At 38.3% G+C, this 288,358-nt stretch overlaps 2 protein-coding genes across 4 annotated transcripts; both read left to right on the top strand.

Annotated features, from left to right (window-relative positions):
• Window positions 1-93,905: 93,905 nt before the first annotated feature.
• Rp2 (RP2 activator of ARL3 GTPase) lies at window positions 93,906-126,991 on the top strand. 2 transcript variants are annotated; one of them, XM_051179306.1, is made up of 6 exons: window positions 93,906-94,198; window positions 103,294-103,959; window positions 109,999-110,113; window positions 123,098-123,183; window positions 123,527-123,621; window positions 126,905-126,991. In XM_051179306.1, the coding sequence occupies exons 1-5, from the start codon at window positions 94,097-94,099 to the stop codon at window positions 123,608-123,610; spliced, it is 1,053 nt and encodes a 350-aa protein (XP_051035263.1). In that variant the 5' UTR covers window positions 93,906-94,096; the 3' UTR covers window positions 123,611-123,621; window positions 126,905-126,991. The 2 variants fall into 2 exon arrangements, with proteins under 2 accessions (XP_051035263.1, XP_051035264.1); XM_051179307.1 differs by lacking the exon at window positions 126,905-126,991 and adding an exon at window positions 124,595-126,110.
• Window positions 126,992-154,322: 27,331 nt separating this feature from the next.
• On the top strand, window positions 154,323-272,377 carry Jade3 (jade family PHD finger 3). Of its 2 annotated transcripts, XM_051179304.1 has the most exons (14): window positions 154,323-154,336; window positions 155,402-155,480; window positions 158,905-158,991; window positions 207,944-208,000; window positions 208,488-208,567; window positions 223,288-223,445; window positions 233,629-233,706; window positions 236,061-236,251; window positions 241,163-241,374; window positions 248,095-248,262; window positions 251,261-251,377; window positions 265,071-265,541; window positions 266,576-266,693; window positions 269,470-272,377. In XM_051179304.1, exons 4-14 carry the CDS (start codon window positions 207,952-207,954, stop codon window positions 270,369-270,371), a joined length of 2,544 nt encoding a protein of 847 aa, XP_051035261.1. In that variant the 5' UTR covers window positions 154,323-154,336; window positions 155,402-155,480; window positions 158,905-158,991; window positions 207,944-207,951; the 3' UTR covers window positions 270,372-272,377. The 2 variants fall into 2 exon arrangements, with proteins under 2 accessions (XP_051035261.1, XP_051035262.1); XM_051179305.1 differs by lacking the exon at window positions 233,629-233,706.
• Window positions 272,378-288,358: the final 15,981 nt, after the last annotated feature.

The raw sequence follows: 288,358 nt of genomic DNA, 5'->3' as shown, positions 1-288,358 counted from the left end.
TAGCAACCATCAGGTAATGGATGCTAGTGATCCCTGGGAGATGAGAAATGAGGCGAGTGCTGTGACCAACTGGCCTACTGTTATCAATGGAGTCTGCAGGGCCACAAGACAGAGGGAGTAAGTAAAGCCTGGTAGCTGCCCAAGTCAAGAAAGCCAAGAGTACAGGTAAAAAAAACACCTAAATTTCACTGGACAGAGAAATTTGACCTAGCTACACAAGATCAGAATTATGGAAATCCACAGAGGGCCTCTCCTTTGGGTATTAAAGGCAGATTCACACATGCTTATGAGAGGGGAGAGCAAACAGAGTAAAAAGGACAATACTGAACACCCACAGAGAGCCAGGCAAGGTGACACATGCCTATAATTCTAGTACTTGTGAGGCTAATGAAGGAAATCAAAACTTTGAGCCTAGCCTGAGCTACTGTGTTGAAATGTACAAACAAATAAAAGCTGAAGAAAAAGGACTACTGAATGCATTTTATAATGCTAATAATACCCTGACTCACCAACACAGACCCTATCATGTGTAAGCACAAAAATTATAACCAAAATTTTAACAAACAATTCTAATAATAATATATTTTAAAAGTAGTACATGATAACCAAGTGGAGTTTATACTAGGAATCCAGAGTTTGCTATCCAGTATAGAATTCTTTCACAAGAAAGAAATGAAAAACACACAATCATCTCAACATCTGCATGAGAGGCACTTGAAAGCCTCCCACAGCCACTCCTGCTAAAGCCTCTTAGCAGAGTAGAAATTGAAAGGTGTTTCCTCTATTTGATAAACATCAGTAAAAATATACAACTAACATTAATGTTTCAAGAAAAGACAGGAATGCCCATCTTTACCACACCAGTTCTAACATGCTCTGATATTATAATAATATGTTCTACCTGGTACAACTAGGGTACAAAAAAGAAATGCCACTTTTAGTCCCAGTTCTCGGGAGGCAGAGGCAGGCAGATCTCTGAGTTTAAAACCAGCCTGGTCTACATGCTAAGTTATAAGCTAGCCAGAGCTGCATAGAAAAGAAAAAAAACAACAACAACAAAAACAAAAGACAACAAAAGTAATGCCTTGCAGATTAGTGAGAAGTACAAATATCATTACTCACAAATGATATAATTGACTACATATAAAAATCTGACAGAATAATCAAAAGGCTACTTAAATTAAAATGTGACTTTAGCAATGCTACAGGATACAAGAAATGCAACAAAGAACTGGAAATTAAAAATATAAAAAAAAAACAGTAGCAATTGTAATGCCACCACAAACCTGAAATACTTAAGGTTTTAAATGTACATGACTTCACCAGAAAACATTTGAGGCCTTTCTGGTCTACAGAGCTAGTCTCAGGGCAGCCAGAGCTACACAGAGAAACCCTGTCTCAAAAAAACAAAAACCAAAAATAAAATAAAGTAAAATTCCCCTAGAAAACAATGCTGAGATGAACTAAAGGAACCCCAAATAAATAGAGAGCTGTGTCGATAATGCTCATCCTCCGTGAAGTAAGTACCAATTGAACATGTCAATCAAAACACCACCAAGACACTTTGCAGACAGAAATAAGCTGACCTGGGAAGGTCAAAGAATTGGAACAGCCCAAACAATCTTAGGAAAGAAGAATAAAGACTCATACTACCCAACTGGAAGGCTCATAATAAACGAGCAGTAAGAAAAGTGTGGTTCTGGCAAAGGTAAATACACAGATCGGTAGATCAACCATGGAAATTTCAGAGGCAGAGGTATATAAATACAGGTAATTAATTTTTGACAATGCTGCAATAGAAACAACATCATATCAACAAAATTATTGAAACAACTGAGCATTCCTACACACAAAAAAAAATTTGAATCTGAACCAAAATGTCATACCTTCTACAAAAATTAACTGTAAACAAATTCTAGATCTAGATGCAAAGGTATACAACATTTAGATGAAAACAAGAAAGACAATCTTTCAAACCTGGGGTTAGTCAACTAGAGCTTTTTTAGACGTGTGCCAAACAGATGTTACCAAGCCCATCGCAATGTAAAAGTTTAGTTCTAAAAATGGACATGGCTTAAGATGGGTGTGGTGGTGCTAGGTGAGCTGTACAGTTTCTCTAGAAAACATTTCAACAGTTTTCATGTGAAGTGAAACCAAGGATTAGTCTACTACCCAGCAACTATAAAAAATTAAAACTTAACATTCATTCATGCAAAAATAAATATAGTAGCCCTACTCACAACCTCTCCAAACTGGAAATAATCCCAGCATCTCTCAACTGTGGTATATCCACTAAATGCAATCCCATATTGTATTTTAGACAATAATTATTCATCTTGTCAATATTAAACAATATTTTAGACAATATTCCAGTAAATGAAACCAGTTTTAGACAATAAACATTCTTTTATTAGAGAGTCACACAGAAGAGTGATTCTCAAAGGTAATACACTGACTGAAAGTGTTATCCTCAAACATTATATACTATTTGGTTCCATTTACACATTAGACTTGAAAACACAAAACTGAAGTGATAAACAGCACACTGGTGATAGTCTGATTGAACCCATAGTATGACAGTTTCCTTGGTGGGTGGGTGAGTGTGTGTGTGTGTGTGTGTGTGTGTGTGTGTGTGTGTGTGTGTGTGTGTGCGCGCGCGCCCGCACATCAGTTGTTGGGAGGGTATCAAAAGAGTCCAGAAGAGAGCTGCAGTTACAGAGAGTTGTCAGCTATCATATGTAAGTGCTGGGACCCACACTCAGGCCCATTGGAAGATCAGCAAATGCTCTTAACCACTGAGCCACCTCTCCATCTTTGTTACAGTTGTGGTTACACATATCTACATGTACGTTAAAATTCATAAAACTGCACGTTAAAGTAAAAAAGTTAATTTTCATTATCACTTTAAAAATAAAACTTAAAACTAAAAAATAAAGAACAATAACAAGTAAAGGGAGTATAGGTATAAACACTAAGGAAGTCTCACAAACACAAAAATCTAACAACAGCTGACATCACCTTAGTCTACAGGAAAAACTTTCACACAACAGGCCTGAAGTCACTGTCCCTAAAAGGGACATAATTAACCCTTACAATAGTTCCTGGGAATGTGGCCTGTGAAATGTTCACTATGCTGCTAGTTAATAGAGACGGTGATTCTGTGTGCCTGTGACACTAAACTCTGTTATACTGTCCTAGTAAGATGGTCTTCACAATGTAATTTATAGTAAACAACTGGTTTCCATCTGAGCGTCAGAAATTTCAGAGAGGGCCTAGCAAGTACAGGATCCTGAAGTAGGGACCCTGGGAGCCTGCATAAAGCAGAAATGCAAATGTGTGCTGACAGAGCATGAAGCTTGCTGTAGTAACAAACTCAAGCTCAAATCCCCTAAGAACTTGAGAAGCTCACATCTAAACTCTTCCAGATTCCACTCATAAAATCAGGAGTTTTTCCCTTGCTGATCCTTCTGTGCCCCCCTTTCATTGTAATAAGTCACAGCCATGAGAGTAAGTGTGCCTCAATACTAGACCTTTTCATCTAATATGCAGGTGGTTGTTAGATGACTAAAACAAATATAAGTGGTGCTGAAAATCTGAAGTCCTTCCTTAAACTAGACTCCTGTCTACTCTTCACTTTGCAATAGAACTCCAAAGAGAGCCATATGTGTGGTAGGTATGAGCATCTGTATCAGCCCCTCAAACATCCCATGTCTCACATTTCAATTCAAGTAACACTAATAGCTTGGCATAAGCATTACAATTAGGTTCAGCAGCAAATAGAAAATCCGAATTACTCTCACAAGAAACACAAAAGTATGAAATCCAAACCCAACAGAATTCTGGCAAATTCTATTTTACTGTATTGCCAGAAATATTTCTCATTCTCAAGGTCATCTCTTGATTTAACATAGCTGATAGAGCTCTAGCAGTTACATCAATACTCCCAAAACCAGACAGATAGCATGTCTAAAATAAGAATATTTTATACAAGTCCACCCAACACTTCACTTTGCCTTCTGTCTCTAGCCAGAACTTAGTTGCATGTCTATACCTAGTGGCAGAAGTACTTTTCACTTCACAGCAACATGCTGAGCTAAATGATCAGGATTCTACTAGGAAAAGGCACAATCGATACTGAAAGGTGTGCAACTGAAATCTCTGCACCTAGTTAATTCTACTTTTAGTACAAAGGAATCTGGAGCCAATCCTTTTAATAACCCAAAACAAATTGAGAAAAATGTAGCTTTATGTAAAATGTGTTTTAGGAGTAACTATGGAAAAGCAAAATAGGAGGAAATGAATCGGGTATAAAGCTAAATTTACACCCCCATTAGAAGTTTCTCATTTTCTATATTCTCAGCAAAAACAAAAACAAACAAACAAAAAACCCACTTGATATGAGCCAACAGTAAACTTAATAGATTTACCACAGGACATTTACTATCTTAGTAAAATATTAAACAAGTTCAACAAAATGCAGGGCTTAGACATTTTAATGTCTCTGAAAATACAGAGTCTTAATTTTTAAAAAAAATAGGATAGGATGACATGCTTTATTGACTCCCGTGGGAGGCCTGCCCTTTTCTGAACAGAGGAGTGGATGGGGGGGAATAGAAAGAGGTGTGGGGAAAGAACAGGAAGGGGAAGCTGTGGTTGGTATGTAAAATAAATGAAAAAAATTAATTAAAAAAAGAAAAAAATAGGATATGGTTCAGAAGAGCAGCCTGGTGTACATCTCAAATTCCAGCACTATGGAGGCAGAGACAAGCACATCTCTGACTTCAAGGCCAGTCTGATCTATGTAGGGAAATCCAGGCCAGACAGGGATAAATACTGAGACCCTACTTCAAAAGCAAAATGAAACCATTCTTATTTGAAACTATTCTCAGTTCAGCAGCAGATCTGAAGACAGCAGCCCATACTCCTGGTGTTTGGCTTCAGAAAGGAAAGAGAAGACTTTATTGAATTCTAGATAGATAGATAGATAGATAGATAGATAGATAGATAGATAGATAGATAGATATCTGCTTTTTTGGTTTTTTTTTTTTTTTTTTTTTTTTTGGAAACTATCCAAATGAATGAGTCAAGGTGTTTATTTTCCCAACTCAACAACAACAACAGAAAACTTTAAGGTAAATGAAAAACTCATAAGTAGGTAACAAGACTAGTATGGCCTATTCAAGGAGAGAAAAATGACAGAAATCATCTGAAGAAGTCAAGATCCTAAACATATTATACAAAAACTCTGAGTAGTGAATATGATTAAAAACTTAAAGGAAACTATGAAGAAAGACACAAAGGAAATCAAGAAAACAATGTATGAACACAAATAAAATGAAAATATCAATAGAAATTATAAAAAGGAAGTATTCAAACACTGAAGCTGAAAATTTGACCAAAGGGGTTAACCAGAATATTTAAGCAGGTAGCAGGATGAATTAGTGAACCTGCAGATAAGAGAACTGAAATTGTTGGGCCTGAGAAACAGAAAGAGAAAAATATGTAGAGAAGTAAAGCCAATAGAATTGTATCATGACATCAAGTAGATCAACAACCACATTGTGGAAATTCTAGAAGGAGAGAAAAAAAAAGTTATAATATTTGAAAATACAAGTGCTGGAAAATGCCAATATTTGATGAAATTAATGAACAAGACATCTACAAAGCTTAAGAACCCCCAAGCATGGGCTGGGGAGAGATGGCTCAGTGGTTAGGAGCACTGGCTGTTCTTTCAGAGGACCTGGATTCAATTCCTAGCACCACATGGTGGCTCAGAACCTCCTATAACTCCAATCCTTGAGATCTAACACCTTCTGGCTGCCACAAGCACTGCACAATATAGTGCACAGGCATACATGCAGTCAAAATATCCATACACATAATATGTAACAAAATAATTTGCAAAAAGGAATCACCAAGAAGGATTAATCCAAAAGCCCCACATCAAAATATACCATAATTAAACTCATTAAAGACAATCTTAAAATCAGGAAGAGAAATAATTTTGAAACACAGAAGGGTTTCTCAATATGGTTAAAACTAATTTTGGCAGAATCCTTAAAGCTGATATGGAAAATGAGATAACATATTTAAAATGATAAATGGGGAAGAAAAAAACTCTATTAACCTGAAATTCTGCATCTGGCAAAACTATCCCTCAAGAGTGAAGAAGTTAAGAAATTCACAAATAACAATTAAGGAACTTCAATTATTTAATAATAAACAAGAAATATTGAGGGATTTCTCAGGCTCAAGTGAAAGACACCACCCAGTAACTCGAAGTTATGTGAAGAAATAAAGACTACTACTTTAAAAATCAGGTAACTGTAAAAGCTTTTGGTTTATAACTCCCTGTTTCTATATGATTAAAAAGGAAAATAAAAAAGTCATCAGCTGGGCAGAGGTGGTATACACCTTTAACCCCAGCACTCAAGTGGCTGAGACATGCAGATATCTATGAGTTCGAGGCCAGCCTGGTCTACAGAGTAAGTTCCAGAGTAAGTTTGGACAGACTCCAAAACTATACAGAGAAACCCTTTCTCAAAAAAAAAAAAAATAACCAGTTATCATTAACATATTTTAATGGTAACACTGTGTGTAAAGATATGATTCTGGACAATAATATAAAAGGACAAAGGCAGAGGTAGATTGAAGTATTTGTACACCACTGTTTTATAGTTTTTTTTTTCCTTGCAGATGAGACGCATGTACTAACAAAATGAGAATGCAACCCATAGAATGGGAATAAATATTTACAATTCACATATCTAAACTATATAAAGAATTCCTACAACTCACACAATAAATGTTTCTCTAAATAAGATATGCAAATAAACAATAAGCACAAAAGAGGATACTCAACCCTGGGTCCCTTGGAAAATGCAAATCAAAGCCACAATGGGAAACCACATTAAATCTGCTAAGGTAGCTCTACTTTGAAAAAATATAGTGGAAAAATACAAGAGTTGGAGAGGATGTGAAGAAATCTGAATCTTTGTATGGTACCTTGGGGTAGGAATACAAAATAGCACTGCTGTTAATGGAAACAGTTTAGTGGTTCTTCAAAAAGTCAAACATAGAGTCATTATATGAACCAGCAAGTCTACTCCTTGGTATATTCACAAAAGAACTGAAACAGATACTCAAACAGATATTTGTATGTAAATTTTCATAGCAGCAGAATTTAAGTCTAAATATCCATCAACTGACTGGATAAATAGAAGTTAGAACAAAAGCATTTAATGCTAAGTACCATTACAGTATATTGGTTTTCCATAGACTACAATGATTAAATGTTTACAGAGCACCTTCAATATGACAGGCAAAGTTCTAGGAGTTGCAGAAAGCAAACAAGACAGGTATCTGCATTCACATAGGGCTTACAATTTAGTGTATCTTAGAAAAGCTCCCACACAAGATTCTAATAAGCCCACCACAATAATCAGGAAAAGGCATGATAGTGCAACAGACCCCACACAATCTAAAGCCCACCTTTACGACACTGAGGCCTAAAGTTAAGAAAACTAAAAGCCACTATACTACATAAAGAAGGCCTGGTACAGTCATTCTGAAGATCTCTTAAAGGTTTCCCCACCTAAAACACTAGTAGCCTTTGTGACATCAATGGAGTTAACACCAGAAGAAAGACTTTTGAGCTAAAACCGGGCAGACATTTTGCTCTCTTTTAGATAGGCCCTTAGGATTGCAATTGCACTCCTTGCAATTCTGCACTTGAGTTTGGGGGTAGGCTACTACAAAAGGGTGATTTTTCTTTGTTTTATACTCCAGGTATAGATCTTTCTGAGACTTTCTGGATCAGTAATGGGACAGGATTCACGTTATACTTTATCTTGACCAAACACATCCCAAGTCATATTGATCTCATCCTTTAAAAGACCTACGACCCAATTACGAACCTGTAACCTTGAAAAAAAAGAAAGATCTTGAACCAAGTTTCAATTTCTTCAGCTGGAAAATGAGAACAATATTATGGTGCAGAGCTTTCTCTTTTAATTAAAGCATGCAACTTAGCTTTAAATCAGTATGGGCATTTGTGCTATGGTAATGTTCGTTGTTGAAACAAACTGACCCTGTATTTTCATGATCTAACATAAGAGAGGCCTGTTTTCACACTTGTAATGGGCCAAAGGAAGGAAAGGCTGGCTCCATACAGTTATTCAGGGATCAGGAAACCTTCTATCTTGTGCCTTCCCTACTCTTTAGGGTACTGGAATCCTCCCCCTCCATCTGACAAATGGAGAAAGGAAAAAAGGATCACTTGGGGAAGACACCTTTGCTAAGAACACAGGCAATTTTTCATTGCCTTTTACTTCAATATGCTTTTTATATTTGTGTGCGTGCAAATGTGTTTGTGTGTGTGATTGCACATGGATGCCAGAGGTTCATGCCAACTGTCTTCCTCTACTGCTTTCCACACTAGTTTTGAGAGGTCTCTCACGGAGCCCAGAGATCAATAACTGAGCTAAACTGGCTGGCCAGTGAGCTCTGGATATGTGCCAGCCTCTCCAATCCCAGTACTAGAACTGCAGACTTATCGCCACACCTAGTTTTTAAGTGGGTGCTGAGGATCCAAATTCAAGTCTTCGTGCTTATGTAGCAGCTACTACCAATTAGGCCATCTTTCCAGCACCATTTTTATTGGGTTTTTGTTGTATTTTTAGTTGTTAGTTTTTGAGATAGGGTCTCATATAATCCAAGCTGGCCTCTAACTTGCTATGTAGCTAGGGAAGAAATTCAACTCATTCCCCTGCCTCCATCTTCCAAGCACTGAAATTACAAGTATACACTACCATACCTGGCAGAGCAGAGGATATTTTTTTTTTTTTTAAGACACGTGAATTTAAAATCAAACAGAAAGTGAAATTTTAAAAATGTACTGATTCTCAACTCACTTAGGTCTAAGATCTCATGTAAACTAATGTCAGAGTTAGTGTCAAAACCCTCAACTAGAATTACAGGAACCACATATACAGCTTTTACCTAGTTTTCAGGGGAGTTAACAGCTAACAGGTTAACAGGATAGCTGTTCTTTCTCAGTTTTTCTGAGAGCATTTCACGTAACCCAGGCCAGCCTGCGCTCCCTGTGTTGCTTGAACTGCTTCTCCTGCTTCAACTTCCTGAATGCTAACATTACAGACAAGTAAACATTTGGTTTATATAGTGCTGGCAATCAAACCCAGAATTTCATTCAGCTAGACAAACATTCTACCATCTGAGTGAGATCCCAAATACTTTTTCAACATATTTTGCTTTTTAAAAATTCAAAACACACAGAAAATGTTAAGGAAGTTCACCCTCCACCTATATTAACAATTGCCAATATATTGCCATATTTGGTTTTGTTTTCTGTATTTATACATACATACATAATTTATAATCTGTTTTTTCTAAATTTTTACAAAAGTTAAACATATTAGGACTCTGCTAATTTCACCTCAACTATTTAGCCTATATCTTAAGAGAACAAGTATATTCTCCCATATTGTTCCAATTATCCTAAGAAAAATAATTTCCTATTACATCATCTATGCAAGTCCATATTCACAAAACAAACATTTACAATCCATTTTAATGGACCAAGAACTAATTAAGTTTCCTGTGATACAGGTATCTAGCCTTCTTTGGTCTTCCTTAATATACTCTGTCTGTTTCCCTTAACAATGACTGTTTGGCACACATTCTCAATTTGTCTAATTATTTTCTCATACCATGCTGTAACTTCTCCAGTCCTTTATTTCTTGTAAACTGAAAGAGAAGTCCAATCCTGGATTAGACTAGTATTAACTTTTTGAAATCATATAGTTCTTTATTAAATGAAGTTTTTTTTTTTTTTTCATTTTTCACGACAGGGTTTCTTTGTATAGCTTTGTAGACCAGGCTGGCCTCGAACTCATGGATATCCATCTGCCTCTGCTTCCCAAGTGCTGGGATTCGAGGCATGTGCCTCCACCTCCTGGCTTAAATAAAGAATATTTTTAAAGTGAAAATTATCTATATAGTATCATCTAGAGCAGTAGCTCTGAAACTGTGGATCCCACAACCCCCTTTGGCAAACCTCTATCTCCACAAGTACTTACATTATGATTCATAGTCATAGCAAAATTACAGTAAAGAAGTTGCAATGAAAATAATTTTCTGGGTCACCCAACTGCATTAGGAATGTTGAAAAGCACCGATCAAGCACTAGAATCTCAGGTTGAAATGATTTCCATCTAAAAGTGATTAATGGTTGTGGATTCTCCTCTAATAATCATGATTTCACTAGCACTGAGCATAAGGAAAAGAACAAAAGAAATCAAGCATACAATATATTACTGTAGTAGTATTGGTGATTTACTACAACCTATGTTTTATGTTTTCTTTTTGTTGTTTGTTTGTTTGTTTGTTTGTCGAGACAGGGTTTCTCTGTGTTGTTTTGGAGCCTTCCTGGAACTAGCATATAGACATAGACGAGGCTGGTCTTGAACTCACAGAGATCTGCCTGCCTCTGCCTCCAGAGTGCTGGGATTAAAGGTATGTGCCACCGATGCCCAGCTAGGTTTTTTGTTTTCATGAGCATAAGACCTTAATTCATTTATATTGTCTTCACTCCATTAAGAACTAAATTCCAGATGTAGTTACTCAGAAGGCAGCTTTAACTCATGAAGTATGGACACATACATACTTCAGTTTCTTCCTGCTGTATTTTCCTGCTCTTCATTAGAGATTTGCATCTATCCAATGACCGCGGCTCCTGGCACATGTAATGTAACTCCAAATGTTCTCAAGTAGTCAAAGGAAACATTAGGACTGAATACCCCATCTTGTCAAAGTGTTCAATTCACACACAACACCAAGGCAGAGGAAATGCCAGCCTAGTAATTAAAATTTGTACAGTAAACTCTATATAACTTACTATTCTTAAGAACATGTATATATGAGACAATTTATTCTTGTTTTCTTTTTGAAGGAGGAGTTTTTGTTTTTAAATTTATTATTTTATCATTTATAAAGTTTGTTCTTTGACCATTTCGTGCACATGCATATGTATATATAATGTGTTCTGACTACCATCACACCTCACCCTCTCTCGTCTCTTTCCTGCCCCAATACCCTATCCTCTGTCCTTCAAGTCCCTCTCCCACGTTCATGTCTTCTTGTCATATGGCTCTCTGAGTTAAACTGGGACTGTCTTGAGTGATCATGTGCTTAAAGTTATGCTTTGGAGATGGGTAGGCTCTATAGTGGGTATACACAACTGACTTTACCTATGACTGGAATTTTCTGAAAAATCATTATCTAAACCAGGTATCATTAGGAGCTACAAAATAGCAATTTTCTAATGATAACTCATTTCTAAAAGGCTAACTTTTTGTGGTTGGATCAAGGTTCTTGCACATGGTGGACAGGGCCTGCACCACTGAGCTATATCCCCAGGTCTTTTAACTTTTGTATTTTGAGATAGAGTCTCATTAAGCTGCCCACTCTGGCCTTGAGCTCACTCTGTAACCTAGGCAGTCCTTGAAACTTAAAATTCTCTTACATTGGCCTTCTAAGTACCTGGAACTAAATGCAGGCACTACCAGGCCCAGCGAAAGGTTACATTTAAGTTACAATATGTATTTTCAGGCTGGGGAGATGGCTCGGCCATTAAAGGCTAAGCTCACAACCAATATTATGTATTTAAAAAACACATTAAACATAGTGTTTAAGTGTATACTTTATGTTGTTATTGACAGAACAAAGACAAAGTTACATATAATATTCTGTACCTTATCTTCTCCCATCATTTTCACTGGCTGTATAGTTTTCTTTAATTGAAATGTGGCATCATTTAATTATTCAACTCTTGGTGAGTATTTCTTTTATTTTCTCTGCTGAAGCAAATGTTCAATGTACTATATTAGCATAAATTTCTGAAGGATCAAGGGCAAGAAGTGAAACTGCTAGATAAAAGAGAAGGGTAGGTGCATTGCAACTTTTTTAAAGTTATTAGCAAATATCACATTAAAAAATAATAACATGCAATTATCCTCACCATTAGCTGTGCTTTCATGATTCTTAAAATTATATCTGGCTTCTTCTGAACAAACAAACTTCAAGAAGTAAAGCTTGCCAAGGAAATCAAAAAGTGAGAATGGAAAGTAATGGATAACAAATTGTTTAAGTATCAGACAGTGTATCTTAATCTTTTAACCCTATGAGGTAAGCAATTTTATCTTCCTTTCCCAAAAGAGGACACTAAGGCTCCAAAAATTTAGTCAAAGTCACACAGCTTTCTAAATAGCAGAGCAGCATTTGAGTCCATGGACATTTGTTACCAAAGTGATACTACAACACACGTGGGCCAAGGTGAGGCTCTTTTTAAGAGAAGACCTGATTAACCTGGAGGTGTGTCTGTTTGTTCCAGGTTCAGATATTTCATCTTGATTGTCAGCCTGAATAGACTGACAAGCACCTAGGATACTGGTAGAGCACACCTGAGTGTGTCTATGAGTGCATTTCCAGAAGAGACAAGATCGACACTGACTGTGGGCACCACCAACACATAGGCTAGAGATCCAAGTGGAATAAAAGAGGAACAGGAAAAGTCCCACAAGTGCAGTATCTCCCCCACCCTGGCACAATAATGTAAGTTGCTTTTCCATGCTATGACTCCCTGCCATGATAAACTGAAAATGTTGAAACCATAATCCAAATCCTTCCTCAACTGAGTGTGGCGGTGCATGGCTTTAATCCCTGAACTCAAGAGGCAAAGGCAAGTGGTTCTCTGTAAGTTTGAGTCCAGCCTGGTAGCTAGGGCTACACAAAGAAACACTGTCTTGAAAAACCAAAAACAAAGCCAGGAGTTGGTGTCGCTGGCCTTTAATCCCAGCACACAGGAGGCAAAAGTAGGCAGATCTCTGTGAGTTCAAGGCCAGCCTGGTCTACAAGCTAGTTCCAGGACAGCCTCCAAAGCAATCCAGAGAAACCCTGTCTCGGAAAAGAAAAAGAAAGTAAGTAAGAAAGAAAAGAAAAATAAAAACAAAAAGTCCTTCTTCCCCTAAGCTGTCTCTCTCAAAAACAGCAATAAGAAAGTCTCACTGACTAAAAGATGGTACTAGAGAATAGGGGTTGTTGCCATGACTACCTGATAACAGGGTTCAGAAGGCTTTGGTTTGTGAGAGAAATATGAAAACATTTAAAGCAGTGGAAGCTCTAAACAGAGCAGAGTTTTGGGCGGAGTCCAGTGGGAGCTCAGAAGATCAGGATGCATACAGAATGCCACAAAGTTTCAGATGGAAACAAAGATCCTATTGGAATTGGATCAGAAGACAGTTGTGTTACATTCTGGCAAATAACCTGTCTATATTTTTATACATATCCTGAGACTTTTTGTGGAAGACTGTTTTTAAAGACAACGAACCAATTAATCTGAAGGAAGAAATTTCAAAGCAGCATTTAGGCTGTGGTATGAACGCTGCTTGCTGGAAGTTCTTAGCCAAGTTAACAGTGAGAATCGGTAGAAAAATGAGGAACACAAATATCTGAAAATCTTACAAGGCACTGAGAAAAGTTCTTGACAAGATATAGCCTAGGAAGGAATGATGTCTGAAGAGATTAAAATAATTTAAGAGTAGGGGCTGAAGAGATTGCTCTGCAGTTAAGAGCACTTCAAAGGACCTGAGTTCAGCTCCCAGCACCATGTCAGGTGGCCCACAACTAATGACAATTCCAGATTCATCAAATCTGACACATTTTCTAGCCTCCTCTAACACCTGCACACATGTGATGCACACAAATACACATATAAACAAACAAAAACAATTTTTTTTTCAAGACAAGGTTTCTCTGTGGCTTTGGAAGCTGTCCTGGAACTAGCTTTTGTAGACCAGGCAAGTCTCAAACTCACAGAGATCCACCTGCTTCTGCCTCCTGAGAACAAAAATCTTTTTTCAAAATTATTCTTAACAGTCTTTCAAGCCAAGCAGTGGTGGTGTACACTTCGAACACTGTGAGTTCGAGGTCAGCCTGGTCTACAGAGTGAGAGTACCAGGACAGCCAGGACTATCTTGAAAAACAAAACAAACAAACAAAAACGTCTTCCAAAAAAAGCCAATTATTTTGTAACAGGACAATAAGAAAAAGGTACAGAGAGCATCTTCTGAATGGACCATACCCCCACAAATTAGAGTCTCAATGGTAGCAGACTGGTGTTGTCCAAGTGATCCTAGTTTCACATGCAGGCAGAACAAGCTTCAGAGCCATGGAAGCTTCCTCCCAGACTTCAAAGGAGTAAGTGCTGAAGGCAGTCTGCCAGAGGGCAATGTATGAAACTGGGAGCATTAAATCAAAGATTCAATGCAGAGCCCCAAATATTGGAGATGCCAAGGAAGGCTGGAAGCGGGAAGCAGAGCCAGCCCTAGAGAAAATCCATGTGGATTACAACCAGCAAGGCTATCGACCTCATGTCACACAGCCACAGATGCTAGACATAAAGCTATAGGGTTTCAGTTTTCCCTACAGTGTTTCAGTCTTGCTCTTGTTGGATCCTTCCTTTCCATTTTTCCATAGGCAATTTTTCTCTGTGAATTATTCTACAGGGCCTCACAGCTAAGAGTTGATTTCATTATTCAGAGGACATTTTGGGCTTGCACCTTTAAACAGAGCTGGAACTATTGTGACCAGGGGCTTCTGGAGATGGACTAACTCTATTTTGTAATATGAGATAGTTATGAGCCTTTAGGGGCCCATGGTACAATGTTATGAGCGAAGGAGATGTGTTCCTGTATTGCGTATCAACCAGTATACTCGTAAGGGAGGGTTAACAATGATCAATCATATGCCTGGACTGAGAAGCAAGCCCCTAGAATCCTGAAGTGAACCTTTGGATGTATCTGTGCAGGTGTTTCCAGGGAGGATAATCTAAGAAAGGAAGACTTTCCCTGAAAGTAGGCAACACTATTCTATGGATGGGGATCTGAATTAAATAAAAAAGGGGAAAGGGAGATCTAGCCAATGCAGCAGGCACACTCTCTGCTTCCTGAACAACATAATGGAAACCCCTATGCTTCACAAAGCCCTCCACACTGTGACAGGCTGAAACCATGAAATGAAACCAACCCCTCTTTCCTTAAATCATTTATCTCTGTTATCTGGTCAGAGCAATGGGAGTCTTACCAACACAGATGTCCAAATGGAAGTTTAATATCATCACATCATATTTTGCCCTTTCCTACTTTGTCTCTAATGTCCACTCTCAGGCCATGCTTAGCAATCCAGGTCCAGTCATCAACAGAACAGCAGCAAGGAACCCATGACCCAAAAAAACTTGCAATGGCTGACAGGTAACTCAGAAGCAGGCGGTAGGCTAGTGTAATATAGTGGTATTATTTTGGACACATGTTTGTTGTCACAAAAACACCATGGAGGAAGTAGTACTACTGTGAACATGAGAAAGAACCACAATTAACTGACAGTCTATTTATGCAACCATCCCCTGCCTCAAAACTTTGCTATTTCGACTATGCAGACATTCAGGCCCAGTCACTACAGGATGATGCTTAATCGCCTATAGAGCCGACTGGGAGCTCCCTAAGCTAATGAAAACAGGTTAGACTGATGCCAAGTGTCTTTTACTACAAATGCTAAACATTCACAATATGTCTCTTATTGTCTTTAGGTCCTTTGTCCCAAGCAAATGCTTACTACTACAAAATCTATTTGTGCAAAGTCCTAATGTAATAACTGGGGACAATGGGATAATATACCATGATATAAATAGGGAGAAGTAGGTGTTACATTGAGTGATATAAGATGCACATACATCACAACTGCTATGGAAAGAAGGCATAGATATGGTACTAGGTAATTACACTTCTACAGTTCAAAAACCAAACTGCACAGAAAAAAAAAAACACTGTGACATCTCCCTTCCACTCAAAAGTCACAGCTACAGAGGATCTGTTCCCTAAGAAAACCAATGACTACTCCATTACATATACTTCCACAGATATTTATAACTGTACTAGCTTATTTGTTTAATACTAAACATATTCCTCTCAGATTAAATATCAGTTCAACAGAGAAAGGTAGAAGACTCTTGGTATTCCCTCAAAGGACTACAAGAAAAGACATCGCAGAGACGCACATCAATGCATACTGAAGCAGGGCTCACAAGAGCTAAACTATGGAACCAACCTGGTGTCTGTCACCAGACAAATGGATAAGAAAAATGGTATACATACACAATGGCATTTTACTCAGCCATGAAGAATGAAATTGTGTGGTTTGCAGAAAAACGTGTACATGTGCAAATTATCACAATAAGTAAATTAAGTCAAACTCCAAGAGGGAAATATTGCATATTTTCTCTCACTTGTGAACCCTAGATTTTATAGATAAAACATAAAACCATGAACATGCATGACATGGAAACAGAAGTTTGAAAGCTGGGTGTTGGTGGCACATGCCTTTAATCCCAGCATTCAGGAGGCAGACGCAGGAGGATCTCTGTGAGTTTGAAGCCAGCCTGGTCTACAGAGCTAGTTTCAGGACAGGTTCCAAAACAATACAGAGAAACCATGTCTCTAAAAAAAAAAAAAGAAAGAAAGAAAGAAAGAAAGAAAGAAATAGATGTTTGAATGTCTAGAACAGTGTTTCTCAACCTGTGGGTTGCAGCCCCTTTGCAAACCTCTATCTCCAAAAATATTTACATTACAATTCAGAACAGTAGCAAAATTATAGTTATGAAGTAGCAGCAAAAATAATTGTATAGTTGGGGGTCACCACAACATTAGGAACTGTATTAAAGAGTGACAGCATTAGGAAGGCTGAGAACCACTGTTCTAGGGGAACAAAAGAAAACAGCAGGATGTGGGAGGAGAAAAAGTAGAGAATGGCAGAGTATGATGAAAACACTGTCAAAGTATATTAAATCATTGTGTCAAATGTTCTTATGAAAACCAGTACTATGTACAATGTATATATGCCAATAAAATAGATGTTAGGAAAGAGACCTTTAAAATGTTAAGGGTTTTGGATTTCAAAATTAAACGTTTTCATCCTTAAAAAGTATTTCCTTAAAAAAAATTTGAAGTTAAATTGTAGCTTCCAGAAATTAATATGCATACCCAGAACAGGGCAGATACTCAACAAGTGCTTCCCTAAGCCTCCCTGTCCTTTATTACTCAGAGACAAGAGGACAGCTACTCACTTCCTCCATTGATATTGAGAAATAAAATCTGAGTTCTTTGTGGGCAGATGCATGTGTGTGCACAGGTATGTTCAGATATGCACACTAATGTGTAGTGCAGAGATAGAATCTCCTGCCTTATCACTCTAGTAATGTTAGGTAAGAAACGAAAAAAAATAGTCATCAAATAACATTAGAATAGATAGTTGGATCAAGGATTGAAACAGAAGATCAAATATCCTGGAAAGAAATGTTTTCTCACAATTGCAAATAACCCACATCAACATTTTATTATTTGACATAACCCAGGAAATCACACATTGACAAAATCAATTTCTCAATACATTTAAAAGCAGCAAGAAAGCTCAAAGACATAGGACACAATTATACATGTGTATTAAGAGATTTATAGCATGACTGTCCACAAAACGAAAGAGCACACTGGCATGTGGTCCCAATGACTGAAACACTGAGGTGAATTTTAACGTATCTATCGGTGCAAGAAAATCCTACTACTGCTGTTAACCCTTAAGATAAAGGTGACTGAAGCTGGGTATAGTAGCTCATATATGTAATTCCAGTACTCAGGAGGCTGAGGCAGGAGAACTGCCCTAAATTCAAGGCTACCCAGTGAATTTCAGGACAGCCTAAGGTACTATACAAGACTCTGTCTCAAACAAAAAAGCCAAAGATAAAAAAATTAATGAATTCTATGAACACAGAATAATCTTCAGAACACATGTTTTATCCCCATTTATTTTCTATGTCTTTTAGCATGCATTTATGAGCCTGGCAAGTGTACATCCTATTTCACACTGCTCTTTAAGGAGTTGGTTCTGAGACCTATAAAATAAATATATGCTGATAGCTTTGTATCAAACATACAAAGGCAGTCTTCATTTCCAACATGGTTCTGAGTGGGTCATCTTAAGATGGCAACATACTTCAATTCCTCAATTCACTATCTGCTCAGAAAATATCTCAGTTTACCTGCTTTCTTCATGTCACTCATTTGTCACCAACTCACACAAACTACAGAGGCTCCTTGAGCAAGTATGGAGGCCAAAGTATGTTCTGAGACCTGTGATTTCCAATAACCAACTAGGTTTTTTATTTTATGGTTTCAAGATCTGTTTAGACCACTACTTCCAAACTGGAAGACTCCCTACTAGTCCCTTGTACAATTTGTCTGAAAGTTTGGAGGCCATAGCCCTGGCTATTAATAACTAACCAAGAACCATGAAACCCAAAAGGCCCAGGACCAAGGGAAATTTACACATTAAAAATTAAGCTGCCTACTTTCCATTCTCTGACAAGGATCCCTGGATGGAAATGGAGTAGAGTATACTGTGATGAAGACTAATGCTCTGGCCTGAGAAACAGTCCTGAAGTGGCTCTTTTATTTCATTGGAGGATGCTGGTTGTGGGCTTTCACACCCTTGGAGTGAATGGGGTGGGAGTGAGGGGAGAATAGCAGGAGGCACACACAGAGAGGAAAAAAGGGATGACTCAGATTGCGGCTGTTATTATGCATGTCATAAACCCTGTCCGTGTAACATGCTGTGCACTATTAAATCCAGAAATGATGGTGATATCAGCTCATCCTAAACAAAAGGGGGATGACTCCAGAATTAAAACCACCACTTTTCCCTCCCCACACTCAGAAATGTATCTTTAAAGTTGCTCCGTGTTACCATTTTAAGGATACAAGAGCTACCCTTGGCTTGCAGAAAGCAAGGAAGTAGGTTTAACTACCCAATAATACATTAAGAATACCTGCCTAAACAGTTAGGCCTGACATGGTTTCACCACTCTGGGTCCTAGGCCGCACTCACCTTTCATTCCTCCTCAGACATTATTCACAAGAGGTAAAAAGAACACAGACCTCAGAAGTGGGCACCTACCTGGGATGACCATCATGGACAACCCAAGTCAAGACTTAACATTCAGACCTCTTTCTCAGCCATCTGTGGCTTGATCCTGGGATACCTGGGATGACCATCATGGACAACCCAAGTCAAGACTTAACATTCAGACCTCTTTCTCAGCCATCTGTGGCTTGATCCTGGGATGGCACAACTCCCTGGGAAATCACCCACCTCCTGCCCCTGTACCCTCTGCAGATCTAAACTGGGGTGGGAAGGGAGGTAGAGGTTAATGGAGAGGGACACAAGAGAAACACACATAATCAAGCAGAGGGATTAAGGAGCCACCTCTGTGTCTTTCATCTTGGTTCCTGGTAAAGAAACGTTGATAAGGGACAAAATGCAGAAAGCAGGAAAAATACAGACAATTGACCTTGGAAACCCACAGCGTCTCAGTGCGAAACGCAAAAGAAGAAACTCCCTGGGAAGTGAAGCGGGAGCACTGTGTGGCACCAGAGGAGCACAACTGGCCGCCCAAGGGATGTGGGCCGGGTAGTGGCAGGGAACTCACCATAGATCATGGCCAGCCCGGTCTCATGCAGGAAGCGCACCCGGCGGTGCTTGAAGAGCCAGATGGTGAGGATGGTGAGGGTGAGCAGCAGGATGAACGTGAGCAGGCTCACGCTGTCCTGCCGGTGGCTCTCCTCTGCCTCCTTCTCTGTGGCGAGCTCCTCCATGGCGCTGCTGTCCTCAGCCGCCGCCCCAGAGGAGGAGGCCGCGGCCCCGGCACGCAGCCCCCGACCCAGCAGCACCGGCAACAGTGGCAGCAGCAGCAGCCGCGGCGACAGCGCCCAAACAGCCCTCCCTGGGCCCGCGTGCGCCGCGTCACTAGGATCCATGACTCCGGGGCCGCCCGCGCCTCTTCCACGCGGGGACCAGCAACAGCCCGCGCTGTCCTCGGCAGCTTCCCGCGGTGCCGACCTACCGGGTGGCTACAGCAGCAGCTCCTCCTCCAGCCGCTAGCGCCTGGCCTGGGCTGCACCAAGCTGCGGGGGAGGGGCGCGCGCAGTGCGCAGGATCCCCAAGCGCCGCCCCCCGCCCGCGCACCTGTTCGTCCCTCGTCGCTCCCCCTCCCCTTGCCTAGAGCACAGCCACACCGCTGTCCGGGTGGGGCGGGCTCTATCCTTCTCCAGCAGGCGGGCAGTCAACCCTACCGTGGCGCCGCGCTGATCGTCCTGTCCAGGAGTACCTGGTCAGACCATCTGGGGTCAGATAGCCAGTTTCTGGGTAGTAGCCGCTAGGCCACCTAAATGGGACTGCGGAGGTCATTAGCTCCTGGCAAGAACATCAACTCCTATTGATTTGCAGCGAGATCTCCAGTCCTGTCCCCAACGCCACCGCTAAGAGTTTGATGTCACACGGGTGTGTGGCCTCTCTGAGCCTAATAAAGTGAGGCCTCCCAGGAGTTACAAAACCACATTACTGTTCTCACACACACACACACACACACACACACTGCTCTCTTTTTGTTACCTTTCTGATTACATCTAGAGTCTCTGGACTCCCCAGTCTTCCAGGCATCATTCAAATGGACTGTGTTCTAGGCTGCCTCAATGCAAGGCTAGTTAAGGGCAATCGGTGAGAGCAATGAAATAAATACCTCCATCATCTAGCATTCAACTAATAACTTGGGGAAAAGAGGATTGAATTAGAGGGAACTAAAGACTCTTGCCATCCTGTGTAGGGTCTGTTGTAAGGTGGGTGGGAGGGGCCATTTTATCCTGATGACCTCTTTAATGCTGTCTTCCTGTTGACTCAGAAAACAAGTGAGTATTTAGTTGAACTTTAGGATCAAGCCCAACTCAGAATTATGGCAAGGTCTTCAGAGATAAAACCTCTTGGAACAAATTCTACTAACTAAAGTTTTCAACCCACCTTGTTTCTCTAGTCAAGGAAGAAAAGAAAGCTTAACACACTCAGTTATTGTCTGGTGTTGAGCACTCTTCATATTTACTGAATCTCATATCCCTACCAACTGTCCATGCTCTCTCTTCCAGAGAAGTTTGCAGTTAGGATTCACTGAAGAAGATAAAAGTCTATTAAGAACACTCCCTCCTTCCTGTGGGTGAGCATTTAGCCAAGACTGCTTAGTGCCTTCTTTACAACAAGGAATTGCAGTGAGATATTCACCATGTCCGCACGTGGCATAGACCACGCCCATTGGGGGTGGAGATAGGGCCTGATGTGACCTGAGGGAACAAAGGCTGAGGAGGGGGCTTGGAGAGCTCTCTTGCTTGCCCCACAGGGATAGAAGCACATCAGGAGGCATCCTTGGGACCAGGAACCTGCTGGTGTTCATCTGTCTATGTTGTGAGTTATTTCTCCCTGAATAAACATCTATTTGGCCTATTTGTTTCTCCTGAACGTTATTAAACATCAATAAGGAATCTCTTCATCTTTATTGTAGCCAGGATCTTTCCCTACTCCTCCATAAATATACAAGAAACTGCAAACAAGAACCACTTAGGCAATTCTAGTCCATGCCTGAAACGGCGATAATGAAATGATTGGTGCTATTTTAACTGACCATACTATTTGAAGACAATTTCTTCTACAGCAATAGACAACCAGGAGATTAATCATTACCTAAAGTAGTTCCCTCAGGAAGAGCATGAAAAGACCCACCTGACTATTCACAAATAAACACCAAAGAGACTCCGTTATCTATACATGTTCATATTTGCAATCTAGTTTATTCAACCCAGAGGTTCTGATTCCAGTAAACACAGACTAATCCACTCAACTGATTCTCTCTAGGTGTGATGTCACACACCTATAATCCCAGCTACTCAAGAGGCTGAGGTGAGAAGAATCGAATCAGCAATTTCAAGGCTAGCCTGGGCAAGATCTACCCCCAGCCCAAAACACATCTGAGCAAAAGGCATAAAGAAGCCATTTAAACATCTGGAAAAGAAAATGACAGGTTACTTCATGAAGAACACCAGAATGGAAGCAAATCAGAACTAGCAGTGAGTTCAACATTATTTTTCTTCCAATCTTCACTAAAATAGACTCAAGCCAATCTGGAAGGGTGAATTGACACGGACAAAAAGATCTCCAGAAAGAGGGGAAAATAAGTCTCCTCATGTTCAAAGCACATAGATGAAATGCCATTTAATTTTTTCCTTCATTCTCTCTCACACTATGGCAGCTGCTCTGGGGAAAAAACAATACCCTCAAGCTCTCAGATGGACAGGACTGGGACCGTCTTACTCTCTGTTCCCAAGACACTGAATGCAATTCCCCAATGGTTCATATGCATCTCTCCTCTCTCTCTATCTCTCTCTCTCTCTCTCTCTCTGTGTGTGTGTGTGTGTGTGTGTGTGTGTGTGTTTATCTGTCTCTCTGTTTCTTAATATATGTGTTTCTTTGTTTCTGTCTTTCTCTGTCTCTCTGTATTATCGGTGTCAAGAAATGTAATTACAACCATGAGCCCCCATGCTCAGCTTTTGCACAAGAATATTTTTTCTTTCCCTTTTGATCCAGGCTCTGACTATGTAAACCAAGATAACTTCAAATTTACAGAGATCTGTCTACCTCTGCCTCCCAAGTGCTTATTAAGTGTGCACCACCATACCCAGGGAAAAAAATGCTTTTTGTTTCCGGACAGGGTTTCCCTGTGTAGCTTTGGAGCCTGTCCTGGAACTTGTTCTGTAGCCCAGGGTGCCCTTGTACTCACAGAGATCCACCTGTCTCTGCCTTCTGAGTGTTGGGATCAAAAACTTGTGCTACCACCACCTGTCCCGTTTTTGTTGTTGTTGTGTTGTTGTTTGAGATACGGTTGGTATCCTGGAACTCATAGAGATCCACCTACCTCTGCTTCCAGAGAGCTGGGATTAAAGGTATGCTCCACCACACCCTGCTGAGAAGATTCTTTCTTCTTTACTCTGTTTTTTTATTGTTTACATTCCAATCCCAGTTCCACCTCCCTCCTCTCCTCCTACTTCCTCCACTACCCCATCTGCTCCACAGAGAGGGTAGGCCTCCCCTAGGAAGTCTATGAAGTCTGTCCCACCATCTCATTGAGGCAGGACCAAGGCGCCTCTCCACCCACACACCCCTGTGTCTAGGCTAGTCAAGGTATCTCTCTAAATAGAATGGGCTCCACTAAGTCAATTTGTTAGATCTTGGACCCACTGCCAGTGGCCTCATATATTGTCCCAGTCACACCATTGTCACCTAAGGGAGTCTAGTTCAGTCTTATGCAAGTTCTCCATTTGTCAGACCTGAATCAGTGATCTCTCACTAGCTTGGGTCAGCTGATTCTGTGGGTTTCCCCATCTTTGCCTTTACTCCTTTGTTCATATTTTTGCTCCTCCCTCACTTTGATTGTACTCCAGGAGCTTGGCCCATTGGTTAGCTGTGGATTTCTGCATCTGTTTCTGGAAGAGGGTTCAAACTTCTCTGGGGTTGTGGACTATAGGCTGGGGTATATTTTTTCTTTATGTCTGGTATCCACTTATGAGTGAATACATACTATATTTGTCTTTCTGGTTTTGGGTTACCTACCTCACTTAGGATGTTTTCTTCTAGTTCTGTCCATTTGCCTGCGAATTTTAGGATCCCATTGTTTCTTACTGAGTATTATTCCATTATGTAAATATATCACATTTTATTTATCCATCCTTCAATTGAGGGGCATCTAGGCTGTTTCCAAGATGTGGCTATCACAAATAATGTTGCTATGAACATAGTTGAGCAAATGTTCTTGTGGTGTGAATGTGCCTCATTTGGGTATATGCCCAACAGTGAGTGCTATTGCAGGATCTTGAAGTAGGTGGATCCCTAATTTTCTGAGAAATCTCCATACTGATTTCCATAGTGGCTATACAAGTTTGCACTCCTACCAGCAATGGAAGAGTGTTTCCCTTTCTCTACATCCTCTCCAGCATAAGCTGTCATTGGTGTTTTTGATCTTAGCCATTCTGACAGGAGTAAGATGGTATCTCAAGAGTGGTTTTGATTTATATTTCCCTGATGACTAAGAATGTTAAGCATTTCCTTAAATGATTTTTGGCCATTAGATATTGTTCTGTTGAAAATTCTCTGTTTAGATCTGTACCCCATTTTTTAATTGAATTATTTGGTTGTTTGATTTCTAGTTTCTTGAATTTTTTGTGTATTTTGGAGATCAGCCCTCTGTCAGATGTGGGGTTGGTAAAGATCTTGTCCCATTCTGTAGGGAGCCGGTTTGTTTTGTTGACTGTATTCTTTGCTTTAAAGAAGCTTCTCAGTTTCAGGAGGTCCTATTTATTAATTGTTGCTCTCAGAGTCTGTGCTACTGGTGTTCTATTTAGGAAGTGGTCTCCTGTGTCTATGAGTTCAAGTGTATTTCCCACTTTCTTGTCTATGAGAGTCTGTGGATGGATTTATTCATTTGGACTTGAATTTTGTGCATGGCGATAGATATGCATCTATTTGCATTCTTCTACATGTTGAAAGTCAGTTATATCACACCATTTGTTGAATATATTTTCTTTTTTCCATTTTATATTTTAAGTTTCTTTGTCAAAAATTAGGTGTTCATAGGTGTGTGGGTTCATATCAGGGTCTTCAATTTAAGAAGATTCTTTTAAGGGGTTGTATATTAAATGAATCCTACTGAAGTATGTTAATTGTACAAAGCAATATGTTTCATTATGACTTTGTCATATATGAATATAACATACTTTGGTCATATTTACTGCTTATTTTCTCTTTGACATCCCTAACAGGAAGACATTCTTGAAAATCAAAACTATTGTTTGTTGAACAGAGCAGTAGTTTCTAGTGAAGGAGGACATAATTAGGACATAGGAGTCAAGGAAGGTGGGGGTGGGGCATGGCATTGTTCTGTACCACAATTGTGATGGTGCTAATATGAATCAGCACATGTGTTAAATTGACCTAACTATGCAGTACAAGTAAATTTCACTACAGATCAATTTAAACAAGTCCTCTTTGGATTTCTCATAAGTAGCTTCCAATTTGGGGTTGTTTTAAATAGATAGTGATAGCCATAAGGAATCCTTTACTGACATGCCCTGACTTCAATTACCATGAAGTGTCATAGGAGGTGGCAAGGAGGAAAACTTAAGCCTAAAAGTCATGCATAGGCATAAATATTAGGGCCCTGGTCAGGGGCCTACTTCTCTTGGATAGGAAACTTGAGGGGCAAAAAGAGCTCTGTGACAAGGTGGAGAGTGACTAATTGACTCAGAATTTAACAAGAAAATCTATAAGTGCTTTGGGTATTCACACCAGAGGAAACTGAAGGCAGATAATAGGTTCTATAGGTAATAGAAAGCTTAGATGTCAACAAGGTCACAATGTGGCACAAGAATAGCTCCACATACTGGAGCTGTAAAGGGAGAGGGAATTTCATAGTTGGGATTTTGCCTTTTTCTTCCAAACCAGAGAAACGGGTCATATGAGAGAAGCTGGCATTTAAGCCAGGTTTGTCAAGCTCGTGAGAAGAGCTTATTGGAAGGCAGCCTGAAGGAGAAGGCTTCCTTCCTTAATTCTTGCTGTTCTTGTCTACATTGCTACAACAACACTAATTTGCTCTGACCTGATGCTTCTTCCAGCTCTTGCAGATCAGACTCAGCCTCTCCTTAGGGGCTCAACTATCAATTCTGTAGGACCCAGGTGCTGCACTAAACCCCCAGTTTTATGTAATACCTGTCTCTTTGTTATCTTTCTCCCAATATTAGTTATGGTAGCTAGCTGCTTCTCCTAATTAGTCTCTGGGTTTTCTCACTGCTGCCTTATGTACTCTCAGTTCTCCAATACTTACATGACAGATTTCCTATATTAAACCTCTAATGGTTTTGTTTTCTTCTCTGGACTGTGAACTTAAAGTATGAAGTCAAGGGCAACCTATGGTTAGACTCACCCAGGGTTCCTCGTGTTTCTTTTGCCTCTGCTCTTTTTTATGCATTTGAGGACAAAATCTTCAATTCCTAAGCATGCTGCACAGTGAACACTGCTTGGTAGCCCCTAATATTTGTGGTGCAAACACAAAGAGAATGAAAATTTTCACTTCTTTGAAGTTTGTGGTGCCTTTGTAATTTGCTGTGGATGGTGTGAAGGCAGATGTGAGGAATGTCATTTCTGGGAAGAAATTTGTAAGAGCAACTAGATGACTGTCTCTGCTTTCTCCACTTGCAGTGGTTAAGTCCTGAAGCCTCAGGCAGATGTGGAAGCATTCTAAAGTAGACAAGTGGTCTGGGAGATAATTTGACTAACTTTGGGAAAATTTAGAGTTGTTACCATAGTGTGGTTGTCCTCAATAGTCACAGGAATGGGTTCCAAAAAGCAAAATAAACAAATGTCCAAGTTCCTTATATAAAATGGCTCCCCCACCTCTGTGATTATGTGTGTGTGTGTGTGTGTGTGTGTGATCTATGTAACTCCATTTCATCCCTATACGATCTCTAGAAATGTTACAATCTAGATCAGCAATGCAATCCCCCTAAACAATTTCTTTCTATTAAAACACCATTGCACTGTTGGGAGATGGTAGAATCCTTACAGTGTGGGGTCTACTGGGAGGAAGTTAGGTTATTGGGAGCATGCCATTAAAGAAGGTATTAGAATCCTAGACTCTTTTTCTCCTTTGCTTATTGGTGACCCCAAGGTAAACATCCTTTTCCTATGTCCTGTGCTACACTCTCCCACTCTAATGTCTAATTAGAGGCCAAAGCAGCAGAGTCTAGTAACCTTTGACTGCTGTGAAACCATGAGCCTCAATAGACACATCTTCTTTTAATTTGTTTACCCTAAATATTTGTTTCAGTGATAGAAAGCTAATACAAGATTATGCATAATACCTGATACAACATAAATGCTATAATTAGTTGTTACGCTACATTGTTTAGGGAGTAAGTGATGAAAATAAACTAAAAATGTTCATAATAGACACTGCAATCATGGGCATAACTAAATGTCAGAAACAATGAGAAGTGTTACTTATTCATTTAGTTGTTTATTTAAGAGTATTCTAATTTGTGATTGTTTGAATCCATAGAAGTGGAACTGTGGATGAGGAAGGGTGGTTGTATAGTCTAGTGCCTAGCCTACCCTGGCTAAAACATCTATGATTTGTCCCCTGCCAACCTCTCTTTCTAGAGTCATCTCTAGCCCTCTCCACTCTCCCTCTTCCCTATCAAGTTGTCTTAAACCTGGAAAATAGCATTGACTCCTCCTTTTACCTTGCCAATCATTTTGACCTGCTACCTGTTGCTCGATACTCAAAGCCAAGTGAAGATGCTAACTACTCCAGGAAGCTTCCTGAATCTGAGGTAGTTCTAGCTAAACAATGCAGTAGCACAATGACTAGTATATAGAAGATGCTCAAGAGGTATTTTTTGAAAGAGAGATTAAACATGTTGCCATTCCAGAGAAGGCATTGACAGGCTACTGACATGTGGGTAGTGAATGCATTCACCAATGAAGTTCATTAGATACACTGTAGTATAACTGTAGCAGGCAAAACAATAAAGGGAAACTCTTTTCATTGAGGCATCCTAAAGGGCTGATTTTGTGTGGATAGAATTCCACATGAACAGCCAGGCAGTGTTTCAATATCATAGTGTCCTTTAAAATTTGCAGTTAGGGTTTATTGTGGTTAGCAACAGCCTAGCCTTGAGGAAAGGATGGTCTTCCCCTGAGTCAGAAATGGCTCACAGCCACCTTACTACCAACTTGGCATCTACATTTTTTCAGCTAGGGCTTTGTTATGGTTAACAATTTCTAATGAGATAATGGTCCTGCTTGGAGGCAGCAATTACCTGCTGCTCTGATGCAAAAGCAGCCTTCTTCTAGGTATGGAAAGAGGTAGCATTGCCACATAGCCCAGAATGGCATCCATATTTATATGAGCATACATATATGAAACAGAGGCTGTGGACGGACCCTGGTGGCACACCCTTTAATCCCAGCACTCAGGAGGCAGAAGCAGGTGGATCTCTGTGAGTTTGAGGCCAGCCTGGTCTACAGAGTTAGCTCCAGGACAGGATCCAAAGCAATATTGAGAAACCCTGTCTCGAAAAACAAAACAAACAAAAACTAGAGGCTGCATATATATCACAATTTAATTGGGATTTGGTCCATCTTACATTTTTCTAAAATAAATCTTATGAACTACGATCATCTACTTTATTTAGAATTTATGACTTTTTAATTATCACTTGCTTTTATGGCATATATTCTGTATCCCTTCTTACATCCATTCACTTTCCTGGTCTGTGCAGATAAATATGTATTGTTACAATTCAGTGAAGTACTGAGAAGTGGAGTTTAAATGTCTTTTTCCTATTTAGTACTACAGGAGTCCTATAACCTATACCAAATTAAATGAAAAGTACTTTAAAACATAAAAGTAAAAGTTTTTTTCAGTTGCTTTATCATCCACAAATCAAAGCTGTTCGTTCTTTATTGTATTTCAAAAAAACCAACTCCCCCTTTGACTCAACTGTAAAGTACAGTCACAGTTGAGACACTCTAGACCAAAAGCAAAGTCACTTCCACATACTTGTAGTTTTGTTTTGTATGTCTCATCATACACACTGAATTTCCTCTGTGAGTTATTTTTAAAAGGCCTCTAGATACTTATTTAATTTTCTTAAAATGATTGGAAAATATTTCAGCCAGTGCTTGAGATAATGCCCTTATTAACAAAATGCTTTAAAATCAAGAAGAGCCTATTAGGAGTTCAAGACACTCATTAAAGAGTTTACAAATAGTTCATGTTGTTCCTTCTGTCTGCCCATTTTTGTCTCACTACATTAAGCAAAATGTAAGTATTGCATATTTAAACTCCTTTCAGCTGCCTCCAGCTTTGGGATTGCATCCAGAGGTCCCACTGCAGTGCACCACTTTGTATGGATGGCAGGCTAGGTGAAACAGCCTGTAGGGAAACTTCTTGGATGTGTTAATTAAAGTATAAATACAGAATCCTCTTCTTAAGCAGCAAGATGACCTGGCAGAAGACATCTGCTCTACTGGAGGCTGGCCTCCAGTACTCCTGGTAAGCCACCACCCCAGCCCATGACCCACCACAACTCCAGTGCCTGCCCAGCCCACCCCCAACTGCCCATTCTCTCTCATGACCACCCACAACTCCCTTATAAACCCCTGCTCTGCCAGAGGCCACAAGAGCAGCCAGAATCTCAGGTAAGCACCTTTTCGGCATGCTGATTCCACTCCCTCAGTGCTCACTCAGCCTAACCCCAACAGGCCCTCCCTCCTTGTCACCACATCCTGGCCTCCAACTTGAGCAAAGGCACCCTTTTCAACAAGAAGCCAACTAGCCTGCAGAATCCCAGGTAAGCCTCCTGCCTTTGAACAGCTCCTGCTCTCTCAGTGACTGCCCACACAACACTGAACCACCCCTCTCCTGTCACAGTATCCTTTCCAAATCCAGTAAAAACACCCACACACACAACCAAAGGATATACCAGACACCAGAACTCAAGGTAGGCCACTCACCCTTGAACTATCTTCACTCAGTAGCCACCCAGCCTACCTCCAATCTTTCCACTCCTCCTCATCATCATCATATCCCCACCCCCAACTCAATCAGAGGACCTCCAGCTGAAACACAGGTCAGACTGGCCTACTGTACTCCAGCTCACAACTCTGAACAAAAGCCCCTACTCTACAACAGGCCACATTGGCTATCATAAGTTCAGTCCCCAACTTGGGTGGAGACCCTTTACTCAAGCATAGGCCACTCCAGCCAAAAGACCAGAAAATAAACAAAACCAAGGGAAACAAACACCCATCCAGCAAAGACAAACCCAGAAATTGTCACCTAGACCTACAATCACACCCCAAATCCAGTGCAAGAACACAATAACAGCCAATATAATATGGCACCACTGGAGCTCAGGTAAACTGAATATTCTAACATAGCTGAAGCACAAGAAAAAGACATTAAAAAGCAACATTATAAAGATTATAGAGGTCCTTAAATTGGAAATGAATAAATCCTTTGGAGAAAGCCAAGAAAAACTAACAGATGAATAAAACTTTCTAAGACTTAAAAACTGGAAATAGAAGCAATAAAGAAAATACAAACTGAGGAAATTCTGGAAATGGAAAATTTAGGTAAGTGAACAGGAACTACAGACACAAGAACCACCAACAGAATACAAGAAATAGAAGAGATTGGGCTGGAAAGATGGCTCAGTGGTTAAGAACACTGGCTGCTCTTCCCAAGGACCTAAGTTCAATTCCTAGCAACCACATGGTGACTCAAAACCATTTTTAGTAGTTGTAAGATATGATTCCCTCTTCTGGTGTGCAGGCAGATAGAGCACTTATATACATAAAATAATAAATGAATCATTTAAAAAAGATAGAAGAGAGGCTCTCGAGCATTTAAGATATGATAGAAGAAAGATACATTGAGCAAAGAAAATGTTAAATCTAAAATATTTTTCACAGAAAACATCCAGGAAATCTGGAACACCATGAAAAGACACTAAGAATGATAAGAATAGAAAGAGCAGAAGAATCTCAGCTCAAAGGCTCAGAAAATATTTTCAACAAAGTAATAAAAGAAAACTTCCTGTCCTAAAGAAAGGCATGCCTATAAAGGTAAAAGAAGCATGCAGAACACCAAATAGATTGGAAAAGAAGAGAAAGTCCCTTGGCACATAATAATCAAAACACTAAACATATAGAACAAATAAAGACTATTAAAAGCTGCAAAGGAAAAAGACCAAGTAACACATAAAAGCAAACCTAACAAAATTACACTTAATTTCTCAATGGAGATTCTAAAAGTTAGAAGAGCCCAGACAGACATCAGACCACTATATCCAGCAAAGCTTTCAATCATCATAGATGGAGAAAATAAGATATTTCATGACAAAGTCAAATTTAATCAATATCTATTCACAAATCAAACCTTAGAGAAGCTACTAGAAGGAAAACTCCAACCCAAGACTCAAGAAGGTTAACTACGCCCATGAAAACACAGGAAATAATCTCACACCAGCAAAACCAAAAGAAAGGAAACACACACACACACACACACACACACACACACACACACACACACACACCACTACCACCATCACCACCAACAACAAAATAACAGAAGTCAGCAATCATTGGTCATTGATATCTCTCAATATCAATCAAGTCAATTCCCCAATAAAAGATACAGACTAACAGAATGGATGTAAAACAGGATCCATCCTTCTGCTGCATATAAGAAACACACCTCAACTACAAAGATGACATTGCCTCAGAGTAAACAGTTGGAAAATTTTTTTTCAAAGCAATTGAGCCTAAGAAACAAGCTAGTGTGGCTATTATAATAGCTATCAAAATAGACACCAAAACAAAATTAATCAAAAGAAGTAGGGATGGACACTTCATACTCATCAAAGAAAAAGCCACCAAGATTGTCTTTCAACTCATAACATCTATGCCCCAAATGCAAGGGCACCCACATTTGTAAAAACAAAAATTACTAAACTGTACGTCACACATCGACCCTCACACATTGAGTGGAAGTCTTCTTTCCCCACTCTCACCAATTATCAGGTCACTCAAACAGAAACTAAACATAGAAATAATGGAACAGGTGTTAACCCTTTGCCTTACAGAATGTCTTCAATTTCATGAGGTCCTATTTATTGATTTTTGATCTTAGTGCCTGAGGCACTGGTGTTCTTCCATTCAGGAAGTTGTCTCCTGTACATTCAAGGCTATTCCCTGCTTTCTCTTCTATCAGGTTCAGTGTATCTGGTTTTATGTTAAGTTATTTAATCCACTTGTACTTGAGTTTTGTGCAGGGTGATAAATATGGATCTATTTGTATTCTTCTACATGTCAACATCCAGTTAGATCCCACCATTTGTTGAAGATGTTTATTTTTTTCCACTTTATAATTTTGGCTTCTCTATTGAAAATCAGTTGTTCAAGGTGTGTGGATTTACATCTAGGACTTCAATTTAACTCCATTGATCCACCTGTCTGTTTTTTATGCCAATACCATCTGGTTCTTATTACTATAGTTCTGTAGTACAGCTTGAAATCAGGGATAGAGATACCACCAGAAGTTCTTTCACTGTGCAGGATTGTTTTACCTATCCTAGGTGTCTTAGGATTTCTATTGCTATGAAGAGACACCATGACCAAAATTCTTATAAAGGAAAACATTTAATTGGGGTGCCTCACTTACAGTTCAGAGGTTCAGTCTATTATCATCATAGTGGGGAGCATGGCAGTGTGCAGGCAGATATGGTTCTGGCTACATTTTGATCAGAAGGCAACAGGAGATGGACAGTCTGTCACAATGAGTGAAGCTTGAGCAAGTGAGACCTCAAAGTCCACCCCCACAGTCACACAGTTCTTCTAACAAGGTCACCTCTACTTCAAAAGGGTCACACTTCCTAATAGTGCCACTCCCTTTGAGATTATTGGGGCCAATTATATTCAAACTACCATACTAGGTTTTTTTTTTGTTTGTTTGTTTGTTTGTTTGTTTTGTTTTGTTTTTGATATGAAGTTGAGTATTGTTCTTTCAAGGAATGTAAAGAATTGTGTTGGGATTTTAATGGGGATTGTATTGAATTTGTAGATTGCTTTTGGCAAGATTGCCATTTTTACTGTGTTAATTCTATTGATCCATGAGCATGGGAGGTCTTTCAATCTTCTAATTTCTTCAAAGACTTGAAGTTTTTATCGTGTAAATCTTTCACTTGCTTGGTTAGAGTTACCTCAAGGTATTAGTGGAGGCTGATTTCTTTCTAAGTTCACTTGTCATTTGTGTACAGGAGGGCTACTGATTTTTTTTTAGTAAATCTTGTATCCAGCCACCCCACTAAAGTATTTATCTGGATTTCCCTTGTAGAATTTTTGGGGTTGCTTTTGTATACTATCATATCATCTGGAAATAATAATACTTTTATTTATTTTCTAATTTGTATTCCCTTGTTCTCCTTTGGTTGCCTTATTGCTTTAGCCAGAATTTCAAGTACTATATTGAATAGATATGAAGAGAGTGGACAGCCTTGTCTGGTTTCTGATTTTAGTGGAATTGTTTTTTGTTTCTTTCCATTTAATTTGCTATTGTCTATAGACTTTCTATAAACTGCCTTTATTATGTTTAGGTATGTCAGAAATATATCACATACAGCAGTGAATTCCAAAACAGCGCAAGCACTACATGCTATGTCTAACAGCATAGATGGCATGTATACAGTAACCCAATCTATGCAAGCAGAGATGAAAGCATTCCAGGACATGTATAAACAATAATATAATAAGGTCATTAATTTGGAAAATCAAAACCATTATCAGATAATGTATGAAAAATGTACAAGGTACAACTAGCACAGATGAGACAGGAGCTAGATATACTGTTCTTAACAGGCATAGGTAGTAGAACAACAGAATTCCAGACATTATTAAACCCAGACCAAAGCTTCTGTACAGATGTTTTGTGAGAATTACACTTGGTACAAATATTCACAGATAATGCAAGACCAGCCTACCACATTAGAGCAATACCCAACCATACCACCAAAGGACTTCAATGATAAATTATGAAATAAACTGGTTAATGCCTATAGACCATTACCTGTGGGCTAATTTGAACAACACACCAGTGTATATATCATTAGAAGACACCATAAATAGAGGAAACAACACATGCCAGAATATAAACTAGAAAACAATAACATGGCACTTGCAGCGGTGGCACAAACATTACTAAATGTAGGAGACTATACCTTTCAGGTCTTCAGCAAAAACAGAACATTGGCAAAATGTACCAACCTAAATGAGACAAATTATGAGGATGATACAACAGAATGGAACATAACCAAAATAGGTTGCTTTATGGTACATATTTGCAACATATTATAAATAAAAACAGATAATGTCAACAGAACAGAAATAAATACCTTATCATATGAAACTAAACATTACTTCTCCTCAGAACAACTGTTTGACACAGAGGCAGAAAAGGAATATATGGATAGATTTATCCAGACCATACAAGAAATTCAACACGTAGCAGAGTATAACCAAAGACAATTAGAATCAAGTATTGACAAAATAAAAACAGAAGACCAATCCATACTCAGGAATAGAGCAGAACTGCATAATTTAGTAGGCATTATTAGAGCCAATACATATATACATAAGGATTAGGCAAGACAAATGCAGAAGTGAGGATTTTGTAATTTCTTAGCAAGATTTATAAGGTTTGATTTTGTTTTCCAAAATATTCATGGCTTCATTGGATAAAGGAAATGTTTTGACCATGCATGTTTATACTTATACTATCATGCTTTGCAAGACTACTCTTATGTGTCCACAGAATAAAAAACAAAGACATCATGAATAACAGGACACAATGGAAAAGCACCATATAGAGAACCAGGGGCAGAGAGTGAAGAGACAAGCCATCAGGAAGAACGTGTGACTTACTACAACATGATGGGGTCCATAAAATGATTAAATATGCATATAAAATATATTTTGAAGAATTGCATGATCTGTTTAACAGAATGGCAATATTGTCCATGATGAGAAAAGCATAGGAGGACTGTAAGTTCTGTACACACAGAATGGAAATATTCTACCTAACAGGATCAGCTGACATAGTTACCACAACTAATCATCCATCTAGTGTTTCACTTGCTATTACAAAATGAATACTCCATAAATAACAGAATATATAAAAACCATATGGATTATTGCTTACACTTATTAGCAGCAATGGTTTCTTGTTATGTTACTAAATGATCCCATAGAAATTATGGCTGCAGAAATGGAGATCCATTGTAAAAGCTACAGTACAAGAATATTATATAAACCCTTTATATTAGAATGCTTACATCAATCTAGTGCATATATGACATGGTTTGAAATGTTTTAAAAAAATGGAGAAATAACAAGAAATTGCCACTCAGAGATAGTGCATTAGGAGAAATGGTCAGAGTAACCTATTTAGACTGCAACTTATTGTAAATCCCCATGCTGCACCATTATAATGATATCTTTCATATTGACATCATTTCAGGTATCAGGGGATGGAATGTAAGGAGCATGTAAACAGACAGGCAGAAGCCTGGCTGGAAGGAGATTAGTAAACATAGACCCAACCACTAGAGATAAGAATGAATGAGAGTGTACATGTGGCAGAGTGTGATTTAAACAAGGCATTTAAGGACCAGTTCAGGGCTAAGAAGCAGAGCCCACCATGACTGTGTGAACTCTCAACCTGAGAAGCCAGTCCATTAATCTGAGAGCCGCCTGATGCTGCCTGATCCGGTACCAGACATCAAAGATGGGAGACCTCGGTGGACTCTCCACTTGAATCCAGAGGAATCATGAGAAGTCACAAGCCATGGCCCTGCGCCGGACATGTACCCCCGTTGTGAGCCTAGGGGCTATGGCCTTTAGAACTTTGCTTCTGCTTGTGTGTATTGGTCTGATATAAGTGTGAAGTAAAATATATACTCATAACCAACTTGCTGAGTCTGTCATCATTCCTCCCAGTTTAAAACCTGGTAAGTGCTTGTGACAACAGTGAAGCCCAAACACTATTGCATATATGCCTACACAAAAAGTATATACCTAGCATATTTAAATTTTAGTAGCCATGCTAGAGAAACACAGCCTCAGACCCTATTCAGGGCTAGACTATTTTAGGAGTCTCTTTGAAGGTATCCTTCTTGCCAGGATAGCTGAATGTTTCTCAACTATCATGAATTGACAAGGTGATCACTGACTGAAAAGGAACCTAGCAGCTTTCTTAGATGTACTTATACTCTAAGTAGCAGGAACCTGCATCCCATGGCTAAAACAGATAGATTTCTTGCTCATTTAGCAGGCATTCTCTCTCTTGAGGAAGGTGCCAGTGACTTAAGGATGTAAGAAGCACATTGTACATTTCTTGATATGTTATAATTGACAAGTATTAATGCTCCAAGCATGAGGTCTAATTTCAGAGCACAAAGAAACAGAAAGGACTCTTGTAGTCTCTCTCCTTTAATCAAGAAAGCAAAGTTTCTTCCAGCCTGTTTCCCAGTCAACATGTGCATAAGTTTCACTGTTCAGAGCTAGTTCAGAGCTGGTTGCAAGGTAATCTTACACAGCAAGGAATGGGTTTGTCACAAAGAGCTTAGTAGACTTGGGAGCTATTGTCTGGGTAGAGGACTTTGCAGCTTCAAAGAATGGCAAGAAACTATTATTAGCCATGAAAGTAACTGATAAGGTCTGCCTCCTCAATGGTCAGGGCAGTACAATGAATTATAAGGCAGCCAATTAGTGCTGGCACTCTCTGTTTAGAATATGAGATGGTGAGATGGCACTGAACTTGCTATGAGGATCCTGTCAGATCCCAAGAAAACACAGGACAAATGGCTAACTTGGGTGCCTATTAGCATACCAAAGAGCATGCTGGTCTAAAGGCTAACTCAGTACCTGTGGCTCTCCTCTGCTCTTCTCACCCTGCCCTTACCCTAAACCTCTCCAGCCCAAGGGTTTAGCATCCCTTCCCCCAGGTCCTCTTTCCTATATAACCCTGCCGACAGGCCAAGCACTATCTTGGTTCTCTTTGTCCTCTTGGTTTTTCTCTTGGTCCTCGGCACCTTTCTTGGTCTGCTTGTCCTTTCTTCTGTCTCTCTCACTCTCCCCCACACCTTCACCTCTCGTGGCCCAGTTCAATCATCTGTACCACTGTGTCTAGTGAATCACTTTCTCCCCCTGTTCTGGACTCTTCCAAATGTGGTACTTTGTCTCATATCGAAAATAAAAACCTTCTCCTCAGCCATGCCCTAAAGCAATCATGTCCTCATTTGGCCATACAGAGATAATACAGATTGGCAATTATCAGAAGCAGAGGGCGAGGGAGTAGCTACTTGGTGGGTTTGGGGTTTTCTCATGCTATCATGAAAGTGTTTTGGATCTAGATAGAGATGATTGTTACCACTAAACCATACACTTTCAATGGTGAATTTTATGTTACATGAATTTCATCTCAGTAAAAAGCATGCACTTCTCTTGGGAAAAAACTAAGAGCAGCTTTATGCAAACAATTTTTGTGCAGTATTTATACTTCACTTGCTACAAATGTTAAACCTGAGAATCTTGAGAAATGACCAAATCCACAATTGTCCAATTAAAACAAGCTGTATTTGGGGTGCACCTGGGACTGGCCAGCCAGCTGTCTCACCCCAAGTCAGGATTTGAGAGAGCAGATCCTTCAGGCCTCCTTTTCTAGGAGGATAAAATGTTTCAGGGGCAAAAGAGTTGCCTGTTAAAGACACAATGAAAGAAAAAAAATACCATGGGTTCACAAGTTTAGTGTAGGTTGAAAAACATGTTTCACATCTAAGAAACTGGAATGTATTCTTAATTACAAATAGAAACCTTAACTTGAAAGGACTTAACACAGGACAAACAGGAAATGATTAACTGTCTTAACTGCAAACAGAACCCATTAACTTATAAGGTATATTGTTCCTGTTTGGGCTTCTCATTAACTAGCAAGGTGTATTGTTCCTGTTTTGGTCTCAGACAAACTCATTGTGGCAGTAGTGATTTTAATAAGATCCTCTTATCTGCAACTGAGGCAGAGACAATTAGTGACTGCTCAACATCTCCTATTCCTTTCTTCCTTAGTAACTGAAACCTAGTTAATGTGCTTAGCAAAAGGAAGGAAGGAAAGAAGGAAGAAAGGGAAAATAAAAAGGCCTAGTGAGATGCCTCAGTGATTAAGTGTTCTTGTTGCCCTTCTAGAAAACCAACACCCAATGGGCAGTTCACAACTGTTTGAAACTTTAGGTAGTTTCTGAGGGTGTGCGTACGCGTGCACACACACACACAAAATATACACACAAATAAAAATAAAATAAACCTTAAAAAACAACAACGAAAACAAACAACCCTGTACATTTCTCGGTCTCCCTTTCAACAAGGAATTACCATTATTTAAAGCTGTGTTCAGGGAAATGTGAGTGGGGGTATTGGATGAATCCTCCAGGTAAGACCTTAGCTAACAAAACCATTTTCATTTTCTCCCTCTTTGTTCTTTTCTTTCAGCCTGAAAAAGAGATGCGAGGCCTGAATCCCTGCCAACCAACTTTGATCATAAAGTAATCCTGAAGAAAGGAGTCATTAGTTAAAGATTATAAAGTAAAAAGATAAGAGCTGGCTCACCAGTGCGAACTCCACGAAGAGGACTCTAGAGTGCATCTTCGGATTTCCTTTACCTGAGAGAAATGGGAGAGAAAATTTTTCTTGCTATAAGCTGTGGGGATGCATTGTTCACAGCCAAGCTTACTCATAACTGATAAAGCAACATAACTCTTTAGATGAGTCATCATTCATCTATTTATTTAAGACAACACTATAAAGATTCGGGCAGAATGCACTCAGGCAGTACCCTGGTCAGCCCAGGGTTCCATGACTACTGATATGCATGCAGGTGCAAAGGACTCCTTTAAAAGATAGATCCCTGCCCACTTCGTGCTCTTTTCTGCTGTTCCCCTGGGGCAGACAGGACTTTTCCTGTCTCCCTTTTCTCTTCTGTCCTCTCTCTGTCTCTCTTTACCTTATTTACTTACCTCCCCCTCAATAAAACTTTCAATATGAGTCACATCTACAGGTCTCTGTTTCCCCATCTGTCCGCTATCCATGATCCTCACAGTCCAAGCATGGGACTGGGTACCTGACACTCTAGATTCCAACCCATTATACTTTATTCCTAACAAGTACAAGCCAGAGCATGAGGCATAAATCCCACATGCAGGTAAAATGGACTTATCTACAGGTTATTCTATAATATGTGCGGTAGACATTTATTTGGTCTTTCTGGTTAATGTATCAGATTTCTATCAACATACCTAAGAGGTAACAAATTGTCTAAAAGCATTTCATAAAGCATGTTCTGTTTAGCTGGGATGCTTACTGTTATTACTCTTCCCGTTTGCACACAATTAGTGGACATGCACTATCCAGCTTCTCGTGATCCTCCCACTCTGTAGTTTCTCTGGGAACAGCTTTTTCTGAAAATACATCAACTTTTGCCAGATCTTGCAACAAGTCAATAACATCCTTGGAGACCATTTAAAACTATATCCTCAACCTGTTTTCCTACCATGTGCTCTGGCTATTTAAGTTTAACTTGCTTTAAAAAAAAAAAAAAAAAAAAAAAAGCAGTGTAACCAATCTTACTATTAGTTGAACTTCCCATAAATCAGTACAACCTAAACCAAATACACAGCTCTAATCTTAAACCATGACCCTGGCCCAGAATAATGTGTGTTTGTATGTGTGTCGTTGTAATTGTCAGGTCGAAAGGAAACCCCACTACGCTGATGCCTGCTTCCCCACCAAAGTCAAAAGAGACAAATGGCTATCTGTGGTGACTATTAGCATACCAAAGGAGGACAGGCTGGCCTCCGGGCTCACTCAGTACCTGTGGCTCTTCCAGCTCTTCTCACCCTGCCCCCACCCTAAACCTCTCCAGCTCATGGCTTCCCTTCCCCCAGTTTCTAGTTCCTATCTAGCCATGTGATTGCTTGGTCCTCCCTTTTGTCTTCCTCTCTGAGCCCCCTCTCTCTTGCTCTTCTTTCTTGGACATCTCTTCTCTTCCTCTCTCACTGCCCTTCCCCACGCAGGGCCAAGTCCACTTTGCCGGCTATGTTCAGTTCTTTCCCTGCCCTGGACTCTTCCAGCTGCCTCTGGTGGCACTCTGCCTCACATCTACAAGAAAAACCTTCCCCTCAACCATACCTTGGGACTGTCATGTCCCCACTTTATACAGTAATCATTTTCTGGAAGCAGCCTTAAAGAAAAAAGTATCCATCATAATTGTTGGAAACAAAACCAACATACAGATGCAGGTTGATAAGATCTGAGTGCTCTCTTGGATCAGTTGGGGTCAATAAAGCAACTTCTTTTACTGTTAAAGAATCCCTGATTCCTTTCCAACACAATGTTTTCTGTGCTGTTCAGTAAATATGAAACAAAGTTCTTTGTTAGGGACAGATATCAGACACAAACCAACCAACAGACCAACAGACCTCAGACAACAAGACAAACAGAAGACACAGGTAAAGAGGTGGAAAACTTCAAATTTGGCTTGCTCTTGGTCTAAACTACTCCAGGAGGAAGAATTGCCTTTTGTTGTTGTTATATTATTTTGTTTAATGTGGAATACTTCACAAATCAAGGAACTGTTTTTCGTCTTTAACATAGCAATGACCATACTATTTTACAAGTGTTCGGGACTAACTGAAGAGATTCCTTTGTCATGGTTTGAATGACCAGCTGGTGGTGATGGAGGTTGTGAAACCTTTGGGACCTGGGAATTAGATGGTGGAAGTCACTGGGAGTGTTGTCGGTTATTATATTCTCTTCCAATTTCTATTTAGCTCTCTATTTCCTGGTTCTCCAGCAGTATATGACCGTCTACCGTATGTGCCAACCACCATGGGCCAAGCTATTCCTGCCACTATTCTTTCTCCATCATGATGGACTGAAAGCCTATGAAACCGTGATATAAAAATAAATCTTCTCCATCAAGCTGCTAGTGTCAGGTGACTAAACAGAATTTTGTCAAGAAGTGCCCAAACTCACACTGTAAAGTGGTTCATTAACATTTAACTGTTACAAATTTATTAGCAACATACAGTAAATAATGCGCTATTGTGACCTAAATTTAATCTTTCTTTTTTGTTTGTTGTTTTTGTTTTTTGAGGGGCTTGTTTTTGTTTTTTCTTTGCTTTTTGAGACAGGACTTCTCTGTGTAGCCCTTGCTGTCCTATAACTCAATCTGTAGACCAGACTGGCCTCAAACTTGCAGAGATCTGTTCTGCCTTTATCTCTCTCTACCTATACCTATTAAAGGTGTACACACCATGCCCAGATCAAATGTTAACTTCTAATTTCTCTCCATTAGAGAAATCCTTTGGTATTGGTCCTGTTGTGCTTCACTTCCAACAGTGTCAGAGATGCGATGTTTCCTTTTATCTGAGATGAACAATTTAAGAAAAGATTTATTAGGGCTCACAATTTTGAAGGTTTTAGTCCATGAATGGTTGGTCCTATTGCTTTGGGGACTGTAGTAAGGAACTACCTCATGCTGGGAATCATGTAAAACGCATCAGTTAACCATATAGGATACAAAGAGAGGAAGAAGGACCAGAATCTCTCCTAATCCCCTCCAAGATCACCAAAGGTCCAACTTCCTTCCACACTAAGCCTCATTTCTTGGGGGTTCTCCCACTTCCCACTAGCAAAAGAGACTCAGAACCAATCCCCATCCCCTTTGTTGTTGTTATTCAAGTTAGGGTTTTTCTGTGTAGCCCTGGCTGTCCTGGAATTCACTGACTAGGATGACCTCAAACTCAGAGATCCATAAGCCTCTGCTTCCTCAAGTGCTGGGATTAAAGGTGTACACCATCACTGCCCAGGCAAAACCAATCCTTTAATGCATATTCCTTCAGTGATATTTAAGATCTAAGCTGTAGTTAATAGAGAGAGCTTTGTTAGTTATGGTCCACCTAACCACTAAGTGTGGAGCTGCCTTGGGTATTGTGATTAGGTTGAGCTTTAGAAAATCCACTCTGGAGTCAATGAGACCAACAAAATGGAATAGAGCCAAAACCAGAAGCCAGAATACCCACTATATCAATTACCTTCTGCTGTGGCAGGGAACTACTCCTTAAACTTAGTGACATATAAAACAGTCATACATATCTCAGATTGGTATGGTTTAGCAACCTGAATTGGGCTCAACTGGGCAATTCTACTGATCTATGTCAAGCTTGGCTGAACTTGACTGGGATTGCTCATACATTTGTTATCAATGGCCAAGTCAACTAGGGACAGGTTGCTTTAGCATGGCTCAGATGGTATGATTCATCTCTATTCCATATACTCATCCTCCTGCAGGGAAGAATGCTCAGAACAATGTTGGATTGTCATAAAGGCTCATGAGAGTCACAACTGGGACTCACACAGTATTGTTTGCATCACAAAGCTTTGTGATTCAGAAGGAAATAATAAGAACAGAGACAAATTAATGATAATGTAGATAGATGAGAAACGGACTTGGAGAAGTCATTGATTATGTGGAGAATTGACTGGATCTTTTGGTTCTAAGGTTGATGGCCTCAGTTTACAAAATGAGTGTTAGAAGCAGTGCTGATTGTCAGTCTGGCCACATCATATGATTAAATGTGTTCAGGTTAATCTATTCCAGTTGTAAGCACTCACTCTTGGATATACAGTCTTTCCATTTGCTATTATTATGAAACATTACCTTCTCATGAAAAAAAAATGTCTTAAGTGGAAGAGACAGGTTTCTGTTACAGTACCAATTTTAAAAAGCACAAACTTTTACTGTTTTTTTTAAGTAGTAGAGAAAGAGAACAGAGTAATTTTCTTCCTATTTGGGGACTTAGAGCTTATCCCCATATGATAGTGTTACTTGGGGAGATTCTGGAAACTTTAGGAGATAGGATCTAGCTGGAGGAAATAGGTTCTTGAGAGTATGACTTTATGTATAGTCCCAAGTGTTCTATTTGGCTGTGCAGTGGTGGTGCATGCCTATAATCCCAGCACTTGGAAGGCAGAGGCAGGTGGATCTCTGTGAGTTGGAAACCAGCATGACCTACAGAGCTAGTTCCAGGACAGCTAGGGCTGTTGCACAGAGAAACCCTGTCTTGAAAAAAACAAAACAAAACAAAACCCAAGTATTTCTATCCATCTCTAACTTTATCTCCCTCATCCCCCTTCTTTTTCCTGTCCTTCATCTCTCATGAGATAAATAGTTCTCCTCTTCCATGATATCTGCACCACAACAAGCCCCCCCCCAAAAAAAAACATGGGATCAAGTGACTATGAACAGACCCTTCTGAAACTATGAGCCAAAATAAATATTTCCTTACTTAAGTTGTTTCCATCAGGTGTTTAGTTACAACAATGAAAAAAAGTAATTAACACAAGCTTCATTAACCTGAAGGGGAAATTGAAATGTCACCTCTAAGACAGCCTCTCATTCTCCACAGCATCTCTCCATAGCATCTGTTACCAGCACTTTCCCACCAGCCTGTTCCCACTGCCATGTCAGCCCCAAATATCACACCAAGACACTGTTGGCCATTGGCTATGGTTTCTTATTGGCTAGCTCAGACTTAACTATTAACACATTTTACTATTAATCTAAGTATTTCCACATGGTCTTATCTTACTGAGAATGCCTGACTCACATGTCCCATTGTCCTGAGATCACATCTCGACTCCCTCTTATGTTTTCCAGAATCCTCCACCTCTCCTAGTCTCACCTATCTTGCTTCCCTATTGGCCAACAATGCTTTATTCAACCAATAAGAGAAACATATGTACAGAATGACATCTCCCATTAAACATCTGTATTCATTCAATAGTTAAAGCTAGCCATCTTCCTAGCATAGCAGCTGGACTTCAAGAGGAAGAATAGGGAAAGTCATGGATCAGATATCTCATAATATCACTTTAACCACATTTGATTGGACAAAGGAAGTCACAAGTCCATTTCAGATTCAAGTGAAGGGAAGACAGATTTCATCAGAATTTGTGGCCATCTTTAATATACTATGTAGCCCAACAATAGATTTCTGGGAACTATTTCTCAGTTTGATGGAGGACAATGTTTCCACTCCCAAATAATCAGGTATATTGACCTAGGACTAGAGATGTCACTCAGCAATTAAAAGCACTTACTGCTTTTGCAGAGAACCCTGATTTGGTTCTCAGCCCCTATGTCAAGTAGTTTATAACCACCTGTAACTACAGAGTTTCTGATGCCCTCTTTTGGCTTCTGCAGACACCTACACTCATGTACCCTCACCTCTTTACAAGGACACACATAAATACATATTTTTTTTTAAATTTAAGTTGTTAACAAAAACATTTCTATGTCTAAATGAATAAACTTTTTTTTCTCCCTTTTAATTTTTTTCACATTTTCTACAATAAAGAAACAATGCACTCTGTGAGCAGGGAGGCCCAGTGTCAGGAGGCTTGGAGGAAGCTGGTAACACTATGGTAAGGAGTTATCACACTGCCTGTTTTGTCTTCTGCCTCTCTAAGGAGCTCTTGGGTGGCATACAAGCCTGGCCTCTGCTGTTAGCCAGCTGCCCAGTACCTGGAGTACTCCAGCTTGCCTCTCTATCCTTGTTTCTATACTACATAATCGTTGACTGTGGAAACACTGAAGCCTGCCTGGCAGCATCCTAGAATGTATAAAAAGAAGAAAGTGAGCTGAGTGCCAGCGTTCTGCTTCCCAACTGCAGATGCCGTGTGAACCAAGTACCTCCCTCTACTTCCCAACTGCAGATATGCCATGTGAGCAGCTGCTTCAGGACTTGACTTCCCCACCATGATGGACTTGATGTGCCTTGGAGCTGTGAGCCAAAATAAACCCTTTCTCCCTTAAGTTGCTTCTGTCAGGGTGTTTCACCACACTAACAGGGAAATCAATTAACACTGGGAACAGCAAAAGAAACCTCTCACCTCATGGTGGCCTAGTGACAAAAGAGGAGCCAGATTCCCAACATCCCCTTCCAAACATTGAGTTCCACCAGGCCCCTCTCCACAGATTCTACTTCCTCCCAATAGTGTATGTGAAGCCTTCAACACCGGCTTTCAGGGACGCTCAAACTGCAGCATCCACACTGGACCATTCCTTTGTCATGTGGGTTCATCGGTTGCTGGAAGTCTTTCTCTGGTGGTTTTCAGGCGTTTTACAAAGTACTGCACCTTCACAGTACTGCTGATTGGGGTGATACTTCTCCCAAGTCTTCAAATATGACTTCAAATATGGTCTAGTCTTTAGTGGGTTATCCTGGCTGTGATTTTTTTTTCTACACCCAGTGGGCACAGTAGTTCAAGAAGCTGGGAATTCCAAGGTCGTCACTGTGGAGGGTTGCCAAGGGACAAGTGGACAGTGCATGCCAGTGAGAGGGTGAAAACACTGCAGAGAATCCAGCTGGTCTTTGGAGGATTGTTCCTTCAGGAATAAGTAGCTAGGAAAAAGAAGGAACCTGACCCCCACCTCCCTAAGAGGCATTGGCTAGCCCTTCTATTTATTTTCTCTACTGAGTTAAAGTAGGGGCTAGCCTCTTCTCAAAGGGTCTGTTAGGTCACCTAAAGGTCCTACACCAAAAAAGAAAAAAAAGGAACAATGCATTTATCATAGGTAAAAAGCAAATGTTACTTTAAAACTTAGCTTCTAGAACTATAAGGGGAAACTATGAATAGACTACAGGACAACAGATCTAAATCTCTCTGTCTCTCTGTGTCTGTCTCTGTCTCTCTCTCTCTGTCTCTGTCTCTCTCTCTCTCTCTCTCTCTCTCTCTCTCTCTCTCTCTCTCTCTCTCTCTCTGTGTGTGTGTGTGTGTGTCCATATCCTGGTAGCCATAAAACCATAGAACACCTTCAAAAGTATGATATGTATATGTGTACACGTTTGCACATATTGAAAGACAAGAAATTTCATAAAGTATTTAAAAAGTTTTCCTTTTAAAATGTATCTTAGGAGTTGGAAGCATAACTCATATGTAAAGCCTATATTTGGCATGCATGAGATGAGATTCTGGGTTCCATTTCTTCTGCCACAAAAAAATATATATATTTTAAGGAAAAGTGTTTGGTACTCAAAGAAATAAGTAAAATATTACAGGTATACATGGGAGGGCCATGGTGAAGAAACAACCCTCAACAGACATCTATCATCCTTGGCCTTGAAAGTGATATCAGCATAGGGGTGAGGTTGATGAGGTCTGCATCATACACAGGTTCCCCGGAAAGGGTTGGTGTGGTTGTTTGTATAAGAATAACCCATAGGCTAGAATGGTCTTGTTGGAGTAGGTGTGGTCTTATTGGATGAAGTATGTCACTGGGAATGGGCTTTGACATTTCAAATGCCCAAATCAAGCCAAGAGTCTCTCTCAATCCCTGCTACTTGCCAATCCAGAGGTAGAACTATCAGCTACCTCTTCAGCACTATGTCTGCTTGTATGCAAGCATGAACACATCTGAATTCTAAGCCAGCCCCGTTTTATTTATTTTTTTATAAGGACTGTCATGGTTATGACATCTCTTCACAGCAATAGAACATTGACTAAGACCAGAGTCATGGCACCTAAGGTTGAAGAGAGCCACTATCAACAGCTGCAGCCAAAACTAAGACAATTAGGCCTTCAATCTAGCCTGTCTCCTTGCACCCTGACACATACACTCTCATATGCTTAAACTTATGAAGGGCACAAATCTGGAAGAGTAACGTGTGTTCTGGCCTGACCTCTAAGAGTCAACTTGTATGTTTTAATATTCTTATCAATGATATAAGAATGATAGCTAAGGACCGAAGAGATGGCTAAGCAGTTAAGAACACTTGTGTATAACACTAATGACTTGCCAGACTGGATGGAGAAAAGCCCATGAGACTTCAACTCTATATAAAGAACTATAAGCAACTGAGGAAAGCTGGAGGGGTGGCTTACCCCAGGAAAGAGCACACTAATTGGTTGTCCAGTGCCAAAAGATTAGCCCTGAAAACATACTGTCTTAGGGTTTCTATTGCTGTGAAGAGACACTATGATCACAGCAACTCTTATAAAGGAAAACATTTAATTAGTGCTTGCTTACACTTTCAGAGGTTCGGTCCATCATTATCATCATGGTGGGACACGGTGGTGTGCAGGCAGACATGGTACTGGAGAAGGAGCTTAGAGTTCTACATCTTCATCAGAAGGAGGCAGGAAGGAATATGACTACATTGGGCATGGATTGAGCATATATGAGACCTCAAAGCCTGCCCCCACAGTGACAAACAAGGCCACACCTCCTAATAGTGTCACTGTCTATGAGCTTATGGGAGCAATTACATTTAAACTACTACACATACATACAAGTAGAATTATACAGACTGAACAGGCTATGTTTAGGAATATATATATATATATATATATATATATATATATATATATATATATGTACATATATGCATGCAGTAAAAGAAAAAATAGAGAGGCTATTAAATTTTAAAGAGAGCAGGAAGGAGTATATGGGAGAGTTTAGAAGGAGGAAAGGAAAGGAAGAGGTTAAGTTATGATCTCGATAATAAAAAGGAGAAAAAAGAAAGATAATACTAACAACAATGGAAAATGAAATTAATTTTTTATATTTATCAGTTTAATCAAATATTAATATTATCCAAACTTTTTTAAATGTGGCAAGTGAATGTTCCTTTACTCTCTTTCTTTTTTTTTCAAGTTTGACAAAATTTATTGTAGTTTTAGTAAAGACATTCAGCTCAGTCGTCTCTCTCTCCTCATCTTGACCTCAGGTTAATATGTCATTTGAGTCAAGTAAAGAATATGTAGGAGAGATGTTATTTCAACAAACAGTAAAATGGACAAATGAACAGTTGGCCTACATAAAAGTTAAATTTATGTATCTTGATATACTTAAGTCATGTAAGAACTAACAGTGCTATGTACATTTCCATTGTTTTACTTGGGGCTTATTAGTAAACCTAAATGTAGTGAACAAAATGTTAGGGATATCCATAGGCTGCTTCTTGGAAGTTTTTATGTTAAAAATGCCTAGTGAATAATTACCATCAATGAAACTCACCAAAGCTGCCTCCAAATTTAACATTGCAATTTTCAAGGAAATCTCATTTCTTTTGTCTGTGACTATTAAAGATGCATTAACTGTCACATTAAAAAAGCCCATATACAATACAAAAATACAAAACAAACACCCCGCAATACACAAATCTAAGAGTATATGTGGTGAGACTTCATAATGAAAATGTGTTTGAAGAAGCATTTTCTGTCATATTTCAGCATTAAAGTGTGCTTTTGAAATCACTGGTCAGCATGTATACACTTAAAAGCATGGCTTTACTCTCTTTCTTATGTTTTATAGTATGATAATTTTCATAAATGCATCTTTCTTTTTGGTTCAATAGCATTTGCAAACACACTATGAATATTTCTGTCCTAGAGCAAAAGTCAGTCACTTCTTTAAAGAGTGTTTGCTTATTATTATAAGAAAATTATAACCAGAAACAATATTCTTTCATTTGTGCTTACTTTTTGCTTATTCACTAAGCAGAAAATAGAAAAGTTTTATATACATACATACAAACACACATTTATAACCAAAGGTTTAACATGTGGAAATAAAATGAATAATGAAATTTAAAAAAATGTTGTTCTCCTATGGACCTGAGTTTTGGTCTCAGAACTCACATAATTATCTATAACTCCAATTCCAAGACATCTGATGTCCCCGCTGACCTCTATGGGCACCAGGCATGAATGTAGTACACATAAACACTTACAGGTAAAAAAAAAACAAAAATCAAAAAACCAAAAAATGTATACACATAAAATAAAAATAAACAAATGTTTTAAAAAGTAAAATAACTAAAGTAATGTGGATATAATGTTCATAAAGCTTGGTGCTTAAATTAAAATGCTTGCACAGTTTACACTTTCAGGACAATAGATAAATGTAAAGCATATGAAAAAGGAACATACATTTATGGGAATACTTGAAGGAAAATAAGGTCTCCCATTGTCTGTCTACCTTGATAAAAAGCAGAACATACTGTTAACAAAAATGTTTTCTAGGAAAGCCTAGATATCCTATTTAAATAGTACATGAATTTGTTAAGGATGTGAATGTAAATCATTTAGTCATAACAGCTATTATTAACCATAGATTATGTGTTAAGTACTATGCTTTACATGTATTAATTCACTCTAAAATGTTTCAATTCAGTTAGACAACAAGAATAAAGTCAAGATCTCTTTCACAACAAAGTAATAATAATAATAACCCCATATCTATTATTTTTACATATTTGCTATTTTAAATTATGTGTATATGAGTGTTTATGGGTATGTGCAGAAACTCAAGGGCCCATGGAGGCCAGATGTTTCAGATTACCTGACTTGGGTGTTGGAAACCAAACTCAGATCCTCTGAGTTTATAATCTCTATCTGCAAGAGAACTGTGCACTCTTAACATGAACTGTCTCTCCAGCTCCACATAAAATGTATTCTTAAAAAAATGTTATATAGGGCCAGCCTGCCAGACAACTGTGCCCTCCTCTGGATTCTGTCCTCTGTGACCCTTCCCCAGGCCAATACCATCCCAACTAGTCCCAGGCCCTGTTGCTGCTAGGCCCTGCCCTCAGCCTCAGTGGACTTCTGCCACTGAGGCACAAACCATACTAGCCACAAGGGCCATCCCTCCCAACAAGATGCCCTTCCCCAGAACTCCAGTAGACTCCATAGGCCCAGAGACAGTCAACACCAGTTGGAAGAACAGACACAATAGACCCACATACAGTCCACACATGTCAGAAGAACAGACCCAGCAGCTCTACTGTAGGCCAGGCTGGTGCTAGGTACCCTAGAAGAAGACTCAGGCTTTACTGGAAGCCAGGCAGGATCAAAGGACCCAAGACTCCCAAACCCCTAAAAATAACTTTATGAAGATGATGAGATTGTTAAAGAGGAAATGAAAAAAATATCCTAAAGAAATGGAGGAAAAGACAACCAAAAAAATTAGAGAAAATCAATAAATATCTTAAAGAAAAAGAATAGTTGACAAAGTAATAAAAATGGTCAAGATCTGAAAATGAAAATAGAAGCAAAAATCAAACAAACAAAAAACTGAAGGAATTCTGGAAATGGAAAACCTCGGTAAGCCAACAGGAACTACATACAGATGCAAGTATCACCAACAGAATACAAGAGATGTAAGAGAGAATCTCAGGCACTGAGGGGAAATAGATTCATCAGTCAAAGAATAATTTAAATATTCAAAAAAAACCTCCTAACGTGAAACATTCTGCAATTCTGGAACACTATGAAAAGATCAAACTTAAGGATAATAGTAATAAAAGAAGAAAAGTTTGCCAAACTAAAGAACATACCTATAAAAGTACAACAGGCTTACAGAACATCAAATACACTGGATCAGAAAACAAGTTCCCTTGCCACATAATAATCAAAACACTAACCATACAGAACAAAGAAAAAAATATTAAAAGCTGCAAAGGAAAAACATCAAGTAACATATAAAGACAGACCTATCAGAATTACACCCGACTTCTCAATGGAGACCCTAAAATCCAGAAAGGCTTGAACTGATGTCTTGCAGATACTAAGAGACCATAGATGCCAGCCCAGACTACTATACTCAGCAAAAATTAAAATACAAGGTATTTCATGACAAAGTCAAATTAATCAATATCTATCCACAAACTCAGCCCTACAAAAGGTGCTAGAAGCCAAACTCCAACCCAAGGAGGTTAACTGCACTTACAAAAAATATAACAGATAACCTCCCAAAGGACGGAAACACACACATACCACAAACACCAACACCAACACCAACAAAATAGAAATTAACAATAACTGGTCATTAATATCTCTCAATATTAATAGACTTAATTAGCCTATGAAAAGACACAGGCTAACAGAAAGTATATGAGAACAGGATCCATCCTTCTTTAGCAAACAAAAAACATATCTCAACTTCAAAAACAGACATTACCTCAGAATAAAAGGTTGGGAAAATATTTTCCAATTAAAGAGACCTAAAAAACAAGCTGGTGTAGCTATCTTAATATCTAATAAAATAGACTTCAAACCAAAATTAATCGAAAGAGTTAGAAAATGACATTTCATATTCGGCAAAGGAAATATCCATTAGGATGTTATCTCAATTCTGAACATCTATGCCCCAAATACAAGGGCAACCACATTAGTAAAAGAATCATTACTAAGCTTAAATCACACATCAAACACCAAACATTAGTAGTGGGAGATTTCAACACTCCCACTCTCACCAAGGGACAAAACAAAACAGAAATAACATAACTAACATGTTATGGCTCAAGTGGACCTAACAGACATCTACAGAATAGAATGTTCCACCCAACACTAAAGATTATACCTCCATCTCAGCACCTCATGGAACCTTCTCCAAAATGGACCGCCTACTGGGTCACAAAGCACATCTTAACAGATACAAAAAAAGTGGAATAACCCCCTGTATCTTATCAAATCACCATTGATTAAAGTTGGAGTTCAGCAACAACACAAACTACAAAAACTCATGAACAACTCTCAACTGAATTACCACTGAATCAAAGAAGAAATAAAGAAATTGAAAATGTCTCAGAATTCAATGAAAATGAATGTACAATATACCCAAACTTGTGGCACACAATGAAAGCAGTGCTATTTGCTCATAGCACTAAGTGTATTTATAAAGAAATTAGAGAGATCCCATTCTAGCAATTTAACAGCACACCTGAAGCTCTAAAACAAAAACAAGCAAGCACACCCAAGAACAGTGGATGGCAGGAAGTAATCAAACTGGAGGGATGGAAATCAACAAAACAAAGAGAACAATACAAATTATCAATGAAACAAAGACTTGGTTCTTTGAGAAAATCAACAAGATAGACAAACCCTTATCCAAACTAACTAAAAGGCAGAAGGAGAATATTCAAATTAACAAACTCAGAAACTAAAAAGGCAGAATAGCAACAGACATTGAGGAAATCCAGACAATGATTAGACCATACTTCAAAAACCTGTACTCTACAAGATTGGAAAATCTAAAACAAATGGAAAGGTTTCTTAATAGATACCACATACAAAATTAAAGCAAGATCAGATACGCAATTTAAACAAACATATAACCCCTAAGGAAATAGAAGCAGTCATTAAAAGTCTCCCAAACAATAAAAGTCCAGGGACTGATGGTTTAAGCACAGAATTCTACCAGACTGTCAAAAAAGAGCTAATAGCAATACTCCTCAAATTATTCCACAAAATAGGAGAAGGAACATTGCCAAATTCTTTTTATGAGGCTACAGTTACCCTGATACCCTGATACACAAAGACTCAACATGAGAGAGACCAATCTCTCTCATGAACTTCGATGCAAACCAAATCCAAGAATACATCAAAAAGATCACCCACCATGATCAAGTAGTCATCATCCCAGAGATGCAAAGAAGGTTCAACATATGAAAATCAGGCAATGTAATCCACCATATAAACAAATTGAAAGAAAAAAAATCACATAATCATCTTAATAGATGCAGAAAAAGCTGACAAAATCCAATGCCCCTTCATGATAAAAGTCTTGGAGAGTTCAGGGATACAAGGAACATACCTAAATATAATATAACCAATATATAGTAAGCTGACAACCAACATCAAATTAAACAGAGAGAAACTCAAAACAATTCCACTAAAATCAAGAACAATACAAGGCTATCCACTCTTTACATATCTAGTCAATATAGTACTCAAAGTTCTAGCTAGAACAATAAGACAACAAAAGGAGATCAAAGGGATACACATTGGAAAAGAAGTCAAATTATTGCTATTTGGATATGACATGAGAGTTAACATAAGTGACCCCAAAAATTATACCAGAAAACTCCTCTAGCTGATAAACATCTTTAATAAAGTAGCTGGATACAAGGTTACCTCAAAAAATCAGTGGCCCTCTTACATACGAACAATAAAAAGGTCTAAAATGAAATCAGGGAAACAACATCCTTTACAGTAGCCACAAATAATATAAAATATCTTTGAGTAACTCTAGCAAAACAAGTAAAAATCTATTATAACAAGAATTTTGAGTCTTTGAAGAAAGAAACTTGAGACGAGATCAGAAAATGGAAAAATCTCCATGCTCTTAGATAGGTAGGATCAACATTGTAAAAAGGGCCATCTTACCAAGAGCAATCTACAGATTCAAAGAAATCTCCATCAAAATTCCAACACAATTCTTCACAGACCTTGAACAATACTCAACTTCATATGAAAAAGAAAAATCCAGGATAGCTAAAATAATCCTGTACAATAAAAGAGCTGCTGAAGGTATCACCATCCCTGATCTCAAGCTCTAAAACAGCATGAAATTTACATAAAAACAGAAAAATTCAGCGAGGCGGTGGTGGCACATGCTTTAATCCCAGCACTTGGGAGGCAGAGGCACACTGATCTCCGTGAGTTTGAGACCAGTCTGGTCTACAGGAGCTCCAAGGTCCACAGAAAATCTCTGTCTTGAACCACCCCCTCCCCATCAAAAAAAAAAAAAAAAAAAAAAAAAGGCACATTCATCGATGGAATCAAATAAAAAATCCAGACATAAATCCACATACCTATAGATACTTGACTTTTGACAAAGAAGCCAAAATTATACAATGGAATAAAGAGAAGAGCTGCTAAAAGGAAGTATAACCGGTCTAAGAGAAAGAAGTATGTTTCAGTCAACAAAGATGAAAGGAGTTGGAGATCTGAAGGGTGTTTTGACATCAGACATGGAGAAGCAGAGTTTGGAGTTTGTCCAGCTGGTTTTCGTCTTTCTCTGGTTCAGTATTTCCTTATTATACTCCATTCTCTATATTTTGGAGTGGTAAGTGTGTGATATGTTTTTTTTTTTTTATTTTACATGGGATTACAGTTAAAAGACTAAATGAATCTCAGAAGAGACTTTGAACTTTACACTTTTGTTTTTGAGACAGGGTTTCTCTGTGTAACCTTGGCTGTCCTGGTATTCACTTTGTAGACCAAGCTGGCCTTGAACTGACCAAGCTGGCCTTAAACTCACTGAGATCCACCTGCCTCTGCCTCCCAAGTGTTGGGACTAAAAGCGTGCACCACCATCACCCAGCTGAACTTTACACTTTTAAATAAATTTGAGGCTGTTTTAGAACTATGGGAACTTCTGAAGTTGGATTGAATGCAATTTTGCATTATGATATGGCCACAGCCTATAGGGTCCAGGGAATGAATTGTGGTGGTATGAAAGAAAATGGCCCCCATAGGGAGTAGCACTATTAGGCGGTGTGGCTTTATTGAAGTAGGTATGGCCTTGTTAGTGTAAGTGTGTCATTATGGAATCAGGATTTTAGGCCTCATGTATGCTCAAGTCACACCCAGAGAAACAATCCACTTCTTGTTACCTGTGAGTTCAAGATGGAAGAACTCTCACCATGTCTGCCTGTATACCACCATATCCCATCATGACCATAATGTATTAAACCTTTGAACTGTAAGCTATTCACAAATGTTTTCCTTATAAGATTAGTCACAGACATGGTATCTCTTAACAGCAATAGAAACCCCAAGACAACCCCAAAGGTGTTGTGTGTTGGTTTTCCTGTCAACCTGGCCCCTCAGCCATGCTAGCCCCAAATAACACACAGCGACGCTGTATTAGATATAAAGCTGTTGGCTGTTACTTGCATTTCTTATTGGCTAGCTCTGTCTTAAATATTAACCCGTTTCTATCAATCTAAGTATTTCTGTATGGTCTTAACCTTACCGGAGACAGGGCCCAAACCTCTGATTTCTTGGTCTTACATTTTGACTTTCCTATTACCTATCCTCAAATCTTCCTTGTCTCCTAGTCCTGCCTATCTTGCTCTACTATTGACCAAGAGGGCTTTATTAATTAACCAATAAGAGAAACATATTTACAGAATGACATCTCCCATCACAAAGGGGTCACAGCTCACAAGTTGAGAACCTCTGTTCAAAAAGCTTCAGTGCCTATTCCAGTAAGCTTACCTTAATCCGGAGCACAACCTCAGTCTCTGCTATGCTCCTGAAGAGCCATTCATTTCTGAAATTCTACCTATATAATATTCCATCATTTTTGTCCACCCTGATGTATTGTTTGAGAATCATATCATCCTGAAGAGATAGAGCTAAGTATGTTGTGACAATTGTTCCCAAATCCTTTGTTTTTTTTTCCTTCCCTCAAGAATAGCTTGCCAGGTGGTGGTGGTGGCACACACCTTTAATCCCAGCACTAAGGAGGCAGAGATGGGAGGATCTTTTGAGTTTGAGGCCAGCCTGGTCTATAGATTGAGTTCTATGACAGCCAGGGCTACATAGGAACCCTGTCTTAAAAAACAGAAGAAGAAGGGCCTATTTACCATTTCTTTGAATTGGTCCAAGATTATGATTGCCTTATAGACAACAGAATGGGGCAAAAGAGATGCTTGGTGGCTTCCTACGCTAGGTCAAAAGAGATAAGCAGATTCTATCTTGCTCCTTGTGATGTGAACTTAAAAATCGATTGAATAATTGTACATATTGATGGAATACTGCTCTGGTAGGTTTTGTAAACTTTACACAAGCAAAGGGCATCTTGGAATAGAAAATCTCAACTGAGAAATTGCCTCCATCATATTGGCCTGTAGTCAATCAAGTCTGCAGAGATTTTTGTAAATTAATGATTGATGTGTGAGGGCCCACACCACTGTGGGCATTGTCGCCCCTGGGCAGACAGAATGAGTATGAGGAGCAAGCCAGTAAGCAACATTCTTCTTTGGTCTCTGCTTCAGTTCCTGTCTCCAGGTTTCTGCCCTGATTGAGTTCCTGCCTTGTCTTCCCCTGAAGATGGACTGTCATATGGAAGTATAGACCAAACACACTCTTTCCTTTCTTAGTTGCTTTTAGTTGTGGTGTTTGATCACAGCAACAGAAAAAGTAGGACAGAAATAGTGTGACATTTTAACATATGTATACAATACATAGTGATCATTGGCATAGCCACCACTTCAAACCTGCATACATTTCAAAATACCTAGTAAAGAAAACTTTGAAAGGATACTAAATTTCGAGATCTTGATTCAGCATATATGAAGTCTGAGGATCTTGAAACCACTATCCTGTGAGACAGATCAGGTCATATAGAGGACAACTGATCAAAATGTCCAGCTGACAGTATACTCAGCTAGCAGCCATAATGACTTCTCCTTAAGATTCCATTCCCCAGTTACTGAGTCACCAGAGCCACCAAATCTTCCTAGCTGACATTGTGGAACAGAAGCTAATGACTCCCACTGTGCTTTTTCTGAATTCCTGATCCACAAAATTCATGGGAACAGTAAATGGTTATTGGAAGCCACTAAACATGGGGCTAATTTGTTTCTCAGCAATAGTAAGCAGAATGCACAGGCTACAAAGCTGACTGTGCTAAATGCTCAAGACCATCTGTGCACACTTACAGAGTACATTCTCAGGCATTCTCTGGCTCTGCAGGAACCTGGAAATGGCTCAAAGAAATTCTACCATATGGAGATTTGACAAGGAGAATTTTCCAGATTTCAAGTATCATTTTTAGAATCAACTGTGTGGTTTGCTTCAAGATGCAAGTTTGTGACGAATGGAGTCCAAGAGTGAAGACAGGTCTAAGAAAGTGGGAAGTTAGTCACTCAACACACTTTTTGAGCCTAAATACAGTGTAAATGTTTTTCAATTTCATGTAGTTGACAACAGGTTTTTATTTAGTTTTGCATTTACCAAAAGTAAGAGACAAGTACACCCACTTATGTGAGTCATGAAACATAGCAAACCATCATAGGTAAATATCTTAGCTAAGAACTGTTTTTCTAAATAAGATAATCTCCTTTAGATAATGTTTCTAGATACTCTTAAAAGAGCAGTGGCATACATAAACACAAAGTAAAGAAGTTTGTTTATTTTTGTGACGGCGAATATAATCTATATTGCTAAGAAGCAGAAAAAGTAAAGACCTCCATTTTAGGCTTTAATTAGAAGAACTTAACAAGAGTTGAGCAGAAAGAGAGAGCACAAAAATACCTACCTCTCTAAAGGTCAGACTGTGCCCAATAATAAACAAGGACTCTGGAAAGTTTAAACTTTGAGCCACATTCTCTTAGTGTTTAGAGGCTGGAGAGATGGCTCAGAGGTTAAGAGCACTGGCTGCTCTTCCAGAGGTCCTGAATTGAATTCCTAGCAACCACATGGTGGCTCACAACCATCTGTACTGAGACCAGGCATACATGCAGGCAGAACACTCTATATAAATAAGTACATCTTTAAAAAAACTTTTTTCTTAGTGTACAATGAGCCTAAAATTCTACAGGCTGAGATAATGGAAATGTGCACCTTATTACCCATAATGTCATCCCAGCTACTGTAATCAGATATTTAGAGAAAGCATTAGAGACTGTTTTCTAAAAATACCCCTCAAGGTTTCCACTTAGCCTGTGAAGGGCTTTGTGGAATAGCTGGCTCCACACTTCTAACTGATCCTGCTTTACTAAACATGAAACCCCTGTATTGTAAACAATACCTCTTCCTACTTGATGACATTGGGAATCCTCTCAAGAATGGAATGGTAATATATGAAATCTAATATTGTGTGTGATAATTAAAAATAGAGTTTAAAATGATAGGGAAAGACAAGATGAAAGGAGAAAAAGTTCAGTGGCAGTCCCTCTCACTTCAGTCAGTGAAGAGAATGTTCAGCATGTCACAAACCTAAGGAATACGGAACTGTTATCAGATAGAAAATTAAAGAGGAGAGAAAGAAGTAACCGCCTATGATCATGTAATCAGGAAGGGACAAGGCCAAATTTTGAAGGCGGAACCTCCCATTATAACTTAGCACTGCTTATCTGAATGAAAGTTAATAAAGATGGGGCCCAAAACAGTAAAAGAAAATTGAATGCATGAGACTTTGGTTACTACCTACTGTGCCTAGGGAAAAGCAGATGACTTAAATAGACCATGAGCCACTGGCTCCTCCGTTTCTCTTCCTGGCACTTGGCCTTGTTAAACCAGTCATCCTCAGTCTTTCTACTCTGCCTTCACATTGCTCAGACATTCACTCCTTTCCATATGCTAGTCAAGAGAATTTCTAAAGGTAATGTATTTCCACAAAGGAACCATGTAAATTGAAATGTGCTATCTAGGTATGAGGTATTATTATTACTTTTATGCTAACTTGGACTTGTGTCCTGTTCCATCATCCTGCCTAGAATGGCCTATACTGCCTTAAGGAACAAAACAGATGTAATATACCTAGGAGGAAAAATCCTTAAATTGTTGCAAAATATGTCTGGTATAACATTTGATATTTTAACTACTAAATTGCAGTTTTATTGAAGATATTCACATCATTGCATAACCATCACTGTCATCCATCTCTAGAAATTTTTGACCATGAAAAAAAAATCCAGAAATTCTGCACCCAGTAAATCTAACTTCCCATTATCCTGCCCTATAATCTCTGTCAACCACAATTCTATATTTTTCTCTATGAATTCAGCTACTCTAGGCACCTCTTATGGGTAAGATCATAGAGTATCTTTTCATGATCAGCCTATTTCATTTAAGATAATGTCCTCAGCATTCATCCATATTGTAGTAAATGTAAGAATTTCCTTCCCCTTTAAGTCAACTAGGTACCCATTATATGGATTTACTACATATTATACATATGAACAAATGTTTATAGACATTTCTATCATTTTCATTTATCCTTAGACTTTTAAAAATCAGTGCCACCAGTAGCCCATCCAAAAAGCAGTGGCCTCCACCCTTTCTTATCTGCTTCCTACTCTGCACTGTTATTTGGGTGTCACAAGTTAACCTTTGCCTCTTCTCTTTGACTTATGCTCTCCTCCTTGCCTTAGGCATGGCTTCATTCTGCTACCATCCTTCCTATCTTAGCCTTCCACACATCCCTGTTCCCTGACAATCACCGCAACTCCGGAGTCCTTTGTTTTAGGCATTGGGCTCTCATTCTAGGTTTCTGGAGGAGCCTGTCATCATTTTTACTTATGGTGGGAACTGAACCGTATTCTCTATTAACCTTCAAGATACTGGTTCCTAATTGAACCCAAAGAAAGGTCTAGAGACCTACAAGACTGCCGCCAACTAACAATTTGAGCTTCCGTGGAAAGGCTACCATAAATGCCCTTCCCGGATAGTGAGATCAACAACTAACTTATCCATGGAGCCCTCATCTAATATCTGTTGGAAACAGAAGCAAACACCCATACCTAAACACTAAGTCGAACTAGAACCCAGATGCAGATGGAGAGGACAAGACCAGGCTGCAGAAACACATAGAGAGAGCTGACCTGAACAAGCAGAAGCTAACGGGCCACTAGACTGATAGCTGGGAAGCCAGCATGGGACTGACTCAGGCCCCCCTGAATATGGGTCTCAGCCAGAAGGACTGAGCAGCCTAAGAGACCTCAGACAGTGGAGCCAGGATGTATCCCTGGTGCACAAAAGGACTTTGTGAACACATCCCCCATGGAGGGATAACTGCCTTAACCTAGAGACAGGAGAGAAGCCCTAGTCCCTACTTCGCATGACCTGTCAGATCTACATGACCCCAACTGGATGGCATTGCCCTACATATGGAATTGGGTGGGGGGATGGGAGGGGAGGGTGGTTAGGGTGCATGTGAGAGGGCAGAGAGGGTAAAAGTGAGGGAGGGAGGGATGGAGAGGGAACTGGGATCCACATGTAAAATAATAAATTAAAAAAAAAAAAAAAAAAAAAAAGATACTGGTTCCTAAGCCCACAGGCTCAGAGTGCAGCCTTTTTAAGCATGAATTCCCTTGGTATGGCTCCCTGCTGCCACCTGCTGGCTGCAGACTCCAAGGGGACTCTTTCATATTCAAAGGAAATCCTTCCCATTCTAATGCCACTGACTTCATTATGGGATATGACATTCAACCTCATAATTAAATTTTTCCTTACACTATTTTAACTTCCCTGTTTTTTTGTTTGTTTTTGCTTTTCGAGACAGGATTTCCCTGTGCCTTTGAAGGCTGTCCTGGAACTCATTCAGTAGAGCAGGCTGGCCTTGAACTCACAGAGAACCTCCTGCCGCTGTCTCCTGAATGTGCCACCACTGTCCAGCTCCCCTGTTTTTAAAATAAATACCTTTTAGTAAATCCTTGTGTGAGTCACAGAGATTCTCAATCCACTCTCTGTACTTGGACACTATAATTTGCAAAATGACAACAGTCTCAATATATGTGCTACTTCTCGTTAGCTTTCTGATATTACTTATGTTATAGCCAAGATGAATTGAATAATCTTCTTGGTTTTCTTTCTTTTGCTGTGATAAAGATCATGACTAATTAGCATGAGAGAAAATAACTTGGAGAGAAAAGAGTTTATTTGGCATACAGGTTCCAATCACAATCCATCCTCGGGGGAGACCAAGGCAGAATCTCAATCAAGGCATGCACCTGGAAGAAGGAACTGAAGCAGAGCCCATAAAGGAGTGCTGCTCACTAACACACTTCCCATTGTTTGCTTAGCCTGCCTTCTTATACCACCCAGGATCACACACCCATGGGTGACACTTTGGGCTTGATCTACATAGAAAATTCCAGACCAGCCAGGACTACATAGTGAAATCTTATTTTAAAATGTAGATTTGAGAGCTTATAAATACTATACCTTGAATTTGGAATGCCCCCTATAAACCATTTATTAAAGAAATGACCAACAGTCTGTGATGCTCTTGGGGGAACAGTAGAACATTTAAGGAATGTGGCCTTCTCAGAGGAAGTTAGGTCTTAGAGGATATGCCTATGAAAAAGACAGTAGCCCCTTCTTCTTTTCCAGTCATCATCTGCCATTCACTGCCATCATGATTTGCTGTGCTACCACAGGCCCAAAGCAACAGGTCAAAGTGACCATGGACTAAACAAACACCTCCTCCTCTTCTATCCATTTATTTCATGTATTTTTCACAGAACCAGCAAACTAGCAAAATTGATTAAATGAACTTTTGAATTGGCAAAACTAAAAATCAAAACAAAAACAAGCAACACGCCTGGGCATTGGACAGTAAAGGAATAAAATCTGGTATTGGTAACTCATCTTCATATATTATTACATGTTTCTTTTATCTTTCCTTCGGGAATATCTTTTGTCTTTCTGCTTCACTTTAAATTTATTTTTTCCATCCCATGTCCTTGACATACATACATCTGAGGTCAGTGGCATTAGAAATACTATTTTTGAAGGTGGTTATATTGGTTCATTTTCTCATTTCTATGATAAAGTACATGACAGACTAACTTAATAAAAGAATTTATTTTGGCTCACAATTTAAGAAGGGATACAATCCATCATGGTATGGTGAGACAGTAGGAACATGAGGCAGCTTGTTAGAGAGAGAGAGAGAAAGAGAGAGAGAGAGAGAGAGAGAGATATGCTGGTACTAAGCTTGCTGTCTTCTTTTTTCCCTTTTAATTTAGCCTACCATCCTAGTCCATTGGGTCATTCCACACACATTCAACATGGATCTTCTCGGCTAAATCTCTAGGGAAACATCCTTAAAGAAATACGAAGAGATGTGTCTCCTAGGTGATTCAAAATCCAGTCAATTTGGCAATGAAGACCAACTATCACAAATGTAAAAGTTGAGAGAGATGAATGTGAAAGGTGGTGGTGGTATAACTCAGATAATGTTCTAGGAGTTTAGCCTTAGTAAAGACAGTGAGTAGCTTTCCTATGGTTAGAGACAGGGATATGAGAAATCTGGGAGAAGACTGATTATAGTCAGTGAATTCAGAGTTCATTTTGCTAGAAAGGGTCTATAAAATAGTTTGTGACAAACGACATTCTTCTAGGGATATGTGGAAGAGCAATGTGTGTCTGATGATTTATAGAAAACCTAGCAAATCTTAATCTCCATTCAAAAACTGGGGCCAACTAATGAAGATTAAGAGGTGGCTTTGATTCATTCACTAGTTACCACATTCTGCCACAGTTATATTCTAGTCAGAGGTAGAGGTCAAAAAGGGCTCAGTGGCAGAGCCCTTGTCTAGTACATATGAGGTCCTGGGTTCCATCCCAACACCACAAACATGCCAGCATATGCTTGATACTTTCAGATGAAAAGACCTGGCAAATTTATCCATACAATGGCAGGAGATGTTCTTTTGTTTTCTTTGAGACAGGGTCTCTGTGTATAGCCCCAGCTGTCCTGAACCTCATTATGTAGACCAGGCTGGCCTTGAACTCACAGAGATCCTTCTGCTTCTGCCTCGGAGTGTTGGGGCTAAAGGCATATGCTATCATGCCAGGCCATATTTATTGTTCTTAAAGGACTGGTGATGAAATTGCTAAATAATTCTCATTAATATATGTCAATGACCCTAGATGAAACAAATGCCAGTAGACTGAGTCAGTGTAAAGCATCTCAAAAAATTCCATCAGATCTTAGTAAAATAAAGCAGTTTTTTTTTGTTTTGTTTTGTTTCGTTTTTTGAGACAGGGTTTGTCTGTATAGTCTTGGCTATCTGGGGACTCACTTTGTAGACTAGGATGGTCTTGAACTAACAGAGATTTGCCTGCCTCTGCCTCCCAAGTGCTGGAATTAAAAGTATGTGCCACCACTGCCCAGCTAATAAAACAATTCTTAATTAAATTCAGTGTCAAAAAACATTTTAATCTTGCATCATTACCTCAGTAGTAATTTTAAATTAAATTTATCCATTTATTTTTTACTGTGTATGTGTACATGTGTATGCCTGGGCCACCACCCACACATGGAGGTCAGAGGACAACTTGCAAGAATTGGTTCTCTCCTTCTACCAGATGGTTCCTGGGAATCAAACTTGTCAGTCTTGGTAGCAGGCACCTTTACTTGCTGAGCCAGCTTATGAGCACCTTACTAGTGATTTGGAGTACTTACTAAATACTCTGCTATACCACATTGTTTCTTTTAATCCTCACAACAATTCCATGAGGTCTGTAGCACATCAACATGTCCTTGCTTTACATAGGAGGATGCCTGACCTGTCTCCTGTGACATTTGACACAGATCCCTGCAGATGCTCTCCCCTTGCGGCAGATAAGATAATTAGGTTTCGTGCTCCCATGTGTTACCATGTATGGTAACTAGGTATTGTGCTCCCTCCAGCTGTATGATAAGACCATACTGCCAAACGCAAATAGTGATGTCCCAGTTGCTGTTTCCGTCACTCACTCTGGGTAAAGCTGAGCTGTAACACTCAGCTTTATTTAACCAGAAATCTTCGTGCTCACAGCCTTCTGAACCCTGTTCCTTGTTTCTGCTCCCTCCTCACTCCTTGGTGGCTAAAGATCTCCCAGGAAGGAGACTCACAAGCCATCTCTCCAACCTCTTGATTTTCACATTCTTATTTTTAGTTATGGCTTGACTGGATGAGTGCTATGGTTTGAACAATGGCATCTTTACAAAATTAATTTCAAAACTTAATCCCCAAAGCAACAGTATTAGGAGGTATGGCCTCTGGGGCGTGGTTAAGTCAACAAAGGACTGCCCTTCTGGGTGAGACTGGAACTGTGATAGAAGGCCTCCAGGTTGAAGAGCTATTCTTGCCCTTCTACTTTCTGCCGCATGAGGACACAGCAATAAGGGTCTGTCTCCAAAGAAGATAAGCGCTGATGCCTGTAACTTGATCTTAGACTTCTCAGTCTCCAGAACTCTAAGAATTCTTTTCTTTATGAATTACCCAGTCTCTTGTATTTTGTTTTAAAAAATATCGCAAGTGGACAATGACAGTAATAAACACAGGTGGCACAAAAATTAAAAAGGAACAAAAAAAGTTTACAATGAAAAGCCTCTTTCCTACCCCAGCCACCAGACATCCAGGTCTCCTTCCTTTATAAGCATGCTTTGGCCAGAGATATGCTTATGGAAGCATATGTATGGATTCTTCCTACCCCGCCCCTTTTTTTAAGAGACAGAGTATCCTAGTTAGTTTTATGTCAACTTCACAGAAGCTAAAGTCATCTGAGAGGAGGGAGCCGAATTAGGAAATGCCTTCTTATGATTGGGCTGTAGGCAAGCCTGTAAGACATTTTCTTAATTAGTGATTGACTGGGGAGGACAGGGCTCACTGTGAGTGGAGCCACCCCAGGGTTGGTAATTATGTATTCTATAAGAAAGCAGACTGAACAAGCCATGAGAAGCAAGCCAGTAAGCAGTATCCCTCCATGGTATCTGCAGGTTCCTGCCCTGCTTGAGTTCCTGTCCTAACTTCCTTTGATGAACAGTCCCTTTCTGCCTTAACTTGCTTTATCATGGTGTCTCATCACAGCAGTATAAACTATAACTAAGATATAGGGTCTCACTATGTATCCCTGGCTCTACTGGAACTGGCTGTGTAGACCAGGCTGGCCTTGAAGCTATAGAGAGTCACCTGTATCTGCCTCTTGAGTGCTGGGATTGAAGGCATTCACCACCACACTTGGTTTCCTTTCCCTTCATATACTATTGTGCACAACACTTGTTAAACAATACATATGGTTAGTGAAAAACTTACACCCATCCTGCAGCTGCATATACTGTGGTTCATTTGGATCAGTTAAAGGTATATTAGTATTACACATTCTTTAACTCAATATATACAAATTCTAAATATTTCAAGTATAGGCAAAGTAGATTAACGTTCACTTGGGATTGGAGACAGAAACCAAATGGATCAGAAGCTTGTCAAAAGTCACTGATTTGTGATCTGGCATGATTGCTTAGTGGGTGAAAGTTCTTGCAACAAAGTTTGGTGACCTGAGTTTTATCCCTGGTTCCCATGGTGGAAGGAACTCTGGAAAGTTTTCCCTTGTCCTGTACACATGAGCCAGGGTACTTGCACACCTGTACTCATATATACACAATTAAAAATTTAATAACTTTTTAAAAGTCATTGAATTAGAAATTTGAAATAGTTGTCATGCATTGTGCCTAAATTATACCTAAACAAAACTGCTTTTCAGAAATCTAGTGTTATTATAATAAATGCTGTAATAAATAACCTTTACACGTGTGTCTAATCTTTACTTGTTTTCCTGGGTATTTATAATAGCATTCAGTATTTGATCATTTCTTCTCTTTTAAAAGGTTGACATTGATATAAAATACAAAAGGATACTCATCTGCTGATTTAAGGGTTTTTTGTTGTTGTTTGTTTTTTGTTTGTTTGTTTTTTGTCTTCTTGCTCTACTTCATTCCCTACTTCTGGAAGAGGACAGACATTTAGTCTATCTCATGCACCACTTTATTTTCTTTTCCAGAGTGCAAAATTGAACCAAAACAGGGTGACAGTAAAAAATATTGAGTTGAAGACAAGTGCAGAACAAAATGTTATTTACAAGCTCCCCTTCTAGGGATTCAGAATCAGTGTGTCTCTGATAGTTTCTAAAAACCTGTATATTTTAATTGTTTTTTAATTGGAGAAGGTGCCACATGTGTACAGGGGCCTAAGGAATCCAGGAATGGACACTGGGTCCCTGAAACTGGAATCACAGGCATCTGCTACAGATGCTTGGAACTGAATACACAGCTTCTGAAAGAGCCCTATATTCTCTTAATCACTGAGCCCTCTCTCTGACCCAAGAATATGAGTTTTTAATAAGATCACCAGCCAGTTTCAGAACAATAATCCAATTCAGGCCATCCATCCTCTCCTCTAGGTAATGTACTCTACTTCCTCTTTCCTGTATGCCATATCCTTTTTTTTTTTTTTTCCAGGTTGTTTTCTTGAGTCTCACTACATAGTCTAAACTGACCTCCAAGTTACTATTCTCTCAGCCTCCAAAGTGCTGAGATGACAGGTATGTGAAGCCACAGGTGGTTGCTTATATGTATTTTCTAATGATTCTTTTCAGTCCTCTAGTCAAGAGGCACAGCCTGTTTCTCTCCCCTTAATCACATTCAGTTTTGTAACTTGCTTTAATGGAAATAATGTGTCAGTTCAATGGATTCTTGGGCCTTCCCCTCAAAGGCATCCATTGTTGGATTAGTTGGATCTCAGTCATTCTAATAAATCCCTTTCTATGCATAGAAAGAGATTCATTCTATAAGTTCTGCTATGTTGGTTCCGTGCCTGTGTCTTAAAGAGGCTTGGCAACTTCCGTTTTTAATTTTGGAAATTATACACAAGAGAGTTATAATACCCAACTAACAGCCTCCACCAATTTCATAGCTGTGTGACCAATGTCATCTAGGCCCCTTTACCACTGTGGGGCTTCTTCAACTGACACCACACAAAAAGGAGTCAAGAGGAACATGTATTAGTCACGGTTCTCTAGAGTAAGAGAACTTCCAGAGTTCTTTCCCTCTTACAGGCTGTGGTCCAGTTATGAAGGAAAGGTCCTAGAATTCAGTAGTTGTTCAGTCTTTGACACTGGATGTCTCAGCTGGACCTCAGTATATGCTGGAATCCCAAAGAAGTAGGCTCTAATACCAGTGAAGGAATGGACTTGTTAGTGAAGCTACAGCAAGCAGCAAAGAGCAAAAGCTTCCTTCTTCCATGTTCTTATCTAGGCTTCCAAAAAAGGGTGGGGCCCAGATTAGAGGTGGCCCTTTCTGCCTCAAAAGATCTGAATTAACAGTGTGTCTTCCACCTCAAAGATCCAGATTAGAAGTGGATCTTCCCATTTCAAGTTAAGTAAAATTCCCACCATTTTTGAGTTTTAGTTAATTCCAGATATAATCAAGTTGACAACCAAGAATAGCCATTACAGGATCCTACTGAGGCTTTCATAAATTCCAAACTGTGGACAATTAAATGGGGCTTAACTATGTCCCTAAATTTGTAGTAGATTGTTACAATGTTATGGATAACTAAAACATATGCCACATTGTTTGATAAGGTTGTTAAAGGCTTGACAGGCCCATGGTGATCTAACTCTTGGTCATCTCTGTAATTCTCCCCACTTTCTGCTAAAACCTGAATCCCAGGAAACTTTACCTAAACTCCTAGGCTTCAGATGCTCTTGCAATACTCCCAACTTTATAGTAAGACTGGGTTTATGTCAATTTACGGACTGCCTAACTTACCCAGATTCTCCTTGTTTTAGTTTTTTCATATGTGATGTAGGGATGATATTATTACCTATCTCACAAGGCTGATGTATGACTGTCCTGAGATCAAGTGTGAACATCACATATTAAATATTAATAATGACAAAATTGAGGGAAGTATTGTTCAGTGGTACAGTACATTGAGAGGTCCTGAGTTTGATCCCAGCACCCCCCCCACCCAAGTGAGGATAGTTGCTATCTTGTATTCTAATTACTTGTATATTTTCTATCTATACTGCAAACTCTAAGAGGATAGCACACTTTTTTCATACATGTATCTCCAGGGTCTAGCATACTAGGTACACATAATTGATGAATAGGTGAGTGAATGACTAGAACTATTAAAACATATGTGGCTTGGTGCTGACTTCTTCGTTAAGAGTGGGGTTTTAGGTATTTGTTAGCTCCATTTATTTAATGAGGTAAAGCTGTCTCATGATCCTGATTATATCATGAGGTCATACAATCTTAAAAATTGATTCCTTGATTATAATTTTTATTTTGACTATTTTCTTATAACAAAGATGTTATATGTAGGATCTTAGTCAGTTCTACCCCTGAAAATGACACATGAATCTCTAAATTGTGTCTTTTAGAAGGACTTAATTTTTAATTTGTCTGTCTCTTACAAATTCTTTTATGGACGAAACCATGATAGAGGGAATTTTTGTTTGTTGTTGTTGGTTTTTTTTTTTGGTTGATGTTTTGTTTCCTTGTTTGTTGCAGAGGAAAAGCAATTTTCTATCTACTATATCCAAGCTTCTACAAGACTCTGTTTTTGTTTTTGAGGCATGAACAACTGCTAGTAGTCAAGGAGATAGTATCATCACTGGGATCCAGGAGCTGAAAACATCCATATATGTCACATTATTAATTAATCTCGGCACTATTTTTCCATCTTATCTCCAAACACAGTCTCTTGCCACCCTGGTTACTAACAAGTAGCATAATTTATCCCTTAGAGGCCCTCAGAGTGACATAATTGAGGACTACAAAACAATGCAGGAAAGAACCACATATTTTACAACATCAGAGCCTGCTAATAAACTTAATCAGGTATCTGATGACAATGAAGAATAATTTACAGTTTAATGTGTAATTTAGATAAATGGAAACTGGAATGAAAATTATTGAGTGTTTTTGTTTTACTTTGTTTGATTGTGTTTCTTACAAAGTGTACCTTCACTATTCCACACTATATTCATTGTTACTGCTTCCTCTCCTTCTGCTTTTCTCAAAAGAGTCTAACCAGGGTATTTTTTGGACTTCTGTGTCAGAATCCTTCCCACCTAGTCCTTAACAACTCCCATAAAAACAAATTCTAGGTTACTTAAGTCTATATAAAAGATCATTCCTTTGGCCTCTGTTCTTTTACCTCAGCAATTTCTCATTAATTTGATTTTTAACATTTTATCTAAAAAAAAAATAGCAACACAAATACTATAGAGTGGCCCTGTGTAGCCAGCTTTACACTAAGATAGATGTTCATATGAACATACTATATAACAAAAACTTGACATTGTAGATATTTTTGGGATTTCACTAATTTTTATATGTGCTTATTCCAAGAGTATAATGCACAATATATGTTCATGCAACCGTTTTTACAGTCAAGACATAGAACTATGGCATGACCACAGAGAGATTTCCTTTGCCATCCCCTTATATTTGTGCTAGTTGGCTTTTCTCTCCTCATGACAAATATCTGAGAAAACAAAACTCCTCAAAAGTTAGAGGGTTTGGGTGTGGCCAGTGATAGGATATTTATCTAGTATTATTGAGGCCCTGTGTTTAAAAGGAAGAAAGATTTTGTTTGATTCAAGATTTAACTCCAAGGTTGCTGGATCCTTTGCTTGCTTTTGGCAGATTTTTCTTGGCAGCAAGCAGGAACATGTGGCAGAATCTGTTTACTTTGTGGTAGTGATAAAACAGCTTGGCTCCATTTTAAGAGTAAAAGCAATCACTGGGCAATGGTGGTGTGTGCCTTTAATCCCAGCACTCAAGAGGCAGAGGTAGGTAGATCTCTATGAGTTCAAGGCCAGCCTGATCTACAGACTGAGTTCCAGGACAGCCAGGGCTACACAGATAAAACCCTGTCTCAAAAATAAATAAATCATAAGCCATCTTGTTACAAGGTCAAAATAAGTTGGTGTCTGCTTGCTGTAAAACTTAGATTTCTGTTTCTTGGAATTTGATCTGGCTGTACTTTGAACCTTCCTGGGATTTGACTTGGTCTAGCACCCCAATTGTGCTTTGACCTTCACCCTCATAATATAAGATATTCTGCTACATAATTTTGAGACGTTCTGCCAAGTTCCTACATAATCAAAATTCCCCAGGAAATTCCCCAACCCTTAGAAATCCCTTAGCCTTGCAGTTTTGTGGCTATAAAAACCCCACTTCTATGTTCAGACAGTCTTCTCAAATCCCAAATTTAGGGAGCAGCAGTAGCTGGACCACCTATATTGTGCACATATAATAAAGCTTGCTATAAATTGGACTGATTTGAGTAGTAGTTTTTTATTCTTGTTCAGTAGGATTAATTGTAGTTAGGAAGCAGAGACACAACAGGACTGGTGTCCACGTATATAATCTTTAAGGACATACTTCCAGCAATTCACTGCCTCCACCCAAGCCTTTCCTTCCATAGCTCCACCACATTCCAATAGTCTAGTCAAACCTTGAGTCTATCATTATATTAATCTACTGATGAAGGCATAGTGTTATGAATAGTTAGCTTTAATCATTAATATGACACGATCTAGAATCAGCTAGGGAAAGAATACCAGTGAAAGATCATCTAGATGAGGCTGGCCTCATGTCTGTGGAGGACTATTTTGATTACATTACTTCTGGTGTGAAGACCAGCCTTCTTGTAGGTGGCAACATTCCCTAGGCAGGATATCATTCTTAACTGTGTAAGAATGGAGAAAACAAGCTCAGGACAAGTATGCATGTATTAATTCCTTCTTCTTTGCTTCTTGACTACCATGCAATGTGACCAGCTGGCTCTAGCTCCCGCCACTGTGACTTTCCTGAAACAATAGTGTTTTTGTCCATTGCTTCTCCACCTTGATTACTTTTTTGAGAAAGTGTCTCACTATATAGCCCTGGCTAGCCTGAAACTTGCTATGAAGACTAGACTGTATTGTATGTATTGTAGAATAACATTTTAAGGTGCGTTGTTTAAGATGCAACTATGTGTTGCATTCTTTTATGTTGCATTTGTTTAACACTGTGAAGCTGCATTTTACTTTGTCTAAAACACTTAATCGCTCTAATAAAGAGCTGAACACTCAGTAGCAAGGCAAGAGAAAGGATAGGTGGGGGTGGTATGCAGAGACAATAAATAGAAGGAGAAAATAGAGAAAGAAGTTCGAGGAGCAAGAGAAAGAGGAGGAGGAGAAGACTCCAGGAGCCAGTCACCAAGCTACACAGCAAGCCATGGAGAAAGAAGAACTGTATACAGAAATAGAGAAAGATAAAAACCCAGAGGCATAAGGTGGGATAAGTTAAGAAAAGCCAGACTAAGGCCGGGCATTCATAAGAAAGAATAAGTCTCTGTAATTATTTGTGAGCTGGGTGGTGGCCCTCCCATAGAGCCAAGAGAACAAAACCCAACAGTAATGGCCTCAAACTAACAGAGAGCTGCCTGCCTCTGGCTCCCAAGTGCACAGATTAAGGGAATACAACATCACAACTGCCTCTACCTTGATATTTGAGACAGGGTCTTTCACTTAACCTACAGCTTGAAGCTTCAGTTAAACTGGCTGACCAGAAGGCTCCCAGTATACACTTCCTACATCCCCAGCTCTGGAATTACTGGCGAGGATCATCCTGCTTAGCTTTTTATATGAGTACTAAGGATCTGAAGTCAGGTCCTTGTGCTTTTGTGGCAAGTACGTCATTGAATAAACCATCTCTCCAGCCCAAAGGTCTATTTTTATAGTTTCTACAACTCCTTAAATTTTTAGGCTTCTGCCACTTTTACATTTTATCATTGCTTCTCCAAATGTTAATTATTTTAAAGTATATGATTTTCTGTCTTGCTCATTTTGAGTACTTTCTGTTTAGGTTACTGGCTCTTTTGTCACCATTCTGCCATCGCATACATCAAGTGAACTTTTACTTTTAACTCTGTATTTTGCAGCTCTGAACTTTCTGTATGGTTCATAACTGTATCTTTTTTCTTTAATGAGACTTTCTGTTTTTTTGTTTGTTTGTTTTGTTTTTTTTTTAGCAGTTTAAAGAGTATTCATGACTGCTTATTGGATCACTTATATGGTAATTACTTTGAGATCACTGTGGAACAGTTCCAAGGCTGTGTCATCTTGGTGTTTGGTTACTGTCGATTGTCTTCACTTTTACACTTTTAAAGTTTCTATATAGTTCATGGTAGAGTTAGTAATTTTTATTATGTTCTAGACAATTTACATATCACAATTTAAAGATTTTTGGTTCCTATTTGAGTCTTCTAGGATAGAAGACAATCTGTTTAGGTTAAAGAAACATAATCTTACTCCATATTTCTGGGGTGTGGTCCAAATGCACACTTTCTTTTCAGTCTATGCAGTACTGTTTGGATCTGCTCAGATATGTGCTGTCCAGAAATTACTGTCAAATCTGGGTGGAGTTCAGTTCCCAACTATTTCTGTGTTGTTTCTATTCAGTTTTACACTTGAGCTGCTAAGAGGTCAGCACAGAAATTCATGGGCAGATTTTAAAAATTGCTTTCTTTGTTCCCTTTACTTGATAATTTTCCTGACAATTCTTAGTTGGGAAGAAGAAGGATATGGATTTCTCGATGATGCACACTTGAAACAGGGCAAATAGAATCAGACTGTTTCTACTCTGTTGAACTGCCCTTTACTTTGTCCTTTAGCAATGGGGAGTGAGTAAGCTTTTATGAAAACATTATTTTTTGTGTGCCTATTGACATTCCTGGATTTGGGCCTCTCCATTGCCCAGGCCATGATTTTTTTTCTTCTTTAAAAAGGATCATTTATTATTATTATTATTATTATTATTATTATTATTATTTATTATTTATTATTTTACACATCGATCACAGTTCCCTCTCCCTCCTTCTCTACCATGCCTCCCAACCCCCCCCTCCCATCCCATTCTCCTTCCCACTCCACAGGGAGGGTAATGCCTTCCAGGAGGGGTCAACAAAATCTGTCAAGTCATTTGGAGTAGGGACTAGGCCCTCCCTCCTGCCTCTAGGTTAAGGGAGTATCCCTCCATGGGGAATGTGCTCCCAAAGTCCTTTCGTGCACCAGGGATACATCCTGGTTCCACTGTCAGAGGTCCCTTAGACTGCCCAGGCCTTCTAACTGAAACCCACGTTCAGGGGATCTGAGTCATTTCCCAGCTATCAGTCTGATGACTCAGAGGTTAAGAGCACTGACTGCTCTTCCAGAGGTCCTGAGTTAAGTCCCAGCAACCACTTGTTAGTTCACAGCCATGATTTTAAGGAGATACTCAAAATAAAACACAGAACTAGCTACTGTGGTGCTGCTCTTCTATTTTTGAGTTTTGTCTGTTTGAGACAGTGTCTTATTCTATAGGCCAGACTATACAAGAACTCACTGTATAGTACAAGCTAACCTTTAATTCATGGTGATCCTCCCGCCTCACCTTTCTAAGCATGGGCCACAATGTCTGGCTACCAGAGTACTTAAGTCCCAAAGTTCTCTTCAGTACATCTCTGAGTCATCTAATGAACACAAAACTCTTTTTACCAACTTTGTGCAGATTGTTTATTATAAATTAATGAGAGGAGGATCATGGAATGGGTTAGCTCCATCTTGTCTAGAACTCGAGGCCCATTATCAGACTTTGTTGCTAATTCATCCTTTCTTAATGGTTCTTATTTCATATTTCTTTTCTTTAAGTATAGTCCCCTCTAATCAATCTCTTAAACTACTGTGACTTTAATAACTGTTGTAAGTAGCTTTTTAAAAAAATATTATTAACCATGACCATTCCTTTGAACCCCAGTCCCAGATAGTCAACATCTTTAGTTAACTAATGCATGCACCAAATTAAACACTTCCAAACATGTGCATTCAATTTTTATTCTCTCATACTTTCTTGTCTCTATAAATAGAAACAATAATCAAAACATTCTGTTTTTTCTTTTTTTATTTATTCTTCTCTCATATATTACATCCTGACTGCAGTTTCCCTTTTCTTTCCAGTCCCTTCCCCTACCTCCTTTCTTTCCCCTGACCCCATAAACTCCTCCTCCATTTCTCTTCAGAAAAGAGCAGGACTCCAAGGGTTATCAACTAAACATTGTATACCAAGTTACAATGAGACTAGGCACCTCCCCTCGAATTAAGGCTGAATGAGGCAATCCCATAGGAGGGAGGGGTCCTAAAGCAGGCAACAGAGTCAGAGACAGCCCTGTTCCCACTGTTATGAGTTCCATAAGAAGACCAAGTTACACATCTGTAACATATATGCAGAAGGTCTAGGTCAGTCCCATGCAGGCTCTCTGGTTGTTAGTTTGATCTTCATGAGCCCCTACGATTCCAGGGTAGTTGATTCTGTGGGGGTTCTTTGACCCTCTCCCTATGATCCTACAATCCTTCCTCATGACAAATATTCCATTTGTATTTTATTTTTGATATATATGATAAGCATGTTCATACATTTTAAAACTTTCAACATAATTTTAAATATCTGCAGGAGATTCCATTAGTGGATGTTCCATAATTTCCCATTGATCTCATATTAATGAATACTTGAAATATGTCCATTTTAAACTATGATCTAAAATATCACCAAAAAAGTCTTTGTTTGTACATTTTTATCCCCGTTCTCATCATATCCTTAAGTAAGCTTCTGGTAAGTGAAATTACAGGAAGTCTTTGTCAGAGAAATTAGGCAAGAGAATGAAGGCATCCAAACTAAAAAGGAAGAAGCGAAATTGTTTGTTTTCTGATGACATGATCAAATATATACAAAACTCTGAAATCTTCACAAAAGATATTAAATTCAGAAAACTTGAAGGGTACAGCATAAAATACCCAGTAATATTTCTACTCATGAATAATGAATTATCCACAAAAAATCACCAATCAAATTTACAATAGCAACTTGTACACACACAGAGAAAATTCACTTCATAATAAATGTAAGAGCTGGAGAGATGGCCTAGGGGCTGGGAGTAATTGGTGCTCTTCCAAAGAACCAGCACTCACATTAGGTGACTCACAACTGCCTGTAATTCTACTGGGGGAGGGTCCAATACGTTTTCATAGCCTCCACAGATACCCATATGTGAGGGGCATACACACATCCACACATGTACATACACATACATAAAAACAAAAATAAATTATTTTAAAAGAATAAGTTTACCCAAGGGGTTAAAAGATGTACACTACTATACTTTATTATGGAAATATACAAATAAATGGAATATTCCATACTTATGAATGAGAATAGTTATACTGTTAAAATGCCCCTGTCATGGTTTTCTTGTTTGGTTTTTCAAAACAAGGTTTCTCTTCCATAGCCCTGGTTGTCCTGGAACTCCCTCTATAGACCAGGCTGCTGGCCTCGAATTCACAGAGATCTACCTGCCTCTTCATTCTGAGTGCTGGAATTAAAGTTGTATGCCACCAGCACCTAACTCAAATGCTCAGCTCAAATTATGAAAAGTGACCCAGAGTTCAGTGAAATGCCTATTAAAATTCTGATGTCAATTATATATGTAATTTTGAGATAGGGTCTCACTATGTAGCCTTATGTAGCCCTAGTCTGATTAGGAACTCACTGTTTGGTGATCGATAACTCACAAAAATCTTCTTGCCTCTGCCTCCTGGATGCTAGGATTAAAGGTGCCAAGACCCATGTAAGTTTTAAAGAAATAGAATCCTAAAATGTACATGGATCCAGAAACAATCTCAAATAGCTAAAGCAATCTTGAGGGCACATGCATGGAGGAATCACAATAAGATTGCCATATTGTATTCAAGGGTCTGGTGAAGCCGCTTTCCCCTCCAAGGCAGAGCTTTTCTTCAAGGGATGGCACATGTAGATTAGTATGCTAATGTGCTGCATGAAACCCTTTTTGGTTACAGATGGAGTGAAATGGGATGTTAAAGTTGAAATACAGTGCTCATTACATGTGTTTTGTTTAGTTTTGTTTCTTCAGAGCCACAAGCCTGTGTGAAAATCTTGTCCTCTAGGAAAATCTCTAAGCCCAAAGGTCCCATGGCCTCCCCTTTGATAAATATATGAAATCATTCACACAGGAAGATTTTGTATTCTCATCACAAGCCTTACCAAAACTAAATCCCTATTCCATATGTGTGAAAAGAAACACCCACATACATCTTTGGGTGCTTTATACTGCCCTAACAAAGGGACTCGGAATTGGGAGGGGGGGTTAGACAACATAAATGCATTGTCTCACAGAGCTGAAGTCCAAGATCAATGTACTGTCAGAGTTGAGTTGACTCCTTCTGAGGCCATGAGGGCAAAATTTGGTGTAGGTCTCTCTCCTTAGTATATAGGTGGCTGTATTTTCTATGTCTCTTCACATCTTCTTTCTATGTGTGTACCTGTTTCCAAATCTCCCCTTTTTATAGATATTAACTCTATTGAATTAATTCTAGTAACCTCATTTGTCTTAGTTACCCCTGTAAAGACTACTTCCAAATAATGTCACATTCTTAGGTACAGAAGGTTAGAACCAGAACATATGAGTTTTGGGGGAACTCAGACTATTTTACACAATCTAGCATTGTCTCACCTGTTCTGTCATCCAGAGCCATTCCTTGATTGGTTAACTTAGTGTTTAGTGTAGTTAGACTAGGAGGTTAGACTGCATCACAAGAAACATTTTTTTCTGTGACTTTGAAAACCAAAGAGAGTCAACTTGGCCTTAAACTCCAGATTTTTGGCTGGAGATAGAGCTCTTTGGGCTTGATTGGCAGAAGACCCTAGCTTCCACCTTAGCACAGAAGGCAAAAACAAAAGTAAGCAAGATCATCCAGGCTCTTGAGGGACACCCTAATGGCAAACCTCAAATACTGGGTGTGATTCAGCTATACATTACTGATTATAGCATCAATCACTTTATTTCAGAGTATGTTAAAGATTCAGGACTGGAGAGATGTCTCAGCTGTTGCATTCACTCACTGCTCTTACAGAGGACCAGCATTTGGTTCCCAACTCCCATATCAGGTAGCTCACATCACCTGTAACTCCAGTGCCAGAGGCTCAGACCCCTTTGTCTGGCCTCTGATGGTACCTGGACACACACGCACCTACACACACGAAGATAAAGTAAACCATTTTTAAAAGAATAGTTATATAAAGTATGAAGTCGAGTACAACAATTGAATGCCCTGCTACCTGCCACTCCTTGCTGAAGATTGAATGCAAGGTCTTGGGAATGCTAGGCAATTGATCTGCCACTGATCTACATCTCCATTCTTTGATTTTTGCCTTATTTATTTATTTATTTATTTATTTATTTATTTATTTATTTATTTGTTACTGGGTGGTGTGTGTGTGTGTGTGTGTGTGTGTGTGTGTGTGTGTGTGTGCATTTGGAGGTAATTCTCACCTTCTACTTTGTTAATGCACTGTAGTTCTTGCTGCTGCATTTGTGTGCTCCAAGCTGACTAGCCACCAAACTCGCAGGTGATTCTCTCATCTCTGCCTTCCATTTCACCATTAAGTGCTGGGATTTGGCTTCCCCCTTACACTATGAGAGTCCTGGAGATGGAACTCAGGTTGTCAGCCTTGGTGACAAGTGCCCTTATCAGCTAAACTTTCCCTCTGGCCCTGCATTTTTCTGTTCTTTTGATGTGGATTCTAGATATCAAATTTTGAGTATTTGGGCTTGTGCAAATTAATACTTTTACATTATGAGCTATCTCCCCAGCCCCATCCCCATGGATTTCTTTTGTCAGCATAACATGTATTAACTTTATGAGATGAAAGGGTAAATTTTAGGGTGCAGAGAGAAACAACACATGATCACTCTCACAAAGGAACTCCAATCTGTCTTAGCCTCTGTGATCACGTTCAGACATTTTCAGTTACAAATTTATCTGCCATGACTCAAAATGCTTAAAAGCAAAATTTTAAAATAGAATAAATATTATTTGAATGTAAATAAATATGAAGGCCAGCATATAAATAGATGCTTTTAAGAGTCATATTTAGTTATTTTGCTCTGCAAATAGCAGTATACTAAAGAGAAAGTTATATATTCATCTCCACCTTGACAGTCTTACACACAATCTCTTCAAACAATGCACAATTCACATCATTCAAACAGTTGCTTCTACTCTTCTGTTCATTAAAAGTACAGAAACACATAGTCATCATATTCCTATTGTTTTTCTCTCCCTCCTTTTGTGTCTTACCATGACAAATTTGTACAAATGGGGATTATTTAAAAAGAAGGCTTACCTACACTATCTCTTCTACTTTTTATATAAATTTTTATTTAAATGAGAAACAAACTTATTTTACATATCAATCCCTGTTCCCTCTCCCTCCCATCCTCCTATGTGCCCAATTGACCCTACCATCCCACCCATGCCCCGAGATCCACAAGGATGACCCCAACTAACAATGTAAGCAATAGTGGAGAGGATACCTTAAATGCCCTTCCTCTATAATGAGATTGATGACTACCTTAAATGCCATTCTAGAGCCTTCACCTAGTGGCTGAAGGAAGCAGAAGTAGAGATCCACAGCTAAGCAATGAGCCAAACTCCTGGAATCCAGTTGTAGAGAAGGAGTGATGAGTGAAGGGATCAAGACCATGCTGGGGAAAACTACAGAAGCAGCTGACCTGAGCAAGTGGGAGCTCACAGATCCCAGTCTGTCAGCTGGGGAACCAGTATAGGACAAACCCAAGCCCCCTGAATGTAGGAGTCAGTTAGGAGGACTGGGCAGTCTATCGGGCCTCTGGCGGTGGAACCAGTATTTATCCCTAGTACATGAATGGACTTCAGGAGCCCATTACCCATGGAGAGATACTCTCTCAACCTAGATACATGGGGTAGGGGTGAGAGGACCTAGGTTCTGCCCCTTGGATGTTTTGAGTTCAGGTTTCACTACGTAGCCCAGGCTGACCTTGAATTTGTGGCCTTCAACTTCTTCCTCCTAAATGTTGGCATTACAGGTGTGTGCTGTGATGCTTGCCTTGCATGACTTCTGAATGGGAGCACCATCAAATAAGACCACTTAAGGTTCTGCCAAATCTGAACCAGGAATGTAATTTGTTTGATACATCCAATACATTTGGTATAGTTTTCTTATCAACTAGCAAGCAAATGGATTATCTATCAATTAAATGCTATTGTCAAAATCAAAGTATGTATAAGGAAATTTGGGACTGGGTTTATTTCTGCTAGCAAAAAAACAATATGACAAAGACTATCTTAACAGGAAGCTGTGTCAGCTTTGTAAACATTTGGAAAAAAGGAAAGCTTGCAGTCATATTAATTTAAATCTGAAATATTGGGCCTGCACATAAATTTCGTGGTACTAACTTACCTTTCTTAGTGGCCAGTTCAAAGTATTTGATTAAATGTGTGCCACTGGTCATCAGAATGTTTGTACAATTGTCATTACAGATTACTAATGAGTCTCTAATATATTCATCAGGATTTTGTTTGAGCATATCTGACTCCAGTAGTTAATCTTTGACTGGCTTTCATCAGCCTACACCTTTTTGCTTCTCTGTTCCTCAAGGTTTTCATGATATGTGACAGATCTGATACACGTTGGGCAAACAGTCTGTTCTTTGCCTATGTACTATGCTGGCATGGACACATTCAGAAGCCAAATGATATTTAAAAAAATAATTAGCATCGGTAAATTTAGATCCTGTCTCCTCAAGAAATAACATTTCTGATACCTTTGGACAAGCCATTTTACTGATTTAATTTTTGTTTTATGTGTATGAATGTTTTGCCTGAACATATGTATGTATGCCTAGTACCCAAGGAGGCCAGAAAAGGACTTCTTATCCCCTGTAACTGAATTTAAGGATGCTTTGTAAGGTGACATGTAGGTGCTGAAAACTGAATCTAGGTTCTCTGCAAGAACAGTAACTGCTCTTAATAATTGAGCCATCTCTACAGTCTGAATTTTTAAAAGACAGAATCTCACTATGTTGCCTTAGCTACATAACCTGAAACTTGCTTTGTAGATGAAGCTACCCTCAGAATCACAGAGACCTATCTGCTTCTGCCTTCTAAACGCTGGAATTAAAGGTGTGCATTACCAGGCCTGGCTGGACAGGCAGTTTTTTTCCTTTTTAAAATTAAATTAGAAACAAGCTTGTTTTACATGTCACTTCCAGTTCCCTTTCCCTCTCCCCTCCCCTGTCCCCCACCAACTCCCTATCCAATCTCCTTCCTGCTCCCCAGGGAGGGTGAGGCTGTCCATGGGGAATCTTCAAAGTCTGTCTTATAATTTGGAGCAGGACCTAGGCCCTCAACCATGTGTCTAGGCTGAGAGAGTATCCTTCTATGTGGAATGGGCTCCCAAAGTTCATTTGTATACTAAGGATAAATACTGATCCACTACAGAAGCCCCATAGCTAACACCCACATTCAGGGGGTCTGGGTTAGTCCTATACTGGTTTCCCAGCAATCAGACTGGAGTCCATGAGCTCCCCCTTGTTCAGATCAGCAGTTTCTGTGTGTTTCTCCAGCCTGGTCTTGACCCCTGTGCTCATCAATTCTCCCTCTCTGCAACTGGATTCCAGGAATTTGGCTCAGTGTTTAGCTTCATCCATCAGTCACTGGATGAAGGCTCCAGGATAGCATATAATGTAGTCATCAATCTCATTATCAGGGAAGGGCATTTAAGGTAGCCTCTCCACTATTGCTTAGATTGTTAGTTAGGGTCATCCTTGTAGGTCTCTGGACATTTCCCTAGGGCCAGATTTTTCTTTAAAACTATAATGGCTCCCTCTATTATGATATCTCTTTTCTTGCTCACCTTTATTCTTCCCCCGACTCAATCTTCCTTCTCCCTCATGTTCTCCCCTCGTCGTCTTCTCCCTTTCTCTTTCTAACTCCCTCTCCTCTCCCTACATTCTCCCAGTTTGTTCAGGAGATCTTGTCCCTTACCCCTTCTGTAGGTAACCATGTATGTCTCTCTTAGGGTTCTCCTTCTTTCCTAGCTTCTCTGGCAGTGTGGATTGTAGGCCGGTAATCCTTTGCTCTATATGTAAAATCTATATATGAGTGAGTACACACCATGTTTGCATTTTTGTGACTGGGTTACCTCATTCAGTATGGTTTCTTCTAGTTCCATCCATTTGCCTATGATTTTCAAGATTCCATTGTTTTGTTTTTTTCTGCTGAGTAGTACTCCATTGCGTAAATGTACCACATTTTCCTTATCCATTCCTCAGGTGAGGGGCATCTAGGTTGCTTCCAACTGTCTATTACAAATAATGCTGTTATGAACATAGTTGAACGTACTTGTTGTATGAATGAGCATCTTTTGGGTATACGCCTAAAAGTGGAATTGTTAGATCTTGTGGTAGACTGGTTCCCATTTTCCTGAGAAACTGCAGCATGATTTTCAAAGTGGCTGTACGAGTTTGTACTCCCACCAACAGTGGAGGAGTGTGCCCCTTTCTAAACATCCTCTTCAGCATAAACTGTCTTTGCTGTTTTTGATTTTAGCCATTCTGATAGTTGTGAGGTGGTATCTCAGAGTTGTTTTGATTTGCATTTCACTGATGGCTAAGGATGTTAGCACTTTCTTAAGTGTCTTTTAGCCATTTTAGAATCCTCTATTGAGAATTCTCTATTTAGTTCTGTACCCCACTTTTTAATTGGATTTTTGGTGTTTTGTTAACTAGCTTCTTGAGTTCTTTGTATATTTTGGACGTCAACCCTCTGTCAGATGTGGAATTGGTGAAGATCTTTTCCCATTCTTTGGGCTGCCATTTTGTCTTGTTGACTGTGCTGGACAGGCAGTTTTATAGTACAGCTAGCAAAATTTAAACTTTAGAACTTGCATTAATCTTTCACATATCTTAGGAAAGGCCCTGGCTATTTTATATAATTATTGTGTACTATTTTTCTTTAAAGAAGTGATACATATTTCAGAAACTTCAGACTCTCCAAATCTTGACTTTCTTCTTGTCTCTAAGTGAGTTATTGTTGATTTGATGCCATTCTCAGCATCACAAGGGTCAAGGAATGCCTAACAGAAGTGATTAAGACACTTTTCTCCTTGACTCCCATGTGCATCCTTGGCTAAGAATGTGCTGGGCAGCTGGGTTTTGTGGTGGGGAGGAGGGAAAGTGAAAATTGTACCTAACCTAGCAGAAAACTCTGAGGGAAGGTTTTTGTCTAGAATAAGCCCTGGTGTTTATTTGCTTTGATGAAAACCAAAGGATAGGGAGGGAAGGAGATTAAATGAATTCTACTTTTATAAGCACCAGAGGTGACTGGGTGTGCTTTGCTATCTACACAGCATTAGCATTTTCCTTTTGTAAGGTTTTGGAATGGTTATTAGATATAACTTTTTTAGCCAGTTTGAACTCACTTTGTAGTCCAGGCTGAACTAGACCTTATGATTCTCCTGCCTCAGTCTTCTGAGTGCTGGGATTATGTGTATGTGCCACATTTGACTATTATATATCCTTAACTAAAACGTTTGTATTGTGACACCAGTTATTTTGTTCAATCATTGCCCCCAACACTCACTATTTTGAAATTATGTTGAAATTGTGTAACTGTTTATGGGTGACAATAATGTGAGTTGGAATTTTCTAGGTGTCAGATAAGAACTTATTTTAGTATACATGATGTGATGTCTATTTTTGGTTGTCAACTTGACTATACCTGGAATGAACCACAATCCAGAAATGGAGGGCACACCAGTGAGATTTTCTACTTTGTTTGAAGGGGGTGAATCCATTTCTAGTCTGACCTTTGAAGTGAGAAAACACATCTTTAATCTGGACCACACCTTCTGCTGGAAGCCTGTATAAGGATGGGGAAGAAAGAAAGGTTTACTCCTTGCCACTTCCCCTCACCTTACTAGCACATCCATTCCTTCACTGGCCTACTCCTTTCAGCATATACAGAAGACCAGCTGAGACACCCAGCATTGTGGGACAGAGCAACTACTAGATTCACAGCTACCCATTGTTAGATTAGCTAGACTGCAGCCTGTACGTCATTCCAATAAGTTCAAGATAGATAGATAGATAGATAAATAGATAGATAGATAGATAGATAGATAGATAGATAGACAAAGACATACATAGAGAGACAGATAGAGACAGAGACACACAGAGAGATTTATTTATTCCATAAATTCTGTGACTCTAGCGAACCCTGACTAATACACATAGGAAGAGGAAACTAACTAAATCATCTATAGCTTGAAAGAAATCAGAAGCAGTTCTCTCTTTTTATATAAATTTCTAAGGATAAAAACAGTTTTTTTGAGCTCTGATGGACACCGCCTGCTCAAATACAGGCCATGCCTGCCAGAAGACCAGGTAGCCTGACAAGAACCTCTGTTTTTCTCTGTTCCCCTAGCAGAACCTGTCCCTCAAGTTCATCCCTAGCTCCACAATAGGACACCAGCTGAAGCCTCCCTTCTCCTACCTCTATGTCTTCCATGGATACCACAGACGCGGCCTCCCTCCCCCTCCCCCCATTCATCACTGCATCCCACCCTCCAACACTAGCAGGTATTCCCTGTGAACACACCAGCTAAGCAGGGCAAGAAAACAAGCAACATACAGCTAATACACTCTGAAAATCCAGAGAGGAAACAGACACCAAGGAACAAAACACCCACCTAACAAAGACAAATCCAGGAATCAGCACCTAGACCTATAATCACCCCAAACCCAGATGCCTAGATGATAGTGTAAGAAGACAATCAAAAGCAGCTAGGGCAATATGTCTCCACTAGAGCCCAGCTATCCTACCAAAGCAGGTCCTGAATATTCCAATATAACTGAAGAATATAACTGAAAAAAAAACTTAAAACCGACTATATGAAGATGATAGAGGTCCTTAAAGAGGAAACAAATAAATCCCTTAAATAAATTTTAAAAACCACAATTGGGGGAAAAGAATAAATACTGTCAAGAAAGCAAGGAAAGCACGAACAATTGCAGGAAATGAATAAACCCCCTAAAGAGAGCCTAGAAAATGCAAACAGTTGAAGGAAACAAATAAAACTGTTTAAGACCTGAAAATGGGAATAGAAAACACAGTGGGAATTTTGGAAATGAAAAAATTAGGTATCTAAATGGGAACTACAGAGGCTAGCTTCACTAACAGAATACAAGAGATGAAAGAGAGTATCTCGGGTGTTGATGGTATGAGAAACAAAATTGATACATTGGTCAAAAAATGTTAAATCTAAAAAAATTCCAGACACAAAACATTTAGGAAATCTTAGGTCTCAAACCTAAGAACATTAAGAACAGAGGAAGCACACATAACACCAAATAGATCGGACCAGAAAAGAAAGTCCATTCACCACATAGTAATCAAAACACTAAACATACAGAACAAAGAAAGAATATTAAAACCTGCAAAGAAAAAAAGCCATGTAACATATAAAGGCAGATCTATCAGAATTATAGTCCACTTCTCAATAGAGACAAACCCTTATCTAAATTAACTAAAAGGTGTGAGAATATCCAAATTAATAAATCAGAAACAAAAGGGGGGCATAAAAACAGACACTGAGGAAACCCAGAAAAATTAAAAGTACATCAGAACCTGTACTAGACACACTAGGAAAATCTAAAAGAAATGGATAATTTTTGCAATAGGTGCCACTTACCAAAGTTAAATCACAATCAGATAAGCAATTTAAGTAGGCCCATAACTGATGGGAGATGTCATTTTGTAAATATGTTTATCTTATTGGTTAATGAATAAAGCACTGTTGGCAAATAGGAAGGCAAGATAGGTGAGACTAGAAGACAAGGAGGATTCTGGGAGATTAGGAGAGATTCAAGATGTAAAGAATTGAGAGAAGAGATCCGGACCCTCTCCCCAGTAAGATAAGACCATATGGAAACACTTAGATTAATAGAAATTGGTTAATATTTAAGACAGAGCTAGCCAATAAGAAACACTAGTAACAGACCAACAGCTTTATATCTAATACAGAGTCTCAGTGTGTTATTTGGGCCTGATGCAGCAGTGGGACCAGGCTGGCAGGGAAATTGCTCATAACACAAAACCACTAGTAAAATAGAAGCAGTCATTAAAATTCTCCCAACCAAAAGAAGTCCAGGGACAGGCAGTTTTAGTGCAGAAGTCTACCAAACTTTCAAATAAGAATTAATACCAATACTCATCAAATTATTACACAAAATAGAAACAGAAGGAAAATTGCCTAATTTAATTTATGAGGCCTCAGATACCCAATACCCAAACTACATAAAGACTCAACCAAAAGAGAGAGAGAGAGAGAATTACAGACCAATTTACCTTATGAACATACATACAAAATGTTCAATAAAATAGTTGCAAACTGAATCCAAGAACACATCAAAAATATCATCCACCATGAACAAGTAGGCTTCATCCCAGATATTCAGGGATGGTTCAACATATGAAAATCTGCCAATGTAATCTGCCATATGAACAAACCAAAAGAAGAAAATCACATAATCATCTCATTAGATGCAGGTAAGACCTTTGACAAAATCTAGCACCTCTTTACGATGAAAGTCTTCGGGGAGATTAGGTATAAAAGTGACATATTTAAACATAATAAAAACAGTTTACCCCAAGCCTATAGCCTCTCTGTTATATAGCTCAGGCTGTCCTGGAGCTCACTCTGTAGACCAGGCTGGCCTTAAATTCACAAAGATCCTCTTGTCTCTGCCTCCCAAGTGTTGGGACTGAAGGCACATGCTCAATGCTCATATACCTTGCCAGAAACTATTTTGTGTGTATGTGTGTACATACATGTGTGTGTGTGAGGGGTCTGTGTGTGTACATGTGGAGGTCAGAGGTCAACCTAGAGTATCATTCGTCAGGAGCCATTTATTTTGTGTATTTAGATAGTCTTTCACTGTGACCTGAGGATCCCTGATTAGGCTAGTTTGGCTCTCCAGCAAGCCCCAGCGATGTCCACTTCTTTGGCACTAGGATTGTACAGGTGCACTGCTACATCCAGATTTTAAAAATTATCATCTGATTGTGTTTTCCCTTTATTCATAAGATTATAGAGACCGTGTCATAAAAGTCCAGCTGGAAAGATCTCATCTCCATAAGTCCTACTATTTGAAACAAGCTTCAAAGTACAGTGTCAATCTGTGCTCTGGAGGGAAGGTTTCCTCTTCTCTAAGCCTAAAACTTTTTTGCATCCAGTAATTGTGCCTATGATGTTGTGGCCAAGCAGTGATTCCAAAAAAAGAGTAGACACAGAAGCAGCTTCCTAATGAGTCTTTATTCCACTAAGAGGACATCACACTGGTCCTTCAGCAGCATCTCCATTATTCTAATTCCCTTCTGTGCTCCCTGGCTTAAGAATGCACTAGCAAAAGTTTCCAAAATAAGGTTGAGAAATCCAGCCCTTATGACTGAAATTCTGTCTCTCTGAAGGAACTCTGTCCAATTGGTTTTTCTACACTTTCCCAGAAGACAGACTCTTCCCTCATGGATGTATACATGAAGCAGTGACTCCATATAGCCATGTTTCTTTCCTGAGGACTGAGACATGATTCCTCTTCCTGGTGGATATCAGAAACCTTTAAAATACTCACCTTTCTTTTTTTAATTTATTTTTGTTTTATGTGCATTGGTGTTTTGCCATGGGTGTTGGGTACCTTGGAACTGAAATTACAGATAGTTGTGAGCTGCCATGTGGGTGCTGGGAACTGAACCCAGGTCCATTGGAAGAGCAATCAGTCTCTTAACCACTGAGCCATCTCTCCAGACCCAATACTCAACTTTCTTAAATTTTCTGGAACCAAAGTCCAACAGATAGCAATCATCTTTCTATACATGAGTCATGTTAATTCATTGTGGTGATATTTTGTTTATGATCTAACAAATAAAGCTTGCTTGAAGATCAGAGTGCAAAGCTAGCCACACTAGTCAGCCATAGAGATGAGACAGTGGTGGCAACCCAATACTCAGCAGACAGCTCTCTATTAGTTCAAGGCTACCCTAGGCTACACGAAATTGATCCACTCTAAAAGAGAAACAGAGCCAAGCAATGGTGGCTGACACCTTTAATCCCTGTACTTGGAATCACATACCTTTAATCCCAACACGAAGGAGGTGGAGACAGGAAGGGGTATGGCTAGGTAGAGAGGGTAATAAATGGAGGGAGGAGACAGGAGCCCATTGCAGTCTCAGGCAACAGTCTGAGGATACAGTCTAAGGATATGAGCACCCCTTTGGTCTAAGCATTGGTAGAGGTAAGAAATCTAGTGGTTGGCCACTCTGCTTCTCTGATCCTTTAGCTTTCACCTCCTGATAGCTGACTCCAAGTTTTTATTATTAATACCAATTAGAATTCATGGTACAATTCATCTTTCTTTTCTGCCACAATTTTTGCTGAAATGACACTTTTATATCCATGGGATTGGAAAATTTTGGGGAAAGCAAATGACCACTTATTTGAAGGTACCAGGTGAATATCCATGGTGACCCCATGTTGTGCACCTGCCTCAAGTTGCCTCACTGAGGTCTAGCCCTACATCCAGATTTTTATGGGGGTGCTAGGGAGTAAAATCAAGGTTTCTATATTTGTGGGGCAAGCACTTTACCAACTGAGCTGACTCCTCTCAGCCCCTGGAACTACTTCAGTGTAAAGAGTTGCCACAATTAAGTGGTGGTTTGGTAAGAATGATCCCTATACACTCATATATTTGAATGTGGTGGACTGTTCAGAAAGGACTAGGAGGTGTATCCTTTTTGGAGGAAGTATGTCAATTGGGGTTAGATTGTGAGCTTTCAAAAGCCCATGATAGGCCCAGTTTCTTTCCCTCCCTTTCACTGTCCCTGTTCCTCCCTCTATTCTTTCTCTGTCTCTCTCTGTCTCTCTCTGTCTCTCTCTGTCTCTCTCTGTCTCTCTCTCTCTCTCTCTCTCTCTCTCTCTCTCTCTCTCTCTCCCTCTCCCTCTCCCCGGTGTGCTTGGGATCAAGATATAAGCTTTCAGCTACTGCTCCAGTGCCATGCCTGCCTACCTGCTGCCATGCTTCCTACCTTGATGATCATGGACTAAATCTCCGAAACTGTAAGCCAACCCCTAATTAAATGCCTTCTTTTATAAATTGCTTTGGTAGAGGACCCTAAGAGAGACCTACATGGTCCCCTAGAGAAGGGGAAAGGGACAAGATTTCCTAAGCAAATTGGGAGCATGAGGGGGAGGGAAGAGGAAATTAGGAGGAAGAGAAGGGGAGAGGTGGGTGGGCATGAGGGAGCAGGAAAACTTAGTTACGGAAAGAATAGAGGAGAGCAAGAAAAGAGGTACCATAATAGAGGGAGCCATTATAGGTTTTAAGAGAAATCTGGCCCTAGGGAAATGTCCAGAGATCTACAAGGATGACCCCAACTAAGAATTTAAGCAGTAGTGGAGAGGATACCTTAAATGCCTTTCCCTTATAATGAGATTGATGACTACCTTATATGCCATCCTGGAGCCTTCACCTAGTGACTGATGGAAACAGAAGCAGACACCCACAGTTACACACCGAGGCAAAATCCTGGAATCCAGTTGCAGAGAGGGAGAAGTGATGAGCAAAGGGGTCAAGACCAGGCTAGAGCAATCCACAGAAACTGCTGACCTGAACAAAGGGGAGTTCATGGACTCCAGACTGATAGCTGGGAAGCCAGCAGAGAACAGACCCAGACTCCATGAAGCTGGGTGTGAGTTAGGAGGCCTGGGCAATTTATGGAGCCTCTGGTAGTGGATCAGTATTTATCCCTACTATATGAGTGAACTTTGGGAGCCCATTCCACATAGAGGGATACTATCTCAGCCTAGACAAAAGGGGGAGAGCCTAGGCCCTGCTCCAAATGATAAGACAGAATTTGAAGATTCCCCATGGAAGTCCTCACCCTCCCTGGGGAGCAGAAAGGAGATGGGATGGGGGGTTGGTGAGGATAACATGGGAGGATGGGAGGGAGCAGGAAATGGGATTGACATGTAAAACAAGCTTGTTTCAAATTTAAATAAAAAATTATCAAAAACAATAAAAAATAAATTGCCTTGATGATGGTGTCTCTTCACAGCACTATGAAAAATCTTGTTGGATAGTCAGATCATTAATAGAAAAGTATTTTTCACTTGGTCTAAATAATGACTCCCACCAACAGTACATGAGGCATCCTATGTAAGAAGAGTTGGAAAATATAGTTTGGGCATAGATGAGATGGCTCAACTTCCCATACAACTCTGAGGACTCATTTGCTTCCAGGAACCCACCTGATGGAGAAGAAAGAGAACTGGCCCCTAAAAGTTGTCCTATTAATCCCATACATGTGCCACACATATTCTTGTTCTTCCCCACAATAAATAATAACAATAATTTAGAGTTTTTATCTTTATTTTTACTTATTCTTTGTACCTTTCACATAATGCATCTCAACCCCATTCATTCCTCCCTTCATATCCACCCTCTGCCCTTGCAACTCCCCCCCCCAGCAAAATAAAAATAAAAGGTGTTATAGCCAGTGAGGGAAGGAGTCAACTCTGTGTAGTCCTGTCCATGGACATCAACAGAGACCACAACGGCATCTGAGTCTGAACCCAGACATGGGCCCCAGAACCAGTCCAGGCCCAGACATCACCATGGCCTGGATGGCAATCAAGCCACGCACCTGCCTACTCCCCATCTCTTCAGATGTGTCTCTGTCCACAGAACGTGAAACATTTCTTCATTTCTCTCCCTCTCCTTTATCACACCATATATATGCAGTGTTGAGATCATTTAGTGAGAGTCATTATTCTTCTTCCACCGTGTGGGTCCCAAGGACCAAAGTCATTGGACTAGGTAATGGGTTCCTTTTCCTTCTGGGCCATCTCACTGGCCCTACACCTTAATTTCTAGAGACAATGTCAGCAGAACCACCTCTCACTGCAGTAACCAGCCTCTGAGTTGACACCTAAAAGATGTATACTTTACAGTATTCATTGTTTTTGTTTAGTCTTCATGAGTCACAGTGGGCCTCAGGTAGCCAATTGTATATAGTGGAAATGATGTGTGGCTTCTGAGGTGATGCTATACCTGGCCTTATAGCATTTGCCTAGGTCTCTTGATCACCCACTTTTGGAGCCCAGCACAGCATATGGAGTACAACTATGCTGAAGAGATGGTGAAGAAAGGCCCTGAAATGTCATATAGAGTGATTCCTGACCAGCTTTGTGTAAGAAGTAAGGTTTTTCATACCACCGCCGCGCCAGCTGCAATTAACACACTGAGACTCAGAATTTCATATAATGCTGTTGGCCAGATACTAGTTTCTTATCGGCTAGCTCTGACTAAATTATTAACCCATTTCTATGTATTTCCACGTGGTCTTACTGGAGAGCAGGGTCCAGCGGTTCTGTTCTCTCCCTCCTCTCCATGTTGACTCCCCTTACTACTTCCTCTTTCCTCCTTGTCTCCTAGTCCTGCCTATCTAGCTTTCCTATTGGCCAACAGTGCTTTATTCATTAAAGAGTATGAGAAACATATTTACAGAATGACATCTCCCATCATCTCCTCTTTTCTGTCTAAATAAAAAGAAGGATATTAACCTTAACATAACAAAATATATAGCACAACAGTTATCAAAAATCACAATTAACAATTTTTAGTCCATTAACATTTAGCAAGATTAAAAGAAACTATTCTATCATCTATCATCTATCCTATATTTGTGAATCTAAAGTCCTATATGTAACTTATCTTTAAGCTTAACTAAGGAAAACTATAACCCTAACTATCTGTCTTCAACTCCTTCAAAGACCACAGAAGGATAGTATATAAACTCTAGAAATGACAGAGACATCTTGCCTTGTCAGTTACCTGACGTTCTTCTGTAATCTCCCCTCTTCAGCCGATAGGCCATAGTGTGTCTGGCAGACTCTTCAGCAAAGCAGGAAACTTTAAACTGTCTTCTTGTATTGGCAGTTTGTCAGTCATTTTTCTCTGTGTCCTGCAGACTGTCTGGCAGACTCTTCCATGAAGCAGAAATTCTATAGCAATGTCCATCTTGAATCAGCAATCACTTTTCTGTGGGTCCTGCATGTCCAGTTTATACAGCAAAAAGTCAAACAGTCCAGACAAGAGCAGTATCTTGTCCAAATGGCTAGTCTTACCATATTGGAAGTAAACTCCATAACAAGTTTGTTCAATGTCCATCTTCCTTTCTGACACAGATGTGTTGCCAAGAACAATTGTGCCTCATTGTTAAGAAAAACCCTAAACCATTTTAAATGCCATATTCTGTATGTCTTTGAAAGGTTTGAAGAATGCCTATTCATCTCAAATACATCTTGAAAACCTAAGTACCTTAACTCTAAGTTTTGACTATCATAGGTAACTATCTAATATCTGTACTAATTTATACATTGCATTTCTAAATGAGCTTTATAAATACAATACCTAAACAAGAGGAGAACTATACATATCACAAAATTGACCTTAAATTGCATCAATGATTATTAGAGCTTTCCCAGCTTAGGGTACGGATATACTATGGATCAAAGTTAAGTTGTTACTCTCAATTCCTGCATAAAATACAGATTAATGAGTAAAACTAGAACTTTTAAGCCATTAAGTTATCAATAGATAACTGAAATGATTGTTCTCTTCCTTCCTCTTCCACTTGATGTCAAGTATGTCCCCTCAGGGTAGTGCAGCGTAAACAAGGACATGTCTGGTCAACATGGGGAATTTTCTAGCTAACTTCGCTAGAATTATTGACTTATTGATGCTGTCTTCTGGGAAGTGACTATGTCACTTCTGTTGTCAAGACATAGGAGAACCAGAACTATCTCTCAATCTTAGGTATAAAGGTTAGGCATGAAGCCACAACTCAACATTGTAATGCAGATGAACATGTGTATAAAACCAAACACAAAAGGAAGCTTTCCACAGAAATAAATAACAGAAGCCGGGCAGTGGTGGTACATGCCTTTAAACCCAGCAATTGGGAGACAGAGGCAGGCAGATCTCTGTGAGTTTGAGACCACCCTGGTCTACAAGAGCTAGTTCCAGGACAGCCTCTAAAAACGACAGAGAAACCTTGTCTCGAAAAACCAAAACTGAAAACAAAAAAGAAAGAAAGAAAGAGAAAGAGAGAAAGAAAGAAAAATGTAATAGGAGTGTAAATGGTAGAAAGGGTCCAGGCAGAAGGATTAATTGAACTTATGCCTGTGTCCATCACTTACCTTTGTAGGACTTGTTCATCATCTACTTCTATAACATGGGACCCATTCCTTCCATTGCACCAATCAGAACACATGTACACATCAATTTATAGACAATTAAATGGCCAGAAACTTGTCAGATTATCTCCCTTCAGAGTCTGAATTAGCACATAAGGAGTTCATTATACACTGGGACAGAAGAACCAGAAGAACTCAAGGTAGGATGACAGTTGGCAGCTATGTATATGCTTATTAGTAAGTACGTAGCTGGTTTGAAAAAAAATAGTTAGGTAGGAGGAGCTAAAGAGATCCAGGGAGAAAAAAAGTAAAAGAAAGAGAGACATGGGCCTGTAATCTCAACTACTTGAGAGGCAGGGACAGAGGGACTCAGTTTAAGGCCTGTCTAGGTTACTAGTCAGTGTAACCAGACCCAGTCTCAAAATTTAAAGCATTTTCTAAAGGTACAGGGAAATGTTGAAGAAATAGCTCAGTGGTAGAACACTTTGTCTGACATGTGCATGACCTTAGGTTCAATCCCTAGCACCTTTAAAGAAAGAAAAAAGAAAGCAAGAGAGAGCAGACATCACTAATCATACCTTTATTAGATTTTTTTAGTCCAGTGGCTGGAGGGTTATGTGGAAAAAAGAGAAGACAGTGTCTCAAGGAACCTAGGTTGGTCTGACCTTCCTCCTGCTTCTACCTCTCAAATGCTGGGAATATATCACCACATTCAGCTACAATTTCAGTTTAATTTGATTTGAGGTTAGACAGACAGTGGACTGAGTGTTAATAGAGAGGAGACTTAATCTTCACTTTTATTTGAGGGTCTCTGAGAAAGTGACAGTGTGATTTAAGTTTTGTTTCAGGTTTGAGTTTCTTGTGAGCACATATTTCAAAGCAATGAATTTTAGAAACTATTACTCTAAAATGAGTTTTATTGAGTAGTATTTTCATGCAGAACATTATTCCCGAGGGACAGAGCTTCAATAGACATCAGAAGGCTGAGGTGGTTGAATCTGAATCTGTATTTCTTTATCTATAAAGACAGGAAGGTTTTTTTTTTTTTTTTTTTTTTAGCACCTGATCAATTACTGTCGTTGTGTCACAGATTCTGCCATGGACCTCAGCTTCTTATTCTGTACTAATCCAAAAATATCCTCACATAGAACTTTAATCTGACCCTGAAGAAAAAATGTGTAATGAGCAGCCTTTAGTGACCAAGATCTGGAATTTAAATTTCTAGTTATTTATAATTCTTAAGCACTGTACATTTCTTCCTGACTGTGCAAAAAAGACAGGAAATGAAATAGGGAACAATCTTAATGCCCAGACTAAGCCAGAGGCTCATTTAGAATCCACACTAAATATGATAGGTGTGGTAAAACAAAAAGATAAACAAGTTTGAGGCTGAACATCTGCATTTGATGTCCTATCATGATGTTGAAATATTATAGCTAAGAGAAATCAACTAACATGTTATGAAAACAGTACATTTGCATTGTACTAAAAGTCGAGCCATATTCAACAAGCATTAATAATTGTGTATATTCTTATATTCAGGCACTCTTTGTACTATTTGCTTTGAACAGATCTGATTGTTTATGTGGCAAGGTTTATATTCTCTAATAGGCTATGCATGTCTTGAGTTCAAAAAATTCCTTTATGAGAACTCCACATGGCTCCCCACCTCCACAATTGGGTCACTTTCTTTGGGAAGATATAAGGGAAAGGTTAAATGTGCTTCTGTCTTTAGATGCATGAAGTCACGTGGTAAACATTTTATTGAGCACCTAGGCTGAGAGATTCAAAGGTACATTTCCCTTTGTGATGTCCTTTTGCTCTCAAATCTACTGTTCTAGTAAGGAGACAATACTCAGTTATTTTACTAGATGCTTGTCCAGTTCGGGAGAGATAAATGGAAGTTTTTAGAAAACTCTCAGGGGCTGGAAAAAAGACTCGTTGGTTAAGAGCACTTGCTCCTTCTTGCAGGGGTTCAGTCCTCAGCACATACTTGGTGGCTTACAACTATCAGTAACCAGAAGATTTGAGGCCTTTCTTAACCTCCATCGACACCAGACATGCACAGCTTGACCAGAAGCTTGTGGGTCCTGTGAGAAGGGTGCTGAGGGGAGGAGTGAAGGATCAAAATTTAGGTCTTTTATTATATCAGCAAGAATTCTTTTGGGGGCTGGAAAGATGGCTCAGTGGTTAAGAGCACCTACTGCCCTTTCTAGAGGACCCAGGTTCAACTGAAGCACCCACATGACAGCTAACAACTACCTCTATGTCCAGACATATATGCAGACACAATAACAATGCAAATGAGATAAAAGTAAATATTTTTTAAAAGGGATTTTTTTTCTCGCGCGATTTATGTCATAAAACAAGTCTACTATTCCATATGGCATGCTTTCTAAAGCTTCGACTTTAGAAACTTTGGAACATTGAGCACTACCTTAGGGGAAAGGAACCCAAGCTAGTCCCACACCAGCCAGCTAGCTCAGCCTAGTTCCCCGGAGAGGAGTTGCTGGGGGCGGGTCAGGACCGACCTGGGGGCTGGGGCCTCTGTGAATGCAACAGAGCTGGCCAGCCCTGTCGATGACCTAAGAGCCAGGTTTGGATTGGTGAATGAGTATTTCGGCCTGAGCTCATAGGCGCAGAGCAGCTTGTGGGGCTTTGATTGGCTCAGTGGCTGCTGACCGCTTATTGGCTGCCATAGGTCGTCAAGGCGACCGAGGGGTGGAAAAAAGGAGAAGGGTGTTAGGCCTGGCAGGAGTGCTGAGGGTTTTGGGCGGCTGGGCTGCTCTCCTGGGCGGTGTCCGGGAAGCTGCTGCCCGAGTCGCCCTGGGTTTCCGCCACCCTCTGAGAGGTGTCCGAGCGCGTGGGGTCCACTAGCGAGACCTTTAGGCCGGCGCCATGGGCTGCTGCTTCTCTAAGAGACGGAAGAGTGAGAAGGAGGCGAAGACTGAGGGAGAGGAGGAGCAGCCCAAGCTGTACAGCTGGGACCAGCGGGAGAAGGTGATGTTTTGGGGGTTCCCTACTTTGCGTCTTCCCAGGCTGCCCCTCGTGGGGATCCCAAGGAGCAGACGAGAACCGGGCAGCAAGGCGGGTGGCCCACAACTGCCTTTCTCTCGCGCGCTCAGGGAGCTGAAGTCGGGACGCAGGATTCCGGGGCGAGCTCAAAGGAGTTAGTAGTCTGCCTAGCTAGACCCCCAGGGCCTCTCCCTTGGCTCTGCACCCTGACTCGCAATCCCAGGATGGACTCCGGGGAGGGAAAAAGCAGGAAGGATGCTGGATTTCCAATCAGCTCATATCACCAGCAGTGGCCAAAGGGGTTTGGTCGAATTAGACACTCCAGACTGCTTCTCATCCTTTCAGCTGCTTGTTCCTTAGCTGTTTCTCTTTTGTCTGCCCTTTCTGACAAATCACTTTTGGTGTCTCTTGGTGCCACTCAGTTACTAAATGGATTGTTTCATGTCCACCTTTACTCTCCCACCGCTTCTGTTTACAGGAAAGGAATAATAAAAATTGAGGCTGTCTTAGAATGTATTGTGTAAGGTGAAAGTACCTAACATAAACCAGGAAGTCTGTTTTTTATTATTGCTTTATATGAATGAAAACGCCCTTATTTTTATCTTATATATAGCTAGAACCCAAAAAGGTTTGAAAAAACCACCTAATCTTGCACAAAACACACTTACTTAGGCATTAATTTCACAATGGTTCCTCTTTCTACATAGTTCTTCATTTCTGCTCAATATAGTTGCTTACTAAAACACTATAATAAACATCTATTATTTTGGCTTCCTAAACAAAAGGAGAGATCCATTTTTAAGTGGGTGTCAGTTAACTATTGCTTAATGCAACGCCTTTGACCAAAACAATACTTTATAGTAAGTCTATTATTAATGTTTTGATATGATGAATCATCCTGCAGCGTTTCAAATCCCCGGCAGTATTTAGATATTCTTATAAACAAGATCCTCAAAATGTTTGGTGGAATTCTTAGGCCCAGTGTTTTACCTTTGACTCTGAAACCCTTCTTGAGCCATGTGGCCTTTTATTCCTCTTCTCTTTTATCAGTACTTTGTCATTTAGGAAAGTGCTCTGTTTTTTGTTTTATAAGAAGATTGTACCTATCAAAGTTATTCGATGGATGGATTTTTTATACAGCCTTAGGATTTCTAGCACTGCTGTTTAAATTTTTATCCCTAGTACTGGGGATTGGACTATGTTAGGCAAACATTCTACCACTGAGTGGTATCCCTAACTAAACAATGCTCTTTAAACTTGAACTTCCTGCTCCAGAGAGTTGTTTTTGGTTTGTTTTAGCTTTTTGTTTTAAGGTCACAGGCTAAAACTACAAGTGTGTTTATATTTTTGCAGTAGCCTAGGTTGGCTATGGCTCATTTTTCACAGTAATTGTCTTACAGCTAACTTCTACTAACAAAGTTCTGGTTAGTTGGGATATTTTGTTCTTGTTGCAGTATTGTACTTTTGTGACAGGATCTTCTTTATTATATTTTGAGACAAGGTCTCACATAATTCTGATAGCCTTGAATAACTGTCTGGTCCTCCTGTCTCCTTCTCCTGATTGCTGGAATTGCAAGCATGTATCACCACTTCTGGTTAGAGACAATGATCTGTTATGTACCTCTGGCCAGCCTGTTACATATTATGTAGCCCAGGCTGACCTTGAACTTTTGGCAATACACTACCTCTCAGCCTACTGTGTACTGAAATTATGGACTTGTGTTACCACACCCTGGTGGTTGGGATCTTTTATGTGGATGTATTCTGTGATTTTTCTTGTCCTATTTGTCTAAGTAAAAGTACTGAAAAGTAGCATAGGGGTTATTAACACCTAAGTGCCCCCTCTCCCACCACATAGATGTGAGCATGCATTAAACTTTCTGGGGTAAATAGGAATATTAAAAAATTTTACTTTTAGTTTTTATTTAAACTATGTAAAATAAAAAACTTTTTTTTATTTATTTACATTTTTTTATCCAATACAAAGTTGTCAGCCCTGAAACCATATACACACAAACAGTAAAAATAGACTCAGTAGTTTGTATTTATATATTTATGCATACTTATACATACACATTATATGTAATAATACTAAAGGAACCCTTTTTGAGAACATTGCTAGGCACTATAGTTGTAGAGATGTAAGAGCTGTTACTGGATATGTAAAATAAGCTTATTCTTCTGGGTGTATGTATATAATAAAGGTTAAAATCTCTTTTGTGGTGCTGGGACTAGAACCCAGAAAGCTAGTCAGGCACTCTACCACTGATCTGTGCCCCCATCCCTCCTGTGGTACTCCTGCTAAGGTTGGTCTTACTATCTCTTGAAACTTTGTTTTTCACTAGAAGGAATTGAATGCAAATACACAGCCTACAGAAACAACTGAGATATATTAGGTTTTCATAATGTTGTGGAGTATATGTGGTTTAAAGTTAGATGAATTAGTCAACCTGTAAGACATTTTAAAAAATGAGCCTATAATATTCTTACCATTGGAAAAGTAATGTTTAAATTTTTCTTAGGTAGTATAAGAGTTGACAGGCACCCCATGGGTTTTAGGTTTTGTGTTAGGTAATTAGGTCAGCCTTAAGGGACTGAAGCAAGGAGAAATTGTCTTAATTAGAAAGAATGTTTGGGGCTAAGTAGTGTCATGGCAACTACATGCTGCAGTCAACAGTGGAAGAAATTAATTTTCCATTGCTGCTGACTCTGAAAAAAGGAAAAAAAAAACCTTATTACATAGTTACTACACTGACATCATGAGAAATATTTTTGGATTGCAAAATCTCTTTTTAAATCATTTGGAAAGAAATGCTTTTCTCATTATTTGTACACTGCATTCAATAGCTAAGCAAATATGTATGTATGTATGTATGTATGTATGTATGTATTTAAACACCAAGGAAGAGCCAAAATTATTATTCTTGCCCTCCAAGAGCTTACTGGCCCTTTGGAGTAAAAGCAGGAAATATTGAAGCAAAAATGAAATGAGGATGGGTGGCATGGAAAAATAGTTGTCAGTTTTCAGTTAACCATATTAAAACTCCTTAATAATAGAAATAAGAACTAGTTACCTTGGCCATGCATGATGGTGCACACCTATAATTCTAGCAACTAGGGAGGATCGGTGCTTGTGAGTTTGGGGCCAGCCTCCTGGGTTTCAGGCTGCCCTATGTGGGTGTGGTCAATTATGAGACTGAGATCTTGACTCCTTTAAAAGAAAAAAAAATAGTTCTGTAAATGATGGCCTAAGTATGCACATTGTGGTTTCAACATAAAGAACACACTTGTGTTTGTCTCATGGTCATTAGACATAGTACTTATTAAAGCTAAAGCCTTAGGCCACAAATTCAAGTGTCTGGTTGTGCAATTTGGGATATTGCCGGTTTCTTACCTATAAAGTTGGCTAGTGGTAAAGAGTTCTGCACAATTTAGCAAGGTGAAGGCATGTTCTGAAGAAGAGACTTTTATTTTGTTTTGTTTGTTTTGTTTTGTTTTTCGAGACAGGGTTTCTCTGTAGCTTTGGAGGTTATCCTGGAACTCATTCAGTAGACCATGCTAGCCTTGAACTCACAGAGACCCACCTGCCTCTGCCTCAGAATGCTGGGATTAAAGGCATGAGCCACCACCACTCGGTTAACATTTTTTTTTTAAGAAGAGACATTAGAAAGTAATGATCATCTCCAGAGATATACTTCAAGCACAACTTACAAGAGGTCATAATTCCCAGAATTTTCATCAATAGAAGGGGTGACTTTGTAGGGAACCAATGTCTATGTTAGAACCTTCAGAGGTTAGATGGGTGACCTATTAAAAAGAAGTATCTGCAGTGAGTAGGAAGCTAGATGCTATTTTCATCATCATCTAAGTATGTGTGATAATTTAGTTGTCTACTGATGTGAACTAAACCATTCCCAAACTTCAATCACCGGCAAATACTGAGTTGTTTATGATTGTGCTCTTTGTGTAGAGCTAAGCAGGTTTGAGTCTGTATGGCATCAACTATGGCAACTTGAGTAGGGACTGAAGGATGGCCTTCAGGATGGTTTAATCCCAAAGCTGGCTGTCAGGATGATAACAGGCATTCAGTTTGGAGCTCAACTGGTACTGAAGGCCAAGCACTCTCAGGGTGTAGTCTGGGCTTCTTCACAAGGCGAGGAGCTCCCAGGGCCAGTGACTCCAGTGACACTAGTAGATGCTACATCTCCCCCTGCCCAATAATTGTCTCTGATTTCAATATTTCATTACATATATTTTTTTTTAAGATTTCTTAGTTTACAATTGTGTATATATATGAGTATCTGAGTGTGGGTTTGTATATATGAGTGCAATGCCTGGAGAGGGCAGAATCATCCTCTGGAGCTAGAGTTCCATTCATTGATAAACCATCTGACATGAGTGATGGGAACTCTCTTACCAGCCTTTTATTATGTGTATTTTAAGAGAACATGTAATGTGCATATTAAAACTTAGTTATCTGCTCTTTAGACAGCTGACCTGAACAAGGAGAAGCTAATGGGCCCACAGACTGATAGCTGGGAATCCAGCATGGGACTAACTCAGACCCCCTGAATATGGGTCTCAGCTAGAAGGTCTGAGCAGTCTAAGGGACCTCTGACAGTGGGACCAGGATGTATTTCTGGTGCATGAAAGGACTTTGGGAGCACATTCCCCATGGAAGGATACTCCTTAACCTAGAGACAGGAGAGAAGTCCTAGTCCCTGCTCCAAATGACTTGACAGATTTAGATGACCTGTCCTGGAAGGCATCAACCTACATGTGGAGTGGGGGATGGGGTGGGAGGGGAGGGTGGTCGGGGGGGGGGGCATGGGAGGTGGGAGAGAGGGAAAAAGGAGGGGAGGGAGGGAACTGGGATCAATATGTAAAATAAAAATAAAAAATAAAATAAAAAAAGAACTTCTCTTTAAAAAGACTTCTTTTTGTAAACTGGATTTTCATTAAATTGAACAAATTCCATTATTATATCTCAGAATATCATTATTGAAGTTAACTATGCAAATAAAATATAATGAAATTTTTTCTGGCTGCTTAGTAAAGGAATAAGATGTTCACTGAAGAGATATCTCAGTGGTAGAGCACTTGCCTAGCATGCATGCATGATACCCAGGGTTCAGTCCCCAGTAGCATTAAAAATGGGAAAGACATGAACATAAGTCCACAGCACACTCAAGCCTACTAAGAAAATAGCTGAGTAATTTAGGAATAAATTTTATGTTGGTGTTTGCAACAAGAATCTTAACTAGTAGTAAAGATTTATATAGGGATGTGTAGGTGTGGGTATGTGTGTTAATTTGTTTGACCACAGTGTGGGCCCACACATGCCTTGGTGTGCTTGTGAAGGTCAGAAGACAACCTTGAGTGTCAGTCCTGGCTTTCCACCTCATTTGAGACTGTCTTTTGTTGTTTGATGCTGCATAGGCCAGGCTGGTTGGCCTGTGAGCTTCCAGGGAATCCTCCTATTGCTGTCTCTTGTCTTGAGATTACATATGTGTGTTGCCATGTCTGGCTTAATGTGAATTCCCAGGATCTGAACTCAGATCTGCATGAGCCTCCCAAGTGCTAAGAATGTAGGTGTGTGCCACCACACCCAGCTTCATTTTCTAAGAAAAAAGTTTAAGTGCATTTAATGTGTGCATTTGTTTTGCTTTCATGTATATCTGTGCACCACATGCATTCCTGGTGCCCAAGGAGGGCATTTGATCCCTTGGAACTAGAGTATAGACAGCTGTGAGTTGTCATGTGGGTGCTGAGAATCAAAGCTGGGTCCTCTGCAGGAGCAGCAAGAACTCTTAACTTCTAATCCATCCCTCCAATCCCCCAATTTTGTTTATATTTTTTTTTCAAAGTGTGCTTATGGACAAGTTAATTTTACACTTGTTAGATGTATAATTGAAGCTTATTATAGGTTCAGGTCTTCATATTTCTAGTTTTATCTATTTTTGGATATGTAAATATGTGTGTGTATGTGCAGGTACATGCATGTGGGTGCACATACACATGTATGTGTCTATGGAAGCCAGAGAACATCCTCTGGTATAACTCCTCAGGAAACATTCATACACATACCCTTGTTTGAGACAGGCAGGTGTCCTGAAATTCTCCAGGTATGTTAGGCAGTACCCTGTTACTGTCTGTAGTGCTAGAGTGATAAGCTTATACTACCACACCCAACCTTTCACATAATTGCTGGGGATTGAACTTAGGTCACTGTACTAGAATTATCTTTTTCTCCCTGAGGCTCTTTTGTGGTCTAGTACATGGCTTGTTTTGTTTTTTCCTGTTTGTGGTAGGGTATTGTTATTTAATACAGGCTGGACCTGAGCTGGTTATTGTCCTGCAACAGCCTATTTATTTTGTGTGCATAAATGTATTTTCTTTATCAACTAAACCATCCTCCCAATCCTGTATTTGTGGTGATATCTTGCTTGTACAAATAAAGCCTGTCTGAAGGTCAGAAAATGGAGCTTGTCACTAGCTAACCATAGAGGCCTAGAGGTCTATACAGACAGACAGGAAGTGAGCTAGCTGGGCCGAAACAGGATATAAGCAGGGAGAAACAGGAACTCACTCTCTTGTCTTCAGATATGCTAAGGAGGTAAGGTGTGGTGGTGGTTTGTTCCTTCTCTCTGATCTCTCAGCATTTTTCTCTATATCTGACTCCAGGTTTTTATTACATAGATCAATTAAGAACTCCATTTACATGTATTTCTAGATTTTCATTTGGGGGTCTTTTTTTAACTTATAAATAATTGAGAGTAGTAGTGTTAGAAAATATTCCCTTAAGTGGATGGGGATTGGGAGAAGACATGGGGAGTGGGAGGATAGGAGGGAGAAGAATTGGATTGGTATGTAAAATAAGATTGTTTTCAAAATAAAAAGAAAACTTCCTTAGATTTTATTTTATATTTTAGTTTACCTCATTTGGAAGTGCTAGGGATACAATCAAGGGTCTTGTGGATGTTAGGTAAGTGCTGTACAACTGAGCAGTCAGTACCTCAACCTCTTCTCCTTAGATAATTTGCTCTTTCGTTTGTTTTCTTAGGGTCTCATTGTATAGCCCAAGCTGGCCTCACAGTGCCAACCTTTCAGCTTCAGCCCACCTGCTGATTCAATTTCCTCCACATTTCTCCAATTGATGCATTCTTCTATTCCCTTCTAACTACTTCAGTCCTTTCTGGCTAAGCTTCTCAGATTCATTCATTCTCCATATTTCCATATTCTTATTAATCTGTCTGAAATGTATGTTTAGCATACTTAAATTGCCCCATGCTATAGACCAGTGCTCATCCTAGGACATCACGTAAAATTGTATAAATATAATATTGTATATGATGGAATAAGTCACTTTAAGCTAATTTAAACAATTAACATGCTTACATGTTACTTTGTAAATAAACAATATATGTACTGTATCTATAGGAACCTGTTTCTAGTATATAGTTTTGCATGAAATATTTTTCCATAAGCAATTAAAATAGTTTTAATAGATTAAAAGCTAATATATTTTCAGCTATTGTTTTAAACTGTCAGACTGGCCTTTTATTAACACACTGTCTTCCTCTCTCCCTCCCCTTCCCCTGTGTGTGTGTCTCTGTGTGTGTTTGTGTGTGTGTGTGTGTCTGTGTTGTGTCTGTGTGTTTCTCTATGTGTGTGTCTGTGTATCTGTGTGTATCTGTGTCTGTATGTCTGTGTGTTGGGGGTATGTGTTGCAGAGCAGACTCAGAGTCTCAGGCATGCTAAGCACACTCCATCACTGAGTTACATTTCTAGTCTCTATATATTGGCAGCACAGTTAAAATTACAAAAAATAATGTGACATATTCTAGGCATACTACTTAAGATTGTGTGGGGCCTAGTTTATACTATCTAATAGGATGGCAAAAGTTAAAAAGTTACACTGGATGAATAGCTCAGTCAATGTCTGATTAACATTTGTAGATTTAAGTACCAAAATACCAAGGCTTGTGTGTCCTTATATTCTTCTATTATCTGTGATATATGAAAATCTCTGTTAGGGTTTAGAAACTTACACCCAAATATCATTTTGTAGTAGGAAAAAGAAATGGAAGTTACAAAATTTGAAGCACCAGGAAAAGCAAATCACCAGAAAGCTGTAATAGTATGTATTTGTATGTTTTATTGTCTAATGTTCAGGTATAGGGATGGACCCAAGGCCTTGTACATTCTGAATACACATTTTAATACCAAGCTACATCCCAACCTGAAATATATGTTTTGATAAGGATAGATGCAGAGGATATAAGTTGTACTTTCCTAGCAATGTTTTTGCAACAGACCCTTGCTCTGTAGCCCTGGCTGGACTTGAGCTCCTAGTAATCTTCCTGCCTCAGCTTCCTAAGTGCTGGGATTGCAGGTATATACACCCATGCCTGACTTACATAGCTATTCTGTTAGAATAATTACTTTTAAAAATGTATTATTTATCCTTGCACTCCGTACTAATTTTGAGGCTACACAAATCCCAAATAAGCTGAAAGATTGTTAATCAGAGCAATGATGATATGTCATCTGAGTTAACTCATAGGAAGACCCAAATTATAGTATCACACGGGCTTCCTTTTAGCTTTGCATGCCCAGGCATGAAATTTGATAGCAGAAAAAGAGTGGATCCATTTCTTGGGAGGTAGATATATATTAACCACGGTTATAAACTTTATATTATTTAAAGTAATTGTTAAATTCACTTGTGATTGCAGAGTTGTCATTACTCTTAGAAAATGAAAAAAAAGTCCTTGAGGTTCTAGGCTTTGTGTATGTGCATGCATACCCCCAGTTGACAATAGAAATGGTTGAAACAAGATCTAAGCACTTGGTGAATGTGTCCTTGAACTTTGATTTCTTTCCCCCTTTTCCTACCTCATTCTTTTTATTTACTAGGGAAAAATGTGTCCTATTCATTTTCTAGTTTACTGCAAAGTCAATGAGATTGAGAAGTTAAGTTTTAGCATTAACAATCGTGTCTGGCATCCCATAGGCACTTATTTGGTTTTGGTGAATAATGTTAACAATACTCAAGGTCTTGTGCTTTGTCCCTGCAGGTTGATCCAAAAGATTACATGTTCAGCGGGCTGAAGGGTGAAACAGTAGGTCGCTTACCTGGAAAAGTGGCAGGACAACAATTTGTCATTCAAGACTGTGAGAACTGTAACATCTATATTTTTGACCACTCAGCTACCATTACCATTGATGACTGCACCAACTGCATACTTTTTTTGGGACCAGTGAAAGGCAGTGTGTTTTTCCGAAATTGTAGAGATTGCAAGTGTACATTAGCTTGCCAGCAGTTCCGTGTGAGGGACTGTAGAAAGTTGGAAGTCTTTCTGTGCTGTGCCACTCAACCCATTATTGAATCTTCCACAAATATCAAGTTTGGGTGTTTTCAGTGGTACTACCCTGAGTTAGCAGCCCAATTCAAAGATGCAGGGCTGAGTATCTTCAATAACATATGGAGTCATGTTCATGATTTTACACCTGTGTCAGGAGAGCTCAATTGGAGCATTCTTCCAGAAAATGCTGTGGTTCAAGACTATGTTCCTATTCCAACTACTGAAGAATTCAAAGCTGTACGAATTTCCACAGAAGCCAATAGAAGCATTGTTCCCATATCCCGGGGTCAGAGACAGAAGAGCAGCGATGAGTCATGCCTAGTGGTATTATTTGCTGATGATTACACAACAGCAAATGCCAGGAAACTAATTGATGAGGTAAGGAGAAAGAAAAAATAAACATAGGACCGTGCTACTTTGTAGAATTTCTAGGTTTTGTTGTTATTGTTTACAAATTAATTATTAGAAATACTGGCAACCCTCAAGCCATAGTCTCCCAATTCCTTGGCTCTACATCGTTTTCCTTAGAAGCAGATTGCATGGGCCTCAAAATCCTTTTTCAAGACTGTTTACTACTACAATTCAATTTAATAAGCATTTGTCAGCACCAGTTATATGCAGGTTATGCTTTTACCATATTTCATTCATTATATGATGCATGTTTGTTTTCCATGTCTTTGTTTAAATACATTATAATTAGGTGTAACTTAGAAATAATAGAACATAGGTGATGCTGGAAATTAAGGCATATAGATACAGTTCTTTGCCTCAAAGGATTTCTGTTCTTCATAAACAATTTCCACACACGCTCACGACAGTATTGCATATTGAAGTATGGCCTTTTCTAATGATGTACTGAGGTCATTTCTTAGGAGTTTTAATTGGTTAGGGATTGGAAATGACATTTAAGGATACAACTTCTAGCCAGGCAGTAGTGGCACATGCCTTTAATCGCAGCACTCTGGAGGCAGACGCAGGTGGATTTCTGTGAGTTCCTCAGCTTGAGGCCAACCTGGTCTACAGAGCAAGTTCCAAGATAGGCTCCAAAGCTTCACAGGGAAACCCTGTCTCACAAAACCAACCAACCAACCAAACAAACAAACAAAAAGAATACAACTTTTAGACACTGTTTTGACTGTATCATCCTATTGGGCTCCTTATTTTCTTTTGCCCCATCGCCATTGATAGGAGGCTGGAATATACAATTAACATGACTAAGATGGGAATTGGAATGTCAAAATCTCCAAGAATTATGAGTGGTGACTTTCAATGAGGTCATTAGAGAAGAGTTAATGCATAGCAGCTTCCCCTTGGAAAGCATTTGAGAAAGGAAAAGTTAAGGCTCCAGAAGCAGAAGTTCCTTGGTTGGTAGGTGTGCCAGTAGAAAGATGTATTATCAGAATTTATCCAATAGGAATCTGTTTAAACCTAAAATTCAAATTTCTAGAGGAGACATAAGTTTCTTTCTGATGGGATTATTTTAAAGTTGAAGCGCACCAAGAGTGATTGTGTTGACAAAAGGTAAGAGTGACTACTACCTCTGTATGGCTGTATGTCTGTAATGCAGAGAACCCATGTCTGAAATCTACAAAGTATATTTGAGGTACAGCTTTTTGTGTGTGTGTGTGTGTGTGTATGTGTGTTATACTTTTATTTATTTATTTATTTATTTATTTAATGTAACCAAGTCCATTTAAATGAAAACAAACATTTATAGACAATATTTGGGAATTTGGGCGTCATTCTTTCCAAACTTCTTGCTGGTAAGGGGCGCTGTCATGGGGGATTCTAAGAAGATACAGAAATCATGGCTGTAGTCTGTAAGGCTGCTTTGTCCAGCTGTTTTGAATGTAGGATCACCTGGTACTCTGTTTCAGGCGGTCTGGCTTGATCAAACCACATTAGTCTGGAAGGAATCCACAGCTTTTCATTTTCTGTGGAAACAAAAATAGAAATCCTTTTCCCCAGTAACTTGTCCTTGAACTTAAATTTTGGAGTTAAAGCATTTTTTTTATTTATTATTTTACGTGTTGATCCCAGTTTCCTTTCCCTCCCTCCCTCCTTTCTTCCCTCCCTCCCTCCCTCCCTTTTACCCTCTCTTCCCTCTCACATGCACCCTAACCACCCTCCCCTCCCATCCCCCCACCCCAATTCCATATGTAGGGGAATGCCATCCAGTTCGGGTCATGTAGATCTGACAGGTCATGTGAAGTAGGGACTAGGGCTTCTCTCCTATCTCTAGGTTAAGGCAGTTATCCCTCCATGGGGGATGTGTTCGCAAGATCCTTTTGTGCACCAGGGATACAACCTAGCTCCACTGTCTGAGGTCCCTTAGACTGCTCAGTCCTTCTAGCTGAGACCCATATTCAGGGGGGTCTGAGTCAGTCCCATGATGTCTTCCCAGCTATCAATCTGGTGGCCCGTTAGCTCCTCCTTGTTCAGCTGTCTCTATGTGTTTCTGCAGCCTGGTCTTGTCCTCTCCATCTGCATCTGGGTTCTACTTCAACTCAGTGTTTATGTATGGGTGTTTGCTCCTGTTTCCAACAGGCATTAATTGAGGGCTCCATGGATAAGTTAGTTGAGGTACAGCTTTTAAAACTATAGAAGCTACAGTATAATTTTAAGACTTCTCTTTTCTCCTTTTTTTTCTGATTCAGGGTCTCTCTGCATAGCCCTACCTGACCTGAAACTTACTATGTACACCAGGCCTGTGTCTTTGAATGTCCAGCAATCCTTCTGCCTCTGCATCCCAGTGGCTTAAATCGTTGTGTCTGGTTTAAGATGTTGATGTTTTCTTTTGTTATGCCAGTATGATAAGAAGCATGCTGTAAGTTTTGTAAAATGTAGAAAAATATGCTTGTAGCCTTTGCACTATCTAGACACATGCTAATTCAACATCTCAGAAGTAAATAATCTTCATTAGGTTATATGGCAAATTTATTTGTATGGTGAATTTTTACTACATAGAATTTTCAAAGGATTAATCATCCAAGTTAAACTCCATTTTGGTAGATTATTAGGAGTTGATACAGATATTTTAACATACTTAAAGAGAAAAATCTATTAACACAGTCTTTATTTGTGAGTCACCAAAGTTCTGAACCTTTTGACTTTCAGTATCTGATATGTGAAATGGCCTTTGCAAGAAAGAATATGACTTAAAAGTGTGATATTCTTTAAATGTCCTTCTGGAATGCCAAATAAAATTCCTACACTCATAATAATAATAATAGCTTACTCTTAGTGTTAGATATATAGTTTTATTATATGTCAGGCACTGTTAAAAAGGATTTAGATGAATTAACCAAGTGTTCAAACCAGCCCCATGAACCATAGACAGGGTAAGTAACTAGGCAAAGGTCATTCAGCTAGTTGATACACAGCAGAGCTGTGATTCATCCTTGCAGGCTGATAAGCTTCCTGTGTATTAACCCTTAAACATAAAACTGCTGTGCTGTCCCAGGGATGAAAGAAAGCTGATGGATGTTTGGCATAGGAATGGGACCCAAAGCATGTTGACTCAGGGCTTCTAAACTAGAGATGCTTTGGTTACAATTGTCCAGTTCTAAAAGCACAAAACTAAGGACTAAATGGTTAAAATGACGTTGTTTAGAGGTCACCAGTGTTCCTGTAATGCCTCACCTATGCTCTATAAGTAAGTTCAATGAACTAATTGGTTTATACAAAAAGAAAAAAAAAGGAATTGAAAATGAAAATTACATATGGAGAGTATCGAAACATGCTGAATAGTAAAAAACTGACATGCTCTTTTAATTGTAAAACTTTATTTTTTAAAAATGACAACATTAATGATTTAAACTTGAAGAAATCCCCTTCTGCCTAAACAGTTTGTAAGTATGAGCCACAAAGAACTTTGCTCATTTAAGATGACAATTTTAGAATAGGTTAAAGGTGACTCTTTGCAGACGGTTGAAGTCTCATAGTCAGCTTCCCTCTCCACAGAATCCCTAGTTAGTTTCCACGTTTAATTGGGAAGGGTAAAATGCACATGGGTCCCAGACGTTTCCATTTTATGTGAACTTGACTTTCCTTCCTTCCTTCCTTCCTTCCTTCCTTCCTTCCTTCCTTTTTTCCTTCCTTCCTTCATTGATTTTCTGAAAAGCCTTCCTTCCTTCCTTCATTGATTTTCTGAAAAGTCACATGGCTTTTTCCACAACAAGTGAATGTGTAAAATCTCTTTGTATACAGCATAATACTGGCAAGTGACCAGTGATATTTGAATTCGTTGGTTCATACATGATTGAGTTTTCACTGAGTTTACTCCATGCATCCTCAAAACCACTAATGAATACAAAAGGCATAAGGAGCCCAACTAACACACTGAGGGTCTTCATCACAACTCAATCCATGATGCTAGGAAAAGGGAAAGACCTGAATGTTATGTTGAGAGATTATATGTTCTTTTAAATAATACTTGAGTTAGCAAAGAAACTAGTTAGTTCTGAAAAAAAGTTAAGTTTTTGTCACAGCACAGCTGTATTAGGTAGGACACCTTAGACTTGGAAGTGAAGTTCCCAACGCTAGTTTGCTGAAGAATAGCACAAAATTACTTTATGTAATGTTTTCACAAACAACATATGGTTTTCTGAGATAGGGAGTATGAAACTTGAGAGGGTTGGGTGTTCTAGAAAGGCTGGTTAAAGCAGAAAGCACATTGCATAGGCAGTTAAGGGAAGTTACTGAGACTTTGTTTGCTCACCTCCAAAATTACTTGTTTGCTTTTATATGAATCACATATATTTATGAGATAAATTACACTTGATCTTAGCCAAAAGGCCGAGAAGCGATTTATGAGATAAATTAGAGTAAACAAGGCTTGAATTATTTAAAAGTCTTCAGAAATATGACTCATGTAAAAGAGTCTGTAAATATCTTCAGTGAAAATATTAAGATACATACAGCTTCATAGTTCATGTTAGTTTTATTTATTTATTTTTTGGTTTTTCGAGACAAACATTTTCTGTATTGCTTTGGAGCCTGTCCTGGAACTAGCTCTGTAGACCAGGCTGGCCTCAAACTCACAGAGATCCACCTGCCTCTGCCTCTGCCTCCTGACTGCTGGGATTAAAGATGTGAGCCACCAACACCCGGCTTCATGTTTAGTTTTAGATAATGGTATCTTCAGCTAATCCCTTTTCTTTTTGAGGAAACATCTTATGCAGCTTGTGTTGGCCTTGAGCTGCGTATGTAGCCAAAGATGGCCTTAAATTCTTGATACTCCTGCCTTTACCTCCTGAGTGCTAGTATTATAGGTGTGAGCCAACATGCTTGGCCATTTAAACATAACCTTTTTAGTTTATATATTTGACTATAAAATGATGGTTGAAGAATAATATATAAAATTAGAAACAGTGTTAAGATTGATTCTTATACAGTTAACATCTAGCAGTAATGTCCATAGAGTTTATTGTAATTTTTAATGTATCTTCTTGTCTGTGGCTGCAGTGAGTGAGAGTCCTGAAATAGGATGTGAGTTTTATTCAATTTGATGGTGTGATAGTCAGTAATATAACCATAGCATGAAGTATTAAGAGCTGTTACCACCGATTTTATAGAATAAATTGGAAGATGTTTGAAATCAATTAAAGACAAATTTGTAAAAATATGTAGGTAACTGATTTTTAAAAAATTCTCATTTGGATTTTGTTTTTGTTTTGTTTTTGTTTTGTTTTTTGATTTTTTGAGACATGATTTCTCTGGGTAGCCCTGGCTGTCCTGGAACTCACTCTAGACCAGGATGGCCTGGAACTCACAGAAATACGCCTACCTCTACCTCCTGAGTGCTGGGTTTAAAAGCATGGGCCACTACTACCCAGCCTAGAAAAATTCTTTAATCCATCATAACATTAACTTAATTTAGAATCAGAGCTCTGTTGACTAATACTTATATAACCTCAGGCAAGTTCTTAACCATGTGATATTTTAGTTGTCTCTTCTCTACAAGGAAGATGGTGATAGTACTTGTCTCATGAGAGGTTAAATGTAATATGTATGTATGTATGTACCACGTTCAGAAAACTTCATGTACATAATAAGTGCTCCCATATGTGTGGTCTATAACTCTTGCACTATACTATATAAATTGATGTAATGACTTTTAAAATTAACATGAGGTAGTATTTTTCCATTTTATTTTAACTTCTTTACTATATTTAACAAATTATGTTGATTTTAATGAACTATGGTATTTTTCATTGATCATGTACTGTATCATCAAATTAAACTTCTGTTTAATAGTTGTAAAGAAATGACAGCAGAGTCTGAATTACTAAAAACTACTAAAACAAAATCAGACTGCTGTGTTGCATTGTATACAGAAAAATGCTCAAATAATAAAACCGTGTTTTCATCTCAGAAGTTCATTTTAAAATTTGAATGAAATTTTATTCTCCACAGATGGTTGGTAAGGGGTTTTTCCTAGTGCAGACAAAGGAGGTGTCAATGAAAGCTGAAGATGCTCAAAGGGTCTTCCGAGAAAAGGCATCTGACTATTTTCTTCTCCTGAACAAAGGTATTTTCTGGATGACTGGGGTTCTTTTGTGGTTATTTCTTGACTGACTCTCTTAACATTTTTCTTCTTCTATCTTGCCTTCTCTTCCTCTTTTGTTTCTTTCCAATACCCACGAAGCCCTGTATAACTCACTTTTTTTCCTGTTTGTGTTCTTAGTATACATTTCTGTATTTTAGTTTTCATTTTATTACTATTTTACTTTTGTACTGTTACAAAGCACATGATAACGATGTGATTTGGCTGTACTGAAAAGGAAGAAATATAAGTCATTATCTTCTGTTTTCATATAATTAACTTCTCATGAAAAAATATAATTAACCCTGGTAAGTAAATACCACCAGTAAGTTTCAGATATTGAAGAAATATGCATAAGAGGAACTAGAATCTGTGTTCCCTGCTAAAGAGCTGCTGCTTGCCTATATTTTCCTATGGGCATACTGACTTGGGAGGTCAAAGTACTGTCTATCTGCTGGGAGTAGGGACATTGTTTGCTCAAGACTCTAAGCTGGTATGACTAGAAATATAGAATGTTAATTAGGTATACCTATAGATAGGGCACATCTGTATGTGTGTTATTTATGTATAAATAAATTATAATGAATTCTAAAATTGTGCATGAAAAAAGCATTGGTTAGGATAATTTTAATCAATAATGCTTTGTGTAATTGAGACATTAAATGTTAGCACAGTATTTCATATCCTATTTTTAGTGATTGTAGTAGTGGTGAGGACTTAACCCAGTGCTTGAGTCTACCTCAGAATATATTTTGACATAGGAACATTCACATGAAATCTTGAAAATTAACCTTAAACTCTCATCAACTTTCAGAAATAGAACTGCTAGACTGAGTCTAGTGGATATCCTAAAGTGTGAGGGTTAGTGTTGAAGTCAGTAATGAGTCAAGGGTTTATATATTTGTATAATACTAGTAAAGAAGTCTTCCAGAATTGCTTCAACCTAAACATTACCTGTCTTTAAATAATACAATGCTTTAAATAATACAGTGCTTCACATGGAAGTAGTAAAAATGTTTTGTTGCTGGAAGAAGTAGAACTAAAACCAGTGAGCATATGTTATGAGAATTTCAGGAAATAAACGCCATACAAACTAGTCTTTAAAAACAGAGATGCTGGGGCTGGAGACATGGCTCAGTGATTAAAAGTATTGACTGCTGTTCCACAGGACCCAGGTTTGATTCCCAGCACTGACATGGCAGCTCACAGCTGCTGTAATTCCAATTCTAGGGAATCTGACACCTTCATACCAATGCACATAAAATTAAAATTGATTGATTAATTAAAAAACAAAAACAGAGATGCCTACAGAAAGTACTCAAAGACTGAAGCAGTCATGTCAGGTCAAAAGACTCAGCTTGAAGGAGTTTGCATTGGCAAAATTTGGGGACAGTTTAGATCAAAAAGAGTAATGGAAGTTGGGATAACAGTGGCAAAAGTGCTTGCCTAGTATGTTTGAGGACCTGGATTCCATTTCTAGCATTAAAATAAGTAAATAAATCCCACAAAGAATAATGCAGGCAATTTAACAACTATTCTGCATCTGTGGAAAAGGAGAGGCCTGAGCACACTCGTACTCCCTGTACTTGGGAGGAGGAGGCAAGAGGAGTTCAGGAGTTCAAGGCCATCCTCAGCGATATAATGAGTTCAGTCAGGACCAGCTTGGGCTGCTTGAGACCATTTCACAAAAGAGGGAAGGGGCAGTGGTGGCATAGGTCTTTAATCACAGCATCAGGAAAGCAGAGGCAGGCAGATCTCTGTGTGTTTGAGGCCAGTGTGGTCTACAGAGAGAGTTCCAGGACAGCCAAGACTACATAGTGAAACCCTGTCTCAAGAGACAAAAGAAAGAAACAAAATACCAAAAAGGGGAGATAATAGATTGAGTATAGGCTCCCTCCCTTGTCTTCTGCCTCCTCCCTTTCCTGTCTTTGTTCTTTTCTGTTTTAAAGTAGAGAAAGGGAAATTTTTCCATCCGTGTGATAACTGAATCAAGATAGGAAAGTTAGATGACACCATAAGGAAACAATGAACCAAGTCCAAAATACAAGATATTTTATAGCTAGCTAGGTTTCCTCAGATGAGAGAACTCTTTTAGAGTAAAATAATCTAAAGAGATGTAATAATTAATACAACGAGAGAACCTTGATTTGATATGGGAGTGATGTGAAGTGGGCTATAAAGACAGTTTTGAAACTAGGCAGTGTGAAGGTGATAGGCATTGTCCAATTTTTTTAGGTATGCAAATAGTATTGTGGCTAGGTAGAATATGCTTGCTAAGTATCATGGTGTCAGCAAAACAAAAATAAAACACGTGTGTGCACATGATGCATAGTATGTAGGTGCCAGCAAGATGACTCAGTGAGTAAAAGCACTTGCTACCAAGCTTGATGACCTTGTGTTCAGCACCAGGGTCCCACATGGAGGAGAGAGAGGCCTTACTCCCACAAGTTGTCCTCTGACTTACATACGTATACCATGGCATTAGTGGGCTTGAGTGTCCACACACATCCACATCTACAAAATTAAGTAAATATACAAATAAATTTTTTTAAACCTGTGTGGCTAAATTTTGGCTCTTGATTATAATGAGGTTTAATAAGGATCAGGAGAAACAGATAGGCCAAATAGATTTTTATTCAGGGAGAAATAACTTGCAACATAGACAGATGAACACCAGCAGGTTCCTGGTCCCAAGGATGCCTCCAGATGCCCTCCTGTACCCATGCTGCAAACAAGAGAGCTCCCGGAGGAGCTCCCTCCTCGGATTTAGTTCCCCCAGGTAACATCTGCCACTCTCCCCATCCCCCAATGGGCGTGATCAGTGCCATAGAGAATATCTCACTACATGATCATACTCAAAGGAAGATGGATATTTATACTGTTCTTTCAGTGTTTCTAGAATGTGTTTTTATAAAAATAAACAGTGGAGGGGTTGGAGCAATGGCTCAGCAGTTAAGAGCATTCACTGGCTGGTCCTCTAGAGTACCCAGGTCCTAGTCTCAGTGATGGCTGACAACTGGCTTTAATTCCAGCTCCTATAGATCTGATGCCCTCTTCTGGCCTCCACAGGCATTGCATGCACATGGTCCACAGACACACATGCAGGCAAAACACCCATACACATAAAACAATTGAAAGCAAAATAAAAACTTTAAATTTTTTTCTATATTATCCTTTTTTTTTATTTTTCAAGACAGACTTTCTCTGTGTAGCAGCCCTGGCTGTCCTGGAACTCAATCTGTAGACCAGGCTGCCCTTGAACTCACTGAGATCCACCTGCTTTTGTGTCCCTAGTTGCTGGAATTGAAGGTGTGTGCCACCACCACCTGGATATCTGTCTTATTCTTAACCCCCGCCCCCCAGTGAAGAAATAATTCAGTCTTCCCAATATTGAGTATATTGGGTCATGTGGAGTAGCAAGCACACTTGGTACTGGTATTCTAACAGTGGACTGGACCCATTTCAAGGTGCCCAATTGTCATTCTCAGGCAGATGGTTGGCCCGAGTAAGGCTGGTCTGTGCATTAGAGAATGTTGAACAGTGTTTCTGGCTCCTGCCCTCTAGATACACATTTCTTCAGTTGTAGCAACAACCAAAAATGTTTTTAGACATTGGCTGATGTCCTTTAAGGGGACAGAACAGTTCTCAGTTGAAAACCATTATTCTTGAAAATTCACTTTTAGTATAATTCATAGCTGAATATAAACTAGTCTTTAGCTACAGTTATCTCCTTTTAGTTAATAAACATTTCTATTTGACTATTAATAAGAGACTCTGTTGTTTTCCTTTCTAGGACTTTCAAACCTGACTAATCCTCAAAACTATCTAGGGTGTTTTTAAAGGCTTAAGTTTCCAGCTACTGTCTCAGAAGTCTTTGTGATATGTCCTTAGACATATAACATTTAGGTAGTTTCTCAGATGGTCCTTGGCATGAGCTAGACTTGTTTTCCTTTGTTTTAGAGGCTCATATTTCTTCAAGAAAAGCTGTAGATGAGATATCAGTCTAGTGGAGGGCAGGCAGACAGAATGGCTTTATAGGCCACTCCTGCTTTTTAAAAATCAATTTGTAGAATAATTTTAAATTTATAGAAATTTTGCAAAGACAGTATCAAGAGTTTCTGTATACCTTTTATCTGCTTCTCCAAATGTTAACATAGCCAAGGCGCATTTGTTAAAACCAAGAAATTTACATTAGTAAAATGTTAACTCATTTCACCAGATGTTTACTGGCAAGTTTCAGTTCCAGAATTCAATTCTAGATCCCACATTGGCTTTAGTTGCTTTGTTTCCTGAATCGCCTCAACTCTGTGACAGTTTTAAAACTTCTTCTGTTTTTCATAATCTGAAACTTTGAAACACCTCTGGTTAGTTTGAAGAATATTGTTCTGTTGAGAATTATGTGCTGTTTTCTCAGGTTAGAAAAGGTTGTAGGTGTTGGAGAAGAGGTGAAGGGCCCATCTCTTCACATTACAGCCTAAGCTCAGCATGAGATGGTATCTGCTATACTTAGTTATCTTGCATTGCAGGGGGAGCATTTGTACCAAAGGATGAATGTAGAAGTCAAAGGATAAACTTGTGGAAGCTTACTGTTATCTTCTACCACATGGGTCCCAGGGATGAAACTCAGATTGTCAGGCTTTTACTCTGTTTCCCATCAGTGTAGAGATTCATGTTTTGTTTGGCACTTCTTGAATGTTTTTCAGCTTTATTGATGCATGATTGTCAGACATTACATTTTAAAGTACATAATCTAGTGACCTTACCTAGTCATGTATTATAAATGAATATAATAAACAGTTACCTCATATAATTATCTTAATTAAAAATATTCCTATAGAGGTTAGAGTACAACCTTGTTAAGTCCTTTCTTTTTTTCTACCTTTACTGGGTTCTGGGGATTGAACTTAGGTTTCCGGATTTGTGCAGCAAACTTTTTATCCACTGAGTCATTTCGATGGTCTATAATTGCCCTTTTGTGGTAAAAGCTTTTAAAGTCGTATCTTAACAATTTTCTAGTATAGTCACCATGCTATTAAATCCTAAGAACTTACTTACCATGTGTGTATGTGTGTCTGTGTGTGTGTGTGTGTGTGTGTGTGTGTGTGTGTGTGGTTGTGGTTGTGCTGTGGCTTAAACTCCATGCATTCTAGACAGGACATAGCTCAAGCTATACATGCAATTCCAACTTGCTAACCATATAACTGTATAAGTTTATATGATGTAAGCAGCTTGCAGTTTCTCCAGCCTCTAAGCCCTGGGATCTACTATGTTATCTTATTTGTGTGGATTCAAATTTTCAAGATTCCATATGTAACTGAAATTATACAGTATCTTTCTATGTTTTACTTATCGTACTGCCCTGTGACTCACCCATGTGGTTGCAAATGGCAAGGTCTTTTTTATGGCAGAGTAGACACAAGTGCGTGTGGGGGTATGAGAGACACTTTAAAAAAAAATAAAGCTGTACTATGTAACCCTAGATGACTTGGAACGTACAGAGATCTGCCTGTCTCTGCCCTCCAAGTGCTAGGATTAAACACATATGCCACCTAGAGTACTCCATACCATACTTTTTTTGTCTACCTATCTGTCAGCAAGAACCCTAAATTTGACTCCATTTCTTGGTTATAGTGAATAATGCCTCAATAATGCAGGAATTCTTTTGGGTCAGTGATTTGATTTCTTTTGAATATATACCCAAAAGTGGGATTGGGTATATATTTTTAATATATACCCAAAAGTGGGATATGGCAGTTCTATTTTCGAATTTCTTTTTAAATTATTTATTTATTTATTTTATATAACCAAGTCCATTTAAATGAAAACAAACATTTATAGACAATATTTGGGAATTTGGGCGTCATTCTTTCCAAACTACTTCCTGCTGGTAAGGGGCGCTGTCATGGGGGATTCTAAGAAGATACAGAAATCATGGCTGTAGTCTGTAAGGCTGCTTTGTCCAGCTGTTTTGAATATAGGATCACCTGGTACTCTGTTTCAGGCGGTCTGGCTTGATCAAACCACATTAGTCTGGAAGGAATCCATAGCTTTTCATTTTCTGTGGAAACAAAAATAGAAATCCTTTTCCCCAGTAACTTGTCCTTGAACTTAAATTTTGGAGTTAAAGCATTTTTTTAATTTAATTTATTATTTTACATGTCGATCCCAGTTTCCTCTCCCTCCCTCCCTTTTACCCTCTCTGCCCTCTCACATGCACTCTAACCACCCCCCTCCCCAATTCCATATGTAGGGGAATGCCATCCAGTTGGGGTCATGTAGATCTGATATTTTTGAATTTTTTGAAGAAGTATTTTCATAATGGCTTTAACAATTTCAATTCCCACTAGCAGTACACAAGGGTTCTTCTTGCTTCACATCCTCAGCAATGCATTTCTCTTTGTTATAATAGCACACCTAACATGCATGTGAAGTTGATCTCTCACCATGGGCTTGATTTGCATTTTCTTGATTAGTTGACATTCAGTACCTTTTCATTGGTGTTTCTAGTTTTATTAATAGATTCAAAGAACTGCTCTGCATTTTATTTTTTTTCTTTACAATTCCATTAGGTTTCTGTTCTCGTATTTATTGTTTCCTTACTTTAACTAACATTAGGTATGATTTGTTCTTTCTCTAGTTTCTTAAAGTTTGAGCATAAGTTATAGATTTTAGTATGATTTTTGACATTGAAAACTTACAGCGAACAGCATGCCTGAGTGAAGCATATGTATACAAGGCTTCCTCACTTAGGTACAAATGGACACCATGTTTGGGGGCTATGTCAACACCAAAATCAATAGGGATCTCCAAAATACAAAAAATAAGACACAAGTCAGACAACAGAATGGATGCTTGCTTATATATGAATAATAAAAGAAAGCTAAACCTCACTCATCTAGGGACATGAACTTCAAGCATGTCTGAGAATAGCTACAAAAGTAGAGCAAGTATTGGTGGGGGAGGAGAATTGTACACACTCGATGGACTTAGGGGTAGTTACAGAAGAATTTTAACAAGTAGGCAAGTGAGGATCTACTGTATATGTATTTAACAATGATTTTTTTCCCCCATAAGTATGCCTTTAGCTATAACCTGCAACTTTCAGCACATTGTATTTTCATATTCATTTAGTACAAGATTTGGTAAAATACAGCTCACAGCCTGCATTAGAAAATGAAGTTTTATGGGAATATGGCCATACTCATTCTTTCATCTGTTCTGTTGCTTTTGTGTGACAACCAAAGAGTTGTTTCGTGGTAGGCAATGTATAATTCACAAGGCCTAAATTATTTTATCAGGTCCTTTATAGAGAAAGTAACTTGACATCTAATTTAGTGAAAAGTATTTTTTTTAAAGATTTATTTATTATGTATAGTCTTCTGCATGTATATGTGCCTGCCCACCAGAAGAAGGTACCAGATCTCATTATGGATGTAATTCCCCTATGATTGTTGGGAATTGAATTCAGGACCTCTAGAAGAGCAGCCAGTGCTCTTAATCTCTGAGCCATCTCTAAGTTAGTTTTGTAGAAGTAAATTGTAATTTACATAATTTTCATCTACCTTATAATATAATCCAATTTAGCTCATAGTATAAAAATCTGCTAACATATTTTCAGAACTCCCTTCCCACCCTGTGTCCTTTATCATTTCTTTTACAACCATGTTTATTATAATGCATTGTTATAATGGATTGTTAATGTTATTGCTTTGAATTGTCACATATTTTTAGAGTAATATAAAATAAGAAAAAGAGATCACATTTAACTAGCTGTTTTAGAACAGAGGAATGTCATGATCCTTTTAAAATGTAATTATTATTACTTTGTTGTAGGGGGCAAGCAGAGAGACCAGGAGGCTATTGCTCTAATCTGTCTAATTGATGCAGGATAGTTGCAAAATGATAACTTTCTGGTTATATCACCACCTCTACATCTATTAGCAGATGTTACAAGAACACCTTGTACAAAGCACTGTTTGACTTGAAATATGTCTCACATCAGAAAAGCATAATAAAGAGGAAAAATAAGCATCAGTTTTCAGAGTAATGAATTGGCACCCTAGCAACCCCAGGAGTGTCTAGTGTGTTTTGTTTGCTTTTTGTCTAAATACCATTATGAATTCAAGGATTTCTTTTTTGAGGTTTAAAACCAGCTTTATTTGTAACTATCAACATACAAATCATTTATCTATAAAATAATAGCATCTATTTCCTAATTCACAAATGTTTCACAAAATCAAAATCCTTCCCAAGAAAATGTGACTGTAAGCGAAGATATTACTAATATTTAGCCTAAGCTTTAACTTAAGAGATGAGAATGACAAATTAGAGAACCTGCCTTTAATACATCAATTGCAGATCTTAATGCTGCAGATGAAAGATCTGGTTAATTCAAGTATTTTTTATATATTCAGTGTGTTTTACTGATTTTACCATGTCTCATATTTAGGTAACCCCTTCAGGCTGTCTTTTGTATGTATCCTTTTGATGCACTGTATTGGCCTTGAAAATTTTCAATGCTTTTTTTCTCAACAAGATATTTTGGCTTGGTATGATGGTGCACATTTGTAATCCCAGCATTCAGGAGGCTGTTGCTAGGCAGTCTGTACTCTATGAAAACACACTGACCTCAAATTCACTATGTAGCTGAGACTGGCCCTAAACTCCCAATAAGATTATAGTCATGGGCTAACTACACCTCTCACATCTTTTATTTTAATGGGGAAATTCTTACATACAAAAAGTAGACAGAAGTGCTGGACAATGGTGGCTCATGCCTTTAATCTCAGTACTTGGGGGGCAGAAGCAGGTGGGCCTCTGTGAGTTCAAGGCCAGCCTGGTCTAGAAAACAAGTTCCATGACAGCCAGAGATGTTACAAAGAAAAATCCTGTCTCAAGGTTAAAAAAATGTAAGACAAAAGAGTCTGGTATGATGGTACCTGCCTTTAATCCCAGCACTTGGAAGTTAGAGGAAAAGGCAGGTGAATCTTTATTAGTTTGATGCCAGCCTGGTCTACATACCAAGTTCAGGCCAGCCAGTGCTAATTAAGTAGTGGGAATCTTTCAAAAAATAAAAACAAAAAAAGGTTAGATAGTAAGCCCTATATCTGCCACCTTGTTTTCACAGTTGCCAAATGTGTTCATAAGTTTGCCATTGCTATAAAAAATAACTGAAATAATCAGCTTAGTTAAAAAAAAGTTTTATTTTGCCTTGCAACTTTGGGAGGTTTCAGTCTATGACTGACCAGCCTTGTTCCTTTGGGCTTTCAGTGGCACAGTACACTGTGATGGGAACACATGTCTAGAAGAAGCCCATTCACCCTGTACCTGAAACAAAAGGAGGAAGACATAAGACCCCATGGTCCCCAAAAACATAAAATCTCCCACATGAAGAGATGTCTTGAAGTTTCTGCTACCTTCCAATAGTTCTTTGGGCTGGGTACTAAGCTTTTTAACACATGAACTAAAGGCTTAGCCAGTATAAGACTTAGTTAATTTTTCTTTTATAATACTTTTCTCCTGAACGTTTTGGTTGCTTACAATATTGTTTTAACATAATGGTGGTTTTGTAATAACAGCAACTTTTACTACCACTGTAAGATTAATGAAGTTGTAAGGCCTTTCTATATTTTTCTACTTAGGCCATATACCATTGAGGATATACAAACATTGCCTTCTGTTGTATAGAATAAAGTTTTTGTATGGTCATATCACTAATTTGATAGACTCATTTGTTTTAGTTTTTTTTTTTTTGAGACAGGGTTCTCTGTGACTTTGGAGGCTATCTTGGAACTAGCTCTTGTAGACCAGGCTGGTCTGGAACTCAAAGATCCACCTGCATCTGCCTGCAAAGTGTTGGGCTTAAAGGTGTGAGCCACCACTGCCCTGTGATACCCTCTTCTTATCACCCACAGAAGTCTGCCTTCTGCTGACCTGTGGATTACGAGCTTTTGGAAGACTTACCTACAGTTGGCCCAAGCAACGTGGAGAAAGTCGATTCCACTGCCCTCTTGTCCACGGTCCTTAGAGCCCTTTTGCAGCAGTTGAGATAAAAGGCAGGATTTCTCAGTGGCTAGCATTGCCACATTTGTGGGTGGAGCTTCTTCAGTGTCCATCAGTCTTCTTGGAGGAAATGGGTGGTGCCAGCAGCTGGCCTTACTCTCTGTTATAAAAGCTCTTTAGTGAAACATTTTTAAATGCCATATTCTCTAGATCTCTGAGCATTTGAGGACTGTCTGACTGTCTAGCATACCTTAGTATACAAAAATATGTCTTTAGTTACTTGCCTTAAGCACGCAGGTGGCTAGGTAAGGCTTTATCCCTGTAATTAATTAATCTGTCTGGAAAACTGGATCCAAGCTGAGAGGCTGTGGAGGGATGTTTTACTCAGAGCCATGCAGCCTGACTGTAACTGGTTTTAACTTAGTAGGTTAGACTTATACCTGTAAAGGACAAAGAGGTAGAGAAAAACTCCCTTTGATAATAGAGGTTTAACCTTTATAAACAGCTTACAGGAAAGACTGGGTGGCATAAATATTTTGTTAGCTTGACATAGATATTTATAACATTAAATGTTTACCACCATTAAAAAGCCACATAACAATTTAGAAGTATTTGAGACTTAGTACAGTTGAATTTAAGTTGTATGAAGTTAGCTTACATTTACATAAATTTAAATTAAATGTACAGATATATTAAACAGGACTGGGCAAAATTGAGAAGACTAGAATGTGAAGCTATGTATGACATGGTGAAAAAGAAATTAGAGACAAAGAATAAAGAATAAAGCAAGTAAAAGAATAAAAGCAAAAGGTAAATGAATTACAGGTTCTGCTGGTGGCAGAAGCTGGCTAGACTCCCTCTGCCTAGGTGGCTGGTGTAGCAGAGGGAAGAATCATGAGGGGTGAGGCTAGGCCACGTGGTCAAGACAGTGGCTGCCATAAACATATCTCCAACAGCTGGCAAAAATCATAAAGTTTTGAGATACAATTTTGTTGGCTTTTTTCTCTCCACGAGTGAAGCAGAAGGATTTGTGAAACTAAGAGTCCAAGGGGTACTACATCCAAAAAGACCACCGTAGGCCTGAGCAATGTATGTACCAGTCTAAGGGTATAAAACCCTAGAGACCCCTCGTGGGTCTGAGAAACGAATGCACCAGTCAACATGAGTGGTGCTAGGGCACAAAATCCGAAAACCTCATTCGTGGGAAAGAATGAAAAACTTGATCAAATGCTGCCTCAGCCCAGCCCACTGCCCTGAGACAGGCTGCAGCTGCAGCAGGCAGGAGAGTTTCAGCGTGGCGAGAAGAGAACAGAAACAAGTTTAGGGAAAGAGATTGTTTAGCAGAGAGGTAGAAAAAACTCCTTCCATCTACCTGTTCGCTGGCAGTAATTTGAAAGATCCAGTAAAATACCAGGATCTAAAGAGCCGTTACGCGGCCAATTTGAATTATTTTCTAGGGGATATATAGGCTAGTTTATTTCCCACGGGTGAAGTAAAAACAGGCCAATCATCTTTGGAACTCATCAGCCCAAGCATGTGGCCAAGGGCAAAGTGCTCAATAAGGACTCAGCAGTCCGAAGGCAGGAAAGCTTCAAGCCGGAATCTTAACTCGCCAGTGGGAAATGCACCAGACCCTAAGGAAACAAGTAATAATGGAAAAGTGTACCTTACCGAATTGTAGCCGGTGTGGGATGGTATTTTCCAGCGAAACAGGTGAATGGAGGTGGTTCGTAATCAGGGTCCCCAAATACCTCAGGCTGGCCATCCAACAATAGGCGGCTGCCAAGTACTCGAGGAGGGCCAATGCTGTTCTTTTGCTGCAGCTAATGCCTAAGAAACACAAACACGAGACTCAGCGCCCACGTGGAGTTTATTGAGAGAAGGGAGAGAAAGAGGGGGTAGCTGGTGGCCAACCGAAAGCAGGAGAGAGAGAGAACAGAGAGAGAGCAAAGAGAGAGCAAAGAAGCAGAGAGAGTCACAGGGGTTTTAAAGGAATTCAAATTAATGGATGGGAAAGGAGGCACAAATGTTTCTATTCAGATGACTAAAAATAAAAGTTTGATCTGTGCTTTTAGACTGCAGCTTTAAGACACACTTCTTTCTTTAAAAGCGTTATTACTTTGGCATTTGGCCTCAACTCCCTTTTGGTTTATTTCCATAGTTAGTGGGCTAGAATTTGGTTAGAAAGTAGGGGAGCTGAAATGAAAGCAGGCTGCCTAGTAAGACTACGTTGACTTGGATTATTTTTATATTGTTTGGTATTTTGCCTACTAGTGTTTTTACTGCTAAATGAGTGGGGATTCTTTGGTTTGTCTTGTTTGGTTTTGTTTTAAAAAAAGAAGAAGAAAAACCAGAGAAACCAGACAATTTTCAACAGTTGAAAATGTGACAGACAGTAAAGGGGTTGGAGACATAGCTTAGCAGCTAAGAATTCTTGCTGCTCTCGCGAAGAACTGGAATTCAGGTACCAGCACCCAAATCTGGCAGCTCAGAAACAGCTGTCTATAACTCCAGCTACAGCGTATCCAGTGACCTGTACCCCCACATGCTCATACCCACACACATAATTTTTAAAAATGTGTCACTAGCCCTATAATATAATACTGGAGCTGCTTATCATAAGATGAGATTCATTGTTTTATGATAGGAATGAGGGGGAGCTGAAATAATTTGCCCTTCTACCTACCTCCTTCTTTCCCACCTGATGAAGATACTGGAAATTTCTCAGGAAAGAATGAATAAAAATGAATGCTGAGTATAGTGCATATCTGTAATCCCAGTACTCAAGTGGCAAAGGCAGAAGGATGGAGAAAAGTTCAGGGGCATTCTGGTCTACATATTGCATTCTAGGCCACCTAGGGCTTCATAGTGAGACTGTCAAAAATCTAAAACCAAAGAAATGTAAGGATTGGTTTTATAATATATTTATATTCATGCTAAGAAAACACTTTTGGGGGTTTCTTTTAGGTCCTGTGATTGCCTTGGAATTTAATGGAGAGGGTGCTGTAGAAGGATGTCACCTTATTGTAAATGAGATATTCAACGGGACAAAGGTATAAGATTTTACTGACCTTATCTCAGTCTTACTTTCCATTTTATCTCCTTTCCCTTAGAACCAAATAGTACTTGTATCTCTACCAAATTCCTTAACGTATAGGCTCACAACAATCTGTAACTCCAGCTCCAGAGGTCTAACACTCTCTTCTGACCTCTGGGGAAACCAGGCATGTGCATAGTACATATTTATACATGCCAGCAAGCCATTGATACACATTTTAAAAAATCTACAAAATTAAAAAAATAAAAACCCGAGGTTATGACTGTTCTGTAAAGATGTGGCCTTTGATATTTAAAGGCTATAAAACTAATTTTTTGTTTATTTTGTATTTTACATAGATGTTTGTATCTGAAAAGAAGGAGACAGCATCTGGAGATGTTGACAGCTTTTATAACTTTGCTGAGATACAGATGGGGATTTGAAGCGGATTGTGGTATTAAGCCCTTCCCAACCTTTATATAGAATTTGATAATATACATATACATATATACATATATACATATATATATATATATATGCCAGGTCATTAGTAATTTTTACTAATGCTAAAATTGTTAAAGGCTTTTTTTTATTATTTTTGGGTTTTTTCTTATTTTACATATCTATCCCCATTCCTTCTCCCTCCCTCCTTTTCTCCCTCCCTCTCTTGCCCCCCCTCCCATCCCATTACCCCACCACCACTCTACAGGGAGAGTGATGCCTTCCAGGAGGGATTATCTAAATCTGTCAAGTCATTTAGAGTAGGGACTAGGCCTTCCCTCCTGCCTCTAGGTTAAGGGAGTATCCCTCCATGGGGAATGTGCTCCCAAAGCTATTTTTAAATAACTCTGAGTATCATATCATTTACTTGAAAGTCTAAAATAGTTCATCTACATTAAGTAGTTTTAATCATCTTATAAACTATTTAACCCCCTTCAATAAGCTTTCAGTTTTATTTCTTTTCATATAATGCTTCTATTAGGAAACAGAAGTAGCTACCGTTTCACGATTTTAATAGTAATTAAAAGTTCTTACCCTAGTGGTAGTGGTGGTGGCCTCTTAATCCCACCACTGGGAAAACAGAGACAGGTGGATCTCTGAGTTTGAGGTCAGCCTGGTCTACAGCGCTAGTTCCAGAAAAACCAGAGCCATTACACAGAGAAACCCTATCTCTAAAACAGTTTTTCCAAATCTCTGATAATTTAAACTTTCCAACTTTCCTTAGTGCTCTATGGTATTCATTTGATAGTATATTTTGTTACTGATTTTCTCCTTTAATTTAGAGGAATTTGATAATTAATTAAACCTATGCAATTTTAAAAATGCATAACAATTTAAATAATCATTTCCTTTTCTTGAATTATATGACTAATGAAATTTTGCACATGGAGTTTACATCCTATTTTGTAAACTGGAATTTTTTAAAGAAATGGGAATTTGAAAGCTGAGTGCCATCTGTAGTCCCAGGCTACCTGGAATGCTAAAGTGGAGGAATCTCTAGAGCTCAGGAGTTCAAGACCAGCCTTGACAACATAGTGAGACTGTATTTCCAAAGAAAGAAAAAACTAAGATACTCAGTAATACTTGTGACTGATGCTGACATTGCTGTTTGAAGAACTAACAACTTCATGAGTAGTATGACTGTTTTTAAAATACAACTGCCAGATGACCCTTCTGTTTCCTAGTAAGAAAAAGTATATGCAACATAAAACTACAGAACTCTACTCACCAGATTACTGTCTGATAGCTCTTGTGACTATGAAGAGATCTAGAGCAAAACCTGTGACTTTTGGGTAAGGTCTGACTGTAGGCTAGGCAGGTTTTTCAAAATATCCATACATTTTTAACTCATGTAAAGTTTAAGGATGGTAACAGTTTTGGCTACCTGAAATCATTATTTCTCAAACCCATTGGGTCATAGTAATTTTCCAGGAGGAATGGGAATTGTTCAGACATACACATTGGTGGACCCAGTCTTCAAATGCACAGTTTTCAAGGGAAACTGCTTTAGGCTGTATTGTTATCTAAACTAATAGTTTTGAAAGTGTTGATAGGTTGGTCTTATCACATTTAGCAGGGACAAACAGGAACAGCTTTCTTAGGTCCATTTAAAGGAACTTGAAACTATTTTTATAAAACAGACTGAAAATGGCCACTTATAACTTCCTTTCATGGTTGTTACTAAAAGTGTATTTTCATATTTAAAATGCTTTTGGATATTTTCAAGTCAACTTATAACTACCATGTTGAATTGTTAATGTGTAGAAATAATACTTTGTTATTTTAAATTAAGAATATCTACACTGTGCCTAGCCTTGTGCTGTCATCATTTGAGCATTTCTTTTATAAAAGCATCATGTTTTACAAAATCAGTATGATCTCATGAGTTGAAAATAAAAACTGCTGGCAGGTATAATAGAATTTCTATCATATTTTACAAATGATCTTTGCAAATTGTGGTCAGAGGCATTAATGTTTTCCTGAGTTAAGCTAAATTAAATGCATTCTTTTCTGTCTTGATTATTAAATGTCACTATTCACATTTAAAGTAATCTCAAAATCGCAATACTTGTTTTTTCCATAACTAAAATGCAATGTTATACAAACCTATACATTGAGTTTATTTTTTATCTTATTTGTAGCATTGTTCAAAAAACTCAGGAATATAATGTAAAGGGACATTAAGATTTTACCACCAAATTTAGCCTGTTAACCAAAGCCTAAAATTGTCTCTTCAGTTAGATAAAAACTTTTACTGATGTTGGCTATTTATTGATTAATAACTGTCAGTTGACTATTGAATATTTGAAAGGTTTTTAAAATAAGTAGTTCTATGTCAGTTGTTTCTATAATTCTAAACTTTGGTAGTAATCATGATATACTAACTACATTTCATTTCTGAGTAGCTTTTAAATTCATGAAAAATAAATAGCAATGAAAAATGATTATTATTATCATTTGTTTAAATATCTTATTAGTTTACTTCTGTTGCTAATAGTGCTCTTTTACTTTTGTCTCTGTATATTTATGTGTAGCTTTTATATGTAAATTTATCTAGTGTTTATAAAATGTGCTTTTTAATATTAAAATTAAAATGGTTTAACAGTAACTTTTTGAAGAGTACTTCTATATTCATACATATACCAAAAGTTGATGCAATTTTTATTTTTGCTTTTGGGTGTTTTGTTAATTTTAAAAACAAAATAAAGGGGTCTAATCTATGTCTCATACTAATGAAAAAATGAACTGAATGCTGAGTGAGTGTGTATGTGTTTGATGTATATATGTGCATGTGTATATAATATACACAAGGTACTCTGATGGAATGAAAAAGAAACATTTTAATATAAGGAATTTCTAGCATAATGTTTTCCTTGCTAAAATAAGTCACATTTTGTTATGACTGAATATTTGCTAAGACTAGGCATCTTTCTCTTCTATATTTTTTTAAAAAAAGCTGGGTGTAGCTTATACAGTTGTAATACCAGCACATGGGAATTCAAAGACACTGTAGGTTATATATTGAGTTCCAGACCAGCCTGGGCTACATAGTGAGAGCCTGTCTCCAAAATAAAGAATTGTGATAAACTTTCTTTCAGGTTTATAAAAGTAGATGACATTATTATTGTCAAATTTACCAGTCTTTATATTCCTTTCCTAGATCATAAAACAAATACTGAAAATACAATTTAGTTAGTTTTTAAAATATAACATTATGTTTATTTCTACTTATAAAGGTTCTACAAGCACAATAAGAACATTTGGAGCATTGGGAACAAGCAGAAAATGACAACACAACAATAAAATTAATTCCTGTTGGATAATTCTTGATGTCTAAACTTTGTTTTTCTCATAAAATATATATATTTAAATTTCTATATAAAAGGGAAAATGCTTTGATGCACATTAAAATTTGAAATGCTCATTCTATACTTTGGTTTACCAAGCTCTAGAAATCAGGGTGCCCTCAAAACCCATTCTAGAGCTGGAGAGTTGGCTCAGAGGTTAAGAACACTGACTGCTCTTCCAGAGGTCCTGAGTTCAATTCCCAGCAACCATATGGTGGCTCACAACCATCTGTAATGATATCTGATGTCCTCTCCTGGCCTGCAAGGATACATGCAGACAGAACACTGTATACATAATAAACAAATATTTTTAAAAACCCATTCTAGAAAACATTTTCTCTTTTAAAAGCATTTCCTTTACTGTAGATAGCAGTTAACATGGAGACCCTCAACTAGTTAATATGCAGAGTAGCAGACTGTACAGAGTGCTCTGCTCTAAATGGGACATTTGCATCACACCTCCCTCCAAAGCTCAGGGATCTTCTTAAAAGAGGAGTTGGAAAGATCCAGAGGTGGTAAATAATACCAAGGGAACTATTTTCTGGATAGAAATGGGTAGTTGCACATATGAACTTACAAAGATTGTGACACCATGCACAAGATTTGTGCAAGCTTCAGGCAGGCAAAAGATCACAGCACAGAAGGGGGAGGGTAGGCACAAATTCCTACCTCTAGCTGCCGAGACAGAATCAGGTTTCTTTAATGATATGATCCCCTGGTAGGTTGACCATGGGCTGTGACAGGCCACACTCCCAAGACTAGCTAGCCACACAGACTGGATTGAAGGGAGAAAAAAAAAATCTCAAAATTGTATGAGAAGGAATGGGAGGGTAGTGAGGGTAATTATGGAAGGAGCTGAACGAAAAAGGGTAAATATGTTTAAAATGTGTCACATGAAATTCCCAAAGAATGAGTTTGTTTGAAAAATAGATGCAGGAGGTTGGGATTTGGTTTCCTACAATCTTGATTTCTGTGTTGTGTCCATAAATACTGTACTACTTCAAAACAGCACATGATCCTTAAAACAGTTTTTTTTTTTAAGTATAACATTGAAAAATTCAGCCTTTGTGTGAACAATAGTCATGTATTACAGCTTCAATCTGAAGTCTCCCTCAAAGGTCCATGTGTTACGCTCAGCAGATAAAGGGGTTTGCTGTACAAGACTGGCAACCGGTGTTTGAACCCATATAAAGGTAGAATTAAAGAATAAATTATACATAGTTGTCCTCTAACCTTCATACCTGTGCCATGACATGTGTACCCTCACACAATAATAAAAACTTGTGAAGGTCCATGTTTGGGATATCTGTATCATACTTCCCTCCCACAAAGCTTAGGGAACATCGAGGAAGAGGGGCAGAGAGACTGTAAGAACCAGAGGTCAGGGAGGACTACTATGAACATAACTACTTCTGAACATAACAGAGCCCTTACACTCCTAAACTCAGCAATTGTAGTTGCCTGTCCAGCATTTGCACAAGATCAAGCCAACCAACCATCTGTAATTGCCTGCTGGAAACTTGTATAAGATCAAGCAAGTCAACACTCCAACATGGATAAAGGTAGGGATTATGAAACTCTACCCCTAACAGTTGAAAGGGAGCTGTGGTGGCAGGCCTGGGATGATTTGGGGGGGCTGTAGATATGTGTAACATGAATTCTCTTTGGTCTTAATAATAAAACCCCAAAGTCAGATATTACATGGAAAGCTGAAAGATCAGAGAAGCAAAACAGCCAGCCACTAGTTCTTACCTCTACTTCAGACTAAAGGGGTGATCCTGTCCTCAGACTGTATCCATAGACTGCATCCTCAGACTGCTTCAGACTGACTACCTCAGACTAACTGCTTTCAGACTGCAATGAATTCCTGTCTCCTGCTGCCTTATATTCCTCTCTTTGCCCAGCCATATCCTTTTCTGTCTCTACCTTGGTGCTGGGGTTAAAGGTGTGTTCCTCCAAGAAATGGGATCAACTTTGTGTGAGCTATTTCTCTTTTAGACTGGATCAATTTTGTGTAGCCCAGGGTGGCCTTGAACTAACTGTCTGCTCTCTCTCCTGAGTGCTTAAAGGTGTGCACCACTACTGCCTGGCCTCAATGGCAAGCTAGTGCGGCTAGCTTTACACTCTGATCTTCAGCCAAGCTTTATTTGTTAGATCATATCTGTGGTGATATTTTGTTTATGATCTAACAAATAAAGCTTGCCTGGCTCTGGTCCTCCTGTCACCTGCCTTTACTGCTTCAGTTTAATCTGGTCCACTTGTAATTAGACTAATGAAATAATAACTTCAATTGTGTGACAACTAATCAATTGATGTCTGCTGTGTTCATTGAAAGTGAAGAGTAATTATAAATGATAAGTGTCATTGTGCTGAACAAAGTGGATGTGATGCTTTTTAAAATAGTTTAGTGATAAGGGCCCATACACCTCACCACAACTAGGCAGTTGAGTAGGGAAAAAAAGTCTAAGTGGCAGTTAAGACTTAAGTGTTGTCCTCTTACATCATGTTGCAATTTCAATTGTAAAATGTAGTTTGGTTTGTTATGCTGATAAATAGACTCTTTCCTACTGTTTTCTTTAACTTGTAAATAGTGATCTACAACTAGTTGTAAGTGTTGGGGATGGAGCCCAAGACCTTGCATATGTTAGGCAAGTGCTCTACCAATGAGCTACATGCCATCCTTATTTTTCATTAGTCTTAGGTTTAGGGCTGAGAAGAGTCCTCAATTTTGTATTTTACAGATGAGAAAGACTAAAGGTCAGAAAGTTTGGAGTCAGTGAACTGCAGTCAGTGGAGGCCTCTTTGCTGTCCTCTTGTGGTTACTAGGGGTACAAGACTGACTTCAACCTCCCATATGAAGCCTTTCCCAACAATCAAACAGAAAGGTCCAGTCCCTGCTTGTTGCTCACACAATGCTCCATACATATCTCCAAGAACCCATTTCTATGCCTGCCTGTCTACCCATATTTCTAGTCTAGCATCTGTATCACCTAGAAACTGGTTAGAACAAGCTCCACTCGAAGACCTATTAACTAAACATCTATGAATGTATTATTCAGGCAAGTCAGATGTTTATGTACATTTATGCTAATGTATGAGAAGCTCATTCTGTATTAATTGACCCCAACCTCTAGAATCAAAGCTCAGAAATCATGTTCATAGGGAGATTAGTGATTTGTGTTTAATGTTTTGATTAGATATTCACCATCTACTATACAATTTTAGCTTCTTGTGTAATTAATTCCTCTCTTCATGTACTCTCCTTGGTTTGGAAACACTTTCAGTATTAAACTTATTTTTGTATGTTTTGTGTTGAAGCAGTAACTACCATCTCCGCCCACATTGGCTCCTGGGAAGCTTTAAGAATATCAGTGATGTTCACTAGAAACAAAATCTCAAACATTTCTGACTTAAATTTTTATCTGTTGTGTTTCTATGTTGAAATTTAGGTGTTTTGTTGATGTTAGGCTGAATTAAGATAAAGAACAGTCAGCTACTTGCTTTGGACATACAGGAGAAGTTAATTACTTGATCCCCTCAGATCTGCCATCCTCTGTATCTTTTGACACTTTCCACTTCAGATGTTCAGATATGAGCTTAGGCATCGGTAAAACATATATGATTGTCAGGAAAGCTTGGTGTTTCCAGATCGGGGGCCTTATTTTTTTCCTAGAGTGAAGACTTAATTGTAAGTCTGGACATTAGAAGAAAATTCAGATCCCAAATTCATAATTTACTTTTATAGTTTTTCTTCCCATTACTCTATAAATATATTCATGTCTTTATCTGAGACTTGGACTTTCTTACTTAAAAGTGTTTACATAGTTAGTGGTAGCAAACCAGGATCCATGAGGCATATATGGCCACCCTCTTCCCGTTACTATTTTAAATGCAGCATAATACAGAAAGAAAGAAAAGAGAAGTGAACCATGTGCACAAATACAGTGTTTAGATCAGTAGTCAGACACTTCTGATTTGAGTCAGGCCTCAGCTGTTCAAAAGGAAAAATTGCTTACTATCCTTTATACATCTTTGGTCAGGGGCATAGTAAATCTTTTGGTGTTCACATGTATTTGTAGAGCAAATAAATGATCAAAGGTTAGAGCAGTTCTGCCTAGATAGGGCAGCATTTGAGGCCAATATGGTATTACTCATACTCCATCTGGTAGACAGCATTACATATAGATGCTGTTCTAATCATTTTTGTTAACGTTCAATACAAGGAAAAATAAGCCTCAACACTCAGAATGTTACCCTCTAAAACTCTTATTTCCAGCTTTGTCAGTTTTTTAATTTTTAGGAAAAATACAACATGAAATTTACTCTGAACACATTTCAAATGTACCATATTGTAATGTACTTTTATAGGTAAATTGTTTATAAGGAAATATATGAAGAGGTGCCTCCTACTTTAACTGAAGGAGCCGAAATCATTTAAGTGTAGTTGGGCTTCTGTTTTAAAATGCATTTAAAGTACAGGAGCTACTTAAATATTGGGCTGTGTTAAGCACCTTACAAATGAAATCTCCATAAATAAGAGATATTCTACTTCTACATGGTTTTATGATTGAGGAAATTGGAGTTAGGTAACTTACCTGTGTGTGTGTGGGGGGGGGGGGAAACTCAACCGATTCTGGACCACGATCAGAGAGAGAACATTTTTTAATTCCAAAACATTTACTTTCAAACATTATACTGTACTCAGCAATAACAGAAACATAACACTTTTTTTTTATTGAGCACCTGCATGACAACTAGGGACTGTGGTAGTGTTTTGCATACATTGTCACTTAACCTTTACATCAACCGTGTGACGTCTGTATGATTGGTTCCATTTTGCCAGATGAACAAATGGAAACTTAGGTCGAATACCCTCTGTGTTCAGTCTCACATATTTAAAAGTGGAGATTTATCAAGATGTAAGGTCAAAGCCCATATTCTATGTTTGGCTCTTCTTACACTGATGTAACAATGTCTTACCAATGAGTGCTAGAGGGAAAAAAATTAAAAGAACGTTGTCTTGAAACTGAGAGCCTATGATTCTAGGAATAGTTACTTCAAAGGGAGGCCTGAGGAAAAGGGTTTATCCAGACAGATGAAAATGACTATGTAACTTTAATCCTTTGGAAGCTCCCCTTTCTGTGACTGTATTTAGCCTACTGCCAAAGAACCTTCCAATCCAGTGTAACATCCCCTTTAGGCAGAGAACTTGGGGAGAAGAGAAGACAAATCCTGAGTTACTTTTTCCTCTAAAGACTGGCATTACCAGAGGAAATCAATGTGTGCTGGGGTACAAATCAATGTGTGTCTCTTTAGCACTATTCCAGAGGGCAGCATGTGCCAAAATAACTTGATAGTATTTTTTCAAAGTACATATGACCCTACAATTATAAAGTCTATACATGTTGAGTGTACAAAACATTAAATGTGAAAGAGTGGATCAAAAACAGTGATCCTATCTCAAAAAACAAACAAGCAAACAAAAAGAAAGAAAAACCAAAGTTCTCTTTTTACTGAGAGGAAATCTTTCTGTTAGAGTTTACAAAACCAAGACCTGAAATAGTGTGCCCATTGTGTGCTCTTTTGTGTTAAAAAACAAGATGATGGTAAGTTTGTGTATGTTTTACACAGAAAAAAAAACTACTGCTAAATTACTGATGTTCCTGTAATCCCTTCACACACACTCACAAAAGCAGATGGGAATTAGTTTGGAAGAGGAAAGATCAACAGAAGTAGCATGGGCATAAGAGAAGGTAATGGTGTCTCTGATCAAAATCCTTTGTATATATGTATGGAAAAGTCATGATGAAACCCATTCTAATAGAACCACTAAACGTAGAAAGGAAATTATATACAGGAGGAAAAAGGTGATGGGGCCAGAAGTATAACTGACAAAAATGAAACCCTCAAACAGCAAAAAAAAAAAAAAAAAAAAGAGAGAGAGAGAGAATGGAATTTTATAGTTCTTACAGTTCTGATCTTTAAACTTTGTAAACTTACTTCAAACTAAAAGTTGAATGTTAAAAACAAAAAATGTTGGAAAACAAAAGATAAAAAGAAACAGCAAGTAGAACTGCTTCTTCAAAAACCAGTTAGGCAAGCTTTTTGTTTTTTTTTATTTTTGAAATGGAACTCAGGGAAGGCAAGGGTTAGTGCTCAGAGACAGCTGCAAAGAGGTGACCTTTGGCTCCATACCAAAGACTGGCCCTGGGGCCCAGAGACGAAGACTGTTGCTTAATGACCAAGGGAGCAATGGAGTTGAAGAAGAACTTCTAACTTGATTAATGGACAAGAAGTGAGCAGCTAGACCAAGTCAGCTAACACAACTTTTATAGTTGCCCCTCTATACCTCCCAAGAATGATTGCTACCACAGTCTACACACTTAATACTTCACAAGGGTGCTGGTAATCTTGTCAGTCCCTAGCTGTATCTTCATTCACATCCCTCCTGTATTATGTTCTTTAAAAAAAAAAACTTTAAATCATTTAAAAAATTTATGTGTATGGGTGTATTGCCTGCATGTATGTATGTGCACTTTCGTGTCAGGTGCCTAGAGGTTAGAAGAGAGCACTGGATCCCCTGAACTGGAGTTATAGATAGTTGTTAGCTACCATATGGACATTAGGAACTGAAGCCAGGCCTTCTAGAAGTGCTCTTAACCACTGAGCCATCTCACCAGGCCCTATTCAAAATGTCTCCTTAGATTGATTCCTTACATGGATAACTGTTCTTTTTTGCCAAGTACTTTAACAGACTCAAATTTTCCAATTTTAGGACTTAGTCTCTTTGTCTAGATCCTCTAGCTTTCCTTTACCCCACCTCATTTGCCACCATGGTAGAAGATTGAATCATGACCACGTGCACAGTCCTTGTCTACTTTGAACAAGTTTACTGTGGAATATATAATGAGACCCTATCTCAAAACAAACCAATGAATAGCAAAAGAGTCTAAAGTCCTCTACTTTCATCTCTATTTTTTTTTCTTCTAGGTGGTTTTTGAGACAGGGTCTCACTATGTAGCCTTGGCAGGCCTGGAATCCACTATGTAGATCAGCCTACTGAGGTTAAAGGTGTGCACCACCATGCCTAGCTAATCTAGATGATATTTTGAGACAAGAAAATTTAATATCAAATGTTTAACAAGCACTCATTATAATATCTAAACTGGAAAATGAGCATTATTTACATCTACCAGATACACAAAGCTCAATTTTCCTTTAAGATGTTAGAAATACAAACAAGTAGGGAAATAATTTAAGTATTATATTTTCTCTACTGCACCAAAAGTACCATATTAGGACCTACTGGAAGCTGGAAGGGCAGGAAGAGATGGAACTGTTGGGAAAGTAAGGGTAGTTTTTCATTTGTGATCACATTTTTGTTCTATGTCAATGCAAGATCTAGCAAAGGAGAACATTCCTGAGGCTGGAAATTAAATCTGTAGATTCTCAGTTATCAAAGGAGGCTTTCAAATCTGGCAAAACCAACATATCCAGAAAAGCCATACTGGAGTTCATTTTATGTTAGAATTCAATTCCTTTAAAATTCACTCAACTTTTTAAAGCCAGATTTAGTATTTCATTGTTCTAGACAAGATACATTCTAGCAACATTGTCAAAGTAAATGGGAGGTTGAGGTGTGTGAAGGATGGCTGTGGCTCTTATGTTCTTTCCTTGAGGCACATGAACCTTTCTCATAGTTACAAGAACCCTACCAACATGGCTGGCTGTTCATTTGATTCCATTTTCTACCCAATATGTACATTTAAATAATAACAAAAATAATAATCCTCTTGGCCTTACATGTAATAAACTGAAAGTATCATTTCCATCCTTCTAGTCTCGCCATCCTAGCATCTGTTTCCACTGGTACCATGCAGTTTTCTCAGTTCTGCTGCTCACATTTTAGGATTATGTCAGAGTGGCTTTGCACATTGTCAAGTAACTCTTAACTTGGCTGATTTGGGCAATGTTTCTTTTGGCCATGTTCTCCTTTTTGTGCTCACCCTGAAAACCCTGGTGGGTGCTACTGACCCTGCGATGATTTCATCAGCCTCTTAACTAGAGCCCTTATTTGAGAGCTTGTCTCCTTGCTTCCTCTTGTTGCCTCCCTACACTGAGATTAAAAGCACAGTATAGAAAAGCATAGCCCTTGGGCTTGTAATCTGTAGTCTTGGATCAGTTTATAACACTTCCTACTTTGGAACCCTTAAATAATTCCTCTCCCTGGGTAGATAACAATATTTTATAGACGAAAAATCATCAAAAAATCGAACAGCAACCTTGGGGAGGTAGCTCAGAGACAGGCTGCATGTTTAGCAATCCAATGATTCTCAGTTCAATCTTCAGCAGAGAGAAGGGGATGAAGGAAAAAAGAAAACTGAACAAAGGTTATAACTCATGTACCCCCTGCCAAAGTGGACAGAGACTTTTCCACAGTTACTGTCACAGGCCATGATGTTAACAGATAATTGCTTCAAGAAATCAATGAAATCTCATTATTGCTTATGTTCCTTTGTGTATCTGGAATCCCTTTCCCCACTCCCATTGCAAATTCTGTCCAGCATTCAGTACAGGCCCAAGGGTTCCTTACCTCTGGAAACCACTGATGCCTGATTTTTTTCACACAAGTCATATCAGAGTTGAAAACCCTCCCACAAAAAAAAAAAAGTGGAATAGAGAACGCTCAAATCTGAGAGTGACATACTTCCTGCTACACGCCACTGTGAAAATCAATCACCTAAACAATATCTTTAATTTCCTCATCTGTAAAACGAGAATTCTGACCAGTATGACAGCTATTTGGGGACATTTTACCGAATATGGTAAAAACACTAGCCCTTAGTCTTGGTTTTCCTCTCTAAACATGTTTTTTTCTTTTGCCTAGTTTTTCAAAAATGACACAAAGCTCTCTGTGGACCTATACTAAGACCTGTGTACACATCCCCTCCAGGCTCAGGCAGCCCGAAACTGCCTGAAGCCAGATGAATGCAAATATGGACTTGTTTGAGGAGACTCTAGGACACTAAAACCACTAAATCAGTAACTCATTGAATACCTCCCATGAGCTACCAGTGTGGAATGGACTAGGAAGCTGTGGGAAACTATTAAGCAGGGTTCCAAGGTGTGTGTGTGGGGGGGCAGTAATACACTAGGGGTTACACAGCTCAGAACTGTTAAGGTAGGCAACGCAGAATCTCTACAGTATCTTTAAAGTCCAAACCCTTTCCATCTCTGCTCTGCTATCTTAAACATGGTTTTGCTTTGTGCAGGTAGAGTGGCTTTCATACCTCTACTGTGACTGAATTCTAAGCAGAAAGACTGGAGCAGGTGAGAGGTAAAAAAACAGTGAATGCTGTCTCCTTTCATCAAGAAAACATTAACTTTGTCAAAAGCCTCTCGGTAGACTTGTATCTCATTTGCCAGAGCTGAGTTACACAGCTATCCTAGCTTCAAGCTGAAGAATTAATTACACTAGGCACGCTGTTGTCTTGAAAAATTGAGATTCTAACCAAAAAAGGTGAAAAGATTGGATACTGGGTAAGTAACTATCACTATTTGTCACACTAAACTGACAAACTGTTTGTCACACTAAACTGACAAACTGTTTGTAACACATCAGACAGCTAGATGTCAAGCACCAAGGCCTCAGGTGTGGAAGCACCTGAGCATCACATGTGCATTCTCTTCCCTTTGTTTGCTCTCTGACATCCACACCAGGTCAACAAACACTTCAGGAGGATCCGTGGTCTCTGACCCTACACCTGGCTACCTCCACCGACAAAGGAGGTCCTTAAGTGAAACATTAAGTAAGAAATACAAAGAATTCATTCCTTTTTGTGCAGTTACAAATACATTCTTCCAAAATTAGGGTAATAGAATAAAATGCAAAATTAGAAAAAGTTTAAAATACTTTTTAAAACCATTCCCATGGTGCTTGGGGCTAGAGGTATTTCTTTGTGTGTTTTTCAACGAAAGCAAAAGGTTAAGGATACAATAGCAAATCCCTGGTGTCAATGCTTCCCTTTACATCAAAAATACTTCTAATTGTCTTTAAAAGTTGGTTGGGTTTTCTCTTTTGAAACTTTAAAGTGTGTACTTTATCTTCTTTTCTATTGTACTACAGATTTTTTTTTAATAAATGAAGAAAATAATGGATTTCCTTATGGCATGCTTACACATGCATAGCAGGATCTTTATCTATAAATACACCCACCTCTTGTTTCCCATCCTCATCCCACTGGTGGCCTTCCTCCATCCCAGCTAGAAAGCTGAAATCATAAAATTATATTGATAATTATACTATTTTTCTGATCTCTGGTTCCCTTTTATTCTCTACTACCTCTTTTCTTTCCCTTCTTTGTTATTTCTCTGCTCTCTACCATTTTATAAGTTTTGCTTCGTTTAATGCATATTTGTCATTCACATTAAGTAATTTCCTAAAAGAATCAGTTTTGTGTAATATATGGATTAAAAAAAAAACCTGTTAAAAGTAAGAAGGAAAAGATTTAAGACCATTTCTGAAATTAACCTAGAAGTTCCTTCAGGGAAAGACTGGAATGAAAACACTTGGATACTAGTCCCAGAAAAGTAAACAATCTCCAAGTAATGTCTGGAGAGCATAAGGAGCAAAAATATTGCTGTTGTGATTTTTTAAGCACAATTTTTTGGTTGTTGTCATTTTCTCGTGTCCAGCACACAGGATTTATGGATGGACTTGGAGAATACACACATAGAAGGAGGCCTAGAGCAGTTTTCATGGGTTTCTGTCCCATAAGGCCTTGGTGCTTCTATCTTCAGACTCTGGAGCCTTGTGAGAGCTTACTTAGATGATAGTTCCCAAGAGGAAGAAGTCTTTCCTAAGCCACACACAGCACAGTTTACTTCAAATATGGCCAAGGATGGTTTGTCTCTAAAGTTGACCATGCTCTGGAATCTTTTTTGAAACTTTTGATCTATAAAAATAGTCTAAAGAAAGAACATAAAAGTTTGGGGGAAATTAATTGTTAAAATGCATATAGATTTGAATTTCCAAAACAAAAGTAAAGCGGGTGATTGTATCAGTAAAGATTCCACTAGAGAAAGAGATTCATTTATATACATACATACACAGAAGACAGTGTGGGTTTAGGAGACATTATGGAGGCTGGCTGGGCAACTCTGATCTTTAGGGCAGGCCATCAGAAAAGACAGGCTGCAAGCAAAGCTACTGGGTACATGCTGATGCTATCATGCATAGGCAGAATTCTTTGGAAGCCCAATTCTGAAAATGCCTCCAGCTGACTGAATTCTTATCTAGGATAATCTTCCTTTAAAATCTCTTACTGAGCCAAGCAGTGGTTGTGCAAGCCTTTTATCCCAGCAGAGGCAGAGACAGGTGGATCTACAGAGCTAGTCCCAGAATAGCTAAAGCAATACAGAGAAGAACCCCAGTCTCAAAAACAAACAAAAAATCCCTTACTGATTGCCTGTTGGTGGGTGGCACAGGCCTTTAATCCCAGCACTCAGGGGGCAGAGGCAGATGGATCTCTGAGTTTGAGGCTAACCTGATCTATGGAGTGAGTTCCAGGACAGCCAGGGATACACAGAGAAACCCTGTCTTCAAAAACAAAACAAACAAACAAAAACCCCTTCCTGATTATATACTTTAAGCATGTCTATAAAACACTTCACCTAAATAACTTGGGATGATGGCCTAACTAAGGCTAACTAAGGCTTAACATGTGCTAGGATGTAAAATTAACCACTGCAATGAAATTCAATGTTTCTTTTTCTTTCTTTTGTTTTTTTGAGGCAGGGTTTCTCTGTGTAGCTTTGTAGACCAGGCTGGCCTCGAACTCACAGTGATCTGCCTGCCTCTGCCTCCCAAGTGCTGGGATGAAAGGTGTGTACCACCACCACCACCACCACTACCACCAGCAGGCTAGTGCTTGTTTTTAAATCCCATTAGTGAACACTTCATTTTTTTTTGTGAAAATAAATCACAAGCCCAGACAGGCTTCCAAGGAAAGAGAGCTGATAGTGCCAGTGTGGCTTTAATACATCGTTGATCTGTAACTAGACACCCAGCAAGAGGAAACTATAGTAACTAAACTATCTATTGTTATATTCCATTGAACTGGTACGAAAATTTGTTCTGTAATTGAAGTGAATACCTAAAAAGGAAGGAGTATAAGGAATGACTGTGCATTTCTTTCATAAATTATCTTCTTATACCACACACATTAAAGGAGTACTGGGCTAGTTTGGTGGTGGTGGTGCACGCCTTTAGTCCCAGCACCTAGGAGGCAGAGGCAGGCAGATCTCTGTGAGTTTGAGACCAGGCTGGTGGTCTACAGAGCTAGTTCCAACCAAGACAAGCTCCAAAGCAATACAGAAAAACCCTGTCTCAAAAAACCAAAAAAAAAAAAAAAAAAAAAAAAAAAAAAAAAAAAAAAAAAAAAGAAAAAGTACTAGGCTGGCTTATATATAGTTCTTTCTGTTCTTCCTTGAATAAAGATTGTGAGTACTATAAAATATGCAAATCTCCAGGCAAGTTGAAAGCACTTTTATTTTGAAGTGTATCTATTGTCCACTGATAATGTTGGATATGTTGTTTTCTCTCTGGATTCATTTATTTATCTGTAAAATGGAAGTAATTATTACTATCATGGGTACTTGGGAAGGAATAAATGAGGAAATCCATAGTGGATATTGTATAAATAACATTTTTGTCACTTTTAATGAATACAGCTTTCACATGAAATCCTGTGAGTTAAAAGTTTTCTCCAGCTGAGTATAGAACCCTGGAGAAAGAGGCAGGAAGGTTATGAGTTGAAGGTCATTTGGGCTACACAGGGAGATCGTGTCTCAAAAATTAATAGCAGGGACTGTAGTCAGTGGTACAGTACATTTCCAGTACATGTAGGACTGAATTTTATCATCAGCACACACACACACACACACACACACACACACACACACACACATACCCACCACCACCACCACCACCACCACCACCACCAGCAGGAACAGCAGCAGCAAAGAAACCAAATGAAATTTCTAGAGCTCATTAATTTATCACATTAACTATAAAACCCTCATTGCAGACAGATTCAGAAAGACAAATAAGTTTTTTATCATAAGCATAATTTAGGTGTGTGTGTGTGTGTGTGTGTGTGTGTGTGTGTGTGTGTGTGTAAGAAAGAGAGTTAGGAGATGAAAGTAGAAGGGGTATTATTAGGGGGAAGGAAAAAGTTTAAAGGGTGGGAAGGGGAAGTGGAGAACAAGAGAGGGTAATAGAATAAATAAGTCAAAGTATTGCATATTTTTCTCTCATGTGTGATCAAGAGAGCAAGCAAGAAAGAGGAGAAAGGGAGATAAAACTAGGTGGGAAGGAGGGAGGGAAAGTGAGTTTCTGTGTGTCTGTGTGTTACATATGAAAGCAGAAGTTGAACTATATCAGAGGAGAAAGGGGCCCAGTTTGGAAGATGGACAGAGGCAGGTTGTGTAGGTATGAAATGAGTAAGATACAGTAATGAGGGTGTCTGAAAATGTCATAATGAAACTCATTACTTTCAATGCTAATTAAAAATTAAAAAAACATTTTCTTAAGTTTATCTATTGATTTATATTCCCACGCCATGATGCACATGCTGAGGTCAGAGGACAACTTGCAAGAGCTGGATCTCCTTCCACCATGTTGGTTCTGGGGATTGAACTCAGGTCATCAGGCTTGGTGGCAAGTGCTTGTAAACACTAACCCATCTCCCCAGACTCCTACATTTTAAAAATAAAACAAAGTAATACCACTGCTACTGTCAAAAGCTTCATACTGCTGGTTCTTTTGTATTTGCTTCTGTGTGTATGGTGTTAGTCAGTTTCTGTGTCCGTGACAAATTCGGTCACATAAGGGATGAAATATTTCCTTTGTCACCTAGTTTCAGACCTTTCAGTCTATAGCCCCTGGCTTTGTTAACTCTGGACACAGGGAGTAGCACATCACGGCAATGGGAGCTTGTGATCTGGACAAATCACCTCTTAGAACAAAGAAGGGAAAAAGACACAAGATAAATGCTCCTAGTCACCAACTTCCTTGAGCTGGGTCAATCCTCCTAAAGTTTCTAGCACCTCCCAAAACAGTACCACCAAATGGAGACCAAGCTCTCAAAACTTGAGCCCATGGGGGCATTTCATTTTGAAACCATAACACACAAAGGCCATTTTTACATGTTATCATTTCAACCTTGAGTGCAGATAACATTGTGTGTTTAGAACTGTTTCTTCACTTGAAGTGTCAGCTATTTTCCTATTTTTATCTACAAATGCTCTTGCAAGTCATGGTAGTAACGTTCCGGACAAATGTAAGGTGTCACCAGGTTTTACAAGTATGAGCAGAAAAGAAGCATAACTTAAAGGCTTTTCCTAATCAGGCTCATGTGGCTTAGCACAAACAGAGATGGTTTTGCTTTATTAATTGTTAACTATAAATAGAGGTTTACTTTCCCTGGAGAAAAACAAGAGCTAAATCTACAAACCTCTTGACTCCTCACTGGTAACTACCATTATCACTTTGGCCAGTGTCCTTTCAGACCACTTATCTATGAATTTACATACACAGTACAGTGAACAGGCAGAGTAACCCATGTGGAAAGCAGGTATTTACTTGTCCAAGGAAAATGCTGCCTGCTACTGATTCTTATCATGTCACATTTGTGGTGTGATGGTCAAGGAAAACAATAGTGGAAAAAAGACAAGGAGATCTGGCCAGGAGTGATCATTTAATTCTCTAGACTTCCTTGGTCTTTTCACTTTGGGCCCCTGAGTTCATTCATGGCAAGTAACACCACCATAGGTTGTATAAAACGGCCTAAGCAGTTTCAATATCTAGTGGTTCAATAAGTATAGATAAACAATTCCGTATGCATCTGAAAAATAATTCTCTTTAAAGTGCAAACTGAAGTCATTACCCCTCAATTTCAAATTCTGTCTTCCAATTAAAACAGAAAAAAATTCTTCATTTACTTATTTTAAACTATGAGATTGAGCTAGCTGGTACCAATTTATATAAATCCCAGCAGTCAGGAGGCTAAGACAGGAGGATTGCTGTAAGTTTGATGTCAGTATAGGTTACATCCTGAATCTCAGGATATTCTAGGCTCACACTTGCAATAAAACAGCAAAAAAGAGAGCTGGAGATATAGCTCAGCAGCAGAACATTAGCCTAGTGTATATAAGGGCCTAGTTTCAATCCCTAGTACTTCAAAGCATGCTTTATGATTCAAACAAGATAGTAGGTACTCAATTTTCCTTGCTGTTGCCTTCTATGCACAACCAAAATTCCCGAAGACGTCACAAGGGACTCTGCAGGGTAGACAGCAGAAAGCCAACTTGACGTGGATCTTAGGACTCTAGGGATGGCATTTGGGTGAGCTCCTTGACTTTTCCTTTTATCTTCCACTTAGTTCAGAAAAGGTACTAAAGAGGCCTGTAACAAGAAGCTCAATTAGAGCAAAGCAAACCAAAGAAAAACCTGTTCTTTGTGGCTAAAGCACTGGGAAAGGAGAAAACCTAGCCTAGTGAAGAAAAACCTTAATTGACCACACCAGCAGTGTCCTGGTGTCAGCGGGCCTACAGCTAGAGGAAAGACAGTCCTCCCTTAAGTGAACACCAGTTGAGATTAAGCGTGAGTCCCAAAGACACCAGGGAGACGTTCCTCCCTGCTGTTGGCTGGCAGCCTCAACCAAGAGCCAGCAGGAGCTCCAATCCACCAAAAACTGCAGGCAGCTGGCAGAGGCATGCTCTGCCCAGCTGGTAGCTTTGGTGGATACCCACTGAGTAGCAAAGACCTCCACCCCCACTCCATCCTACATCTGTGCAGTGGTAGTGGATAGCCCTAGCAGACACTTTTTAACCCACACACCCACTGACACTTCAGGGGACTAAGTAAGGATCAGATCCTAACTCCTAACATAGGGCAGGCTGTTGGGGAGGCACTTTCCTGCCTATCACCAGGGCATCAGCAGAGAGCTCATGGGGAGACAGGACATCTGTTGCTCCCCTCCCACCATTGGGCACCAGTGGAGGATGCAGACAGGTGCTCCCCCTCCCCGCTGCTGTTTCCATGCCAGTGGAAACTGAGTGAGAAGTCTGGACTTTCACCCTGCCTGCCAGCAGCAGCTGGTGCCCCACACCCTCCCAATTAGAGTAAAGGAAAGCTCCCTGAGAGCAGGGGACTGGAGAAAGGGATTCTTTAAATCTGTAGGGGAAGTGCTGGAAATTCACCTGCCTGGCCCCAAATGTGATACCTGCCTAGATCACCACACCTGCAGGTCTGGAATTGAGCGATCAGTGTGGCATACTGTGATTTGGGCTTTCAAGGTGGTTTCTGATTAACACACAGAGTAGACCAGAATGGCACCCACAGGGCCCTAAAAATTAAATTGTCATTGGAACCACAGCCCACAAATTTAGGCCAGGAAACAACAAAAATAACCACACCAAGACACAGCATAATGAACCTCTTAAAACTAAAGATAAGGTGTCAGGGGGAACCTCTTGAAGGCAGCTAGAGAGAAAACTATGCAATACCTATAAAGGAACACTGATTTAAATGACAGCAGATTTCTCAAAACCAGAAAGGCCAGAAGGAAGTGGTACATTTTTCAAATGATGAAAGAAAAGAATTGTTACCTCTGAATTCCATGTTCAGGGAAAATATTCTTCAGGAATGAAAGGTAAATAAAGACATTCTCAGATGACAGAGGAAATTTATAAAAGTTTCACTAGCAGATGTACCATTAATGAATGGCCAAAGGAAGTGCTTCAAACAAAGAGGAAATGATACCGGAAAGAGTCTTGGAACATTAGAAAGGAAGGAAAACAATGACATAAGTAACACTCCGAATAAATCTAATCTACTACCTTTTCCTTGTATGTTTTTCTATAAAAAAAAAATCAAGCTAAAATTATACAACCCAAACAATGAAGTCAACCTAAAAGACATAAATAAGAAAATTCTAGTTTACAGATAGAAACATAAATAAGAGAATTCTATTTCAATAGCAGGATGGTCAAAAGAGAGAGAAAACCAAACAAACAAGAAGGTTTTCCAGTCAATATGGTGGTTCACAACTGTAATCCCAGCAGAGGCAGGAGAATGCTACAATTTAGAGGCCAGGTATAACTCAAAGAGACACTAGTGTCAAAGAATACAAAAATACATTTTCTACACAATTCTATAAATGGTAAAATGTTGCAAATGGTAGCCTGTGATTTTAATATCTAGAACAAACATTAAGAAAACTATACAAAATGGAATTGTAAAAATTATTTAGACAACCCACAATAAGGCAAGAAAAGGAAAAGAGAGAAATGAGAATCAGAAAAAATTATTTATTCTTTTGTTTTTTTAAAAGACAGGGCTTCTCTTTGTAGTTTTGGAGACTGCCCTGAACTAGCTCTTGTAGACCAGGCTGATCTCAAACTTGCAGAAATCCACCTGCCTCTGCCTCTAAAGTGCTGAGACTAAAGGTGTGCACCACCACCGTCCAGCTCAGAGGGGAAAAAAAAATAAAAGTAACTAATAAAATGCTAAATGAATTAAAAAGATGCACAAAATAAGTTTTAAAAATTACTAGATGGTATCTACAAGAAACCTACTTCAAATATAACATAGGAAGAAAAAAGGGATATGAAATCACACAAAGGTTACTTCTTAAAAGCAAGAGCAGATATATATTACTATAAGATAAAGTGGGGTTCAGAGAAAATAAGATTACAATGGATGAAGAGGAATATCATATAAGGATAAATGTATTAATTCCCCCAAATGGCACAGAAATCCTAAATAGAATTATACCAATAGATAGCTTTAAAATACATGAAGCAAAATCTGATTGAAATAAGAAACACACAAATCCACAATTATACCTGGAGATTTCAATACTCTCTTCTCAGGAATAGAACTGTTATACAGAAAATCAGGAAGATTATGAATCAATAACACCAGGAACCCCTAGGTGTTAATTTCTAGGGCACTATGTCCACCAATAGTATAGCCCACATTCTTTGAAAATATTCATGAAATATTCACCAACATAGCCCATCTTCTGGGTCCTAAAACAAGCATCACTGAATATAGAAGAATTATAGAACATATTCTCTGACATACTGAAATCAAATTTAGAAACCAACAGAGTAGTCAAACACTTGGAAACTAGACAATACATATATTACAAAAAAAAAAAAAAAAAAAAAAAAAGCCAAAGGGAAAAATTTAAAATACAACAAACTGAATGAAAACAAGAATGCAGTGTGTTTGTGGAATGTAGCTATAACAACATGAGAATTTACAGCAGTAAATTTTCACATTAGGAAAAAAAAAGAAGAGAGCATAGTGGCTGTGGTGGCACACACCTTTAATCCCAGCACTCTGGAGGCAGAGGCAGGTGGATCTCTGTGAGTTTGAGGTCAGCCTGAACAAGTTCCAGGATAGGCTCCAAAGCTATACAGGGAAACCCTGTCTCGAAAATCAAAAAGAAAAAAAGTAAAAGAAAAAAATAGAGGTCTCAATTAAATCAAGTAAAATTCTACCTTAAGAGACTATAAGGGCTAGCAAGTTGGCTCAGTGAGTAAAGGTGCTTATTGCTAACCCTGAGGACCTGAGTTTAATCCCTTAGACTCACATGGTGGAAGGACACTGACTCTGGTAAGTTGTCCTTTGACTCCCACATATAAGCGGTGGCACACACATGTGTGTTTTCATGTATACACACACACAAAGTAAAAAAAAATTAAATTACAACCATTAAGTAAAAAGAGCCCATGAATCTGAAAGGGCCAGGGTGTGGGGAACATAGGGAGGTTTTGAGATAGGAAAAGGAGAAATAATGTAATTATAATTTCAAAAAAAATTTAAATATTTACCAAGATAAAAAGAGAGAGAAGACATAGTTACTGACATCAATAATTGGAAAAGGTATGTTACTACAGCTCTTCTAATGCAGTAAAGGAAATAGAGTGTTATGAATATAAATGTGAAAACTCAGACGAACTAGGTCTTTGAAAACCACAAATCTACCAAATCTCAATTGATATGAGTATGTACTACCCATCTAGCTCAGGAACTATTAAAATGTATTTGAAATACTTTGTTTTTTTTTTTTTTTTTTTTTTTTTGGTTTATCAAGACAGGGTTTCTCTATGTATCCCAGGTTGTCCTGCAACTTGCTTTGTAGACCAAGATGGCCTTGAACTCAGAGATCCTCCTGTTTCTTCCTGATTGCTGGGATTAGAGGCATTCACTACCATGAGCCAGCTTATTTGAAATGTTAAAGGTCTCTAAAATGGAAAGCTCTGAGCCTGCAAGATTTCACTGGGTAAATACTATCAAACATTTAAAGAACACAACTTAGTCTAAAATAACAACGAAAAAGGAACACATTTGTGTCAAGGGTCTTCCAAGTCATTCCCATGCTTGATGATTCAGCAGGACTCCCATAATGCTGCAGAGAGTCAAGCTCCTGGCTATATTACATTACAGCAGAAGAATATAGAACAAAACTAGCAAAGGGTGAAGTCCAGAGGAAACTAGGTGTAAGTTTCCAATAGTTCCCCCCCCCAGCAGAGACCCAAGAGACATATTAATTCCTGCAGGAACAAGTTGTGACATGTGTGAAATGTTGTCTACCAGGGAAGCTTGTTAGAAACTCAGTTCCTGAGGCAATATTGGGGATTGTTCACATAGGCACTTACTAAAAATTCTAGATTCCCAATAGAAGAATAAATAGGTGTTTACCATAAAGCACATTGTTTACACAGTTTAGGTACAGTGAGTGTATTATTTAGTCTGGAAGTGGTAGGAACCCTCCCCTAACCCAAGTTCCAAATACCATGCAAGGAGACAGTAGTCAGACTTGCTATGTGAAGTCTTTCTGTGGCAGCTTGGAGATCAGCAGACTTGAGTGTTTGTCCTGGGACACACATTTGTGCAAACAGATTATTCACTGTAAGCCACAAATATCAGTTCTGGAAATGTTAAGGACATTTCTAAAACTAGAGTTCCTATATTCCCACTAAAGCCCTGTTACTGTTTTTTCCCCCAAAACTTCCTGTCTCATTTTATGAAACCAGCATTTTCCTAATACCAAAACTAGATAAAGACAGTACCCACCCCCTCCAAGATAAAACCTAATCTGACAAGAACTTGGACACAAAAATCTCCAGCAAAACATTAGTAATATAGAATCTAGATCCTGAAAGGTATACAAATAATCTTACTATAGCCAGGTGGTTTCTTTCCTAACTATATAAGGTTGGCTCAACCAAAAGCTTAAAAAACAACAATCCGACCTGCTGGGGACTGGGGAGATGACTCAGCAGATAAAGTTGTTTGCTACCAAACCTGAGCACCTGAGTGTGATCCCTCTGTCCTAAATGAAGAAAACAGAAAACTGACTCCTGCAAGTTGTCCTCTGACCTCCATACATGTCCTTCCCTCCAAAACAAGTGTAATTTTAAAAATATTTATTAGTGCGTACGTGCCTGTGTGTGTGTGTGTGTGTGTGTGTGTGTGTGTGTGTGTGTGTGTGTGTGTGTGTGTGTGTGTTCTAGAGCTGGGTACCCCCAGAATCCAGAAAAGAGTGTTAGATCCTCTTGAGCAGGAGTTATAGGTATTTGTGAGCTGCTGGACATGGGGTGCTGGGATCTGACCTCTAGTCCTCTAGAAGCAAGCATCTTTAAGTGCCCCTGTAAAATTATCTCTAAAACCACCTACTAGAGGGGTTTGAGAGATGGTGCAGTAGTTAAGAGCAATGATTGTTTTTCCAGGGGACCCAGGTTTCAACTCTCAGCACCCATATGGCAGCCCACAGCCATCCATAACTCCAGGCCTAGGCAACCCATCTCTTTCTTCTGGCCTCCACAAATACCAGGCATGCATGTGGTGCACAGACAGATAGTCAAATCATCCATACACACAAAATGGATAATTCTTTTTTTTTTGTTTTTTGTTTTTTTGTTTGTTTGTTTGTTTTTTTGTTTTTTTTTTTTGTTGTTTTGTTTTTTGTTTTTTGTTTTTTGTTTTTTCCAGACAGGGTTTCTCTGTGGCTTTGGAGGCTGTCCTGGAACCAGTTCTTGTAGACCAGGCTGGTCTCAAACTCACAGAGATCTGTCAGCCTCGTCCTCTTGAGTGCTGGGATTAAAGACATGTGCTACTACTGCCCAGCGAATAATTCATTTTTGTGGGTTTCGTTTTTGGTTTTTCAAGACAGGATTTCTCTGTATAATAGTCCAGGCTGACCTGGAACTCATTCTGTAGACCAGGCTGGCCTCTGCCTTCCAAGTGCTGGGACTAAAGGTGTGCACCACCACCGCCTGGCTATAGTAAAAAAAAATTAAGCAAACTATGATTAGATGGGTACTTTCTCGACTTGATAAAGAACATCTCCCCAAACCTTGCTAGTATCACATTTACTGATGAAAGATGAAGTGTTTCCCGCAAAGATCTATCCCAACAAATGTTGTCTACTCTTATCACTTTCATTCAGTATAATTCAAATGCTGCACTCAGTTCAATCAGGCAAGAAAAGGAATAAAAATCATATGATTTGAAAGGACATAAAACCATCTCCTTTCTTTTAAATTACATTTATTTATTTCAGGTCATCAGGCTTGGTATCAAGTGTCTTTATTCACTGAGCCATTTTAAAAGCCCAATAACATTTTTTTTTCCACATAGAAATTTCCAAAGTACCTGCCAAAAGACTCATAGAAGCAATAGTGGAGTTCAGTATGTCATAAGATATTAAGATCAATGCACATCAATTGCATTTCTATATTAGGCTGACAGTGAACAATTAATGTGTGGCTGGAATTTAAAAAACATTACCAGTTATAATCACTCCAAAGGAAATGAAGTACTTAAGCACACACTTAACAAAATGTGCATAGAATCTATATGCTCAAAATTTCACAATGCCAATTAAGAAGTCAAAGAAGTATATAACTAAATGAAGAGATGGAAATTATCATGTTAAAAAATTAGAAGAGAAGGTTGGGAAGACGTCAGTTCTTCCCAAACTGATATATAGTTTTGATGCAATTTCTTTTACAATTCCATCAAGGTTTTTTATAAATACAAAATAAGTTCATTACAAAACTTATATGAAAAGATAAATTATCAGTCTAGTGTGGTGGCTCATGCCTTTAATCCCAGCACTTGGGAGATAAAGGCAGACAGATCTCTATTGAGTTTGAGGCCAGTCTGGTCTATAGAGTGAGTTCCAGGACAGTCAGAGCTACATAGTAAGACCCTGTCTTAAAATAAAACCCACAAACAAACAAACAAAAAACAACAGAGTCAAAATAACTAGGATAGCCAGAACAATTTGGAAAAAGAATAAAGTAGGAGGGAATGCTCTACCCACTTGTTCTATAGCTGTCACAATTAAGATGAGTATTCACAGGAAAAACACATAGACTAATAGAATACAAAAGAGGTAAGAAATGGTCCCATACAGATGGCCCAATTGATTTTGACAGGGGTACAAAAGCAATTTAATGAAGCAAAGACAGTCATTTTATTTGAGTCATCAATCGTTTATAGGCAAAAATAAGAAGCTCTACCTTGGGTCCAAATTTATGGCAAAAAATAATTCAAAGTGAATCACTGACTTAAAACTATAACACTTTTTAGAGGAAACATGAGAGAAGGCAGATGGAACCAGGTGAAGATTTTTTAGACAAGACACCAAAAGCACTATATATAAATACAAAACTTGATAAACTGGATTGCTCAGAAAATAGTTCGTGGAACCTCATGTTAAATAAATGTAAAGATTGGCTGCAGATGGGAAAACTATTTTCTGATCATATACATATCTGACAGAGGACTTGTATTTAGAATATATAAATAATTCTCCAAAATTAATAGTAAGAAATAATCCAATTAGAAAATACCCAAAATACATAAGGAGACACATCACCAAAGGGATGGCAACTAAAGACATGCAAGGATGTTCAACATGACTGGCCACTAAGGAAAGTCAATTTAAAATGAGCTATCACCATAGAATAGCTAAAATAGAAATAGTGACTGTTTCTAACAAATACAAACAAAGAGTAAAGAAACTGATCTCTTATTTACAGCAGTTAGGAAAACAAGATGGTACAGCTAGTCTGAAAAAATGTAGCTGTTTCTTATAATACTAAGCACACATTTGGCATCTGGTCATTCAATGCACTTAACAGTTATTTTTCATAAGAAAATGAAAAGGTCTGTTTTCACAAAAACCTCTATAAGGCTGTTTACAGCACTTTTATTCTTCTAAATTTTTTTCTTACACCCATTTTGTGTGTGTGTGTGTGTGTGTGTGTGTGTGTGTGTCCAAACTGTGGAGGCCAGAGGAAAGTTCTCAAGACTCAGGGGGTACTTTCTTTCCAATTTTTGGATCCCAGGGATCAAAATAATGTCATCAGGCTTGGTGGGTAGTGCTTTTACCTACTGAGCTATCTTCATAGCCAAGCAGTTTTATTCTGAGTGGGCAAATTTGCAAACAGCCCTAATGTCCTTCAATGGATGAACTGTTAAACTTTGGTATATCACTCAACAATGAAAACAATGATGGGTGTTAAAGAAATTATTCTGAGTGAAAAACCACCACAGATTTCAAAATGAATGATTCCTTATATAATATGCTTGAAATGGCAAAGTTATAGGGATGGTATGGTGAGCATGTTAGGATTTGTCAGGAATTGTGTTAGGAAACGGAGGTGACTAATGATAAAGGATACCAGGGGAAATCTTTGAGATGGTTGTGTTGGTCAAAGGAATCTACACGGGTGAGAAAATTGTGTAGAACTTATTTATATTCAGATTCAGAAATGGATGCTTGTTAAGTTGATGAAACCTGAATGAGCTCTATGGATTGGGCTAGTGTCACTATTTTGCTTTTGATATAGTTATATAAAATTACCATAGAAAACTCGGAGAGGTACTCACCAGAGTGCATGAGACCCCTTTAATAATTTTACATCTTCCTGTGGAATTCTATTTTAAAATCAGTCACGTATATCAGTAAATGTGAAGGACTATGACTATTTTATAACACAAAGCTTTACATATACCTAAGTAGAATTACATCCATAGTATGAAAAATAGACAAAATAAAAGAGTTTAAATTGTTGTTTATCCTAGAAATATAAGTGAAAATGACTGTATTTTCAATTCTAGAAAAGGAAATAAGTTGGTTGCAAAATTCTGTATTTGTCAGAATTCTAAGGACTAGAACCATTAGTAAATTATATACACTTATTTATATATTAACAATATGCATCATTTCCCCTTATTCATTTGAAGGTATTCTCTTTTATAATTGTGGTAATGAAAAAAAAAAAAAAAGCTGCAGGACAGGCGACCAGGAAGGTAAGTTCAGGAAGCTGGAACCCAGGGGCGTATAACTTTTTAAACTGTCCAATCCTCTCTGTCTCAGGAAAAACTCAGTCCTGGTTTAAAGATTTTTCCAAATTCTGGACAGGCCCACCTACACTATTTGATAAAATGTCCCCTACTTTTATGTCAACCGGACTTTAATTATATTATCAAAATACCTCCACAGCAACACCTGTATGAAGGTTCGAATAACTGGAAGCCTTAGGCTAACTAGATCGACATCAGCAAAAGGAAAAAGAAGTTCCACGCCATCATAAAACGTGTGCTTACAACTGGACAAATGTGTTGTCAATTGCCTCCTTGCCTTTATTATTTTTCCATAGTTCAAGCAGAAATGACAGAAATCAATGGTGGTCACCGAAAGGCACTCGCGGAACTTTAAAGTTGAAGGAGGGGCTTGAAAAGCTCAGTCTGGACTGTGGTAGAGCAAGAGTCACTGCACCTCGCCCTTTCCAGCGCCTAGAGGGGCTGGGACTCCTCAGGGCAGCAGCGCGCGCAGCGGGGGGGGGGAGAACCCACCTGAAGCACTGCGCCGCGCGTGCGGGAGCTCGAAGTGGGTGGAGCCTCGAAGCCGGTGGCGTTGGTAACGGCGCCCAGCCCGCCAGAAGAGCGCGCGGCGGGCGAGCAGACGGCAGGGAGCCGGTCGGGTAGGGCGAGCGCAGCCGGCAGGGGGGGAGCGGGGGGGGGGAGTGGCGGTGGTGAAGGAAGGAAAGGGAAGAGGCGGAGCGTGGGAGCGCACAGTGTCAGGAATACAATAGTGCTCCGCGCCTCCTCGGCCGCCGCCGCCCAGCAGCCTGCCCAGGGCAGAGGCCTGACGGGCCAGGCGGCCAGGGCGGAGGGCGGGAGCAGAGCGCTAGGGGGCGGCCCCCGTGGCTCCTCGGGAGGCCCGGGCGGGAGGGCGGGGTGAGGAGATTAGGGGGCAGGTGCGAGGGAGGGAAGAGAAGAAAGCGGGCGGCTAGGGGGCGGTTACCACCCTAGCCGGACTCGCCGGCACGTTGAGGGGGCCCTGTGTGCTTCAGGGAAGGAGCGGAGCCCACAGCAGCGCCGAAGGTAGGCGCTCTCGGGGGCAACCGCAGCCGCAGCAGCGAGCCTGTGGGCTTAGTGTGGCTCTGGCGGCGGGAGTGGCGGCCTCGAGGAGTGGGACGAGGGCGGCGCGGAGCTAGGGGTCCTGGCCTCGCCGCGTTCGGGATAGCTCCAGCTCCACGAAGCAAGCGGTCGCCTCCGGTGTCCCCCGAGAGCCTGGGAGCGGAGAGCGTGTGTGGGCTGAGGTAAAGTCGCCCCTCTGCTGGTGGCGCGCGCCGTGCCTGGTGGCCGGAGCTAGGGGGGGGGGGCAACGGACACGGACACGCGAGCTTGAGTACAGCCTCTGGGCCACCTCGGGAGACACTGAGCGCCATAACTGTAGCGGCAGTTCCTTTCAGATTCCTCTCCCGGAGCCCCTTCCCTCGCCGGTTCTGTGCTATCGGGGACGCGTGGGGGCCAGACCTCGGGGCTAGAGGGCATGCTCTTTCTGCCGCCTGTGGCTGCCTGGCTGGCTGGTCCAAGCAGCGAGAGGGCGCACCCTGGCTGTTTGAGCTTTGCGGAGCGGGAAGACCCCGAGTGTCTGGAGAGGGGAAGACTGGCAGTGCAGGGAGCAAGCAGGCATCCCGAGAGCCCAAATGCCAACCTAGCTGGAACGCGGTCGCCCTGACGGCCGGAGAACTTTCCTTTCTCTGGTCATTGTTAGAACGCTGTGAGTGTTCGCAGCCGCCAAGCGCCCTGCGGTCCTGGGGGTGGGAAAATCGCCAGGGCTTTGCCAATTACGGGGAAATATTTTTTTCTGCCACCGGGCATGGCACGGTTGTTAACTTTTCTCCAGCTCTTGAGTTCGTTTTATTACCTCCTCTGAGGGGGGCACGTTTATTGATCTATTTATTTGATCCTCCAATCTTTTTTCTCCTGCATTTCGGAGAAGAGCCTTGGCTTTGGTGGAGTCTGGCTTTAAATCACACAGGACAACCTGCTCTCATTATTTGTCAGGAAGAAAGTGGGGTAGGATCTCAAATGAGTGCCCTTAATGGTGGGATGTGAAGACATGCTTAAGACTTTATCTCTGTGCAGCCCTAGGACATATGTCACTTGTAGGGATTGGGCAAGAAACTTGTTTGGCTACTCCACTGGCGTTCTGAGTTGTAAGGAAATCCATGTTCTGAGATGTGTGCAAGGGTAGACCCCCACCTTGTGAGATGAACTCACCTCTGAAGCCTGAGGATGAGAACCCCACCCTCTACAGTCCACAGTTTGTACAAGAAATCAAAACCGTGGTGACAGTGATCCCAGTGTCCTAGAGGGAAAGACGACCTCATTCCCTGCATTCAGTCAGATAAAGATAACTGCTACTCTCTAAACTCTGAAAAGTAATGGAAAAAAAAAAGTAGCTGAAAACTGGTTGCACAACATCGTTGCCTAGTTCATGCTAACCAGAGTCCACTTTCCCAGAGTACTTCTTAAATACCTTGCCTGCAGCCACTTCTTGTCAGCCTTGGGGGTTGGAGAATGGGGGTGGGGAGAAGAGCAGAGTTCACTTGAAACAAAGCATTGTGTTTTATTTAGTTTAGTATTTCTATAACATCTGTAATGGTGGGAACAGAGCCTGGCCTTTGTACCCTTTGAATAGTGTAGTTCTCACATTATATAATGACTGGATAAGTAAAAATGTTTTTTTCTTTTTTGTTTAACCTTATGAGTATCCTTCCATAATTATCATTTTCTTTTTTATTTAAGGTGAGTTCTGAATTTAAATACTTGAAGTATTAGAGGATAAACTCTCACTTCGAGGATTACAGAAGTTGAGGGGTGCTGTTCATATTAAGTTGGGGAACGTCCAGTTCATGTTAAGTTGTCAACATCAGGTACCATTATCGCCACCTTTCTTTCATTTTTGCTCTTCTGTATACTTTTGTTCACTAGAGAAGAGCTCTTATCCCAATACTGTCTTGAAAGACTTCCTCACAATTTTTTTTAGCCAGTTAGTTCTGGAATAATACAGGCTACAGTGTTCTAATTCCAGAATCCACACTTTGTTTCCTCAGTGTGGTATGATTCTTGATCCCAGGCAGTTCCAAGTGAAGGATTCAGGAACAACTTGGAAACAGCTTTCAGGGCACATGTGAACCATTTTCTGGCTTGTAGAGGAGAGTCCCAGAACCATCATCACAGCTGATGATTCCAAGGCAGTTATCACACCTGAGACATGGGTTAGGGAACGCTAAAATAAGAGGATGTTGAAGACTTACAGGTTTAGTATGGCCATCTCCTTGTTTTTATTGTTTACTTTGAGGTTTAGCTGAAATTAATCACATATTTTGGGGGTGGTGAGGAAATCAGGAGACATCAGGTGTTTGTGAAGACATGACATTAGAGAGCTTTTAGAAGCTTTGATCAGGGACGCAGAGAGGGAGGCTAAAATGAGGCTGAATATTGTCATGGGACATAATGTACCTACCTCTTCATGGAGTTTACAAAAAGTAGGAACGGAAGATAGAACTGATATGCTGACTTATATTAAGATAATCTGATCAGGGGATAATTTACTGTGATCTTTTTTTGCCTCACTTTTTTAGATGAGAGATAGATGTTGGGTAATACCCATATGGCGCTGTACTAGCCATAATTTTTGGTGTTGAAAATTGGACCCACAGCCTTCCACCACTGAGCTACCTACCCCTTACTCTGATACCTTTATAAAGTGGGAAAATTGGGCTCATTCATAAATTTGTATTGTTCTAGTTACCGTGGCTGAGAATGCTTTCTCAGCTTTATAAATGTTTCCAGGGTGGGGATAATCTAGGACGATTGGTTAGAAGCAGTGAATGAATAAGAGGGTGCTAGTAGGTGATCATTATAGAGCAAGTAACCACTGCTTTCAGTTTTCTATTTTTGTGACTCCCATGTATATTTTTGTGTCCTCTCTGTAGGGCTTTCCATAGACAACAGAAATAAGGTTCCTACAATCAAACTTACTTAATTCAATCTGCGAAACTTGAGAAAGGGAAGGTAAGAACTCAAAGGGCTCTCTTTCTGAACATAAGGGCATGTCCTTGGGGGCACTCTGGGGGTTCTGATATGCTCTGAAAAAAAGGATCTAGCAAGGTGAAGTTATACTAGGACTTTGGCCAGTAGGAGGCATCTGTGATACCTTGAGTATCCTTCAAGCAACAAATAATTTGTCTGTTCCAACTCAGAAGCCATGTCTATGCCCCACTACCCATTGAGGTTATTTTTTTCTGATAACTACTGACAGGCAAAAAAGCCTAAGCCAGTGTGGCTTTTGTTGTTGTTGTTATTTTGAGATGGTGTTTACTGTATAGCCAAGACTGGCCTTCCAAATCCTGATCCTCCTGCCTCATCCTCCTGAGAGCTGGGATTATAAGTAGCTATAAGCTACTATGCTTGCCAAGAATGTTGTTTTTGCACTACCTAGTAAGAGAATGTGATATCAACCTGTCCTATACACTGGACCCTCTGTGTTGAAATCTGGGAAATTTGCTTTTTTAGATTTTGAAAACTTAATTTTGATAAAATATTAACATTTTAAAAACTGTTGCTAGATTGGTACAAAAACTCACTGTAGTCCCTTTATCCAAGGTCACTAGTTATCAACAGTTTGTATTCATTTGCTCTTTCTTTTTACAAATCATTTGAGCATAACCATTGAGAGAGTAGTATTTGTCAAGGCCATTCTGTCGTGAAGGATACCTCTGATGCAATCACTGGTATAGCAGAACATTGGTGGTGGGGAAGGGCCCCAGAGGTAAAGTCTCCCTGTAGTTACCAAGCATATGTTTGTAAAAAAAAAAGTAGAATCTGATGCTAGATGAGAAATGACCAATCATAAAATTATTTAAGATACCCTCTCCTCCTTTCACTGTTTTTGTGTGTTTTCCTATGTCAAATTTTACTACTATGAAAACCTTCAACTTTGTGGCCATTAATATAGTTTCCATTTAATTCATTCAGCAAACATACTGAGTGTTTTCTATTTGCTGGGGGTGTAAAAGGAGAATGATACGCATCCCCTTAAGAGCTTAATGTCCAGTGGAAAGAATTTGAGGAATCTTTTCAACAGTTAGGAGGAGGAATGTTCCGCTGATGGGAACAGAGGCCTGGTTAAGGATCTGAAGAGTAGATATCTGGAAGTCACTTAACTGGTTGTAGCTGTACATATCCATCTTTAAGGCCTTCTGCTCTTCTGCTCTTAGATAACAAAGTTTATGAGTTAGGGAATCCTTTGATGTCATACATCCAACACAGGCAATGGAAGCAGGCAAACTTAGACTCATATTCTGACTCTTCCTCTTGATCTTGTCTAGTTTACTTCTCTGTGCCTCAATTTCTTCGTGTGCCAAATCTTATCTCTGAGGATGGTAGTGAAAATTTAGTTGAAGTAATAGTTGCTCTGTAAACATTTATTTCATCTCCCTTTAACAAAAAATGTTGCATGTTGAGAATAACATGTAAATTGTTATGTTTTAAGGTAGGATCCAAGGAGCTGGGGTTTTTTTTTTTTTTTTTTGAACAGATAAATGTAGAATTGCCAGTTCTAGGGAAGACAATGGGGATTACCTTATGGAATAATAAAAAATAATACCAGCAGTGATTATGGTAACAATTTCCTTTATGTTGAGCACTGGCTAGCTCTATGTACAGAAGATACCTCTCAGAACCAACCTACACAAGGTCACACAGCAAGGAAGAGATGAAATTAATAAAAAATAAGATAAAAGGTAGAGAGAAGAGGTTGCCAGGCAGAGGAAATAGTTGTTGTGACAGCACTGAGAGACAGTCAGAGGCTACTTGAAGGTATTTTATTAAACTTTTCCTAACTCTGTGTGTGTGTGTGTGTGTGTGTGTGTGTGTGTGTGTGTGTGTGTGTACACATACACTTCAGAAATGTATCCAGTGGTGCCTAAAAAAGCTTTAAGTCAGTTCTTCAGTGTTCTATCTTTCATTAAAATAGAGGCGATATTTCTGTATAAAACCTTCACCAAAATGTTGGTAGATGACTTTTACTGTCTTCTGTGAATTTTGGTGAAAGTTGCTATGATGCTAGAAGAATGTGCTGCTTAAAAATGCTGGTAGAAAGAGCTTTAATTAGGCTCATATCTCTTGCATTTTAGGCTTCATTAAGAGTATAATCCTTCAGCTTTCATTAAGCCCTGTGAAATAGATAAACATTTGGAATTGGGAAGACAAGTAATTTCTGGAATTCTGGATTTAGCATTACAAATGAAACTGGGGAGTATAAGGCTTTAGTTTAAATATGCATATCATAATTAAGATACTAATGTGACTAAGTGGAAATTTGTCATGTTTTAAATTTTGTGTGTGAGACACTGGAAAGAATTGAAACATTTTTTCATATTTTCATTCAAGTGGTAGTTTTTATATTTGAAATTTTATTTATTTACTCTTGTTTTTTTGAGACAGGGCTTCTTTGTATTGCTTTTGAGCCTGTCCTTGAACTTGCTCTGTAGACCAGGCTGGCCTTGAACTTACAGAGATGTACCTGCCTCTGCCTCCTGACTGCTGGTATTAAAGGCATGTGCCACCAATGTCTGGCTTGAAACTGTTTTTATATACAGTGTAAAACCTCACAAGAGAAAAGCAGTGTTTCTTCCCCTTGACATATATATTGGGTCACAAACATACTTAGGTAGCCTATGCTAGTTAGCTTTTAGGGGTAAGAGAAAGTGCCTAGTTAGTGGCTTGATGATTTAGGATGGCCTTGCATAGACAGCTGATGTTTGGTAGACTAAATGTGTAGGTAGGAGCCTTGGATGGTTCATCATTCTATGTGGTCTCTCCTAGGTGGCTGAGACTAGGTAATATAGTCTCAGAGTTTCAAAAGAGAGAAGCAGGTAAGAGAAAGCACCAGCCAGTACCTAAGTACTTTTTTTCAAGTGCCTGCTCCTATCACATTTGCTATTGTTCCATTGCTAAATCACAAAATTGCATTCATGACGAAGTCCAGAGACATTGTGGGACACCATTCAAAGAGTGAATATAATGAGTTGTGAACATATTGGGAACCTTTACAGCAATAAAGCATATAATTGTTAGTGAATGGAAAGCCGGAGTGAGGCATTGTGGTTTTAGAAGTAGATATCTTGACAAGTGGGTCAATTGCTCTCTGATCTTACCCAGCTATTATCAAAGGAGCTCCTGTGTTTTCTCAACACCCATTCAAGCTTTATCACAAAATCCTTGTATGCTATGTTTTGTAGATAAGCAAAAAGATTTAGGAATCTATTACCATGCAATGAGAGGAACATTGGCAATTTTGACTTTAGCCCCTCCCCTTTTCATATATAATTTTTACCTACGAGAAGAAATGATTATTTGTACATTATAATAAGGATAAAGGATTCTTTGTAACTGTTTTATTTATTCAAATTTTTAAAATATCCTGTAGTTGCAGTGAAGAATCCAGTATTATACTGTGAAGTGACCAAGACCCACCAATTTGGGGCATCAGGCTTTGACCTTATTCTGGAAGATCTCAAAGGTAACATTCTTTACATAACATAGATTTTTTTCAACAGCTAGAAGGCTGATCCTTGGAAATGTGAGAAACTTAATAAAATGCTCATTTTATGCATCATAGAGGTATGTATTCCACCTGAAAAATTGTGTGATGATATAATCTTAGATTTTATTTCCTCCTAGGATAAAAAATTTAGGATTACTGATTTTTAGAGCCATTCATATTTATAAACATGCATTTGACTTAGCACTTTATCCAAGAATTTATTCAATAAATACTTACAAGTTAATTAGAATATTGCCTATAGCAGCAGAAGATTGGTGATATATTAAATATGAGTCAGGGCTTAGTTATACAAGAATATTATATTGTATGTTGTATAATCTATAATGTATAGAGTGAGAAAAATCAAGAAACAGAGAAGAGTGGGTATTACCATTATGTAAAATAGATGAGTTGAGTGCAAGAATATGTAATCTTTTGCTTACGTAGACACAAAATATTTCTGAAGGGCTACAGTTTGGTGGCATGAATGACGTGGACTAGTGGTTGAGACTTTTCATTGCATAAGCTCCAATGTATACCTTTTGACTTTTAAGATGTGTTTATTTTCCTATTTCAAAAATTAAATGTGTTTTTAAAAAGAGAACTGATACATAGTGATGGGAACCCCCATGGACTCCTTCCCAATGTGACTTTATCAGATCAATTCTTGTACTATATATATTTAATTAATGTATATATATATCCATAATATATTATATATGTATATATATATATACACATACACTCACACACTACACACACACACACACACACACACACACACACACACACACACACACACATATCCAGATAAGTTTTCTTCCTTAGAAATGCATCTTGGTATACTCTTGACTTTTTCTTCTGTGGTGCTGGGGATTGAGACTATCCAGGGCTCTTATTATATAACATAATACTATACCACTGAACTATACCTCCAGCTTTGAATTATGTGTATGTAGGCTAAGGGACAACTGGTGTGGTAAATATTGGCTTTACAGGTCTTTGTGTGAGCATAAGTTTTCAGTTCCTTTTGGAAAATACATGGGAATGTATTTTCCCATGTATACATGGGAACTTTCTCTGACAGAGGTGGACCAACTATCCTCCAAATTGGTTTTACCAATTTTTATTCTAATAAACCATGAAAGTGAAGTCTGTGTTACAGTAAATTTTCCCACATATTGGGATATTTTATTGCACCATTTGTTGAAAATTCTTTTATTTATTCAATTGCCTTTGCATCTGTGCATCTGTTTCTGACTTTCTCTGCTCCTTGAATCTGTGTGTCTTAACCATTTTTTCCATTAATTATACTACTTTCTTTTCTTTGCAGTGTTAAGGGTCGATCTCATGGCCTAAAGCATGCTGGGCAATTGTTCTACCAGTGAGCCTCATCTCCAGCCATGATACACTATGTTAACACATGTTCTTGAGTACTGTAATTTTGTAGTGAGTCTTGGAAATAAGTAATATTAGTACTCTGACATTTTTCTTCTTCAGAATTGTAGTGAAAATGGAACATTTAACGTGTTCCCATCTCTCATCAAGAATAATACTAGCTGTAGAATTTTGGTTTATAGTATATGCCCTTTTGTGTAGAAAGCAATTTACCTAACAGGTTGAGACTGCTGTTTTAGCAGGAAGGCTTGCTTATAAAATTGGCCTTTGGCTGATAGATAGAAAATTGACATTTTAAACATTAAAAGAAAAAGTCATACTCTATCTTCATTTATTTCCTCTCCAGTGCTTTTTATTTCTTTTGTTAATCCTAGTTTCCAAACCTACTTAAATAATTTTCTTTAGTTACTCAATGTCCCAGCATGGAGGGGAAGGAGAGTCTCATAAGCTTCTACTTCTAGTTGAGGAGGTATTGATAATGACAGCTGCTAGGAGGAAAGTCAGGAGGAGAGTCAGTTTTCTTTAGGAGTATGATCTAATAGAGTATCCATGCTTTAGTGGATGGCCTACACCGATGCATATATGGCCAGCACAAATTGGACTTTAAGTGAGCTAGTTTTTAAAAATACATATGGGAGAGAGGTGAGGGTGGATCTTGGAGGATTCAGAAGAAAGAGTAGGTGATGAATATGATCAAAATACATTATATGCATGTCTGAAATTCTCAAAGAATTAATAAAAATGTTACATTAAAATAAAACATAATTATAAGGAAAAAGGGAATAAAAGAATTTCCTTTAACATTTTAGGGTGGGTTGGATGGCAGTAAATTCTGGTTTTGTTTGTCTGAGAAAATTTTTATATTCCACTCACTTTTGAAGGACATTTTGTGTGATATAGAATAATGGTTGTAAGAGATTTTTTTTCTCCTTTCAGTGTATTATTCCATGGTTGCATATCATCTAGTTAAGTCTGGTGTATGTATTATCCTTAAGTATATCTAATGTCTTTCTTTGCTTCTGGCTTCCTTAAAGATTTTTGTTTTGCCTTTGATTTTAAGCAGTTTAAATAGAATATACATAGCTATGGCTTTATATTTTTTCATAGGTATTGTGTTTAATATTCTCCACACATTTTTTTATCTATATTTTCTCAACCATTATTTTTTCAAATAATTCTACCTATTTTCCTTTTTTTTTTTTTTTTTTTTGTTTGTTTAGGGTTCCAATTTTGTTTGTTTTTATTTTTCTTTAAATTTGAAAGAAGGTTGTTTTACATGTCAATACCAGTTCCCTCACCCTCCCAATCCTCCCCTGGTCTCCCCACCAAACCCCACACTTTCTGCTCTCCAGGGAGGATAGGCCTTCCATGGGGAGTGTTTAAAGTCTGTCGTATCATTTGGGGCAGGTTCTAGGCCCTCCTTCACGTGTCTAGGCTGAGAAAGTACCCTGCTATGTGGGATGTGCCCCCAAAGCCCATTCGTGTATTAGAGATAGATACATTACTACAGGCCCCATAGACTGCCCAGTCCTGCTAGCTAACACCAACATTCAGAGGGTCTAGGTCAGTCCTATGCTGGTTACTCTGTTATCAGACTGGGGTCCATGAGCTCCACCTAGTTCAGATCAGCTGATTCTGTGGGTTTCTCCAACCTGGTCTTGACCCATTTGCTCATCACTCCTTCCTCTCTGTAACTAGATTCCAGGAGTTCGGCTTAGTGTTTAGCTGTGGGTGTCTGCTTCTGCCTTTATCAGCAACAGGATGAAGGCTCTAGGATGGTATATAAGGTAGTCATCAATCTCATTATAGAGGAAGGGCATTAAAGGTAGCCTCTCCACTATTGCTTAGATTGTTAGTTGGGTTCATCCTTGTAGATCTCTGGGCATTTCCCTAGTGCCAGATTTCTTCTTAAATCTATAATGGGTCCCTCTATATTGGTATCTCTTTTATTGTTTTCCTCTATTCTTTCCCTGTCTCAATCTTCCTGTTCCCTCATGTTCTCCTCTCCCCTCCTCTTCCATTCTCTTTCTCCTAACTCCCTCTCCTCTCCCTACATGCTCCCAAATTGCTTGGGAGATCTTACCCCTTTCCCCTTCTGTGGGGGACCATGTAATGTCTTAGGGTCCTCCTTGTTTCCTAGCTTTTCTAGCAGTGTGAACTGTAGGGTGATAATCCTTTGTTATATATGTAAAATCCACATATGAGTGGGTACATACTGTGTTTGTCTTTTTGTGACTAGGTTACCTTACTCAGGGTGGGTTCTTCTAGTTCTGTTCCTGCGAATTTCAAGATTCCATTGTGTTTTTTCCACTGAATAGAACTCCATTGTGTAAATGTACCACATTTTCTCCATCCATTCTTCAGTTGAGTGGCATCTAGGTTGCTTCCAGGTTCTGGCTATTACAAATAATGCTGCTTTGAACATAGTTGAATAGATGCCCTTGTTGTATGAATGTGCATCTTTTGGGTATATGCCTAAGGGGAATTACTGGGTTTTGAGGTAGAGTAATTCCCATTTTCTGGAGGAACTACCATACTGATTTCCGAAGTGGCTGTATGAGTTTGTTCTCCCACCAGCAGTGGAAGAGTGTGCCCCTTTCTCCACATCTTCTCCAGCATATACTATCTTTGGTGTTTTTGATTTTAGCCGTTCTGACAGGAATAAGATGGTATCTCAGAGTTGTTTTGATTTGCATTTCCCTGATGGCTAAGGATGTTGAGCACTTGCTTAAGTGTCTTTCAGTCATTTTAGATTTCTCCATTGAGAATTCTCTATTTAGTTCTGTATCCCACTGTTCCGATTAAGTTTTTCACCGGCCTGGTTACATCGCCATACCAGTCCGAAGTAACACACAGAGATGCTGTATTTGATATAATGCTAGTGTTTCTTATTGGCTAGCTCTGTCTTAAATATTAACCCATTTCTATTAATCTAAGTATTTCCATGTGGTCTCATCTTACCAGAGAGAGGGGCGGGTGTTCTGCTCTCTCTGTCCTCCATCTTGAATCGCCTCCCTACTTCTTCCTCTCTCCTCCTAGTCTCTTAATCCCGCCTATCTTGCTTTCCTATTGGCCAACAGGATATTATTCATTAACCAATAAGAGAAACATATTTACAGAATGACATCTTCCATCATCTCTTTTCTGTCTAAAATGAAAAGAAGGGTTTTAACCTTAACATAGCAAAATATATCATACAAGTTGTCAAATAAGAATCATAGTTAGCATATTTAGTCCATTAATATTTAGTATGATTTAAAGAAAATATTCTGTCATCTATCCTATCTTTGTGAGTCTAAAGTCTTATATGTAACTTATCTTTAATCTTAACTAAGAAAAACTATAACAGTAACTATCTGTCTTCAACTCCATCAAAGACCACAGAAGGATAGTATATAAACTCTAGAAATGACAGAGACAACTCACTGCCTGGTCAGTCACTCGAAGTTCTTCTGTAATGTTCCATCTTCAGCCCATAGGCCATAGTGTGCCTGGCAGACTCTTCAGCAAAGCAGGAAACTTTAAACTGTACAGCTGTATTGGCAGTTTGTCAGTCACTTTTCTCTGTGTCCTGCAGAATGTCTGGCAGACTCTCCCAAGAAGCAGGAACCCTGTAGTACTGTCCATCTTGAATCAGCAGTCAATTTCCTGTGGGTCCTGCATGTCCAGTTTATAAAACATAATGTTGAACAGTCCAGACAAGAGCAGTATCTTGTTCAAATGGTTAGTCTTGCCATATTGAAAGCAAACTCCATAACTCGTTTCTTCAAGGTCCATCTTCCTTTCTGACACAGGCAGTGTTGCCAGGAGCAGTTCTGTCTCATTGTTAGGAAAATCCCTAAACCATTATAAATGCCATATTCTGTAGGTCTTTGAAAGGTTTGAAGAATGCCTATTTATCTCAAATACATCTCTGTATATCTAAAAAACCTAACTCACCTAACTATAAGTTTTGACTATTATAGGTACCTATCTATATTCTGTACTAAATTATACATTACATTTTAAATGAGCTATATGAACATAATAACTAAACAAAAGGAGAAATATACATATCACAAAATTGACCTTAAATTGTATCAATAAGTGAAAATCAAAGTATTTTTATCTATACCATAATCCTTTTTACCTTTAAAGAGATTGGTTGTGGTCATTAACTATTTATAACCAACCCCATATAAATGAAAACAAACATTTATAAATGATATTTGGGAATTTGGGTGTCGTTCTTTCCAAACTGCTTCCTGCTGGTAGGGGACGCTGTCATGGGGATCCTAAGAAGACGCAGAAATCCTGGCTGCCTTGTCCCAGCTGTTTTGAATCGTGGATCATATGGAGTCTTGCTTCTGGGGATCTGGCTTGATCAAACCATGTTAGTCTGGAAGGAATCCGAAGCTTTTCATTTTCTGTGGAAACAAAAATAGAAATCCTTTTCCCCAGTAACCTGTCCTTGGGCTTAAATTTTGAAGTCAAAGTATTTGAAAAATATATAAATTGGATTAATCCAGCAGCATTTATTTTAGCAGTTGTTGCTATTTCCTCAGCAGTTAAACAATACAAAGATAACAGAACAGTATATAGTATCCACACTCTTTTTGTGCTTTTTTATTACTCTATTTCTTTTATTTTTATTTTTTCATTTTTTTCATTTTTTGAGACAAGGTTTCTCTGTGTAACTTTTATCTGTCCTGGAATTAACTCTGTATACCCGGTTTACTTTGAAATCACAGAGATCTGCTTGCCTCTGTCTCCCGAGTGCTAGAATTAAAAGGTTTTTCTTAATCTGAATCTGTCTTTACTGTAAATCTTTATCTTTTTCTGGCCACGAGTCTTTTATCTGGTAAACAACATTGCTAATATGAAAGCCATAGCTGTATTAGCCATAGTCTATCCAAGATGGTGGCAGGTATCTTTACCACCAGAACTGAGAGCTGTGCTCACTGCCTTGGTCTACGCCGCCATCCAGCAGCATGTTGCTGGCTTGGAGATGTGGTCACTCTCATTGCCAGCTCTCTAACACACTATTAAGTTGTTGTTAGCAGAGCTCTTAAAAAAACCTTCTGGTTTTTGGCTGCTATGCTGAGTCAGGAAATCTCCCTTAAAAGAGCCACACAAGTCTCTGTCTCTAGCAAAACAGAGTCCAACCATGAAAAATGCTGGTTCCCAGAAGCCATTCTTGTCTCTGTTCTTTTGTTTCTAAACCCCCTTTTTAAGATTTTGTCAAGTTTTAAGTGGAAGTTCTTATTAGCCACATTGCCAGCACCATTTTGTTCTGAGTAGATTTTTCCTGCCGGTCTGGTCCCACTGCCCCCCCCAGCCCCAAATAACACACAGACACGCTGTATTTGATATAAAGCTGTAGGCCAGTTACTAGTTTCTTATTGGCTGGCTCTGTCTTAAGTATTAACCCATTTATATTAATCTAAGTATTTCCATATGGTCTCATCTTACTGGAAAGAGGGGCTGGTGTTCTGCTCTCTCAGTCCTCCATCTTGAATCTCCTCCCTACTTCTTCCTCTCTCCCCCAGTCTCTAGTCCTGCCTATCTTGCCTTCATATTGGCCAACAGTGATTTATTCATTAAACAATACATATTTACAGAATGACATCTCACATCATCCCACTTTTTAATTGGATTATTTGGTGTTTTTCTAACTAGCTTCTTGGGTTATTTGTATATTTTTGAAATCAGCCCTTTGTCAGAAGTGGGGTTGGTCAACATTTTTTCCATTCTGTGGGCTGCCGTTTTGTTAACTGTGTCTAGGTTCAGTTTTCTCTTCAAACCTATAATGGCTCCCTCTTTTATGTTCTCTCTCTCTCTCTGTCTCTGTCTCTCTCTCTTCTCATCTATTTCTCCCCTGACTCAATCTTCCTAGTCCCACGTGCTTTCCTCTCCTCCCCTTCTCTTTCTCCTAGCTCCCTCTTGACTCACTGCCCCCCACAATATGCTCAGGAGATCTTGTTCCTTCCCCCTTCTGTGAGGGAACTTGTATGAATCCCTTAGATTCTTCCTTGTATCCTAGTTTCTCTGGCGGTGTGAATTATAAGCTGGTGATCCTTTGCTCTATGTTTAAAATCCATATATGAACGAGTACATATCATGTTCCTCTTTTTGTGACTTGATTACCTCATTCAGGATGGTTTTTTCAAGTTCCATCCATTTGCCTGTGAATTTCAAGATTCCTTTGGTTTTTTTCCCCCCCACAGAGTAGTATTCCATTGTGTAAATGTGCCATATCATCTTTATCCATTCTTCAGTTTAGAGGCATCTTGTGTTTTTTTAACCTTTTTTATTTCTAATATTTTCATTAGCTTTTTTTCTTCTACGCTTTATTTCTTTGCCGAAATTATCTGTCTGGTCTTATATGTACTTTATCCATTAGATTCTTAAAAATTTATTACCTACACAGTCCTGTGCCTGCATATATGCCTTTCTGCCAGAAGAGGGCACCACATCTTATTGCAGATGGTTATGAGTCACCATGTGGTTACTGGGAATTGAACTCAGGACCACCTGGAAGAGCAGCCAGTGCTCTTAACCTCTGAGCCATCTGTCCAGCCCATTATACTTTAAAATATGAATCATAATTCTTTTAAATTTCAGTTTGGTAGTTCCAGCATATGTACTACTGTGTTGGACCTAGGGACTGCTTTGTAACTTGTATTTTTTTCTTACCTTTTGATACACTTCATGAACATCCTGAAAGCTGCACATAGGCAAGAATTTCTGATAAATTTTTAGTAGTCAGAAACCTCTGGTTTCTTTTCCTAGTTCTTTAATGAGGAGTTTGCTTGTTCAATGTTTTTGTTGACATGGGTGTGTGTAGGTGGGAGGCAGGGTAAGGGCACCAGAGATTTCCTGTTCCTCTAATGGTACGATTTTTTTAGCGTTTATTTTTTGTTGATGAGTGTTTTGCTTGCAAATATGTGACTATCTTGTTTACCTAGTGCTTCCTTCAAACTGGAATTGCACATGGTTGTGAGCCATCATGTGGGTCCTGGGAACTGAACCTGCATCCTCTGAAGAACAGCGAGTGCTCTTAATTGCTAAGCCATCTCTCCAGCTTCCATGATAACTTAATTTGTACTATTCTTGGCTTTGGGTTGTTAATTGTGCTGCTTTCCAAACATAAGTTTTTACTGCTTTTTCCAGTTGTATTCCACTGTTAATAGGTAGGTGGTATGTCAGGTGTCATTGGTTGAGGAGGAGGTGTTCTCTGATTATCTAATTGGTCAGGTGCTAGAACCTAGGTCTTGAGTGTGTTCCTAGCAAGATTTCCTGTTCATTCTGCTTGTGTGTAAGGCTTCTTTCTCTTCCCTCCTACCTCTTACCACACTCTATTGAGTATAGTACTATCCTTCTCCTTGAGAATTTACCCCTTTATTCTGTACTCAATATTAGAGAAGGTGGTCTGGGTGAATTTTACAGTCGACTGTTTTAGTCAGGCAGCCAGACAGCCAAGTACCACCAATCTCGTAGATTTTCCCTGGTCTTCACCATGAAAGCTGGTGGAATTCCTATAGGCAAAGCTTTTTTTTAAAGAGGTAGAAACTACTCTATGAACACACAAGCTTCACACTATGGCCAATCGTAGAATTTCTGGTTTAGAATTCCTACAAGTTTATTGCCCAAACCTGTGCAGGTCCTTGATCTCTTTGGAAATGAGAGTAGTAGTTTGTCCTGCAACTTCACTTCCCTGCCAGATTGCCTTTTAGTTTGGCAAGCTTTTTCATTTTAAGACTAGGATGATGGCCTCTGAAAGCTTCACATATCTGAGCTGAAATGTGATCCTACAGTAAGTCACCTAATACAGGACATCACATATCTGGAAAGTCAGTATATATCTCTTTCTTTAAATATCTTTTACTAAACCCATTGCATTTTATGATTAGGGAGCATTGCATAATTGTTGTTTGGATTCTACCTATTTTAGGCTTTAAAAACCTCTGTACCCGTGATGATATGCTATCTGTCTGCTTTCAGAGTTTTATGTATGCTTTGTAATTATTGATTATATCTTTTAAAAACTTAGTAATTGTTTCATTAGAAATTAGAACAAAATTTAATCTATCTAGATGCAGATTTTGTTAATGACCATGTGTTTGTCACTTTCTTCCACATTGCCGAAGCAAGTCAGTTTAGCAAACATTTGTTGGTTGCACCCTGTGTTATGAATAAGATAGTATATTTGAGTCTAATACAGACAGGCCTGTCCTAGTAGCTAGAGTAAGGGGCCCTCAAGGGCAATAAAATTTCTGTGATGGGAAGGATATTGCACTTTCTAAAATGTCTATATTCTAATCTATTTTAACATTAAATCCCATTGTTAGTTGTAGGTAGAGTTCTAGTAAATATACATAGAAAATAGGGGGCTGGAGAGATGGCTCAGAGGTTAAGAGCACTGGCTGATCTTCCAGAGGTCCTGAGTTCAATACTCAGCAACCACATGGTGACTCACAACCAGCTGTAATGAGATCTAGTGGCACACATGCAAGCAGAACACTGTATACATAATAAATAAGTTTTTTTAAAAAAGGGATTAAAAAAAGAAAGAAAATATGAAGTATAGCAATTATTACTAACCAAAAAGATGAAATAATGTCTTTAAAAATTATAAAGCTAAATGGAAATTCTGGGGGTTATATGAGTTTCTATGGCTGTTAACATGTATACTTTCACATAACCACCACCTCGATCTAAGTACAGAAGGGTTCTTTTACCCTAGGAAATTCTTTTATGCTAGCTTTATTTTGGTTGTTTGAGTTAGGGTTTCTCTGTGAAGTTGTGGAGCCTGTCCTGAAACTCACTTTTTAGGCCAGGCTGTCCTCAGACTCACAGAGATCACCTGCCTCTGCCTTCTGAGTGCTGGGGTTAAAGAGTGTGCCACCACCACCCAGTTTTGTTAGTTTCTTAATCACAGAACCTTCCTACTTTAATATCTGGATGCCATTAATTTGTATCCCATCATTATAATTTTGTCATTTGAACATGTAAAATAAATGTCATTTTGTGAGTCTTGTTTTTTTTTTCCACTCAGCATATGCTTTTGAGAACTCACATCATTCAGAGTGTTATGTCAATATTTTGTTTATTTTTATTTGCTGCATAGAGTAGTCCACGGTACAAATATATCACAGTTTGTTTAGTCATTCAACATGAAAGGGCAGATAATTATTTTTGACTTTTGGTGATTATGAGTAGAACTGCTATAAAAATTCACATGCAAGTATTTGCAAGTAAATTTGTATTTTTCTAGAGTTATTCCTGGAAATGAGATTGTTAAAATTATACTATAATTCACTATAACTGCTTAACTATAATTTGAGTGATGAACTAGTGCAACCTTGAAAGAATTTAATTTCTTTGTGTCTCTTATTTGTAAAACAAATAATATCTAGGATTGTTATGTGAAATAAATAGCATAGTAAGAATAAAAGACTGAACAATATTTAGTACAATATTTACTACACATTATTATGCTTAATAGAATTGTTTCTTGTCAGAATCATTTATCTGATTAATTGAAGCAAGAGTAAGTAATTTATGGTGTTCTTGGTAGTTATGTCTTCAAAATGTGTAAGTAAATTTAAAAATTCTTCCATAGTAAATATGGATTATGAGAGATCTGTAACAGTCAGATGTTGAATAAAATGGCAAATTTTGGTGGCTTGATATGTATTCTCAACGTGGAAGAATCATATTCACCAAAAATTGAGTGTAGTCCATAATTTTATACAAGAAGCTCTGAAAATATCTCAGAATTAACTAACACTCACTAAATCATGCTGTCTATACAGGAAATCCTAGGTAAAGTATTCATTGGATACCTCCCCAGAATCTAAGCTATTTAAAAATCATTAAACTTTATTTTATAACTTTTTTGATGCTAGAGTTAAATCCAAGGCCTTAAGTGTGCTACACATGTATTCTATCACTGAGCTATATCCACAAACCCTATAATTTTTCAAAATGCTGTTGACATGGACAAAGCCCTTCTTCTCAGAGTCCTCATAGCATGAATGAAGCATCTATGATTTCTCATGTCTTACATTAAAACAAAAACATTTTTCCATGAAATATCTTCAACATTGAGGAGCATATTGAGGATGAAATTTAAAAATTTTGCATGTTCACTCAAATATCTCCTTATAATATTGTATCATTAGAATATGCAACAGAAATCACTTTCTCCCCATGACTTCTGTGTAGTATGGCCTGGCTCAGTCTGAATTGCACCAAAGATATATTATCTGTCTTGGAGAATTTTCTTCACCTGTTAACTCACCAAATGATGGCTATAATTCAGTATATGGAACAAGGAATGTAAATGTTCTTTTTTCTTGTTAGTTCAGTTTTGTAATATTTTCAACTGCAAATACTTCTTTCCTGCTTTGGATTTCAGGAGAACTACTAGGTGAAGCAAGTCTCAAATAGTTCTTCACAGATGTCACCTCTGATATCTCACCTCCTTTGCATTAACAGTACTCCAACTCCATTTTCATATTCATATATCCTGAACCTTTCCTCACAGCTGAAGCACCATTCTTTTGTTGCCTTGCCTATCTTGTCTGTGACAGTATCTTCCAAATACTATGTCAGGAAGACCTTCCACTACATACTGCATCAGCTTCGTTCCATGCTCTTGAGTGCCATCCTTTAATCCATGTTCAAACTTCCATTAAATTTTTTTTTTTATTCACTATGGCACCTCAATGTCAGGCTTTCTTATCTTGTAACCAAATTATATTTGTATTACTTGCAGGCATACAACTGAATTGCTATTTGCAGAGTATAGGACCCTAAAGTTTTCTACATCTTATTGCTCAAAAATGTATGGAAGTGAATTAATAACAATTAATATTAATTCTATTCAATTAATAACAAAACTGAATATATGCATGTACATTATGTACATGCAGTGCCCACAAGAGGACAGAAGAGGGCATTAAATCTCCTGAAACTGAAGTTATATGTGGTTGTGAACTGCCCCTATGATTCTGGGAACTGAATCCAGGTCCTCTGCAAGAGCCATCTCTCTAGCTCGCTCTCTCTCTCTCTCTCTCTCTCTCTCTGTCTCCCCTCTTTCTCTCTCTCGTGTGTGTGTGTGTGTGTGTGTGTGTGTGTGTGTGTGTGTGTGTGTGTGTGTTGCACACAGTTGAGACAGGGTCTTCTTATATAACTCTGGCTTTCCTGGAGCTCATTATGTAGACCAACCTGGCCTCAGACTTAGAGATTCACCTGCCTCTGCCTCCCAAGTGTTATGATTAGTGCTGTCCATTTTGTAATATTTGATTTTTTGGATATCTTTTAAATATAGATTATAATAAACATCTATATCCTATTTGTTTCACATGAAACTCAACTCCTATGTGGATATGGATGTGATAGCATGTGCCTATAATATCAGCATTCAGGAGACTGAATGTGAGTTTAAAGCCAGCTTGATCTCTTTATAGTGAGAGTGTCTCACTAATAAGAGGACAAGGGGGAGAAGGACACAGTGATAGTCACTACCTGTGTGCTGCATAGTAAGGCTTTCTTAAAGGAGGAGTTTACATCTTATAATGAGAGGTAGGGACATGCATGTTTGTATGTATATCTGTGTCATGAGTCTAAATTCAGCTAGAACTAGGATAACTAACTTAAATCTTCTACTGTTACTCTGCCTTTTCTCATTCCCCATATTGCAACTCAAAGACTAATCATTAGCTATTATATACATCAGTAGTTAGTGAATAGCTGTTGATTGTAATTTTAAAATCAACTCTGCTCAGAACTGGTCTTTATCTATTTGTAGTGATTATAACTGTGCATTTGTCAAAGCATGAAGTATACATTAAAAAAGATATATTACAATGTTTATAATTTTTAATTAAGTTATAGTTAAAAGTATTTATGCAAACATTTATTATCCATTTATTTGATTAAGTATGGCAAAATGTGTAAATAACATATAATTACATGAAATTAAATTTGGCCCTTTAAAAATAAACTTGCACACATAGTAGGTGGCAAGTAATGTCAATTCCCTTCTTTCTTGTACAGGTTTCTTTCTTTGCACACAAAAGTTTTGTGATTATTTTTTAAGGATGCTAACAAAAAACATTCTTGTCCTAGGAGATAGGTAGCTACCAGGTGACTTTTAAGATCTTATGATTATCTTTTAAAATTAATTTTATTTAAATAAAAAAGTTTTACATACCAATCCCACCTTCCTCTCCTTCCCTTCTTCCCATTCCCCCCCATCTATCCAAACCTCAGGGAGAGTGAGGCCTTCTATGGGGGGGAATCATCAAAGTCTGTCACATCATATGGGGCAGGACCTAGGCCCTCCCCATGTATCTGGGTTGAGAGAGTATCCCTCCATAGGGAATGGACTCCAAAGCCCATTTGTGCATTAGGGATAAATACTGGTTCCACCAGCCAGAGGCCCCATAGTCTGCTCAGGTCCTCCAACTGACAGCCACTTTAAGGGGGCCTGGTTTGGTCTTATGTAGGGTCAGTCTGGAGTCAGTGAGCTTCCACTTACTCAGGTCAGCTGTTTCTGTGGGTTTCCCCAGCATGGTCTTGTCCCTTTTGCTCATTATTCCTCCACATCTCTATAGCTGGATTCTAGGAGTTCAGCTCAGTTTTTAGCTGTGGATGCTTCTGCTTCCATCAGCTACTGGATGAAGGCTCTAGGATGGCATTTAATGTAGGCATCAATCTCATTATAGGGGATGGGCATTTATGGTAGCCTCTCCATTATTGCTTAGAATTTTAGTTGCGATCATCCTTGTGAATCCCTGGACATTTCCCTAGTGGCAGGTTTCTCATTAAGCCCATAATGGTTCCCTCTATCAAGGTATCTTTCCTTGCTGTCCTTCTCTGTACTTCCCCCAACTCGACCTTCCTGATCCATCATATTCTCCTACCCCTTCCTCTTCTCCTCTCCTCCTTCCTCTTTCTCCAACTTTCCTCCCCCTCCTCCGTGCTCCCAATTTACTCAGGAGAGCTTGTCCATTCCCCTCCTTGGGCGGGGGTGCTCCATGTATTTCTCTCTTAGTGTTGTGGATTGTAGGCTGATTACCCTACGCGAAAGGCACTTTAGAAATGGCTTAATATTCTTAGCCATCATGCAAATCAAAACAACTCTGAGATGCCATCTTACTCCTGTCAGAATGGCTTAAATCAAAAACACTGAAGACAATTTATGCTGGAGAGGATGTGGAGAAAGGGGAACAATTCTCCATTGCTGGTATGAATGCAAACTTGTACAGCCACTTTGGAAATCAGTATAGTGGTTCCTCAGGAAAATGGGAATTAGTCTACTTCAAGATCAAGCAATTCCACTCTTAGGCATATACACAAAGGATGCACATTCATACAACAAGGACATCTGTTCAACTATGTTCATAGCAGCATTATTTATAATAGCCAGAACCTGGAAGCAACCTAGATGCCCCTCAACTGAAGAATGGATAAAGAAGATGTGGTACATTTATACAAAGTACTCAGCGGTAAAAACAATGACATCTTGAAATTCACAGGTGAATGGATGGAACTAGAAGAAACCATCCTGAGTGAGGTAACCCAGTCACAGAAAGACATAGTATGTACTCACTCATAAGTGGATATTAGATATAGAGCATCTTATGATTACCTTAAGGTAAATGTCCATGTGTACAAGAAAGCACCCATACACATCCATACAGATGTCTAAGTATGCTATGGAACAGTAAATATACATAAGCATAGCCACATTATTCTAAAAGGTATCCCTTTAGGACCAGAATTTTTATTTTCAGACACTTAGACCCAAGTATAAAATAAACCATTCTCTCTTTATTAACAGAAATTATTTAAAGCAAAACAAAAAGATAAATGACTGACTTAATTTTCCTAAGGCTGTTTTAATACAATCATAGGGGAGTAGATTTCTAAAAATTATGCATTTATTTATTATGTGCATATGCAAATATGAAGGTGGAGGTTTCTGTCCCACCATGTCCTGCCACCCTTCAGCCCCAAATAAACACACAGACCCTATATTAATTATAAAAGTGTTGACCAATGGCTAGAGCTTCTTACTGGCTAGCTCTCTCTTAATTATTTAACCCATTTCTATTTATGTATTGCCACAAGGCTGTGTCTTACCCGTAGTCTGGCATGTTAGTTACCCCTTTAGCAGCATGACGTCTCTTGGCCCTTTCTCTGCCTCTCTCCCCATCATTCTCACCTGTCTTCCTGCCTCTACTGGCCAGTGTTTTGTTCATCAACCAATAAGAGAAACATATATACAGAAGAACATCCCCCATCACAAATACACACATATGTATACATGTGCATGCACATGCCACTATGCACACGTGGAAGTAAGAGGACAAGTTGCAGAAGTTACTACTCCCTTTCCACCATGTGGATCCTGTGAATTGAAGTCAGACTTTAAAGTAAATGCCTTTACCTGCTGAGCCATCTTGCTGGTCTGGGAGTAGATTTCCTATTTGTTTGTTTGTTTATTAATTCATTTATAATCCTGGCTGCAGTTACCCTTCCATCCTCTCCTTCTAGTATCTGTGCCTCCTTTTTCCACTCTCCAATCCACTACTCCATTTCCATTCAGGAAAGGGCAAGTCTTCCATTGATATCAACAAAACGTGCCATATGAAGTTGAAGTAAGACTAATAAGCACATCTCCATGTATTAAGGGTAGACTGCCAAAAGCCAGCAAAAAGTCAGAGATAACCCTTTTCCCACTGTTAAAACAAGCTACACAACTGTAACATATAAGCAGAGGGCTTAAGTCAGTCCCATGCAGGCTCTCTGGTTGTCAGTTCAGTCTCTGTGAGCCACTATGGGCCCATATAAGTTCATATCATTGATATAATAATTCTCTTGGTTTAGAATAATATCCAGTGAATTATTATATCAATGATATGAACTGTGACTTTGGGCAAAGAGAAGAATTAATGGCAGTGGCTTAGAAATTAAGCTTGAGGCCTCTTAAAGTAACTGACCAGCTTTAAAATGTCAAGGAGACAGAAAACAGAAATATATGTATCATAAGACAGATACATCAGTACACACAATAAGCCATATAAATAAAAATAGATTAATATACTTTATAGAATTCTCACCTACCAGGTATAGGGGCAGTTTATCTCATCAGGAATCAACATTCAACATTTTTGTTGTTGTTGTTTTGTTTTGTTTTGTTTTGTTTTTTTTTTTTTTTTGGTTTTTTGAGACAGGGTTTCTCTGTATAGCTTTAGAGCCTGTCCTGAAACTAGCTCTGTAGACCATGCTGGCTGGCCTCAAACTTGAAGATTCGCCTGCCTCTGCTTCCCAAGTGCTGGGATTAAAGGTGTAAGTTACCACAGCCCAGCAAGGAATCACCATTCTTAAGGAACCAAAGAATCTCCTGATAAAGATGGGAGATTAGTATACTTAATATACTAGTATATTAAGAAGCCCTGAGCTTAATTTTTGTATTCTATGGGCCAAATTATTTTTAGATGTTGGCATTAGTTTTGGTTTTTGTCTGACTAGACTTTCTTCTATTTACCCTTCCTGGGCAAAGCATTTGACCTACCTACTCATTGTTGCTACTACTTAGCAGTTGATTTTCTTTTTTTTTTTTTATGCATATAGAGTATTTTTTATTTAATTTTATATAACAAAGTCCAATTAAATGAAAACAAACATTTATACACAATATTTGGGAATTTGGGCGTCGTTCTTTCCAAACTACTTCCTGCTGGTAAGGGGCGCTGTCTTGGGGGATTCGAAGAAGATTCAGATATCCTAGCTGTAGTCTGTAGGGCTGTTTTGTCCAGCTGTTTTGAATGTAGGATCAGCTTGTACTCTGTTTCAGGCGGTCTGGTGTGATCAAACCACATTAGTCTGGAAGGAATCCACATCTTTTCATTTTCTGTGGAAACAAAAATAGAAATACTTTTCCCCAGTAACTTGTTCTTCAACTTAAATTTTGGAGTCAAAGCGTTTTTTTTTATTATTATTATTATTTTACATGTCGATCCCAGTTCCCTCTCCCTCCCTCCCTCCCTCCCCCCAAGCCCTCCCTCCCTCCTTCACTCCCTTTTGCCCTCTCTACCCTCTTCCATGCACTCTAAACACCCTCCCCTCCCAACCCCCTACCACAATACAATATGTAGGGGAATGCCATCCAGTTGGGGTCATGTAGATCTGACAGGTCCTGTGAAGTAGGGACTAGGGCTTCTCTCCTATCTCTAGAATAAGGCAGTTATCCCTCCATGGGGGGATATGTTTGCAAAGTCCTTTTGTGCACCAGGGATACATCCTGGCTCCACTGTCTGAGGTCTCTTAGACTGCTCAGACCTTCTGGCTGAGACCCATATTCAGGGGGGTCCGAGTCAGTCCCCTGCTGGCTTCCCAGCTATCAGTCTAGTGGCCCTTAGCTCCTCCTTGTTCAGGTAAGCTGTCTCTATGTACTTCTACCGCATGGTCTTGTCCTCTCCATCTGCTTCTGGGTTCTAGTTTGACTCAGTGTTTATGTATGGGTGATTTTCATTTTCCTCAAACCATCAACTTTAATGTCCTGTTCTAAGGATTATCATAGTCCTGTTCCTAGTTTCTTGAGGTGGGAACTTCGATTATTGATTTAACATTTCCTCTTTTCTGAGGTAAGTAATAGTACTTAAAATTCCCCTTCAGCACTGTTTTAGATTTGTCCCACTGATTTTGATATAATTTCATATTAATTCACTTAAATGGGTTTTATTTATTTGTTTTTTTGTTTGTTTGGTTTTTTTTTTTTGTTTGTTTTTTGAGACAGGGTTTCTCTGTATTGCTTTGGAGGTTGTCCTGGAACTTGCTTAGTAGACCAGGCTGGCCACTTGCAGAGAGACCCACCTGCCTCTGCCTCCCGAGTGCTGGGATTAAACTGATACCTGGTGGGTTTTTAATTTTTCTTCTTGAGGAGATGGAGACAAGGCTCCAGTGGTTAAGAGTACTTACTCTTGCAGAGTCCCCAGGTTTGGTTCCCAGCACCCACATAGTGCTTCACAGCCATCCATAACTGCAGTTCCAAGAGGATCTGAGCCCAAGTTCTTTTTTTCTTTCTTTTTGAATGGCTTTTTCCTTTTTATTGATTTATTTTTTAAATTTTTTATTTTACATATCGATCCCAGTTCCCTCTCTGTCTCTTCCTCCCTCCCTCTTTCCCTCTCTCCCACCCTCTCATGCTCCACGACCAAGCAGTCTAAGGGACCTCTGACAGTGGAACCAGGATGTATCCCTGGTGCACAAAAGGACTTTGGGGGCACATCCCCCATGGAGGGATACTCCCTTAACCTAGAGACAGGAGAGAAGGTCTAGTCCCTACTCCAAATGACTGAGCCCAAATTCTAACCTCTAAAGGCACACTTTGGTGGTGCACATACATGTAAGCAAAACACTCATGCACATAAAAAAATAAATACAAAATTTTTCCTTCAAAATTTCTTTCATAGTTATTTAAAAGAGATGGGATCTCACTGTGTGTCCCTAGCTGGCTTGGAACTCTGTAGATTTGGGTGGCTTCCAACTCACAGAGATCTACCTGCCTCTGCCTCCAGAGTTCTGGGATTAAAGGCATGAGCTACCATATTCATCTTGAATAATTTCTTAATATGTGATAGTAACTGAAAGCTTACATAGATTAAGAATTAAGAGTGTGAGCTCTAGTTCTCTTTTGCCATATAGTAGTTCTATGACCTTGTTTAAAATATAACAGCCATGTTTAGTTACAAAAAAATCCTCACTAAGGGCAAGGGAGATGACTCAGTTGTTAGATGCCTACCACATTATCATGGGGTCTGAATTTGTATTCACAGTACTCAAATAAAGCCTGTTGCTGTGGTATACATCTGTAACTCTAGCATTAAGGTGGGAAGAAAAGGAAGGAGATAGACAGATACCTGGAGTTAATTGACCAGCCAGCCAAGGTGAATCTAGAAACTCCAGTTTTAATAATAGACTTCTAATTAAAATAAAAAAAAATACTGTGGACAGTGGAGAGCACTAGAGAGATGGCCCAACAGTTAACAACACTTGCTGCTCTTTGAAAGTAGCTGAGTTTGGTACCCAGCATCCTTGTTAGGCAGTGTGCAACTGCCTATAACTCCAGCTACAAGGACTCCAGTGCTGCCTTCTAACCTCTATGGTAGGGGTTCTTGCACTCATTTGTGCAAATACACACACACACACCTAAAAGAATAAGGTGGAGATTTGTTGAAGGCATCTGACACTAACCCCTTAAATATCTACACACACATGCACGCATTCCCCACACACAAAGATCCTACTGGCTATCATATCTAAGGATAGTTAATAAACACAAAGATAAGGTTTTGACATAATCTTTACCTTCCAGAATGTAAAGTACACTTGCAGGCATGGTCAGATAATCAGATCACTATAGGGGCAAATATTAAGACAAAAGGTTAGTATTCAATCCAGTTTGGAAGTGAAAGAGAGAAGTTAATTGAGGCTTTCAACAAAATATAATGGCCACATTTTAAACAAAAAGTAGTAGAATTAGACCAAGTAAAGAAGAGAACAGAGGGAAATAAAATATTTCTGACTTTTACTTCTCTTACGTTTAAGAGAAGAAACATTAAGCCTTATCCCAATGACATAAGCAGTATGTAATATAAATGCCCTCAGGCCTTGGTATCTGGATATATTTATAGTTAAATCTAATGGTTCTTAGTTCTGCTGGCTCCTGCTGAGTGGTCAGCCTCAGAGTTTCCCTGGTTAGGTTTATGTTATCATGGATATCTTACAACTGTTCATAAATCAATGTCACTTATAGTTGTATTTCTGCTTCTGTGAAAATCATTTATATACTGTATGCTTAGGTAGATGGTAGGGGAGTGGGCAAAATCATAGGCTTCAAATGATTACCAAATTTACACTTGCTTTTTGTCACATTTCTTTTTATTCTTTTTGGATTTTAAAGATATTTGTGTGTGTTCGTTTTGGATTTTTTGTTTGTTTGTTTGTTTTTTTGAGACAGGGTTCCTCTGTATGTCTTTGGAGCCTGTCCTAGAGCTCACTCTGTAGACCAGGCTGGCTTCGAACTCACAGAGATCATAATAGAAGGAGCCATTATAGGTTTGAAGAAAACTGACTCTAGAGAAATGTCCAGAGACCTACAAGATGACCCCAACTAACAATCTGAGCAACAGTGGAAAGGCTACCTTAAATGTCCTCCCCTGATAATGAGATTGATGACTAACTTATCTACTATCATGGAGCCCTCATCTAGTAGCTGATGGAAACAGAAGCAGACACCCACAGCTAAACACTGAGCTGAATTCCTCAAGCTTATATTCTTAAGAAGCATATTAATTTTGCTTGTCCTCAAAGCAGATGTTGATAGATGCTAGTTGTGTCGTGTGTGTGTGTGTGTGTGTGTGTGTGTGTGTGTGTGTGTGTGTGTGTGTGTGTGTGTGTCGCTTAAGTTTTCTGTGTTCTTACTGATTTTCTTTCCAGTTCTATTATCAAGTCAAGAGTCAGGTCTGTAGCTATTGAAGTTTAATTTTCTTGTTTCTTCAGTTTTTGGTTGTTAGTTTTTGTAGTCTGATTACGATGTCTATCAGTTTGAATTTATTTGTGTTTATTCTGTTTGGTATTCTCTCTGCTTTTCAGCACCTTTTAACTAAATTTTCTTACAATTTTTTTTTCGGTATTACACTATGTTTCTTTGTATTGTATCCGAACACAAATGTTAGATCCTTTATTATCCCACATATTCCTGATGTTTGTTCTTTATTCCATTCTTTTCCTATCATTTCGATAGAATGATTTCTTTAAGTTTACTTTGTCTTCCATTCTGTGATACAGTTAAGTTTTATTTTTGTTATTTCATTTCCTTTCCTAAAGTTTCAGTTTGTTTATATCTTAATAATTTTTTTACTGGTGTTTATTTTAGCTTTCATTTTGTTTGAGATATGATCTCATATAATCCAGACTGGATTGGAACTCTTAATTCACCAGCCCCCACCTTCCAATTATTGGGATTATAGGCCTGTTCCACTACACTAACATTTGATGGGTTCACATTTGATGTTACTTATTTGAGGGTTTTTTTTAATAACTACTGATTTAAGGTTATTAGATCATTTCAACATTTGGACCACCTGAATCTCATAATCAGTATTATCCCCTTTTTTCCACCTCTTTTCTTCCAATTAAAATTTTTGTTCTAGGGGAAAAATCTGGTGTTTGTCTTGTCGTTAGCATCTTTCCATGTGTGTAAATTGTCATTTTTATGGTTCTTTTTGTATAACAAGTAATTTTAGATTTTTCCTTGGAAATTTTTCATAACATGTTATATGAATTTGTACCTTGTTTCACTGCAATGAAGGTGTCTTAGGGTTTCAACTTCAACTCTTTGTTTTTAAGTTTTTTTGAGACAGGGTTTCTCTGTGTATCCCTGGCTGAACTAGAACTCACTCTGTAGACCAGGCTGGCCTCAAACTCAAAAATATCTGCCTGCCTTTGCCTCCCAAGTGCTGGGATTAAAGGTGTACACCATTACCTCCTGGCCACAACACTTTTTAAAAATAAGCTTATTTGTTTATCATATATCCCAGCTACAGTTTCCCCTTCCTTCTCTTCTCCCAGTCCCTACCCTATCACCCACTCTGTTCTCACCCCTCAATCTACTCCACAATTTCTGTTTAGGAAAGTGCAGATCTCCTATGAGTATCAGCAAAGCATAGCAACTCTTATAAAGGAAAAAAAACATTTAATTGGGCTGGCTTACAGTTTGAGATGTCTAATTCATTATCATGATGTGACATGGTGATGTGTAGGCAGACATGGTGCAGGAGAAGGAGCTGAGAGTCCTACATCTTGACCCACAGGTAACAGGAAGTGGTCTGAAACACTGGTAGTGGCTTGAGTATATATGAGATCTCAGAGCCCATCTCCACAGTGACATACTTCCTCCAACAACATCACACCCAATCCAACAAAGCCACACCTCCTAATAATGCCGCTCCCTATGAGCTTATGGGGACCAGTTACATTCAAACTACCAAATAAAGCTATTCATGCATTGGTTAACCTAGTTAGATTCAGAGAAGTTCCAGTATGCTTTCTGTGGGTAGCAGTTCCAGTATCACTTCATCAGTGTCTTTATAGTACGATTGAGATCTGTCCTATGTATGCTCCCCATTAGGGTAAGAGCTACCTACTTTTCAGCAGGTGCAGATGATGGACTACAACATGAATTCCAGGTCAGCTTGGGCTACAAACCAAAAACCCACCTCACAGCTAAAAGAAATATCATATGACTCTTTGGAGACATTGAGGGTTCCACCACGTGAACGAAATTTTCCTCTCCTTTGGAGTTTTAGCTCCTATAGTCTCCCTAAGTCAGTCACTCTCATTTTTGTCATAGCCCCCACTATGGGATTTTCCAGGCATGCGGGGGGGGGGGAAAAGGAGAAAAAACTCAGGGGATTTCCTTTCATTTTCTCTAAGTGTTAGAAGTTCCCTTTTAAAACAAAACTTGAACCATAACACATGTTTTTGGGTTGATTGCTCCACTTCAGAGTAGTTACATCTCTGAAGTACTTGGTTTCAGAGTGTTTTGTGTAATTGAGTAGGCAAAATTTGTTAAAACTTCTGTTTGTTTTTTGAGACAAGGTCTCACTGTATAGCTTAAACACATATTTTTGTTTTTTAATAGGAGAAATTATCAAATAAATAACTACCTTTTTATTTTCTTAATATGGTAAAAATCATTGAAGGAAGGAAGTCATAAATACACCAAAATGCATCAGTAATACATGCATTTGTTTTGCCATGCTGTCACTATATTTATAATGGAACATACATGCTTTAAAAACCACAGTGAGCTTTCTAGTCACTGGGTTCTAGACATGCAAAGATTGTTCAATTCATAGACTTCTGGGCATGTATAAACTATGTACAGAAAAAAAAAAACTTGGTGGATTAAAAGCTATGATATCTTTCACAAAGAAGAATCTCAGATATAGGATATTGCCTCATTAATTTAAAACAATTGAAATCCATTGTCTTCTTGCTTGGGAGCAAGTTAGCAGCATGACCCTATTAGCGTTGTACTTCACTGGCCCTTTCTACAACACTACTGGTCAGTGGTACTTCTTTTCTATTAGTAAAATTTTAAATTTTTTCTTTAGACAGTAGCCAAAATAACTAGTTCAAAAGAAAGCTTACTCATATTTTTACATTACAAAGGAATGTTCTTCATTCCTCTTAGTTGCCAAAGAGAAAATAATTTTTGTTCAAATCATTTTTTTTTCTGCTTCCCAATTCCCTTTCTCTCACCTGCGGTCTTTTTAGACTGAAACATTCTTGGTTCTTTCAACAGTGGTTTTGAAGGATTTTAATGTAGTGAAAATTTTTGAAGAAGAATGGTATGAACATTCATCCTCTCTAATAAATTATCAGTAATTAATATTTTGTCATTTTCTTTTCTTTTTTTTTAATCAAATGATGTCAGTGTTTTATTCAGACATTGCTACTCGTTTTTTTTTTTAAGCATATAGAGTATTTTTTATTTAATTTTATATAACAAAGTCCAATTAAATGAAAACAAACATTTATACACAATATTTGGGAATTTGGGCGTCGTTCTTTCCAAACTACTTCCTGCTGGTAAGGGGCGCTGTCTTGGGGGATTCGAAGAAGATTCAGATATCCTAGCTGTAGTCTGTAGGGCTGTTTTGTCCAGCTGTTTGGAATGTAGGATCAGCTTGTACTCTGTTTCAGGCGGTCTGGTGTGATCAAACCACATTAGTCTGGAAGGAATCCACATCTTTTCATTTTCTGTGGAAACAAAAATAGAAATACTTTTCCCCAGTAACTTGTTCTTCAACTTAAATTTTGGAGTCAAAGCGGTTTTTTTTTGTTTTTTTGTTTTTTTTTTATTTTACATGTCGATCCCAGTTCCCTCTCCCTCCCTCCCTCCCTCCCCCCGTCATTTTATTTTCTTAACTAAAATTAAAACATATAGTTACTTTCCTTTTGATTACTTCTGGTGTTCTTATTCCCTTCTCAATTTATTTGTGTGTATAGAAACATATATATTTGTTTCAAATAGGCATTTTCATTTATATAAATAATGGTATTATGAATGAGTATTTTCTACATAGCAAAGCATGTTGCTTAGCTCTCTTTTCATGTGTCTATTAATGTTTCCATAGTACATATTGTACTGATTATTATACACACAGAGGGAGTGGCAGGAAGAGTGCTAGTGAGGAAGCATATATGCTATTTACACATGTGCTATTTACACATACATAAGCATGAGCTTTGCCACATTGCATTTTCCTAGTGATGGAGGTGGAGCCTCTAATAGCTTGGGTAAAAAATACTTGTAATAACACTCTTTATCCAATACATTATTTTAAAATTTAATTTAGAATTTATTTCATTTTACATGTCAGTGTTTTGCTTGCATGAATATATATACACATATGTGTATATATAGTGTATATATATGAGTTTATATATATATATGTATATATATATATATATATAGAGAGAGAGAGAGAGAGAGAGAGAGTATCATATGTGTGCTTGGTTTTGTGAAGATCAAAAGATCAAATCCCCTGGTATTAAGAGTTAAGGATGATTGTGAACCACCATTTGGTTTGTAGAATTTAACCTGGATTCCCTGTAAGAGCAATTAGTGTTCTTTATCACTGAGTCCTTTCTTCCCTTTCTTCAACCCCCACATTTCCAACTCACTTGAAACATGTAGCATAAGGCTTTGGTTATATTATACCACTTGGATTTTAGGCTTCTTTTTTTTATATTTTTTTTTATTTGAATTTGCAACAAGCTTGTTTAACATGTCAATGACAATTCCCTCATCCTGCCCTCCTCCCATTCCCCTACCAACCCCCATCCCATCCCCTTTCTGCTCCCCAGGGATGGTGAGGCCTTCCATGGGGGATCTTCAAAGTCTGTCATATATTTTGGAGCAGGGCCTAGGCCCTCCTCCATGTGTCTATGTAGAATGGGCTCCAAAGTCCATTTGTACACTAGGGATAAATACTGATCCACTACCAGACGCCCCATAGACTGCCCAGTCCTTCTCCTTTTATTCTGTATGTTTAGTGTTTTGATAATTATGTGGTGAGGAGACTTTCTTTTGTGGGCCACTCTATTTTGTGTTCTGTAAAGTTCTTGTACTTCCATTGGCATGCCTTTCTTTGGGTTAGGAAAGTTTTCTTCTATGATTTTTTTGAATATATTTTTTGCACCTTTGAGTTGGGTTTCTTCATTTTCTATCCATATTATTCTTAGGTTTGGCCTTTTCACGGTGTCCCATGTTTCCTGGATATTTTGTGTTAGGAATTTGTTGGACTTAAGATTTTCTTTGATTGATGATTCTATTTTCCCTAGTGTATGTTCAATGTCCAAGATTCTCTCTTCCATCTTTTGTATTCTGTTGTATTCTGCTTGCATCTGTAGTTCCTGATTATTTACCCAGCTTTTCTATTTCTAGCATTCCCTCAGACTGTGTTTTTTTCATTGTCTCTGTTTCAGCTTTCAAACCTTGCACTGTTTGAATTGTTTCTTGCAATTTTTGTTTGGTCTTTTCTTCCATTTCTTTAAAGGAATTCTCATTTCCTTTTTAAGGGTATCTGTCATCTTCATGAAGTTGTTTTTAGGGTCATTCTGTTTTGCTTCATCTGTGTTGGGATGTTCAGGTCTTGCTGGTGTGGAGTCCCTAGACTCTGGGGGCATCATATTGATCTTTCTGTTGTTGACTGAGTTGTACTGTCGTCTACCCACTCCTTCTTCCAGAGTGGGGTCTCTCCCTCTCCTGGTAGGTATGGGGCCAAGGTTCTCTTCTGGTGGGTGCAAGAAGGTCCAATACTTAGATGGCTCTCCTCTTCCAGTGGGTGGAGGTGGGACTAGGGCACTGGCAGACTCTGGCTGGGCTAGTCCGTTGGGATGGGTTCCCCTATGTGTGCACAGTCCCCAGTCCTCATGAGGCTGAGCAAGGCACGGGAAGGCCAGCTCCTTCTGTGGGTAGAGGTGGGACTGTGACGCTGGCAGATTCTGGACAGGCCAGTCCGCTTGGATGGGCTCCCACTGTGCATGTGCAGTCTCCAGGCCTCAGGAGTCTCCAGACGGATTTTAGGTTTCTTAACTCGTAGTTAATGTGTAGACCTACTTAATTGTTGTTAACTTCTTTAAGTATCCCAGAGTCTGAATAGATTTTATTCTATCTAGCCATTTTCCTGTTGACAGAAGCCTAAGCAGTTACTGAATTTGCTTTTTTTTTTTTTTTTTTTTTTTTGTTTGCTTGTTTTTTTTTGTTTTGTTTTATTTTGGTTTTCTTATTTTACATATTGATCCCAATTCCCTCTTCATCCCTCCATCCCATGCTCCCCACCACCACCACCACCCTCCCATCCCATTCTCACCAACACTCCACAGGGAGGGTAATGCCTTCCTGGAGGGATCAACAAAATATGTCTAGTCATTTGGAGTAGAGACTAGGCCCTTCCTCCTGTCTCTCTAGATTAAGGGAGTATCCCTCTATGGGGAATATGCTCCCAAAGTCCATTTGTGCACCAGGGATACATCCTGGTTCCACTGTCAGAGGTCCCTTAGACTGCCCAGGCCTTCTAACTGAGACCCATGTTCAGGGGGTCTGAGTCAGTCCCATGCTGGATTCCCAGCTATCAGTCTGGGGGCGCATTAGCTCCTCCTTTTTCAGGTAAGCTGTCTCTATGTGTTTCTGCAATATGGTCTAGTTCTCCCTCTCTGCATCTGGATTCCAGTTAGCTCAGTGTTTAGCTGTGGGTGTCTGTTTCTGTTTCCATCAGCTATTAGATGAGTGCTCCTAGATGGCAGATAAATTAGTCAACAATCTCATTATCAGGGAAGGGCATTTATTGTAGCCTTTCCAATGTTGCTCAGATTGTTATTTGGGGTCAGTCTTATAGGTCTCTGAACATTTCTCTAGAGTCAGTTTTCACACACACACACACACACACACACACACACACACACACACACACGCGCGCGCGCACACACACACACACGCACATACATTTGGGGAAAGAGGCGGTTACTCAGATTCCATTCAAATGGACTGAAAGTAGGTTCTCATTAATCTTTCATTCATACTGAGCACTCATTACATAATGAGTGCTGTATCAGGGAGTTATCATGTGAATGACCCAGATGCTTCTTACTTTCTTAAAAGTATAGGGATGTTAAAAATGGACTCTAATGTGCTCATAGTTATTTTATTTAAAAAAAAAAATTAGTTCTGAAAAGCAAGTGACAGGTTCTAAAGTAGGTGAGAGAAGACTGCCCTGAGGATATGTAGATTGAATTGAAACCCAATGTAATCTATTCAGTAAGGTAGAATCATGATGAGCAGTCCAGAGTAAGATGGTAGGATAGTACATACAAAGCCATGAGAGAAGAAAATAACATGCTGCAGGCACTGAAAAGAGACATCAGTCATTGGATCACAGAGACTGAAGGGACACAGGTAGGGTTAAAAAGAAAAGTTGGCACCACCTCTGACGGCTTTATAGTTCTGAAAGAGGATTGGAAGCCATACAAAGTTTAATCAAGGGATACAAGTGATTAATAGCCACAGTCTATGTGAATAGCTCACTTCCAAAGATAAAGCTTTGTTTGGTTAACTAGCCAAGTTTACACACTTGAAATTTAAATCTAGGCACCATGCAATATCTGTTATTAGTCCAAACCTGGCTCTGGTTCTGGCTTTGCCTCTCCCAGGAAGCAGTTCTTGTTGTCTTTTCTTGCTATCAGGAAGGGGAATGCACATTTTTCTCTCTTTCCTTTCCTCGACCCTAAGGCCCAGGGGCATATGTAGCTCAGGGTGGCCTGGAACTCACTATGTAGCTCTGACTTGCCTTGAACTTAAGAGTAATCCCTCTGCCCCCTAACTGCAGGGATTTGAGACATTGCTACACAATGCTTGGGGAGCATAGGTGATTCTCCCATCTTGTTCCTTTAGTCTCCTGATCAGAGTACTGTTAGTTTTATTTACCTCTTTTGAAGTCTGAGAAAGACATCTGGGTATCTAGCTATGTTAATCACTGGCACCTTTGCAAAAGAAAAAAAAGTGTTATCATAGTAAGCTTTATTTTCAGAGAACATGTTTACAGGGTTGATCCTGGACTTTCCTCTGGGAACTTGATTTTCAGGAAGGTTCTGCCATTCATTCCTAGAATTAATGAAGGTAGCTTATTGTACTTGAACTGTGTTGGTACTGGCATGTGGTTTATGCTGAATGCCTGCCTGTTTTCTTTCTTGGAGTCTGGAATTTTGGTATATGCCAGTAAGAGGGCAACTGTATTATTACCCCAGTGCAAAATGTGGGCACTGAATTTGTAGTGAGATTTACTACCTTAAAAAAGAAACAATTGGGTTCTTGTTAGTTTTGTTTTTGACAGAATATGCTATATTTCACAAGCTTGCCTAAAAATCTGCATAACCCAATTTGGCCTTGAAGTCACAGTACTCCTGTCTCCACTTTCCAAGTGCTAGGATCAAAGGTGTGGACTGCCATGTACAGCTCGTTGAATTTTTTTCTGAGATAGGTTCTCACTATGTAGCCCTGGCTGGCAAAAAAATCTTTATGCAGACCAGGCTGGTCTCAAACTCAGAGATCCATTTACCTCTGTTCCAAGTGCTGGAATTAAAGCATGAATTATCACATCTGGCTCAAATATTTTTAAAGAAGAAAATAAGCCTGATGAAGAGCCAGAGCAGAGAAAGGGGCTCTCTGGTGATGACACTGGCTCATTCTCTGAACATTCCGTGTTGGCCATAAACTTGGCATACTCTGTTCTACTATACCACTCTTAGAAAGTGGTTGTGAGCACCAGTAAGCTATTAAAGGGTTACACCAACTGTTATAATTAGATCTGCAGTTTGGAAAGAATAAATGCCCATGAACTAGGGGAGTTTGTTTTATCATATTAAGACCTAAAACAAAGCTACTATAATAAAATGGTTTGCTAATAGATTATGGATTAGAAATTTGGTCTAACATCCAAGCTTCCCAAATTCTAACCCATGTTCCTTCAAATCTTTATTGAGTTTTCTCTGGGCCATTTGAGAAGGAATATGTGAGATAACTTGTCTTTACTTCTAAGCTAGTACCTGCAAATACAAGCATCATCAATACTGTCTACAGTGAAACACTGGATTTGTTTTTTGGTAGTTGTGATGTTATCAACTGTCAAAGTCTGTTGGCGTCTGAAACTAAAACATAGAAAAGCACTAAATAAACAAAAAATGTCCTGATGTTTAAAATCACTACATATGTGATAGTTTGAGCAATTTTAATTTTTATTTAAATTGATAAAAGTGAAATATTTTTGTTTGTACAATTTGACACAATTGTTTCATCTTACTTTATGTATCAAAGGTGATACTTCCTAAGGGAGAACATAATTATACTGAAATAATCTTGTGGAAATAGAGAAAAACTACATAAAACACACTGGATGAAAGATCTTATTAAAACTCCAAATGACTTGACAGATTTTGATGATCTCTCTTGTAAGGCATCACCCTCCCTGTGGAGTGTATGTGGGGGGGGAATAGGATGGAAGGAAGGTTGGGGGGTATGGGAGAGAGGGAGGGGAAACTGGGATAAATATGTAAAATAAGAACTAGAAAAAAAGAATATTTAATGGATACAGAGGGAACAAAGGTGAGGTGGTAAAGTTTTGCGGCCTCTGTTTTACATTTCTAACAGAAACCTTAAAAGCACAGGATCTTCTGACCACTGAAGCTGAAAACATGTTTTTCTTGAAGTAACATTCACCGTGAAGACAATTACATTTATATTTGTCTTGGGTAACTAAAATTTTCTTTGCAGAAATTTCTTAAAATTTCAATTCAGAAAATTTAGCAGTTCAAAACCCCATGAACATACAAAAGCATTACATTGATTACATGTTTGTATAGTGGATGATCTGCGAAATAATGTCTCAAAAGGATTAAAATTGGATCTCTATTCTGAGCATGTGGCTGTGATCTGGGAGTGTGGTAGTTAGTTGAAGCACCTGTGACTCCTCATTATTCTGGCCATATATGCAGGGCTAGATAATGGTGTCCATGAAGGTTCCCCTCATTCTCAAGAGACCCAGAGATGACAGCTCCCTGTATACAACTCCAAGGCAAGGCAAGCAAAAAAACAAAAAAACACAAACAAAAACAAGAAAACATACACAAAATAAAAAATAACAACAACAAAAACTCTAGACTGTCTGGCTCACATAAACCCCAACTTCCACTAAGCACAGAATGATAGAGTACTTTTTTGAACTAAAAAGTATGCTTTTCAGAAAGTCTTTTGTGTATTTTTTGTCCTCAAAAGTTCATAGGAATGTACGTTCTCTAGAGTAAGTATGGATTTTGGAGATGAAAGAAGAAAACCAAAGGAAAGAAACATTTCTTTGCTTGTTTTTTTATATGTGAACAAAATCCTAAAATATATTCAACCAAGTGAAATTGCTAAATTGCTGATACTTAAAACATTTTGATTTATAGCAATATCAATTCTTATATTTCATCATAACAGTGTTTTGAGAATATTCTAAATTTGTTATTGTGTTAGTTTTAGTTTCACCCAAAAGGGGAAATTTCTCATAAATTCTTTTTCAGTTTTTTTTTTCTTGTATAGCCCAGGCTGACCTCAAACTTGTGAACCTATTAGCCTCCCAAATTGTGGGATTACCAGCTACTGTGCTACACTGGCTAGTTTTATGTCAACTCGACAAAAGCTAGAGTCATTTGGGAAGAAGTAACCTCAGATGAAGAAAATGCACCCACCAGATTGTCCTGTGGGCAAGCCTGTGGTACATTTTATTAATTAATGATTGATGTAGGGCTCAGCATATTATTGGTGATACTAACACTATGCTTGTGATCCTAGAGTGTATAACAAAGCAGGTTGAGAATGTCTTGAGGAAAGCAAGACAGTAAGCATCATTTTTCCATGGTCTCCACATCAAATCTTGCCTCTTTGTTTTTTCCTTGAGACCCTGCCCTGACTTCTGTTACTGATGTTTCCTGAAAGTGTAAGCTGAAATAGACTATTCCATCAACAAGTAGCAATAGAAAAGTAACCAAGAAACACACCTAGCTCTAGAATATTATTCTTTGAAATAATTTGTTATATGTCCATGTCTTATCAAAGTAGTAGTTACTCTTAACTTAGGTATTCTTTGGGGGAGAATTTTTAAAGCCCAGAACCCTGCTTTCTAAAATGTAGTGCCATCCATCATATTTTATACAAATGCAATCCATCATCCTGGTAGAATGGAGTATTGCTGGAACTTTTTGTTTATTTCTGTTCAATATTTGAGACATCAATCTTTCTTAGGCATGACTGCAAAGCATTCCATAGCATTCCATAAATTCATCCTTTAAGTGTGTGTTAGAAATTAGCTATTTACTCTACCATTCAGAAAGTTTTTGGAACTCTACTTTCTGAAATTACTTTCAAAGCCACTAAACTACCAAAGGAATTAATGATTTATCTTATTTAGTAAATATCAAAGTCACTTACAGTGTTGGGCACTATATGTGGCAGAAATAGAGATGATATGGACTTAAAGGGTGCTCTAGAAGAGGAATGTGCGCAAATGCATCCATTCAAGAAAGAAGGCTTCAATGGTTAAGAGCTCCTGCCTTGCAGAGGACCTGGGTTCTATTTCCAGGATCCACATGGTGGCTCACAACCATTTGTAACTCCCAATTTCAGGGAACCCAACACCCTCCTCTGGCTCCAGTAAGCACCAGTCACTCATATGGTACACACTCACATGTGCAGGCAAACACTCATACACATGAAATTAAAGTAATTTTTTAAAAAGAAAGCACCATAACATGCAAGTGGGGCACAGTGAAGGACTTAATGTCACAGAAGAGGAGACTGTATAAGGAAAGTGAGATGAAAAACTAGCTCTGACCACATTATGAAGTGATTAAGATGTGTTGGCTAGAAGTTTAATGTTTGCATTGTAAGTTACAGTTTTTGGTTTTGTTTTGGTTTTGTTTAAGGTTTTGTTTTGCTTGCTTGCTTGTTTTGTGTATGTGTGTGATCATTTGAAATTTTAGCCTCATAGCTAATGACAGTTGAGTCATTCAATTGAAATGTGTTTTCTTGCCTTGTTTTTAATTAAAACTGTTTTCACACACCTCAATGGCATCTTCGCTTTGAATATACTGCGAATAACATTTGATTGCTTTCAAAATGTAAAGTCATTCTCTATTGACCTTTATTTGAAGAAACACCATGCCAAAGGAACAGAAAGCAAATCCAAAAAAAAAAACAACAACAACAACAACAAAAAAAAAACTGTTCTGTGTGTATTTAGAGAGAATATATTGCTGTAATAAACATTTGCTACTCTAGAGGCTTTCTCAGAAACCTGCTTGTAATTGGATGTATGACTTTTGGTATATTTGTTTTGAAAGCAAAAATATTTCATAGTTACATGTGTATAATTAATTAATCTTTTGAGTTGGTATCTGCCTTGTCTTTACTGAAGTGGATTAAAGGGTAATACTGATAGAAATAAGAAGGTGATTATAACTAAAAAAAGGATTCTAATATCAATGCTGAGTTCCCATGAAGGAGTTTAAATGATATTATCTCTGATGTTCTACTTAACTGCTAGTTGCAGGTGTCATTATTGCTGGTCTGGGGAAATATCTTATGACTGCCTTGGCATTAGATAGGATGAGAAAATTTAACATTTTGTATTTGTGTGGCTACTCTTAAGGCTTATTCTTTGATCAAGTGTTTAACCATTTAATGATCATAGCATTAGTTATGTCATCTTCTTTATTGGATCCTAGTAGCAGTATCTCTTTTGTAAGTTTAGTTTGTATCTAAATTAACTCAATAATAGTAGGCATAGGTAATCATTAATAACTGCTTTTTAAGTTCAACCAGTTAACTCTGTCGTATTACTAATTAGAAGAGTAGTTGGCACCTGTGGGTCCATTAAGTAGTTTGGATTCAGTTGAGCAATTAGGCTGTTTTCAACTAATCCCCATTATGCCTATGATCAACTACAGTAAAGCAGGGAGCTGTTTCTAAGGTTGGTTGTCTGACAACTGGGACTAATATAAAGGATAGGAACTCTAGGCTACATGCCATTCATTCATCTAACAGCAACAACCCCTGGCTTGTTTATAGTGTCTAGGAAGGTTTGTATCACCATATACTTGAACTATAGGGATTATAAAAAAGGACTTTCAACTCAAATACATTTACTGGGATGTCTTGATATGGTCCGTCTCACTTCAGTCTGAACACAGCTTCAGATTGTGGAGTTTGGGGTTTGATTAAAAAAATTTAACTTTATTCCTCAGATTAAATAGAGACTTATTGGCTATCTTTTGTGTGTGTGTGTGTGTGTGTGTGACAGAATACTGTGAGGTCTTTCCTACTTTAGATTCCTGTACTTGCTTATGCCTCTGTTTTCTTTGTGTTTTCCATATTTGGTTTTTGTTTTGTTTTGTTTTGTTTTATGCTGGAAAAATTAAATGTTGCCACTTGAAAAGCAATCCAAACTGGTATGTACAATTTTTTGTCTTTTAAAATAAAGTATCAATGATTTTCCTCTTTAAAAAATTAAGAATGAGAAGCAACAGTTCTTCTTGAAGCCTAGGCTTAGAACTTATACTATATCTCTGATATATTATGTTTTTAACCAAGTCAGAAAGCAATCTAGAGTCAAAGTGCTGTAAAGTCACCTTAAAAAGACAAATAAAAGGTAGAGCTGCACATGGTAACATACTATGATCATGGCACTTCTGAGGTTGAGGCAGGATGATCAGGAATTTAAGGCCAGATTTGGCTATATGAGACCCTGTCTCACCCCTCCTCCAAAAAATAAGAAGAAATGGCAAAGAACTGAGGTTATTTTATTTTCTAGGTTTATTCTTGTTTTGAAGCAGGATCTCCCTATGTAGCCAGTTGGCTTTAATTTCTGATCAGCTGCCCGAGTACTGGCATTATAGATGTATGCTACCATACATAGATCTCTCTAGATTCTTAAAAGGTTATTTCTATGATACCTTTCTATTTTTATTTTTTAATATGATTATTTCTAGTTGCATTCGTTTTCCTGTTAATAAAGTAACAGTGATTTTCATGAGCCTTTGTGTGTGTGTGTGTGTGTGTGTGTGTGTGTGTGTGTGTGTGTGTGTGTGTGTGTGTACACGTATACATACCACAGCATTGCACTTGTAGAGGTCAGAGGACAACTTGTGGTACTCAGTTCTCTCCTTCCACTTCTATATGGACCCCAAAGATCAAACTCAGGTTGTTAGGCTTAGCAGCAAATGTTTTTGTTTTACTTTGTTTTTTGTTTTTTGTTTTTGTTTTTTTTTTTTCCATGCAAAATCTATCACTGGCACTCTCCTTTTCTATATCTTATGAGGTTTCAAAAATTAAGTAGTTTTTTTTTAAATGAAAGGTAGTTTGAGCATATAAAGCATTGGAAGTAGGAACACAGAGGCCTAGCATTGTTTGACATAAAATTGTTGACAGAGTATGGGACAGGATTAAACTAGAAATAGATGGAGCTTAATTGTAGAGGGTCATGTTGGCCTTCACTGGGATATTAGTGAAGGCCTTAGAAACAAAAGGCACCTATTAAAGTCTTAGAACAAAGTAACAGGGCTTAATTTATATTTTAGACAAGTCTCTAAAACAGTCGGGAGGGGCTAAATGTGAAGACATTAGACTCTGAGACAGTTCAGAAGCTACTGTCATTCTAAGTTGGAGGGACTGTCCTAAACTTAAAAAATTGTTTCTGAGATGGAAAAGGGATGTTGATTTAGAAGAATATTTTAGCAGTTGATGTGCTAAGATTTAATGATTGATAAGATGTTACAGAGTGAGGTAAAGAAAAAGCATAAAGACGTTTCTCTAGATTTCATAACTAAAGTAGGATATTACTGAGGCTGCAGGAAAAGAGAGATAGTAGAGAAGATAGTCACATCAGTGTTCATTTTCTACATTGATATATTTGGTTGGAAGGACTTTTTTCTGGTTTTATTTTTTTAATTTCCCAATGTATACATATATATGAAAATTTCATTATGATATTTTCATGTGTGCTTTTCTACTTTTTACCCTTCTTTTTTCTCACTGTCCTTCCCTTCTCCCAAATCTCAAACTCTATAAAATGCTCCAGAGTTGTGGAGGGAAGGAGCTGTTTCTGAAGCCTCAAGAATGTAAGGCACTTCAGGAAACAATCATCATGTATGAAATAAAGGAAGTATTTTAGATGATAATATAGGAAGCCAGAACAAAGCTTTTAGAAGCCAAAGGAGTTGTTTTGAGAAGGATGTAACACAAAGACAAGGGTTGGGAAACATGCAGATAGGTGACCTGTTTGTAAATGAAAAGGAGAAGACAGGCTGTAGACTATTTTTCAAACATTTTCAAGTGAAGGGAAAGAAATCAATTGAAAATTACTTAGAGAAAAATTAATTAGGGTCAAAAAATAGTTGGGTATAAAGGTAGACAGATTTCTTAACAGATACAAATATTTGTATTAGTTACTTTATTAATGACTAACATCATAGTGGAGAATATATGGTGGCAATATCAGCTGTTGGCTGTAACAGCAGGAGCATAAAATAATGGATCATATTGCAGTCTGGAAAAAGAAATAAATCCTAGTACTTGCTTACCTTTTTTGTTCATTCTAGAACACCAGCTTATGGTATGTTGTGACTCATTTCAAGGTTTTTTTTTTTTTCCATTTTTACCTCCATGGACACCAGGCATGCACGTGGTGTGATACATACATGCAGGAAAAACATTCATACATACAAAATAATCTTTAAAATTTATTAAATTTATTAAAAGGTTACATCTTTGAAGCAGCTTTGCAATATGTAGAACACAATACTAGCTTAAAATATATATAGAAAGAAAGGTTGTGTGCATTTGTATTGGTCATTTCTTGAAAAAGTAAGCATTCAAATACCAGAAAATTCAGCAATTATACTCCTAGGCACTTATCCCAGATAAATGAAAACTTATGTTCACCCAAGTATTTAGGGCAGTTTTATTCATCATAGCTTAAAACTGGAAACAACTGAGATGGTTTTCAACAAATAAATGTGGCAAATTTGGTAATTGAAAGGAACAAATCCCTGATAGTGTAATAAAAAAAAAAAAAAAAAAAAAAACAAGTGAAAAAACAGGCTTGTTATCGTAGTGTGCTACCATTATCAGAACATTCAAAGGCAAGGGAAGAGAATTATCATATATAAGAACTGTCTAATACAGATAAATCTATACAGAAGCATGAAGTAGATTGGGGTAAGGATGGGGGCTAGAACTGTAAATGATACAGAGCTCCATTGTGGGGAGATAGAAAAGTTACAAAATATGTTGATGGTTTCACAAATGTGTAAATATGCTGTACTCTATGGCATTGTACACTTAAAACATAAATCGGAGGCATGCTAAGTCAATAAAGCTAAGATAACTTAAAATTGCCAAAACATTTCACCAATGAAACCCGTTTTGGTTGTGTCAATAATAGCAACAGAAAAAAATTAAATTAGTATGAAGTTGGGATAGTATTGTGTTAGAATACCTGAAATTGCTATTTGATAGGACTGGAGAAATGGCTCAGCAATTAAGAGCACTCTTAAAGAGGACCTGGGCTCAGTTCCCAGCAATCATATGGCAGTTCATAACTGCTTATAACTCCTGTGCCAAGAGATTGACACCCTTTTCTGGCCTCCACAGTCTCTTGCATGCATATGATGCACATAAACCCATGCAGACACAGACACACAAAAATAATAGATAAATCTTTTTTAATGGCTACTTGAAGCCAGATGTAGCACACTCCTTTAATCCAGTACTCCACGTGGATCTTTGTGAGTTCTAGCTCAGCCTTATTCAACATAGAAACTTACAGACCAGCTGTGGTTATATAATGAGGCCCTTATCTTTAAAAAGTTGCTATTTGATTTAATTTGGCTTTAATTTCACATAAAAATACTAAATCAATTTTGACTTTGTATGAGGATAGAATTTTCAACAATTTCTAAAATGGTTCTAAACATACTTGTGCCATTTACTAATATATCTGTGTGAAGTGACACTCTCAGCACTGACAGAAAATCAAAGTATCAATGGGGTGGCTCAGCCGTGTTAAGAGTGCTTGGTCCTTTATAAGACTAGCAACCATGTGGTTCACAACTACCTATAATTTCAGCTCCAGAAAATGCAATACATCTTCTGGCATGTGCATGTGGCATGTTCTCTCTCTCATGCACAAACAGACAAATAAAAATACATTTGTAAAATAATCAGGTTTGGAAAATGTTGAAGATTCTCCATGTGTGATGTATCAAATAGTCAGCTGAGATTCCATTCTTCATGTAAAAATCATCTCATTGGTTTGCAAATTTAATCTTTAATAAATAGTAAAATTCATATGTGTATACCAAAGAATTGACTTTAAGTTTCCTATTATAGATGTTATCAACAAATGTTTGATTTGTTTACCTGAAATTGTGTAAAAGTTTCTCAGGAAAGGGGATTTTCAATGGAAAAAAGAAGAAGAAGAAGAAGAAGCCCTGTTCTAACGATCCTCTGTCAGTTATATAGCTGGAAAACATTTTTGTAGACTATCTCTTTACCTTGATGTTTCTTTTGCTTTTTAATTCCATGCAGTCTTGTTGGCCTCTTAGTTTATTTCTAAATATTTCATGCATTTTATCCCTAGTGTGTATTCTATCTTGATTTAAAATTTGTATTACAAGTTAGACTTTGGTTGAGGTTTTCACTCTAGCACTGTTCCAACACTGTTTTTTTTTTATTATTATTATTCATTTTACATACCAACCACAGTTTTCCCTCCCTCCCCTCCCACTACTTCCCCCAAACCTACCCCCACCGACTCCTCTGTTGGCAGAAGTTTCTGTCCTGAACTTCCTGCAGCTGTTTAGTCACAAATAAACACACAGAGGCTTATATTAATTATAAACTGTTTGGCCTATGGCTCAGGCTTCTTCTTGGCTAGCTCTTTCTTAATTATTAAGTCATTTCTATTAGTCTGTGTATCTCTATGTGGTCTTGGCTTACCAGAGAATGCTCAGGCATGTTCCCGGTAACTACATGGCCCTTTGTCTTTTCCCTGCTTCTTTGTTCGGAATTTCTGCCTAGGTAAATCCTGCCTGTCCATTGGCTGAAACAACTTTATTCATCATCCAATAAAAGCAACACATATTTGCAGCATTCAGAAGGCCTCCCACATCACTCCTCAGAAAGGGGTAAATCCTACCATGGGGAATCAACAAAGCCTAGCACATTCAGTTGAGGCAGGACCAAGACCCTACCCCACCCGTGCAACAAGGCTGAGCAAGGCATCCCACCATATGGAATGGGCTTCATAAACCTAGCTAATGAACTAGGGATAGATCTTGGTCCCACTGCCAGGGGTCCCACAAACAGACCGGAGTACAAAACTCTTGCTCACATGCAGAGAGGGCCTGGTTGGGTCCCATGCAGGTTCCCCAGCTCTCAGTCTAGAGTCCATTAGTTCCCACAAGTTTAGCAATGCTATTTGTTTACTTTTATCAAAATAGATTGGGCATATTTTGTGGAAGTTTTAAAAATAAGATAAAACTATCAGTCTAAGAACAGAAATATGTTAGGTTTTATAGCAAAGGAAAATTAAGGTTATATACTAAGGAGTGGTTTTAAAATAGAGAGGTTATTTGAATTATTTGGTTGGGTTGAATGTAATTACAGGGGTCTTTGAAAATGAGAAGGTGGAAAAGAGACCAAGATCTGATTATAGAAGTTATTATTTGAGAGATGTAGCATTGTTTGCGTTAAAGATGGCCAGGGTCTATGAAATGAGTATGAATCCTCTAGAAACTGGCTTGTCAAGGAAATAAATTCTCCAAAGGGCCTCTAGAAAGAGATGTAGTCCTGCTGGCAAATAAAGCCAGACTATCTTTCTGACCTACTGAAACATAAAAATGTATATAGTTTTAGACCACCAATTTTATGGTAATTTGTTATTGTAACATGGAAAACTACCAAATAGATATTTTAGGAAAGCTCACATTATTAAATGGCTAGGAATTTGTTTTTAAATTTTTGCTTATTATTTTAAGACAATGTGTTGCAGTGTAGCCCAGGTTGGCCTAGGACTTAGATCCCCCCCCCTTGCTCAACTTCTCAAGTAGCTGGGGTGACAGGCATATACTATCAATCCTGACAAATATTTAGGTTTGTAAATGTTTGGCCATAACATACATGTATACATATATACATTGATACATAAGAGAGAATGTGTGCATAATATCCCTGTTCAATTACACAAATGAAATTATCCTACAAGCAAATGTGTATTTTAGGTATGGAATAGTTATAAAATGCATTAATTTTATTTCTACAGCTTCCATGATGAGATCTTCTCCTTTGTTGTTTTATTTTTGCTTGTTTTGTTTTGCTCTGTTTTGATTTTTTTTTTTTGGGTGTTTTGAATTTTGTCTTGTTTTGGGGGAAGGTTGCAAGGGCAGAAGGGTGGGATAGGGATGCTATGAAATACACAAAGAACAATCAAAGTTTGAAAAAATGTGTTCAAGGCCATGCCTGATCAACATACAAATTTTGGTGCAGATTTTTTTTTTTTTGGTTTTATCATAGTGTTGTTGTGATAAAACATACACCTTATAGTTCACCTGCTTAAGTATACAATTCAATGATTTTTAACAACTTCACAGATATGTGCAACTATCATCACAGAGCACCTTAAAGTTGCTAGGTCAGAAAATTAATGTTTTTTCAGTAAGTTTAGGAAGTTTGTGGCAGGGAGGGTGTTCTACTTTCCCTCTGTTTCTCCTGATATTCCCATTACATCTAAGTTAATGTACATAATAAGTACCTCACATTACTCTAAAGCTCTGTTTAATTTTCATCCCTTTTTTCTATTTTTAGCTTGCCTAATACCAATGGAACTATTTCCAGTTCAATTACTCTTCTGTCAGTTTAAATATACTCTTGGAGCTCTTTAGATTTCTAATTATACCTTACAACACTGGATTTTTTTTTTCCCGGTTGGTCCTGTTTTACACTTTCTTTATTGAAATTCTGTTTATCAGAGCATTGTCATCATGTATTACTTCTTTAATCACAGTTTTCTTTAGTTCTTTGAATATGTTTACATAGGTAAGATGAGTCTGTGCCTACTAAGTCCAATGTGTGATTTCTTTCTTGAATAGTTTCTGTTGTGTATATGTGTGTGTGTGTTTGTTTTTTGTTTTTGTTTGTTTGTTTTTTGCTATTATTTGATTATTCTTTCTTGTTTCTTTGAATGTCTTACTGGTTTTGTTGGAAACTGGATGTTTTCAGTCATATAATAGTGAGTACACACACCACCAGCTTTGTTATTTGCTTGCCCTCTTCTTTAGTGAGCAGCTGAATTATCTTATTGAAGTTCATTTACTAATCCCTGACCCCTATCTTGAAATGTAAAGTTTCTAATATAGCCTCAGAAGTATAGTCTTGGATATGCCCATAGTCACCCTGAGATGATGGTGGTTTTGACAAGGTTTCCTTTGTCTCTTTCCCTCCCTAACCATACTCTTTTTTTATTTTTGTGGTTGTTGTTTGAGACAGGGTCTCACTAAGTAGCCTTAACTAGCTTAGAACTTAATATGTATATCAGGCTGGACTCAAAGTCCTAGAGATAAGCCTGCCTATGCCTTCAGAGTGCTAGGATTAAATGTGTATATCACTACACCCAGCCCCACATTTCACTTTTAAACTCTACTAATTTATAGCTAATTGTTCTGCTGCTTTTTTAAAAAAATACTTTTTTATTTTAGATGTATTGACTTGCATGTATATGTATATACACCATGTGCCTGCCAGGTGACCACAGAGACCAGAAGAAGGGATCATAACCCCTTTAAGTGGAGTTACAGAGATTTGGGAGCTGTCATGTGGATGCTGGTAACTGAACCCAGGTTCTCTGTAAGAGCAGGAAATAGTCTTAGCACCAAGTCATCTTTCTTGCACCCTGTTCTGCTGCTTTCAGTAGCATCTTGCTTAGTTCATAAATTGCTACACAATTAGATCAGATCATATTAGCCTTTGAAGAGATAGTTCCTGATAATTGGTGTTTAAGATTTCTTCTGAGGTGGAATAAGTGTACCTCAGTTGTAGAGTACTTGCATAGCATATATAGGGCCATGAATGTAATCCCAGCACTGTAGAGAGAGGTTTCTTTTGACTCCAAGAGGCTTTTCCCTCCCCTCTTTTCCTCTTGTTTGCTTTGGTATATTAGACAACCTATGCTTGAATTTGTCATACTCATTTGAAAATTAAGTCATATCCACTAGGGAAGAATTGGAGCCCTCTATTCTGTGGCTTGCCTTTCTCCTTAGCAGGGAATAATTTGTGAGTCACAGCAATATCCTACTGAATGGCAAATCTAGGTCTCTTGGGATTCTCTTTCCTGTAGAATTTCGACCCCCCCCCCCCACACACACACCCAAAGCTGGGACCAAGGCAATCAAGGACTCAGTATTTTTAGTGGCACTCTACCCAAGGCATTGTCTCCATCCTATGATTGAGGGCTGGATAGAAAAAAGAGTCTACCCCACATAACCTCTCAGCCCTACACACCTGAGACTTAGCCTCAACAGCAGGTAGCTGGTGGCAGAAAAAAACATGTTGATGGTCCTGCTCCTTCTAGGAAGAAAGACTTCCAACTGGCATTTGGGGAAGAGCAGCCAATTCTTAGCTGCACCAGAGGGACAGTGGAAATGAATTGAGGTCAAATGCCATAAATTGTCATTCATTTAATATACTTTCTGAGTTTTAGTAGATTGTCTTAATAGATGTTCCTTCCTTTGCTATATGCCTTTAAGACCATTTCTTTTTTTTATTTAATTTATTATTTTACATGTTGGTCCCAGTTCTCCCTCCCTCCCTTTTACCCTCTCTGACCTCTCACATGCACTCTAACCACCCTCCCCTCCCATCCCCCACCCCAATTCCATATGTAGGGGAATGCCATCCAGTTGGGGTCATGTAGATCTGACAGGTCATTAGAAGTAGGGACTAGGGCTTCTCTCCTGTCTCTAAGTTAAGGCAGTTATCCCTCCATGTGGGATGTGTTCGAAAGGTCCTTTTGTGCACCAGGGATACATCCTGGCTCCACTGTCTGAGGTCCCTTAGACTGCTCAGTCCTGCTGACTGAGACCCATATTCGGGGGGGGGGGGTGCCTGAGTCAGTCCCATGCTGGCTTCCCAGCTATCAGTCTGGGGGCCCGTTAGCCCCTCCTTGTTCAGGTCAGCTGTTAAGACCATTTCTGAAGATGTCTAATGGTTAGCTATTATGGTTTTAATTAAAATAAATTTGCCAGTTTTATTAAGGAATGGGTTCACAGAACTCCATATACAATTATGCCAGAAGGGGAACTCTACAAGCCTTTTAATGTAATGTCTTGTTGCACTTGCTGCTCATGGTTACTCAGTAGTGTTCATGGGCTTGGGTTTCTGCTTCTTTGGTAGATTGTGAGTGGTTTGAAGTCAGTACCTTTAGTCTTTATATATAGCACACTGGTAGTGCCTTAACTGGTAAAAGTCAATTCTACTTTGTATTTTTAATACTTTCTTCATGATTTTAAGTGTTTGTTTCTTTGTTTGTTTGTTTATTCATGACCTGTGATTGTTTTCATTTAACTTCTTACTGTTGACAATGTACAAACTATCTCCTTCATTTTAATCTTTCCATCTTATAAAGTGACAAAGAGTACTACTACCAATCCACATATCTAGTAGTTCCAGTTTATGTGATTCTGAATGGGTGTTTAAGGTAATTCTGAATTACAACTTAGTCTTAGTTAGATAATTAAGAATGTAAAAGTAGGCCAGGCATTGTTGGCGCATGCTTTTGGTCCCACCACCCAGGAGGTAGAAGCAGGCATATCTCTGTGAGTTCAAAGCCAGCCTGGTCTACAGAACAAGTTCCAGGACAAAGCTCCAAAGCTACACAGAGATACCCTGTCTCTGGGGAAAAAAGAATTTAAATTTAAAAGTAAGGGTCTAAGTTGCTAGCTTTTTAAAGCATCTTAATTTAAGTGTTAAATACTCCATTTGATATTATACATAAACAGTACTAAAATGCCTCTCAGCAGCAAAAGGCAGCATCCTTTGACATAGGGAATTGGCATTGTTAAGAATAGACAGTTACTTTCTGATTTTTAACCATTGTCTGTAACAGGACAGAGAACACAAACTGAAAGGCAGATAACTTCCGCTTTGTTCAGAGACAGTGAAAATTTTCCCAGTATTTAAACATAATTAAATGCTAGTTATATAAATCTAACTATGAAACCTTTCAGTATGTTTTGAGGTAGCACTTCAACTTTGTGGAAAGTGGAGCTTGCTAATTAAGTTCAGCACTATCCCCAGAAAGGGAAAGCAGTGACAGTATTGATGCCAACTGAAATTGTTATTTTTAGAACGGTCATATCCACTTTACTACAAGTCACTTTTATTTAAATCAGGATGGTCCAACAAAAACAGTTTTAGACATTCATGATCTGAATTCTGGTGTATGAATTAAATTATGGTATACATTAAGAACCAGGAGACTTTTTTTTTCTTTTGGTAATAAATAAGACATTGGTGTTACTCATTGGTAGCCTTTTTAGGATAAGCTATTAGACATGCCCTTTCCTCCTCATTCACCTCCTCCTTCTTATTAAAATTATTTTTATTTTTTCTTATTTTACATATTGATCCCAGTTCCCTCTCCCTCCCTCCCTCCCATGCCCTTTGACACCCTCCCATCCCATTTCACCCCCCACCACCACTCCACAGGGAGGGTGATACCTTCCAGGAGGGATCAACAAAATCTGTCAAGTCATTTGGAGTAGGGACTAGGCCCTCCCTCCTGCCTCTAGGTATATCACTCTATGGGTAATGTGCTCCCAAAGTCCTTTTGTGCACCAGGGATACATCCTGGTTCCAGACTGTCCAGGCCTTCTAACTGAGACCCATGTTTAGGGGGTCTGAGTCGGTCTAGTGCTGGATTCCCAGCTATCAGTCTGGGGGTCCATGAATTCCCCCTTGTTCAGGTCAGCTGTCTGTATGGGTTTCTGTAGCCTGTATGGGTTTTCTTATCACTCCTCCCTCTCTGCATCTGGATTGTAGTTTGGCTCAGTGTTTAGCTGTGGGTGTCTGCTTCTGTTTCCATCAGCTACTAGATGAGGGCTCTATGATAGAAGATATGTTAGTCATCAATATCATTATCAGGGAAAAGAGCATTTAAGGTGGCCTTTCCACTGTTGCTCATATTGTTAGTTGGGGTCATCCTTGTAGGTCTGTGGACATTTCTCTAGTGTCAGTTTTCTATTCAAACCTATAATGGCTCCCTCTTTTATAGTATCTCTCTCTGTGTGTCTCTCTCTCCCTCCCCCTTTCTCTTTCCTTTCATCTATTCCTCCCCTGACAACAATCTTCCTAGGCCTACATGCTTTCCTCTCCTCCCCTTCTCTTCCCCCTAGCTCCCTCTCCACTCTCTGTCCCTCCCCTCACTCACAATGTCCTCAGCAGATTTTGTTCCTTTCCCCTTCTACGAGGGACCTTGTATGAATCTCTTAGAACCCTCCTTGTATCCCAGTTTCTCTGGCAGTGTGAATTATAGGCTGGTGATCCTTTTCTCTGTGTCTAAAATCCATATATGAGTGAGTATATACCATGTTCCCCTTTTTGTGACCAGGTTACCTCACTCAAGATGGTTTCTTCAAGTTCTATCCATTTGCCTGTGAATTTCAAGATTCCATTGATTTTTTTTTTCCGCTGAAGTATTCCATTGTGTAAATGTGCCACATCTTTTTTCTCCATTCTTCAATTGAGGGGCATCTAGGTTGCTTTCAAGTTCTTGCTGTTACAAATAATGCTGCTATGAACATAGTTGAACAGATGTCTTTGTTGCATGGATGTGGATCATTTGGGTATATGCCTAAGAAGGGAATTGCTGGATCCTGTGGCAGACCGATTCCCATTTTCCCAAGGAACTGCCATACTGATCTCCAAAATGGCTGTATGAGTTTGCACTCCCACCAGCAGTGGAGGAGTGTTCCCCTTTCTCCACATCCTCTCCAGCATGAGTCATCATTGGTGTTTCTAATTTTAGCCATTCTGGCAGGAGTAAGATGGTATCTCAGAGTTGTTTTGATTTGCATTTCCCTGATAGCTAAGGATGTTGAGCACTTTCTTAGGTGTCTTTCAGCCAATTTGGATTCCTCTATCGAGAATTCTTTTTCCAGTTGTGTACCCCATTTCTTAATAGAGTTATTTTGGTGTTCTGGTGACTAGTTTCTTGAGTTCTTTGTATATTTTGGAGATCAGCTCTCTGTCAGATGTAGGATTGGTGAAGATCTTTTCCCAGTTTGTGGGCTGCCATTTGGTCTTGTCAACTGTGTCCTTTGCCTTACAGAAGCTTCTAAGTTTGAAGAGGTCCCATTTATTAATTGTGTCAGTGTTATTGAAGTTATGTTCAGGAAGAGCTCTCCTGTACCAATTTGTTCAAGGGTACCTCCCACTTTGTCTTCTAAGAGATTCAGTGTGGCTGGATTTATGTTGAGGTCTTTGATCCATTTGGACTTGAGTTTTGTGCATGGTGATAGACATGGGTCTATTTGCAGTCTTCTATAAACCATCATCCAGTTGTGCCAGCACCATTTGTTGAAGATGCTTTCCTCCTTCCATTGTATAATTTTAGCTGTTTTGTCAAAAATCAGGTGTTCGTAGGTGTGTGGGTTAATATCAGGATTTTCTATTTCATTCCATTGGTCTACCTGTCTCTTTTTGTGCCAGGACCAAGCTGTTTTCAGGACTATAGCTTTATAGTACATCTTGAAGTCAGGGATGGTGATACCTCCTGAAGTTCCTTTATTGTTCAGGGTTGTTTTGGCTATCCTGGGTCTTTTGTTTTTCCATATGAAGTTGAGTATTATCCTTTCAAGGTCAGTGAAGAACTGTGCTGGGATTTTGATGGTGATTGCATTGAATCTGTAGATTGCTTTTGGCAAGATTGCCATTTTTTACAGGTTTATCCTACCTATGCAAGAGCATGGGAGATCTTTCCATTTTCTGGTATCTTCTTTAATTTCTTTTTTTTAAAGACATAAAGTTCTTGCTATATAGGTCTTTCACTTGTTTGGTAAGTGTTACCCCAAGATACTTTATGGTGTTTGTGGCTATTGTAAAGGGTGATATTTCTCTGATTTCTTTCTCAGCCCCTTTGTCATCTTTATATAGTAAGGATACTGATTGAGTTTATCTTGTATCCTGCTAGTTTGCTGAAGGTTTTTATCAGCTGTAGGAGTTCCCTGGTAGTTTTTTGGGTCACTTATGTAAACTATTATATCTGCAAATAAAGTTTGACTTCTTCCTTTCCAATTTGTATTCCCTTGATCTCATTTTGTTGCCTTATTGCTTTAGCTAGAACTTCAAGTACAATATTGAAGAGATATCGAAAGAGTGGGCAGCCTTGTCTTGTTCCTGATTTTTGAGGAAGAGGAATCGCCTTAAGCTTCTCTCCATTCAGTTTGATGTTGGCTGTTGGTTTACTGTATGTTGCTTTTATTGTGTTTAGTTATGTTCCTGTTATCCCTGATTTCTCCAAGACCTTTATCATGAAAAGGTGTTGAATTTTGTCGAAGGCTTTTTCAGCATCTAGTGAGATGATCGTGTGATTTTTCTTTTATATGGTGGATCACATTGACAGATTTTTGTATGTTGCACCATCCCTGCAACCCAGGGATGACCCCTACTTGGTCATGGTGGATGATTTCTCTGATGTGTTCTTGGATTCAGTTTGCCAGTATTTTATTGAGTATTTTTGCATCAATGTTCATGAGGGATATTGGTCTGTAGTTCTCTTTCTTAGTTGGGTCTTTGTGTGGCTTGGGTACCAAAGTAATTGAAGCCTTGTAAAAAGAGTTTGGTAATCAACCTTCTGCTTCTCTTGTTTGGAACAATTTTAGGAGTATTGGTATTAGCTCTTCTTTGAATTTCTGGTAGAATTCTGCACTGAAGTCATCTGGCCCTGTGGTTTTTTTGGTTGGGAGGATTTTGATGACTGCTTCTATTTCATTTGGGGTTATAGGTCTATTTATGTTTCTGATCTGTTCTTGATTTAATTTTGGTAAGTGATAGTTATCCAGAAATTTGCCCATTTTTTTTTTTTTTTGAATTTTCAAATAATGTGGAGTATAGGTTTTCAAAGTATGACCTGAAAATTGTCTGGATTTCCTCAGTGTCTGTTGTTGCCCCCCCCCCCTTTTCTTTCTAGTTTTGTTAATTTGCATGTTCTCTCTGCTTTTTAGTTAGTTTGGATAAAGGTTTGTCTATCTTGTTGATTTTCTTGAAAAAAAAAAAAAAACATTCTCCCTTCGTCTTAATCCCAGTGAAGATCACTTTGTTTCAGGTATGTACTTTTTTGGCATTCTCAAAATACTCTATCAGTGTATTCTCTCCTTTGGTGATAACTTTGTTCTTGTTGGCTTCTGTGTAAGAAAATCCAGCAGACCTGTCTTTCAGACAGACCTTGGAGATTTGGACTAGTCTTATGCTTGATTCCCACACTTTTCTTGCTTCCTCAGCATCAACCATTTTTAATTTGTCCACTACTGTTCAACACCACGACAATTCACAGGCAGATTTCACTCTCTCATTTTAAGTGTTTGTGTCTTTTTTAACTCTAGTGTGTGTTCCCAGAAAGATGAAAGACTCTTTCAATCTGTTATTAACAGCACTCAGGAAAGGACACTTGAAGCAGTAGAAGTCCAGGCAGGCAGTGGTGTCTCAGGGGGCAGAGGCAGATGGATCTCTGTTATTTTGAGGCCAGCCTTGTCTACAGAGTCAGTTGCAAGACAGCTGAGGCTACACAGAAAAACCCTTTCTTGAACTAACCCTCCCCCCCAATAAAAAAGATGTAGTCTATAGCTTCACATTATTGGAACTTTTTAAAAGAAAACTTACTGTGTACATAGAGATTATTTTAGAATAGGCCTCTCATTTGGGAAATGGGAACAAGCAAAATGGAAAAGGGGCAGGAAGAAAGGCTGTGTGGTCATTCTCTTAAAGGTGAGGTGTGCTTCCTTCAGCCATCTGCTTTTTACGCATTTCTGTCTAAAGCTTATGTTTTAATCACTGCTTCTTCTTTTCATGTTCTTAATGGGATCTCTGTCTAGAGATAGCTCAAATGACTCCCTCGTATTTGATTTTGGCCACCCATAGTTTAGACTAATGTATGGCCTCACTCAACCTTGGGTATACTTTGTATTGGTTTGTTGGGATGGTTTGACTTTAAATTCATAGCAGTTCTTTGACGTCAGCCTTTCAGTAGGGGAGAATATTAACTGATTTCTAGGACAAGCATATATTGATCATTTCACTCAATGTAGTTCTCTTTCCCAGGATGCACCATGATGAAACGTCAGAGACCTCTCAGCAGTAGTGAGAGTTCCGATGAGTGTGAGTAGAACTAGCTATTAACCTGTGTATCTTTGTCTTTTGAGAATCTGTTCTTTGACTTGAGAATATACTGTTTCATGCTTTCTCTAACAGTTAAGATGTTTCTGAGAAGGAAAGGACAAGATCCACTTTTTATTCATTTAATTTCATTAGAAACGTATGAATTAAGTAGAAGAATTGGTTTTATGTGTCATGTAACACTTTGATTTTTACTGTAAATTTAATTATAACAAAGCTAAATCCAAAGTATTATGAGGTATGATTATACTAAGTTGAATCTTCACAGCTATTATTAAAGCTTTTATAGTCTGGGTGGCCACTAATATGTGTTAAACTCCATCAAGACTCTCTCTTGCATACAGTTGAATACTTTCTTAAATACTTGGAGATCTCTGTAATCTCCTATCTTTCCTATATCTAGTTGGTTAGCATTCGGTTAAAGTAGTGGGTAATATGTTTCAGTGTTTTTTCTAATTATCTTTTGCAGGTCCTTCCACTTCCTTTACTTCTCACCCAATGTATAGGAAGAAGTCAAAAAATCCTAAAGAACATAAGAAGTCTGCTGAGGTGAGATTAGATACTCAATTTTACACTTAAAACCTAGTATCTACTTCCTGCCAACATACAATACCCAGAATTTGGAAATGTGCAAAGTAAAATATATATGAATGGATAGATAGGCTCATTTTCTGATGATTATGCTTATTTTCCAATAAATATTTCATTTCTTTTCTCCTTTAGGAGAATGGTAATTTTTATGTTAGTTTCATTTGAGGAATATGTTCCCAGCTTTATAGTAATCATCTTCTAACCAGGAAATCAAATAGAGCTAGACTTGGAGATATGTGAAGGATCCCAAGCTCTTATAGCCTAGCTGAGTTACATTAGCGGGTGGGAGATAGTGCAAGATAGGTAAAGAGATTGCGGGTAGAGAGTGAAAGACTGAATCCTGACAGCTTTTGAAACTCTTATAGCCCAGAAAAAAAGTTCACTTCTCTGGTCATCTGACCCAAGAGCATCAAAATATTAGAATTGTATTTGGATTTAGCAGATAATTCAGACTTTCCTCAGTGGAAATTATTTCATGACAAATTGATCTTCATTTTCACTAACAGTAAACTTCTTTGGCTAGAAAAGAAAAAGAGAATGCATTAGTTACTGTTTGTGCATTGCAAATAATCACAAGATTAATGGCTAAAACAACTTCTGACCTCCTCAAACACTGGACACACTGTAGCACAAATTGTAATTGGTATTATTAATAATAACTCAGAGTCAGTTATCAGGGGGTGAAAGCTGAAGGATCACAGAAGCAAAGCGGCCAGTCACTAGAGAGTTCTTATGTCTGCCATTGGTCAGACCAAAGGGGCAATCCTGTCCTCTAACTGCTGCCTCAGACTTCCATGAGTTCCTGCCTCCACTAGCCTTAAATTCCTCTCTCCACCCACCCATATCACTTTCTGTATCCCCCTCTTTAGTGCTGGCATTAAAGGCATGTCACTCCAAGTACCGGGATCACCTTTGTGTGAGGTATTTCTCTTTTAGACTGGATCAATTTTAGCCCAGGTTGGCCTTGAACTAACAGAGATCGGTCTGCCTCTGTCTCCCAAGTGCTGGGATTAAAGGTGTGTACCACCACTGCCTGGCCTCTAAGCCTGATTAGTGTGGCCTCTAAGGCTGACTAGTGTGGCTAGTTTGCACTCCGATCTTCAGGCAAGCATTATTTGTTAGATCATAAACAAAATAACAAAATACCACCACAGCACACATGTGCTACACATACATATATGCAGACAAAACACTCATACACATATAATAAGAATAAATATTTTAAAATTAAAGAATACTCTTGAGTGTTCAATAGAATTTCCTCTACTCTGGGTTTGTCTGATATTTGTCTTATTATTAAGACTTATTGGACTTATTGGACTATAATTAAGGTTTTGGAGAATGATATAACAGGATGAAGAGCCCTTGTTACATTATGTCAAATTTTATAATTTTTATCATTTGTTTAACTTTTTTTTTTCTTTTTGTTCTTTTCACTAAGACTGGTGGTATACTAAAATATAGGGATGTTAGGCAAGGATTCACTTCCTGAAGGAAAGAGTTGACAAATATATTTGATAACATTCTATAAACATATAGGCCTTCTCCCTGACTTAAAAAAATATAGGGCTGATAAGATGGCTTCAGTGGGTAAAGGCACTTGGTGCCAAGTCTGACAACCTATTTCTGTCTTCAAAACCTACATGGTAGAAGGAGAGAACCAATTCTGGCAAGTTGTATTCTGACCTAACACTTGAGGTCATCCTAACCCTAACATCCACATCCACATACATCCACGTATACTGAATAAATAAATGAAAATATATTTTTATTACAGACATCTGAAAATATGGGTATATATATATATATATATATATATATATATATATATTTATTTATTTAATACTTTAGGGGTCTTTTTTTTTTTTAAATATTAGGTATTGAACCTGTGCCTTGCACATGCTGGGCAAGAACTGTGTTGTGCTATATCCCCACCCTACTTTATATTTTAGGTTGTAATCCTATATAATTTTTTAGTTCTTTATTTATTTACAGCCCAGCTGCTGTTTCCCCTCCTTTCTCTCCTCCCAATCCCCTCTGTATCCACACATTCACTCTTCCTTCATTTCTATTCAGAGGACAGGCCTCCCATAGATGTCAACCAAACATGGCATATTAAGTTGAAGGCTGGACAAAGCAGCCCAGTATGAGGGTAAAGGTCCCAAAAGCCAGAACAGAGTTGGAGACAAACCTTGCTCCCACTATTCGGAATCTCACAAGAAGACTACACTATACAACTGTAACATATATGTAGAGGGCCTAGGTTAGTCATAAGTAGGATCACCTTCATATATTCCTGGAAACTTCAATTGCACTAGGTTTCTAACTCATCTCCAGAATGTCCCCTAATTCCAATTGTCCTTTCCAATATGATCTCCCTCCATCTTCCTTCCACCTGATTTCTCCTGTTCTTGATCCACCACACCTTCTCTATTTCCCCTTCCCAGAAAGATTTCATGTGTCCCCCTTTGAACTTGCCTTGTTACTTAGCTTCTCTGAGTCTGGATTGTAGCATGGTTAATCTTTGCTTTACAGCTAATATACACTTAAAAGTGAGTACATACCATGTCTGTCTTTCTGGTTCTGGGTTATCTCACTCAAGGTGATTTTTTTTTCTAGTTCTGTTCTTTTTCCTGCAAATTTCATGATGTAATTGTTTTTTAACAGCTGAGTAATAGTTCATTGTGTAAAACGTTCTACAATTTGTTTCTCCATTCTTCTTTTGTTTTGTGGTTTGGTTTTGGTTTTGGTTTGGTTTTTTCCAGACAGGATTTTTCTGTGTAGCTTTGTAGAAAAGGCTGGCCTTGAATTCATAGAGATCCATCTGCCTTTGCCTCCCGAGTGCTGCCGAGTGCTGAGATTAAAGATGTCCTGCTTGTTTCTCCATTTTTTAGTTAAAGGACATATTGCTGTTTCTAGTTTCTGGCTATTACGAATAAAGCTGCCATGAACATAGTTAAGCAAGTGTCCTTGTGGTATGATAGAGCATACTTTGGATCTTGAGTTAGATAGTTCCCGGTTTTCTGAGAAACAACTATATTGATATTCAAAGTAGCTATACAGGTTTACATTCCCAACAGCAATGGAGGAGTGTTCCCCTTGCTTTACATCCTCACCAGCATGAGCTCTCAACTTGTGTTTTTTTTTTTTATTTTAGCCATTCTGACAGGTGTAAGATAGAATTTCAGAGTTGTTGTGATTTGCATTTCCCTGATGGCTAAGGATGTTGAACATTTCTTGAAGTGTTTCTCAGTCATTTGAGATTTCTCTGTTTAGATCTCTACCCCATTTTTTAAAATCAGATTATTTGGTTTGTTGATGTCTAGTTCCTTGAGTTCTTTATAGACTTTGGAAATTAGCCCTCTGTGTGATGTGGGATTACCCTTTTGTCCAATTGATGGTGTCCTTTGCCTTACAGAAGCTTTTCAATCTCATCAGGTCTGATTTATTGTCAATCTTAGTACCTGCACTATTGGTGTTCTGTTCAGGAAGTTCTCTCCTGTGACAATGTGTTGAAGGCTGTTCCTACTTTCTCTTCTATCAGATTCAGTGTATCTGGTTTTTATGTTGATGTACTTGGAGCTGAGGGATTTTTTGTTTGTTTGGTTGGTTGGTTGGTTTGGTTTTTGAGACAGGATTTCTCTGTGGCTTTGGAAGAGAGTGAGCAGCCTTGTCTTGTTCCTAAGTTTAGTGGAATTACATTTAATTTGATGTTGGCTATAGGCTCACTGTATATTGCCTTATATCCCTGATCTCTCCAAGGGTGTTGAATTTTGTCAAAGAGCTACAGCCCTACCCTACTTATACTTCAGATTATAATCCTACATAATTTTTTGCATTTTTGAAATTGCCCATTATATCAATAAAATCTCATCTTTATTTTCTCTTTTCTTTCTTTCTTTCTTTTTTTTTTTTTTTTTTTTTTTCTTTTTTTTTTTTTCTTTCTTGGTTTTTCGAGACAGGGTTTCTTTGTATTGCTTTGGAACCTGTCCATGAACTAGCTCTTATAGACCAGGCTGGCCTCAAACTCATGGAGATCTGCCCACCTCTGCCTCCTGAGTGCTGGGAATAAAGGCGTGCACCACCAATGCCTGGCTGTTTTCTCTTTTCAATTCCTATTTATACTATTATCTTAGGTTTATATTGGTTGTATACTAGATTTTTTTTTTGGTTGTATATTTAAATTATTAGGCCAGTACTCGACAACTGAGCTTTTGTTTCAATTATTAATTAGATATTTTTCTTCCTTTTTGTTTATGGTGTTAAAGATCAAACCTAATGCCTTGAATCTACCACTTAGCTACATTTCCAAGCCTCTTTTTTGCAATATATATTTAACTTTTAGTGCTTTAAACATCTTTTTAAATACCATTTTATTTTCTTTTTCTTCTTTTTTTAATTTAATTTTATATAACAAAGTCCAATTAAATGAAAACAAACATTTATACACAATATTTGGGAATTTGGGCGTCGTTCTTTCCAAACTACTTCCTGCTGGTAAGGGGCGCTGTCTTGGGGGATTCGAAGAAGATTCAGATATCCTAGCTGTAGTCTGTAGGGCTGTTTTGTCCAGCTGTTTGGAATGTAGGATCAGCTTGTACTCTGTTTCAGGCGGTCTGGTGTGATCAAACCACATTAGTCTGGAAGGAATCCACATCTTTTCATTTTCTGTGGAAACAAAAATAGAAATACTTTTCCCCAGTAACTTGTTCTTCAACTTAAATTTTGGAGTCAAAGCGTTTTTTTTTTTTTTTAATTTTTTAATTTATTATTTTACATGTCGATCCCAGTTCCCTCTCCTTCCCTCCCTCCCCTCCAGCCCTCCCTCCCTCCTTCCCTCCCTTTTGCCCTCTCTACCCTCTCCCATGCACTCTAAACACCCTCCCCTCCCAACCCCCCACCACAATACCATATGTAGGGGAATGCCATCCAGTTGGGGTCATGTAGATCTGACAGGTCCTGTGAAGTAGGGACTAGGGCTTCTCTCCTATCTCTAGAATAAGGCAGTTATCCCTCCATGGGGGATATGTTTGCAAAGTCCTTTTGTGCACCAGGGATACATCCTGGCTCCACTGTCTGAGGTCTCTTAGACCTTCTGGCTGAGACCCATATTCAGGGGGGTCCGAGTCAGTCCCCTGCTGGCTTCCCAGCTATCAGTCTAGTGGCCCTTAGCTCCTCCTTGTTCAGGTAAGCTGTCTCTATGTACTTCTACCGCATGGTCTTGTCCTCTCCATCTGCTTCTGGGTTCTAGTTCGACTCAGTGTTTATGTATGGGTGTTTGCTCCTGTTTTCAACAGGCATTAGTTGAGGACTCCATGGAGAAGTTAGTTGTTGATGTCACTCTCCGGGAAGGGCATTTATGATAGCCTTTCCACGGGAGCTGAGATTGTTAGTTGGGAGCAGTCTTGTAGTTCCCTCGACCTTTCTTTGTGTTCAACTTTATCTTCAAACCAATATTGGCTCCCTCTTTTATGCTCTCTGTCTCTGTCTCTGTCTCTCTCTCTCTCTCCTATTTTCCATTCCTAACCAGGCTCAATCCTCCTGGTCGCACATGCCTTCCTCTCCTCCCTCTCATTTTCTCCTACTTCTCTCTCCATTAGCTGTCCTCCCCCACTTTACCTGAGGTCTGGGGGACTTGTCCCTTCCCAGTTCTGTGAGGGACTTTATATGAATCTCTTAGAATACAACTTGTATCCTAGTTCCTCTGGTGATGTGAATTATAGGCTGGTGATCATTTGATCTAGTTCTAAAATCCATATATGAGTGAGTACATACTGTGTTTCTCTTTTTGTGACTGGGTTACCTCATTCAGGATAGTTTCTTCAAGTGCCATCCACTTGCCTGCACATTTCAAGATACCATTATTTTTTCTGCAGAGTAGTATTCCATTGTGTAGATGTGCCACATCTTCATTAACCATTCTTCAATTGAAGGGCATCTAGGTTGCTTCCAGGTTCTTGCTATTACAAATAGTGCTGCTATGAACATAGTTGAACAGATGGCTTTGTTGCATTGATGTGAATCCTTTGGGTATATGCCTAAGAGGGGGGATTGCCGGGTCCTGTGGTAAACTAATTCCCATTTTCCTGAGGAACCGCCATACTGATCTCCAAAATGGCTGTATGAGTTTGCACTCCCACCAGCAGTGGAGGAGTGTTCCACTCTCTCCACATCCTCTGCAACATAAGTCATCACTGGTGTTTCTAATTTTAGCCATTCTGGCAGGGGTAAGATGGTATCTCAAAGTTGTTTTGATATGCATTTCCCTGATAGCTAAGGATGTGGAGCATTTTCTTAAGTGTCTTTCAGCCCTTTTGATTTCCTCCATTGAGAATTCTTTCTTCAGTTCTGTACCCCATTTTTTAATAGGGTTATTTGGTGTTTTGTTGACTAGTTTCTTGAGTTCTTTGTATATTTTGGAGATCAGCCCTTTGTCGGATATAGGATTAGTGAAAATCTTTTCCCAGTCAGTGGGCTGCCGTTTGGTCTTGTCAACTGTGTCCTTTGCCTTACAGAAGCTTCTAAGTTTGAAGAGGTCCCATTTATTAATTGTTTCTTTCAGTGTACCATTTTAATTTCATCCTATTAATTTTATATTTAATTTCCTTTTCAAATATTTGTTTAATTTGGTGTGTCTGTGTTGATTTCTAATTAGAGTCCTTTTGTCAGAGAAAACTGTGACTTCAATTTTTTGTGTTTGTTGTTGCTTTTTAATAGCCGAGGCATAGTTTTGGTTTTATGTTTGGTGATTGATTATTCAGTGGAAATGTAAAAGTAATGTGTTAGATCCCATTGAACTATAGATATAGACAGTTATGTACCACCAGTGTAAGTACTCTTAATCATGGAGTCATATCTCCAAACTTATGAAGCATGCTAGGCATGCTTCTTCCAAATTTTCTGTTAAAGAGATTTTAGTAGAGTTGTATTACTTTCACATGTGATTCAAAGACTTTATATAGCTTCTGAAAATTATAGAGGGGGTTTTAAGAGTGTGTCTTAAATGTTTTTTCCCCTGAGCTTGTAACCCTCCCCAAAGTGTTCATGTTCTTGTTTTTTGTTTTGTTTGGGTTTATTGTTTGTATTTTATTTTTATTTTGAAGGGACAGGGTTGAAAAAGGGTTTCATAATGTAGCTCATGCTAGGCTCTCACTGGTTATGTAACCCAGACTGTCCTCAAACATTCAGAGTGCTGGGATTACAAATGTGTTCCATATTTGTTCCATATAGGCCTAAGAACCCATGCTGTTTGATTTTTCAGTGAGTGTACAAAAGAATGGTTTCATTATGACAACTTCACACATACATATTTTACACTTTGCTCATGGTTACCAATCACATTACACGTTTTATTTAGTTCTACTTCCACCCTCCCTCCCATTAGTCTCTGTCAAGTTAGTGTCCCTTTTACTTTTCATGTTGTTATATTTTTGTAATTTTGTTTAAGTTTTTGGAACTGAGAACCAAACCCAGGGCCTGGCACTTGCTAAGCAAGTGTTGTACCACTGAGCTAAATTCCCAGCCCCATGTTACTATATTTTTAAATTCAGATTCTCCACATATGAAAGAAAACATGATGTTTATCTCTTTTAGTCTAGCTGATTTCATTTAATATAACCATGTATAGTTGCATCAATTTTTCTAGAAATGACTTAGTTTTGTTCTTTTTTAAAAGATTTATTTTATTATTTTGGTGTGTGTATGCAGGTATCCCACACCAAGAAGATGGAACTAGATACCTTATATTCCTTTTTAGTATATTCCCAGGAGTCACATAAGTGAGTCATATAGTAATTATACTTTTAATTTTAAGAGGAACCTTCATATCAATTTCCTCAGTGTTTGGACTAGTTTATATTCCTACCAGCAGCATATACAGGTCTCCCTTTCCTAAACCCTTGCCAGCGTTTGTTCTTTGTGTATTTTTCTGTCTCTTTCTCTTCCTCTCTCTCTCTCTCTCTCTCTCTCTCTCTCTCTCTCTCTCTCTCTCTCTCTCTCTGTCTGTCTGTCTGTATATATGTATGTATGTCTATATTGATAGTCTAGTTGAATTCATAGTGAGGCCTCCTTTGTTCCTACAAGCATCTGAGATGCCAGATGCATACACAGTATTGGACTTGGCATAGCTTCTGGACTGTATGTTAGCTTGTGAATCTCTTCTTTGACCATAAGTGAGCAGTTATCTAGTAAATACAAAGCCCTTTTGTTTCTGTAACTTTTGGGGAAACCACTAGTGCATCTAAAATAGGCGCACAATTAAGAACTTGTAAACTTCTCAACTTCATTATCTAGAAAGAATACATTTATAACTTGCATTTGCAATCTTTACGTTGAAACTAATGGCCACGTTTTGCCTGTTGAAGTTTCTTTAATACCTATGACTTCTAGAATGTTAGTTCATATTCCTATTAGTGCTCTTACTTGGGAATCCTACTGGTTTTGGAGCCAAACAATGCACATGTTCATTGAGCAACCAACACACATCTTTCTCACTTTCTCAACAATTACTTGATTGACTAGATAGCAACTCAACTGTATACTTCTTTTTGCTTTTGGAAGAAAAGCTGAAACTAATGATGTTATTAAAATAACTCCATCTAATATTTTTTAACAGCCACAGTGAACTCAATAGATTGCTGAGCCTTTTATACCAATATACCTATTTAATCCTCAAAACAAGCCACATGAACAGTGTTACTATCCCCATGTTATAGAGGAATAGAGTTAGAGAATTTAGCTAACTTGCTTAAAGCTAGTATGTAGTTAAGACCAATAGACAGGTAGATTATCACAGTACCTGTTTTCCTTTTTAAAAAAAATGTTTAACTACATAAAACATTTTTTAGTTCAAACATCAAACTGTAAAACAAAATACATTTAAAAAGATCTAATTTTAGTTTCCCTCTGCTTGTCTTACAAATGGATTTGTTGTAAATGCAGTTTTTACAACAGGTCTTGTCTTGTTCTTTGTTCTATGCTCTTGTTCCCTTCCACCCTAGGATGCTGCAGGAATAAGACTATCACCACATACAAGCACTGTTGTCTTAGAACTTCCAGAGTCTCAAACCATGAGCCAAATAAATGTGTTCTTTCTAAATGAGTCAATCTCAAATACTATATGGCAATAAGATACAGTCTAAGATATTCCCTTCCCTTTGCTTTGCCTCACCTGCACATATTTTAGTTTATCCTTTTATAGTTTCTTTATCAAAATACATTCAAATATGCATATATGTATATATCAGGAAATGCTTTAGCTATTTTATTTATGTTCATTTTTTAAGCTTTGAGAATACCTTTTCTAATAAAAAATAAGTTCATAAGACCAGTGCAGTAAATATATTTCATATCACCTTGCAGATATGTCTGACTGCTGAACCTACATATCCATCTCTTCAGCATTTTCTATTTTGCTTCATGCTTAAAGTATTACTTTCATATCAGGATAATGCAGATTTTTATATTGTGGTTTGAGTAAAAATGCTTCTCTATAATGCTTGGTCTGACACCTTTTAATATAACTAACATAAGCCATCTGTTTTTCTCAAAAGGGGAAGTCAAAACTGTACTAGCTATTAGATTTACCTTTGACTTGCTTAGGGAAAATGAGTCTAAGTTGGTTGGTCAGTCTGCATGAGCTTTCCCAGACTTGACAGAGTACCTGATCCCTGGATGTTCAGTATTTCTTGAGCCATGGGCAAGGACCAGATGTCTGTAATCTTAAATTACTCTTTTGTTTGGTAAATATATATTAGCATCCTAGGCCTGGGTTAATAAATTACCACAAACTAGGTAACTTTTAAAATTATAAGGATTTATTCTCTGTTCTGGAGTATAGAAGTCCAAAATCAGCCAGTCTGAACTCTGTGGATGTTTTAGAGGAAGTTCCATTCTTCTTTTAGTTTCTGGTTGTATTTACTGATTTTGTTTACTTTTCATCAGTGCATCACCCAATCACTGCCTCCCAGTCCTTTTCTCAAAAGATTTTTCTCTACCTTTATCTAGTAAGGGCATTTACTACCATATGTATAGTCCATCCAGACATTCCATAATCATCTCTTCTCCAGATCCTAACTTAATAAAGCTGAAAACCTCTTTCTCTAAACATTTAAACATCTGTAAGTTCAGGATATTAGGATGTGGGCAGTTAACCTACTAACATGTTTCCAAGCTACTTAAGAAGCCATATAGAGCAGATTTTCATAAGAAGTATGAACACATTGTATATCCTGTGTCATTTGCTGGTATAGCCTTTTAAAGTCCATAGTGTGGGTTTTGTAATGGCTAAAGAGTGACTCAACATGTAAAAGCACTTACTGCTCACAAGCACCTGTAACTCAGTTTCAGGGGATCTGATGTCCCTTTCTTCTCTGTTGGCACCAGGAATGTGGTATATACACATATATGCAGGCAAAGCATTCATGTTTATAAAAATAAGTAAGTCTTTTTTTTTAAAGAACATTACTTGGAAAATATTGAAGTATTTGGGGCTCTTGTCAGATATTTAGCTCTAGTTGTCTTTTCCAGATCTAAGATATGATTTACCATAATACTACCTTTTTCTCAAAGACATTAGTTATTATAAACTGCTAACGCTACTTAGCCACTGGCTTATTAAAGGCACACTAGTAATTTATAAAAAATGCAGTATAGTGTTCAGTAAAATGATGATTCATTGCCTCCTAATCACTCAGAACACTGAGCTCTGTGCAAAGCATGGTAAACAGTATGTCTGTGATCTCTTATCCACTTATATGAGGCATTATGTTATAAACCACAAATTTTTGCCTCTTGTAGCCTTTGCTTTTTCCCAGTGCGTCACCCAATTAATTTTAATTGGCCAGGATTCTTAGTAAGATTGTTTTTTTTTTTTTTTTTTTTTGCCACCTGACCACCTTTGTGTTTAATGTAGACTACTTCTATGCTGTGTCATAAAAATCCTTCCTAAGTGAAACCAACAAAGATTTTCAGTTGTCCATACAAAGTAGGAAATGGAGTAAGCTCTTCCTTATTTAAATGGCACTATTTGATTATGTGATAGTTTGGCCCTATACTTTGTAAATATCTCAGTTTAAACATGACTGCAGCTACTGTGAATTCATTGTTTTATTAGGTCATAATATGTACTTCCACTTTTATGTTAAACAGAACTTGGACGTTCTCCTTTAAGAGACTTGATAAGCATTAAAGACTAAATTTGCTTGATAACGTCTCTTCCCTTGATCTTCTAGAAGTGTAGGCATGTCCTGCAAATGGTATGATTTTTCATAATAGACATTGTGAAGCATAAATAAGTTTGTGGATGCTTGCCTGTAAAAGTGTGTTGCTTAGATGTTAACTGGACATTTTAGCTTAAGAATTTATGTTATACCTTTTTGTTCTCTGGTTTTTCAAGACATGGTTTCTCTGTAGCTTTTGGAGCCTGTTCTGGAACTAGCTCTGTAGACCAGGCTGGCCTTGAACTCACAGAGACCTACCTTCCACCTGCCCCTGCCTTCCAAGTGCTGGTATTAAAGGCGTGTGCCACCAACACCTGGCATATTTTTGTTCTCTTGATGACAAAGCAGAATTGAAAGCTGGCTACCATAAACATTTGAATCATGTTTGCTGACTAGTTAACCTGAGTTCAAATTGTAACTATATACATTAATCATTGCCCTACTTCTGACACATAAACTTCTACATAGCTAGGTCTATCTGAAAGAGATGGCGTTTAGGTTTTACTAGGAATCTCTTGACTGCCACAGTATACTTACCATTCATATCCTTCTCACAGTTCACTAATAGTGAGGAACATTGATAAGTTGGCAAAATAAAGTTGTGAGTATAAAGATAACTAAGATAACTAGAATAAGGCTATCAACTTTCCAAAGTATAATGTATCTCTAGGTACATACCCATGCACTTGTGTGTGCATGAGAATAAAAAGAAATGCACATTTGGTGGAGAAAGAAACACAGAAAATAATGAATATAATTATAAAATGACACAGTTGAAAGATTATGCATGGTGGTTCATGCCTATAATACTAACACATAGGAGGCTGAGGCAGGAAGATTGCCATAAGTTTGAGACTAGCCTGGGCTACAGTCCTAAACCTGCTTTACAAAACAAAAATTGGGAACATGGATAATACAGCTCAGTGGTAGAGCACTCACCTGACAGATAAGAAGCTCGGGGATGAATCTTCTGCAGGACAGGGGAAAAATTAAACAGAACATATCTTAAAGTATCAGACAGACTAAGTAAACAAAAACTAATTAGGAAACAGAAGTTCTCAAGAACATACATATCAAGGAAGCTCTAAGTAATACATATCAAACTGTGTTTTGGTACTATAGACAGTAAAGAATATACCTTCTCAAGTGCCTTAAAAGTGCTTATCCAGTGAAGTGTTAACTATGGTAGGTGGTGCATATTGGGAATCAGGGGAGGGGGCAGTGAGTGGAGAGGGAGTTAGGAGAAAGAGAAGGGGAGGAGAACATGTAGGACCAAGAAGATTGAGTGGTCAGGGAAGGAATAAGTGTGTGTGTGTGTGTGTGTGTGTGAGAGAGAGAGAGAGAGAGAGAGAGAGAGAGAGAGAGAGAGAGAGCATAATAGACAGAGCTATCCATAGGTTTGAAGAGAAAACTGACTCTAGAGAAATGTCCTCAGACCTACAAGGATGACCCCAACTAACAATCTCAGCAACAATGGAAAGGCTACCTTAAATGCCCTTCCCTGATAATGAAATTGATGACTAATTTATCTGCCATCTTGGAGCACTCATCTAATAGCTGATGGAAACAGAAGCAGACACCCACAGCTAAACACAGAGCTGAACTCCTGGAATCCAGTTGCAGAGAGGGAGGAATGATAAGAAAAATGGGGAAAAGAGCAGACTACAGAAACTGAGACAGCTGACCTGAACAAGGGGGAGGGAGTTAATGAAACCCCAGACTGATAGCTGGTGCATTGGACCAACTTAGACCCCTGAACATGGGTCTCAGTTAGAAGGCCTGGGCAGCCTAAGGGACCTCTGACACTGGAACCAGGATGTATCCCTGATACACGAAAGGACTTTGGGAGCACATTCCCCATGGAGGGATACTCCCCTAGCCTAGAGGCAGGAGGGAGGGCCTAGATCCTACTCCAAATGACTTGACAGATTTTGTTGATCTCTCCTGGAAGGCATCACCCTCCATGTGGAGTGGGTGGGGCATGGGATGGGAGGGGGGTCGGGGGTATGGGAGGGAGGGAGAGGAAACTGGGGTCGATATGTAAAATAATTTTTTAAAGGAAAAAATTGCTTATCTAGAATAAAAGCAAATATTTTCATATAAAACATCAGTAATTATCATTAAATAGGAAACAACTAACAATTTGAAAAGCAAGATGTGTTTATGGTGTTCTCTAAGTGTTTACTCCAAGATATTTACATTACAAAAGGAAATATACTAACCTAACAGTGATGAAAATCAGAAACACGTCTGAATTAATTTAACAAGATACTGTCTGAGTAGTCAAATTTCATAAAACAAGACATTTATCATTATACATCCCTAATAAAAATAGAATAAGAACACAGCATTTTTTTCTGTGATGTTCTTACCAAAAGAAACCCCAAATCCCAAACATGTATATCCTCAAACCAGTATCAACACACACCAGATAAGTCCTAGTTGGCAAGACACACAAATACTCAAGTGTCAGTCATGAAGAATGGGAAAAGACTGAGAAGTTCTCACAGATTGGAAGATGCTAAGGAGGTATAACTGTGTTGTAATAGAGGATCCTGGGATGAACTCCAGAACAGAAAGACACTAAGGAAACTTGGTGTAAATGGAATAATGTCTATAGATTAGGCAATAGTATATCATAATGTTATTTTCTTAGTTTAGGAGCCAGTATAGCAACTCAGGCCTATAATCTCAGAAATTACAAAGCTGAGGCAGGAGGATTCCTGCAAGTTCTAGTTCAGTCTGAGCTAGAGAGAGATCTTCTTTTCAAAACTAAATCAAAATTTTTCTGAGGCAAGATGTGGTGCTTAGTGCTTGGTCCAAGCACTAAAATCCAGAGGCAGGATAATCTCTTAGTTTGAGGCCAGCCTGGTCTACCTAGTAAGTTCCAGGTCAGCCAGGGCTATGCAGTGAGACCTGTCTCAAAGCAAAACAAACAAAATTTCAGCAATTTACCTTGGTAATTTAAGGTATTAATAGCATGTGAAACTATCTCAAGAGAATATAAGAATGTTCTACCTTTTTCATAATTTTTTTGTACAGGATTTAAGACTATAGGCCAGGCTGATCTCAAAATAAAGTATAATTATTTCTAAGTAAAAACTTAAATTATGTAATGCCTAAAGAATTGTAAGTTATCAGCAGATATTTGTTACTTAAAGAGTGTTAAGGATTGTTTCTTTTAATTAAAAAATCTCCTTTGAAATAACATTGTTTATTTAACTTCAAGGAGCCAAAAATTCTGGAAGAAGTCCTTTACCTTTTATTAAATCTAAAAGAGCTGGCTTCCCTGTCAGTATGTCAAATTTTCCCAAACAGATATTGTCATGCCCATTTAGGAATCAGGAGATGTTTCTCTTATTAGAGATAGATTTTGAGCAGGGATAATCTTTTTTAAAAGAACAATAAACAGTACCAGTTTCATAGTGATTTTAAATTATGTGTAATGTATTTTCCCAGGTATTCCGAAAGGACCTCATCAGTGCCATGAAAATTCCTGACTCTCACCATGTTAATCCTGACAGCTATTACCTTTTTACTGATACATGGAAAGAAGAATGGGAAAAGGGAGTCCAAGTACCAGCCAATCCAGACTCTGTTCCAACACCTTCTCTCAGGTATTGGCATGGTTTCAACTTTGATTTAGCAATAGAGCTCTCTTGGTTTTCTGTGTATTTCTTGGGGAGAAACTCAGGAGTCATTATACATTCCTAACATACAAAGTTAACCTAACTCACAGTAATATACCAGGTCATGATTGATCAATAAATTTCAGCTCATTTATCTAAGAAATTTATAAGATGAAATGATTTGAAATCCAATAAAAATCTAGGAAACTATTTCACCCAAGATTTCCATATTTGACTAGGCCACCAGTAGCATTAATTAGTCTTTGAAGAGATAAGTTTCCCATAGGAATTGCTTCAATATAAGTGGAGCCTCATTAGTGATGGTACTAATAGGTAGCCAAAGCATATAGCCTCTAAAACAGAAACTCAAATGAAAATGAAGTATTAGAATAGTTGGTCACTGTAAGCACACACCTTCATTTTAAAGATTTGAAAGCACTTAAGGTAGAAAGACTGATTTGTGGAAGAGTAGTAAGCTCTTCAAAAGTAGTGCTGGTTTTAGAAACCATTTTATCCTACTGGTTTTGGGTGTTCCCAGTGCTTTACCCAAGTCTGGCATGAAGTAGAATGTTCAGTATGTTTGAGCAAATGCAAGAATGAGTAAGTAGAAGACACAGCTACAGATAAAGGGCTGGTAGAACTTGTAGTACCTTTTTTCAGATAGTGTCTCATTATACAGACCTTGAATTCACTATATAGCCCAGAATAGCCTCAAACTACTGTCCTTCTGCCTCTGCCCTCTGAGTACTAGGACTGAAAGCATGTGTCCCCATGCCTAATGTATATTAGGTTCTTAAAAGTGTAGAGATAAACATCCTTAACTTTTCTACTCCTGTCACCAAGTTCATATGTCCTATTAATGGTCTAGTATCACTTCTAGAAATGCAGGCCCAGGTATCCCATACATACCCTGTTACGGAAAGCTTTTAAACCCTTTCTTCTTTAACACACATTCCTACCTCCTAAAAATCTGTCATATTTTTATATTAGTATAATGGCCCTGTTGCTGCATTTTCCATTAACACTCCAAGGATTATTGAAACAACTTGGTGTTTGGTCTTGATATTAATTCAATATATCAAATATACTTTATTGGGGTGAGATTAAATGTTTTTGGCATAAGTGGAGAATATACTGCTTTAAAAGGCATATCTAACTGATAAGTAACCAAACAAAATTAGGATGGTTTAAGAAAAGTAAACTTAGAGACTTTCGAGTTAGCTTCCTCTCACAGAGACATATATTCCCTAATTCATACGAGCCCTCAGTGCTCTAATTTAATTAGTTCTAAGAGTTTAGGATAGTTACCATTTTATATGTTGTAAATTTTTGCTAAATCCCCTGTTTTCCATACTTCTTTGCCTATCTTATAAATCCTTTAATTTTAATTGGTCAAGGTAAGCGACTATATTATTGATTATATTAAATCCCTTAATGAAATTCAGAACTAATTGCTCTTGATAGTTAGATTGTATTTTGAATTTCTTAGTTGTCAAATAAGAATCATTCTGTAATATATACTTTCTTACCAGAGGTACCTGAAAGATTTATTAAAACTTTTTGCTGGGAGCATGGTGGTACAGATGCCTTTAATCCCAGCTTTTGTGAAGCAAAGGCAGGAAAATTTATCTCTGAATTCAAGGCTATCCCAGACTACAGACTACCTAGCGAGTTCTCAGACCAGTTATGGATACACATAGTGAAACCCTGTCTCAAAAAAAAAAAAAAAACTTAAATCACTATCTCAGAGCTTTTGATTTGGTAGATTTGAAATGTGAGGCTTAAGTTTGATTTGCTTTGTTGGTCCATATAGGGTATCACTCTGTAGCTCATTCCCACCTCCTGTGCTGGGATTACAGCTAAGAATTTCTAGCAATAACTCACACAATGTTTTTACCAATAGTCTAAGGGTGACGCTTTGGGAGCAGTTTTTATGGAATATGTTAATCGTATTTTCTGAATTTACTAGAAGTGGGGGGGGGGAGAACATTAAGTGGAGTTCCAGGGACAATCTTTGATGTCATTCCTCAGGTGTCATTTTTTAAATTAAAGTTTAATTTATGCTGAATTTATTCCCAAGCCATAAGTGTTTATGTTTCTTCAGGGATACCTTTAAAGTTTGTGCAGCTTCTTCTGGCTTAAACACAAATTGTTCTTTGTTAGTGAAGATCATCTTAATGTGACAAAGGCCATTCATGTATGGGTTAAATCAGACCATGAACTCTATGAATTCAATAGCCCATCATCTTAGGTTATCCTGTATGTGTTCAGTGACTACAGATACTACATGTAAACCTTTGAGTTTAGCATTACTCTGCATTTTTAAATATATGCAGCAAAATTTCAGCATTATTTTTGAAACACATACCCTATGGCCAGCCCCACTGTTTGACTTTGGACACACCTACTTATTCCAACATTATACTACCAAAAAGACACACATTATTACTTTTTCTTAAAAAAAAAGTTTTTAAAACAATCTTATTTTATATACCAACTCCAGTTCCCATTCCCCCACCCTTTCCCCACCCTACCCATGATCTACTCCTCAGAGAAGTTGATGCCTCCAGTCTCTGTGAATTTCTCCAACATGCAAGACCATGTTAAAGACCACACATTACTTTTAAAGTGACATTTTTCAGATACTTTGGCTTTTTTGGTGTATATGCCCTTGATGACCTAGACAGTTTCCAGGATATTGTAAAAGGGAACACAAACGTTTTAACCTTTTCATTTGTATGATTTTATGGAGTTTTCTTGGCCAAGAGAGTAGTGAACTAGTTTTCATAAGTCTCCTCAGGAAGAAGCCCCCCACTTTTTAAAGGCAGCCATGGTCTAGAATTCTCCAAGTGTGATGGTTGGCCAATAAGCCTCAGGGAATCAGCCTGTCTTCACTTCCCCAGTGCTGGGATTACAAGAGCACAACACCATGCCGCCATCTTGTTTGTTTGTTTGCTTGCTTGCTTGCTTGCTTGCTTGTTTTTATGAGGGTCCTATGGATCAAGCACAGGTTCTTGTGTTTACAAAGTATGCATTTTACCACCTAATTTATCTTCCTAGCCCCTGGAGTTTGTACTTTTGTAAAAAATCTTCGAATATCCCCTTTGGCTTTAAATAGTAATCAACCATATTTGGAGGCTCAATTATAGAATCAAAGCTTTATGTTTGAAATACCTGATCTCAATTACCTGCTACTTTTAAATAGCCAGCATTTTTCAGAGGTCAGTCTGTTCTATGGTTTTTAATTTTTTGGACTTTGTAGGACTTTAACAATTATGTCTTTGTGATACCGAATTAGAATATTGAAAAAGAATACATTTCGATACCTTCATCTCTGTTTTCAAAAACAAATTTAGTCATGCTGGTGCATACAATACTTAGGAAGCAAAAGTTCAAAGCCATCCTGGACATGATGAGACACTGACTCAAAAATAAAATCAAATTAAATCAGTTAATGTTTTGGGTTGTTGCATCACACTTACTTCACCCCATAACATGAAGTAGCTGCAAGACTGGACCTGATTCTCTTCAGTGGAATGTATCTTCATGATGTTTGATCATTTTCTGGTTCATTCATTTGGGTTTTTTTTTTTTCCTTTTACATTTTTGGAGGGGTTAGACACACACTTGTATGTGGAGGTGAGAAAATAACTTTCAGAAGTCAGTTCTTTCTGTTTAGCATGTAGGTTTCAGGGATTAAACTCATGTCATTAGGCTTGGTGGCAAGTGTCCTTAATCACATAGGTACCTTAACATCATTATTAATATCGAGTTTATTAGTTAATATTGGCTTATTAATATTAAGTCTTCAGAACTGTATTACATTTGCAATGAATCTCTTGTACAATATGTGATTTGCTCCCAGTAGTATGGTGGCATCTTTAATCCATTCACTTGGGAGGTAGGGCAGGCAGGTTTCTGGGAGTTCAAGGCCAGCTTTGTCTACATATCTAGTTCAAGGACAGACAGAGAGAGCTACATAGCCTCTGCCTCAAAAAAATGAGGTTTGCATTTTCTTTCTCACAGTTTAATATAGATATAAATTGTCTTTTCATCTTTTAGCAGTCTTTTAGAAAGTAAAGGTGTTTTTATTCCAGGTCATTTTTTTTTCTATTGGGTTGTATTTTTAGTGTCAAATCTATGAATTTTGCACCTGACCCTACATCCATTTCAAAGATTTTCTCATATACTTCCATTTAAATGTATGATCTATCTTGAATTAGCTTTTAAAGTTTACTCTTTGGTAATTTCATGCATGTATGTTTTGATCATATACATTCCATTACCCTCTCTTATCCCCCTCCTATTTCTCTTGAAGTACTTCTTTCCAAAAAATAACCCTCCTGCTTTTGTGTGTATTTTTAAGCTTAATTAGGGTTGCTTACATGAGCTTGAGGTTATTTACTAGAGCATAGTCAACATCTACTGGCATAGTCAACATTTACTGGCTACACCACTGAAAATAATGGGTCTTCTTCCCCATTAGCCATTAACTGCCAATAGTTCATTCCTAAAGGGGAGAGTGGAACTTCCCAAGCTCCACCCTTGTCCATGATGGAATGTTGAAGAACCAAATCTTATATATGTCTTAATGGAATTAATCATAGCTGGTGTGATTTCATGAATGCGGTAGCCATATTATGTTCAAGAGATTATGTTTTACAGCACTTCTCCCTATCCTCTAGCTCTTAGTTTTAGTTAGATTTTCCTCCTACTCCTTCATTTCTCTCATCTACCCACCTCATTTCTGTTTCACCCATTCTAAATAACACTACTCTCCTCTCTAATTTTGTATCACTTGCATCTACTATTTCCCCCTCTTTAAGGAACTTTTCTAGCTTCCTGGTCTTTACAGACACTCCAAGTTAAAACAGCATCTATGTTTTCAAAGCTAGGATCCCCATATAAAAGAGAACACAGAATATTTGTCTTTTAGGGTTACCTCAATATTTTCTAGTTCATTCATTTTCAGCAAATTTCATAATTTCAGTTTTTATTTTTTTTAATTATTTTTTTCATACGTGTATAGGTGTTTGCCTGTTTGTATGTCTTTTTAAAACTATTTTAACTTTGTATTCTTTATTTGTATGGATGTTTTGCCTGCATATATGTCTGTGAAGTGTCCATGGAGACCAAAGAAAAGTTGGAATCCCCAGGGACTGGAGTTTGAGACAATGTAGGCATCCATGTACATGCTAGACTTGAACCCAGGATATCTGGAAGCGAAGACAGGGCTCTTAATGCCTAAACCATCTCTCTAGCAACCTTTTAAAAAACAAACATTGTGGGATAGGGTCTGGCTTACAGCCCAGTCTGGCCTTGAACTCATGGGCAATTTCCTACCTCAGCTTCCTGAATGTTTGAATTATAGGCATGAGCCTCAAGTTCTTAGTTCCTAGGTATTTTTCCACATACACTATCATGTCACCTGAAAATAAGAATGATTTTCCTTCTTCTTTCCCAGTCTCTTCGTCTTTTTCTTTACTCACTTACTGCAGTGGCTAAAACTTCTAGTATCACATTGAGAACAGAGACCTTTTTTGGATGGGGATGGGGGTTGAAACAGGGTATCTCTGTTTAATAGTCCTAGCTACCCTGGAACTAGCTCTGTAGAACAGGCTGGCCTCCAACTCACAAAGATCTGACTCTTGAGTACTGCGATTAAAGGCATCTGCCACCAATACCTGGTGAGAACAGACTCTTACCTTCAGTTCAGTCTTAGGTGGAAAGCATTAAATCTTTCAGTATTAGGTATGATATTAACTGTAGGGTTTTTTTATATAAATTTGCAGATCAAATTGAGGAAACTCATCTTTGCTCCTAATCCATTATAATTTTTATCATCTCATATACTCTTTCTGCATCAAATGGTAGGAGCAAGTGGATTTGTCTCCTTTAGCCTGTGAATATTGACTAGACTTGTGTTGTTGAAATAAGCCTTTATTTATATATTAGCTTGGGCTGCCATATAAAATCCTGTAGATTGGATGCTTTTAACTGCAGAAACTTATTTCTCAAAATGCTAAAGGTTGAACTTCTCAGGATCAATGTTCAGCAGGATTTAGCTTCTGATAAGGTGTTAGTCCTTCCTGCTATTGTGTAAGGAGTATGGTTTTTCCACCCACCGCTGGTCTTTTTCCACCGCAGTGCCAGCCCCGATTAACACATCCAGATTCTGTATTTGATATAATGCTGTTGGCCAGGTACTAGTTTCTTATCGGATAGCTCTGTCTTAATTATTAACCCATTTCTGTTAATCTAGTATTTCCAAGTGCTTTTATCTTACCGTGGAATGGGGCCTGAGTCTCCTCTCCCCAGTCTCTCCATCTTGACGCCTCCTTACTACTTCCTCTTTCCTCCTTGTCTCTTAGTCCCCGCCTATCTTGCTTTCCTATTGGCCAACAGTGCTTTATTCATTAACCAGTATGAGAAGCATATTTACAGAATGACATCGCCCATCACTATCGTGACCTTTTCTTAATGAACATGCTTTATCTATATAGCCTCATTTAAGTTTAACGACCCCTATTACTCCTATCTCCAAGCACAGTCACATTGAGGTTAAGTTTTTGGCTGTGGAATGGTACAGTTCAGACTATGACACCCAGTTGACTTGAATTTAGAACTTTTTGGTATAATTCTTGATATAATTTGGTGACATTTCATTAGGAATTTTTTCTCTGTGTTCCTGACATGAGAAAAACCCTGTGCTTTTTTCTCATGGTATTTTTATTAAGTGGTGATACTGACCTAATAAAATAGCTGGGGAAGCTGTGAGTTCATGAGTACAACAACAGTCCTTTCATATCCAGAAAATTTCTGCACAAGGCCTGCACAGGATCAAACCCCAGTCAACCTTCTGGTATGGAAGGAGGAGGGGATCCCCATTTTCCTCATGTCCTGTTGGCCACCAGTCCATGAGGACAAGAGACAAGAGACAGAAACGATGACAGAGGACATTGTACAGCCTATGAGCACAGCTGATATAGCTCTCCAAGGAGATAACTTCAGTGAATCAGCTCAACTTTATTCCAGAGTGAGGGGAGGTGTAAAAGATGGGAACAGTGGCTGAGGCATCACCTAATATGCATTAAACAGCATGCATTATCATAAAGCTCCTAGTACAAGTCTTAGTTATTATATGTGGATGCATGGTGCTATTGTAATGCTTCTAGCACAATTTCTAATTACCACATGGGCAGCAAGGATAAAGCTTCTGCAGGGAACTGAGTCAAAGGTCATACTAGAGATAAGTCAGGCATCTAGGCCTAGAGACAGTCTCCAAATAAGGTCAGGTAGAGAATAGGGTGCCTTCCACTGGGGGGTGGGGGTGGGGTGGTCATTCTTGTTGCTGACCTTGGAGAGATCTTCCAGGCCATAGTATACTGCAACCTCCAAATAGTAGGACTACACACACACACACACACACACACACACACACACACACACACACACACACACACACACGGAGTGCTTCAACAGTCAATATTCTAAGAGATAAAGTTTTTTTGAGACCAACATCTTTGGATCATTTACTGTTTATTGTCCTGTGACCCATATTCAGTTTCCATATGCAGTAGATCCCATTGACTCTACTTTTAAAATACATGCAGAATTTATGTATTAAGTTGGAAGGAAAATGCCCCTTAATGATGCATGGGTACAGAAGCCTGCCCTTTAACTTCACTGGGCATCATGGCCTCTTGCACCTCCAACTACTTCCTCTACCCCCTGACTTCCCACATCTTTCCCATTCCATTTTAGGCTACAGAATTCTACCACTCTGTATTTTGATTGTGAAAATTGAGTAGTATGTACAATATATAGAGCATTTTTATATACATTTATGTTATTTGAAGTTTAAAGCTGTCCCTATTGTTTGTTTCCAGTATAAACTTCAGTGCTAATAGTAAATTATCCTCAGACATAGCATCTCAGAGCAACTAGACTTGAAGTTTGAAGGGTGCAAAGTAGCTGGGGGATCAGGGTTAGAAACCTGTAAAGGTCTTTTCCTTAAACTGGCATGACATGTGAATTACATGTGGCTTGACTCTCTTATAGTCTGACAATCTCAGCAGTCATAATCCCTATAGGCTTCAGGCACAAGACTCGGTGCACCTGTTCCTAACATACAGGTGAAGGGTACATTCCTTTTATGACCCAGCCTTACAGTGCTCATAGCATTACTTCTGCCGGTCAAAACCATCATAAGCCATCCTTATTCAAAGGGAGAAGAAATAATCTTTAGAACTTGAAGAATACCAGAGTCACATTGTAAAAGAATATGTGGGATCCTGAAAATGCCATTATGTCATGGAAATGCTAACTGTCTCATACACTGAGTCACAGAGACTTGCGAAGAAGAGGTCATCACAAAGTAACAAAATTAACAAAGAACATTTTGGGAGACTATACCTAAACATATTTATGACATCAGGAGTTGTGGTAGTTCAGTTCTATAAATCCAGCACTTAGAAAGCAAAGGATTAGCATGAGTTTGAAGACAGCCTGGGATTTGTGATGAGTTGAGACCATATCTTTTTTTTTAAGGCATTTTGATTTGACAGATTTTGACGATCCCTCCTGAAAGGCCTCACCCTCCCTGGGGAGTGGATGGGGGATGAGACAGGGCAGGCGGTTCAGGGGGCGTGGGAAGATGGAAGGGAGAGGGAACTGGAATCAATATGTAAAATAAGAAAAAAATATTTTTAAAAACATTTTAAAAGGCATTTTGAAACTATTAGTTAATTTGAAGATACTCATTTCAAATCTTTCAAAAATCTATAATATTTATATAGTTTCTATGCTGTTCAAAAATAATTTTAGGCACTCATTAGTAAACAGCATAGTCTCTATCTTTCAGATCTATAGATCATTTAAAAAGTCCCTGAGAGGTCACTGTCAATAAGACATTATGTTAAGCTTTATGTCAAACAATAGTCATAGTAGTTTCATTTTCAATGACACCTCAGTGGCACAGCAGTGTCCACTTGGCCAGAGTTAATAGTATTCCAACCACTCTGACCTACAAGTGAAGAACAGGTGAATAAACCTTTTTATAGAGATGTAGTTGTGGGTCCTTTACCCAAAGTGTCTAGAAAGTCACTACAACCTTCAGTTATACTAAAGGATCTAAATTGAAAGCTATGCTTATCTTGTTCTGACCAGAATTACTTTGAGTTTGTGAACATATGCTTATTTTGTCAGTGATCTGATGCCGTTCATAGTGTCTCTGTACGTAGTCCATAATGGCTGGCAAAGAAAATCATAGTATTCTAGGATTTCCTCAAAGCAATGGTTCTCAGCCTGTGGTTCTTAATCCCCTTGGGAGTGATATATCAGATATCCTTCATGTCAGGTATCTACATTACAATTCATAACCGTAGCAAAATTACAGTTATGAAGTAGCAACAAAATAATTTTATGGTTGGGGAACAACATGGGGAACTGTATTAAAGTATCACAGTATTAGGAAAGTTGAGAACCACTGCTCTAAAGCTATATAGCAACTATGCACACACACGTGCACATACATACCACACACACACAAAGCAAAGTGTCTTTTGATAACCAGAAGTTTTTGCATGTGTGAGTGTGTAAATGATGATAATTTAAACTGTTTTCTAAAAATTCCCACTCTGGAGATGATAACACACCTGTAATCCCAGCACTTGGGAGGCTGAAGGCAGGGATCATAGTAAGAACCTGACTCAAAAAATAAAATCCTCAAGACATGGTAGCACTTGTACTCAGAAGGCAGAAGCAGGTAGATCTCTATGAGTAAGAGGCTAACCTGATCTACATGATGAATTCCAGGATAGCCAGGGCTACCTAATGAGACTCTGTCTGAAAAAGTCAAAAATAAAATAAAATCCCAAAGTAAGTTTGAAAGATTTTCTCCTCTGTCATAAATTCAGTAACTTCTCCTGTAAATTTACATTAATTTGACCTTTTTACCCCTGTGTTTTCTTGCATTTGGTGCTATTGTTTCAGTACTTAGATTCAGATTTTAGTTCATTATACTTAATGGAAAGGTGACATCACTATTATAATTGTCATTGTGATAAACTTTGCATTGAAATATGATGTACACCCAGAAAGTATAGAATGCATAATTGTATAGATGAATGGATTTTCATGAATTAAATGTATTCATTTAACTGCCACTCAGATCAAGAAATAGAACATTACCAACACCCCAGAAGCCTTTCTTCTGCTCCCTGCCAGTAACTGACCTCCCTCACCGTAGGTAACAGTTTTGCCAGTTTTTGAACTTCATATAAGTAGAATCCTATAGTATGTATTCATGAGACTGGATTGTTTTGTTCATCATTATGCTTGTGAGATCCATCCATGCTGTTGCATGTAATAGTTTATTAATTTTCACCCATGCATCATATTTCATTGTGTGAATATGCCACATTTTATCCATTTACCTTAGTAGACATTTAAATTCTTTTTTAGCAATTATAAAAATTGAACCTTTTTACTCTCATGCCCGTACATTTTTTATTAAATATATACCTAGGAGTGTATTTGCTATGTCAAAGGACACATATCTGTTCATATCCTATACATACATTATATCTGTAATATTTGCTGCCAAAGTGGCTTATATCAATTCATGCCCAAGTATATAATAATAGGTCTGTTTGCTTCTGTTTCTTACCATCTCTTAGAACTTCATAGGCAACTTTGGGGTCAAGTCATTTAAATATTAGCCATTATAATAGATAACCGTGATTATGATTTCAATATGGTAGCTAGTGAGGTTAAGAGCCGTTTAATTGCTTATTTGCCATAAAAGGTAGCCTTATTTATGAAGTGTCTGTCTAAATATTTTGCCTAGTTTTTAAACTGGATTCTTTGTCTATTATAAATATTTCTTACCCTATGAATTGCTTTTAATAACCAGAGTTTTAGTATGTGTGCATTTTTCATTCTTTTACTTTTGTGTTTGATGGCATTTGTCTTTCATTTAAAATATCTTTACCTACCCTGGTGTTATAAATATATTCTCCTTTGTGTTCTTCCAGAAGCTTTATAAACATAAGCTTCATTCAATAAAATTTATAATCTACCTTTTTCCTTGTATAAATTAAAGCACTTGAAATGAATCATTAGCTATAAAGTCTTTTTTTTTTTTTAAGAAAAAGATATCTTGGAAAAAAAAATCAAATAGTCTATAATTGCCTTGTAAGGCCATGCACCACAGAAGTCTCTGGAGAGCATACATTTTGTCCTTTTCAGTTGGAAGCAGGCCTCTGAATACAGTTCCTAAACTTTAGCTTCAATTCTTAAAATTTATGCCTTTTCCTTAAATATTTATTGATTTTGGTTTTGGATCTCCATATGATAGAAGAATTTTAATGTACAAATTATATATAGTCATTAACTATTTAAAATAATTATTTGGAATCACAGGCTTTGGGAAGAATGCTTAGTAGAAAATATGTACTTTCTACACTTAACTGGTCTACTATATATAGTACATGTATTAATAAGTGTGTGTGTAAGTGTGTGTGTGTGTGTGTGTATTTTCTAGAATTGATTCTAGAATTAAATTAACTCTCAAATCCTTCCAGAGGAATGGTTTTCATTATTTTATGATAACATGAATGTGTCTTCCCCCCCTCTCTCTCTAGATAAGCCACACTGTTCTTTAAAATTGCCAGGAAATAATAATCCAGATTACCTCTTGGTAATATTTTATGATGCCTCATCTGAATAAGTTGTAGGCATAAACTGTCCATTTTTTTCCCTGATTGGTTTTTTTTTTTTTTTTTTTTTTTTTTTTGCCTTGGGTTCTTTAGTTATCAGGAGAGCTATGGATTTTCTCAAGCTCACTGCAAAAGTTGATGCAATATGCAATAATAGGAATCTTTTATTCCATCATGTAGCTCTGGCTCAGACCTATGGCTGCTCTCATGTATGGTTGGGAAACCTTGAGTTTGTACAACTCTATGATCTCTTGACTTTAATGTGCATAATGAAAATAGTAAGAAATATAACACTGTTACTGAATCCTGTTTTTATTATATATAATTCCAAATACTTTATTTCATGTAAGCGTGATAATCTTACCAGTTTGGTGTTATTTTAATAATTTGTTATTGTTGTTCGTGCTTTTTCATGAAGGAAACTGAACCTTACCTAAATTAAGTACTTTTCAGGAACACTTTACAAATGAATGGCAGAAAAAAAACAGGCTTGTGTGAGTCTAAAACCTGTGCTCTGCACTACCATCTAGTACTCTGTCCGTGGAAGAAAATCATGGGTTTTGCTGAGATGTATGTTTAAATGTGATAACTTTGTGCAGGTAACATTCATTACCAGATTTTTCCCTTCTAAATAATAAATAGTAGTAGGGTCCCAGATCTGTGGAGGTCAGTGAAGCATATCATTATCAGTCAGTAAGTTCACAGAAGATGATGAAACTGAATTTGCAGAACCATTTGACTCTAGAAAGGGATCTGTCATACCTTTCAGAGTGAATAGCAGGGTATGCTCCCTGTTATGGCCAGAGTTGTTTGGCTTATCTTGTCAGAACCAGAAATCTGTTATTTGTTTATTGTTGCTAATGTCTTTCTATTACTTTTCTAGAATTATATCTGAAAAAGTAAAAGAAGTTCTCTTTGTCCGGCCTCGGAAATATATCCGTTGCTCCATCCCAGAGTCTGCAGAGCCTGGCTATATCAATACCCTCGAGCTGGCAGCATCTACATGCCGCTATGACCTAGATGACATGGATACCTTTTGGCTTCAGGAACTCAATGAAGACCTTGGAGAAATGGGTAAGCTGTTTTCTTGCAAGTAAGTTGTGCATTGACTTCACCAGTGTTTTTTTGTTTTTTTTTAAGTTGTTAGAACCTGTAAAACTTGCTTTCATCTTGCTTTCCTTTCTTAACCACCCATTCACTTATTTTTATTTTTGATGAAATGAGGTATTTATTTAAGTGCATAAAGTAGAGCAGTATTTTTATCTATTATTTTTAATCTATATTAAAATAGAGTAATAAAAACCTAAATGACCTTTCCTTCATTTATTCAGTATATTAGCACAGATAAAGATAGCACACAAGTTTCATGAAGTTGCTTCATAATACTAAATGTTAGTGTGGTGATTGTTGATTGAACTTCTGCTTGAAAAGGATACTGAGACCTGTTCTTGGCCATAGGTAGAGGTGTGTTTTCCAGGTGTTAGAGAAAAGATTTACAAATGACAAGTTACTGTGACCGTTGCCCTTTAATATAAAGGCTTCTAATTTTGTTACCCAGAATGGTAGGCCTATGGAAAAATATCTCCAAAGTAGTTCTTAGCTACCTTCAGTGAGTTCTCTATGTTAAATCTAGTATATAAATACATGTAAAAAAAGTTATAAGTACATTAAATCAGTTTTGAAATGGTGATGGAAGTTATGTTGCCAACAACTAATTCTAATTTTTGCTTTTAAGAGTATATTTTGTTTCCTCTTGATTTGTCCTCTAAGAGGAATTGGGGGTGGCCAATTTAGAGTGTAAATCACAGACAATGGAATAAAAGAGAGACAAAGGCCTAATCAAGTACCATGGTGTGTGGTTTTGCATGCATATAGAATTCATAGATAACACAGTCATCACAATGCTTCCTCTGATAAAAAAAAAAAACAGCCCTGTAAGTTCATTGCTTTACATCTAATTCTCTGTGGATGAAGATTTTACTTTTTATTATGGAATAGTTCGATTTGCAGAAGAAAATGAACATTCACTACATAGAATACAAATATATACCTAAAATAATTCTTTGTCTCTAATATTAACGTATTTTTTCCATGATACATTTGTCAGGATGAAGAAACCAGCACATTATATAATGTTCCTGACTGTTTTGGCCTTTCAATTCTTTGTCTACTAATCTCTTTCTAGTCTAGGATCCTATCCAGGACAACACATTTCATTTAATCTTAGAAGAGGTTTTATTTATTGTAGAGGGTGGGGGGGTGAGGCCTCATGGGCTTTTTTTCCCTGTCTACTTTAGCATGTCTATTTGTGTTGTCCTTGTTCAGCTCACATTTAGGTAGTCATGTTGATGAGATTGTGTGTGTGTAGCTTCTGTCATCACTAGGAGACAAAAATCTCACGGCAAACTCCCTAGTGTTCTTGCTTTTACAATCATTCTGTCCCCTCATCTGCAATGTTCCCTGAGCTTTAGTGGACATGTTTTGTAGATATATCAGTTGAGACTGAGCTGCAAAACTCTGAATTTTGATTGGTTATGGTTTTCTGTGGTGGTTCTGTTTCAAAGACAAGTTTCCTTGATAACCTGAGCTTTAGTGGACATGTTTTGTAGATATATCAGTTGAGACTGAGCTGCAAAACTCTGAATTTTGATTGGTTATGGTTTTCTGTGGTGGTTCTGTTTCAAAGACAAGTTTCCTTGATAAAGGGTGAAGACTGTACTTACCTGTGGATATAAGGACAAATGTTTAGAATGTAGTTAGGGATTGTACTGGTTTAATAAAGTAGTGGTTGTAGGTTCTCCATCAATATTCATGACTTTGTATTTTGATTATCTAGATTTCCATTATGGTTTCCCTCTTGTTAAGTGGTTTGTAAGTTTAATTAGAGAGGTATTGGTTACTGCCACGCTATGTATACCACTGTTGCATCCTTAGGGTTATTGTGCTATGCTCACATGAAACTACACAAAAACTACAGGAAACTAAGGAATGCTGAAAGCAAGAGAAATAGAGAAAAGCACAATAATTGGTTATGCAATACCAGATTGGTTAATCCTGAAAACATACATAAATGTAATATTATACAGATTGAACAGGCTTATATTTAGGAACACATACGTATATACATATATCCATGGAACAACAATTAATGAACAACAATTAATGAAAAAGTCTATGGATCTGAAGGGAAATGACGAAGGTGTATGAAAAGGCTTAGAGGGAGAAATGATGTGAAAATATTATAATCTCAAATAAATAAAAACAGGTTTTTGTTTGTTTGAACTTTAGATTTTAGATATTTTATATATTTTTATTTTAATGTGTATGAGAGTTTTGCCTATATGTATGCATATGCACTACATGCATGCCTAGTCTCTACAAAATCCAAAAGAAGGCATCAAATTCCTTGGAAGAGGGTTGGGAATTTTGCTCAGTGGTAGAGCACTTGAGGCCCTGAGTTCAGTCCCTAGCATGCCATGTGGGGGGGGGGAAGAGACAAAATAACAAATCCCTTGGAACTGGACAGTTGTAAGACACCATGTTGGTTCTGGGACTTTATCCTGAGTCCTCTGGAAAAACAAGTGCTCTAAACCATCCCTCTAGCCCTTTTATAAGAGTTTTTGAGGAGGATAAATTCTTTCCTTAGGATGAATGATACTATAGTCACACATTTTAGAGCTTGAAACAAACTTTTAAAAATTACATTAAATTAAGCAATTTTTTGCTCAAATTAAAGAATTTAAAATGTGTGTGCTGACTACATACTGGGTACCATAAAGCAATGAGCAAATACTTAATCCTCAGAAGTTAATGAATTTGGTATTATTCCTATTTTATAGATAAGAACAGTAAAATAACAAAGTTTACACAGCAAATATGAGATAAAAAGTTGAAATTTGAATCCAAGCTCTATAACTACACCATAAATCTGCTTTTTAAAATTAGCTTTTAAAGTAGCAAGTTTCTTTATGACATTTTCATACATATTGAGTTTTGATTGACCCTGTCCTCAGTTCCTCATCTTCCTACTTCCCATCCCTGCTTAAATCCTTACATTCTTAGTATTCCTCATTCTGTTTTAAAATCACACTTTCTGTTACCTTTCCCACCTCCCTTTTTTGATTAGGGCCTTCCTTTCTCTTCTCATAGGCCCTTTTCTGTTTTCCTGAACTTAACATATAATCATTGTCACATAAATATAAAATTAGCTCTAGGCTCCACATATGAGTGAAAATATGTTTTTTTATCTTTATGACACCAGGTTATCACACTTAATGTAATGCTTTCCATTTATGTCCATTTTCCTGTGATATCCATTTTTCTTTATGACTTGATAAAGTTCTATTGTATATATGTAGTATATTTTTATCATCCATTCATCAGTTGGGCATTTATTTAGGCTGATTCTGTTTCTTTGCTATTGTCAATAGAACAGCATTAAAAACATGGATATTCATGTTTGGAGATATACCCAGACTAGACAATATCACTCTTCATTCCTACATATCTGTATGTGTGTATTTAATAAATGCATATATGTGTGTGTTTAATTTAAGTGTATGTATATGTATATGATATGTCTAGGCTGGAAAATAAGCCTGAGTAAGTTTTTGCTTCATAAGTAGATAAAATTTTAAAAAGTACTTCATACAGATCTGAAAATTCTTTATGATATCTTACATTACAAATATTGTTGGGCAAAATTATTTTGGATCATTTTGAAAATTATTCCTTAGTTTATAAGAATAAACAATGTCCAATCATTGATCCTGTTAAAAAGAAAAATACTTAAGGTTTTACCAGCATCAGCCCTACGAAACTTTCAGTTGGGTTAAGAGTAGAAGGTAACAATTTGAGCATCTGTAGAAAGGCTACCATAAATGCCCTTCCCGGATAGTGAGATCAACAACTAACTTATCCATGGAGCCCTCATCTAATACCTGTTGGAAACAGGAGCAAACACCCATACATAAACCCTGAGTCAAAGTAGAACCCAAATGCAGATGGAGAGGATAAGACCAGGCTGCAGAAACACATAGAGACAGCTTACCTGAACAAGGAGGAGCTAACGGGCCCTCCAGACTGATAGCTGGGAAGCCAGCATGAGACTGACTGGCCCCCCTGAATATGGGTCGCAGCCGGAGAGACTGAGCAGTCTAAGGGACCTCAGACAGTGGAGCCAGGATGTATCCCTGGTACACAGGAGGACCTTGCGAAAACATCCCCAATGGAGGGAAAACTGCCTTAACCTAGAGACAGGAGAGAAGCCCTAGTCCCTACTTCACATGACCTGTCAGATCTACATGACCCCAACTGGATGGCATTCCCCTACATATGGAATTGGGGTGGGGGAATGGGAGGGGAGGGTGGTTAGGGTGCATGTGAGAGGGCAGAGAGGGTAAAAGGGAGGGAGGGAGAGGGAACTGGAATCGACATGTAAAATAATAAATAAATATGTTAAAAAAATAGAAGGTGAAGAGAAAAATAAAAGTATAAAAAGAAAAAGGAATCAGAAAGAAAGGGATTAATTTCAGAATTATATGTAAATCTTTGTGAATGTTAAGAAGTTTCTATTACTGCTTGTCATGAAAAATAGTATTTCCTTTAAAAAAACATCAGGTTTGAAAAACAGTATTTCATATACATAGTCATGTATACATATTACCTAGAATTTTCTTTTATGAGTAAATATATTATCATGTGAAAAATTCCTGGTATAACCACTAGGTTTCTTAGTGAAGCTAAGTTACTAATAGTAACATTATTTGTGTTCAAATAAGGAAGAGATTTAAATGCTACAAATTAAAATGTTCAAAGTTATACCTTTTGGTGAAAGTCCTACTAGTAGGAATAAGAGAAGTCTGATTGCTTTAGACCAGAAAAAAAGATGGTTTTATCCTTTAGCACCCTACCTACCCCTGCAGTGGATAATTTGGGAATGACAGTTGACAGATGTTTTGGCTGATTGTTTTTATTTTTGTGCAGGTTATGGGCCAATTGATGAGAATCTTATGGAAAAGACAATAGAAGTTCTGGAACGCCAGTGCCATGAAAATATGAACCATGCTATTGAGACAGAAGAAGGGCTAGGAATAGAATATGATGAAGATGTGATCTGTGATGTATGCCGGTCTCCAGACAGTGAAGAAGGGAATGATATGGTGTTCTGTGATAAGTGTAACGTCTGTGTCCATCAGGTTAGTGAAAATAGAGACCACTCTCTCATACAAGGTCAACATTAGTGGCAAAGTCAAAAGACAACTTTTAGGAGTTGGTTCTTCTAAAGTCGGGATTCAGGGAATTAAACTAAGATCATCAAGCTTAGTCCATGTGCCTTTACCTGATGAACCATCTCATTGGTCCAATGGTCATATATAGGCAATGTCTTAGATTTAAAATTAGGCTCTGCTGTTCTTCAATACTTCTCTAGAAACACTACTTATGATCTCTAAGCTGCTTTACCTACTAAACTGAGGTCTTTATTGTGTCATTTCATGTCTAGACCATTGAGATTTTCTCATTTGATTTAGTCAGGAAGTCCTTATGCTTCTTGCCTAGGAGACTGTCCTCTACATTTGAGATTTTCCTCTGCCTTGGAATCTTTAGGACATCATCACCAACCCATATCAGTAACATATAAATAGAAGGCAACATTTCCAATTTAGTACCCAAGGCTCTCCCTATTCCCAGAAACCTATGTCAACCCTACTTTTAGAAACTTCATATTCTAGGACTCTAAAGAACAGTCTTAAAACACTTTAGTATTACAAACAATAATAGAAAAGACCAAGTGTCTTTACCCAAGTTAGTTATTTGACATTAATTCTGCCACACTGTTATATTAATAATGTTAACACTAATGATATGGCACTCATTTTAACTCTTGCCCATATTCTATGCTCTGTTCTGTGGTGAAACAAGGTCACTTAAAGTAGTATAGCAATGAATATTGATATCACTCTCCTATCTCCATTTTATAGCCATGTCTGAATTTAAAAATCTCTTCTGAGAGCTAGAGTCAGGGTTCAAGGAATTAAACTAAGATCAGGCTTAGTCCATGTGCCCTTACCTGATGAACCATCTCATTGTTCCAGTGGTCATATATAGGCATATGTCTTAGATTTAAAATTAGGCTCTGCTGTTCTTCAATACTTCTCTAGAAACACTACTTATGTGATTTTATAGATTATAAATCCATGTGGAAATACATGAAAGAGATAAAGGAAAAAAAAGAACCCAATAAGTGGCACCCATGCTGAATCTTACTGAGTAAAAACAGATGTCATTTAAACCAAAGAGGTCTATTCAGTCAGTTGGTAAAGTATTTGCTGCCAAAGCATCAGAACCTGAGTTCCCAAAACACATGTACAGGCACACATGAAGAGGAAGAGATAGGAGGATCCTTGGTACTTACTGGCCAGCCAATCTAGCTGAATCAAGCTCCAAATCCTTTGAGAAACTTTAGTTCAATTAAACAAGGTGGAGGGCAATTGAGGAATACATTCAGCATTGACATATGACCTCTACACACACGTATAAGCACCCATGTACACTTGAACATACCCATACCCAGTCTTGTCTCCTACCTTATCAAAGTGTATGTATCTTCCAAGCTGTATCCAATTCTTGACTTCTACCTAACTGAAATTTTACTCTTGTGAACATGCTGTATATTTTATTCATATTACTCATTTATAAACACACTAAGTACCATCAATGAACAAGGGCAATGCTGCATTATGGTGACACAGTGATAAAGAACCAGATATGCTTCCTGCCCTTGTCCTCAGGAAAACCATAGTATAATGACTAAAAAGAAACTCTAAATTTACCAGAGTGCCAGGTGATTTTATAGATTATAAATCCATGTGGAAATAACATGGAAGAGATAAAGGGAAAAAAAACAACTTCCAATACGTGTCACCCATGGTGAATCTTAATGAGTAAAAACAGATGTCATTTAAACCAAAGAGGTCTATTCAGTCAGAAGAGAATATGTTCAGTGGAAACAAAATTTTTATGATTTAACTATGAACTTAAAGTATCTGATAATACAGATCCATGGGCTCTGTCATACAATTTCTCTGAAGATTAAAGAATTAAAAATCTCTGAAAATTTCACTTTTAGCTGAAATTCTGAACCAGAACAATTAGTGGACAATAACAGAAATTCACTAATATAAGGCTGTTTATAGTCTTTACCCATTTTAGGTAAATACTCATTTTTAGAGAAATACTAACATATTATATGGTATTGTTCCTGGTACCACTGGCCTTATAATATACCATATATATATAACTTTCCGAAGATCTAAACAGTTCTAAACTTCATAATATTTCTTATCAAAGAAGTTTCAAATAATCATTCAATCTAAAGTAAGCTTGAAAGAAATAAGACAAAGGTCATCTCTACCTATTTTCTATGTTTGTGTGTCTTTCACAATTTGGGCAAAATATTAAAGAAATATTTTCAAGTTATTTTAACTTACAAAATTAGCTGTAACATAATAAACCACCCCAAGAATACGGCATTTGTTTTAGAAACACACTATATCACTGTAAATAATAATCCTCTCACATGTTGGCAATAACAGCTGACTGGGTCTTGCAGACTATAAACTGATATATGTGGGTGCTAGGAATTTATTACCATATGAAATTTCATAAAAAGTGTATTTTTCAATCTGGGCATGGCAGTATACTTAAAGCAGGAGATTTGTAAGTATGATGGGCTACATAGCAAGTTCCAGGGCAATCAGAGGGTGTGTGTGTGTGTTTGTGTATATACATACACATATGTACATACATATGCATATATAATTTCTTAAAAAACAGGAAGCAAATGGGTAAAATACTGAAATTCTTATAAAGTGGCTATACTTGGATCATAAATAACTACTTAGGTTAGAGCTCCCTCTGTTGGCTATAGAGTCACTTAATAAGGTAGACTATTGATTTACTCTCTAAAAGAATAGTGGCATATTGGCATCTGGATTTATTAAACATAATTTAGCTCTTTTGCTCCACCACATTATGATCAGTGTTTATTCCTCAGTGACAACAATACATTACTTTAGAAGTTTTTATCAATAGACTTTAGATTTTAACATCATACAACTTAATTAACTTTAACATAATTTTTAATGAAAAAAATTAAAAAACATTCGAAGTTCTTTTGTATATACCTATTTCTACTTCTTAGTATAAATATTGAATACTTAGGTTGAGATTGAATTAAATTTAGCAAATAGCACATAACTGTAATTTTTATACCTGTCATGAATATAGTTGTCATTGGGCCTGACATCCTGAAATTATCGTTAAAACATATTAGCAAACATATGCTATTTTCTCAACAGAAATTTCAACCTTCATCATTTGTGATACATGAAAAGTTGAAAATCATTATGATATATAAGCTTATATGGTCTTATGACTGTTATATCTATAAAGGAGCTTACTCTATAAATTATTTTGTGCTCCATAGAATGACCAAGAGCATTCTTAGAACCAACCACTGGCCTCAAACAGGCTCCAATTTGGGAGTAATGTTTTTGTTATTTCCTGGCAACATTCTGGGCCTCAGAGAAAAGTGGTTTCAAACATAGGAACCTTATTAAATGATGCCCTGCTATCATGAGAGCAGCCTAGTTCAAGTCTAGCCTAGTTGGAAATTCAGCTTGGGTTCTTGAGCCAAATTATTAATAATTTGTTCTCACAATATAACCTATTTATACTAAAGCGGGGGAAGGGACGTTTGATATAAATCAACGATGAAAGCTATGTTTCTTCTTTGAACCAGGTGTGTGCAATTGCACATTGTTCGTTTTCCATGAGTTTGTAGGTTTTCTGCAATTTGTGTTGTTGTTGAATTCCAATTTTAAAGCATGGTGGTCTCAAAAGATACAGGGGACTATTCCAATTCTCTTGTATCTGTTGAGGTTTGTTGTGCCACCTAGTATGTAGTCAATTTTAGAGAAGGTTCCATGTGGAGCAGAGAAGAAGGTATATTCTTTTGTCTTTGGATGGAATGTCTTATAGATGTCTGTTAATCCTAGTTGAGACATAACTTCTGTTAGTTCTTTTGTTTGTTTGTTGAGTTTCTGATTGCTAGTCCTGTCTAGTGGTGAGAGTGGTGTGTTGAAGTCTCCCACTATAAGTGTGTGAGGTTTTATGAGAGCTTTAAGTTTTAGTAGCGTTTCTTTTACGAATGTGGGTGCCTTTGTATTTGGGGCATAGATGTTCATTCAGAACTGAGACTTTGAGTTGATGGATTTGTCCTGTGATGAATAGGAAATGACCATCTTCATCTCTTTTGATTAATTTTGGTTTGAAGTCTAACTTGTTAGAAATTAGGATAGCCACACCTGCTTGCTTCTTGGTTCCATTTGATTGGGAGATCTTTTCCCAACCCTTTACCCTGAGGTAATGTCTATCTTTGGAACTTAGATGTGTTTCTTGTATGCAGCAGAAGGATTAATTCTGTCTTGCATATCCATTCTGTTAACCTGTGTCGTTTTTATAGGTGAGTTAAGACCATTAATGTTGAAGGTGAGTAAGGACCATTGATTGTTGATGATCGTTTGTTTTAGATTTGTTGTTGACACTGGTATTGTGAATTTATTTATCCTGCTTTACCCTTGGTTTTTGGTGTAGTTAGATTATCTATGCCTAGTGACCTTACATTCTCAATAAGGTTATGAAGCACAAGAACAAAACTAGGAGAGTAGACTACAGATGCTGTGTAGTTGATGAGGGAAATAACATGAAGTAGAGGACAAGAGTCAGGCAGTAGGGCAGATATGAGAATTAGAGCAAATAGTTATGGAGAACACTGAGAGGCCTGCCTATACAAATTATATACCATGTGTTTAACTGAAATGGGAGATGAGAAGAAATAGTAAGGTGTGAGGAGGTACAAACTTCAGATCAGAGGCCACCAATCCTTTAAAGGGTCAGAAACACTTTACTTTGCCAGCTGCATATAGTCTCTATTAGGTGTGGTTTTTTCCTTTTCCTCTTAAAACTCTTTAAAATGTGAAAAAAACATTCCCAGTGTGTTAGCCTTATAAAACAGGTCTTAAATAGTAGCCAACACCTAGTTTAGATGATAGCAGGCAAATGAAATAAAAAGAGAAATCCTTGGAAGATTTACTGCTGTGCTTGATTTTACTGAGAAGAATCTGATAATGATATAGAGTAAGGGATAAAAATGTGAAGAATGAATAAATAAATTTAGAAATAAATCTATCTTATAATAGTGTTGCAAGGAGTTGGATAGAGCAGTAGTAATAAAAGTCCAGGAATATTGTCTGAAAGATGGAAAAGGAAGTGTGGTATGAAATGAAAAGATGAATCTCACCTAAGGATGAATCTCTTAGAACCCACAAATTTTGGAACTGCTAAGATGAATCAGTTGACAGTACAGGGTATAGTTATCAATGTGAGGAACCTAGAAGTACCTAGTTTTCTTTTGAAATAGATTAAAGTAATGAAAATGGAAAATGAATAAAATTGAAAATGGGGGTTCTAGAATAATTTCCAAGTAATCTTCCATCTCCCTGAGTTATTTATTTTCCAGTATCATTCCATAAAGAATTAAAAAAGCTCCCAAAACTTATTATGGATTATTGTGATTCAATTCACAAGTCTTTGGGTCCAACTCAAGCAAATAATTTATACAGTTTTCTGAATGTTTTTATGCACCAGGTACTATTAGACTCTTTATAAACATTAGCTTATTTGTGCTTTATATGTTTCAATATTTTCCAACACCTTTTTTCTTGATCACAATAATACATGACATGTTGAAGTTACTCCATTACTGCTTTGCTGACCTGTTATAATATATAAACATTGAAGACAGCTTGAAAGACAGGGGGAAAATGTCCATTTTCAGTAAAAAAAAAATTTTTTTAAATTTTAAGAGGTTGGGCAGTGGTGACACACACCTTTAATCCCAACACTCAGATCTCTGTGAGTTCAAGGCCAGTCTGATCTACAGAGTGAGTTGTAGGATAGGATCCAAAGCAATACAGAGAAACCCTGTCTTGAAAAAAAATTGCTAAATCCAGGATAAGAACATGTTCAGATATAAATCTTTCTCCCTAAAACAGAATATTCTCTTAACTGTATCAAAACAGGTATTAGTGCGTGAGGTTTGAGTTTTAGTAGCATTTCTTTTACCAATGTGGGTGCCTTTGTATTTGAGGCATAGATGTTCAGAATTCAGACTTTGTATGAGCAACCGTGGAAAGGCTACCTCACTTCCAGGATAGTGAGATCAACAACTAACTTATCCACCATCATGGAGCCCTCATCTAGTACCTGTTGGAAACAGAAGCAAATACCCTTAACTAAACATTGTGTCAAACTAGAATCCAGAGGCAGAGGGAGAGGACAAGACCAGGTTGCAGAAACAGAGACAACTGACCCAAACAAGGAGGAGCTAACAGCCCCCCAGACTGATAGCTGGGAATCCAGAATGGGACTGACTCAGAAACCCTGAATATGGGTCTCAGCTAGAAGGACTGAGCAGTCTAAGGGACCTCAGACAGTAGAACCAGGATGTATTCCTGGTGCACAAAAGTACCTTGCAGACACATACCCCATGGAGGGATACTCCCTTCACCTAAAGACAGGAGAGAAGTCCTAGTCCCTATTTCAAATGACTTGACAGACCCCCACCTGGATGGCATTGCCCTACCTGTGGAATTGGGGTGGGGGATGGGAGGGTGGGTGGTCAGGGTGCATGTGAGGGGGGAGAGAGGGTAAGAGAGAAGGGAAAGGAAGGAAAGAAGAGAGAGGGAACTGGGATCTACATGTAAAATTAAAAAATATATATAATTAAAAAGAAAAAAACAGGTATTAGTGCAAATACAAAGACACTAACTATTCTCTCTCTTTCATGCCTACAGGCTTGCTATGGCATCCTTAAGATTCCAGAAGGCAGCTGGTTGTGTCGCTCCTGTGTCCTGGGCATTTATCCACAGTGTGTTTTATGTCCTAAGAAAGGTGGAGCCATGAAGACCACCAGGACAGGAACTAGATGGGCTCACGTCAGCTGTGCCTTGTGGATTCCAGAGGTAAGAACAATTCAAATCTAGACCCATTTACTCCAGGGTGACCTCCTTCCAAAGATGTTTAGACAGAGTCATGGAAATGCTTCCTGCTTACATGTATTACTGAAATTTCTGTGCTACTTCCGGTCTTCTTGAACACAAATGTGCATGTTAGCCTATACTTATGTATTTGTGGATGCTACTTTCAGTGGTATTTGATAAACCTGTATGAGAGAAGAGGCACAAAAGACCAGAATGTAGGGTATAAAGATGGCTTAGCTATTAGGAGCACATACTACTCTTGTAGAGGATTTGAGTTCAGTTCCAGTTGTATGTCAGGCAGCTTACAACTGACTGCCTTTAATTCCACCTCCCACAGAATTGATGGCCTCTGGCCTTCAGAGTCACCTATGTACATACACACACACACACACATGCATAATTTTAAAAACAAATATTTTTAAACTCTTTACTATTTTTAAAATGAATAAAACTACTTAAAAAAAAAGACAAACATTGAGAAACATTTTTTAAGTAAACTTTGTCTTAAAATACCTGTAGCCACAAATCAGGTAAAAACCTGAAATGCCACAGTAATATACAAATAGCATCCTAGAAAGTTTCCTCATATCTCCTCCTTTTCCCATCTCTTCAGAGAACAACCATTTTGATATTTATCAGTTTAGATAAGTTTTGTATATTATTAAGCTTCATTCATGTAAATGGAATTCATAGAGTAAGTATTCTTTTCTGTCTTGCTAGCACTCCATGTTGTAATTTAGTCAATAGTCCAATTTCCATTGCTTAGTAATTTACCATTCTTTGGATATATTATTTATTCATTCTGCTTTGGGCCTCTGATTTTAGACTGTTAAAAATAAAGTGAGCATCAGCTGGTAGTGGTATACGCCTTTAATCAAGAGACAGAGGCAGGCCGATCTCTGTGAGTTTGAGGCCAGCCTGGTCTACAAAGTGAATTCTAGGACAGGACAGGCTCCAAAGCTACAGAGAAACCCTGTCTTGAAAAACCATACATAAACAAACAAATAAATGAATGAATAAGTGAGCAATGACTTGTCCACTGTGGTAGTTGTTCTTTTTATTTTGTTTCTTACTTTAAAAAAGAAAAAAACAGGGTCTAACTATTTGGCTGACTAGTTGCCTTGGAAGTCACAAAGCTCCACTTGCCTTTGCCTCCCAAATTCCAGGATTAAAGGCCACCACATCTAGTTGTTATTTACTTATCAAGCTTTTTGCAGGGCTTAAACTCAACACCTAAAACTTTCATTCAAAATTCTATTCCTTGTTATCTACCCTGATCCTTTAGTTGCAGGTATTTCCTAAGATGCTATTGTTCATTAACTTAATTAAAACAGTGCTTCTAAACTAAGCATGGTATTACATTCCTGTAATCCCTGTACTTGGGAGGCTGATGCAGGAAGGTTAAGATCTAAAAGCGAGCTTGAAGCTGTATAGGGAGCTCAAAGCCAGCCTACATAGCTAAAACCTATAAACAAACAAACTTTAAAAAAATGATTTGGGCTAGGGTGTAGTTAGTGCTAGAGTATTTGCCTAGCATGAACAGGGCAACTTTCCAGAACCAAAAAGTTAAAATTAAAAAAGGTTGAAATAAAGTTAAAATAAAAAAAGGTACATTTGCTTGTAAAGCCGCATCTTTGGATGGAGAGGCAGGATAATCAGAAGTCCCAAGCCTGGGCTGCATAGTAAGCTCAATACTAGCCCAAGCTATAGTAGGACCTTGTCTTAAACAGACAAAGGAAAAGCTAGGGAATATAGCTCAGAGGTAGAACATGTGCAAAGGCCTGGGCTTGATCCCTAGTACCACAAATTCCCAACACTCAGAAAGCTGGAATAAGATCGTGAGGTGATGGCCACCCTGAGCTACATAGATGCTATCTCAAAAATTAAAAAATACAAACTTTCACAGCTATTAACCTTCTCTGGGAGCTTCTAATTCTCTCTTCTGATCTAGACAGAACTTGTACTAGATGAATCACCTTAGTTTGATAGTTATACACTTTTTAAAAGCTGCCTCTTTCTGGTGCATAAGAGATGGTCCAAAGGTTAAGAGCACTGGCTGCTCTTCAGAAGACTTAGGTTCAAATCCCAGCACCCATATGATGACTCACAACCATTTGTAACTCCAGTCCCAGAGAATTCACTACATTCTGGCCTTTGTGGGCACTGCATGGATGTGTTGCACAAACATGCACATAGACAAAACATTTGTGCATGCAAAATAAAATGAAAAATGACAGTTTGTTTCTTTAAAAAGGCATGTATAGCAGTGTAAAGGAAATAAAGGAGAACATATTCTTTTTACCAGTAGTCACATGGCCCTTTATTTCCATATGGAAAAGATTTTTATTTAAAGTATCCCTTTCCTTTCAGCATACCCAAATACTTAATTTCACTTTGAAGCTACTTTAGCTGAGAGAGTAGGGTAAGCTGATAATAGTTACATAATTTTAAAGACTAGGGTTTAGAAGTGGTATCATCCTCATCCTTTCTAATTACATGCTGCAGTCTCCTTATTACATAAATTGGCTGCTACTTTCCAACAATATCATCCTGCTTTGTGAATCAAATATAAAGATCTGTCACCACCTTTGATTAAATGAAATAGCAAGTCATGTGATACCTTCTCTTCTAACATAAGACAGATACTAGAATTTCTGAACTTTATTTCCTTTCCTTAGTAACTTTCTTTGGCTCCTAGGTAAAGATGGATATATCTTGATTCTTGAAGGTAACCATGCCTACCTTCCTAGTCTACACTCCAGCACTCTTAATCACTATATGAATTGTTTACTAGAAATGGCTAAAGGACTGAGCAATGGAAAGAGATGTTTTTTAATATTAGTTTCATACTAACCTTGGAAGATATGGCTTACCTCATTTTTTTAATGTTCTCAGCCTCATATAACATCATTTATACTTTGTGAAAAGTGCTTCTAAGATGCCCTGGTGCTTCTGCCTTATGATGATGATTTATTTGTAGGTCAGCATCGCTTGTCCTGAGAGAATGGAACCTATCACAAAAATCTCCCATATTCCACCTAGCCGCTGGGCCTTAGTTTGCAGCCTGTGCAAGTTGAAGACAGGGGCTTGTATTCAGGTAAGTACCCTGAGAAGTACTGTAATGTTCTAAAACCAAGCTGACCTGAGTCATGGTCCCAGTAAGGGTGCCCCATTAACCCAGAAGTCACTTAAGAGTCTCCCTCTCATGTGTAGGATGCTGCCGTTCCACAGACCATTGGTAGAAATTTTTTTCAGATGTTGCTTATGGGTATTTAACCTGTTTTTAAAAATGATTTACTTTTATTTATGTGTATATGTGGGGGTGCCACATGTGTGTGTGTGCCTCCAGATGTCAGAAGAGGGTGTTGGATCTCCTGGAGCTAAATTTACAGGTTGTTGTGAGCCACCAAACATGGGTACTGGGCATTAAACTTAGATCTTCTGAAAGAACAATAAATGTTCTTACTAAGCTATCTCTCTGACCTTTGACCTATTCTTTTCAACATTCATATTGGTTGCCAGGCATAATGATACACACCTTAGGCCCAGATATTCAGGTAATTGAGGCAGAAGAATCATTTCAGCTCAGGAGTTCAAGTTCAGCCTAAAAAATATAGTGAGACACTTTCTCAAAATAATACTCATAGTGGTATTTAACCTTTATCTTTTAGAGTCAGAGCTCATGAGTTAACTGAACTCAGAAGCTGAGTAACTTCATTATGAGTGGGAACAAACAGTAACTAAATCATATGGTCCATGTTCTGATTAGTTTCATCCATTAATTGTCAATGAATTTAAGATCCAGGATGATTAGGTAGATGGCTCTGTAACCACTTGGGTGTGGAAAGGTACATTTGAATAGATAAAATCTGGTGACTAGTTTTGAAAATCATTCTCATAGTCTACGTTGGTAGTACAAGTAATGTTCTCTGAGACACCTTAGGATATCTATGAGATATCACTTCACTTTCTTTTCCAGACATAATAAGGTGGTGCTGTTTGTAAGTGGGAAGTAAGGACTGACGTTCCATTCCATAGACTTATTGTGTGTAAGCTGCAGACTGGTTGAAATTAGATTTCAGAGAAAGGAGTCTCTGTAATGTCATAACATAGGGCAGTGGCTCTAGGTGTTTCATTTAGTTCACTACTGCTTAGCATAACAGGTTGCAGACTTGTCATCTAACAAATATGAGTACTTATCTGCTTTTTAAAAAATTTCTTTTGGCTGATTTTTACTTATCTTGGCTATAACATTTTAGTATTTATAAAGGAAAAAAATGTCCCTCTGGTGTATCCTGACTCTGCTGGCTAGTGTTATGTCAATTTGACAAAAGCTAGAGTCATTTTGCAAATGAGAAAATGCCCCTAAATAAATTGGCTTGTAGACAAGCCTGTGGTACATTTTCTTGATTGATGACTGATATGGGAACTTCCAGCCCACCATGGGGGGCGGGGATGCTACTACCAGGCTAGTGGTCCTGGGTGCTATAAGAAAGCAGTTTGAAAAAGCCATGAGGAGCAAGCCTGTAGACAGCATTCTTCCAGGGCCTCTGCATCAGTTCCTGCCTTGGGTTTCTGTCCTAACTCCCTGGATGATAAAAGTTGTAAAATGAAAAAAAAAAATTCTTCCCAAGTTACTTTTGGCCATGGTAGGGTTTTTGTTTGTTTGTTTGTTTGTTTTTGTTTTTTCTGGGTTTTCATTGGATTGGGTTTTTTTTTTTGTTTGTTTGTTTTTTGAGACAGGGTCTGTCTGTGTAGTAGCCCTGGCTATCCTGGGACTTGCTTTGTTACCAGGCTGGCCTCAAATTCACAGAGATCCACACATCTCTGCCTCCCGAGTGCTGCTGAGATTAAGTGTGTAGACCAGCACACCAGTTTTGGTCATGGTGTTTTGTCACAACAATAGAAACCCTAAGCCACTAACATCACACATTATATGTTCATCTAAGTTCTTCCCTATTTGTTCTTCATATATGAGCCTCTTGAAGGCCAAGATGACACACCATTCCCCCATTAGTATTCACTTAAGATGCATTGAATAAATACATATATATTTCCTTGTATCAAATTAATTTATAATATATATTTTCCATTAAAACAATTTTGTAGTAGAGATTGAATTTGTATTCAATAACTTTATTCTCCTCATTGTGGTACCCATAATTCCCACTATTTTGCTGTTAAAGACTGTTTTTATGCTGGCTAGTAATTAGTAACAACTAGTGAGAGAAAACATTGGCCTTAACCTTTGCAGATCTGAGTTTGCATTGCAGCCTTAGGCTCCATAATCTGTCTTCTATTATATTGCTCATCTTTATATTGTTCATCTATGAGTTTATCTTCCCTAGTTTTGTTCTACACTTTTCCCCATACCTTGACATGGTTGGCATACAGTAAATACTAGGTTGATGATGGATGATGGATGAACAAATGAGTAGATGGAACATTCTGAAGGAAGTTTCTCATCTGCAGACCAATGATTCTTATTTTTATTAAAGTTCAAATTCTTGATTTTAGAGAAATCTTACTAAATTAAGGCTGTTATGCATTTTTATTTTTTTGTGTGGTACTAGGGATTAATCCCAAGATTTCAAGTATGCTAAGTACATGCTTTACCACTGAACTACATCTCGTATCACAAGCTTTAGTATAAGGGACTTAATTTATTCTACAGTTTTGTATGCCTAATTGTATACTAGGGTTTGGGGCTACCAATGAAATAAAAAAGAACTTGGCACTGTAGAGCTCTTTATTTTAGTTGTAAAAGTAGACAGTAAGCAGAAGATGTTAAAATGTTAGAAGGTGATGACTGCTGTGGAAAAGACTGGAGGACATTCCATTGGGAAGTGAGATGCAGAGAACATGAGTTACAAGTTTAAACTAAGGGGTTAGGGTAGGACTAACTATGGAGGCAACATTTAAACAAAAACTTCAGTGCAAGACAAAAAAAAAGCTACGCAGATATTTAGGACAAAAGTATTTGATGTAGAGGAAGCAACCATTGAAAAAGCCATGAGAAAGGAATGTGCCTGACCTATTTGATCAACAAGAAAGAATCCAGCAAGATGAGAATGGAATGTTTAGGAAAAGAAGATTAAAGAGATTATATAGGGCCTTATTGGTTAGAGCAAGGACTGGTAAATTTGTTCTATAAACAGCAAGATAGTAAATATGTTAGGCTTTGTTAACCATGTGGTTGTTAACCATGTGGTTTCATATTATAGCTTATCAACACCACTTTTGCAATGCAAAGGCAGTCATAGATAATATTTATATGACAAAATACCTGAAAAAAGCAATTTAAGGAGGAAAATTTTATTTGAGCTTCCAAATTGAAGCTACAGTCCACCATGGAAGGGAAAGCAGGATGTCAGAAGAATGAAGTAGCAGGTCATATTGTATCTTTAGTCAGAAAACAGAAAGTGAAGTGAATGTTCAGTTTGATTCTCCTTTTTTAATTCATTCTGAAACCCTAACCAGTAAGGATAGTGCCACCCACATTCAGCTAGCCTACCTTGCTCAGTTAAACATTTCTAGAAATAGTCTCAAAGACAACTCAGAGATGTTTTCATGATGACTCTAAACTCTGTTATTTGACATTGGTGATTAATCATCACAATACAAAAACAAAGCAAATATGAAACATATGGTAGAAGTTAAGCTACTGTATCACAAGTAGCTGTAGGAAAGACAGTAGTGGGGGCTATAGAGGTGTATCAGTTAATAGTACATAATGCTCTTCCAGAAGACCCAGGTTTGGTTCCCAGTTTGCTCACAACTGCTGCCTCTTAACTCCAGCTCCAGAAGATTCAAAGCCACCTTCTGGCTTCCACAAACACTGAACTCTTATGCATATAGCCACATATAGACAAGCACATGTACAGAATTGAAAGTTTAAATTTAATCTTTGTAAAGACAAGAAAGTGGCAAAACTGTGGAATGAAATATGGAGTTAAAATTAATAAAGGTAGAGCTGAGTGGTTGTGGCATATACCTTTAATCCCAGCACTAAAGAGGCAGAAGCAGACATATCTCAAGTTTTAGACCATAAAGAAGGGACAGGAAAAGGGGGAAAAGAGGAAGCACCAGCAAGATTAAAAGAAAGAAAAAAAATGAAGCTGAAGAAGAGTAAGCAGTTTTAAAATACAGATATTTTAAAAAATGTAAATAAAATCAAGGTAGGAATATGAATAAAACTATAAACAACAATATTTTGAAAGGCTTAAAACTATAATAAAAAGATTAGTGTGTTGATTTATTTTATATATATATATTTGATACAGATTCCTTTCCCAGTCATTAATATTACAGTGCACCAGCTCTGGGGAAAAGGGGGAACTGGATCTGTCTTAATACCTCTCTTTTCCCATAGTACAAGTTGATGCTCTATGCTGCTGCTCCTATATAGGGCTGGACCTATCCAGGATATATTATCCATATCAGAAATGTATTTGCTCTAGAGGGCTTCCACTCTTTAGATACTAGAAGCCAGTGCTGTCTGTAGTGAGCAGTCCAGGAGCCAAGCAGGTTACCATTTATCACACACAAATCTCCCTCCCTCCCTTCCTCTCTCCCTTCCTCCCTCCCTCCCTCCCTCTCTCTCTCTCTCTCTCTCTCTCTCTCTCTCTCTCTCTCTCTCTGTCTCTCTGTCTCTCTGTCTCTCTTCTTTCTCTCTCCCTCTGATTTGCCTAGGTTCACATCAAATCCTCATACTTGATTTAAGGCTTTCATGGCCAGTTAAATACATAAGCAGAAAGGTATTCTGCAATTGCTTCAAAGAATGAAGAGGCAAGCAACGCACTAAGTTTTGCACTGAACAGGAATCAAGGAAACACAGCACTCTGCTTACCAGACCCCACCCAGGAATTAATAACCCCAAAGGAGGCTATAGAAATAAGTTCATACCCCTACCTAATGACCAAGTACCAGTCTTAAAGTATCGTCCCCAAAGACCAAGCACTCTGTGCTCTCAGTCTCTATGGGAATCTACAGATAACTGGATTTATGACTCATCACAGTGATCCTCCACTCCCTGCCTAAATGCCAAAGTTTGTCCAAGCAGATGTATATCTTGTGCTCCCCACTACACCACCCCAAAACCATGCATTCAGTATGTATTTCTCCACTCATTAGAGCCTTGGAGGCCAGAGGTAATACTGAGGATTTACCACATAGAAAGAGCTAACTATCCATTTGCCAACACCTTGTTCTTGTGTACTTCTAAAAGTCAGGTTGATAACCATGTAACCCAAAGCCTCTACCATAGTCACACAGCACAGACTATGTAGCAGAACAGTTCAAAGGCTTGCTTGTTGCTTCTCAGGTAATAGAGGCAAAGGGCCAGACCCTTCTTTGTGCAAGGTTAGTTCAGTGCTCAAAAGAAATGAAAACATGAATCTAAAATAAAAACTTCTACATGAATTTTTATAGCAGCATTATTTTATAACAGCAATAAATAAATGTTTGGCTCTAAAACCTGGCTGTCTTTTAGCCCTAAACTGTACAGGCCTCCATTGTAAATACCACAGAATAACCTTTTCTAAAACTAGATGGTTTATGGCAGTTTGCTAAGAGACCTTCATTATTATCATCCATGTATTTGTTTTTTGTTTGTTTGTTTGTTTTGTGTGTGTAATTTATTTCTCTACATTCTATAAGTTTGTCCTGGGAGACATCTGTTTTTAACATTCTATTGGTTGCTGCTAAAAAATGTCCTTTACTATTTGGTTTTTAAGTATCTGTATAGTTTTTTTTTTTTTTAGCCAAGCAATAATAAAAAAAATACTCAGATAAAAATACATCTTGAGCCTAGCATCATCCTCATTTTCATGAGGTTTGTCAAATATGTGGAAATTTTAAGAATACATATTTCCATCTAATATAACCAGATTTTCCAAAAGAACTATTCAAAGCTCAGGAAGACTGTTTTTGTGAGAAAATGAGCTTTTGTCAGTGAAACAAAAATTTAGTATGTGACCAGATTACCACTTCATTGGAAAGGGGTGTGTCTAAATCAGATACTTTTTGAAGAAGTTTAATAACACATGTAAGGCTGGATTAGATAATATCAGAATTATGTCCCATTCCTGAAATTCTTTTATCCTGTTGAATTTATTTAAGTGTAATCTTCCTGCCAGAAGTGGTGATACACACCTTAATTCCAGCACTTTTGAGTTCAATATCAGCCTGGTCTACATTGTGAGTTCCAGGACAGCCAGGGCAGAAACCCTGTCTCAAAAAAGAAGGCTTTAGTAGTTGATAGTATTGTCTTAGGAGAAAAGGATTGAATATTCATGAGAAGTGAAATAATTATACAACAAATAATAAAAGACATTATTCAAGAACTATCAATGGGGTGTTAAAAACAGATCATCTCTTAGCTCAGTTATAAATGGTAGAAATATAAACTTCACCAAATAAAAAATACATACATGATAATTAGAAATGTCTCTTAGCAAACTGTTATCAAACCATCTAGTTTTAGAAAAGATCATTCTGGGAGCTGAAGAAATGGCTCAGCAGTTAAAAGCATTTGCTGTTCTTGCGGAGGACACAGGTTCAATTCCCAGCACCCACATGGGACTCTGTTCACAACTCTATAATTCCGGTTCCAGGTGATCTGGCATCTCTTCTGACTTCCATGGGACATGCATACACATAGTAAACATAAACACATGTTCACATAAAACAAAATTTTTTTTAAATTCATGTGATATTATAATTGAAGGTTTTTACATTTTGGTGGTAAAGAGGAAGAGTCAACTATTATAAAATAATGCTGCTATTATTTTATTTTGATTTCTTTTAGGTATCTTGAATTGTGTTTTCTATTTATATCCAAGCTTATTCTGTGTTTAATTATCAATACTCCATCACCTATATAGTAAACACAGTGACCTCCAAATACAGGCTTCCAAAAGAATTACTGCTTGCTTTAACTATGAAAAATCATACCATTTTTTTCATTTTTACTTTTAAAAAATATTTACTCTTGCTGGATGTGGATGTGGTGGCACATGCCTTAATCCCAGCACTAAGAAAGGTAGAAGCAGGTGGATCTCTGCCAACCTAGTCTACCAAGTGAGTTTCAGGACAACCCGGACTCTTTTGTTTTTGTTTCTTGTCTGACACAAGATACAATTTTTTATTTATTTAAATTTTTTTCATTTTACATACCGGCCCAGTTCCCCCTTCCTTCCCCTTCTCCCACCTCCCCACCTTCCTCCCTTCCTATCTCCCCTCTACTCCTCAGAAGGGGTAAGGCCTTCCTTGTGAGTCAACAAAGTCTGGCATACAAAGTTGAGGCAAGACCCCTCGTATCAAGACTGAGCAAGGCATCCTGTCATAGGGAATGGACTCCAAAAAGCCAACTTATGCACCAGGGAGAGGTCCTGGCCCCACTGCTAGCCCCACCCCCCAAAAGAAGATCAAGCCACATAACTGTCAACCACATTTAGAGGACCTAGTTCAGTCCCATGCAGGTTCCTCATCTGTCAGTCCATAGTCTGTGAGCTCCCACTGGCTCAGGTCAGCTGTCTCTATGGGTTTTCTCATCATGATCTTGACACCTCCTTGTTGTTATACTCCCTCCCTCTCTTCAACTGAATTCCAGGATCTCAGTCCAGTGCTTGGCTGAGGGTCACTGCATCAGCTTCCATCAGTTACTACATGTAGGTTCTGTGATGATAGTAAGAGTAGTCACTAATCTGATTAAAGGGGAAGACCAGTCTGATACCCTCTCCACTATTGCTAGGAGTCTTAGCTGGGGTAATCCTTTTGGATTCCTGGGAATTTCTCTAGCACCAGGTTTCTCCTTAACCCCATAATGACTACCTCTATCAAGATTGCTCTTTCCTTGCTCTCCCCCTCCATCCCTCCCTCAACATGGCCTTCTCAGTCCCTCATGTTCCTATCCCACCCTTTCTAACCCCTCCCAGTTTACCCAGGAGATCTTAACTATATCCCTTCCTGGAGCCCTCCTTGTGTGTCCCTCTTAGGTCCTCCTTTTTACCTAGCTTCGCTGGGGTTGTGGACTGTAATCTGGTTATGATTTGCTTTACATCTAATATCCACTTATGAGTGAAAGAACATAATGTGTTTCTCTTTCTGGGTCTAGGTTACCTCACTCGGGATGTTTTTGTTTTGTTTGTTTATTTTTGTTTTTGTTTTTTCCTAGTTCCATTCATTTGCCTGCAAATTTCAAAGTGTCATTGTTTTTTTCAAATGTACCACATTTTCGTTATCTATTCTTTGATGGGAGGCATCTAGGTTGTTTTACAGATTCTGGCTATTACAAATAGTACTGCTATGAACATAGTTGAACAAACATCCTTGTGGAAATATTATGAATCATTTGGGTATATGCCCAAGAGTGGTATTACTACTGGGTATCAAACTGTCATACTGATTTCCAGTGTGGCTGTACAAGTTTGCACTCCCACCAGCAATGGAAGAATGTTTCCCTTACTTCACATCCTCTCCATCATAAGCTTTCATTAGTGTTTTTCATCTTAGCCATTCTGATAGGTGTAAAAGATGATATTTCCGAGTCATTTTGATTTGCATTTCTCTGATGACTAAGGATGTTGAGCAATTCCTTAAATGTATTTTGGCCGTTAGAGTTTCTTCTGTTAAAAATTCACTGTTTAGATCTGTACCCCATTTTTTAATTTGATCATTTTGTATTTTGGTGTCTAGTTTCTTAAGTCCTTTATAAATTTTGGAAATCAGCCCTCTGTCAGATAAGGGGTTGGTGAAGATCTTTTCCCATTCTGTAGGCTGCTGTTTTGTCTTATTGACCATATTCTTTGCTTTACAGAAGTGTCTCAGTTTCAGGAGGTCCCATTTATTGATTGTTGTTCTCAGTGTCTGTGCTACTGGTGTTATATTTAGGAAATGGTCTCCTGTGCCCATGTGTTCAAGGTTAGTTCCCCCTTTCTCTTCTACCAAGTTCAGTGTAGCTGGATTTATGTTGAGTTTTGTGCATGGGAATAGATATGATTCTATTTGCCTTCTTCTACATGTTGACATCCAGTTGTGCCAGTACCATTTGTTGAAGATGCTTTCTTTTTTTTTCCATTGTACAATTTTGGCTTCTTTATCAAGAAAAATCAGGTGTTCATAAGTGTGTGGATTAATGTCAGGGTCTTCAATTTGATTCCATTAATCCACATGTCTGTTTTTATGCCAATATGAAGCTGTTTTTATTACGTTAGCTCTATAGTAGAGCTTGAATTCAGGGATGGTGATGCCTCTGGAAGTTCCTTTATTGTACAGGATTGTTTTGGCTGTCCTGGGTTTTTTGTTTTTCCATAGGAAGTTGAATGTTGTTCTTTCAAGGTCTGTGAAGAATTGTGTTGGGATTTTAATGGGAATTGCATTGAATCTGTAGATTGCTTTAATAAAATTGCCATTTTTCCTATGTTGAACCTACCTATCCAAGAGCATGGGAGATCTTTCCATTTTCTCATATTCTTCGATTTCTTTCTTCAAAGACTTAAATTTATTGTCATACAGGTCTTTGACTTGTTTGGTTAGAGTTACCCCAAGATATTTTATTTGTGGCTATTGTAAAGTGTAATGTTTCTCTGATTTCTTTCTTGGCCTGGTATCATTTGTATATAGGAGGACTACTGATTTCTTTTTTTAGTTAACCTTGTATCCTGCTACATTACTGAAGGTGTTTATCAGCTGTAGGAGTTCCCTGATATAATTTTAGGGTTGCTTATGTAAACTATCATATCATCTGCAAATAGTGCCAGTTTGACTTCTTCCCTTCCATTTGTATCCCATTAGATGTCCTTTTATTGCCTTTATTGTCTTATTGATTAAATATTGAGACATTGGACAGCCTTGTCTTGTTTCTGATTTTAGTAGGATCTATTTGAGTTTCTCTCCATTTAGTTTTATGTTGGCTGTTGGCTTGCTGTATATTGCCTTTTTTATGTTCCAGTATGTTCCTTGTATCCCTGATTTCTCTAAGACCTTTCTCATGAAGGGGTGTAGGATTTTGTCAAAGGCTTTTTCAGTATCTGAGATGATCATGTGGCTTCTTTCAGTTTATTTATATGGTGGATTACATTGACAGATTTTTGTTTGTTGAACCATCCCTGAACCTCTGGGATGAAGCCTACTTGATCATGGTAGACTATTTTTTATGTGTTCTTGCATTCGGTTTGCCAGTATTTTATTCAATATTTTTGCATCAATGTTGATGAGGGAGATTGATCTGTAATTCTCTTTCTTAGTTGTATCTTTTTTGTGGTTTGGGTATCAGGGTAACTGTAGCCTCATAAAAGAGTTTGGCAATATTCTTTCTATTTCTATTGTGTGGAACAACTTGAGGAGTATTGGTATTAGCTCTTATGTGGAATTCTGGTAGAATTCTGTACTGACACTGTGTAGTCCTGGGCTTTTTTTGGTTGGGATCCTTTGATGATAGCTTCTGTTTCCTTAGAAGTTATAGGCCTTTTTAAATTGTTTATCTGGTCTTATTTAATTTTGGTATGTGGTACCCATCTAGAAAGTTGTCCATTTCTTTTAAATTTTCCAATTTTGTGGAGTACAGTTTTTTGAAATATGGATTTCCTCCGTGTCTTTTATGTCCCCCCTTTTCATTTCTGATTATGTTAATTTGGATGTTCACTATCTGCCTTTTGGTTAGTTTGGAAAAAAGTTTGTCTTGTTGATTTTTCTCAAAAAAAACAAATCAACTCTTTGTTTCATTGATTCTTTGTTTCTGTTTTGTTGATTTCAGCCCTCAATTTGATTATTTCCTTTCATCTACTTCTCCTGAGTGAGTTTGCTTCTTTTTGTTCTAGAGCTTTCAGGTGTGCTGTTAAGTCACTAGTGTGAGATTTCTCCATGTTCTTTATGTAGGCATTTAGTGCTATGAACTTTCCTCTCAGCACTGCTTTCATAATGTCCTATAAGTTTGGGTATGTTGTGCTTTCTTTTTTGTTGAATTCTAGGAAGTCTTCAATATCTTTCTTATTTCTTCTTTGACCCAGTGATGATTCAGTTGAACCTTGTTCAGTTTCCATGAGTTTTTAGGGTTTCTGCAATTTTGTTGTTGTTGACATCTAACTTTAAGCCATGGTGGTCCAATAAGATATAAGGGGTTATTCCAAATTTTTTGTATCTGTTGAGGTTTGCTTTGTTACCAAGTATGTGGTTAATTTTAGGGAAAGTTCCATGAGGTGCTGAGAAGAAGGTATGTTCTTTTGTGCCTGGGTGGAATTTTCTATAGATGTCTGTTAAGTTCATTTAATTCATAACTTCTGTTGGTTCCCTTGTTTCTCTGTTAAGTTTCTGTCTGGCAGACCTGTGCAATGGTGAGAGAGGAGTGTTGAAGTCTCCCACTAGTAGTGTGGGGTTTGATGTGTGATTTAAGCTTTAGTGATGTTTCTTTTACAGATGTAGGTGCCCTTGTATTTGGGGCATAAATGTCTAGAATTGGGACTTCATCTTGATGGATTGTCCCTGTAATGAATATGAAATGTCCTTCTCTATCTCTTTTGATTACTGTTAGTTTAAAGTCTAATTTGTTAGCTATTAGGATTGCTATACCCACTTGTTTCATAGGTCCATCCAATTGGTAAATCTTCTCCCAACCCTTTACTCCTAGGTAATGTCTGTCTTTGAAGTTGAAGTAGGTTTCTTATAGGTCTTTTTATAGGTGAATTGAGTCTATTGATATTAAGAGATATTAATGACCAGTGATTGTTAATTCCTGTTACATTTTGTTTTGGTGGTGGTAGTGTTTGTGTGTTTCTCTTTGGGTTTTGGTGGTGCGAGCTTATCTGTTGCCTGTGTTTTCATGGGTGTAGCTAACTTCTTTGGGTTGGAGTTTTCCTTCTAGTACTTTTTGTAGGGATGAATTTGTAGCTAGGTATTGTTTAAATCTGATTTTGTTATGGAATATCTTGTTTTCTCCATCTGTGGTGATTGAAAGTATTGCTGGGTATAGTAGTCTAGACTGGCGTCCATGGTTTCTTAGTGTCTACAGCACACCTGTCTAGGACCTTCTGGCTTTGAGAGTTTCCATTGAGAAGTCGGGTATTATTCTAATCAGTCTGCCTTCATATCTTACTTTGCCTTTTTCCTTTATAGCTCTTAATAGTCTTTCTTTATTCTGTATGTTTAGTGTTTTGATTATTATATGGCCAGGGGATTTTTTTGGTCCAGTCTATTTGTTCTGTAAGCTTCTTTGTACCTTCTTTAGGCTAGTAAAGTTTTCTTCTATGATTTTTATTGAATATATTTTCTGTGCCTTTTAGCTGTCATTGTTTTTTTTTCTTTTTCTGCCCCTGTTATTCTTAGGGTCTTTTCATGTTGGACCAGATTTGCTAGACATTTTTTGTTACGAATTTGTTGAGTTTAACATTTTCTATGACCGATGAATCTATTTCTCCTAGTAACTTTAATGCCTGAGACTCTCTCTTCCATCTCTTCTATTCTGTTGGTTATGCTTGCATCTGTATTTCCTGATCGTTTACCTAACTTTTTCATTTCCAGAATCCACCCCCACCCCATTTGTGTTTTCTTTATTACCTCTATTTCAATTTTCAAGTCTTGGGTTGAATCCTTCACTTACTTGTTTGGGTTGTTTTGTTTTGTTTTCTTGGTGTTTTGGCTTTCTTTAAGGGATTTATTGATTTCTTCCCCCCCCCCCTTTTTTTTTCTTTTCTTCCATTTTTTTTTAAGGGAAAATGTCTTGTAACCAAATTCTTCAGTAACTGACTACAGTGATGGAAAAGTTTGTTTTTGTTTTGTGTGTGTGTGTGTGTGTGTGTGTGTGTGTGTGTGTGTGTGTGTACTTTGAAGTGTGGCTAATGTGACTAAGGAATTAAATTTTTCATTATATGCCATTTTTAAAATAACATGTATTTATTGATGAGAGTGTACATGTGGAGATTAAGGGATAACTTACAAGAGCCACCTCTCTTCTACCATGTGGGTCCTAAGGAACTCATCATCAGTTTTGGTGGCAAGGACCCCTTATCTGCTGAGACATTGCTCCTCTTAGTATGTAATTTTTAATTAACATTTTATAGTTATAAGATGATACACAGGGCCCACAAGGGCTCTAACATGGCTTAACATCTTGGCCCCATTTAAATTAATTCAAATGTAAATAGCTTTTCATGACTAGTTATCTAGTCTAATGCATAGCTCAGCTCTATTAGAAAATAGAGTTCCTGTGACCTTTTAGAGCAATAATATTGACTATGCCTTTTCTTTCATTTATTCTGAGCAACTGCTTTCTCAGTAGTTTATGGTATTTCCTGAATTGATGACATACTGGTACATAGGTAATTGACATAGCTTCTGTCTTAACTTTATGTCCAGGAATTTTTCAGCTATTAATAGGTAGTGTGTAAAAAGTACTACAATAAAAGCATATATAGGTAATGTGGAGGACGAAGAGAAGAAACCATGTAACACATAAAGCAAAGACTTCTCAAAAAAAAAAAAAAAAAGGAACTCAATGCTTGTTTGCTGCTTGAATTGAAACCTTAAAATATGGATTTCATATTTTTGCCTCTGTTTTTGCTGTTTTCTATATAAGCAATTTCCTGGGTTATTTGTAAAAAAAAAAAAAATACTTGTAAAATATTTTTCTCTTTTTCTTTTTGTTTCATTTTTTCTTGTAAAATATTTGTCATGGTCAAGCCTTCCCTCTGTCTTTCCTTTGCTTCCTATAAAAGCTCACAGTTGAGTCCCAGAGACATAAGGGTCCCTATCCTCTTCCCATCTGCCGCCTTAACACATTTTTTTTTCTTTTTTAGTGCTCTGTGAAAAGCTGTATTATTGCCTTCCATGTCACCTGTGCCTTTGAGCACGGTCTAGAAATGAAAACTATCCTAGATGAGGGTGATGAAGTAAAGTTCAAGTCATTTTGCCTCAAGCATAGCCAGAACAAGCCAAAAGTTGGGGAGGCGGAGTACCACCATCACCGAGTTGCTGAGCAGAGCCAGGTAAAAAGTGAGAAAACAAGCCTGCGGGCACAGAAGCTTCGTGAACTAGAAGAAGAATTCTACACCTTGGTCCAGGTAGAAGATGTTGCCAAAGAGCTGGGGCTATCTGCATTAACTGCCGACTTTATCTATAACTACTGGAAACTGAAGCGCAAAAGCAACTTTAACAAGCCATTAATTCCTCCAAAAGAAGATGAAGGAAATGGCTTGGTACAGCCAAAAGAAGACAGCATTCATACTCGTATGAGAATGTTTATGCATCTGAGGCAGGACCTAGAGAGGGTAAGGTGGCCAGCTCTGACTATTGTCTACATAAAGATAGGAAATGACAACCCCATTGTATAGTGTAAGCTGTGTCTTTATCATCTGAGTTCTCTGTGGTCCCAGACATTGGGTTCTGTTTAAATTTTGACAGGTGATTGGAAAGGCCTTAGTATTTGTTCTATGAACTTTGAATTTATTATTCACAGTTGATTTACTTTTAATTCACTGTAAAGTCTAAAATGGCTCAGCTATATTTTACATTCATATTCCTGAGACTGAAGCCTGATGAGTGAATTTTGTTCAGAAAAGCACTGTCTCAGAGTTTTTCAGACTCAGTAACATGGACATCTTGAGCTATGTAGTTATTCATTGTGGAGTACTGACCTTTGTTGTAAGTGGCAGGATAGGATGTTTAGCAGCATCATTGATCTCTGCCTACTAGATACCAGTCCCTTTATACACTTGATTCTGATAAACAAAATTGTTTTCCAAATTTACCAGATTCCTCCTAGGGGTTAAAATCATCTCTGGTAATTTAACTCATTGTGTAAATTCAGTGCTATAAAAATTCAAAGAAAAGTTAAGTGCTGTGTTCACCCTAAGAAATTCCATAATTGTCTAATTTCTAGAAATAAATCAGGCCTGGTGGCACAGGTGCCAAGTGCTATCATTCATCCTAAGGAATAGAAAGGGAAGGCTAAAGTATGATACCATCATCTTCTTAGCTGGACTGTGTATATAAATATTGATCCTATTAAATTGTAGTCTAGAGAATAGGTTTCAGAGAGAAGCTTCGAACACTTGCTCTTAAAACAGATTGACATGGGAACAATTCCCCCATGATTGTCATGCTGTAGTAATTCCTTTGATTTGGGTCATGGTCTTGTCTTCTTCATTCCTTACTCCCACAGCCATCAGAACTCAGTGACCTTCAATGTAATTGAACAATTTCAACTGTAAATTTGAGATATGTATGTATGTATGTATGTATATATGTATGTATGTATGTATATGTAACCAACATCTTTATTTGCTGGGAATTGGGCTTGCAGGTACGAAATCTATGCTACATGATAAGCAGGCGAGAGAAGCTGAAACTGTCACACACCAAAGTGCAAGAACAGATCTTTGGTTTACAAGTTCAGCTTATCAACCAAGAAGTTACAGAAGGTAACAATCTGTGTATTAAACTGTCCCAGCATATATAGAAACTTTGATTATATCCATTTTACAATTTAGTTTTATATCTATTGTGCCACTTAAAAAATGTTTCACGTGCTTCAGTCTAATCTGATAATTATGTAGCCTATTTAACTGTCAATTTGCAAGGTGAGAAATTAACTCCTGGGTAGAAACCCCTCTTCCAGAAAAAAAGAAATTAAGGAAAAGGAATTCCAGGATAGGAGTAAAGGAGCAGTTGCAAGTCTAAAGCAAATAATCTAGTAATCACAGCTATGAAAATGTTCTGTAATTACCAAATTCACTTAAAATCAAGAAGCTAGTACAAAATCCTAGTTTCCAAAAACCATTTATTTCCAGGGTTCCTCATCTTAAAGGTCATCTGTTAAAACAGATCCTCAGCCAGAAGTTAAAAGAGATATATTTCTAATCTTTTCAGTTATTCACTAATATTTATTGAGAACATACTAGGACAGTGGTTCTTACACATAGGAGTCAAATGGCCTTTTCATACAGATCACACAGCTATTTATATCTCGATTCATAACAATAGCAAAATTTCAGTTATGAATTTATGGTTGGGAAACGATTAAACACGAGAACTATATTAAAGGGCTGCAGATTAGAAAGGCTGAGAGCCTGTATTAGGGTCTAAGAACTAAACTAGAAGACAGAACAGTTAACAGAGAATCCCTGCATTACCCACTTGAGAGAGAGATAAGTGATGATAATTACAGTACCCAAAGTGGAAGCTAGAATTATGACAGTAACATACAGTGGCACTTTCCTATGTTTCTTTTAATATAGAAATAGGTGGGAGAGGACTGGAGAGGTGGCTCAGTGGTTAAGAGCACTAACTGCTCTTCCAGAGGACCCAGGTTCAATTCCCAGCATCCATATGGCAGCTAACAGCAACTGCCTGCACCTCAAAGAGACATATATGCCCACAAAATGGCAATGCAAATAAAATAAAAATATTTTTTTAAAAAAAGAAAGAAATAGGTGGGAGAACCTGAACACTAAGGATAACTTGGGCAAAATCAGCACCTGGTAAAAGCCAACCATAAAATAATAAACACATAGAAACAAGATGTCAGGTAGGTATCAAAAGCTCCTGGGCTATTTGTGACTACTACATTGCAGCATACTAGTGTAGCAGGGGTACTCAGCCACAAGATTACAAGTAAAAGACAAGAGGAAAGAGCTCCTATGTGCTGACAAGATTGAACTTAGCTAAGTGGCTTCTGATTATAAGAATATGGCTTACAGCATCAACAGGTGGCAAGCCCTAGCAGAGATGGAGGCTGTAGTTGTTCAAAATGGGCCTTTGGAGAATGCATGCTACCTTTTAGTATACTTGTAAGCCATCTTCTTTATATCTCATTTTTTGAAGCTTATATATTGTAAGAATATAATGGGCAAAGGCCAGTTGTAGGGTGACGTATTCCAGGTAATTAATATATCCATGGATAATCCTATATGTTGTGATTCTTTGCTGCTGGTCCTTACCACTATCAAACCTCCCCCCGGGCTAGCAAGATCGCTCAACAGGTAACAGCATTTGCTTCAAAAGCCTCGTAGCCTGAGTTTGATCCTTAGGACCCATGTAAAGATGGAGAAGACTGACTTTATAACATTATCATCTACCTCTACACATATACTATTGCAAGTATTCCTATACATGGAACCAATAGTATTTTTAAAGTTATCTCATACCCCATAATGATAATTCTTAATCAGGATATTATAGATTAAGGGCATAAAATATTTACCAACTGTTTCATATGCCAAGTTAAAATACCTGTGTACCTTTTCCCCACCAAGTCTTGTACTGTGTTTCTGAGGTTTTCTATTTGACTTGTTTGTAAATGCCTGTAGAGGAAAGGGGGGATAAAATCTGAATTGTCTTTTGTTTTAGGCACAACTTCAGTACTGCTCATTACCCATATCTCCAATCATAAACACCCAAAGAATTCATTCCAAACCACTGAGTGACTTTTTCTGAGACAGGGTTTCTCTGTGTAGTTTTGGAAGCTGTCCTGAAACTCACTTTGTAGACCAGGCTGGTCTCAAACTCACAAAGATCCACCTGTCTCTGCCTCCTGAGTGCTGAGATTAAAGGCAGGAGCCACCACCAACTGGCTTTTTTTTCTGAGACAGGGTTTCTCTGGACATTCTTTATAGAAATGAAAGGCAAGAAGTCTAGGGCAAGAGCTCTATTAGTGAGTCCAATCCCCAACACGCAGATAAAAAGCTTGTGTGCTTAATGCCTTTGGATATGAATCCAGCACTGGTTAGGTGGAGACAGGAAGATCCCAAGAGTTTGCTAATCTAGCCAACTGATAAGCTCCAGGTTTAGTAAAAAGCCCTGACTCAAAAAATAAAGTAGAGGGTGATTGAAGAAAACATCCAGCATCAACCTCTGGCCTCCATGTGCATGCTCACATGTCTAATTGCCATACACAAAGAAAATGCCATACACATACACAAAGAAATGAAAGACATGGGGATTGAGGCATAAGATGGAGCACACTAGTTGTTGCTATTTTATAGGTTAGGAAAGCAAAGGTATGAAGGTTGGGAGCCATGGATACTGCTTTCTGTGTGACTCTGGGTTCATCCTTTACTGTAACTCACTTCAGCAGCTCACCATGATATACATGCTCATCAAAGATTGGTGCTAATTAGACATTTGGAACAATAGGTTCATGATACACATACATGCTAATAATTCAGCCAGTTGTTAAATCTTTCTTTTTGATTTCAGGACTTTCTTTGACAAATGCACTAGAGAACTCATTGTTTTACCCACCACCACGAATTACCTTAAAGTTGAAAATGCCTAAATCAGCCTCAGAAGACTGCAGAGACAGCTCCACAGAAACCGAGCACCAACCCTCCTCTCCTGGCAGCAGCCCCTCTGCTCACAATAAAAGGAGCCCACAGATGCCTGAGGAGCCACTGGACATGAATGTGAAATTATATCCAAGACATCCATTAGAAATCAAGAGTAACTGTTTGCCAGCTAGCCGCATCCATTCTCGAAGTGAAGCCAAGAGTTCCAGTCCTGCTCAGAGAGCTCCATCTGCAGAGTTTTATCGTGGGCAATCATTAGGGAAGCCTCTAGCCCTTCAGGCTGCCCTCCATGGACAGGCTTCTATTGGTAATGGGAAGAGTCAGCCCCTGCTTGCCAGTTCCAATGGCCTGGAGGGCAACTGGTCTGGGAACATGTCCCAGAAAGATAGTTCAGATGAGCTGTTCTGTGACCAGGAGTCCATGCTCAGCTCTGACTTGCCCAGTCAGGGCAACATTAGAAAATCTGGTATAGAAAACCTCAGCAGGTCCTTTAAGGAGGCCACCAATACATGGGTGAGGCCCACTGAGGACCTCCAATACTGTGTTAAGCCAACTAAGAATGTGAGCTCTAAGGAGCAGTTGTGGGGTAGACAGCTTCTCAGGCGGTCAACAGGAAGAGCTCCATATCAGGAACCCGATGGGTATTGCCCTGATTTGGAACCAAGTGATTCAGAGGCAGAAGGGGAGGGCAATAAAGAAAAGGCAAGGATAAAGAGAGAATGTTCTGGCAGAGAAAATCCTCATGATTCTGCTCGGGAGGGCCATGGGAAAAGCAAGACATGCCCTCATTCCCACAGCTCAACACAAAGGTGATCAGAAACACCTAAGGGTAACACACCCTTTGCCTTTGCCCCAGATAATGGGGGAAATTTAAACACCAAAAGGATTCTAGTATATATTAAGAGGAATTGCAGGGAAAATGATGGTTTGACATTTTTGAAAAGGTTTCAGGTATAGTTTTATAAGCACATTACAAGAGTTGCAGATTGTCTGGGGTTGCTTTTTTGGAGGCTGCTGGGAACATGTGGGCCCAGAGTATTTGCTCAGTGAGTACTTCAGGACTGCTTTCTGGGTACATTAACACACTGATTAATCTACATGTTAAGAATCTTTACATTGTTGATGGATTTGCAAGAGGACATGACAGACACTAAAACTACTTATCTTTTTAAACTATAATGTGACTCCTTAAAATTCATGTCCGTAGAAAATTTCTAATTCCATTGCTATCTATAAAACCTCTTCAAGGCAGAGACCAGGAGAGCAGCATTTCAGATACTGTCACTTATTGTCTTCCTTGCTTCATGCAAGGTTGTATCTTTCACAGTATCATATAGTATAAAATCAATTCTCCTAAGTGTCCAGTGCCTGTTCCTAGACCTGCTTGTTTGGGACACACTCATAACTCTCTTATCCAGCTAACAAGCTAACTTGTGGATAGTGTTTACAAAAGTACAAAAGTACTACTTTCAAGGAAAATGCTCTGGTTCTCAAGGCATTTATGAAGACATCCAGAGCCTTTCCCAAAGTGTGACCTTTCTGGGTTATTTGTACCAGGTCAGGGTTTTTTGTGTTCTTTTCAAATAAGTTTGACTAAAGTTGGCTGACAGTTTTGTATACCTGCTTTAATGTTTATAAAATTTTTATTGAGGTATAATTAAAATATAGTGTATTGCACAGAGGGTTAAGTATTCTTACCTGCTTTAATTTTGAAACAGATTTTTATTGTCAGACAAATTTGAAAGTATGTGTTTAACACATGGATATAATTTAGCTTTGTATGAATTTTGAATCCATGGCAATTTCCCAAGCATAAAGTTATGGCCATTTTCCAGAACTTGCTTATACCACATTACCAAATAATTGGCCTTGATTCATTTCTAGAGGAAGAGAATTTTGAAGCATGAAACAGGTCTGCATCCCATTTAAGAAAAAGGAGAAAGTAGCTGTTTATAAAAAATGTGAGGCAGACTGTAATTCTCAGTTCCTTTTCTTCTTAGCCTTAAAATAATATTCTCTTTCTTCTGGTTTGAGAACATATCGAGAGAATTTTCAAGCAAGAGACCATTTTCAATTTCTGAAGTTTCATGCTAATGAAAGAAGCCAGCTACAATAGGTGCCAGTGAGAGGGCATTAGCCAATGCTGTGAAGCAGTTTGCCTCTCTCCCGTTTTTGTTTTGTTTTCTCTCTTTCTTTTTGAAAACTTCTATATTTTGCCTTTCTTTTGACTGTATTTTCAAAATTTTTCTTTTGTGCCTATGAACATGTGTGAATGAACATACCATAACATGTGTAGTAAGTGTCCTGTATTTTGTTATAGTTGAAAAATGAGGAAGATAATTTCCTCTTAATACCCTCAGCCTCTGTGCTTATTTGAATACTCATAGGTATATAATGTGACACTTTCATGGCAATGACAGTATGATTGAGGTGAGTGGTAAATCCCTTACATTAAAGGCAAGTTGGTTGCCTATGCTTCATGCCTTTGAATTCTGAGTAGGGGGAAAAGCAACATAGTGCTTTAGCCAAATTCCCTATATAATGCCATTGGGAGAGTATTGCCTGAAATATCATTCAAGTCAGGGAGATAAAGTGGTAATATTTTTTACAGAATTTTCCTGGGTAAATAAGTGAGCCTTCAGTTTGTATACATTCCAAATTCCCCAAAATGCATCTGCAACATTTTGTTCTTTGAAGTATTACCTCTTAACCTTTGTTAATGTTTTTCATCTTATATGATTCATTTTGAAGATTAATTCAATCTTTTCAAATGTCACCTTTTTATCAGTACTTTTTCATTAAATTATGAAAACTGTTAACTGCCTGTCAGTGTGGTAATTTTCTGTTAATCTATAAATTTACTGTATGTTAAAAGGAGGTTCAAGGATGTAGAATTGAATGTTTAAAAGCACAAATCATCTGGGTATGATGACACATGCCTAAAACCCCAGCATTAAAGGCTGAGGCACAAAGATAATAACTTCTAGGACAGTCTGGGATACATAACAAGACCTTCACACACAAAAAAGAAAAAGCACATATTCACAATTCAGGTCAGTACCAGAAGTCAATAAGAGCCCTTTGTACTTTGCCAAGAAACCATAATTTCAGCAGGCTAGGAAGATAGAGGCCTTAGAATCATCATTTAAAATGACCAGGCATGGGGCTGGAGAGATGGCTCAGAGTTTAAGAGCACTGGCTGCTCTTCCAGAGGTCCTGAGTTCAATTCCCAGCACCCACATGGTGGCTCACAACCATCTGTAATGAGATCTAGTGCCCTCTTCTGGCCTGCAGGGATACATGAAAGAGGAACGATGTATACATAATAAATAATAAATTACTTATCTTTAAAAATAAGTAAAATGACCAGGGACATAGATCCTGTCTAAAGTGACAGGATACACGAGGGTGTTGTTTATAATACTCATTCTACACAGAGCTCTGGAAATCTGCCATGTGATCAGAATTATATGGTCTCATGGCAGGACTTTGAGAGGGTAAATATTTTCAAGTTGTCAAAGGTCATTGAGTACATCAGTTGCAAAAACAGATAAAAATGATTGTTTATGCTTCTTCCTACCTCACTTGTTAGTAGGTGACTTCTGGTAATTCATTCTGAAGACTTTAAACTACAAAGTATATCCTGTTACAACAAACAAGGGCTGTTGGGTTTATATGACTATGTACATTTCCAGTATGAGGTAAATATTTGTCTGTGTTGAAGAAATGTTTAAATGTAGAGAGCGAGCCAGATAATGCCCCATTTTTTCCCTTCTGTTTTGTACTGCTGAGAATAGAAACCAGGACTTTGAGCATGTTAGATAAGCTCTCTCCTACTGAGCTGCAAAGCCCCCTTCTAACTTTAAAAACTGAAGAAAAGTACACAACAACAAAAGCACCCATCAACTTTGATGTTGTATTATTTCAAAAACTGTATTATGTAACCTTTTAATTTTTCAGCAATTGTATGATAATGGTTTTAAAGGAAGGTTTAGTTAATAAATCCCACCTTGTGCTGGCCTTCTGTGTAGCCAACTGTGTAACACTCAGTTTAGCACTGTTAAAGGAGGTTTCTGGGAGTTCAGTTGATTTTACAACACAAAATGGAAGAAATTATATGATCCTAAAGACTTTGTCTTTGCCGTGAAATGTGCAGTAATTACACAACCCATTGTGTCTAGTCACTGGTGAATTCCTCCACCTTATGCTTCCAAATACATTTATCATCTTGTTGAGGTGGATTGGGATGTGAGCATTTTGCAAGTCCTAGCCACCAGGCTTCAAACGTCCTTCACTATTCCTTCAATTCCCTTACATTGCAGTTAGGATAAGTAAGTGGAAAATAGCTTAGAAATAATATGGAAAGATGAACCTTGAGTAGCTTAAGCTGTGATCATCAAAACCAGTGGCTGGAAATGAGAGACTATCTTCAGAACAACCTTTTGCAGAGTTGTGGGAAGTGTTGAACTGTAATGGAGCTACTTTCCTGAAGCATATGTGAAAATCATGGTTACTTTAGTCATCTTTCACCTTAAACTCTTAAAAATTGAAATTTAGAATTAAAATTACACAGAAGTAATACCTTCAGCCCTAAACAATGTAATAGAGGGATGGATGGATAGATAGATAGATAGATAGATAGATAGATAGATAGATAGATAGATAGATGATAGCCACTGCTGGACGGTACCTATTCTAGGTCATTCTGCTTCATGGAGGTGTGAGTATTAAATGCTTCCTCCTGCTTTGATAAGCCTGTGATCCTTGCTTTTTTCCCTGAGCTTTTCCTCTTCTACTTTCGAAAATAGGAACTCTAGTTAAATTCTTCCACATTATCCTGTCTCTGCAAACAGGGTCTGGAGGAGTAAAACCGATGAGAGTGTTCACAAGGCTGCTATTGACTAAATCAATACTGTGGCCACTTAGCCTTTTCAGTTACATTTGCTAACCAAATAGTAATGATGGACCAATGAGGAACAGGCCTGCCTGTATCTCTAAGAATTTTATCCAGTGTCTTGCCCTCAAGATCCCCCAAATGGGCAGAACAATTTGGGCAAAGAATAGAGTAAATAAAGGTTACTTTTGAGACAGTTATGTGGGTCCCTTACAGAACAACCAAGGACAAACCAGGAAACATTTGGAGCCAATTGAGCCTTCAGATAGTAAAGGTGAGACTGTTGGCTCCATTTGGCACATGTGAAAACAGGCCAAATGGTTAAGACTTCCTTTAAGGCCCTACAGATAAGTATATAGCAACATCAAGATGGAAGCCAGTACAATCATGCTTGATTCCTATATGCAGGATACCTTCTCCAAGCTCTCCTACTATTTTCTCCCTGAAGAAAAGCTTTGTTGAGGGTTGGTCATGGATTTGATGCCACTGGATCCTTGCCATCTTGGATAGAACTGATAAACCAAGTTAATCATCATAGGGGCTAAAGAGATGGTTCGTAATTAAGAGCACTTGTTGCTGTTTCAGGGGACCCAAGTTCAATTCCCAGTGCCCACATTGTGGCTCACAACCTTCCAGGGGCACCAACATACTCTTGTGGCCTCCATGGGTAACAGGAATGCACATAGTGCAGGTACATAGAACCCTAGTACACAAATGTTTGAAAAATTATCTTACACAAAAGCAAACAAGAAGCTTATGTTCAAAGAACAGGATATTTCACACAAATCTGGGCAAGATAATCCCCACATCAGATCTAGAACCTGAAGGTCCTACTTTCTGCCTAACTAGTCGATTGTCTAACTGGCTATAAAAATGAAGCCATAGTTCTCCAAATATACCCACACTCTAATCCCCAGAACCTACTATGTTACTTGCATAGTTAAAGGGGCCTTCCAAATGTAATTACAGTTAAGATCCTTGAAATAGACTATCTTTTATTATTTAACAGGCCCATCCAATACCATCACAAGAGTACATATTTATACAAAGTAGAGAGGTAAAAGGATGGAAGTTCTAGCAGGATATGTGACAATGGAAGAGCCATGATCCAATGGCCTCCAAAAAGTACAAAGGGCAATGTAACATTCTCCTTAGAAGTTTCCAGAAGGAACTCAGCCTTCCCCTGCACTGTGATTTTAACACTTCTGAAGAATAAGAATAGGCACTGAATGTGTTACATCATAAGTAGGATGTAACAAATAATACGACTCCATGATGCCTGTAAGAAATCATAAAATGTAGCCCGGTGTTGGTGGTGCATGCCTTTAATCCCAGTACTCAGAAGGTAGAGGCAGGTGGCTCTCTGTGACTTTGACAGTCAAGGCTATCAAGAGAAACCCTGTTTTAAAAACAAAGGCTGGGGTCACTGTATGAATAACCTACAAAGAGATTCATTAAGAGAACATAAACAATCCTAAATGTTTATATACCTTGTCACACCTATAAAATACATTAAACTGGGCTAGTGAGATGGCTCAGCAGGAAAAAAACACTGCACAAGCCTAATGACCCAATTTTGACTTCTAGAACTCGAGTAAAGGTGAAAAGAGAATTGACTCCACTAAGTTGTCTTTTGACCTATACATATGCACTGTGCATGTCCTCTCTCTCTTTCTCTCTCTCTCTCTCTCTCTCTCATCCTTGCATTTCATGCGTGTTAATAAAATTAACTCTCTCTCTCTCTCTCATCCTTGCATTTCATACGTGTTAATAAAATTAAACATGTTTTAAATACATTAAATGGTAGATGATAGAATTACAAGGAGAAATTGACAATTGCACAATTATACTCTGTATAAATAATACTCTGTATAAATAATACACAAAATCAGTAGAGATGTAGATTTTTTGATATTTTTGAGACAGGGTTTCTCTGTGTAGCTTTGGCTGTCCTGAAACTCTGTAGCCAGGCTGGCCTCAAACTCACAGAGAGCCACCTGCGTCTGCCTCCTGAGTGCTAGGACTAAAGGCACTTACCACCAAACCTGGGTTACATGTGGAAAATTTTAATAAAACTCAAGTAGCTAGATTTAATGGACACTTATTAACCAACACAATTCCAAAATACACAACATTTCCAAGTGAACAAGAAACATTTTCTCAAGATAGAACAAGGCTGTGCGTGAAGCTCAATAACAGAGAATTTGCCCAGCATACACAAGGTCCTGGGTTCTATTCCAAGCACATGCATATGCCCCAGGTTCAAAACCATTAAAAATTAATATAACTTTTAAAAGATCCAGAATATTACTAAAGCAAAAATAAAAGACCATTTTCTAGGCCAGTAAACAACTGTCCTAGAACTCACTACCCTCAAACTCTTAGAGTTCTATCTGTCTCTGCCTCATGAGTGCTGAGAATAAAGGTGTAAGCCACCACACCTGGCTCAAATCAATATTTTTGTTTTGTTTGAGACAGGGTTTCTCTGTAGCTTTGGAGGCCATCCTGGAACTTGCTCAGTATCTCTGCCTCCCGAGTGCTGGGATTAAAGGGGTGCACCGCCACTGCCTGGCTTCAAATAAATACTTTTGAGACAGTGACTTATATGGAACATGCTGGTCTGCAGTTCAGAACATAGGACAGACTGGCCTCAAACTCACAATTCTCCTTCAGCACCCAAGTGGTGCTATTATAAGCATGTAGCACTGTGCCTATGTCTTACTACTTGCAAAAGACACAATCCAAGGAATACCAACAGCCCCCAAAGCTAGACAACACAAGGAGTGATTCCTGACAACACATTGATATTAGTCCAATGTAAATATCCTTGGACATCTGTCATCCAGGACTAAGAGAGAATAAATTTCATGTAAAGATATCCCATGCTCTTGGATAGGTAGGATAAACATAGTAAAAATGGCAATCTTGCCAAAAACAATCTACAGATTCAATGCAATTCCCATCAAAATCCCAGCACAATTATTCACAGACCTTGAAAAACAATACTCAACTTTATATGGAAAAACAAAAGACCCAGGATAGCCAAAATAACCCTGTATAATAAAGGAACTTCTGGAGCCATCCCTGACTTCAAGCTCTATTGTAGAGCTATAGTCCTGAAAACAGCTTGGTATTGGTGCAAAAATAGACAGATAGACCAATGGAATCAAATTGAAAATCCTGATATTAACCCACACACCTACGAACACCTGATTTTTGACAAAGAAGCTAAAATTAAACAATGGAAAAAAGAAAGCATCTTCAACAAATGGTGCTGGCATAATTGAATGCTGACTTGTAGAAGACTTCAGATAGATCTATATCTACCACCATGTACAAAACCTAAGTCCAAGTGGATCAAAGACCTCAACATAAATCCAGCCACACCGAACCTCTAGAAGAGAAAGTGGGAGGTACCCTTGAACAAATTGATACAAGAGATTGCTTCCTGAAAAAAAAAACAATAGCACAGACACTGAGATCAACAATTAATAAATGCAACCTCCTGAAATTGAACAGCTTCTGTATGATAAAGGACACAGTCAACAAGACAAAACGGCAAACCACACAATGGGAAAAGATATTCACCAACCCCACATCTGGCAGAGGGCTGATTATTTCCAACAAGAAACTAGTTACCAAAGCACCAAATAACCCAAATAAAAAGTGGGGTACAGAACTAAATAGAGAATTCTCAATAGAGAATTCTAAAATGGCTGAAAGATACTTAAGAAAATGCTCAGCATCCTTAGCCATCAGGGAAATGCAAATCAAAACAACTCTGAGATACCATGTTATTCCTGTCAGAATGGCTAAAATCAAAAACACCAAAGACAGTTTATGCTGGAGAGGATGTGAAGAAAGGGGAACATTCCTCTACTGTTGGTGGGAGTGCAAATTCATACAACCACTTTGGAAATCAGTGTGGTGGTTTCTCAGGGAAATGGGAATCAGTCTACCTCAAGATCCAGCAATTCCATTCTTAGGTATATACCCAAAAGATGCACATTCATTCAACAAGGACATCTGTTCAACTATGTTCATAGCAGCATTATTTGTAATAGCCAAAACCTGGAAGCAACCTAGATGCCGCGCATCTGAAGAATGGTGGAAGAAAATGTGGTATATTTACACAATGAAGTACTACTCAACGGGGGAAAAATGGAATCTTGAAATTTGCAGGCAGATGGATGGAACTAGAAGAAACCATCCTGAGTGAGGTAACCCAGTCACAAGACAAAACAAATTTTAAAGGGTTCAAGTCAAACAGAGTATATTCTTTGACCACAATGAAATGAAATTATACATTAATTATAAACATTCCTTAAAAATCAAAGTAGAGGGAACTAAAAAAGAAAGGAAGGAAGGAAGAAAGAAAGAGAAAGAATGAAAGAAAGGAAGGAAGGAAGGAAGAAAGAGGGAATAATGGGGTCTGGAGATGTAGCTCAGTGGCAGAACTCATGCTTAGTATATAGTATTGTAGTATGCTGAAGATGCCAGATTCAATCCCCAGAACCATGGTAGATACAGATGATAGATGGTAGATTAGATTGATGATAGATAAATAGATAGATGACAAATATATACATACATATATACATGGTAGATAATTTTTCAAAATGAAATTATAGAACATATTTTGAATTGCTGTGTAGTTATGTGGAAGAGTATTTTACCTAATATGAACAGGCTTTAGGCTCAATGTTAACAATAACAACAAGAAACCCTGAGTGGAATGAAAAGAAAACCTAAGTTGGATGCTACTAAAGTAATATTGTGGAGATTCTAGAGCACTTAGTGCTTCTATTGGAAAGCAAGGGCCCAGTGGGGTGCTGGCAGACTATAATGCTACGATGGTGGAGTGAAGGATTGACACAAGTTCCAAGGCCAGCATGGTCTGCATAGTTTCAGGTCAGTCAGGGCTACATAGTGAGATCCTATCTCAAAATAAAAACAAGTAAACAAAACAATTGACTGGGGAGATGGCTCAGTCTGTAAAGTGTCTACCACACAAGTGAGACAACCTGAGTTCTGATCTCCAGAACCATGTAAGATGCCTAGAGATGCACACATGTAGCCACAGCACATAGGTGACAGGAAGGGCTCATGGACCAATAAACATAGCTGAACTGATGAGCTCTGGATTCAAAGAGTGACCCTCTCTCAAGAAACAAAACTTGGCTGGGAGGTAGTGGTGCAATCCAGCACTCAGGAGGCAGAGGCAGGTGGATCTATGTGAGTTTGAGGCCAGTGTGTCTAATCTACAAAGCAAGTTCCAGGACAGGCTCCAAAGCAATACTCTGTCTCGAAAAACTAAAACAAACAAACAAACAAAGTTGCTTTGTTTGTCTACTTCCTTACTTATTTTATTGTTGTTGTTTTTTGAGGCAAGGTAGCCCAGGGTTAGCCTCAAACTGGCTATGCAACAGAAGATGACCTTAAACTAATCTGCTTCCGCCTCCTGAATGCTAGGAATATAGGCTCCAAATTTAGTTCTTTGGAAAACTAAAATGAGATAAATCAAAATATCGTGGTACTTATCAAGAAAAACAAAAGAAAGGCAAATTTCAGTATGAAAATGAGAGAGAAGATGATATAGACACTAAGAGGATAACAGCAAAATATGATGAACGTACTTAAAAGGTCAATAACAGATGGACACTGGACAGATTCCTTCGAGGACACATTGAAAGTTCACTAAAGAGGAAATCGATGCCTAAATAGTCCTTTATTACTGAATAAGGCAGCTGAAAGCTTTTCTTATGGACACTCTATATCCACATGAAATCATAGTAAAGACCAACTAGTTTTCAAAGAATGAATGTGACTGACTATACAAAAAAATCCCTCAAAATGAACAAAAGAAAATAGTTCAGAGCCCACTCTAGGTGGCCAACATTACTGTGGCAACAAGCCAAAACAAACACAAAAGAAAACCACAGATGTATTAATATGAGTATATATGGAAAACTCTTAAGAAAAACCTTAACCAAAACAAAAACTTGGTAAGCTGCATCGTGACCAGATGGGATTTATCTCAGAAATAAGGTCAGTTTAACATTTGAAAAATCACTCGAAGCTGGGCCATGGTGATACACACACTTTGAAGGCAGAGGCAGATGGATCGCTGAATTTGAACCTAGCCTGGTCTACAAAGCAAGTTCCAGGACAACTAAGGCTACACAGAGAAACCTTCTCAAGAAGGAAAAATCAATCCATGTAACATATTTCAAGAATTAAGAAGTAGTTACACTTTAAATTTCCTCACGTTGGTAAAATTGTTAAGTGCTGAACACTAAAGTGCCTGTAATCCCAGAGTTCAGTTCAGTAGGCTGAAATAGGAGGATGGTGAGTTTAAGACTATCCTGGTCTACATAATGAGTTTGAGATTCAATAGGGCTACAAAGAGATACCCTATCTCAAAAAGAGAGAAAAGCTGGAGCTCTGTGGTAGTGCACTTGAGTTACATGTGCTAGGACTTGGCTTCTGTGTCCAGTTACAAAAACAAAGAAATGTCAAGAGCCCAAACTGTCTCTGAACCTGCTGTAACCTAGCTCCCTTCCCTCACAGTTCTTTGTTACAATGAACTTTGCATATCTCTCTATTCTCTGTCCTTCAAGAAAAAACAAAATCCTTTACAATGATAACTGCACACTGGATAAAGATTTTGTTGTTCCTGGTTGTTTTCCTAGTCTTATGCCCTCTTTGGGAAAATGTTAAAGATTAATCCAAAAAAGAGACCATTTAGTTGCTATATGTACACACTCCAGGAATATAGATAAAATGTCGAATGGGATGTTCAGTATGTAGTGTCTAAAAGCAGGAAAGAAAAGGTTACTAAATTGTTTCTTTTTGTGGGTCCCACTAAATTGTTTCTTTTTGTGGGTCCCAGGAATATTTTTACATGACAAAAAGTCTTTGTTATTATGGCTATAAGAAAACAAAGAAAGAAACGTAATTCCAAAACAAAGAATACCTCTGGCACAACTGAGTCCTTTGTAGTTTTGTTTTTGTTGTTTTGAAGCAGGCTCTAATTTAATAGCCTGACTGACCAGGCTAGTCTCCAAAGATCTGCCTGCCTCTGCTTTCCAGAATGCTGAGAGTAAAGGCCTGTGTGTACCACTAGCTCAGCCACAACTTGTAGTCATGTAGCATTCACTTATCATTTAAAAATAATATCAAAAGCTGGAAGTGTAAATTTGGTAATAGAAATATTGCCCAGCATATACAAGGCCCTGGACTCCATCCACAGCATTGAAAAAAAGGAAGTAAAATTAAATTGTCAGCACCATGTAATATCAGTTTATACCAAATAGGGGTACATTATATAAAGTCCCTGTTCTAAGGAGGAGCTAACAGCCACTAGACTGATAGCTGGGAAGCCAGCATGGGACTGACTCAGGCCCCCCTGAATATGGGTCTCAGCCAGAAGGACTGAGCAGTCTAAGAGACCTCAGACAGTGGAGCCAGGATGTATTCCTGGTGCACAAAAGAACTTTGCGAACATATCCCCCATGGAGGGATAACTGCCTTACTCTAGAGACAGGAGAGAAGCCCTAGTCCCTACTTCACAGGACCTGTCAGATCTACATGACCCCAACTGGATGGCATTCCCCTACATATGGAATTGGGGTGGGGGTTGGGAGGGGAGGGTGTTTAGAGTGCATGTGAGAGAGCAGAGAGGGTAAAAAGGGAGGGAAGGAGGGAGGGAGGGCTGAGGGGGAGATAGGGAGGGAGGGAGGGAGGGAGGGAAGGAGAGGGAACTGGGATCGACATGTAAAATAATATATTAAACTAAAAAAAAAAATGCTTTGACTCCAAAATTTAAGTTCAAGGACAAGTTACTGGGGAAACTTCTATTTTTGTTTCCACAGAAAATGAAAAGATGTGGATTCCTTCCAGACTAATGTGGTTTGATCAAGCCAGACCGCCTGAAGCAGAGTACCAGGTGATCCTACATTCAAAGCAGCTGGACAAAACAGCCCTACAGACTACAGCCAGGATATCTGAATCTTCTTCCAATCCCCCAAGACAGTGCCCCTTACCAGCAGGAAGTAGTTTGGAAAGAACGACGCCCAAATTCCCAAATATTATGTATAAATGTTTGTTTTCATTTAATTGGACTGTTATATAAAATTAAATAAAAAAAGACACTAAAAAAAATAAAATTCCCTGTTCTATTTTCTTATGATTTTTTTTTTTTTTTTTTTTTTTTGCTAGCGTGTTTTGCAATGCTGTGGATGGAACCTGGAGCCAACTCATGCTTATGGAGCAAGCGCTCTACAACTTAGTTACACAGGGTTAAATGAGTTCCCATGTTTCTACAGTTACATACACATGAGAACAGCTAAATGGAATGATGATAACAGGTGTCTCAGAAAAAAATGTCCAGTTTTATCAAGCTTTTACATTGCTGCTACAAATGATAAGTATTTCATGTGTTAGCTCTACCGGGCATTTTCAGATTCTATCCCTTAGATACAATTATTAAGTTGGGAGGCCAACAGGATAGCTCAGCCCATAAAGGCGCTTCCCACCAAGCCTCATGACCTTAGTTCCATCCCCAGGGCTCACATGGTAGAAGGAGAGAACCAACTCCTACAAGTTGTCTTCTGACCTCCATATGTGTACTGTGGCAAATGTGTGCCCAGACACATGTGTACAGGCACACACATTAAATAAATAAACAAATGTAATACATATATTAAATTGGGGCCAGGAGTGCCTTTAACCTCAGCACTTGGGAGGCAGAGGCAGGTGGATCTCTGTGAATTCGAGGCTTCGAGGCCAGCCTGGCCTACAGAGTGAGTTCCAGGACAGAATCCAAAGCTACAGAGAAACCCTGTCTCATAAAACAAAAAAAAAAATTAAATTGGCTAATAAATATACTGAACAGATTACAAACTGACAGTTCAAAGTAAGAAGTAGATATACTAGCCATTGAATGCAATCTTTCATTTCCCTTTTCTAGAATGATAACACTCTTATCAAGCATAAATTAATGAGAACTGTGTAATCACAATTACCAAGGCTGCCAGAAGCCACTAGGATATTAGCAGCCTAAAGTATTGCCATTATTCAAAGAAAGAAAGAAAGAGACACATAAGTGTAAGGATGGATTTTATTTTTTCAATAAAAGCCTTTTGAGAACTACAAATTCCAAAGTAAAAACAAATAAGTTACATGAAAATCTAATGCATACATTTTGCCTGTGTATGAAAATTTTATCAAAGTCATTACATTTAACAAATTCACCCACAATGTCTTCAGATGTAATACTCTTAAGGTTAGACCTTTATTTCAATTATATTACATGTCATTCCCTGAAGATGAACTTTTAAATACCAAATTCTTAGCATATGACGATGGTGCCTTCAGGGCTGGCAAGATAGCTCAGAGGGTAAAGATGTTTACTGCCAAGTCTGATGACCTGAGTTTCATTCCAAGAACCCACAAGGAGGAAGGAGAAAACCAAGTCTTGAAAGTTTCCCTGTAACCTATACACACACACACACACACACACACACACACACAAATACACACACAAACACATATACATACAGACACACACATACAATTAATTAATTAAATCAAAATAAAGAAGAATGGCACCTTAAAAGGGGCAATTTCCACTCCACCTCTGGAAGCATAATTCTAGGCTAATTTATTTCATCAATTTAAAAATATCTTCAAAATGTTTGCTTTTGACATGTGTTTCATTCAAAACATGTGGCTGCATTTTCCTCTATGGACTACATTCACAGATGAATACAACAGAGATGAAAATTAAAATGCAGCCGTTAAAATAAGTAAGTTAATCATTTATAACAAATAGTTGACTCATTTTTAAAATGTTTGTTTAGATAGGGTCTTGTGTAGCCTTGAACTGTCTATTTAGTTGAGACTAGCTTTGATCTTGCTGTCTCTATCTACCAAGTGCTTGGATTACAGGTATGTGCCATCATGCCTGGCTGGCTGTCATCTTGATGCCAAAAAGTTGTCTCCTCTGGCAGTCCCAAGTTTACCTCCTTCTGAGCTGATGATGAGTTTGCCCAGGTACTTGGAAAATACCAAACTCTGCCTTATCCCAAGAGGATATGACCAACTACTTCAGGGTCTCAGATACGACTGCAGCTTCATCCCCAGCAGGCACAAGTGTTGGGAATGGGGTTCAGTACAAGAAGGCTTCCCTGAGTTTCAACACCAAAGTTACAAAGAGAGGAAAACACCCTCACCCTCAAGCCTGTACAAAATCTCAAATCTGCAGGCTGGATTTTCTAAAAGATGCCAGAAAAAATTGCCCTGGAGCCTTAAAGGAAAAGCCCTTATCTGCCACTGTCAGCTACAGATGTCTCACAGAATTCCAAAGCATTTGTGCAAAATTCCAGTTTCCTGACTTGACAAGTAAACATCCCTTTGCTGTAAGCATTGAACATTCATTCCCTAGGGCCACTTTAAACTAAGAATTCAGTCTTGAGATATAGCTAAGTAGTTAAGTTTTTAACCAGCATACACCAGGCCCCGTTTGAATTCTAGCCTCCAACTTCTCCCTCTCCCCAGGGGGAAAAAAAAAAAAAAACTAAGAATTTTTTTCTAGGTTTTGTTTTTTGAGACAGGGTTTCTCTGTGTAGCCCCTGCTATCCTGGATCTCGATCTATAGAACAGGCTGGCCTCAAACTCAGAGATCCCCCTGTCTCTGCATGAGTAGTGGGCTTGAAAGAGTGTGCCACCACCTTCTAGCAACCTTAAGAATTGTTAGGAACCCTCCAGAAGCCGCTTAAAAATAGATCACTTCAGTCTCAGGATTCTTCATCAATCTTTCTTCCCTGGTCCCACTTTATTTCACCTGGAAGGCTGCTCAGTATATGTTCCTTTTTTCACCCTATGACTCAGAGAAATTATTTTTTTGGAAAAAATGTACATTTATTGTTCAGTGATGGATTGCAAGTCATGGTGGCACATGACTATAATCCCAGGACCAGGGAAGCTGAGCCAAAAAGATTGCATTCTCATTGTCATTCTTAGCTCCATAGGCAGCTGAATAGAGTTTTATTCATCCATTAAGTAATTTCTTTGCCTTTGAGGGTTTTAGAAAAAACAAATCACTTTTGTTTCTTTCTTTGTTAGTGGCAAGGATGTCCTTGAACTCCAGACTCCCCTGCCCCCGAAGCTGGTTAGAAAGACAAGAGGAGATTATGGGGACATATGAAGAGAAAGGAGTCCCTCCCCCAAAGTCAACTGAGAATCAATATTCCCAGCACATGGTGCAGGAGATGGTTCAGTGGTCAACGTGGCTTGCCGAGGCCCCGGGTGTGGTTCCAAGCAATCACATGTGCAGTTGACAACCACCCTTAACCGAAGCTTCATGGGATCCAACACTCTCTTCCAGACTCCTTGTGTGCACATGGCCACACAAAGACACACCCATACACATAATTAAAAATAAAATAAATCTTTAAAACTTCCCACCATATTTAACAACTGCTGAAGGCCTCTTTCCCTTCCCAGATGAAAACATCCAATTTTCTAGGAATGTCACCAGATATTCTTTTATAGTAAAGACACATCCTAATCCCTGGTGTAGCCCTGGTGTCTCCTGATGTTATCTTATCAGTGGTAGTCACATCCAAGGCTCCTGCAGAGCCACTTTATAATCTCATTTATCAAAAAATGTTACTTGAGAGCCATCAAAACTGTATATGGAGCCAATGCCAAGAGACTTCAAAAGGGAATCTTCTTTGAGAAGATTCTCCTGGTTGTGCTGGCTCCTTCCCCTGCCTGCCTTTCTTCCCCTCTCTAATGAGCTCCAGCTCTGCTCCCTACTAGCTTGTCCTATAAGATTTTTCTATGCTGAGAACAACGGTCTGGCTTTACCTAGTCAAGGTCCCTAAACAATTACCTCAGAGCTTGCTCCAGGCTACAGTGTAGAGTCCTGCCTCTGACTCTGCTGGTGCTGACAAACCCACCCCAAATGCTGGCAGGTTGTGCCACACCTGGTTGAAAAAAAAAAAAAGTAAGTCACTCTAATGGCTTTCTCCTTGGACCACAGCCTCTTCTTTGAATTTAACTGTTACTTGACAAAAATTTCATCATGTCTCCCTTAAACACTTTAACAAGTCCATTTCTTTCTTTTTTTATTGTTCTGTACTATTTATTTATTTTATATAACCAAGTCCATTTAAATGAAAACAAACATTTATAGACAATATTTTGGAATTTGGGCATCGTTCTTTCCAAACTACTTCCTGCTGGTAAGGGGCGCTGTCATCGGGGATTCGAAGAAGATTCAGAAATCCTGGCTGTAGTCTGTAAGGCTGCTTTGTCCAGCTGTTTTGAATGTAGGATCACCTGGTACTCTGCTTCAGACGGTCTGGCTTGATCAAACCACATTAGTCTGGAAGGAATCCACATCTTTTCATTTTCTGTGGAAACAAAAATAGAAATCCTTTTCCCCAGTAACTTGTCCTTGAACTTAAATTTTGGAGTCAAAGCATTTTTTTTTAGTTTAATATATTATTTTACATGTCGATCCCAGTTCCCTCTCCCTCCCTCCCTCCCTCCTTCTCTCCTTCTTTCCCTCCTTCCCTCCCTTTTACCCTCTCTGCTCTCTCACATGCACTCTAACCACCCTCCCCTCCCATCCCCCCACCCCAATTCCATATGTAGGGGAATGCCATCCAGTTGGGGTCATGTAGATCTGACAGGTTATGTGAAATAGGGACTAGGGCTTCTCTCCTGTTTCTAGATTAAGGCAGTTTTCCCTCCATGGGGGATGTGTTCGCAAGGTCCTTTTGTACACCAGGGATACATCCTGGCTCCAGTGTCTGAGGTCTCTTAGATTGCTCAGTCCTTCTAGCTGAGACCCATATTCAGGGGGGCCTGAGTCAGTCCCATGCTGGCATCCCAGCTATCAGTCTGGTGGCCCGTTAGCTCCTCTATGTTCAGGTAAGCTGTCTGTATGTGTTTCTGCTGCCTGGTCTTGTCCTCTCCATCTGCATCTGAGTTCTACTTCGACTCAGTGTTTATGTATGGGTGTTTGCTCCTGTTTCCAACAGGCATTAGTTGAGGGCTCCATGGATAAGTTAGTTGTTGATCTCACTCTCCAGGAAGGGCATTTATGGTAGCCTTTCCACAGAAGGAAGCTCAAATTGTTAGTTGGCGGCAGTCTTGTAGGTCTCTAGACCTTTCTTTGGGTTCAATTTTATCTTCAAACCACTATTGGCTCCCTCTTTTATGTTCTCTCTCTCTCTCTCTCTCTCTCTCTCTCTCTCTCTCTCTCTCTCTCTTTCCTTTCTTCTATTCCTAACCTGACTCAATCTTCCTGGTTGTACGTGTTTTCCTTTCCTCCCCTCGTTTTCTCCTACTTCTCTCTCCATTCGCTGCCCCCCCCCACTTCCCCTGTGCTCTGGTTCTGTGAGGGACTTTATATGAATCTCTTAGAATACACCTTGTTTCCTAGTTCCTCTGGTGGTGTGAATTATAGGCTAGTGATTCTTTGATCTAGGTCTAAAATCCATATATGAGTGAGTACATACTATGTTCCTCTTTTTGTGACTGGGTTACCTCATTCAGGATGGTTTCTTCAAGTGCCATCCACTTGCCTGCGAATTTCAAGATACCATTATTTTTTTTCTGCAGAGTAGTATTCCATTGTGTAGATGTGCCACATCTTCATTATCCATTCTTCAATTGAGGGGCATCTAGGTTGCTTCCAGGTTCTCAACAAGTCCATTTCTTTTTGGAGGCTCATTCTGCTTGTGAAGTTTTTCCCATCATTACAATTTGATCTTACAAAAATTGTTCCAGGCTAGGGATATGGGTCATTGATGGGATGTTTGCCATGTATGTAAAAGGCCCTGGGTTCTCTCCCAGCAATAAACACACACACACACACACACACACACAC

This window comes from Phodopus roborovskii, unplaced genomic scaffold (assembly GCF_943737965.1).
Source record: "Phodopus roborovskii unplaced genomic scaffold, PHOROB, whole genome shotgun sequence".
NCBI lineage: Eukaryota > Metazoa > Chordata > Mammalia > Rodentia > Cricetidae > Phodopus > Phodopus roborovskii.
Note: the sequence above shows the minus strand (reverse complement) of the source record. Positions and strands in the feature narration are given on the sequence as shown.

Bases quoted from the DNA above. Each gene is read 5' to 3' on its own strand.
- Rp2 (XM_051179306.1), top strand. From the start codon at position 94,097: ATGGGCTGCTGCTTCTCTAAGAGACGGAAGAGTGAGAAGGAGGCGAAG. The intron at 110,114-123,097 runs GTATTTTCTGGA...GGTTTCTTTTAG, and splicing joins TTTTCTTCTCCTGAACAAAG to GTCCTGTGATTGCCTTGGAA. The intron at 123,184-123,526 runs GTATAAGATTTT...TATTTTACATAG, and splicing joins AGATATTCAACGGGACAAAG to ATGTTTGTATCTGAAAAGAA.
- Jade3 (XM_051179304.1), top strand. From the start codon at position 207,952: ATGATGAAACGTCAGAGACCTCTCAGCAGTAGTGAGAGTTCCGATGAG. The intron at 236,252-241,162 runs GTAAGCTGTTTT...ATTTTTGTGCAG, and splicing joins TGAAGACCTTGGAGAAATGG to GTTATGGGCCAATTGATGAG. The intron at 248,263-251,260 runs GTAAGAACAATT...ATTTATTTGTAG, and splicing joins GTGCCTTGTGGATTCCAGAG to GTCAGCATCGCTTGTCCTGA.